Source organism: Mustela nivalis (genome assembly GCF_964662115.1).
Source record: "Mustela nivalis genome assembly, chromosome: 3".
Taxonomy (NCBI): Eukaryota; Metazoa; Chordata; class Mammalia; order Carnivora; family Mustelidae; genus Mustela; species Mustela nivalis.
The window spans coordinates 166,757,472-167,045,829 of NC_139022.1; the positions used below are offsets into that span (position 1 = coordinate 166,757,472).

General features: G+C 42.0%; 1 protein-coding gene and 1 long non-coding RNA gene across 2 annotated transcripts; both read right to left on the reverse strand.

Annotated features, from left to right (window-relative positions):
* Nucleotides 1-16,350: 16,350 nt before the first annotated feature.
* LOC309861322 lies at nucleotides 16,351-184,774 on the reverse strand. Its single transcript, XR_014309869.1, has 3 exons — nucleotides 184,661-184,774; nucleotides 183,273-184,615; nucleotides 16,351-16,427 (listed from the first exon to the last, which is right to left on the reverse strand). It is a non-coding gene; the product is annotated as an uncharacterized lncRNA (long non-coding RNA).
* Nucleotides 158,091-212,738, reverse strand: BASP1 (brain abundant membrane attached signal protein 1). Its single transcript, XM_082724123.1, has 2 exons — nucleotides 212,527-212,738; nucleotides 158,091-159,671 (listed from the first exon to the last, which is right to left on the reverse strand). The coding sequence occupies exon 2, from the start codon at nucleotides 159,660-159,662 to the stop codon at nucleotides 158,997-158,999; it is 666 nt and encodes a 221-aa protein (XP_082580249.1). The 5' UTR covers nucleotides 159,663-159,671; nucleotides 212,527-212,738; the 3' UTR covers nucleotides 158,091-158,996.
* Between the last annotated feature and the right edge of the window lie 75,620 nt (nucleotides 212,739-288,358).

The following is a 288,358-nucleotide window of genomic DNA, read 5'->3' on the forward strand; positions in this document are numbered from 1 at the left end:
TTCAAGGTCGATCAGGCGGTAGAAGGGTCAGTGACAGTGACATGTCCGTCTTACTAGATAAGCTTAGGCTTTCCCAAAAGACCTACTGCAGACATGTATACCTCTTTGGGAGAAGTATGGCAAAGAACCATTACTGTCTGGCCAAAAAGGCAGCCAGAGGAGTGGCTAAATTTTAGGATTTTAGTAATTCCCTCCCTAGCCCACCATGTTCTCATCGCTCCCAATGAAAGAACTTTTGCCTGAGCGATTGCAATAGCTGTGCATTCATTTAGGTTTTCTAAAATTAATCTTTATACATACATCTTCATTTTGCTGCAAATGTTCCCATTATTATCACGAAATGTAAACTTTCAGAAACTGTAGCAAACAGAATTGTAAGAGGTGACAAGGGGCCTGCCTCTAGGCAGAACTGGGCTCAGTCTGGATGTCATTCCCCTGATGAGGAAAACAAGTGCCTGAGGAAGTCCAAAGAGCGTCCCTGTGCAGGTCTGATCTCATGTGAAAGCTTTTGAAGGATCTGGGTCTTCCTGAAGTCTGACCCCGAATTTGGGGGCTGCACATGAGGGAGAATCTCTCTTGCTGGCTTTGAAGAAGGGACCCCAGTACCTCAACTCTGAGCCACAGACCATGAACCAGTCAGTGAGTGGACTTTCTTTTAAGGTGCTAAGTTTGTGGAAATCTGTTACATATCTCCACCAGCAAGTTCTTCACATCATGAGAGGAAGAAACCTGTGTGTGTGTGTGTGTGTGTGTGTGTGTGTGTGTGTGTGTAGCACATGCACATATGACATGCTTGTCCACAAATATGGCTCAATAGAACCACAGCAGCAAATCTGCCCCAACTTCTGATCACATGCACACTGTGGGTCACTGACCCCACAAGTGCAGCCTGGGCCCTCCTGTCTGCCCACATTGGGATGGACAAGGCCAGAGCATTGCCTGCAGGTGAAAGGTGGGGACACAGGTATGACAGGTGAACCTCCCTTCATACTCTTGGTCCCCAGGGCCAGCGACATGGACAGAATTTCCAGGAACTGATTTGGGGGAAGGAAATGTCTACCAAAGGAGGTGAGTGCAGGAGTCAGAACAGCCCAGATCGAAGAACAGGTGAAAGGGAAAACTCCCCATGACTTTCTCCTGCCTCCCAGAAAGACTGATAAAAGACACCAAAACAGAAAAAAGAGGAAAAAAAAAGAGAGGACATGGAAAATGGAGAAAGAAATTCAGAGGATATAAACCCTGGTGTGTGTGTGTGTGTACAGACACCACTGAACTACCACGAAGTGTGCTGCTGGTCAGTTTTCCCAAGGCAACCATGAAAAGCCTGAGCCAGACCATAGTTGGCACAGAGGTGTCCCAGAACCTGGCCATTATCATGTCCTTAAAGGCCAAGGTCTTGGATGGGGAGGTGGTGGGAGGGGCCCTGGATGCGCAAGAGGTCAAGAGGTTGGGGAAGTGCCCCCACGGCAATCTGAGCATGGGAGGGAGGAGGCTGTTTCAAGGTTATGCTCTAAGCCCAAATCCCCAACAGCAAGCATAAAGAAGACCTTGTTCTTCTCAGCCAAAGCCAGGAGGGGCCTGTTGCTGGAGGAACAAGCCCTCCTGTGGACTTCCTGTCTCCTGAGACTCCATGTGATGCAGTTTCTCTGTCTCAGGCGGTAGTGGATTTACCTGGATTTTAACATCTTTCTTGAAAACTGTGATACTGGCCCCACCTAAAAAAGGCACACAGCTTGTTTGATACCTTGACTTAATATGGGGACCTCTTAAAGCACACTGAGGCATTTAACTCTTTCTTGTTAGATAATAGTGGAGGTTCCATTTTGGTGCTTATAGTTTTGAACATGTGCTCGCTTTATGTGTTTTGGTAGTCTCCAGTCAGCCCATAGGAAATAAGTTTATCCATTCATAATTACCATGAAGTCTCAAATCTCAAGGTTCACCTTATATCTTTATTGTTCTCCAGACAATGCAGAAGAGATGGCTTCTGAAAAGCAAGATCTGATTCTTGCTTCAAGAACAATAAAGAGAAAACAAGTAAGCTGAATAAATGCCAGTGGGAGAAGGGGTAGTAATTTTGGAACAGAAGAGGCTTTCTCACTGCCTTCTACTTCCAAGATGGAGTGCTGGCTCTTTAATTAATGGAATAAATAATTAATTTATACTTTTCTTTTATTTTCCCCCAAATCTACAATTTTTGAAGGGTTTCTACTGTAATTATTAAGTTCTTCGGTCTGTAAACTGTTCCATGATACTAATATGAAATTTTATAAAGCTTCTCTAGTATTCAGCTAACTTATGAAACTCTTAGGTATGATCAGGACTTAGTTTGTCTTATGAAACTCTTACCATCATGTATGGTTATGTATCTTAGCACCCTGATTTTGCCCTCCTTCATAACAAACATAAACCCATCCATTTCTAGCTTACCCTTGTCTACATTGTGTACAATTTAAACTCTAATTGTCATAGATATTAGTACTTTTGAAGACTGTGCCCTAGACAATACGCCTTTGGGTATAATGAAATGAAACTGCTAAAACTGTTTGGTCACATGCTGTGTACTTTTTTTTTTTTTTTTTTTGGAAGGTGGGGTAGAGTATTAAGTTTATCCCAGAATGATAGTAAACTATTCAAAATTACATGTCAACTTTAGTCTCTTTATCTGTTATGCATCATTTTACCAAAATAGCACCAACTAGAGATCACATATTCCTAGGAAGTCTCCAAACATGTATTATGAAATGTACTTTAAGAATGGTAATGAAGCTCCAGGGGAAACTTTTATTGGTAATAACACACAATAAACCACTCATGAAACCGTTCCACAGATTTCTTTAGGAATGGTACCAGATTATATAGACTGCCTTTTTAAGAATCACAGATAAATAACATTACATATTAAAAAGTATCGGAATGTGTAAAAATGTTGCATCTTTTCAGTGAAGCCGTTTTCCTATCTGAGAAAACAATGCTGCTGTCCCGCTCCCGGGCTGACTTCTGAGAGCTTCCTGAGAATTTGCTTCTGTCTCCAGCAGTCCAGTCTTACGCAGACGTCACAGGACCCATGAGCACTAGAGAGGGCCAGAAGAGCTAGTCAGCAGTGCATCCAGCGACCCCATCACTGCTGGCAGCTACACCTGCTTGATTAGTTCTCCTCCTCCAGCTTCCAGAATGCCACAACATAACTTGTCCACCCAGAAGATGCCCAAACCCTCTTCTAAGACTTCCCTACCATGCCTGGCAGAGCAGTGAGCAGAGAGCATGTAAAGATTGGGAGAACCAGAATCCCTTACTTCTTTCCTTGCTCGAGCACGTATTTTCTGGGATGGTCCTCACGGATCCACAGGCTCTTCCGAGGACGATGACCTCCAACTCTGTCCTTGTTTTCTGCTCTCGCTTATTACAGCCATTGATGTGGGAAGTTGGTAAATGAGAATTTTACAGAATACTATGGTGTGAAATAGAATTTGCTGATTCTTGCTACAGTTTGAAAACCTACTGTAAACAAAACACCAAAACAATTACAGAGTCTGTGATAGGTCCCAACTTAAAGGCAAAAAGTAAATGTAAGAAGAAACAAAATAATATTTTGTGTGGAGGGACTTTGTGCTTCTGAGAGGGAAAAATGAAGGTTTTTATCCATTTGTCATGTGGGCTGCACTGTGGGGCCCGTCAACGTCTTTTTGTACTCCGCCTTTCACGGAGCAAGTGGAAAAATTAAACAGACTGAAATAGCACTACGGAGATCTAAATTGTGCTGCGAATGTCAATACAGATTTGAGAATAAATTTCAGACCTTTATTTTATAATGAAAAAGTACTCTTTTGTACTATGCATGCACAAGTAAAATATGGAATAATTTCACAACTACTGATAAGACTGCTTAGGTTCATACTGACAACAATTTCCCTCCCGCTGCTGATTTATTCAGGTTTTGATTGTCTAAGAAGATTCTGGGTAAAATGACTAAAAGCAAATATATTCTAATACAGTATTTTGAGATAAATTTTAGTCCCTATAGAAACAATGGCAATATCTATCACACAGTATAGCAAACATTAAACATTGCACAGAGCCATAATATAATGGTGGCTATTTTCCAAGTGACTTCCGGGCTTTGGGTTTTTTTCATAGTCATATATGAGACCCCCAAAACTATCAAGACTAGTGACTACCAAGGCTATTATTAAGTCAAGGCAAGTATCAAACAGGCTGCATCCCTTTTTCAGGGTGAGCCAATATCAGAGTTTTCAGAAAGCTATTGAAATGTGGAGAAATTCATGGCAGCCTGAGACAGAGAAGCTGCACCACACGAGTCTCAGGGGACAGGAAGTCTGCAAGCAGTGCTTATGCCCTCCGCAATAGGCCCCCCGTGGCTTTGGCTGAGAACATTTTCTTGTTGTGCTTGGTGTTGGGGATTTGCCCCTTGGAATTTAGTCTTGGAACAGCTTCCCTCAGATGCTTGGGTTGCAGTGGGGGCCCTTTCCCCTCCTCTCACACAAAGAAAGAGAGAGAGAGAGGAGGGGGTAGAGGAAGGAAGGAGGAGAAAGGAAAGAAAGAATAAAGGGGGGAGGGAAGGAAAGGGAAGGGAAGGGAAAGGAAGGGGAGGGGAGGGGAGGGGAGAGGAGGGCCCCACACACACCTATGGGGAGGGGAGGGGAGGGGAGGGAAGGGGAGGAGAGGGGAGGGGAGGGGACGGGAGGGGAGAGGAGAGGAGGGCCCCACACACACACCTATGGGGAGGGAAGGGAAGGGGAGGGGAGGGAAGGGGAGAGGAGGGGCCCCACACACACCTATGGGGAGGGGAGGGGAGGGGAGGGGAGGGGAGGGGAAGGGAAGGGAAGGGAAGGGAAGGGAAGGGAAGGGAAGGGGAAGGGAGGGAAGGGGAGAGGAGGGGCCCCACACACACCTATGGGGAGGGAAGGGAAGGGGAGGGGAGGAGGGAAGGGGAGAGGAGGGGCCCCACACAAACCTAAGGGGAGGGGAGGGGAGGGGAGGGAAGGGAAGGGGAGGGGAGGGGAAAGGAGGGGAGGGGAGGGAAGGGAAGAGGAGGGGAGGGGAGGGGAGGGGAGGGGAGGGGAGGGGAGGGGAGGGAAGGGAAGGGAGAAAGTATTGCATGGCAGTTTTCCGGATCTTTGACATCCTTTTTTAAGATTTGTCCTACTACACATTCAAAAAAAGTCCAAAAAATGTGTATTGAACATTTTTCTATATGCTAGGCATCATGGAGAAAATAGTTTAAATATATATACTATTCAAACCCTCCCTTCCTAGAGATCAAATATCTGATATTTTGAGCTACTGTGAATTTTTTCTATTCTAGCCATAATAGGAAAATTCCCATTTTCAACAAATATACATGGAACATTTTTCTACATGCTAGACATCATGGAGAAAATTATATATATATATATATATATATATATATATATATATATATATATTCTTTTTCAGACCCTTCCTTCCTAGAGATCAAAGATCTAATATTTTGAGCTATTGTGAATTTTTTCTATTCTAACCATAATGGGATAATTCCTTAGCCCCCCACTGCCTTTCAGAAAACCAGTCAGTATCTTAATGGCAATAAGTGTACAGTGCATAGTCTCAAGCTTATACTTTCTATTTCGTTTGTGCTGTTGGACTGTTTTAAATATGACACAGATACTTAATGCAGATGCATAGTTGAAAATTTCTAATGTAGTCAGAGACCATAAGCATTTCTCTTTATTTTTACAGAATTTCTTGTTAGGCATAAAATAGGTATCAACAGAAGTTAGAGCACTGTGATGACTCTAAATAATCCAGGGTTAAAAAAAAAAAAAAAAATCACTGTGCTTACAAGCTATTTTCATGCTTCCTTTTTTTTAGCTCCACAATATGAAGGAAGAAAACTATGTGGAAAAGAAAGACAAATTTCCTTCCCGGTAGAACATAGGGGTCAATGGACTGGAAAGACTCATTCCAGCTCTTCATTCTTCTAGATCTGAATCGGTCCTGCTCTTCATGGCCTCCTCCACTTTTTGGGAGTATGGAAAGATCAAAACAAAAGAAAATAGAAGAAATAAGAAAAAAGAAAATAACAGGGAGGGGAGGCAGAAAAGAAAGGGAGATATCCTCTAGAGTAATCGGCAGGTTCTTAGTGATGGAAACCCAGAATTCAAACATTGCCCTACACTGTTTCCTCATTCTTCCCATCCAAGCCATCTGTCCCCTCTAAGCCATGGTATAGAGATCCCAAGCAGTGCTGAGCAAGCTTTCCCCTTGCTGGTTCATTTTAAAACTCTCCTTCTGTCCTTGCATAATAGGAATCAGCTGGAGACATCAGCGTCTACAGGATTTATATGCTTAACTCGTTTTAGGCACTGGGCATGAGATTCAAGGAGGTGACAATCACAGCATACCAAAAAGCATGTGTGCTTATTCTTAATGGCTTTCATGTTGTTGACTGTAGGATATATTTATGGCAGACGGCATGGTGGGGGAGCGACTGTTCTATCACCAATACATCTCCTCTCTGGGGTATAGCAAGACTAATTTAGATTTAACATCTTGGTTGGTTAGTTGGTTGATTTTATTTTTTTTTTAATTTCTATTTAAGTAACATTAATGGGTATAATTAAAAGAGAAAAAAAATCACCAAGCTAAAACAAAATTAAATGGAAGAAAAAACATCAACAGACTTTTCAGAATATATCTACGTTTAATTTTTTAACATTTTGTACTACCATTTATTCTTCTAGTATGTTCACTAACATTACAGTGTTATTCCTGTCCCTCTCAGCAAGCCATTTTGCCAGATAGATAGATAGATAAATAGATAAGGAAATTAGATAGAGAGAAAGATACATAGATACATAGATAGATACATACATACATACATACATACATCTTGGACAATGAGAATCAGTTGAAGAAGTTTGTATCTACAGGATTTATCTAAATATCAGCATATATATGACATATATAATACACTTCATATATAATAAAATAAACCCTATATATAAATGTCATATGTCAGCTCATTCAGTTCGTACCTATAAAGATATCCACCTCTGTAACCCCATTTTCCCTTTCTGTTTTGTCACAGTGACAGTTCCCCCCACCCACCTATGGATTACTCTTTGCCCATATTCTAAATCTCGTATCATCCTTTCTAAGGACATCATTCCTGTATCTCTTCCCACCCCTTTCCTCTCGACTACTGCCATCCCATTAGGCAATTAGTGTCTTCTGTCTTGAAAATGAGTCAACTCCATTCTCCTCATATGCCTCTGAGGCTATTGCCAGTTCTCCTCCTACTTAAGAACTGGGCTCCTTCTAAGAGTTGACTTCTATACATTCTGTTGACTCCTATGCATTCCTAAGCCTTCCAGAATCTGCCACTGAAACCTCTCTTACTTCTCAGCAGCACATGACGGTGCTGACCACTCACTTCCTTCCTTTAAAAAACAAAAAGACAAAGTTTTCTTCCTGTGGCGTCTGGGCCCCCAAGCTGTTCAAGGTTGTTTTCCCCCTCTCAGTGTTGATGACATTGACCTCACGGAGCTCCTGGTCTTCTTCTTGCAGCTGCCTGAATGGGTACCACTGTTCCGCGAGCTCCTCTCTTAACCACCATCTTCATCCCTTTCACTTGTGCTCCAGACAACCTCATTCATCCTTGCCTCTCTCATACTGTCTCCATGCCCATGGATGTTCCTCCCTCTTTTTCCTTTTATTTGCAGTTCATAAGATTTCAAGAACTAAGGAAACACACTCAAAAGGGGAATAAAAGATTATTCCACACACCATAGCTGTGGGTTCCAAAGTTGGATTTTTTTTTCAAAGTTTTGTAGCATTTCCACAACTAAAGGTGCATTACAGCCTTCAGTTGGAAGTTCTCAACAGAGGCATAATTTCCATAGAATTTTTCTGAAGTTGGAGGTTAGATTATCACCTAAGTGATAAACAAAATAAACATAGCATTGTATGTTTAGTAATAGGATGTAGTTATCTGACATATTTCCCCATGTAAACTAAAATATTCTTTTCAGCATAATCTAATAGTCCATGTTCCAATTTCATCAACTGTCCCACAAGTGACCTAAAACACAATTATTTATGTTAAAAGATCTAGTCCAAAAACACATATTGACTTAATTTCCATGTCTCCTCAGTATCCTTCAGTTTGACACAGTTTTTCGGTCTTGCTTTGTCAGTCAAGACTTTAAAGTTATTGAGTAATACAGACAAGTTATTTTCCAGAATGCAACTCCAGTGGGGACTGTCCAGTGGCCATTCCTTCATGAACGCTCAGGTTGTAGGTTACAGTGTTTTAAGGGAGTCCTATCTGGCAGCACGTGACATCAGTCTGTCCTGGAGAGAAAGAGAAGAATGATGAATGATGAAGTCAACAACTGATGAATCTGAAAAAATGGTATGCAGAAGAGCCTTTTACTAGTCTGAAATCACTTAAAAGGAAAGAATTTTTGAGAATGGGGAATGGGTGATGGTTTAGATAACATTGACCCATGAACTGATAATCATTCAATCTGGATGACAAATGTGTGGGTGTACGTTATCCAGCTTCTCTACTTTTTTCAACTTTCCATAAAAAAAATAAGTTTAATTTTAATTTCTACCCACATGGAGCTTATTCTAATTTACAAAATAAGGGTCAAATTTCCAACCCAAGGAAACTGAACTGAAACTTGAACCAGTTCCAGAAACTTACAGTGAGATTAGAGAAACTAAGGGACTTTTTCATGTTTCCTACTTTCTTATCTACTTTCTTGATGAAAGTGGTGTCACAAGGACCCATACATTAAATATGAAGTTCAACAAGAGCTGACTACGCATAACGCTTTCTCCTAGGTTTCAAGAGTGGTGAGATGAACTGTTTCAAACCAGAGATTTCAAACCAGTGCACAAGTGAGAATAATAGAGAACATTTCAGGCAAACATTTTGAATATTACATATAAAAATGGCAGAGTAAGGAGCATAGCACAAAAACCATCAATGCCTAACAATGTGTATTTCTGAATCAGCTTTAAAAAGATGATGACTGGTTTGCTTTTTTGAGTGACTTTTATTTTAAGAGGAAAGAGGCATTGCATGTGCACTGCACTATCACGTGTATTCCCTGCCTGAACATCTCACACACTTATATCATTACAGGTCCATGGAGCAGGCCGAATGGTGAACCCTACAAAGATATGTCTACTTCCTAATCCCCAGAATCTGTGAATATTGCTTTATATGGCAAAAGACTGTCTATTGTTTATGTTTCAAAGGTTGATTGAATTAAAGATCTTGGGAGGAAGAGGGTATCCTGGGTTATTTCTGTAGACCTTAAATGCAATCCCATGTGTATCCTTATAAGCAAGAGACATAAGAGGTTTGGAAACTAACAACAAAAATAGAAACAAACAAAACTGTTTCTCAACTCATAACACTACTGACACCAAATATGTTGAGATCTTCCCCCTCCAAACACACACACACACGCACACACACACACACACCCCAACTGATTTTCCAACTCTCCAGACACCAATTAAGTGTCCTATAACTTAATTCAATTCTGACAGTAGCTACCCAGAGTTAGCATCAGACTCAAAGATTTAAGGGCTCAGTCCCACCAGACTGCCCTGCCTTTGGATGCTAGTTTCAAGTAATAGGTCCCCATGTACCCACACTTCTGTCCAACTTGGCCAGGAAGTTACAACTCCACTTCAGCTTCCATAATTGCCAGAAGAGCTCACAAGACTCAGGGAAATGTTTACTTAGATATACCAGTATATTACAAAGGTTATAGAAGAGGAGGTACAGAGGATGAGGTCTGGAACGGTCCCGACCTCAGGAGCTTCTGTCCCCACGGAGCTGGGGTATGTCACCCTCACAACACGTGGATGTATCCACCAGCCTGGAAGCTCTCCAAATCCTATAGTTGAGGGACTTTTTAGAGGCTTCATCGTATGACAATTTACTAAGTCACTTTGAGCTCCTCCTCCCTCCCTGAGGATGGAGGAGGGAACCGAAAGCTCCAAGCTTCTGATCATGGTTTGGTCTCTCTGGCGACCAATATCTCCCCAGAAGCCCCCATCCAGGAGCCCACCAAGAGTGACCTCATTACAGCACAAGATGCTTCGATCACCCAGGAAACTCCAAGGGATTTAGGAGCTCTGTGTCTGATCATCCTATCACTTCTATCCCGTGGAAAATCACAGGAGTTTTAGGAGCTCTATGTCAGGAACAAGGGACAAAGGCCAAACATATATTGTTTATTTTGTCACAGAGACAGACACCCAGAGGAGAGACACACGTAAGAGGTAAAGACAGAACAGAAAAGATTGCAGTCGCAAAATAAAGAACGTTGGAACCACCAGAAGTTGGATGAAGGGACCAGACTGCCCTAGAGGGGCTGGAGCCAGTGCAGTACCACTGAGAACTTCATGTCAGACTTCTAGTCTTCAGAAATGTGAGAAAATGAATGTCTGGTGTTTTAAACCCCTGTGATGGAGATTTCCAGTGTCAATTTGTCTGGGCTAAGGAATGCCCAGAGAGCTGGTAAAAAAAATATCTCTGAGTGTCTCTGGGATGGAGTCTGTGGAAGAGATCTGCATTTGAATCCAGAGACTGAGGAAAGAACTCAGCCCTCACCAAAGCAGGAAGGCATTGGTCCAGTCCCTTAAAGACTTGAATAGAGCAAAAAGACTGAGGAAGAGCCAATTTGCTTTCTCTGTCCTCTTGACCAGACTTTCATCTGCTGCCCTCTGAATTCAGAGGTTCTAGTTCTTGAGCCTTCAGACCCCAGGCTTAACATAGTGACTCCCCAATCCCTTTCTCAGGATTTGAGGCTCAGACTGGGATTTACACTATTGGCAAACTTGGTTCTCCAGCTTGTAGATGGCAGATCATGGGATTTGGGGGGGCTCCATAATCACATGGGCCAAGTCCCATAATCATCCTTATCTTATTATATATCTAAGAAAAGATTACAGTCTCAAGGTAAAGAACCTTGGAACCACCAGAAGTTGGATGAAGGGACCAGACTGCCCTAGAGGGGCTGGATCTAAACCTAGATCAATGGACAGATAGATAGATACATAGATGCACAGATACATACATAGGTAGATATGGAGATAGAGAAAGATCCTATCGACTCTATTTCTCTGGAGAACCCTGACTAATACAGACAGCTGGTTTGTGACAATTTGTTACAGCAGCCCTAAGAAACTAAAACAACAATGCCTACAGTTTTCTTCAAAAAGGCTTCTGTGAAATCTAATCCACCACACAACATTCTATTAGAATGGAAGAAAATTAGCGTATCTATTCACAAAATGATAGACTAAGTGGGTTCCTTCAAGATTTTATTTGCATGGAGTAAAAACATAAGTCTTAGAGGTTTCAATCGTTATTATAATGTTCTAAAAAAGCCCTTACTATTTGCAGTCTATGTCTCAACATGGAAAAGGGAGTGAATGCTTAACATTTTCAGATAAAACACATTTGATTAAACCCTTATGACCCCTACAAAGAGTAAAGCCTTGTGTTAATACTGCTAACGTAATGGAAACCGTCAAAGTGGTTCTATGACTTTCTGCAACTCGGGATGAAGTTTGATGTGAGCTTTGAAACAGGACAACCTCTAGAATTTACAGTACCAGTGAAAAATGAAAATACAGGGCTCCTTATTCAGAAAATGATAATATTAAGTAAGCATAGACTAAATCAAGGATAGGGCCCTTCTAAGTATGGGGCCCTGCATAGCTGCGCAAGTCAGACCAGCCCTGTGTGGAAATACCATCTAAAAAAAAAAATTTTTTTGGTTGTTGTTTTAGTTCTTTTAATTCCAAAGGCTTTATAATGTCACATTTTCTTTATGTTGGTATAATTGCTTTCTTAGTTCAAATCAAGGGATAATCCTGTGTTCTAGACCATCACGATGATATACTATTTAGCTCTTCTATGTAGCTGGAACACAGCAATTGGTTTCCTCTGTACCTGCTGTCTGTTTCCTAAACGTTACAGCATCTGCCTCGAATCTGTTTGAAACTTTGTAAGGTACCGCGGTTTTCCATCTCTCACAGTTACATTCCCAGGGCTTGGGAGAGGCTCTGTCAGACTCCAATCCCTCCTGTACAGCCATGGTACATTCTCGGAACCTGCCATCCTGTCCTGTTACTTTGCACACCACAAGGATGCTCTCATATTCCCCAAGCTTTAACCTGTACCTTTTTCTGGTGCACCACACAGTAAGTTGGCGAGGGCGAGAGCACTCAGCTGGTATCCTGATGATCCTGCAACCTCGCCATAAATCCTCCCTTTGGAAGACATCACACAGCCCAGTGGCCTAACTTCTTCTAAGAGGCATTCTATCTCATACATTGCATCTTCAGCTTCCTCTTCCAAATCATAGTCTTCTGAATCGTTGAGAAGTACAGTATTCAGGGCACCATTTTTCTTCAATAAATAGACTGTGTTCCCACTTGAGAAGTTTCTGGGATTTCTGCTTCCTGCCTTTGTCAGCCTTTCAGACTGCAGCCCAAGAAGAGAGCACATCTCAATGAAACTTAAGAGGTTGTCTTTCCTGAAAACAAAAACAAAAACAGTGGAATAAGCTTCCCATCTACCTCACAGTATGGCAGAGACCCGGGGGCAGAATACATAGGCAGCTAGCAGAGGACAGAGTCACTCAGAGCAGAAAGAGAGGGAAAGGGCCACAGCAGCTCCTAAATGATTAGAGATGGTGATAGGAAATAAATGGAGCAGGAGCACGGCCTGTAAGCAGCAAAGGAGAATAGGACCTCCTGAGCAACATGACAAAGACTCCAACTTGAACAAGTATATTCCCTGGCAAGCTAACAAGAAAATCATATATGTATACACATATATAAATATACATATACACGCACTCATATATATATACAAATGTACATATTAGAATATAGTAATAGTATCATGCTATATTAACATAATACGTTGATTTATAAATGTTGATATATACTAATGTATTAATATATACTACTTTTATAATATATAATGCATATATTATACTTATTATATTAATGAGAGACCCAATGGGAAGTATTCAAGGAAACATTCAACCAACGAGTTCCCTCTTTTAAAGTTTTTATTTTCACTCCAGTTCGTTAACGTACCAAGTTACATTGGTTTCCGGTGTACGACACAGTGACTCGGCGCTTCCGTACGTGACCTGCTGCTCTTCGTGACACGTGTCCTCCCTCATCCCCATCCCCTATTTCACCCACCTCCCCCACCTCCCGTCTGGTAGCCATCAGTTTGTTCTCTAGAGTTAAGAGTCTGTTTCTTGGTTTCTCTCTCTCTCTTTCCCCCCTTTCTTGTTTGGTTTCTTAAACTCTGCATATGAGTGACATCAGACAGTATCTGCCTTTCTCTGACTGACTTATTTCACTTAGCATTATGCTCTCTAGCTCCATCTATGTCACTGAAAATGACAAGATTTCATTCTTGTTTATGGCTGAGTAATATTCCACATACAAATTATCACTTCTTCTTTATCCATTCATCTATCGACGAACACTTGGGTTGCTTCCATATCTTGGCTATTGTAAATAATGCTGCTATAAACGCAGGGGTGCATGTATCCCTTTGAATTCCTGATCTTGTTTTCTTTGGGTAAATATCCAGTACTGCGATTGCTTAATTGTAGGGTTGTTCTATTTTTAAGTTTTTGAGGAGCCTCCATGCCATTTTCCACAGTGGCTGCACCAGCTTGCACTGCCTTCAAAAGAATATGAGGGTTCCTTTTTCTCCATATCCTCACCAACACCTGTTGTTTCTTGTATTATCGATTTAAGCCATTCTGACAGGTGTGAGGTGATGTCTCATTGTAGTTCTGGTTAGCATTTCCGTGATGATAAGTGATGAAGAGCAACTTTTCATGTGTCTGTTGGCCATCTGAGTATCTTTTTTCCAAACCAATAAATTCTAACATAGCTAAAAAACAAAGGAAACAGTGAGTGAAATATGCAATCAAGCTCAAGAAACCTTGTAAAACATGAGATTCTAAGATAATCTACTCAGATAAGGATAATCTAACAGATTCTAAGAAAAATCAGAATAAAAATTGTCTATGCCATATCCAACTGAGGGTTTTCACTAATTCTCTAATTAGGAGGAAATTGGAGTGTATTATTACATATAATAATATTTTAATGCTTGTATAAAGTTAAGCTTACATTAGCTTTCTGGTAAAAATGAATGTGCATTATATTATGTTATATTACAGTGTAATTCAGTCATACTTAAACAACTTTTTGATCATCTTCAAAATAGTACAAGTCAAAAGGAAGAAAAGATGTATAGCCACAGTTAGAGGACATTCTAACTGCTGTGTATATTCTGTTGTCAAAAACTTGCATTCTAAAATAAACAAATCCAGGGTCCTTTATAGAATATTATTATGACCAAAAGTTTGTTTCCATCTTAGCACTGTATATATTTCACAAATGAGGAGTCAGGCATGGACCTCCCCTCAGGGAGCTTACACTCCAGGAACAAATCCAAATAGGGATGTCTCTAACAAAAAAAGAAAGCAATAAATTCCAAAAGAGTCCAAAATCAGAAGTCAGGATAAATAACTTAACACAGTTCTTGAAACTCAAAATTGTCAATTTCCTCATTCCAACCCAAGTATTATTGGCCGCCTATATTCTTTTGTCTGCCAGTATATCAATAATTATCATGATGTAACATTCCCTGGCTCTTCACAACCCAATTACATTTTCAGTAATTGAAACCCTTCTACCACTAAATCTCTCAAAGGAAATCACCATCATTCTAAGAGTTAATACCAATCAAATACTTTCCTAACTCCTCGCATGAATGATCTCCCTTAATATGTTTAATATCTCATTTAATGCACGCATAAAGGAGGTATTTTAATGTTCACTCTTTATAACTGAAGAAACTGAGGTGTAGACATTTAAGAAATTTGCCCAGAGTCGCAAGGTAATAGGTAGAGAAGTCAGGATCCACACCCCACCAGTGTCTGTGTGCAGCTTGCTTTTTTATTCACTCTCCAGCATTGGCTCCACACTACAGCCAGCAAACTCCCTGCTATGTGGAACGTCATAACACAGGAATCCATCAGAGTAAGAATTACCTTCAGAACTGGGTCCAACATACAGCAAATCCCATGTCATTTTTTTTTAAGATTTTATTTATTTATTTGAGAGAGAGCACAAGCAGGGGACCAGCACAGGGAGAGGGAGAAGTAAACTCTCCGCTGAGTAAGGAACGTGACACGGGGCTTGATCCCAGGACACTGGGATCATGACCTGAGCCTGAGCCACAAGCAGATGCTTCACCGAGAGCCCCCGACGCGCGCCTGGAGCTTGCATTCTCAATATATAGCTTTGTTCAGCTCCTCCTTGTCCTCTTTTTTATGTATCTCATATAATTCCTTTGTCATGCAAATCTGGCCTCAAGGTCTTGATTATTCTTCCACTGCATCATAGGCTTCGATGTTTGTTTTCTCTTTTTTGTAGAAATGTGATTACTTATTATGCATTTTTCCCAAGATTTAAAATTTAGAAATTTTAGTCACATAAGCCTGCATCTTCTTTTTCCTGATAGAACACTTTATTCTATCTGCCTCTGGGGGCTAACACCTCCAATCCCCACTCCCCACCTCCCCCCAGACTCCAGATTGGAGAGCTTAAACATGAACCCCTGGGGTTAGTAAGCAAGAAAAGGAATGACTAATCTCGTCCAAACTGAAAACACATTCCCCTATTTTGTAGAAAGATGTAAATAGTATGTAACACTCTTAAATACTCCTGGTCTGAAGGATTCTGGAATTATTACTGACTAACTTGCTTTTCCCAACATCGCCTAGCTTACATTTAATATGTATATTTGTTCTTAAAATGAAGGTATATAAAAATAGTTGCCTGATGGTAAATGATCACATGATCTCAAATACATGCACACACAATGACAACATAGATGCCTACCGCAGGACATGCTCTTATACCAAATAGAGTTAAGGATGGAAGTAGAGTGTGTGAAGTTCTGATATATTGGAGAATTTGTTCCAAGAATGGAATGTGGCTTCAGATCTCACCTACAAACTGTCGATATGGATTTATAAACCAGAAAACTAAGTACCTGCATAACTAGAACTATCCAAAGACTGCAACGAGTAAAGAAGTATTAAATATGCTTAGCAAATCTTTGAGTCAACTACCCTTTGGCTTTTAATTAGGTTATTCTTTTTTTTTTTTTTTTTTTGACAGAGAGAGATCACAAGCAGAGAGACAGGCAGAGAGAGAGAGAGAGAGGGAAGCAGGTTCCCTGCCAAGCAGAGAGCCCAACGTGGGGCTCGATCCCAGGACCCCAAGATCATGACCTGAGCTGAAACCAGAGGCTTAACCCACTGAGCCACCCAGGCACCCTTTAATTATGTTGTTCTTAAGATAGAGGTCTCAAACGTCTTAGATATTCCTTCTCAAGTATCTTTACATGAATGCACACTGCCATTCTGCTCTCTCATAACCTACATTTTTATACATTTTCTGGTTTTTTTTTAAATGTTTACCGTCATCTTAGGTTATTCCTTTAAATATTTCAATTCATCATATTTCAAACCCATCTAATTAAAGTAACCTGTCTCCTGACACCAGATCCCAAAGCAAACCAAGGCTCACACACGCACACATAGACCAAGACACTGAAGAATGGAAACAAATTCGCAAGGCCAATCAATAGCAACAGAAACACACTTGAGTACAAATATTTTTACATTCTAGTTCAATCAATGTTCTGCTCACTGAACCACGCTACTTCAGCAGGACATCCAGTCCATTGTTACCGATGAGCAATTGCCAAATGTTTAACTACCAGTAAAATCAGCTTTGTGCTCAACCTATGCACGATACCCAGATCAAAGCAAAACTGTTCCCAAACACAACATTATGGTCCCATCTATTGTTTCCAAATCCTAGGCTGCAGCCAGCCAACAAAATCAGCCTTTCTTGGTGGGCTTAATTACTTTTTTTTTTTTTTTTTTTTTTATCACAGCAGTTGCTCCCCCAATAAGAATAGCAGTCCTGACTAAAGCAAATCACAGCATCACCGTTCTAGAAAGAAGCGCTTCAGTGTAAGCAGGCACTAGTGCCAGCATCCCTTGCCAGGTGAAAACACAGCGCGGTGTCACGGGATTTCCCGACAAAGACATGTTTAGTGCTCTCTTCAAACAGAGGGTGAGATGTGACTCGTTAGGAATTCATTACATTTTACTGATGATCTTCATTTCCTCTGCCTTTAGCACGCTGCCTCTACCTGGAATTACCAGCATCCCCTTGACCTCCAAACCATCAGTCCATAATAGGGTTTATTCACTGAAACAGATGCAATTAAAAGCATGTTCAAATGGCACACTTTGATTTTAGGTGTTTGCATATGTCCTTTACTCTAGTAACTGTTCTATCCTCTTGACAGCAAGCAAAGAAAGGGTATCTTGAGCAGGAAATAATTCAATATTCATAAAGCTTAGAAGCCAGAAGGGCTTCAATTCTAAATTTTGCAGAGTAGAAAGCTGAAGTCCTGAGAAGTTCAGAGGCTCTTTTAGGTCATTCAAACCAGACTAGTATCAGAAACTGTCGCCCCCAGACTTCACGTAAGCTCACCATCTTCCACAATGTGCTGTACCTTACTGCACCATCAACATCCCGTAGCCCTACCTACAACTGCTCAAAGGACATCAGATAACTTCACATAGGAGTGTTGGATTTTATTCTATTGGCTATTTATATTATTTATATTGATTCACAAAGCAGTGTTTTAATAGCTCTTGGAAGCCTACCTATTTTTAGCACAAAACAAGGGAACAAGTGGAAAATTCTTATTAAAAATTAAATAGAATTATTATTTACATCCATAAACAGCATTTCTCACATAGATAACAGCATCCAGAACCCTTAGGAATGGATTAGCTTTTACAAAATTAATTTAAAATATTCAAGAAGCCTATTTCTCACTGTTAATCATGAAGATACCAGAATAGTAAGTACATGAAACATCTTTCCACCCCACTATTATTTAGAAAGAAAAAAAATAAGTATTAATTGACCTGTTTATAGGTTTTAGTCATTACCACAGGAAGTACTGCATGGCACAGTGGTTCTCAACCGTAGGCGAATATCTGAAATGTCCAGACAACCTTTTAAAATCTCATTAGCCAGGCCACCGGGAAGACCTGTTATTAAAAAGAAAAAAAGAAAAAAAGAAAAAAAATATCTCTAGCATGGGAGCCAAGCCACTGGTATTTTTCAATTCCAATTTAAAATTTCAATCTATAGCTAAATTTAAAAATTGCTGAAGTAGAACACAAGTTTTATATTCAACATATATGGCATTGGATCCCATATTGGTCTCTTACTGTATAAATTTGGGCAAGTTTTTTTAAAACTCTGCTTCAGTTTCTTAATCTGTAAACTAATAATGAGGGAGATGACAGCACCTGGCTTGTAATGTTGTTCAGTCGATCAATATTAATATATGTAAATCTACATGACACATAACAAAGAATAGGTAGTCAATGAATATTAGATATTAGTTTATGAGGAGGCTCTGTTTCAGTTCACGGTGGCATAACTTGTATCAGACTAAACTTCCTGTAAATAATAGTCATAAACTCTAGACAGATATAAAAAAGCAACTGTTTGAAAGCATCAGTGTACAATGCAAAGCAGGCAGGAACTGTAGAAAATCCAGTCCTTAAGGAAAGCACAGAGGCGAGCTCCATAATTGGTTGGCTTTCCCTGAGGATCCTCTTGGGCTCACTGCAGTGCAGGGAAAGAAGAGAAATCAACCGGGAAACAGCATTCTATTGTGAAGAGGACTCAAAGGATGAAGTACAGGACCGCTAGCCGAGCGGTAAACTGGAAGAAAAATTTTCCAAAGAGTAGGGGAACACGGAAGGAAGGCCCCCAAATCTTCATGCAGATATCCTCAGTTTGGCTTCCACCTGAACTGTCCATGCTCACGGTGCCAATCTAGGGAACCCAGCAGAACGCAGCTACTAGAAGAATAAAGAACTCGGCAGTTACCTAGTAGTGATGAGAGTTTGTAGTTCAAGTCTGGCCAGGTGAGCAGGGCTTAATAGATACCTTCGTTTTCATTGAGTTTCTACAGGTCCACACTTTAGGGGCAAGAATCACATCTCATGATTAAGGTGTATGGCGCAGAACTAAGGATAAAACCAAACAGACACCAACACACAAATCCTAAAAATAAACCTCCAAAAGATCAAAGGATGATGTTACGAACTTGAAAGCCAAAATTTTTTGGCTTTCAAAATTTAACGCTCTTCAACAAAAGATAACATAATCCAGAAAGGTTTACCCTCCAACATGTTCAATATCCAATCAAAAATTGTTAAACATACTAAAAAATATGAAAATATGGCCTAAGGAACAGGAAAAAGTTAATTAATAGAAGCAGACCCACAAATAATTTAGATGCTGAAATTAACAGGAACTTTGAAATGGTTAATAATATTCCACTAAAGAATGTAGAAAACAAGGTAGACTGAATAGACGATCATATACAGAATCTTAGCTGAGAAGTTGAAAACAACAACAAAACCATGAAAATCACATAGCTGAAAATATAATATCAGAAATAAAAATTTCAGGTTGCCTGGGTGGCTCAGTCAGTTAAGTGTCTGCCTTCAACTTGGGTCCTGATCCCGGGGTCCCGGGATGGAGCCCCGCATCCGGCTCCCTTCTCCATCTCCCTCTCTCTCTCTCTGTGTTTGCGTGCTCTCACTTTCAAATAAATATATAAAGTGTTTAAAACGAAAGAGAAATTAAAAGTTCATTAGATTGGCTTACCAGCAGCCGAGGCCTACAAAAGAAAGATCAGTTAGTTAACTCAAAGACAAAAAAAAAAAAAAAAAAAAAACCAGGAAAAAAAAAGAAGAAATGGACATAATAACGATTGAAGACCTGTGGGACAGTATTTTATTATCTGACATATGTGTAACTGAAGTCCCAGAAAGATATGTGAAGATAGAAGAAATACCTGAAGATAAAATAGTTAAAACAGGGGCACCTGGGTGGCTCAGTGGGTTAAAGCCTCTGCCTTTGGCTCAGGTCATAATCCTGGGGTCCTCAGCAGGGAGCCTGCTTCCTCCTATCTCTCTTGTCTGCCTCTCTGCCTACTTATGATATCTGTCTGTCAAATAAATAAATAAAATCTTTAAAATAATAGTTAAAACATTTCCAAACTGATTTTTTAAAAAGTCATTATCAGAACCCTAAACGTTGCAAGTTTTCAACACAGCAAACACAAAGATAAACATATCTGGATACTGTTCGAACTGGTGAAAACCAATGATTAAAAAGTTATTAAAAGCAATTGGAGAAGAAAAGCTATGCATTACATTCAGGGCAACAGCAATATGAATGATGACTGATTTCTCATGAAAAAATGATGGAAGATAGAAGATAGTGAAATATTATCTTTAAAATAATACACGAAAAATCTCTCAACTGTTAATATTGCACCGGCAACTGTATCCCTCAAAAAATAAAGACAAATCAAAGCCATTTCAAACAAAAGCTGAGAGAATTTATTGCAAGCAAAACCTCACTATAAGAATTGCAAAGGTGGGGCACCTGGGTGGCTCAGTCCGTTTAGCAATGGCCTCTGGGGCTCAGATGATGATCTCAGGACCATGAGATTGAGCCCTGTGTGGGGGTCCTCCCCAGTGACAGTGGAGCCTGCTTAAGATGCTCTCTCTCCCTCTCCCCTCAAACCCCATGCATGTGTGCTCTGTCTCTCAGTCTCTTTAAAGAGAGAAAAAGAGAAAGAAAGAAAGAAAGAAAGAAAGAAAGAAAGAAAGAAAGAAAGAAAGAAAGAGAAAGAGAGAGAGAGAGAGAGAGAGAGAGAAAGAAAGAAAGAAAGGAAGGAAGGAAGGAAGGAAGGAAGGAAGGAAGGAAGGAAGGAAGGAAGGAAGAAAGAAAAGAAAAGAAATGCTAAAGGAAGATCTTCATGCTAAAGGAAAGAAAAAACAAATGGAAACAACACAAGAAATGCTAAGTATTCGGATAATCTTAAAAAACTACTTTTCCTAAATTTTTGAAAAGTTAATTGACTGTTTAAAGTGAAAGAAAAATTTACTTTGATTTTCAGCTTTAAAATATAAACAGAAGTAAAATACACGACACAGTGAAAAGTACCTGGAAAGAGTGGTAAACGGAATCACACAATTCCGATATTCTTACCCTACATCTATGGCAGGAAATGTTAATTTAAGGTAGCGTCTGATAAGTTAGAGACATATCTCCCAATGTCTACGGCAAGCAATGAAAAAATAAACCATCTTAGCAGCTGCTCTGTAAATAGAAAACAGAAGTGGAGCAGTAGATGCGGCCCTCACCGTTTTCCCACCCACCCTCCACTTCAGGACCCCCCAAAAAAAGACTGACACCTGAAGGCGGGAAGGCAGAGAGGTAATGAATGCCTGGAGAAGTCCAGGATTGGCTGAAACTATCCGCCGTTCTGAGATTTTACTTCTTGCAATCCCAGAACACGGACTTATAAGAGAAATGACATTTCATGAAAATACGCAGTTACATTTCTTACACTTCTGAGCTCCTAGACTGATATTTTACACTTGCTTATATGTTTCTGCATTTGTATGAGACAGAAAAATGTCTGGAAAGCTGTGTACAAAACTACTGATCAACATATCTGAGAAATGGGGCTAGAGAAACAGAGAGTGAGGGACTCAGGCTCTATACCTCACACACTCCTGGGGTATTTCCCCGTATTTATTTTAACACAAAAGACCGGAAACATATGTAAAACAGTTTTTAAAAATTCAACAAGCCAAGTTCTATACTCACTAGCTCTTGGACTGTGAGTAGATTACTTAACCTCTCTGGGTTTCCCCATCTGTACAATGGAGATAACATTGTACCTAATTAAAGAGCTCAGTATGAGGATTAAAGAGAGTAATTCTTTTCTGCTTCATCAGGCCCTTCAGGTCTGACTCATTAGGATGTTAAAAAGCAATATGAGTGGCTCAGGTCTCAAACCTGGCATTGGGCTTCCTGCTCAGTGGGGAAACCTGCTTATCCCTCTCCCTCTGTTGCTCCCCCTGCTTGTACTTGCTGTCTCTCTCTCTCTCACTCTCTCTCTCTCTCAAAAAATAAAATCTTACACACACACACACACACACACACTATGAGCATATGCAGTATTTTATAAACACCTCAAGCATTCCATATCCCAACATATTCTTTTTGAGGTAAATGTGTAAATATTAAGACTATGTAAGATAAAGACTATAAAAAAATGTTCACATCAGTTCAGGTTAAACTTTGCCACCAAATTAATTGGAAAAATCCCATTAGTTTCAAGTTGTTTTTAAATTTTTTTAGAATTTGGAATTGCAGTTGGAGGATTGACACAAGAAGGAACAAATAAGAGCCCATCAGTTGGTTGGTCTGTCGGTGGGTTGTTTAGGTAACACCAGGATCTCAGCACACTGAGAAGCTCAGGGCTTGACTAACCACCAGAAACAGGATGAGGGGTCACATCTCATTCTCATGGCAGGACACCAGCTTATTGAGTGAAATGAAGGGCAAAATCATCCTCTATATGTGAATTTGTATTCTGTCTTTCCCTTAGTCAAGCTATAGTTAAATTTTCATACACTAAATGTTCAGAGAACATTTGAATCCATTTTGCTGGCTCAGAGTTACCATTAGAAATCACTGGGTCTTAGAAATCAGGAAATCGTACATGTATTAATGAAAGATTAAGAATATTAACGACAAACAGGGGCATCTGGGTGGCTCAATCGGTTAAGTGTCAGACTCTTGGTTTCAGCTAAAGTCATGATCTCAAGGTCATGAAATCGACCCCCACAGAGTCTGCTGGACTTTCTTTCCCTCTCTCTGCCCTCCCCCTACTCACACTCTTGCAGTCTCTCTCTCTGAAATAAATAAATAATTTTATTAAGAAAAGAACATTAACAGCTAAGAGAATAAGGATATATATTTCTTATAAACTTCTATTTCTTTTTTATGTTTAATTTTTTTTAAGATTTTATTTATTTATTTGACCGATAGAGATCACAAGTAGGCAGAGAGGCAGGCAGAGAGAAAGAGAGAAGAGGAAACAGGCTCCCCACTGAGCAGATAGCCCGCCGTGGGGCTCGATCCCAGGACCCTGGGATCATGACCCGAGCCAAAGGCAGAGGCCCTAACCCACTGAGCCACCCAGGCACCCCATGTTTGATTTTTTTTTCCTTTCCCCTTTTCTCCACCCCAAGAAAGGATGGCATTTACATAGACTGTGGTGAACTGACCTGGGTCAAGTAAACAGGATCAAACTGAAAGAGGCTAAAACCCCCAATGCAAATGGTTTTCACAATTTAACTTACAAAGAAGAGGCAATGTTGGTAGCACCAGGTTCCAAGGCAAACTCAGCAGCCCTCCTCTCATTTCCTTTTCTGAAATCTCCTTGCCCTGCCTCTTACTTATGGTTCTTCCTATCACCAACACCATCATTTTGCCCACCTGCTGCCCAAAGTCCTCCCCTTTACCAAAAAAAAAAAAAAAAAAAATTATCTTTCTTATCCTTACCTTGATTCCTTTCAAGAGTTTTTTACATATTAAAATAATTCATATTTAGTCTGATCAAAAAAAAAAAAAACTCATAAAACTCCCAGGAAATAATTTGTAGTTCAAAATAATTTTCTACTCAAAATAAGCTTTGCAACTTATAGAGGAATATTTCTGAGCTCTTTCCTTATTGCCTGCTACCCCACTACCTCCCATTCTGTTTCCGTACACATCCTCACATTGTGTCTAAAAGAGAACTAAATAAAAATAGTCATTCTTTCAGAAGAATACAATGGCTGGCTCAACAAACCACAAGTCACAAATAGGAGGTAAAGAGAGCCTTTTAGACTTTATTTCTGGCAAACAGCTTGAGCAAGGATCCAAAAAAGTGCCTCTAGTCTGGAATTCCCTGCTAAAATTATCTCAAATAATAAATGTAGAGGAAGCTACCAAATCAATTTCTTTTCATCCAGTATAGGGGTTTTAACCAATTTCTTTATCACTATACAATCAATCAGAGCTTCCAGATGTCTAACGCCACCATTATCATAGCTAAATGGTTCACTTAATACATTCTCAAATCAATATTTTAGTCAGAAGCCACCACCTCAGGCTTTTATGATCTTTTTTATTTCCCTCCATAGGCATCAATGTTTCCTGGTAAGTTTCATAATTCCCCAGAGTCTACACTTGCCTAAATAGTCATTCTATTATGAATTGCTAACATTATTAGAGAGATTCACTCTCCACTACGAAAAATCTAAACAGACAAATAATGAAAGTAACTAGAGTTGACTTTATAAGATATTAAGCACATTGACATGTCGCAGTCACTTAGTAAATATTTGATGAATGAACTGATTAACTAATGAGTAAGTTAATTGGCAAATACTTCTAAGCTTCAGTGTAAAGGATTGATGTTTTCAAGAGATGACACCTTTTTCATTACTGGAGCATTATCACCTGCTTTAAAAGGGTGCCTCTGGTTTCTCTTCATACTTACAAATATGTTTCAGTTTCAAACTGTGCACCAGGAAATGACTTCTCCATTTGTTCACACTCTGGTCAGAAACTTACTTTCTGCAAACTGCACATTCACTTTCTCAAAATCACACATCAGTTCTGGAAACACAGTTGCTGTGGCACTTAACTTACTTAACCCTCGAAATCAAGCCTTATTCTTGTACCTGGTACCACACAGCTCAGACCTGGCGCTGAGAGCCTGCTCCTTCTTTCCTAATTTTTGGCCAAGATTATTGATCTTTTCTTCACAGACTCCTAGGTCCTGAGCTCTTGGTTCTCCAGGCTTCTCTTGACTTCTGTGTTTCTTACCCGCCCAAGACGATTGTGTCTGCTGACTCTTCCACAGCCCACCAACTACTCTGGACCAAAAAGCTTGAGCTCGTCTGAATTCCAACACCAATATCTCTATCCCACTGTGTCCTTTTACCACACCCACTGGGTACCCTCGCTGTACGTGGCAGGAAAACCAGGGCAAAACCCTTCCGTGTACAAAGCTAAATTGTAAACTAGCCTTTATCTCAGCTGCAGCCTAGTTTCAACCCGTGAGCCATTTACTTGGCTCTCTCTGGCCCCCACCAGCCGGCTTTATTTCCCTACAAGTTTGTCCTCCTTGAGCTGGTATAGCAATGAAAAATAATAATGACAATGATGATAATCATCATAATAAAGCAAACAAGCAAAATCAAAAGAAACCAAACTTGTTTTTTTCCTTGTTTCAAAACACCTCCTACATATAAACTCCCAGGGTATTACTAACCAGGTACCATTCAAAAGAGATCCAGGAATAAACAAATGATAACCATACCTCTGCTGAAAAAGAGAAGAGATGAGATCGTGTTAAATCTCAGTCTCTGCGAAGGTGTAATTTCCATCTACTCCCCTGATCTTACTCTGGCCTATGCTGCGTCTTCATGCAAATTGAAACATCTTCTCCATCCAGGTGCATGATTCATACCAAGGTGGCCAGTCTGGGGGTTGGATACCCAGAAACTGATCCAATCCTAGCAAACAGAACCCTGACTTCCCTGCTGCACAGTAACCAAAATACTTCCTACTCCTATTTTCTCCGTGGTAGGAGATTCAGAAATCCAGATTCCACTAGGATAATGTTGTTCTTAAGTACAATGAAGGTTATAGAATATGTTTGCGTGCAGAACAGGCCCCCTGAGGCCCTTGCCTCCTTGAATTCTGATTACTGATTGCTCCTTATGGTAGACTATTTTTGGAAAAGGCACAACAGTTGTTCCATATTTAATGCAGAAAAAACAGTGGGTTGTTGAATTAAAATTTTTATTGTTCTTGTTTTGCTCATCCCATTGCTAACAAAAGACAGACGTGGTTGCAAAATGCCACGGAAGATGGAGACAGACACACAGAGATAAAACGTATATGCTGTGGGTTTCGACATGTGTCTAGCTGAGCATTTCCAGATGCGAAAGGAAGGAGATAGATTGCAGACTAATCAGAGGGACTTGCTTTCTCTTACGTGCCTACAATTGTTGTGGATATTTCCCCTTGAGCCAGAAAAAAACCTTCCTCCATGAGAAGTAGGAGGTTGAAGGAAGAGTGTCATAAAAATCCTAGGTCACTGACATCAAACTTTCAATTTTATAGTTTCCCAAACTCTTTGAAACATCCTTCATTTTTATGTAGAGCAGACAGAAGTCTTTGATTTCTATCCACATTTTTTAAAAATAAAGTTTGCCCTCCAAACTGACGAGAGAAGAAAGAAGATACTTGTTTGATAAATCAAGAAGTCATAGAACAACTAGAACAACTCTCACCAAAGACATCATTTAGCTCTATCTCATACTCGGAATTAGACCATGTAAATGTCTTGTCCTCTGCATACAACCATGGCTGGTGGGAAGTTGCTTTCAGAGTTCAGCTTCTATTTCATTCTTTGAAGGGTCTCAAGACGAAGGGACCCACATGACCTGTTTTACATCACCAAGAGAAACACACTAGTCAAAATTAACCCTTGCATTTTGAGAGCTATGATCATCAAGGGCCAGACTGAAAAAAAGAGATATCTGAGAAAGGGCTTCCCTAGAAAATGTGTCAATGATAGAGAGAAGAAAAACGCCAAAATCAAACATCATAATTAATGCAAACAAAGAAGTATATGTCTTATATATAAATTAGTACTTAATTACATACACAATTACCCTTTTTTGCTGTTTTGATGATCAGTTTGCACAATGTTGTACACTAACACCCACTTTCTGTTTCCTGAATGTGATATGTTGTTCTTTTTTCTGCAAGGGAACTTTGTATGTCCCTAATCTTTGTACGTTTCAAATTCACACTGTTTATCCCGCATCTGTGAGCTCATGAGAACGTTATTCGGCCTTCCTGCTCTAAATGATGTGAAAAAGAGGAAAAGACTAGACAGAGGAACCACTAAAAGAAAAATACAAGTCAAAGTAAAGACCCAAGGAAAAAAAATCAAATATTCATGCTTGAAATGGTTGAAAAAGGAAACGAAATTGGACACTGGCAAAAATTCCTCAGTAAAAATTATCCCTGAAGTGTCCCAATGCAAAAGGCTTTCACTTATAATCAAAATTCATTTAGGTTCAAAGGAGTACAAGGAATCTTTTGGGAGTGATGACAATGTTTTGTAAATTGGTTGTGATGGTGCATTTACAGGCATATTCAACTGTCAATATTCATCACATTGTACACTTTAAGTGGATGCAGTTATTGCTATAAAGTACACTTCAGTAAAGTTGACTACAAAACAAAAAGAAAGCAGAACATTTATTTCTGGTGCTTATATGAGAGATAAGTGTACTGAAAATAAATGACCTACAAACAAAAACAAGCTTTCACATATCCACAAAACTATTGCCTTGAATGTACTAAAACTCCAGTTTTTGTCAATAAGAAGCTTTTAAAATTATAATGTATAATAAATGTGAAGTTTCATAGACATAAGACAGAGTGGATTATTTGACTTACAACTTTTGAGTTCTAAAATGATGCTGTTGATGCTGAAAAAGTTGAGATGTTTCAGATTTTACAATAGAATATAGTCTATGAATTGGTAGATAGGAATCTGAAATATGCTGTCAAGAACTATGAAGGACCTGAGAATTCACCCTACTTGCAAGCTAACAAGTTAGCCCTTCAAATATTTCCCGGTTGCTTGTAGAAGACAAAAGCCTCCTGAGTCAGACAGAAGGACAGTTCACTACTCATAGCAATAGCAGTAGCCAGAGAATCAGTATTTTGGTGCCAGTTCCCCAGACCCCTAATGTAAGATGATGCCAAGAGGGTCGGGTGACATCTGCACATACAGTGGACCATGTTATAGTAAAGGGACCCTGATTTAAAGGAATCTGAAGCTTTTGTAACAGACAGTAAGCATTCCTGACTTTTCTTCCAGAAGGAGACACTCTTGCAAACTCTTGCAAAGTTGTTCACAATACACATACCAATGTAAACATAGTCTAAAACACAAGGAAGTCTATTCCTCACTCCCAATGTGTACAGAAATACTAAATGTCCACAGAGAATTGCCTCTCAGTAATAGCAATTCTAGTACTAGAGGAAATGCTTCAAGTATTCATGCTTCAATGAATTCTTTAAGTAAAATTACAACTCATTTATGAAAGACCTCTAGCTCCCCAGATCCAATTTTTATATTAATAGGCTTACTAAAAGTGTGTATCCACGTACTCGGTTTGAGTCAGAATACCAAAAATAGCACAACAAAATGTGTATTAATTGATAGTCTGAAAACAAACAGAGCAAGGATCAGTCCACTATGGAAGGCCCACATTGAACTTCCTTGTTAACCACCTACACAATCGATGACAAACCCAACTGTTAATGCTTCTTTCAGATGATGCACTCTGGCCCATGAAATTCATCTACTCTTCACCAAGGTAACAGAGGTATAAATTAATCTGGCCTTCAAACTGGCTTCTCATGATCATAAAACACATTTCATTAGTATGTTATAGAAGTCAAAATTAGGAAGTTTTATTTGGCTTCCATACTGCCACTATTTATAAATGAGATGCCCTATATTTCATTCGAAAACAATTATACCCCCCACCAGATCAATAGCTGAACCCAGAAATCTGCACATCATCCTAGATTCCAATTTCTCTTTACTCTTCCCAAATGTAAGCAGTTGCCCACATCACCACTTTTATTCAAGACATAGTTATTCTATCTGCTTATGAACAGAGATTGTGCCTTTTATCTGAGTATCACAGCACTTCCCATTATGCTGGACACATAGTAGGTGTGCAATAGAAGTTTATAGAATGAATAGATCTACTACTTTATCAATCCCAGAAGAAACGATGCACAGAGAGAAAACAGGAAAAAAAAAGATTTTCTTAACAAACATGTTCTATGGACTAATTATAGATATTGTCATATAACTGCTAACACAAGTATATATTTTGTTTAATGGCATACTCAAAACCCATTTAAAAATGGACAAATTTTTTCTCTGGCCCTTAATTATACTATCTGGCTGCGCTTACCTGTGTAGACTTCATATTTTTTTTTTTTTTTTTTAAGAAAAGAAAGCACTCTCACTTCAATGTGCAGCAAATAAAATGATCTAGGGGATGTATATAGCTATGTATGAGTCTGGGATCTGAGCTCCAGGTCTCTGGCAGCATTCTTGGCTCAGATTTGACACTGAACGTCTACTCTCAAGCTGGAATGGAGAATGTAGTGGAAAGTGTATGTATTTATTTAACACTGTTTGCTTGTAACCAGGTGGTTATCCTCAAAATGTATAGCTTCCGTTGGGAAGGATACGAGGAGAAAAATCAAAGAAATGAATCTCCGGATCTCATGGAAGAAATTTAAGAGCAAGTTCTCCCTATTAAAAAATATATATGCCTAGGGACACCTGGGTGGCTCAGTGGGTTAAGCATCTGCCTTCCGCTCAGGCCATGATCCCAGGATCCTGGGATCAAGTCCCTCATCAGGTTCCCTGCTCAGCAGGGAGTCTGTTTCACCCTCTCCCTCTGCTTCTTTCTGTCAAATAAATAAAATCTTTAAAATAAATAATAAATCATAAAATAAATAAATATATCTATACGTACATATATATATGACATATGTAGACATCTATATATGTCTAAAAACATGTTTTAATGAGATGATAAGATCCAGGCATGTTTTGACAATTTAGCCATTTTAGTATGCTATAACAGCTTTCTCAAACATAAATACCATATTTGCTACTGAATGGGACAATGACTTGAGAAGGCATTTCAGGAACCACTTCTAGTAACTGATTTGCACAGAATTAACCTTAGGTACTCGTGTCTACATGGTCTATGTTCCTGCTATTTCCTAACTACAGAGCTTACTCTAGGGGAAGAAACAATGTTTTCAGGATCCAGGTAAATCAAGACCCCACCCCAAAAAATAACTAAATAAATTTATATTTTAAAATTAACCTAAAATACCTATAAATCATCTACTCAATTTGCTTCTTAAATCATAGAATGTTTACAGGTCAAAAAAGGAAAAAATGAAACACCATGAGAAGTGGTAACTCTCAGAAAGCTTGTTCAGAAAACGAGTCATACTCATAATTCTAATCATATCATCTTAGTTCATGCAGTCTTTCATGACAAAATACCACAAGCTGGCTGGCTTATACAACAGACAGTTATTTTTCACAGTTCTACAACCTACAAGTTCAAGATCAAGATGCCAGTTGATCTGGTGAGAGCGCTCCTCCTGGTGTACAGACTGTGGTCTTCTTGCTCTGCCTTCAGAATGTAGGGAGAAAGTGAGAGATTGAGAGAACACTCTAGTGTCTCATGTTATAAAGACACTAATCCTATAAGATCAGGACCCCACCCTAGTACCTCATTTAACTTTAATTACTATCTAGAGTTTCTATCTTCAAATATGGTCACATTGTGGGTCAGGGCTTCACCTTATAAATTTTAAGGGGATACATTTCAGTCCATAGAACTTGTCATGAAGTGTTTTAAAATTTATTTTTCAGGTTTTGATAAACTTTTTAAAATATAAATTTTGTTTTTATAGTTTAAATCACACAAGCATTACATAAACAAATTCTCATTCTGAAACATTTTGATAAAATAACTCTTCAGTCTATCCACACTCATTGCACACCCCTGAGCACGTTTTTCCACACATTTACCTGAAAAGTGCAGATGCAGAATCATTTTTTCAAGAGACCCACCCAAAGTGCAACATCCTGCATTAGAAGATAATAATTTACCTGTTGCTGGAAGTTTGTAAGCAGGTAGTTGACTGCAATTTGGGAGGAATGTTATAAAAGAAATTCAAAGTTTGGAGGAATGGCTGAGGGTGTGTTTTAAAAAGCCCTATTCTTACCTTGCTCTACATGATTCTAACCCATAATTATCTTGAAGCTATCTCTCTCTCTCTCTCTCTCTCTCACACACACACACACACACACACACACACACATTTTACTTCACTGACAGTCACTTTCCCCTAAGGATCCTGCTTCTTCTCTTAGTTGGGTATTAGGAGCTGTGTTTTCTCTCAAACCTCAAGGTCAGAGTGGAACTGATACAGTAACTTTCTGACTAATCAATGCCACTTCCAGACAAATAGCTGCTCTCTCTTTTGTAAGCTGCTTCTTTGAGGAGCCAGTTACAGCATCCTCTTCTTTCTGTGGCCATTGCTTAGCCATCGGGTCACTCATTAAAGAAATTAGTACCAACTTAGTGTTTTTGTTTGTTTGTTTCTAGCCTGCCATCATGCTAGGCATCTCCAGTCTTACATGGATGCATCATCAACACCTTGGCCAGTAATCTGTTAACTGGATGTCCAGTGATCCTTTCCATCACTCTACCTGAAGTGCCAACTTCCGAGTCACACCAAGAATTTGGTCATCATTAAAAACTGTGTTCCACTTAGTTCTACAATCACACACACACACACACACACACACACACAACCTTTAAACTCTTCTCTTGCCAACTGCCTTGTTGCGGTACCCTCTCTGTTTCTTCCTGTATCAAGACCTACCACCCAATAATATTTCCACTTTATCCATATCTGCCTCCTCAACTATCCACACTCTCCCAACAGTATAATCAGTGCCACCTCTCTCCCTCACTTCTACTCCCAGTTCCTGGGCTCCATATTCTATCTACTCTGTATCTACTCATCCTTAAGATTCCATGTTAAATATCCCTTTCTCAGGAAGCATTATCCTGACCTCTAGCTATACGAAATCCCCCTGTTAAACCCTCTTATGAGTCCTGTGTACTTTTCTTTGTTTATCCTTAAATACAATAATTATCATATTGTAATTATGTCACTGTGAATTCAAACATGGGAGGTCTGTTTTATCCACACTGTAAATTGGTTGAGGGCAGAGAGCGTGACTGTTACTCTCAACCACATGTCATCTAGCCTTATGACTTGGCACACAGAAAGTACTCAAGAAATATGTATAGAGTAACATGCATGCATGCACATACACAACGCTTTCTTCCAGTAAATCAATATCTGTGCCATGCAAGCAATGTTGAATCCAAAAGAATATTTGGGATTTTCTTTGCAGCCGAACAACAAAACTAACTGAAGCCACTTTTTGAAAAATATGTTACCTTTAAAACAATCTCTTCCTGATTTGTAGAGTAGAAAGCTTTCCACTCTCTTTTGGCTTTTTATTGGCTGAGAGAGATGCCCTGCCAAGAGGCTCACTGCTTCTATAGCAGAAAGTGTAAAAAGAAGCAGCAGGGACAAAAGAATATGTGGAGGGGAAATACAGTCAAAGGGCCTTTGCTATTCAAGGATGCCAAGAATAAATTTGCAATCAGAGGCTGTGTAACACAGGAGAGAGGAGGGAGATTCTACTCTTCTCATAAAAAGCAGAATCCTTTAAAGACAGAGACATTAGTAATCAGTGCTCAAAGAGGGTAAAATGCAAATACTTCCTTCTCATTCACGCTATGTGTCTGCAGAATTGTTTCTTTAGACTGGGAAGATAGAAGAAGGTTATTTCTCTATCTTCCAAATACATCTCTCACCCAATCCCTGACTCCTCAAGGGGGTTAGCCTTACACCCAGCAACATGCTACAAATGACTGTTCCCAGCATTTTCAGTAGATACCTCCATTTAATTCTTGGTGGTGGTCTGAAAAAAGAAAGGAAGGAAGGAAGGAAGGAAGGAAGAAAGGAAGAAAGAAAGAAAGAAAGAGAAAGAAAGAAAGAAAGAAAGAAAGAAAGAAAGAAAGAAAGAAAGAAAGAAAGAGGAGAAAAGAAAAGTTCAAGTATTTTGCAAACTATTAAAAAAAAAAATCAACTACACTAGTGCTCAGGAAGAAATAAATGACAGAAGTCGCCCTAGCCAATGTTTCTTCATTACTCCTTCCGTTGACCAGGACTCTGCCAAAATATGTGAGCAATCCTGGGCAACCATATACTGGGACACACCTTTGCAAGGTTCAACTTTTGTTTGGAGAAGGGGCTGAGAATTGCATGGGGTATAACCCAGGGAGGGAGGAGGGGGCAGAAAATAGGGCCGACTTGCCGGATACTCAGTAGCATGACCACCGCCCTGAGCTCTAGGCCGAAAACTGTGTTTCCTACTCAGAACCCCTCCAAGTCAGAGGACACCTCCTCCCTTCTCCTAGAAACAATTTAGTCTATTTCTTTGGGACTCAGCCCCACCCCTCAAGTGGTTTGAACCCTCCACTGAGACACCATGCTCTCTTTGAAAACAGCCATGACAGATTTGTATCCAATTTTACAAATAGGTCAACTGGAGTTCAAAGGCCTATGTAATTATCAGAAATAGTTGGGTCTCCGTATTTTCAAGTAATAGAACCAAAAAATTGAAACATACAATCCTATGAAAGTATGGACTGGTACATGCCGAACACCTGAATGATTTAAAATGAGTTGTTGTTGTTGTTGTTGTTTTAAATCAGTTGATTAAGTACTTTTTAATTCAGTCACTTTGGTGAAATTCAAACAAAATCTCTGAAACTACAACATACTGTAGAAATGTAAATACCTCTATGGTTCTCTTGGCAAAGAAGTTTCAAATAAATCTCCCCATATCCCAGGTGTAAAGAAATGTTCTAAGAAGGTCCACTTGTATAAAACCAAATCAACACACTCTGGCATCTGATTCTTTACTATTTACTTAGAGCAGCAGATGTGAAGAAAACCAAGCTTTGGACTTATTTATATTAAACCTCTCCCACAGGGAGGCAGAAGGGGAAGGAATACAATGTAATTTAACGGTGGGTATATTTGCAAGAAAAGGAGTTCAAAAAAGAAAGATTATGCTGACCCAACTCTCACGGTTTACTTTTTAAAGTTGTGGGAAAAGAAATGGCAAAACTTACTATTTTGGTAAATTTTTTTTCTAAAAAAAATCAAATTAAAAATAACAATATCCAATCATCTCTAAATGAGTCTGACTAAAAACACCACCAAAGGACTTACAATGTTTTTTTTTAAAACTTTATTCTCATCATTTCTTTCTTGGCTCTGAAAATAATGGTTTTAAATAACTTGATTTGTGTTTTTCCTTTATTGCCTTTCTGCACATACATTTTGAAATGCTTACTTATGGGAAAACCATTGCATGCTTCGCTTTCATCCTTTATGAAATCTCTGTACTTCCTTCATCTCAAACTGGCAGGTTCTGTTTCCAGCAACAGGGAAAACTTTCCAATAAGGAAAATTCCTTGCTAAAAGTCATGTTTAAAACATAGCTCAGTGTGTTTTTAAAATATATAACTTGAGTTCCCAAGGGAGAAAGGGAACTCAGAGGCCAGATACAGGGAAACGATTGAAAGGCAGACCTGGAGACATGTGATCTGGCCCCAAGACTGCTCTAAGTAGGGTAAAACACTAGTGTTAAGTCACCAATACAATGCCCTTAATGACACCTGCATTCATGGTCTGGTACCCAGAGTAATCACATAGCTACAGGCATTTATGTCAGTCACGATTGAGCTGAACTATCCAGTAAGTTAGAGTCAGAGCATTGTAGTTTCAAAGCACGCATGTGCGGAGTTGACATGATCAAAGATTACTATTTCAGAACAGAAAAGAACGAGTTGCAAAAATATTTGCTTGGATCCTACAGATTTGCTGATATTTGGGGAGAAAGGTAGCCAGTGCATGACTGAAGTTGAGACAGGAGACAGGACAGAACATGTTCCCCACTAGGGTAGCTCAAGCTCCAGCTACCTCCCAGACCATCAACCAACCTGCATTTCTGCATTTCACCTCATGCAATGGGATGCTGACAGTTTCTCTATCTTTGTCTGCTTTGAGTTAAGTTATATAAGTCCCGTTTCTGTTCTGTAAGCTTGTGGAGTGCCAGGCCCCAGAAAGGAAGTGAGGGGAGAGGGTAAAAATGCCTTCCATATTTATTTGTGTGGAATCTTCATTTTTCAACTATATACCAGATGTAAAGGAGTTCTCTTGCTCTAGTGCCATCTGTCATCTCAGAGTTAGGATCTATTCACATGATATGCCTAAAGAAAAAAGAAGAAGCCAAAGAACCCAGTTTTAAGTCCTGTCTCTGTTATAAATAATTGTGCTTGACTTCTCAACCGATGGCTTCCTTGCCTATCAAGTGGAACGTAGGCAATGTGCAGCTACAAAAGTTCATTGTATGGATCAAGTCATATAAAGTTTGTCAAGTGTCTTGAAATGCCAAGATCCTGCCATGAGATCAGGGAAATTGATAGAGCAGGGCTGGGATATCATAGCAGGAGAAAAACCAGACAGAAAATGAGAATGGGCCAAAGTGAAGAATTCCAGCAATTTAATTCCAAAAGGAATGTTGATTCAGAATATACCCAAGGGTCTAATGAAGCTACAAACACAGCCACCATTCTTAAGGATAATTAAGGCCACCTCCTTAGATGCCTATCCCCTGACTTGGAGGGTAATCTCAGATCCAACACTCCCAGGTTTGCACCGATGGTGATATCACCTGTCGCGCTGATGCTGGCAGGGGAGGCTCCATGGCCGGCCAGATATCTCTCAGCACACCTGTACTTCCTCTACCCCAAGTAGAGAAAAAAGGAGAGCCAAGACTTTCATGTGGGTAGGCTCCCTGCCAAGACCTTTAAGGTTCTATTATGACTTCTAAAATTCATTTTCAAATGTTGCAATATTTCCCCATACATCAATCACCTTAACAAATATTTCTCATATTGGAAAAAAAAATTGAGGGATCAATTTGCCTATTGCAGTACAGTCTTTGTTACTGTGTATGACAGGATGGTAGCTTGCTAGGAAATGCAATTCCACTTGAACTTTGACATGCAAATTTAATTTTCAAACTCTGTTTGACACATACATCCACCCTTTTCTTTGTGACGGCCTTACCTGATGCTCCTGGAAAAATCAGTGAAGAAATCCTCGTAGCTCTTAGGTAGGAAGGACATAGCTGCCGCAAACTTTTTTTCTTTTTTTTTTTTTTATGCCATGCTCTTTTATTTTATTATTTTTTTTATTTTTTATAAACATATATTTTTATCCCCAGGGGTACGGGTCTGTGAATCACCAGGTTTACACACTTCACAGCACTCACTAAAGCACATACCCTCCCCAATGTCCATAATCCCACCCCCTTCTCCCAAACCCCCTCCCCCCAGCAACCCTCAGTTTGTTTTGTCAGATTAAGAGTCACTTATGGTTTGTCTCCCTCCCAATCCCATCTTGTTTCATTTATTCTTCTCGTACCCACTTAAGCCCCCATGTTGCATCACCACAAACGACATATCAGATAAAGGATTAGTGTCCAGAATCTATAAAGAACTTAGCAAACTCAACACCCAAAGAACAAATAATCCAATCAAGAAATGGGCAGAGGACATGAACAGACATTTCTGCAAAGAAGACATCCAGATGGCCAACAGACACATGAAAAAGTGCTCCATATCACTCGGCATCAGGGAAATACAAATCAAAACCACAATGAAATATCACCTCACACCTGCCACAAACTTTTTTAAACGCTGACCTGGAGGGGACTTCTAGTTATAAATCAAATGCGGTTGGTGCAGCAGAACACATTCTTGCTAGACCAACTGCAGAACAAAAACTGACTTCAAAAATCACATCTGAAAAGATCAGAGAATTGTGGAAGCAAACAGAATTAAATGAACTCCCCACAGCAGAGAGCCTTATTTAGGTGAGCCCTTTCACAGGTGGTTTTCTTCCCTAGGGCACCTGCTGATTCGGAGCATCTCCAAAGATCAGGCTTGATCCATGCAGAAGGAGCAGAGGAAGCCAACAGCAACCAGCCAAGTTGTTGGCATTCATACAAAGGACCACCATTTCCCTACATGCTCCCCAGATTTCACCCCACGATACCATTGTTGAATTCTGAGGCTGAACTCCAGGGTAAGTAGCTTCTGGAGGGTAAGCTAAGAGCTCCAGTAACCCCACAGTAACTGGGATAGCCTAGCTCGGAATCATGGGCAGTCTCCCCAGGATGGTCACCAAATTTGGAAATACTATAGTGTGTGGTAAGTTGCTGAAACAGTCTTTCAGCATTCTCCGTCAAAAGTGTTGGAGAGACACACCCAAGGAAAAAAGACAGAACTCAATAACTAAACTGAAACTAAACCAGAACTTAATCTTCTATGACCCAGATCCAGTTCAGTTCCTGCAGATTGAGATGACCAGCTCCGCACCTTATGGGCCCTCACAGGAGAAAGCAAAGCCCTGTCTGGTAGAAGTAGCATCACATAGAGCTTTGACTCTTGCTTCATATGTAGAATTTGGCGTATAATAACAAATAATAACATGAAAAGAGGTAGGAAAATGTGAGCAATAACCACGTGGTATAAACAATAAAAGCAGATACCAAAAAAATGGATATTCCAATTAGCATCCAAAGATTTTGATGAAATGATCAATAACCTTAAATTTGGAAGAAAATATGGACAAAGTGACCAAAGGATGTGAAATTTCATCAAAGATTATAAACTGTAAAAAAAAAGAAAAAAAGGTCTAAGACCAAAAAATATGATATCTGAAATTAAGAACCCATTGGTTGAGTTTAACAGTATAGCAGAAGATTCATTAAATGGTCCCAAAGACAGATCAGTATAAAATATTTGACTAAATCACAAAAGAAAAAAGTAATATACATTGTCAATCACATGCAGGTCATAGTGAAAAACCCTGCATCCTTATTATTAGAATTAACTGAAGACAAAGAAGGAGGAGGAAGTGAAATGGGGTGTAGAAAAAGAAGAAGAAGAAAAAAAAAAGAACAGGACAGAATACTATATAAGGAAAACATGGTCCAGAATCTTCCAAAGTTCTTAAAGAGAGCAACCCTCATATTCAAGAGTCTCAGCTAATCCCAAATACAACAGATACAAAGCGAATCGTAACCAGGCACATCACAATCAGACCATAGAAGGACTGGTCGAAGAAGACGAAGGATTTGTCCTGATTCTGACAGGCTGAATAGTCACTGTGCCACAGTCTCAATTTAGAACCCAAATGGAATGGGCTATAAATTATTTTTTAATACTGTTTATCTTAAAGGGAAATTAACTTCCATAACTTCAAGACCAAGTGAGAGGCACATAAACATGTTTACTGTTTGAAGCTTTTAGCTGCTTTTCAAAAATAATAGAAACCGTTTGTTTCAAATTGTCCTATAATCAAGATAAAACCAATTTCAAGAAGAATCTCCACGCCTGATCAATATGAGTTCATTGAAACATTGAGAAAGTAATTCCAAAGAAGAATTAGGAATATTAAGTCTTAACTCTTCTCTCATGTATTTGCTTTAGAAAGCTGGCTGAGATTGTTTATGACGCGGGAATTATGGGAATCAGACACAAATTGTAGGAGGAGTCAGAGGTAAAGAGCCAACGTTTATTGAGCCCTTAGCAGCTGCGGCATTCTTCTAAACTCTTTCCAGAGATCATCATAGGTGTGAAATGAACTTCACCTAGATCGTGTGTGGAGATGAAAATGAACTCATTCGTACCCTGAACCTCTCCACAGTGTCAATTGTTTCAGACAGTCCAATGTCTTCAATTCCACTTCTACTCCTTTTTCTTTCTCTTTAGAGACCAACACTCATTCTAGCTGTCCGCTTCTGGATTTTGTTGGAAGCGATGCAGATCGGAATGGAATCAGGCTGAGTTCCCATTGAGTTCTTTCGCACAGCCCAGGTCTGGCCTCCTCTCCTTGACCCTCCTCTCGGAAACCACCACCCCTCTCCCTTTCTCAGATTAGACCACCCACTCCCCAACCGCAAGCCTGGCTCTGAAATGGGATATAGTTTACTAGCTTTTTTTCTTCCCTTCCAGTGCACACATCCATTTCCTCCTATATTGTTTCTGCTAATCACTTTGGGAAAAAAGAATAATTAAAACCATAAAATGAAGGAATTTTAAAAACTCATAATATCCTCAAAGCAAAGCTTCCTGAAGCATTCCTTTCTCTGCATCTGAAATTATAACCAAGCTCAGTTGGGATTCCGTCCCCTACCATCAGTCACTGAATTTCCTTCTAGGCCCTATCCTTTGATTAAATTAAACCCTGTTGATGTCATGAAAACATCTGGTGTCTCAGCTTTAAGCTTTCGGTTCACAGCTTGGAGGTCCCCCAGAAGAGTCCTCTGCTCTGATTCTGCGCACTGTTTCCTCCAAAACATGAGATCTCCGGGATAAACCATCCGTCAGCACCCAGTATTTCCCATTCCCTGGCCCCTTGGAGGAAAAAGAAAAGACAAAATTCGGAAATGAAAGGGTCTTGAAATCTAATAAGGTGACATTGTCTTCCAGCCCCTTCAGACAGACTCATGACACAGCTATCATAAGAAAACCTATATAAGAAAACTTTTGCCATCTTGTAAGAAATTCATAATTTTCAAACCAGCCACGCCCATCTTCCCACTTCACTGAGTTGAGTCATTTTATCTTTGTAAGCTAGACACATAAGAATTAACTTTCCCTCTTTCTTTATCTTTTTCCTTTGATATAAAGTGATTACTTATTCTGTTATAGGTTTTACAGAGTCACTCTTCCCTCATGACTAAGTCCTTTTTTGCTGAATGTATTTGCTAGGTAGATCTTGTCATTCTGGAAATACCTTGGAAGAAACTGACACCAGTTGGTGTTTGAAAGAATGACTTTACTCCTCTCTAATCTTAAGGTCGTTAAGGATGGCTCTATCCATTGTTTTAAGTTAATACTTACTCCTCATGTCTTAAATAATTTGACTTCTCACATGATAGAGGTTTTTTTTTTTTTTCAGCATTTCCTGCTTACCATTTTACAAGCACAATAAAGTAAGAAGCTTATATGTACCTTCTTCTCTTCCAGCTTTGAGTCCTGTCATTATAGCACAAAAGCAAGTTCACTGAGAGGCATAGCAACTAGCAACTTTCAGCACGTCTTGCTTACCCTTTCTCCTCCTTACTGAATCTGCCTAAAGACCACATCACTCTGGCTGCTGGGAGATGTCAGTACTCAGAAAGGAAGTTTAAAATTATGTAAGAAATGAGCTCAATGACCTCTGTTTCCTTGCCTATGTGGTAAATAATTTGTGGCTTTGGGGAAACTGGAAGCATATTTTAAAGTTCAAGCAAGCTTGGTAGTAAATTGTCCTAAGGCTCATAAAAATGTGCACACAAGTTTACAGACACCAAAATCAAATAACTAAAGTGAAGTGAAACCAAAACAGAGCTGATGCTTATTTACTTACAGCATACATACCCCAGTCCCAGAACTGCACACACAGTGGTCTATCCTTTACCATGTACTGGAAATTCTGGAACATTACATTGTTCAGTGGTTAGGTAGGTTGCTTGAATTGCCTTTACTGACTTTCAGAATCCCTCTACATGCCATTTTGACTACTTTAAAGAGAGGCATATGCTGCCGGTTGCAACCTAGAACTTCAGAACCGCTCAAGACCTAGCAAAACTATTGTCCCTTGCCTCTTGACTTCTTCATGATCCAAGGAAGGCTGTAAAGGGAGGTCAGAATGACAGTAAAAACATGATGAGGATAGAGACAGGGGCAAGCAGAGGCACACACTTTGGCAATGGAAAAAGAAACAAAAATTAAACTAAAAGATCTTAGCAGTCCACAAATCATAAGGAAGAAGAGGAAATGGGCTCAAACACATACCAACTGTTCAGTTTTCTTTCCCTTTCTAGTAAAACCTTAAGTGATTCTCCAAAGCCCCACTGTCCCACCGAACAGTGGAAGAAAGAGTCTGAACTAGAAGTAGAACTTGAGACCGGAAGTAGTCCACTGCTCATTGGACGTTTGCCTAGTTCACAAATTCATAAAACTAAGATCCTCTGTACCTATCCATGCTCTCCTACTGTTTTTTTTTTCCTCAAGACATCTCCCACAATAATCTTTTTTTTTTTTAATGAGATGAATAACAAAGCATTTTCACGTGTCTGCTCAAACCACCCAACGGATCTTGATATCGCACAGAGAAAAAGCCAAAACCCTAATGGTAGTGACCAGCTGGTGAGCCTATGCCTTCACCTAACCCCTCCCATCCTAACACTGGTCATTTCAGATCTTGCCCCCAAGAGACCCCTTTCTCACTCTGTTCCAGTCACATGGGGCTCCTTGCTGTCTCTGTGTCTTTGCACTTTTTATTTTCCTGCTTTCCCCCAGATGGTGCTGTGACTTGTTCTCTCACCTCCTACAAGTCTATGGCCAAATACCACCTTCCCAGTGAGGCCTTTCTGACCATCTTATCTAAACTTAGAAAATAAGGCTTCCCAAACTCCTTACCCTCATGTCCAACTTTGCTTTTTCCTACACCTTCCTTATCACCTTCTTATATTTTCTAGAATACGACTTCTTCATCTCCCTCAACAGAATATAAGCTCTATACAAAACCAAGAGGTTTTCTCCTCTTGCTCCTTGCTGAATGCCTACATCAAAAATAGTGCTTAGTATGCAGAAAGACTCAACAACTCTTTACAGGACAAAGGAGTAAAACAGAAAGACAATTAACACTTTCTTCATACGCCCTGTCCTCACTAACCAGCTTTCTGATCCTAGACAGATAACTGATATCTTACCTAAGTTTCTGACCTTAAACAAGTAATTATTCTGAGCCACTATTTTCTCATTTGAAGATAATCACTAATCACATGAGATAATGTTTTATAAAAGCACTCTAAAAAGTATTAAATGCTATGTAATTTGAAGTTATGATTAGAAAACTTACTGGTTTAACTAACAACTCTCACAAATGAACAATACAGCTCATCCAAAAGAAATGTCTGTATATAGCTAAACACAGATAAAATATCTATATCTGTATCTATCTATTTCCATGTATTTGTCTACCTATGTATTGTACCTATATATATATGGAGAGAGAAAGAGAAGAGGAGGAAGCAAAGATCCCTGGGGAAACTTAAGACTAGATCTGTGTAATGATCATTGTTTCCTCAATTAAGATGTGAAAAATGGGAACTGACAAAAACAAATACAGGGACGCCTGGGTGGCTCAGTGGGTTAAGCCGCTGCCTTCGGCTCGGGTCATGATCTCGGGGTCCTGGGATCGAGCCCCGCATCGGGCTCTCTGCTCCGCGGGGAGCCTGCTTCCCTCTCTCTCTCTGCCTGCCTCTCTGCTTGTGATCTCTCTCTGTCAAATAAATAAATAAAATCTTAAAAAAAAAAATACAAAGCACAATATTGTACTTAACTAAGGTCTTCTCTTTTAATTTAGTGGTTAAAATTATTATGGCTTCCCCTTATTGAAAGAAATTATTTGGTGGAATACAAGTTCCTTGGGAACCAGGAATTTTGAAACGTTCATCAGTATGTCCTCTGGGTCCATAGAAAGTTGTCAGCTCAGTGCTTGAGTGAATGGGTACCCAGCAGAAACGGTGAACAAGGCAGCAGAAAACCAGAGCCATTTCAGAATACAGACTGGCTGGTATCAGAAGTTCAACCGCATATCAAAAAGCCATCTCTTCCTCAACCTGTGACTTTAAGGATGAGTGGGCATTTTTGAAAAGGTACATGATGCTTCCATCGCTCTTAAGCACAAGTCACCCAGACTCAGGGTGTTCTAGACACCGAGAGCCGAGCGTGGGTGGCAAAGGTGGGGGGGCAGTAATAACCACCAGGGTGCTTCGTAATTACGGTTTGATCCGCAAATTCTAAAGGGTTGGTATTTCATTGCCTCCTTAATCATTTAAATCCTCATGGGCATTTAACCTGACCCGCTTAACCTGAACTTTAAGTCACAAAAGAGAGAAGCGGGGGGAGGGGTTGCAGAACGAGAGACTCTTCATATAGCTGCCTTTAAAAAGAAAACAAAACACAATTAAAGACTACTTGAAATTAACCAACTAATACTGACATTTCTAAAAAAAAAAAAAAATCAGCTTTAAAGCGACTGAATAGGGAGTGAAAGGGAGAGACCAAGTGTTCTCTTTTGATCTTTTCACGGCCCCAACTTTATTTTAATAATGTGTCCAAAGACTGATTCCACCTCTCTCTCACTTTAATAAAGGTTCATTAGTGGATTAGGAGAGATTTGAAACTGAGCCCAGTGGAGTCAGCAGAGACAAGTTCCAAACAGCCACTCAGCGCATTTTGAAAAGCACCAAAGCTAGCAACCTGGAAAAGGTCCACCAGTAAAATCTGGTTGTCTTGTGTGTGTGGAGCCCCACTGCACTGACAAAACATCCACTCCTAGATGGACAAGAGTGGCAACATGACTCAAAATTAACAAAGCAAAGGTCGTGGTGTTCAGTGTCAGCCAACACAGCCCATCCACATGGAAACTATAAGGGGAAAACTGACCCTCCAGCATATGTTATTGGGATAACAAGAAGCAAGAAGAAGGCCGCCCACAAACAGGAAAAGAGAACTCATCAAGAACCCATCCATGATGGCACACTCATCTCAATTTCTTGCCTCCAAAACTAGGAGAAATAAATCTTTGCTGTTGAAGCCCCAGTTTATGGTAATTTGTTAAAGTAGCCCAAACTAAGGCAGATGGATGGATGGACAGACAGATGGACAGATACATTTTTTTTCTAGACACGATTCTTTACCCCTAAGTATTTCAGAGTATACTTGCTAAGTAAAGGACTATTCTCTCATGGGACCATTGTATAGTTATCAGCCTCGTAAATTTAGACTGAGACAACAATTTTATATACTCTACCCACTATAAACTAATTTGGTTGGTTGACCTAATTATGATCTTTATATAGCATTTTTTCTCTCCAGTGCAGAATTGGGGAGGTGATGGGGGACTTCACTTTAAGAGCTCTTTTTATTGTTATTGTTTTTGTTTCTTATATATTAATCCAAGACTTTGGTGAACTCATGACACCCCTTCTCTGGACTCAGACCTACAAGAACAGTTCTCACTTTACCTCATCTTTGCTATACCAGTCCTCTGTTTCATTCTTTTCACTCCTTTCTGCCTGGGTCCCTGTGTCTCTGGGGACACAAACTTCCCTATGCCTTCCATGAAATGTTCTAAGGCTCCCTCCCCATTCTCCATCTCTGGTACCTGGGCCTAGTTAGAGCTGATACTGTCGTCGAGACATGTTCCTGAGCTTGGCTGGGAGCCAACATGGAACCAGTCTCCATCTGTAACCTTTTGTGTTCCCTCCAACCCATTTTCTGCTGCCTTGTGCTGGGGTTGGGGAGGGGGTGCCCAATGCCCTGAAGAATTCCCAAACTTGTGCCTGTGGAGTCTTCCTGGGCCTGGGTCACTCTGCAGCCCCAGGGCTGGGCTCCAGTTCCAGAAAAGCAGCCTAGTGAGATGGCCAGTTCTGCTGACAGGCACAGTATTGTCTCCATGGGGTGGTGTGACACTGGGCTACTGCAATGGTGCTGACACTCTAATATTGATGATTTGAACTCATTTGGATGCAGGAAGAGTTCAAGACCCTGGGGTCCCTACAGCCCACAGCACACCCGTGAGTTTGAGCCACGTGTATTCTCCTGCATCTTTGATTACCACATGCTCCCACAGGGGTGCTGCCCCTGGTCTACAGGACCTGAAATAGCAGGTGTCATTGACCCTGTCCATCCCCCTCTCTCATCACCGGCACCTCATCCCCCTGCAGGCTCAGCAATACATGTGATACAGGCCTCGGGAGTGGCCCCACAAATCTCCTCCAATGGCTTTCTCCGCTGTTGCTCTGCAGCATCAGTGGACACTTCCTTTTACTTCCTCTGTTGCCTCCAGTTGTTGTGATGAGTCTGTGCTCTCCCAGAATTAGCTGAGTCCTGTTCTTGCTCTACCTACAGATTCCTCCCTCCACCCTCCTCACTGGGGATGGTGGGTAGAAACCAGGGGTGCAATCAACAGTGAAAAAGGGCACATTTTAGGAATGCTGTGATTATAGCCTAAAGAGTTCAAGAGGAGACACAGTTGGAAAATGTGTTGTTCTATATTTATGCCATAAAATTCCAAATGATAAATTTAACATGCCCATAAAATAAATTATCGTTCATGTGTTCCTGCACACTGTGTGCATTTGTGGTCATCTTCAAAGAAGAACAGGAACAACGGTTGAAAGCCATCGGAAGCGACTCACAGACAGCAAGATGGATGGTGTGGCGTCATGAATAATGATGTAACCAGCATGAAACAAATGGCATGAGGGCACTTCAGAGTCGAGAAGAGCTGTATTGTTTCAACTCAGACAGGTTCTGACGAGCTACAGGACTTGAATAATAACAGCATTGTTACCTTTTTCTCACAGTGGGAGATATGAAATTACTCGACAATAGCACATTTGACAACAAAAACTATGAAGAGATGATTCCTGCACCTAAACTGAGAGAAACAGTACCTGGATACTATAAACTATCAAGTTCTCCAATTGGACAACTAGCAAACACATTGATATCTTTTTTCGGTATCATTCTTAATCTTTAACAATAAATCACTATGCCTCAAATGTATTCTTGAATTTAGCAACGTATTTTTAAATGAAAAATAATATATAAACAAGGTCTCTACCCCCCAAAAATGACTTATCCAGGGTCCCACACACTCTCTGGGTGGCCTTTAAGCCAGAGATGGGGTGGAGGTAATGATTATGCCCCAGTCCTATAAATGTGCATCACAAAGATTAACATCACAACCATGAGTCTGAGTTTTTCTAATAGCTTGACTGATTCCCATTTCTTTTTTAGAGTTATGGGAAATAGGAAAATGACAATTGAAGACTTTGAAACAAAAATCTTGGTTCTATAAGAGGCAGAAATGCCAGCTGAAGCTTGAGGCCAGCATCAAGGGCCTCTGACTTCAGCCCAAAAGGATGATGTCACAAGGCCACATAAATAGCCTTTGACCAAAGAAGAAAGAAGAGGAGAAAAATGGCTTTGCAGTTGTACAATTTCAAGAAATAGCATCTACAGGACAAAATGCCAATCTAACTAGAGAATGAAGAGTACAATATAACATTACTGAAAGCAAAGGAGTAGAAAGTATGATCATCATGAAAAAGGTTTCAATGTCTAGGGAGTTGCAACGTTTTTATTCATTATTAAAGCATAACTTGGAGAAGTCAATCTGTCTTTGAGACAGATTGAATCCTAGTTCCCTGCTCTTTGGCAACAGTCTCCCTGTCTCTCCAGCCCTTTTGTACCTACACAGACAACATATTCCTTGGGCACTGAGTCCACTGGTCCGTAGTATGAGAAGTCAGTTAAATGCAGAATGTCTATGCCTCACTCATAGGCTAGAAATGCTTACCTATATGTGGATTCTTCTGATGTTGACTTCGTTGTTTTAAAGCAAGTTCTTCCCTTCTTTGCTTTGTCATACTTATTCCAGTTATCTCCACTCATTTTCCTAAAGAGTGGAGAGAAATGCTTAACCCCAGAGTAACAGTACATAACCCACTGCTACTTACTTTCTTCTGGAGTCCTTCGCCTACGTCAGACTTCACTAGCTGTATTACTATTCTATCAGAAAGAATTACAGAAGTAAATAAGTTCGACTTTGCCATGGAACTCTAATCTCAGCCATTACTGGAAACCATAATTAATTCAAACAAAAGATATATACAACAGACCAAACATTTAGAAAAGCCAAGTAATGTTATCTTTCCTTTATTTAGTAAAGCACACTCTTCTAAAGGCTTACTAATCTCTGTCTATCACTTCATTGTTAGTGAAAACCTGACAGATGATGGAACTTCTTTTGGCAAACTTCAGATATGACAGAGGGAAGAAAAAAGTTAAAGAAAATAAAGAGTATGGTACAAGGAGACTGTTGGTGGGAAAGAGGAAAAGCAAAAATAGAAAGAAGAAGTGCATCTGTTAGGAGGGAGTGGGCCATCACCAGGAATGGTCCATCTATTGGGTAGGACCACCAAGGCATGGTCATCTGCCAGGTGTTGTGTGTGTGTGTGTGTGTGTGTGTGTGTGTGTACATATATATATATATATATATATATATATATATATATATATATATACATATACCTACATATACATAGGTATATATATATGGATATGTATGTAATGGAAACACAAAGGCAGAGGTTATGTCTGGAAAATGAATTGGCCAAGGATTGCCTATCTTGCGCACCACGTGCAAAATTTCAAGGCTAATTGTTACAAATGAGTACTATTTTCCACTGTTGCATTTCATCATACCCCTGTAAATAACCGCAAAGTCTGTAATGCAGTGAAAATGAAGCCTGGGTTCACCTAGCACAGTATCTGTTGTTCTGACAATTCTACTAACATTGTAATAACTGTGCCAAATGCCAGGCCACAGACACCACACAGAAGACTTTCACTAAAGACTTTCACTATAGTGTTGCCATTTTGCCTTTCCAAGAGCTTCGGTATATGAGGAGATTTCCTTGCTTCAATCATTTTTTTCTGAAATCTTTAAATAATAGCTGACATTTAGTGAGGTTTAAATGTAATAGTTTATGGAAAATTTATGACAGTCCTACTCTCATTTTGTGGATGAGGAAAGTGAGGGCAGAGAGACTAAGCAACCTTCCCCAACTGTCACTGCTAATAAATGGTGAAGCATGGTTATAACAAGAAAGCTGTGTATTCAAAGACATTTTTGAACTCAGACACACTTCAAAACATTAAATAAATTAGCATCATCTAGAGGGAAAAAAATGACTTGTTGATTTGGTTCTACTTACAGCATCAGCAATTAATGTCATTCATCCACAAAATAAATATATATCTTCACTCCCCTGATTTTTAGAGTACTCTGTTCCCCTATGTTGGGGCCAAGGGCAGGCCACCCAAGATTGTCCACCTTGGCATGAACATTATTTTTAATTAAAAGCAATCAAACCCCAATGGATTCTCTACCTCCACCTCCCAGCCCCCCCTTTCCCCGACAACTGTCTGCTTGTATCTGAAAAAGAACTATTAACAGCAGAGACTCCCCTCTACCTCAGAAACTTATCTGCATGATAGAGCAATGTTTGTTTTTCAAACATCTTCTCTGTGGAATTTCCATGTCTCTGTGGATTTGCCTGTGTGGATTCTGTCTTATGTCTATCTGATTCTTAGTTCAGCTAGAAGGACCTTGAAAGGCAGAGTAAGTTCTTCCTCCCCCACACCTGGATCTGAAAAAAGCTGAATGTTCATTCAGGAAGTAAATAATTTGCAGGATCTGTTCACACTGTCATGGATAGTTTAGTAATTGTTGAGAATCCATAATCTCCTCAGAACTGGACAAAATGTGAGCAAATACTCTTGCCACCCCATCTCAAAAGACAGAGAGCCCAGAGAAAAATCAGCAGAGCTTTCTACTGCATCAGGTGGCAAATCATACACTGCCAGGTATGTCTATCTGCACAAATACTGCTTCATTTTTCATTTTGTACCCCATAGTGAAAGCCAGCAGAAGAGAAAATTTCCTAAACCAAGTAGCCCCACACTACTTTTATAGTGGGGCTGGGAAGGATTGGGGTACTGCACTTACTTAATTCTGAGAAACATAGTGGAACTTGATCCTACGAAATGGTGCCTCTGGGTCAACATTATCTTTCCATCTCCCAACCTTTAATTACCTGCATAATTCACACTTTTGTCATATAATTATGTGCTAATACCACATTTGCACACAAACTTCACCCACACAGTAAAATGGACATAAATAAAAAAAAAAAAAAAAAAAAAAAAAAAAACGAAGACATATCTCTTAAGTAGCTACTTACCCATATGCTTCTCTAGAAAAATTTCCCCTCCCTTTTTAGTTTGTCTCCAGGGCTAATAGTCTATATCCAAAAAATGGACCATCCCATCATTTGCATGCTCATTGTTTTTGCTGAGGAGAGCTATAACCTTAATTTGAAAACTTTTCTCAAAAAAAAAAAAAAGAAATTATCTGAATCATAGTATTCAAATAAATGTGGAAAATTTTCAATATTAATCACCAACCTTTGGTGAGTTTTTGAGTTTGCAAAGCACTATTTCACACATTAGTCTCCGACATAACACCCCAAACAACGCTGAAAATTCAGGCCATGTGATCACCAACACTTTCCACATATGAAAATCGTGAGCTGAGAGAGGAGATAGAACATGAGAATTGTTCACATGGCTAGGAGATACTACCTTTAACATCCAAACCCAGGTTTTCTGAGGTTGAAATGTTTAGCAGAGTTCCACTTTCCTATAAATCTGTCCATATTCACACAAATTTGATTAAGCAAAAATCAAGAAAATATGCCAAAGAGAGACTGTAAGTGTTCCCCGGAGGTACTTTCTATAAATTCAAGCAATGCTAAGCTTGCCATCACATAAAAGACAAAAGAGCAAAACCAGACTCAAGATGAAAACCAACAGAGCTGTTTTTACTGCCCACACTGTATAAAAGGCAAGAGGAGGAGAAAGCCAGATCAAATGACAAAGAACTTTCTAAATCTGTCACTTAGTAACATATTGCCAAATTCTTGGTGTTTTTATCCCAAGAAGTTTAAATTTGGCATTCTACTACTGAAGCAGTCCTCCTTTCTCTGCCTCTCTCCCCACCAGAAAGGTACCATGGGGGAATGATAATCTGACTGATTAATACATAGATAATTCAGAAAACAAAAGAGAACTGTTTCCTTATCTTTGATATTCTCTGTTTTCCTCCTATTTTTACTAATTTTCTAGGGATGACATTGTCTAATGAAGACACAGAGTACTGCAGAGCCAGATAGAACACAAAGGACATAACTTATGCCTGGAGACATGCATATGTACACATAAAAACCCACCCTGAGCTCCTTCCTTCCCTGTATCTGCATTTCAAACCACCCATAAAACATCTGTGGGCAGCTGGTAATTCACTCCGAAACCATATTTAACCTTCTGAAGTCACATTAGCTGACAGGGCTTTGGTGTCTGTTGCCTAGAAAACAGATCGATATACTCTATATTTTGAAGGGCATCAAATTCTCCCTGGCAGGAGCAGGGACGCGGGGAGGCTGTGGGGTCAGAGGAGAGCTAGCAGCAATCAAGCCTCGCTGTGCTGCCTTCCCTCCCCCACCCCAATAGAAAAGAACCTTTCTGAGTTGCCCCTGTCATTGCCACCCGCTCGAATCCCCCTCCAACCCCCCACCCCTAACTAGGCAGAGCTTGGCACTCAGAAACCATCAACTTAGCCAACAAATAACAGCCCAAGTCCAAACAGATCACAGTCTGTGGGGGGTCAGAACAATCTCAACAGTAGCCCCATGACTGAACCTCGGGGGTTCTGACATGTGGCAGGTGGGACACTTGAGCAGTGGCCTCATCCCTGTAGCCTCTAAGTCATTGGACACACTGTTGAGCAAGATTACAGGAGATTCTCCCCTTCCAGAGGTGATATTTCTGTAACAGCTGTGTCTTTTAAAATAATAAGCAGGTACCTTTCTTATAAAAAAAAAATGCTTAAAAATTACCTCTAACTCAATATTCTTCCTAGCAGTAGCTGTATCTTGAATAGCAGGTACAAATGAAAAGTATCTTGCTTCTGTTTAAATTGAGTCATGACAATCCAAGACTGAGATGCTTCCAAGGGCTGCTAAGAATGAACTCCATTTATTTTAAATGATCTCACTGAGAAATAGGAATCGGTTTTGTTGGATGTTTCTAGGTTGCCTATCGCAAAGCCTGTGTGCCGGACACAACCATGACTAAAATGACATTATGTGAGTGAGAAAAATGTACAACACACACTGTTAGGGGCTGAAAGGTGTCCCCCCAAAAGTCATAGGGTTGAAGCCCTAACACCTAGAGCCTCAGAATATAACTGTGTTTGGACAGAGACTTTAAAAAAGCAAGGTGGGGACGCCTGAGTGGTTCAGTTGGTTGAGCGTCTGACTCTTCTATTTGGCTCAGGTCATGATCCTGGGATACTGAACTCCACACTCAGCTGGGAATCTGCTTGGGATTCTTATTCTCCCTCTCCTTCTGCCTCCCCCCACCACCTGCTCTCACTCTAGCTCTGTCTTTCTCTCTCTCAAATAAATAAATACTTTTTTTTTTAAAGGTGAGATGGGGGGTCATAAGGATGGGTTCCAATCCAATCTGACTAGTGTCCTTAAAAGAGGCGATTAATACACAGGCACATGTGCGGGAAAGACCTTGTGAAACACAGAGAACAAGGGAAGGAGAGAGGCCTCAGAAAAAACCGCCCTGCTAACATCCTGATCTCAGGCTTCTAGCATCTAGAAATGCAGGAAAACTAATTTCTGTTGATTAATGCACCCTATTTGTGGTATTTGTTATGGTAGCCCTAACAAATTAAAAACACACACTGAAACATGAATCTTTTTTATTAGAAAGGGTGAACATACTGAGTCAATTCTAGAAGTTTCTTCAATAATAATAGTATAATAATATATAAATAATATATAATAATAAACCCAACAAACAAAAAAAGATTTTATAAATAAAATATACTATATCCCGCATCTACTGCAACAAAAATGCTCTAGAACCTACCTTCAAAGACCATCTGATACCTAACCATTGCTCACCACATCCATTGCTATAAACACCAGTGCAGACCATTATCTCTCACCTGGAATACAGACTCTTCATGGACCTGATATAACCCCCTTCAAAGTGTATTCAAAACACATGACCCTTTGAAAACATGTCAGGTCATGTTACTCCGCTGGCTAATACCCTACAATAGCTCCTTAGTCCCCTCCAAGGAAAAGCTAACACCCTTGTAAATGGCCACCAGGACCTACTTGACTTGATCCCAGTTAGAGTTCGCCCCTCATTCCTATGATCCAGCACAATGGATGCCCTTGACTACACTTTTGTTCTAACTTCACTGTCTATCTAGAAGCCTCCCCTCCATTTTATCTGCAGAGCTAAATCCCTCATCTCCTTCAACACTTTGTTCAAATTACCTGGTTTCTGTTTTCTTTCTTTCTTTTTTTTTTTCACCAGCTACCAATGGTTGGCAAAGAAATTAAAAGCACAAAATTTTTGACCTCCCTTTTAATCCTAGCAGCAATGAATACAGAGAAAAAGGTCTTTTGTGAGAACTACAAACAGCTGTCAGACAATCATACTCCCTTCACTCCTTCAAACAATGAACCTGCATATTTGCTCTGGACTCCCAAATAGCTGTCCTTCCTTGCTTGTCCAGCAGGTGCCTTGTTTTTCCTTTAATAAAGGTTAGAGTTCAGGACGGAAGTCAAAAAGAAATTTGGGGACTTATTTTTTTCTCTAAATAAATTTTTAATTAAAAAATATATCTCATATCCTGTTTGGTAGCTAATGTTTCAAGGAAGAAAAAAAATATGTTTACCAAATCCTGGAAAAATTATGAGCCATATTATGATAACTTATTTCTTTTATAGATGATCTAGCTTTGATATAAAGTTTGTCTTGGGTTATATGCCTTTTTTTTACAATAAACATACCTCGTAATCAAACTCTGAATGAAGCAGAGAATATGAGCTTCTAGGTCTACAAAAAGTGCTCTCTCGAGTCTTCAACATAAGCAAGAGCTTTCAAAGGAAATATTTATGAAAACAGTTTTCTTTTGAAAGAGCCAGTGTTGCAAAAATGGCTAGCCAGAATACTAAAGGTGACCCTGATTTCAGATACACGTTTTTATGATCAGATACTTTGTGCCTTTTTTTTTTTTTTTTTTTTTGGACAATACGGTGTTCTGGAAATGGAACTCCTACCTAGGTGTTCCTTCCTGAATTATGAAAGTATTTACCCCTTCCTGAGGAAAGGTAACTCGTGAATGCTTGCCTCTGCAGACCCTCACTCTGAACCATCTAGGTAACCAGCCCTTCCTTGTTAAGAGAAAAGTGGGCTGGTGTGGAGGCAAGGAAGGAAGACTTCTCCTCCTCCCCCAAGTGTGTCTCTAGTTCCCAGGGAAGAAAAGCCTGTATGATTTTATTATTATTTTCTAGATTTCCAGGCAACAGGTCAGAAACCTGATCATGTCACTGTGCCGTATATTTCGGAAATACCCATGATCTCTCTGCCGCTTTCACTTCTCGCAATTGAATCTTGTCCAGCTACAAACCAAGGGAAATGCCTGAAGTTCTGATCGACCTACACAAGAGGTGTGAAACCAGGCAAATTTCCCTATCATTTTCCAGCCAGGAGCTGCTGGACAAATGAACAGTTGGGCAGCCCTGAGAGAAAGGAAAGGTCCCAGAAATATACTCTGAATCCCGAATGGAAAAGTCATGAAGGAAACTCAGCATGCCACTGGGTGTGACAGCCTGGTCCTTTCTCCACAAAGCTGTCTTCTCTCCTCTCTCTCTCTCTCTGAGAAACAGTGAGCTGGCTGTAGGCTGTTTATGTGATTCTCGGTCTATTTCTTTTCACCCCATATCAACTGGTGTTCCAAGATGAAGCCAGGGTCCTTGAACCCCAGTCCACATGAGCTGGGTCATCTGCTCCTCCTGGGCACTGTCCCAGAAAGGAGGCCAGTCTGTGGCCCCTCTTACTGCAGTTCATTCTATCAGCTCCATGAGGACCCTCAGTCCAAGAGGGCACCTGGTGACCAGGGTCTGAAATACACGCATTGTTCCCTTCCTCTCTCTGTGGTCATATTGACTAAAAATCCTTTGTTTCATGAGTCTCTGCCCATGATCCCCAAGAAGCAGACGCAAAGAGGGCACCATCCATTGGAGAGATTCTGGTGGGGGGAGGGGAAGTTACGTCTGAAGAATAAAGAGGAGGGGCGAGGGATCCGGGATGTTTTGGAGAGTCTTCCGGTGAGCTGTGGTTCTCCCACCACTGGAAGATGTGGGAGTTGGTCAGAGGAGTCTCAACCTGCAGCGAGCTCTGAAAACATTTTACCCAAGCTGACAGTGAGCTCCGGAGCAGAGCTTACCCACTGAAGGCCACCTTCATTCTGCAGGAACGAACTGGTGTCCGGCCTGCTCACCCGCCTCCCTGCTGCGGCAGATCTGCTCTAAGGGATTGCTGAGCAACGTCCCTCACGGCCCCCACACAGCCGTCTTCTACCTTGTTATTTGGTTAGCTCTAGAATAACGTTTCCCCACATGAAAGGGAGCAATTCTGTATCTCAGGGAAGAAATAGCAGGCCCGGTATATGGTGTAGGCATGCTGGTAGTGCTTTTTAATTTTGTGGCTGAGAAAATGACTCTTGTTATGAAATAAGAATATCGCATTTCTTTCACACAATTATTGTATTTTAGGGATAAAAGGGGGCTTTAGAAATAGTTGAGTCCATTTCTATATGAGATTCTATATTCTATATGAGATTCTATATGAGATCCGATTTCGTTTGAAAAGGCTTTCTCTCATACCACTCAGCCCCTTATATGAAGGGAGCAGGGTCCTGATTCTTCCAAATCTTTCGCCCCGACCCCAGATACCTACGTGGTATGGTTGGACCGTCCAGATGGACTTCCCAGAGGAGTTCTAGGACTGGAGTTATTTTGGCACGACTCTAGCAGAGGCTGATGTATGGCTTTGATCTCCAGTGGGTCATTCCAGACCCTTCAATGACAAGAAATGACCCCACCTCGTGGAATTTCCCCTAACTATGCATATTTTATTGAGTCAAACTGAACTTATCCTTGCCCGGTCTTGCAAATGCTCATGGTACCTTTCCTTTCCTTCTCCTCCTTCCAGTTAAGATCTACTCTTGTATCATTCCTGTCCACGTTGCTCCATGCACAGCTCAGAATGGCTGGAGTGTTGCATTTTGTTTCCTTTTTTTCTTCTTTTTTTCTTTTTTCTTTTATTTTTTCAGTGTTCCAAAATTCATTATGTATGCACCACACCCAGTGCTCCGTGCAATCCGCGCCCTCCTTAAGACCCACCGCCAGGCCCACCCATCCCCCCACCTTCCTCCCTCCAAAACCCTCAGTTTGTTTCTCAGAGTCCACAGTCTCTCATGGTTTGTCTCTCCCTCCAATTTCCCCCAACCCACTTCTCTTCTCATCTCCCAATGCCTTCCGTGTTATTCCTTATGCTCCACAAATAAGTGAAACCATATGATACTTGACTCTCTCTCCTTGACTTATTTCACTCAGCATAATCTCCTCCAGTCCCATCCGTGTTGATACAAAAGTTGGGTATTCATCCTTTCTGATGGAGGCATCATACTCCATAGTGTATATGGACCACATCTTCTTTATCCATTTGTTTGTTGAAAGGCATCTTGGCTTTCCACAGTTTGGCGAATGTGGACTTGTTGCTATGAGCATTGGGATACATATGGCCCTTCTTTTCACTGCATCTGTATCTTTGGGGTAAATACCCAAGAGTGCAATCACAGGGTCCTAGGGTAGTTCTATTTTTAATTTCATAAGGAATCTCCACACTGTTTTCCAAAGTAGATGCATTTTTGAAATAGCCTAGAGTACATATGTTTTACAAGCACCTTGACCCTCTAAACTTGGCTGCAAGATTTTTTCAAAGTTCAGCAACCTGATTCAAATGACCTAGAAAGCTTTGAAGGGTGGCTTGTTTCTAAGGCACTCTAACACCATATATGTTCAGTACTCCGTAATGAACACTGAAAAGCCCGTTCCTGCTTTTTTTTGGCAGAGGACAATGGGACAATTAGATCATGCATTCTGTTGGCACTGCATCAGAACCAATCCGCTGTCTTAACCTAGGAAAGAAATAGGAACATCATACTCATTGACCTGAGAGCTAGAACATGTGTTCATTTCCAATATTAGATGGGATTCTCACTGCTCATGTAGAGCTCAAGACACCTGTTCATAGAATACTAAGTTTCAGAACAAGGACAAATCATTGCAAAAATCCCCTCCCCAGGACTCACTTGCTTACTTGTCTACTTTAGTCTAATATAGTTATTGAACTTTGAACTTTGCTCTTTCTTCACCAAACCTCCACTTTTTCCTTAAGATTTTTAGGTAGTTGGAAAACTGTTGAGTCCCAACATTTTTTATATTGTATATACATATATGTATACGCATATATATATATAAGTATATATACATATACATACACACATATATGTGTATATACATGTATATATGTGTGTATGTATATGTATATATACCTATACGTGTGTGTGTTTATACATATATGTATATACAGTTTGTATTTTATATGTCCCAACAGTATGAGGTCCCCTAAGTTAGATGTTGTACATATAGTGCAACCCAAGGTCTTGTAACTTCTATCATTCTATAAGTTCCATGAGTGTAAGGGGTTTCTTTGTTTATTGTTGCTCCTTCCACTGTGGAGAAGTGCAACTTAGAGCCAGAAAACTCATCATCATCTTTTCCAGGAGTGATTGTTGGTTGCAGAGTACTTCTAGTCAGATACCTAGATAATGATAACTGGCATGTTATTTGAGGGTTTATTATATTGATAGCTTCTCATATCTTTATACATTTATATTTGTGTAGGTAGATATACATTGATATCTATGGGTACCTATCTAGATATATACATTTATCTATCTATATATCTATCTCACTGTGATACACACGCACACACACGCACAATCGATTCTCATGATTCATAGTTCTTATATTCTATAAAGTCACTACAAACATTAATTAGCAAATACTGAACCCCTGCTCCTGGAGGAAATAGAGCATTAGGTTTCTCCAAGCATCTGGTCGCAACATTTTCATCAACGGATCAATACATTACCTGGTTTCTATTGAAAGATACCTTGTTTAATCTATGCTGTTGGTTCATTAATGTTAAACTCACAGCCAACAGAACTGTAACTCGTGACTGAACAAATGTATCTAACACGCGCATTTTCTCCATAAGGCACATTGCAGCCTCCTTGCGTTTAGGAAGGATGATGTTAGCAGTGGCTTTGGGGACCATTCCAAGTAATAAAATCACCAACCAAAAGCACAGAGGTGTGAAAAATGTGGCATTAAATATGTTGAGAAAAGGATACTTGTTTATCTTATAAAAGCTGAAAGCAGCTTGATCACATTGATCAAGTTCCCTGGGAACATGGGGACCAGGTGACTCAGTGTCCTGCTACTCTCTGTGCATCTGCAAATGGCCTCAAAAGGGCCCAGAGTATTGATTTAGAGATTACAAATAAATTTCAGCAAGTAGGCAAATCCCCGAACACAGAATCCACAAATAGTGAGGGTTGACACTTACATGTATATATACATACACATTTTTATATATCCAGGCACATTTACTTCCTTCCAAAGAATACCGTCCTCCAGTGCTGAAAGTGACCTCATCTTCACCAGCCTAGTCTTTAATGATTTCCTCAAAAAGAAGAAGCAACCTGCTGTGCTGGAAATACATCGAACCAAGATTCAAGAGACCTTGAATTATTGCTTTAGTTCTCACACACCCCGTGAGGCAAGTCTCAAACTCCTGACCCTCATGCTGCTCTTTGCAGAACTGAGGAGAGAATTCCCTTTGGTCCTCCTAAGTTCACCGAATAGTGGTTACATGAACAAGTTCTCTAGACAAAGTTCAAATCCTAACACTGTGGCTCACCAGCTGTATGAACCTAAACCATTTGACCCTCTCTCAGCCTTAATATCCTCATCTATAAAATAAGGATAATAGTAGCGCCCACATCCCGAGCTTTTATGAAGATTAAGTGACAGAATACATAAGGGTGTACAGCACCTGACCCTGAGACAGCCAATGTGTGTCAGAGATGAAGAATAAAAACAACACCAGTAATACGCCTGCCTTGGGACATACAGTGGTTCAGGACTTCATCCCTCTCAGACAAGTCTTGGTTGAATCACACAAAGATCCCCTCTGGCTCTCTCCTTTTCTTGCTTTTATGCCTTCTCAATCCACACATTCAACACACTTTCTTTAAATATATTGGTACAGGGATACCCGGTGGCTCAGTCAGTTAAGCATCTGCCTTCAGCTCAGGGCACGATCCTGGGCTCCTTGCTCAGCGGGGAACCTGCTTCTGCCTCTGCCTGCTGCTCCCCCTGCTTATGCTCTCTGTCTCTCTGACAAATAAATAAAGTCTTTACATACACGTATTAAATAAATAAATTGGTACAGCTAATTAACTCAGAGAATTGAGTCTAAACTAGCTTAGGAGTCATTTTGCCCTTAATGAGTATCTATGCCAGTCTCTACTCTGCTCCCTTCATAACCCAGCTTTAAAGTGTATTCAGAGGGCCTTCTCATTTGTCTTAATGACACGCTCGTAAGGGACTAAACATAGTTCCCAGTTTTAGTTACATGTTCTAACTGCAGAATCTCTGGTTTCTCTGAATACGTAAATAATGGTATGATTAGATTTCAATTACATACATACCAAATATCTACATATAGATTTTAAAAACTTGATCTCTAGAAAAACGTAAATCAACTAAAGAAAATGATGGACCAGGCTGTCACCACTAAAAATTGAATAAAAATGTTAAGTACACCTATGAGCCTTTATTCCATATGTAATTTCTCTACACCTCATATATACTACAAAAATAAGCGATGATTCAACCGCAGTTTTTCATGTGTACTTTGCTTTTATATCAAAATGGTTTTTTTCTTAGAGAACCAAAGTCAGCTAAAGGGACACAGACATTGACAGACAATCATGAGCTTCCTTAATATCCATTTTCTCTCCCATGTGAATATTCACGTGCCAATTTTTCAACTGTGCAATTTTTACAAACTTTATAAACTGATCTCTTTTCTTGTTAGTGGTCATTATTAAATGTTTACAATGCACAGAAAGATTTAAACACCTGCATAACAACCACAAGTAAGCAAAAATCAGAATGTTGGGGAAAAAAAATTAGAATGTTGGTAATAAATTGAGCCCCACCCCATGAGGTCCTTCCCTCTCAACAAGACAGGAATCTGCAAAAGGTTAATATAAATTGTCCCCTTATAAAGATCAGGAAATATAATTTGATGATCAGGAACTTGCCTGACGTTGTAATGAGGTCAACAAACATATGTCAAAGGAAATAGAGGGTAATATAGGGAAATGAACTGGTTAGACAAGCCATGAGTAGGGTAGTCTAGAGCATAATGAGAGAAATAAGGCTTTAAGTAAGAATAGGCAAGTCTTCATAATGGGTAACGTATGTTATTACTTCATACGATGTATATTTATTTCCCAAATTATAACCATGTGGAAAGATGGCAAGGCCAGAAAAACACGGGGCTTCGGATCTAAAAACCTGGGTTTAAATATCTGCTCTTACTTACTAATCAAATGTGAGGTTGAGAATGAGTCGGAAAAATGCTAAAATGTATCCGTTGGAATTCAGCTGCCAATAGGAGCTAGATGAGGAAACCAGAAGTGAGTAGTTCCAAATGTGGCAAGATAACAAGGTAACCTCAGAGGTGTGGATTCATTTCTTTTTCCTTTCCTTCCTTCCATCCTTCTGATTTTGTCTCTGTCTTCCACCATCCTAAATAAGATGGCCCTTTGTCCTTCGGCTTTTTGTCTCACGCCCCCAGTAAAGATGGCTACCACAAGTTCAACTATCATTTTCAAATACAACCACCTTCAAGGCAGGAAGACAGAAGGGACAAAACCAGGGAGCTCTCCTCTTGTACTAGCCCCTTCATGGGAAAACAAAATCTTTTCTCGAGGATACCGAGAGGAATTCAAATATCTCATTGAAAAGAACACATCACTCTCCCACGTGGTTACCTTCACAGAGAGGGTAATCATCTGTCAATCCTCAAGAACTTTTCAAGGAAGGAGAGTGAATGATTCAATTGCCTGATACTCAAGTAATATTGTGCATCAAGGATATATCTTGTCATAAATATAAGGTAATGTTAATTTATGTAATTATATTGATTTATGATCTCTCTATACATGTACACATACAGTCAAACAAAATAACTGGGATCCTTGTGCCCTTTCTGCAGCTCAGTGGAACAAAGTAGAGAGGATCAAAGGGAGCTTTCTACCCTTCTCAAGGAAACAAAAAGAATGAGGTATTTTAAGATTACATTAAAAATTAATTTGCTAATAAAAAATTACTCTTAAGTGTTCCTTAGACTTTGTACCTGTACTTAAAAATAATAAAACTATAAATGTAATAATCACAATTTTAGTCATGTAGGTCTTCTCAAAATTTTTAACAATCACTGGAGTTTTACTATACCTACAATTAAAGCCACTTTTAGCTTTATTTTTAAAACTCATTAAATGTTTCCATTGTTACTTTTAATATTTCTTAGAGGAAATGTATAATCCTTTACAAAAGTAATTTGGGCTGTAACCTAAACTTTTTTCTCATTCCAACTCAGACTGTTGCTATGAGGGAAATTGATACAAATTATCAAAAAGGTAAATAACTAATAAGCTCAATTTCTTCTTGGAATGAGTAAAATTCTCTTCATTTTACAAAAGAGAAAAATTATACACCTCTGCCAGGAGTCACAGAGGTACACAGAGATTAGTCTAAGTAGTGACTAAAGACCATTTATAAAAAAATATGAGACCCAAAAAAGAGAAAACAGAAAGATGGGTAAAGACAAATTGTTAGTTGCATTAAACATCAAATAAACAAAGAAATATATGAAAAGAAAACTCAACAACTAGGCAAAGTAATTCAGGGGTGATGAATGCCATATTGCTTAAGGATCAATGACTATACTTCTAAAATATCTACCACATTCTAAGATTTAAGAACAAAAATTAAACACAGGTTAGATTAAGCAATGGCTGACAGTGATTAATGATTAATGATCTCTCATAGAAATTGATTTATTTACAATACTACACATTTGTCTTTTAAGATAACATATTATAATGTTGCTATAAAGAGGGACTCATTTTTTGTTGGTTTTTAAAGGAAAAATATCAGTTAAGCATTAAAATAATCTTAGTAACACTCCACACCCACTGGAATATAAGCTCCATGAGAAGAGGGAAAAGTTTTCTAATTTGTTCCCTTTTATACCTCCTGCATATAACACACAATAGTGCTTAGTAAATATTGGTAAAGGATGGAATGTCCATGAAATTATGAAATGCAACTTATATCATTTACTTGAGGGTAAATCGATGGAAATAAACTTTCATTGCTAGGATTGGAGATATTAACATGTAAAGGACCATTGCAAATATCCCAGTAGTCCAGGAAAAGTGCCAAAAGTTGTGAGTCATCAGAGTCTGTTTCTCCAAAGAATAGTCATAGTTCTTTACGCAATGTTAAGTAACCATTTACTGAGCAGCTACTACCTGATATTTTCAGGATCATTATAGAGAAATTTCATAGAGTCTCTTTCCTTAAATTTTGACGTAACTCAACTGAGAGGAGAAAACGGGGCCTCCCACTCCACTTTCATTTACATAGAATTTAGGAGAAAAAGAGTCTCCCTGCTACCTTTCCTCTTCTCCTCCAAACCACACCCTCCCCCACCTGGAAATAAAAATGGTTGAGCTTTATCAAGCTCTTCCATCACGCTCCTGTCTCCCTTAGTTACTGGTTGAGAATTTGGATTTCTAGCTGCCAGTTCTTCTTTTCTACCTCTATTCCCAAAAACACTGCGTATGACATCCATGTCTTATGATAGATGATTGAACTCATATCTGTATTGAACACTTAATACCACTGATCTCTTATACTGCAAAGATTGTTCTCTCTAAACCCAACTTGGTCACCCCATTTCAATGCAACCACAGGGTTTTTTCTTACTCCCAAATATTTAACTTTAATTTGCCCTCCGTTTCTACCTCTAGGCTCAAACTTCTTCACTATTCTGCCCTAAATTTTAAAACCTCATTTCAGCTCTCATCTTGGCTCATAGAGCCCTCTGCAATCCGTCCACCACCTGCTTATCTTTCGTCCTTCTTACCACACACAAATTGGCTTTCTTCTTTGCAGACATGGCAGAATACTTGTGTTTCCAATGTGGTTTCAAGCTTGTTAAGTGGTGTACCTTCTGCCCTGCTTTTTCTCCTTTAGTTTACTCCTGCTCAGTACCCCAAAACTGATCTTGAAGTATTCCTGTGAAAAGCCTTTCCATGTCCCACCTGCCCAACCTAGTTTATTTGCTCTCCCTCCTGGTTCCTAGAACATCTTTGTATAACTCTTGCATACCATTCCTAAGACCGGAAGCTCAATTTGCTTCCATATGTAATTGCAACATCTAAGAGAATGTTAGGAAGACAGTCACTAATTCAAGCCTTGAGGATGCTTTCCATAAAATGTTGAGAACTGACACTAGAAAAACTAGAGAAACTAGAAAATAGCACTAGCTCCCTGTTTACATTTTTCCTACAATAGCTTTATATTGGTCTGCCAACAGCTTTAGGTATTATTTTCCTCTGACAAATGATTACATTGTATTCTCTTACTGAAGACAATCATTGTGTTGTTACTGCACCGTGGTGACAGACAACATTTAAAAGTTGAATAAAGTTGATCAATTAAGGATAAGCTTTCAAACTGAAAGGCAGAAGGGGGAAATGGAAGGAAGTAAACATTCCTATAAACTTTACATGCCAACAAACATAATTATTTCTGTTTCAAAGGGGGTTCTGTTCTCCAGTTGGTTAAAGTTTTAGCTGTCAATCAAATTATTTAAAACAAGAAATTCGATCTTGGCTTCATTTCCATACCAGAAACAAAACAGGTCTTCAGAATGATCATATGATAATATAAGAAAAAAAGAATTTATCAATATCACCCAACCCACATGTAACAACAGCACTGTTATTAAATAGATATTACACCCGAATATGGGTGATTCCTGCCATGCGAGCATTAGTACTTTAAAAGAGAATTATAGGTAGTACACATAACATGTGGAGTTCTCTGTGTAGCCCATCCCCTTTTACAATCACCACTAGTACTCCAGTGGTCAAAGATCAGAGTTGTAACTCAATCTGGGCCATTAACTATGGAATCCCAGGTTAGTCGATTAACCCTCTGGGTCTCAGTTTCCTCATTTGTAAAATGAGAAGGGATTAGATGAGTAATATTTCAAACATTTTGTTAATGGACAGAATGCCCTTCTTTTTCCCAAAGGAAATCTTAGTGAGAATTCTAATATAGAAAGTCTAAAACATAACAGCTCTGATAAAGGCAAGATGAAGATTCGGCCTTCCCTTTCTTCCTCCAGGCACACCCCAGAGCTCTGAGACCAAGAGTGAAAAAACTAGTAGCACGGGATGACCTTTTGGGTCTTTTCCAACAATTCTGGCATGTCCTTGGGTGGTATGGTGAGCAATGATAAAACCAGGGCAGGTCTGCTAAGCTGAGCATTCACTGCAGGCACCCCAATACATTTCTCCTACTTCTGACTCAAAGTGGAATGGGAGATTGGTCCCAAAGTGGCCTGGGAAGAATCTCTCCACACCAACATGACTATGAGGTTGATTCCTCCAAAGCCATTTCTGAAGATTACCTGCCCTGCTCCTCCAAAATTTCCCCCACTGGCACTGTGGCTAGAGCCCATGTGGCCTCATACTCCTTCACCCTGAGGCTCTCAACACCTGAGACAGATGGCTCAGATTCCAGAAACCTAGATCATTGGCAACAGGGGTCTCAGATTCCTCCAGAACAATGGAAGAAACCTTACAACAAACGACCCTGTGGGCCCTTTACAACCTGGAATTTCTAGCTCTGCTTCTCTATCTTGCTCAATTAAAATAACCCAGGGCTTGGCTTTTGCTCTCGCCCACATCCAAAGATCCAGCTCAGGGGACACTCAATTTCTTTAACTCTCAACCCCTAAGACAAGGTGGCAAAGTGCTTTCAAAATGAGCTCTGAATTTGGCTATTTTTAAGTCTTTGAGAAAAAAGAGAGAAAGAGAAAACGTCACTTGGCTACTTCCACAACTTGTTTTAAAATTTGCAAAGGAATTCCCATAGAACACTTGCAGCTGAAAGAATCCATTAGCCCACAAGATGCTCCCAGTCCGCAGCCAGTGCCACACGGATGGCCTATTATGTTCCTTCAGTGTTTGAGCATCCCAAGCATGTGCTTTATAAGCCTGTATTTTAAGAGTGAGAGAAGCCAGGTGTGTACTCCAGGGGCCTCCTGGGTGATCTCCATCCAGCCCCACCACAATGGCCTTGATCTTCTGCAGTTTCTCTTGCTCCTTCAGAACAGTCCCTGGGGACTCAGCAATCTCTCTCTCCCTTTCTCTCTCTCTCTCCCTCTCTCTATGTCCAATGGGACCAGAGATGAGAAGATGGTGAACTCCAGGTCCTGGACTTCCTGTTCTAATGAGGTTTTGGTGGTGCCCATTTAGTTAGTAAACAGGTAGGGGGACAGTCATCATACTGGTCAAGACTATGAGGTAACGGGCTCTGACTCACTGACTTCCCCCTTGCTACCAAGGCCGCTCACCACAGACATGCACTGCCCCGTGGGGATGGAGGTTGTGCTTATCAATAAGACATGAGCACAGAAAGCCCTGAAAAGGTTTAAGCCGACCTGAGATGGGGGAAGGGAGGGAGAATGGGATGAGTGACATGATGAGGTGTATCAGATAAAGCAGGTTTCTCAGAACCTGCATTCTACTAAGAGTTTTCATTACGTGACACAAACCGACTTTTCTCCTACTCGTTCCTCCACCTTCTGAGTAGATTTCATACTTAGACATCCTGAAACAGGAAGAGTAACAAATACAGTCCTTTCTGGAAAAAGGCAGGGGAGGGGGAAGAAGAAATGTGTGTGTGTGAATGTGTCTGAGAGTGTGTGCAAGTGTATATAGGTAAAAGGGAGCACAATGTGTATGTGGGTGGGTTGTGGGTGTGTGTATGTGTTTTAAGACATCTTCATTATTGTTCTTTTCATTCTGTAATGTTTGTCTCACAAACTGCCCACACTGCATTGATGATAATTTCAATGCCATAATTTCTTTTTCTTTGAAATTTAATTTTCAATCCTTTTATCTCAATAGTAAGGTACAATTTTCGCATCAATTTGCCAATGTCTCGAGGAATCAGTAGATCTGTAGAACACAGTCACGGATCCCCTAATTTAACCCTTTTACCAAACTTTTAAACATTTCACTTATTCCAAACTTTTGTTTCTTCTTTAGTAAAATATGCAAGCATAATTCAAATGTTTCTGGTAGCTAAAGATCATAATTAGGAGTGTGTTTTATCCTGCTATAATATAATCCACTCCCAATGGGCCAAGATGTATAGGTGGGTGAGTTTCTACACAGCAAAATGGTTCAGGTTTCCTTCCACCCAGACCTGGCAACTGCTCTTGACCCCCATCGTGGCCCAAAAATGGTCATGTCCACTGTGGGTCAGTCGCTACCCCTGCACCTCTCCATCAGGCTATACCTACCTTATCTGAGGCTATTTTGCGTTGTTTCATTTTAGTCTACTTGGGCTCTCTCTTCTAAGCTTCTTCCCCTGTCCTTTTGTTCTTTCAGCTTTCCAGCTGGTCTCAGAACATGCTGTTTGGTTCTGCTCAGGTAAGTGACCATCTCGCTACGCTGAGGTTCTCGGTACTTTTTTCTAATTTATCGCAGCTCATTTTGCTGTTGGAAATGCTCTCTTCTCCCTGGATACCTTCTGACTTAAGGGTTGGTGTCATTGTGAGAATAGGAGATTGCCCGCAAATTGCCCTCGAGATGATCCAGACGGCAGTACTTTCCAAAGAAGAGATAAGGACTTGGCAGTTAGACAAATCAGAGCTGGAGCCTCTTTCCTTAAAAATACACTAACCGCAGAAAGAAACGGGATAGGCACACTTGGGGATGAATTAGAATTTTTGCCCTAAAATGAAAAGCCTAATACGGAATAGGAAAAATGAATTCTACCAAACGTAGGTGACCCAACCCTGAAAGTTGCCTCTGGGCCCCTAACCAGTAACCTCGATGGAACAGTGATGGACACAGAGTCCCTCCTCCAATGGTCTCCCACTTCGACCAGACTGTGTTCTACTCCCTGGTAAGGGGATGCGTTCTTCTCCTTCCCAACCCATCCCTATGTCTTCCTTTGAAGGAGGAACAGCACAGGGCCTGCTTTACCTTCCGCACCCCTCAAGGGACCCAACCTGCGTTTGACAACAGTGTGTTGAAAATAGACAAAAGTGTCAAGTTTTCACTGGCCTGTTCATACCCCCAAGATACCTTCTTAGGGAAATGTTAGTTTCAATTACATTGGAATTAAACTTTAAGGGGGGGGGGGGGTACACCTATGAGTTGTTGGTTCATTTCCACATTTCAGTTCCTTTAAATGCTAAAGAGATATAATGGTAGTTCTGTTTCCCTAGATTATCATCAGGCATGCCTAAGAAATTAGCTGAATGAATATTCTGGAAAAGGACTAGTATAGGATAATACCTTTCTAGGAGTTAAATTTCAGATAACTTTAATGACTATAACCACCTACCACCTATTTTCTCCACCTCCCCAGGCCATCACTTAAGTAATTCTTTCATAGAAAATGAACACATTCTGGTGTGTGAATGAGTTGAGAAACATTTGCCATAGCCCGCTAGGGGCCAGGCCCAGCTGTATGGAATTATCCACACCCTCACCCTCCTGGGGCTGTGAGCAGTCCATGGAGCGGGCTTAATGCCACCAGAGGCTGAGACAGGGAAAGGCAGGAGCTTGACTCATAGACAAAATGCACAAACCCCTTTCAACTCAATTGCTAAATAAACAACCACATTTCACACTACCTGGAAAGGTAATGTCGTTTTGCCAGAAAAGGAAAAAAAAAATGCTGTTGCCCCCCCGCTAACCAGACCAGAAGGCAGAGCTGAATGCTTCAGCTACTGGTTCCCCCATTATGAAGTGGGCAGGAATTTGACAACCAAAACTGACATTGGTTTATCATTGCAACAGGACCAGTAGATGAGAAGCTCTGAAGATTTTGGAAGGCAAACAAAACCTTCCCTCTATATCATCAGAATTATATCAACAGGATCCACACTACGAAACAATCTTAAATGAACAGTTAGTAGCAGTGTCTAATTGCAAAGGGGTTTAGTAAAAGAGAAGTTTCAGATTCCTTCTGGAGTCCGTGACCAAGACAAAGCTTTCTAACCAACCAGGCTCTGAGCCACACAAGCTGGGTTGGTTGTTCAATGATCTATTCTACTGGCTTGCTAGGGGTACTGTAACAAAGCTTCACTAACTGGGTGGCTTGAAACAATGGAAATATACAGTCTCACAGGTCTGCCAATTGAGATTTCAAGGTCAAGGTCTTGGTGGGGTTGGTTCCTCTAAGGCTGTGAGAAAGAATCTGTTCTATGCCTCTTGCCTCACTTCTGTGTATTTGCTGGCAGTCTTTGGTGTTGGTGCTGGTAGAAGCATTGCCCAATCTCTACGTTATTCTTCCCATGACATTCTCTCTGTGCTTGTGTCTCTGTGACCAACTTGACCCTTTTTTCAATTGGGCCACCAGTCATATAAGATTAGGACTTACCCTCATGATCCCAACTTAAAAATTACAAACCTGTAAAGACTGTTTCCAAATAAGATCACATACTGAAGTTCTGGGGGTTAAGGTTTCAACAGATGGATTTTGGAAGGATAGAAATCAATCCTTAACATGTGCTTTAAGGACAGATGCTAAGGTCCCAGGGAGGGGGCAGTGATGCAAATCCTGCTAGAGACGGATATGTCAGCCAGCCACTGAGCACGCAGAGACATGGTTGAACTGAGACTTACGTGCACCTGTGTGGACTGTGCCAAACCCAGGCTTTGACCTAAAAATCAATGAGTTTATTATATTTCATATTTAGAATTCAGCATCATTTCATCTAACGAGGAAAACACACCCAAAAAGTACGTGCAAATCTCCCTACATTCGCCTCTGCCATAATCCTGCGTAGGTCAATATGGTTGGATGTTTTAGACAAAAGATTCAAGAGTATCAGCATAGCATCAGAAACACACTCTTCACTCAGGATGGAGATAAATTAGGAAGCATTTAGGTGTAGTATTCCCTTTCTTCACACAAAATCCTTAGATGAAATACATTATCAAAATAGATTTCAAATTCCATGTGCTATGGTGAGTGCTGTGAAGTGTGTAAAGTTGGCGATTCACAGACCTGTACCCCTCGGGCTAATAATACATTATATGTTCATAAAAAAATATTAAAAAATTAATTAAAAAAATAGATTTCAAATTCCAAAGAATATATGTAAATATACTCTCCTCCAGGAGGCGGAGCTTAATCCTTTCACTCTGCCAAGTGTGGGCTGAACTTAGTGACTCATTTCCAAAGAAAGCAGAAAATAGTAACTTTGCAGAGTAGAAATCTGGTAAGCATGATCTTAACCAAATGATCAAGTTAACATCCCCAATGAGAAATCACATGGGCACCATGTAACTCTGATACTTTGTGAGGAGAAGGGCATTTCCTCTCTGTGGTTTTCTGCCCCCAAGTCTACAACCTAGTCTAATCATGAGAGAAACATCAGAGAAACCCAAATAGAGGAACATTCTATAAAATAACTGACTGACACTCTCAAAACTGTGAAGTTAATGAAAGACAAGAGAAGATTGAGAAACCATCACAGAACAGAGAACACAAAGGAGACATGACAACTAAACTACAACAGGGTGTCCTGGCCGAGATCCTGGAGCAGAAAGGGGCCATTAGGGAAAGACTGGAAGAATTTCAAAATAGACTGGAATTTAGTTAATAGGAATGGAGCAATGCTGCTTACTTAGTTTAACAAATATGCTACAGCAGTGTGAGACAATAGAAGGGGAAGTCGAAGTTAGAGGAAGAATATATGAGACTATACTATCTATCTTTGTAACTTCTCTGTAAACCCCAAATTATTCAAAAATTAAAAGTTGGCTACAAAAATATAAATGTACTGATATGCATCATTATGAAGCAGAACATCAAGCCTTATTTCTTCCAATATTCATAAAGCCTAATCTAAAACCATATTTAAAACTCTGTATATAATACATGTCCTGAAATGCAGTCCTTCAAACTTGAGCAGAAAGTAACGGCATGCTGTTATTTGTTTACGTAATCAAGACTTAAAAGTTTCTTTGTGTCCCAGAATGTTAAAGGTCCCTTGACCATGCCATATAGGATTTTCCATGACACAAAATATACTGCAACTCCTTGCTCATGAAACTGAAGCTTTTTCTTGAGATATTTCAAAAAGGTATCTTCTATCCCATGTCAACGTTATTCATTCTGAACCAAACAAAAACCATTCTAGTGCATTTCTAAGTGTGGTTTTCTGCCCCAGATCCTGAAAGAATCTTATCGAATGACTTATCAACTTCGGGAGAAGGAATCTGACTTAGAGTTTGCATGGATTTTTCCCTTGAATGTCTGGTAGTCATTTTTCTCACAGTGACTCAAAATTTAAAGCTCTAGTTGTTTAGATTCAGTAGAACATTTTGTTTACACATATACAAAGAACACTACATAAAAATAATTTATCTCAAAGTTCATGGAATTTTAAAAAAATAAATAAATAAAGCAGACATCCTCTGCAAAGTCACTGTGTCAACAACTAACATAGCATCGTGCTCAGACCCGAGGGGAAAAGAGCTTTTATGCTGAAGCAATATAGAGAGAAAAAAAAAAAAAAAAAAAAAAGCCCCCTGTAGATAGTCTACCCTCTTGTCTGTGCCATGTAACATACAGTCCAGTTGCCTCTTTGGGACCTTGAACTTGCTTCCTTCAACCCAGCCCTTCATCCACAACTATTAATAAAGTAGAAAGAGAACCCTCTTTATGCCCTCACCAACACTAGCTAATGTAGGTAACTGAGACACTTCTGACCCAGACTACAAATAAGGCAAGTTATGGCTCTAGATGTTCCGTCTCCTTCCTAATCAGTAAAACTCACCTACCATTCCCTGGGGTGTCTTCTGCATTTCTCATTGTAAATTATCATTTTGTAAACAAATATTTGAATGCAGGATCCTGTTTCATAGCCCTTCGCTCACATCATGGCTCCAAAATACTTCCACACATACTTTAAAATAGTTATCCATGTTACCAAAACCAGAAAACTTCACAGGGTCCTGTAAAACTGCCTTCTATCTCCACCTTCCAAACATCCAACAAATAGTTGTATATTGAGCCCCCAAAATGTTTGAGATTCTGTCCACATATAAATGCTTCCAAAAAAAAAAAAAGTCTACTTCCTATTTTCATCGAATTATGTTTCTTCTCATAATTTGCTAGGTCTCTGATAAGTAGAATAATACGTCTCACCCACCCAAAGATGTCCATGTCCTAATCCTCACAATCAGTGAATATTTTAGGTTATTTGGCAAGAGGGAATTACTGTTGCAGGTGAAATTAATGTTACTAGTCAGCTGACTTTAAGAAGAATATCCTGAATTATTCAGGTGAGCCCAATGTCATCACAAAAGTCCTTAAATGGGGAAGAAGGAGGTAGGACAGTCAAAAACAGATCATCGTATGGTCAAGTCTCAGCTGGCTATTACTGACTTCGAAGGTAGAGGAAAGGGCCATGAACCAAGGGATGTGAACAGCCTCTAGAAGCTGGAAAAGCAAGGAAACAGATTCTCCCCTAGAACTTCCAGAAAAGAGTGAACCCTGACAATACCTTGATTTTTAGCCCTTTGAGAATCATTCTAGACTTTAGAATTCCAGAGCTGTGTGATAATTAATTTGTGCCATTGTAAGCCACGAAGTTTGTGATAGTTTGCTATAGAAGTGTTAGAAAACTGATAGATACTAATTGTAATCATTATAAAGTTCTATTTCATTCACTGAAGTATCTCTTTTTCCTCCAAATTAATCATTGTATTTTCTTCTCGACTCTTTTCTTTCATGTTGGTAATTTTCCTTAAATGTCTCAGATCTTTTGTTTCCTCATTATAAATAGAAATATAGCCTGACAATATGATGGGGAAGTTCTGCTTCCCCATCAGTCTTCTCCCCTAATGGGCAGGGTTGAATCTATGCTCAGTGCACATGGCCAAGAAGTAGCAATGGAAAAGTCCTCTTTAGAGTGCAAGCATGACCACTCACCATCTCTGTGGTAGAATATCCACAAAAATGATCACCAACAATCTCCTTTCCATGTCCGTGAATGCTGGATTAGTCAGAGTTCTCCACAGAAACAGAACAAACTGTGTGTGTGTGTGTGTGTGTGTGTGTGTGTGTGTGTGTGTGTGTGTAAGAGAGAGAGAGAGAGTGAGAACGGGAAGGGGGGTGAATTTATTATAAGAAATTAGCGCACATAGTTTAGAGGTTGTAAAGCCCCCAAGATCTGCAGTTTCTGGCAAGCCAGAAACCCAGAAAAGCTGATGTATAGTTCTGGTCTAAGCCCCAAATCTTGAGCAGCAGGAAAGCAAAAGCTATCTCTTCCAATCCAAAATCCAGGAGACTCAAGACTCAGGACAAGCTGATATTTCAGTCTGAGTCCAAAGGCCAGAAAAGACCAATCCAGCTCAATAGTCAGGAAGAAAGAGTTCTCTTTTTTCCACCTGTTTTGTTCTTTTGGGGCCTTCAACTGATTAGATGAGACCCACCTACATAAAGGAGGGCAACCTGTTTCACTCAGTTGACCAATTCAAATGTTAATCTTATTCAGAAACACCCTCACAAATATACCTAGAGTAGTGTTTGGCCAAATGTATGGTACCCCTTGATTCAATCAAGTTGACACATAAAATTAATATTCACACAGGATCCTGCCATTCCTCATATCAATGGTCTCTTTTTCCTCTCCTTCAACCTGGCCTAGCCCTGTGACTTGCTTTGACTAATGGAATAGGGTCAAAATGATGCTGGGTGATTTAAGGGACCTTGCATCTCCTGTACAGTTACCATGATAGAATCCATCATAGCTGCCTTCATAAAGAATCTTGGGTTAGACTATAGAATGATGAGAGAAGGTGTAACAAGAGAGAGTCCCAGAGAGCCCCCAGACATAGCAAGCACTTGAGTTAAATCACCAGATATGTGAGGGAATCCATCTTGGATGCTTCACTCCCAACAGACTGTCATTAAATGAGTAACCCAGACAATACCACAGCAAGGAAGAAAACACCCAACAGAGCCCTCCAACCCACATATTCCTGAGAAAAAGTAAAATGTTGTTTTAAGCCACTAAGTTCTTAGGTTCTTTGTTATTCAGCCATAAACCATGAATATCTGAAAGAAACATGTCTTGCACATCAGCCTTCAGCTAGGAATGCCCACTGAACAACCTCCACCAGTTTTTTGGAGAACGATCTTATTCTGGTTTTATCTGGGCACCACCTGCTAAGGTTGTGTAGTCAAGCTACCCACCAAAGGGTAGAATTGCCCTGAGCAAGGGTGGTCGAAGGCCCCTGGCATCTCACCCTTCACTATAACATCTCTGCAATAGCTTTGCTTTCCCCTTTCTTTTTCATATTATAGACTCTAGGCATGAAGCCTCTCTGGGCCGTATCAGTAAGAACAATTCTTACCCCCACTGTGGCCTTCTCTGCACATATTCAGGACTGTAGCATCCTCTGCTCTCTCTCATCCATCAAAATGATCTTTGTGTCTTCCATAAATGTATCAAAGTCACCAACCAACTTAGGGCTCTTTATCTCCTTCAGAGTTCTTATGGATTTACTGCTATTGTATTTATTTAATGTTATTCCAATGGAACTGGGGGAATGAGGACTTACATACATGTCTGTTAGGTCCACCTTCCTGAATCAGAATGGAAATATTTTAAAATAGTAAGGATGATGAAGATGATGATGAGGAGGATGTCAATAGCCCATCCTAGTGAAGATGTTGTCAAACTAGTACATTTATATAGTGTTTATAGGACTGCTAACTGACAAGACATATTTATTATATACATGGGTGTAAATAACAAAGGCTCCTGGCTCACCTAAGTTCTGCGTTCTCTAGAAATGGACCTAAAAAAAAAAAAAAAAAAAAAAAGTTGGGTCTCTGAAACCTTGTCTGAGTTACTGGGTCTTGCCCACTGAGCCAGTATGGATGGGTCGGTGGCAGCCACCTGTCCCAGCCAGGCTGGGATGAAGGCAGTTTTCCAGAACCTTCCCTACTGGAATTAAATCCAGTCCCTTCTTACTGGTGGAAACACAGAAGTTTGGCGAGGCTGTGTTACCCCTGGGAGAAAAAATAAAAGCCAACTACTAACTGCATGAAATGAGGCTGACAGCTAAATCCCAGAATCAGAGAAAACCCCAAGGACATATAAGTCCCTGGTTCCAGCCATCCAAAAGCGCTTCTCTTTCCTTCCTGCTGTTCTGTATATGCAATAGTTTGCGTCTAATAAATCGCCCTTTTATTTCTAAGCTAATTACCTTGAAAACAACTAGGTTCCAAATAATATTTCCTTCTAGAGCTATTAAATAGAGGTTATATATAAATTTTCTTTTTATTTGAGAGAGAGTGAGAGCAATCACAGATGGAGAGGGAGAAGCAGACTTGCTGCTGAGCAGGGAGCTCATCACAGGGCTCGATCCCAGGACCCTAAGATCATGACCTGAGCTGAAGACAGATGCTTAACCACCAGAGCCACCCAGGCACCCCAAGGTTTATAAATTTTCACCCACTAATTTCCCTTGTAGAATTTTTTTCCCAAGAAAAAGTTCAAATTCATGGGGGGAAAATGCATTATGACATTTATCTCATTTGTAACAACGAAAATTTTTTTTAAAAAATGGATAGAGGTAGTCAATTATCTGGGGATGGTCAGCTAAATGCTATCACTTTCATAACCAATACATTTAAGAGTGCCATGTGCCCATTGACTATGATGAAAATATACTTCATTTCCAGATTTCTTGCTATTATGGATGCCAGTAACATTTATAACAACTAGATTTTAAAGGGTGAGGGTAAATTTGAAGAAAAACATGATTGTAACTATTCTAAAAAACATGCATTGGGGGAAAAATATGCATTGGAAAGAAAGTTTAGAAAGAAATAACCAAAATTACAGTGTGACTAACACATGCTGAAGCTTCTGGCTCCATTTTACATTTTAAAGCAAGCAATCACTGGAAAATTCTTAGAAAATTAATGGTTATCAGTTGCATAAGTGAAGAATATGGCCCCTTCTGGCTTTCTACCCTCACAAGTATAGGAAGTTGAAGGGATATTTGGTCCATACCGTGTTATAAATATTATATTCTATTTTCTTGAATTCTTAATGTGTAAAGATGCAAATCCTAGGCAGTTCAGTGCTCTTTGGTATTTAGTTAACCTCTGTGCTTTGCTGAACCAAAATGCAAATTGAGATCACTACTGGACAAGGTTCGAGTTCTCAATGCCATTATCATTCCTTAATCATGCAGTTAACCACCTAGGGCAACCAGTTTTCGAAGTCCCGTAATCATTCCATTGGGGTAATTACATGTTCTCCAGTTTCATTTTTAAACAGATTTCCAGTAGAAGCAGAAATTCCATAACTTAAGCTTGCTTTCTTTTGCCATGTGCTCGCACAGCTGAATAAAATCTTCCCTGGGCCCAGCAATTATTAATAACTTCTAAATTATCAAAAACTCAATAATTATTTAATATTTGTGCAGCATGTTTACCACTGCATTAAAAAAGAGAAAGAAAAAAAAATGAATCCCCACTCAGTAATTAATATTTGTGACTCATTTCCCCAGAACAGACTACAAAGGAAAATGTTAGACGATTTTTCAGATTCAAATTACCGCTCTAGAATTATTAAGGTAGTTATTACAAGTTAATTGAAAATCAGTTGATTATACAAAAGAACACTTACTGAGTCTTTTCAGGGTGTGAGGATTAAATTCAACAAGCAGCCTGTTATTCAGGTGGCTTTTCTTTTTTTTTAATTTTTGTCTCAATGACTAGTTGTGCTACCTACAACCTCATTACTCAAGTTAGTTAATACATATCCATTAAGTGCTTCTTATATGCCATGTACCTGCTGGAGACCCAGGGGGGACAATACCAGAGGACTTTTCTGCCTAGATAGAGCTGACTCTCTACCATCCTCTGATTTCTCCATTTGCATTCAGGATCTCAATAAACCAATACTCACATGCTGTTTTGTGATGAAGCTCGTGGCACCTGCTATGGGCCCATGCTCCTGGACAGATCAGAAAAACATTTGTGGACCTAGCACCTGAGAAACACCTCTGATTTCTTTAGGAAGTTCTTTTCTTTTTAATGGGAAAAAATTTAAACTACTTCAACTTTGGGTTGCACAATGCCGTGTTCACCCAGAGTCAGGCTGCCTACAAAGTCTAGTCAAGCAGAAAGTGACTAGAGTGTGGACAGCTTCCTGGAGCACCGACTCTTTCCTCCTGTTCTTCTGTTGGGTATATGTTATTTTAGGTCATAAGGAAATGCTGCATCTTCTTCTAAAATAATCCTATCTTTCTCTCTCCCAAAGAAATATTGAATCAATTTCTTATCTATGTCAATCAGGTTAATGTATTGAACTGGAATAAAGTTGGAAAACTCAAATTGAGAACAAAGTGTGGAGGAGAAAGTCATATATAAGTAATAGCTGATTATAGAAAAAAAGCATAGTAAGATTTCTAACTTGGTATTTATCAAATGCAAGGGAAGGTTTTACTTCAGAGACAAAACTTGTTTTTACATTCTGCAAACTATATTGTCTGTTCCTCTGTATATAAAGACAATGGAAACTGGGGGGTGCTAGTCAACATCGCTGTCTCCGCAAGTAAAGAACTCACCTCAGAATAATGTGAATGGGGTCCAGATGTGGAGAGACAGGGTCCAACGACAACATCTGCATGCCGCGTCATCACAGAGAGCAAATGAAAGGAAATGGGGCCAAGACAGAAGTCACAGCCTTTTATAACCCGATCTTGTAATCTTAGAAGAGACAACCCATCACTTCTGCCTTGTTCTGCTCAATAGAGGCAAATTGCCAAACCCAGTGAGAAGACTGCACAAGAGTGTGAATACCTGGAGATGGGAATCTTTGGGGACCAATTCAGAAGGTGCCTGCAGAGAACAAACAAGCATACTGAACTCAGATGAACCAAATGGTTCTAGAGGAAGAGGAACACTTCTTTCATCATAGTTGAGCAGGAGAAGAAGATATGGTGCAGGTCAAAGTGGATCGTTATCATTGGCAGTGACTTGTTCCTGGATTAGGTCCAATGACACCCTTTTTTAAATCTCTATGAAAAATGAGACAGGGTCGTCTGCTGAAGGAGGAGCTGGGGTGTTTGAGATCGAGAGGAAGGTAGGAAAGATGAACCTCAGTGAATAGGAAAGATCACCTTCTAAAGCAACACAGTAGAACTACCAGGCATTGCCAACCGGAAGTTTAAAATAACTTGAAAGTAAAAAATTAGTCAAGCTCTCAATTGTGTGATTTTCTCCACCAACTTTCTGCTGCCAGGCTACTAGCTCAGAAAAAGTGGCAAAAGATGTATGCCAGCTTTGAGGTAGGAAAAACTTTTCATCCATGTGTGAACACAGCCAAGAAATAATAGTGTGAATTATACTCATTTGTATTTCTCTCCATCTGATTCTTCAAACCCACCCTCGCCCGGCAGGTATCTTTCTACCCATCAAGCCAATAAATTAAATAGCCTGGCATGTGAGCTTTTAATTTGGTTCTCCTGAACCTGTAGAGCATGCTAACTCCCTGGTTTTATTCCTCTCTGCACCCCATCCAGTTGCTCAGTGAGCAAAACTCTCCAGAACTTCAAAGAAGATCTGTAACATAGAAAAGACCCAGGGGGTCTGTCTGCACATCACAGATAAATATTGATGATAATGGCCTTCAAAATACTGTTAGATCTTCCACCCTTACACTGACTATGTAAATCTAGCTCGCATGTCTGGTAAGAAACATATACTACTCGTGAAATAAAAAGATCCCATATACTTCTAAGATACATAGAATTTGGTTGACTGGTTGGTTGGTTGGTTGAATTTAAATTCATAAAAAAGTAACTGTAGTGAAAACAGCACCCTTTGCCACCAAATCCGCATTCCATAATGGAATACCATAGGCTGGGGACGGGACTTAAACAACAGAGATTTATTTCTCACAGTTCTAGAAGCTGGAAGTCCTGGATCAGATGTTAGCCTGGTCGGGTTCTGGTGAGAGTCTTCTTCCTGGTTTACTAATGGCTTCCTTTTCATTGTGTCCTCACATGGCAGAGAAAGAGAGAGAGAGAGAGAGAAAGCAAGCACGTTCTGGTATCTCCTCTTAAAAGAATGCTATCCTATTGGATCCTATTGGATCCTGATCCTATTGAATCAGGCCCATCAGGCCAACACATTCATCAGCCTGGTGTGTAAGACCTCATTTAACCTGGATTAATTCCTTGTTCCAAATCTAATCACACTGGGGATTAGGGCTTTAACAGATGAGTGGGGTGTCCATGGTATACAAATATTCTGACCAGAACAATATCCCTGCTGTAATGACCAACTCTTCCCAGTTTCTCTAGGATTTTCCTGATCTTAGCACTGACAGTGCTGGGAAACCCCTCAGTCCTGGAGAAACTAGAATGGTTGGTTACCCCAGTTTACCTGCCAGATCTCTCAGGAGGGGCCCAGGGTAAGGCTGCCCCTAAAATGATTCATCAGCTGATCTTGTGGTAACTTCTAATTCTCAGCATAACTTAAGCTAAGACTCTTTCCTGACAGCCGTGGCCACTTCTGCAAAGCTGATAGTCATTCTAGAGAGAAATCGTCTCTCAGATGATGACTGTATGTAATTCAGCGTAACCCAAATTCATAAACAGAGATTTCCTGGACGTTCACTATTTGCTCAGTCCGGTAACAGACATGGCCAGGAACACCGAGGTGTAAAAGAGCATTCCTGTCCTCAAGGAACATATTTGTGACTAGAACAAATATTTGGGGAATAAAGAGTTCAAACTCTAATAAAACTGACAGGACAAGCATAAAAAAATCACAAGGCAGAATATGATTTGTTACAAACATGCTCTTGGGGAGAAAGGAAGTTTGGGTTTTGTTTTTTGGGGGGTGTTGTTTGTTTGTTTAGTTTTTCTGTTTTACAAAACAAAGTAGCATTGCGAATGACCTGCTACCACTGGCTGAACAAAGCAGAGGAGAGGAATGGGTGTCACTAGGTAATTTTTTAAGCTTGATGACTGTGAACAAACACAGGCTTTCCAGCAAGACACAATGGGTTCCGATGTCATTGCTCCTGCAAATTACTCATTGGAAAACATCAAAACATCCCTTTCCTCAACTGAAAAGTTGGGATAACCTTCCTCTACCTTAGAGCTGGTAAAGGAATTCCATAAATGAGGTTCACAGTCACTTAACACATTACCTCGCACATGTCAAGGGCTCAGTAAATAGTTGCTATTATGATTTGTGTAATTATGAATACCATGATGGCATGTGTTATTTCCTCTTCTCTCCACATTTCACAATTGCCCAAATCGAAAAAGTCTGGTGCAATTCAAATTTTACATTAAGTCACAAATGCAGCTTCCTTGTCCCTGTGGATTTAAAAGGAGCAGAGGAGTTTTGCACGTTCCTGTCTGAACACATTTTCATTCAAAATGCTCTTTGTGTTGCAGTTGCCAAGTTAAGGTCATGCATAATGCAAAAATTCCCGTGATCAGCAATGCATTTAAAATAAATGTATGTTTAGGAGCTTGTCTTACCCCTTTTGCTATCATTTTGGTTATCCATTGCTATAAATTAATTATTCCCAAAATGTACAACTTAAAACAACACACAGCTATTGCCTCATAGTCCCTGTGAGCCAGGGATCCGGGCAAGACTTCACTGCATCCCTTCATCTCAGGGTCTCTCACGGGCTGCCATCAAGGCATACGCTGAGCTGTGGCCACCTTATGGCTCAAATGGAAAAAACACATCTGCTTCCAAGTCCAGGATTGCTTCCAGGATTTGGCTCCTTCCAGGCAGTTGATGGTAGGGTCTCAGTTCCTCGGTGCTCTTCATTGGAGGCCTTCCTCGCTTCCTCATCATGCTGGCCTTCCCATCAAGGGAACTGGCTTCGTCAGTGTGCTCAAGCCAAGAAGGCAATAAAGAGGGTTTCTAGCAACATGGAAGTCACAGTCCTCAGTGACATAACCTCAGAAGTGGCACCTTCTCACTTTTGCCATGTCTGTTGGTTAGGAGCAGATCACGAGGCACGGCCCAGGCTCGAGGGAAGAGAATAACACAAGACCATGAGACCAGGAGGTGGTGATCCCTTGTGGGCCATCTGAGAAGCCTGCCTACCAGCACTCTCTCTTGGAGGCTCTCAGAGGTGATGACTGGACCGCAACAAGGTGACTAACACAAGTCACAGCGAGTAACAATCTGATGCTATCAAACAACCAGAGACACAGGGTCACAGAAACAACAGAGGCAGGCCTTCCTGCTATATAGGCGGCTGCCCCACTGATTTGTAATTTTCATCAGGACTGGACCACTGGTATCCTAAAACATTCTCTGCTTCTTTGAAATTATATTATGGACTTTCTGGTGAAATTTGAGTAAAGCTGAGTTTGCCTGGTCTACATCTTAATAATTAAAGGAGTATCACAATCAGTGATAGAAGTACCCATGATCAAGAGAGCACGCTCCTAGAAACAACAAAAAACTTGTCCCACGTCACAGAAGCAAATAAAATTGTTCTTGCAGAATCTGCACCAAGTTTTAGACCAAGTGCCTTAACCTCTGAACCTGTTTCCTTTTATAAACAGAAGTGCTAGGCCAGATATTCACTCGGGCTCCTACCAGCTCCAAAATGACCCCAAGATTTTATATCATTCACCAAAATCTGCTGTGGGTTAAGGAGCCTTTCTGGAAACCCAGGAGCCACCCATCCCGGAAGGTACAGCCCTGAAAGTGACAATAGAGAACGATTTGCATTTCAAGGTTTTCAAAAGCTTCACCTGCAAAACTCGTCCCCATTTTGCCCCTTATCTTGCCACCCAGGAAATGAATGAAAATGATCAAAGCCCTTCAAAGCTTGAATGAGCCACATGGAACACTGAGAAAGATTCCAGCATGGAAGGGAGCAAGAGAAAGGCTTGCAGATAGTTCCAAGCAGAAACGGACATTGAGCCCCTGAGGCATTCCCTGCTCTGTCCCAAGAGGACGTGCAAGCTGTCATTACCCGTAGTGAGTGTGCGATGAGTACTTGTTGACCGAATGAATTAGGAGGCTGGACATGTCACCTGATGTCTTTCAGGGGCATATCCACAAACCAAGTATGCAAGAGGAACAACATTCTGTTGATGCATGTCATTGTCCATTGAGTGCCTACACTGAGAAATGCCAGGCAGACAAACATAAAAGAAAGAACGATCTTCAGCAAGTGACCCTAGTGAATTTGCAATCAGAACACAGACAATAAAGGTTAATAGGAAAGGTAATGTTATCTGGGCTTCCGCCTCTAGAATCGGGGCAGTGGTATCACTTGGGGGTCCTCAGCCCTTGAGGTTTCTTGGCTAAGACTCAATTTCCCTAGGTAGTGCTTAGATGGGAAGCACTGTCTGCTCTTGACTCTTCTTCCACCCAAGCTTCCAAATCGGCTCAACCTCTCCGATGAAAGACCACTTGCACTAGCTTGGAGAGTCCTAAGCTATTTTGTCTTTTTAAAGAATTCCTTGTATAAAAGGATTTGAATCCCACTCTGCTGATTTCAAAGGTTAACTCTCACTGGAAAATCTTGCGTCTCAGATTCCAGGAGAACAGAGAACAAGAGTCCCCAGGTACTACGAGTAATACCGGCTGCTCAGCTCCTACAGTGAACTGAATTTTGGGGCAAGTCTGCATTCTTTCATGAGCCACAAACTCATAAAACAAATATCAAAGCACAGAGACCTTCCATGAGCTCCTAGAACACCTCATTGACAAATTGCCCTATTTGGCAGCAAACGTAGAAAGGAGGCAACAAATAGGCATATGATGTCTAGTTGAAGTGTGGACACACATCCCTTATTTGAGATTTCTCTATAATGGGAAAAATACAAAAAAGGGTAGGAATGTATTTTCCTCTCCGGTTTGATTAGACCTACTATCTAATAGACCTGCTAACTAAAAAAATTATTTTTCTTATGTGCACATAAGCAGTAACAGGTAACGTAAAGTGGATGTTGTAATAAAATTCCCATAGTATGTCTTTTTTGTCTATAAAATGACACACAAATGTGTCTTGTCCTTTTGTGGGGACCAGATGCAAGCCTGGGGGCAATTACACTGAGTGTATTGGAGTCACCTGCGCAAATTTCCTAATGGCAGTCTGGCAGAGGGCCAAGCTTTAAGTCATGCCTCAGGGAATTCAAATGTAAAAGTCAGCTACATTAGAGGTAGTGATTCAGTGTGGAGAAGAGATCGCCTTTCCTGATTTATTGCAGCCGGTGCTTTCAGTACATTTAAAAGATGATCTAGTTTAAGTCACTTCTTCAGGGAGCAGGATGGCAGAAAATGAGGAACATCTGAACCAGGAGTTACCAGAAAAGGGAGACTTGATTAAAACTTGAATTATGTGGAAAGCACACAGTTTTTCTTAGAAATAGGTCTCCAAACATGCCTAGAATCTGCAAAACACAAGCTACATTTTCAACCCCCAATATCTAACTTGTGATTCATGGATCCATTATTGCCTGTATTTTTAAATGACTGCAAAGACAGTAATTTGTGATGTGAAAAGTCATCATTTAGTGTTAAGAATAAACATAGGATTTAAAATCTTTAATCTTGGTGCTGCTTATAATCTACGAGAAAGTTTACTCTCGAAGAGAACACCAAATCTTTCTCCTCTCTAACCCAGGAGAGTTTTCACTAAGACTTACGGCCTCAGGGATTCTCGCTGGTTTTCCCCAATGTATGCCTTTGATGTCTTTTTATCTCAACTGAAGATACATGAATGAATAAATAAGTCCTTTCAAAATATTTATGTTCCTTAATACTCACTGCAGAGTTCGCAAAAGAAAGAGAAAAAAAAAAGAACTACAGTTCTATTTAAAATAGAGTCATTTGGAACAAATATTATTTCTGGAAAAATAAATCTATCTGTGCATGTGTTTTCCCTGCTAATATATTTGCTGGGGAAAAGAAACACCACCATGAACTTCAAATCCATTTCCCACTCAAGTCTTCATTTTTATATTTTATTGCATTCCGCAGTGATTTTGCAACCCCGCTATATCAAGAGTTTGCAAAAGGAATGTAAACAGTGACTCGGGCTAGAACACATGAATATGACTGGGAGCAAAAATCTCTACTGAGCTATCCCAAGATGAATGACCGTGCTACATTCCAAGTATCTGCCAAGTACTTTCTAGCAAGCAGACCAGGAAATGAAATCTACCTACCAGAAAGGAACCAGGGAGACTATTCCACCTTGAGGAAAACACCAACTCCATCCTCATAGAACCTAAGTAGTAGGGCTATCATTTTGTGTATATATGTATATATTTATAATGAGACTATGTTTTGAGATATTATCTAACTTTGAGGTTTTGTTTTGTTTTTCTCTGGGATCTGTGGCCTGATATCCCTCCCTCGCACTACTCCCACGCCACCCCCAGCTCAGGCAATGGAGCTCTATTTTTACTGCCTCAAGAAAGGAATATCTCAAAAAGAACACAAGGATCAACTTCATTCATTTATTCATCCAGTATTCTTTCAACAAATTTTTATTGAGCACCGTCTGCGTGCCACTGTCCTATGTGCTGAAAATAGTCTTTATTTTCATAGACCTTTATATTCTGCTGGGGAAGAGTCAACAAACAGATGTTTTCTAAAGGACCAGCACATGAAAACACCGTGGAGAAAAATAAAACCGGATGACAAGATAAAGGACAGAAGGGCTGGAGGCAGGCCGATACGATAGCCTCAGTTTTCAAAGCAGTACTCAGACAGAGGCCTTCTTTTTCTGTCCCTAAGATGAAATTTGCTCAGGCAAGAAGGAGGAGAGAGAAAGACTCAGAGGGAGCAGAAGAATGTGCAGTTGGTGGGTGCCTGAGGAATGGAGGTCTTCCCTGTTCTCATTCCTATCCCAGGGCACACAGGCTTGGCCATAGACCCCCTTTCTGGAAGGGTTTACATGGGTCCAGGAAAGAAGACCCCAGAATTGACTGGTGAGGGAGAATCAGAAAAATAGGGGTTACACAGACGGGAGGTAGGAAGCCTGCTGAATGAAGGGGTGGATCTTTCCGCCATGCTTGGCAGGGATGCAGAATGAGAGTCAGAGGACCCAGAACAAGTATAATAGGAATGAACTAGTGACCAGAACACAGGTAGGAATGAGTATCCTCAGCAGAGGGTGGTGTGGATTGCTGAGGACAGCCAGACCCCCTCTCACTCCTACTGGGAAGAGTCATGCTCTAAAAGATCCTTGGAAATGAGGCTGGACCCCCTATAGAATGTGGGAAGTGGCTAAAGGGGTTCCTAAATAAACAAGGTTTTGCTGCCTGGTAGAATGAAGGCTTGTAATAGGAATTAAATTCTATTATAGAAAAATAAATTAAGTTATATTTCCTGAATTCAGGAAACTCTGTGGTCTAATGTTAAAAAAGAAAAAGAAAAAGAAAAAAGAAAATAAAAGAAGGAAAGATTATCAGATCCATTCTGAAGTCTAGAAGACATAAAAGAAATAAGAACGGAAAAAGGAGAGGAGCTGGAAAGTTGACAACAGAGAGACTTTGCCACAGATTTTACATCTCTTACTGTCCGTAACAAAACCTTTTCTGAGGCTAGCGCTCCCCATGTCGGGCTGCCTCCTTTCCTTAGGGAGCTGGGAATTGGGGATTGGCCCACCTCTTGTAGCTGCAGACTGATTAGATAGCCCATTTCTAAATCATATCAAGCTCAACCTACGGCTGACCTGAAATGCCTATGGTTCAAGGTGACAAGATTCATCAGGCTTCTCAAAATCAATTACTATGGTGGCTTAGTTGGTTAAGCATTGGACTCTCAACTTCAGTTCAGGTCATGATCTCAGGATTGTGAGACCAAGTCCCTCATCAGGCTCTGTGCTCAGCACAAGTCTTCTTGGTATTCTCTCCCTCTCCTTCTGTTCCTTCTCCCTGCTCACTCTGTGTGTGTCTCAAAATACATAAATAAATAAAATCTTTAAAGATGGATTACTATGATCAGAGAGAATAGAATCCGTACTATATATTTAGTTACGGTTTTGTCTATAGGAAACAGGAGGTAAACAAATAGTATAAGTATGTTATATTATGTAACATAGTTAACCTAAACTGCGTATTAGATGTTTGTCCTCTCAACCAAAAAATACAACACCGGGTGCAAATTTATTTTCATTAAAAAGTAAAAGCGAAGATGAGATTTTTAATCCGAGACCTCAGAAAAGGTTTTTATTTCTAAAGTCCCAGAACAATAAGGAAGCTATGCTGTTAACTACTTCATTTTTAATCCTAACATTCTGTTGTGAGTCCTTGGCACAGAGAATGATTCAGAATAAAGGGGGAGATGGAGGAGGAACAGAGGGCAGGACTGTTGCAAGGGTCACGTGTAAAAGGTGCATAGGCAGGAGCAAATGTCTGGGGCACCATTAGCTGGCGCCCATCAGCCAGCTCTCTCTGAGACAAAAAGTGTGGGTCTGGGACCGTCCTGTGTGTTGTCAGCCCTGCACCTGTCCTGCCGCATCCTCCCATAAATCCCCATTCAGTAACCAAGGTCCCTTGTATTCTACAATTCAGAAGGATGGATGAAAAGAGAGCCATGAGGCTCCTGGGGTCCAGAAAGCTCCTGACAAGGGTTTCAGCTGACTTACAGGGAGGAAGATACACGAGTCACAGCTGACACTCGGTTGCTTTTCTTCTTCTCCGTGGAACAGAAAGAAGAGGGTAAAAACAGTGAAGCTCTCTATGTCCTGAGAAAATCACCTGCTGTGAGAATGGCTACAGATGAGCAGCTTGGGGAGAACTACCAATCAGCAGGAGCCTTTCCTACAAGCAAAATTTAATTTAAAAAAATTATTTGTAAAAGGGTAAGTCCGCTTCTTGAGTCACATAAAAATCTGCCATAGTAAGAGTGTAACCTGATGCTTGGGGTAGAGGCTGTCCCATTGGCAGCTTAACATGTCACATGTCAACCATGCAATGTTTGCCTTCTTCGCCCTCAGAATAAGTGCTTCTTCCTTCAGCTAGCTAAAGGCAGACACAACCAACTAAGCCAACCAGGCACCCCAAAACTAAACTGTTAATTTAAATAGCAGAGTTAAGTGCTCTCGACTGTCATCCATTCTTTTTTTTTTTTTTTAAAGATTTATTTATTTGACAGAGAGAAATCACAAGTAGACAGAGAGGCAGCCAGAGAGAGAGAGAGAGGGAAGCAAGCTCCCTGCTGAGCAGAGGGCTCGATGCGGGACCCGATCCCAGGACCCCGAGATCATGACCTGAGCCGAAGGCAGCGGCTTAATCCACTGAGCCACCCAGGCGCCCCGACTGTCATCCATTCTTAAAACACATGCAGAAGTTCTTTTGTAAAAGTCACAAATTGAAAAGACTTCCTTTCTCTTTGAAACCATATTTTCTTTTCCCACATAATTTGCCATTAGGGGATATATTTTTCCCTTTGAATGCTGTTTATTGATCACTCAATCATAAGTGATCAAACATAGGTAGATAATTTTAAACTTATGTAGTATTTAAGTCACTTGGGTTAAAATTGGGGGGCAGAGGTTTCAGGAACCAATACTATTATTTATTAGTCCACAAATGATCAAGACAACATAGCATGCATAGGTTTTGGTAATTAATAAGCAATAAAAGTAAAATTCGGGGGGGAATACTTTATCTTTCTTTTCAGTAAGAGGGCAAGGCAGGGTTTTCAAGTCTGGATTAAAAGAGATTTCTCTGACACTAATATGGGACTTTGAGTTGTCCAGTCTGTCTGGTCTTCCCAAAGTGCTTCCACTGCGACCAAGCTTGCATAACGATGCTGTTCTTTATAAGCAGCAGAAAGGAGATTGAGAGGAGAAGTGGGAAGGGAAGCCACTGAGCACCTTCACGGGCATGTTCTAAGGCTGATCACGTCCCAAGAACGGTAATATATGGAAGCTGAGGATCCTGAATCTGAATCCTTTCAAAAACTCTCCAGGATTCCACTCTACCCTTGGAGAGTCGGCTTCTGCTATACAAGGTCTGCGTGCCCTAGCCGAACTATCACTACGGTGAAATTCTTACTTATCGGTGGCACAGCTGACACTCCTTCCCTTCTCCGTCTTGTGTTCCTTCACTAGGCTCTGTGGAAATAGGAAATAATTTACAGCTAAAACAAACATCCCCCCACTCCCCCGCCCCCGTGGTGGAAATAGAGCAAATTGCACTGGTGAGGCTGTTTACCAGGTGAAATGACATTTTCCCAGCATTCCGTTCTCTTAAGGCAAGACCTTAAGAGAAGTGATATTTAAAGGTCACATTTAGTTCACTCATGGGCATGCCCCTGGGCCAGGGTTACAAAAGCATACCTCCATGTTAGTATTAAAGTGCTCATGTCAAAGGTGTCTGTCACACATAGAGGGCCACTCTTTGGGGCAGGAAAAGCAAGCCATTGGAAGCATCATTGAAGGACACTGTCGCATTCAGAATTAGAGGGGACAAATGTAGTGATGCGACGGCTCATTCACAACACAGAGAGCAACGGAAGGACACATAGAGCCAAGAATTGAAGATGACAGTAAAATATCTTCAACAGTCCCTCTCCTCTCCTGGAATCTAGGAAAAGGGCTGAATACACATGGCCAGCCATTGCTTCAATTTAGAAGACCTATCTGAAGGGTCATAGTCTGGAATAAGTGGCCTTAGTCAAAATCAGCAGGTAACTGTCCCATGTTTTGCAAGGAAATGCCATGAGTAACTAGAAATTAAAACTCTGAGGTCTTTTCCAAACATCTGTTCAAGCACCATTTGGAAACCTTCTTAAAATTCAGATTCTTGGGCCCCACCTAAGATCAACTGAAACATAACCAGGGATGGAGAGACCAACAGGAATCAGCACTTTTTACAAACAACCTCAGCTTTGAAGACCAATAACTTAGAAAATCAAGCTTAGAAAAGAAAATCCAGATCTGCAAGATTTCCAGCACAAAAGTTCTAAATATTTTTATTGTGCAACTATGATTATTTCTATATTATATGTCATAATGGTGTTAATATCATACCATTAAAAAAATAGAATAATATAAAGGACAAGATTTTTTTTAAAGATTTTATTTCTTCATTTGACAGACAGAGAGGCAGGCAGAGAGAGAGGAAGGGAAGCAGGCTCCCCCGTGAGCAGAGAGCCGGATGCGGGGCTCCATCCCAGGACCCTAAGATCATGACCTGAGCCGAAGGCAGAGGCTTTAACTCACTGAGCCACCCAGGCATCCCGGACTAGATTTTTATTTTTAAGTATAAAGCCTCATATTTTCTCTCTACACCCAAATAGATCATCTGGCTTCTCCGAACCCAGCCCTGTGTATACATTTTACTTTGGAGACCATCTACTTCCGGGCAAGGACCAAGAACAACATAAAAATGAGAGGAAGCCTCCAAGACAAGTCTATAAGGAGGACAGGGTGGCCAGTGGTAGAGGAAAATTTGTAAATGGAGGTTATTGTTTATACTTCTTTTTAACAGCTTCTCTGTGTCCATAAATTAATTCATTTTTATGGCCTTCCCAGATGTCTGGGTAGCCTTTCAACTCATTATGAAAAAAATATTACTTACTAAAAATTGACTGAAAGAGTTAAAGAGCTATCTTTCTGGAAACTGATGGGAAAGCAGATTTTTGTGGATTACTTAAAAGAAAAATATTGATGGAGGTACTCATCCTTATTAGTCAGGTTAACACTTTGGAGATATTAAATGATTTTTGTCTTTTCCTCCAGCATTTTTTTCCCTTCCCTTTCCAAAACCCTTGACACCTTCCTGCACCCCACTCTATTTCAAACAGTTCTGTTTGCATGAGTTCTAAAGCCCAGAACTTTCGGTTTCCCAAAGCCCGAGTTCAGAATTGAAGCCAAGGCACTTCAGAACTTGTGCTAAGGGCAGTGCAAAAGGAAAGAAGGAAATTCCTGCAGGAGTGTGCCTGAAAAGGAAATGATTTCTTCCCAAAGACCAGAAAACAACCTTAGGCTAGGGAAATGGGGGATCCTGAAGAAAATAAATGATTTGGGGATATAATGAAAGGGAGGACATGAGGGACCCCATGAGCAGGAAGAAAGTCTACAAGAGGATTTGCTTGAGTCCTAGAAGTCCTAGGGGAGTTGAGTGACCCACCTTCTGCAGACCCTACAGTCTTCACTTGGTGAGCATGGTTTGGCACAAACCATGGACAATGTTCTACCCTTCCCACCCTCAACATGTGAAGACCTCCTTTCATCAGGAGACAGTTCACCCGATGTGGACCCAGCAGGGGGGCTACTCCATCCTGCTCAAACCTTTGTTCACATTGTGTCTGTTAACCTAAAATTGCATACTGGTAAGGAAGCTGCTGAATGGAAGCTGCTCCATGACTCCTGGAACTAAGACAGGTTCATAGCGCTGCAGGAGTTTGCCGATAAACACATGTGTGTTCGGTCTTCATTCTTTCTTTATACAGTGGGCAAGAAATTTCTAGTCAATTTGTTATTTTAAAATATATCAACTAGTCATTCTAACTCTCTTCCTCTTCCCACTAAGTCCCCACTACCACCCAAAATAATTCTAGAGGGCAAATGAAATCTTGCAGAGTGATCTAAACAAACTTTGGAAATCGTAAAATTCAAATTATGTCACATGTCTTTATCATTACTGAATAAGCTGAGACACCAGTAAAATTTGGTGATACATAAGCAGGAAAACTTTTGCAGTTACCCACTGTGATGATTAATTTTATGGGTCAACTTGCAGAGTGTCTTTGGACAAGATTAACATTAACACTGAGGAAATTTGGATAAAGTAGATTGACCTCTATAACATGAGTGGGCCTCATCCAATCAGTTGAAGGCCTGAATGGATAAAAGAGTGGTCTCTCCAAACAAACAAACAAACAAACAAACAAACAAAATGCTCCAGTACACTATCTTTGTACTGGCACTGCAGTATTGGCTCCCCTGGGTCCTAAGCCAGCCAACCCATATTGTAGATTTTGGACTTCCCAGCCTCCATAATTGCGTGAACCATTTCTTTTTAGATGGGTGATAGATAGATAGATAGATAGATAGATAGATAGACAGACGATAGATAGATAGATAGATAGATAGATAGATATTAGTTCTGTTTCTCTAGAGAACCCTAGCTAATATCCCCAGACTTTCTTTTCTCCCTTCCCCACATCCAAGTCTATAAAATCTGTCTCCAGTTCTGGGGTATAATAAAAAATAAATATCTGATCTTGTAGATAAAGATATGATCTGGTAGAGTTCCTAAAACCCTTGGATCTCCTCAGAAATAGGAGTGTTTTTTGATATTCATAATGAGCCTCTTTCAACCATACTTGGGTTTACACTGATGAGATGACTCTTGACAGGGCCCCTAGATAGTTCAAGATGGAGACCGGTCCCTGAAGGAACCAAGCATAGTTTGAGGGTAAGAACTTTCACCACCTCCAGGGAAAGGAGCAGAGCTGGAGATTGACTTCAGTCACCAAAAGTCAATGATTTAATCAATCATTTCTATGCAATGAAACCTGGATAAATAAAAACTCTGCAACAGTGAGGCTCAAGAAGCTTCTGGGTTGAGGGACATATGCCAGGAAGGTGGTGAATCCTGACTCCATAGGGACAGAGGCTCCCATACTTCAGACTCTTCCAGACCTCACATTATTTACCTCTCCAACTTGCTCTCTGCTGTATACTTTATAATAACTCTGATAGTAAGTATAACACTTCCCTGGGTCCTCCTAACAAATTATCAAAGCAGAGAATGTGTCATGGGCACCCCAAAGTTGTAGTCAGCCAGGCAAAAGTGAGGGAACCTAGAGACCCCACACGCTGCTTGTCTCTAACCTGTAGGATCTGTACTGACCCTGAGTAGGTTTGAACTGAATTGTTGGACACCCAGTTGGTATTGGAGAATTGGCTGTTGTTAAAAAAAATGTGCAAGTGCATGTCCCAGTTCCACGACTACTCTCCATCTTCACGGCTGCCTTTCTAGCTCAATCCATTTTTGTCCCCCTTCCTGGATCCCCTGTGCAATGGGTTCCTGAGTAGCCTTGTGGCTTCCTCTGTTGTGCCTGTAAGACAGTTAACACTCACCCAGCAGAGTGAGTTTTTAAGAACATAAATGACAATATGTCATTCCTTGCCTAATATTCTCCATTGACGTCCTATCATACTTAGAATTTAAAAAAACAGAACAAAACCCTGTCACCTCACTCTGGCTTTCAAGGCCTCATCACATACCAGGTCCCCTTACTCAGTAAGTTCTTTCCATGTGGCCTTCCTTCTGGTTTTGTTGGTAAGTCCACCAAACTTTTGCGTGCCTTGGGGATTTATACTTATTTCTTCCTTGGCCTGACATGTTCCAACCTTCTCCTAAACAGGCGAGTCTGAGCTATTATGCAGAATTTAGCTCAGATATGCCTTCCTGGATCATCCAAACAGGAAAAGAAATTCACCATCGTAGCGGACTATTCTAATTCTCTGCATTCCTTATCAGCATCGGACACATTTTGTATTTATTTATCTGTTTATTGTCTGACTCTACCCATTAGAATATAAGCTCCATGAGAAACGGGACCTTGTCTGTCTCATCCATCACTCTTTCCCCAGTCCCCAAAACAGGATCTGACCCGCTTGGCCAGTTGATGAATATCTGAAGACTGAGTGGTTGGAAGTAAGCCTCACACAGGAGGTAAAAGACCAGGGGCTTACCGATTTCTGAGCTAATTTCCCAGAGAACAGCAATCACTCAGCCAGCATCTGACTGGCACTGGGACTCATGTTGGGACTAAAACGATCTCAAGGATTTGCCCCCTGAAAAGGGCTGTTCATTACAGCATCAGCAATATAAACAAGTTCTAGAAAACCAGACAGGAGGGCCAGCACCGAACAAGGTCACTGGCAAGTTTCCTTGCTGAGTCCAGTGTGATCACTGCTGTTCCCATGAAAACCATTCATTCGGCAAGGCAGTCAGCCTCCTGTCTCCTTGGGCACTAATTGCTCTGCTTGGTTAGACAATTTATCAAAATGCACCACTCTCAACACAGCCTAAGGGAAGAAGAGAAAAGAGGGTCTGGCTTTTCAAAAGTACAATGTGTTCTAGTAAAAAGAACACACAGAAGGTAATTCCGGGGGAGGATGACGCTCCCAAGTTGGAATGAATGCCTCATCTGAGACCAAAAACGATCTCAGAACCTTGGCTTCTACGTTCTCCAGGAAGGCTGTAGCTCCGGCAGGACATGGGGAGGTATGGCATTTCCCAGATCTTGCATTTAAAATGGTAAATGTTTCTCCCTAAACACAGATACCCTGACTGCCATCCACTGGGTCGGCTTGTTATTTAAAAGCAAAGGTAATGACATATTCAAAAGTTCAGTTTCCATATAAACATGGTCAGCACCTAGTGCCCATGACTAAGTCCACATATGTTTTTTCTGCCATGCAGTAAAACTCACAAGGGACATCTCACATTTCCAAAGGGAGACCCATGGACAATGTCTAGCCATAGACTTTAAAATAGCCATAGCTTTGTCCAGTCCTTCCACAACCGGAAATTTACCCTGAAAGGAAACAATATGGGATGCAGACAAGGATTTGTTCTTAAAATGTTCAAAATCTTAAAACATCATAAACATCCAAAATGTCCATGAATAAGGAAGTAGTAAAGAAAATTACTGAATGTGACCATAATTGAATGTTATTTAGTCATTAAAAATTATATTTATAGGGAACTTTTAAAAGCACACTTGTGCCCTAAAAAATTCCACCATGTTTCCAAAAGAGTCACAGAAACACTGGTTAATCCCAAAGAATTTCTGGATTTTGTTGTATTCTTTCTTTCTTTCTTTCTTTTTTTTTGGGGGGGGGGGTGGGAAATCAGACACACCGTGGTGTTGGTGTTGGGAGAAATTGGTCGGAGAGGAAGGTGATTCTCATGTAAATCTATAGCCACACAAAAAAACAAACTCTTCTTAGAAGAGAGGAGTATGGCAGAGTCAGAGTTGTGAATGTTTCTTCCTGTCATGTGCTGATTCTACGCTTTCAAATGATTTCTTGAGCAGCTGCTGGGCAGCTGTTTCAGCCTCCTGAGATAGGTTGAGAGGAAAGATATAAAAAAAAAAAAACGAATAAAAACTCCACAGAGGTTTCCACACCATCCAGACTCAAGGTAGAGTTACGCTATTTACCATTATGATGATAATCATTTAATTTCCACAGCTAGAAACCCACTTGGTCAGGTCAATTCTTAGGTTAGTCTACCTGACGGTTGGTGCTCCAAATGCCTATCAGGCTGACCTAAATTTCCTTGCCTTAGAAAGAGGAAGTTGGGCTAGAGGCTCACTGAGAAGCCACATGATGGAGGATTAGAAGCCTAGAAGATGGTGGACTTTCAGAGAGAGAGAAAAAATATCTCGATTTCCCAAAAAGCCACCAGAAAAACTCGTTGCTCAAGCAAAGCTTAATTTATTGACTCTCTGTAATGACAGTACTTGACAGAGATTACTAGTGTCTCAAAATGGAGAAATTGAGGAAACATATATCTGGTGTTTTGAGACTCAGGTCATCTTCAGACAAGTCTGGCTAGGTGGAGAGCTGCTGGCGATAGGTCAGAGCTTGTAACATCTGGGCTGTGGCTTGATGGGGACAGTGAGATGAGATCTCAAAGAGAGCCCTGGAGACTGGGCTACTTGATGACTTGCAATCTTGTCTTCTGGACAAGTGTTTTCTGGAGCGAGTAGGGAAGATTTCAGTCATTATGTTTTGTTTTTATTTTTGTTGATTGGTCATCAGTGTTGTTTCACATACAGAGAGGAAAGTATTCCTAACTCCAGGTAACACAAGGAAAGTAAAATGTGCTGGGTCCCAGGATTGTTTAACGCAGAGACAGGAAATGATATTGGTTTCAGACCTTACCAAGATGTATTATGATTACTGGCTGTGTCATTGATATTCTCTCCTGCTATCTCCCTGGAAATCTTTGGTAACATCTACGATTACTTACTAACACTTTGTGGAGGGCTTTCTTTGGTGGCTACAAGGAAATGTGGTGCCCTGTTTCCAGGTTTGTGTAGTCATCAGAGATGGCCTTTTGGACCCTTGCTTTCGTGAGGAGGTAGACTGCAGTCTTTGATCATTATGTGTCCAGGGCATACCATGACGCCCAGCACGAGAAAGGAAACATGAAGGGTGTGCCAAGCAGATGAGAAGTGACAGGAGCCAAAGGAAGTGATGCTTGCTAAGCTTCCAAGAGAGGTCCTCCTGAGAGAGGACCACGAAACTGAAACCATCCTTGTTAACAGGCACAGATAAAGATGAAAAAAATGACAGCCAGATAAGAAGAAGCAGGCTTTGTCCCTGTGGCCACAGGACCATTCTAATGTGAATGAAGACATTCTGCTGGAGAAATAAGAATGCTTGAAAAATGACGTAAGAGCTCTGGAGACCAATCAAGGTGATATAATTTCAGAGTTTTTGAACAGCAATGGAAGATAAAAGGATTTTTTTTTTTTTAAAGAAAACAAGTCTAATTATAATATTTAGCTTGGAATAGAGAGGGAAGAGGAAGAAGCCAATGTGAAGGCTGTCCCACAAGGTAAATAAGTCTTGGATAGAGCATTCGCAAAGTCCATGGAGAAGGGAGAATGGCTACGCAACACGAACCCCAAGCCACCACACTACAGAACATGAAGCCTACCACCTATGAGTTACCAGACATTAAGAATGCCAGAAGAATGCCAAAGAGTCAAGCCTCCCAAATGAGAGAATCATGATGTTCTTGAGACTCAGGGGCGTGAGACACAAGTGGGAAGGGCACACAGAGTTGGGAGCGGTTGGAGTCTTCGCACATGGGGATACCGGAGTTCCAACTCTGGAAGGCAGTGAGAGATACAATGGGTGATGCTTTTGGTACAATGACGGAGGAGAGATGATAACAACCACCACATCTCAAGTTCATCACACAGAGCAGATATGGCACTACACAGTCCCAAAGGCAGAAAGAGCAGAGGGGCGCAGTCCTCCCCCAGCTCAAAAACTGGCTGTTCTCAAATACATGAACTTGAAGGAGTCCGCTTGAATATTCAAGCTGCTTCTCCCTCTCCCTCTGCCCCTTCCCCTGCTCACATGTGCACACACACTCTCTCTCTCCCTCTCAAATAAATAAATCTTACACACACACACAAAACTCTTCTTCACAAAGGGCTAGCAGGTAAGATAGGGGAAAATATAAAAAGTTAGGACAAGGACTTTTTTTCCAGTGATGAAAAAACTATCCCCTGAAATGACTTCATTTTGGGGCTGAAACATTTAGGGTCTCTCTTAAAAAAAAAAAATTATTTATTTGACAGAGAGAGTTACAGCAAGAGAGGGAACACAAGCAGGGGCAGAGGAAGAGGGAGAAGCAGGCTTCCCGGCGAGCCAGGAGCCAGATGTGGGGCTCAAGGACTCTGGGACCATGATCTGAGCTGAAAGCAGACATTTAATGACTGTGCCACCCAGATGCCCCCATTTAGGTTCTTTTAAACCACTTCTGTAAGGAAGAAAGGATTTAAGCAAGCTAGAGGAGGAGAAGAAGAATCAGCAGAATAGAGGAAGAAAAACTGGTCACAGGGTGGTAAGTCAGGAAGCAAGGTATTGGAGGGGTAACTTCAGCAGGAACACTGGAGAAACAGAGCAGATGAGAAGTTGCCGGCCTTGACGAAAGAACAGAAAGGGACCCCCCATGCTATGCTTGATTCCAATCACCCAAAAACCATCCCCTCTGAGCCAGGACTTGCTTGACCAGGCTTGCCCAAATTCTAATAAATAATACTATGTCAGACTTCCCAGATCTCATTGGTTAACTCAAGAAAGCAGAAGAACATTTATGAGTAATAAAATTGTGGGTTTGGTGGCACTCATGATAATTTGTAAAACCACATGTTTCAACACACACAGAAAATTCTCTTTTAAGAAACCCTTGCCAGTGGGGAGCCTGGGTGGCTCAGTTATTTAAGCATCTGCCTTTGGCTTGGGTCATGATACCAGAGTCCTGGGATTGAGCCCCACACTGGGTTCCCTGCTCAGCAGGGTGCCTGCTTCTCCTTCTCCTCCAACCCCCCCCCCAGTGCTCTCTCTCTCTCAAAAAATAAATAAAATCTGAAGGAAGGAAGGAAGGAACGAACAAAAGAAAGAAAGAAGGAATGAAAGAAAAAAAGAAGAAAAGAAAGAAAGAAAGAAAGAAAGAAAGAAAGAAAGAAAGAAAGAAAGAAAGAAAGAAAGGAAGAAAGAAAGAAAGAAAGAGAGAGAGAAAGAAAGAAAGAGAAAGAGAGAAAAAAACAGGTTTTTGTCCTCTATCACAATTTGGCTTCAAGCTGAGCTTCTGAAGACTGTGTGTTAGTGTCTGCATTTCTACAATCGTACTGAAAATGGATCTATACCCAGAACCTTCTCAAACAGACCTATCGATGGCAGCTTGGGGAAGGCTCCTTACTAGTCCATACCTTGGGCATCCTGCCAGTCTCTATCTTAGTGTCCTTTCTCAGAAAACAAAGCCACATCCCTTGGCTGATATTTGTTTTTAAACCAGGCTCAGATTCTGGCATCCTTTTTTAAGGCACTGAAATTTCATGCAGGGATACTTACCACCACCTTTGAATGTCATCTGTCTGACATGACAAATGTCTTCAACCTCCTATTCATGGATGCCCCCATTTGCAGAGGGTCCATATACTTTGCAATCGGTCATGATTTGAGGCTCTGCCATTATATCAGTCTGTTTATTTGACTAGATACTCAACTCTAAGGAATATTTGGCAATTAATACTTTCCATGTTGAGTCCCACAGCCCAACAAGTTAGATTTATAAGATCATACTGTCCAGTTTAATAAACCCTACATTCGATCCAACTTGCAAAAGGTTTTACAAGTCATTAGCCATCCCCAGGAAAATAGCTGTTTGGTCTGTACAAATAGGTCCACAACATCATGGCTTAAATGACTTATTTCCCTTAAATTAAGCAATATCATTTAGACACTAAATTTTAACAGATACATTGCAAGTTCAACAATGCACATGAATGAATCAAACTAAAACAATATTAGTGTGGGTATTATTCAGGGTTCTCCAGAGAAACTGAACCAGTAGGGTATATATATCTACAAATATATATGTATGTGTATATAAATATATCTATATGTGTATGTATTCACTATATATGAGGGTTTTGAGAGATTTTATTTCAAGGAATTGGCTTATATGATTGTAGAGGCTGGCAAGTCTGAAACCCATAGAGCAGGTGGCAGGCTGAAAACTCAGACAGGATTTTTATATTACAGTCTTGAGGCATAATTTCTTCTTCATCTCAGAAAACTCAGTTTTTGCTCTTAAAGCCTTCAACTAATTGACAGAGAACCATGCCTATTATCAAGGGCAATCCCCTTAAAGTCAGTTGATTGTAGATATCAATAACATCTACAAGATAGTTTCACAGCAGTATTTGATTAAATAAGTGGGTCCCCTAACCTGGACATAAAACTAACCTTCTCAATATGGCAATACTTCTGGGTTCACAATATCATTAGTGGTCCAGTATCAGCAGAGACTACATCAGATGGAGGAGAAAGTTACCAAGACATGGAAGTCACGGGTCCTGCTTTGCAGGAGAAGATCCTCTAATGATGGAAACTGATCATCATAAAAGATTGCATAAATACATCTAAGCTCTAGCCACACAGCTATAGAGACATCCCTATAGTGTTGAAACCCCACATGAGTTAATTCATTGATATTAGTCCTTTCTACACTTTTTTTTTAAACTTTATTTATTTATTTGACAGACAGAGATAACATGTAGGCAGAGAGGCAGGCAGGGAGAGAGGGGGAAGCAGGATCCCCGCTGAGCAGAGAGCCCGATGCGGGGCTAGATCCTAGGACCATGGGATCATGACCTGAGCCGAAGGCAGAGGCCTTAACCCACTGAGCCAGCCACCCAGGCACCCCCCTTTCTACACTTTTATTGTCAAAGCCAATTATTACTTGTTTTAATCAGACCATACCACATTAATGAAAGGCATTAATTATCTGAGCTGAAAAAGCCTCAAATTACACAGATTTTAATTTTATCCAGGATATGTAGTAGTTTTCTGTTGTCAAAGTATAAGATTATTTTTTAACTTGATGGTACCATATAAAATAATTATAAAGCAAATTCTGATTCATCAGCTTACTGAATATGCATCTGTAATGGTTTTGCCATATAAAAGTTCTATAATTAAGGAAATTAAAAGAAGGATAAGGAAGTTGCTAAGATTATTAGAATCACTTTTATTCTAGCTCCCATATTTCTTCTACATCCTATTTTCACTTCCTTTTACTCCCTTACATTTTTAAAAATGAAATTGCCCTTAGAAAACAGAGCTATCAAAATCAAATGTCTTGTTTTGAGCCCTGTGATGGTTCATCTTATGCATCAGTGTGGGTAAGCTCTAGGACCCGGTTGTTTGGTCAAACACCAGTCTCGGTGTTGCCGTGAAGGTATTTATGGATGTGATTAACATTTACATCAATATACTTTGAGCAAAGAGGTTTACTCTCCATAAAGTGATAGGCCACATCTAATCAGTTGGAGGCCTTAAGAGCAAAGACCGAGATTTCATCAGAAGAAAAAATTCTCCTAAAACAGTAACAGAGAAAACCTGCCTTCTTCTGGCCTGATGCCCTGCAGAATTCAGACTCAAGACTAAAATATCAACTCTTGGGCACCTGGCTGGCTTAGTGGGTTAAGCCTCTGCCTTTAGCTCAGGTCATGATCTCAGGGTCCTGGGATTGAGCCCCGCATCAGGCTCTCTGCTCAGCAGGAAGCCTGCTTACCACCCCCTTCTCTGCCTGCCTCGTCTCTGTTTACTTGTGATTTCTCTCTCTGTCAAATAAATAAATAAAATCTTTATTAAAAAAAATAAATAAAATAAAACATCAAATCTACCCTACCAATTTCAGTATTGCCAGCCCCCACACTCATGGGAGCCTATTCCCATAGGTGAATCAACAAATCGATCAATAGATAGATGTAGAGGATGACAAATATGGACGACGGATACAGAGATAGAGACAGAGATAGAGAAAGAGATAGAGACATAGAGACATAGACAGATGTATCTAGGTACACATGTATGTGTGTGTGTGTGTGTAAATATATATTGTTTCTCTGAACTTCTTTGTTAGATTTCTCATAAATATTTCTCATAAAAATTTCTCATAAATATAATTTATTGTAACAAAAAAGTTTTAGTTTATATACTTGTTTCTTACTATAAATTATATAATGTACCTCAGTGGCATTAAGTGAAAGGTTTGAGAGGTATGGGGTTTTGTGGTTTTTTGGGTTTGGGGTTTTTCTTTTCTTTTGCTTTCTTTGCCCGTTCAGGGACCCACATACCTGTTCATTCGTAGACTGCAGTTGGCAAGACTGGGTACACTCTTCCTGCTTCTAGACGCGGCCTTGTTATTGCATGAGGCTTCCGGGTGATGGATACTGGGAAGTCTGAGTAGATGCCAAGTGTTCAACATGGAAACCGCACGCCTTTGTCCACGGGGGATCAGCACGTGCTGTGGTGGAACAAGGAAGCCATAGCGATATGGGAACTTGGGGTCGTCTACGGTGACTGCTAAGGAGCATTCTATCACTGGTGGGCTCTCCTGGTGTCTGCTCCTGTGAAGAAATTTAGTCAATGTGCAGGCACCTCATTAGCAAGGTGAGAAGTGCCCTGGTTAAGGAACGGAGGAAAAGCAGAGCCAGCGTTTAATGATGTGAACATTAGTCTCGTACGAGACCGCTTTATTGATAAGGTTTCACTGAAATGGGTGAGATTTGCCCTGTTGCTAAGGCAACCTGCCCGCAGGAAAAGCCGATCTATCTACCTCATTCTGGAAAGCAGTCTTTGCAATTTAATAAAGGGAAAATAAATGTTGCTACAGACTCACATCAGAGAGAGAAAAAAAGAAAAAGAAACGACCAAAGGGAAAAAGCTCATGTTTGGGGAGGTGGGTGTTGGGTTTGAAGACAGGAGTTAAACATGTTATCTTGAAACAAACTCTAGGAGGAAAATGAAAGATCTGTGTCTTTCTTTCCCTTTCCCCTTCCCACGTGACCACATTTCTTGCCACCTTCCAGCACTCTCTCTTCCCCCGTTCCCTGGACACTTTGCCCTTCCTCTAACATGTCCTGCTAGCTCCTGTCTCAATTCTGTGTTGGCTGTGTCCTGCCTGGAAAGTTCCTTCCCTGGGGATGTCCTCCTGGTTCCCTCTCTCATAGCTCACAGGTCCCCTTATCAGAAAATCTACCCCTGGCCACCAGTATAACACAGCCTCCTCCCATGGGGCACCTGGGTGGCTCCGTCGGTTAAGCATCTGCCTTCAGCTCAGGTCATGATCCTGGGGTCCTGGGATGGAGCCCAGCATCAGGCTCCCTGCTCAAAGGGGAGTCTGCTTCCCTCTCTGCCCCTCACCCCACTTGTACACTCTCTCTCTCTCTCTTTCTCTGTCTCTCGCTTTCTCTCCAATAAATAAATATTTTTTTTAAAAAATAGCTTCTCGGGACGCCTGGGTGGCTCGGTTGGTTAAGCAGCTGCCTTTGGCTCAGGTCATGATCCCAGCGTCCTGGGATCGAGTCCCGCATCGGGCTCCTTGCTCGGCCGGGAGCCTGCTTCTCCCTCTGCCTCTGCCTGTCATTCTGTCTGCCTGTGCTTGCTCTCTCGCCCACTCTCTCTGATAAATAAATAAAATCTTAAAATAAATAAATAAATTTAAGAAAATAAATAAATAAAAATTAAAATTAAAAAATAGCTTCTCCCATCCACACTGCCTATCTCCATCACCGCCCTCTACTTTGCTTTTCTTCACAGCATTTGTCACCAAGTAATAAAAAATAGGCATTTATTTCTTTATTCTCAGAGTCCCCTGCTGGACTCTCAGCTCCTTAAAAACAGATTATAAATGTCTAATTCACTGCTCTGTCATAGGCCCTGCAAAGAGAATTTTGTTCCCTCCCCAACAAATTCTTTGTTAATCAATAAAGCTGTCTTCCCAATCTAAAAATTCAGTTAGGGAGGCAAAACTAAGTCCTATAAAACATGCATATAATGTTAATACGACAGAACATGACAAGGGAAAAAAACAAACCCAAAGGGAGACTGTGTGAGTGAGAAGAGAAAAAAAAAAAAAAAAAAAGAAAAAAGAAAGAAACAAAGCATTGTCAGGATCATGAGACTTCAGCCACCACTGGAGAAAGCTCTCGACAACGCCCCGGCATCACGCTTCTCCCCGCTCCCCCTACTTGTTGCAGCCAGATAATGTCTGGTGGTTTCCAGCAGGAGCTAGAAGGCTGGAAACTGCATTGCACAGATTCCTCTACCAGCAGGTTTCCAGGGTAGATCCTGCTAAAGGAGGTTTCACAGGAGGTTAGAGGGAGGCAGAACAAGAGGAGGAACATGACCTCCTCCGGGAGGAGCAGCTACCAGCACCTGTGGTCCCCCCAGGACACCTGGGCCAGGTGGAAGCAAGAGACCATGGCAGGCAGCTTGGGGTGGATGGGACAGCAGCCCCCTACGGCCCTTTATCTCCCGAAACACCCTTTCCTCTTGGGCTCCTCCAGCCTTTCCAATAATTGGACAATCTATTTCCCCATATTAAATCCTATGTGCTGGAAATATCTTACGTGGTTTTTATTTTCTCAGATCGGTCCAAGCTGATAACCTCCTGCTTCTTATGCTAACAGTTCCAGCCTTCTTGAATTCATAATCTCAACTAAATATGAATTTAGTTCAGATCATATTCTTTAGTTCACATTCTCAGTTTTGAAGTTTCTCCCGTGGAAAGGAGAAAGCAGTCTACACCATAATCATTTGCAAGAAAGCCCTCTCAGATGGCCCCCTCTGACTGTCATTTATCTAAATAAATGTCTAAACCTTTAAATTATGTAATTCTTAGTTTGTACCCCAGTCTTTTGCACTTGATTCCATACATTCTCATATCTTACTCCATATTTTTTTCTTAAATAAAAAATTCCAGGGGCAGGAGCACCTGGGTAGGTCGGTTGGTTAAATGTCTGCCTTGGGCTCGATCATGATCTCAGGGTCCTGAGATCAACCCCCTTGTTGGGCTTCCTGGTCCATGTGGAGTCTGCTTCTCCCCCTCCGTCTGCCTCTCCCACCACTCACTTTCTTTCTCTGTCTCTCTCAAAGAAATAAATAATTTTTTTTTTAAATTTTAAATAAAATATATAAACTTCCACTCTCCAATTAAAACTTAAGCTCCTAGAAGGCAAGCCATACAGTGTTTTTCTTTTATCTTTGGTAATACAGATGGCAGTTCAATACCCCATAATCAAACTAGGCAGTTTCTCCCAAAAGAGGTCAAAAAAGGGATATTTTCCACAGATGGGCACAGTCATAGATTATATCGTCCTATTTGTCAAACCGGCAAAAACCACCTTAAACCATAGTGATTTCAGGGTTCAAGCGCTGGAGGGAAATAATGGAGTGAAAAAGTCAGTCTGGAGGGAGTGCTAGAGGGCCCCTGATTTTGCATGTGAGAACTACGATTTCACCATCCTAGAGATGGAGCCACTGATAGCCAGAGCCTGATGGCTATTCTCAGCTAATTTTCACTGCCCTAAAACTTGCATGTTATCCAAACTTTCAGAAAAGTAGCTGATGGCTCACTTCACCTCAACTACCTTGATTAGTAATCTCCACATTTGCTTAATATTATTTATCTGTTATTTTCCATAAGACACAGAGTTATGATGTGATATCAGTCATGATTCTCTTCCTGTGTTTGTCCCCTCAGAGGAAATGATTCTGTATGTAGCGAATGATTCAGCGTGTCTGTGGGAGAAGGTGAGTTCTGGGTCATTCTACTTTGCCACTTTAAACCAGAACCCATCAGTCTCTGATCAGATGAAAGGAATTATTTTCTTAATGTACAGTTGATCCTAATATATGGTCAGTTCAGCTAAATAGATTTGGACAAAAGATAAGAAATCTTTTAACAAAGAAAGAATCTAGAAAGAACAAAATGTAGCTACACAAGCCAGGTAGCCTTTTTTTTTTTTTTTTTAAAGATTTATTTATTTATTTGATAGACAGAAATCACAAGGAGGCAGAGAGGCAGGCAGAGAGAGAGGAGGAAGCAGGCTCCCTGCTGAGCAGAGAGCCCGATGCGGGGCTCGATCCCAGGGTCCTGGGATCCTGGGATCATGACCTGAGCCGAAGGCAGAGGCTTTAACCCACTGAGCCACCCAGGCGTCCCGCCAGGTAGCCTTTTGAAGATGCTGAAGTAAACTATCACAGTACCATCTTTGACCAGCCAAAGAAAGACCAGTTAAGTTAGGAAGTGGAAGATAAGGCCTAGAAATCTGGAATCATAATTCTACCTCTGTTTAAAATGCAGAAAGAGAGAGAGAGAGAGAGAGAGAGAGGAGGCTCACATCAGAAAGGACCTTCCAGCATCTTGCATATGATTCCAACAGGAACTGATCTGCTATCCAGTAAGCAAAGGAAAAGTCAGTATCATTTTATTACTAATAAAATCCTGAATAAGCTACTAATTTAGAACCAGGGAAATATTCCAGGTAAGGAACTGAGTGGTAACAATTTTATTTTTAGATTCTGGGGAATATTAGCCTCGGGTTTTGGGGTGAGGTGTCCATGCTGTATTTCCTTGGTGAAGTCACTGCCATGCTGCTCTTTAAACATGGGTGCTTGGCTGTGACTCTGACTTGGCTATCCTCACCAAATCAGACAGTCCTTATTGTGATAAATCACATTATTCAGCATTCTTAGTCACTAACAACAGCAAATTGGCTTTTTCAGTAGAAAAGGGATTTAACCAAGAATAATAGGTAGCTTCCAGAATCTTCGGCTGAGTCACATAATTTAAATTACACCACCCGTGGCTATTAGCCACGGCTAGTAGTGAAAGGCTTCTAGCATTTTCCCAAAGCCATGCCCCCGCCCCCGCCAGCAGCTCCCACCTCTGAGGCCAGGCATGCTTTCTACCCCTGCCCCCTCAGTCGCCAGCTGCCCAACCACACCAGCAAGAAAAACACCGGCCAGACCCCGGTTTCCTTTGGTTATTCTTTCTAAATCCAAGTTCCACACCAGCACATCTCATTCATGTAGGCTGGATTGCCTGTTTTTGCTAATTAAGCAAAGGATACTGTCATGTGGGGCCATTTTGGAGCCAAAGGAAAAATTAAAAGTCTATATTTAAAACTTTGGTATCGATTTTTGAAATTTTAATTTTTAAAAATATTTCATTAAAAGTTATTTTGGTTACTGAATTTTTTTGTTCGTTTTGGTGTTCCCTTTAATTTGTCCCCTGAGGTACATGCCTCACTCTTCTCACCATAGAAAGTGAGCTTTTGGATAAAAGTCCAGCTTCTGAACAGAAAGCCAATGTGGTATAAAGAGTGATGGCTCTCAGGGCGCCTGGGTGGCTCAGTGGGTTAAAGCCTCTGCCTTCGGCTCAGGTCATGATCCCAGGGTCCTGGGATCGAGTCCCGCATCGGGCTCTCTGCTTTGCGGGGAGCCTGCTTCCTCCTCTCTCTCTCTCTCTCTGCCTGCCTCTCTGCCTACTTGTGAACTCTGTCAAGTAAATAAATAAAATCTTAAAAAAAAAAAAAAGAGAGTGAAAAAAAAAAAGAGAGTGATGGCTCTCAAAGATGCCCATACTCTCATCTCCAGAACCGGAGGATGTGTCCCCTACTGTGGCAGAAGGGACTTTGCAGATGTGACTAAGATCTTGAGAAAAGTATCCCGGGCTCTCTGGGTGGGCCTTATCTAATCAGAAGCCTCTACAGGAGAGGAAGGCTTGAGGGTCAGAGCAAGAAAGAAGGAGATGTGTTGAAAACAGCAGAGGACAGAGGGAAAGATTTGGAGATTCTATGCCTCTGGTTTTCAAGTTAGAGGATGATGCTTCCAACTAAGAACACAGGTGGCTTCGAGAAGTTAAAAAAGGCAAGGAAACAGATTCTAGAGACGAGAAGGAACGCAGGCTTGCTCCACCTTGATTTTACCTCAGACTGAACTTGGATTTCCCATTTCCAGAACTAGAAGTTAATAGATTTGTGTATTTTAAGCCATTGAGTTTGGGGGTTTTTTGTTTTTGTTTTTGTTTTGAGAGAGAGAGAGAGCGCGCTCCTGAATGGGCAGAGGGCAGAAGGAGAGAATCTTAAACAGACTTCGCACTGTGCACAGAGCCCGTCCCGGGACTCGATCTCACAACCCTGCGATCATGACCTGAGCCAAAATCAAGAGTCGGACAATTAACCAGCTGAGCCACCCAGGCGCCACTGTGGGGATTTTTTAATAGCAGCAAAAGAAAACTGATACAGGTGGGGAATTCTTCAGGCATTATAAGCATATGCAGAACGCATGAGGCAGGTAGAGAGCCTGAGAAGTGGCCTCCCTCTATCTGAAGATTTTACATTTTCAACCTTTGCTTTCGTTTTTTTACTCAAATTCCTGTGCTGACATGCAGCTGTGGTTCTTATAATCAGGCTACACACAAACAGGGTTTGTCAGGGGAAATGATGCGTTTTTCTGCTTGGCTTCTAATCATCAAGCATTTTCAGTCATTTTGTACATATATATTCAATTTTCCCAGGCTGATTTTTCAGTTGCTGGAGTGCAGAGGTTTTGTCTCTGCTGTTTCTCAATACTCCAGACCAAACCCAGAATCCGAACCTCGGTTTCCTCCCAAGACAAACAGCCACGAAATGATGGAGTAGTTTTTCTCATGCTTTTTGCTAAAAAACACTAAATGGTTCTGTGCCTCTCTTAAAAATGGTTCTAGCTTGGGGTGCCTGGGTGGCTCAGTGGATTAAAGACTCTGCCTTCAGCTCAGATCATGATCTCAGGGTCCTGGGGATTGAGCCCCGCATCGGGCTCTCTGCTCCTCGGGGAGCCTGCTTCCTCCTCTCTCTCTGCCTGCCTCTCTGCCTACTTGTGATCTGTCTATCAAATAAATAAAATCTTTTTTAAAAAATGGTCCTAGCTTACTGTAATGTAAGTCTCTTTTTTGGAATAACAAAACCTATTTTAACAGCTCACCCAGTGCTTTGTTTTCCATGAGAAACTCAAACATGGTAATATAATAAAAGATAATTTTCCTGTTTCTTGGGGAAAATTTTGTGTTCTTCACCCCAGGATAAAGAGAGTATGCTGTGTTTTCAGTAACTCACTGAAGACTACATTCCCTCATTAAAAGAAAAAGACAGTGTCTAATGTAAATACAGATTGTACTCCAACAGTTCCTTTGTTGGTCAGTCATTCGGAATTCATTCTATCATAGTATCAACATGACTGGTAACATGTAACAATGATTGCAGACTCCTACAACAACATAAAGACATTTATCTGTGTAGGAGTCGGTGCATGGATTCCATCTCAGGGAGGGATCTGGTTTGCCCAGAGGATGATGTGAGAGCAGCCGGCACCTTGTGTTCAAGAAGGAAACCGCTTGTGCGGTAAAGAAGGCGGAGCCAGGGAAGGTCAGGGCCAGGCCTGTGTGAGGGCAAGTTTCTCCGAATGCAGGGATAAGCATGCACGCAGGAAAGGACAAATATCTTCTGGGGACAGATTTGTCAATAAGATTAACATAGTTCACAAATGCCTTTCACATGGGTGGGTGATTTGGGGGTCGGAATAAGAGGAGAACAGGTATTACATGTTCCATCGAGCCTGACAAAACGCAAAAACAGATGACATGTGGCCATCCCCACACCCCGGGGTCTCAGTCTTTTATAAGCATCCTCGGTAAAAATCCGTGAAAGCCTCAGTTCTAGGCTCCAGCCCCCACTGCGAGTCTGCTTCTCATCCGAGAGACCTGGGCTCTCAGCCGTAAAGTGGTTGATAAGTATATCCCCTGGTTTCTACAGACTCCAGTAAAGACCCTCATCTCGGAGGCGGGCGGGAGAACAGACCTAAACCAAGTCACTCTATGAGAAAAGGCTTAACGATACGTGCATGCTCACACATGCACGTGTGCACTCACACACACACCCCTACATAGCATCTTTTCAGTGTGTAACTCTGAACCATTTGTCCTGCCGCCGCACAACTCCAGAGATTATAAAGCTAACGGTGACCCCGATGTTGTGCAGAAGTGGCCCTGAAATGAAGAGACACTTATTTTGTCTCGAGGAAGTGGGAGCCATATTGTGTGTGAACGTGGCACATAAACAAAAACTTGAAAATTGTTCCATGCCCAGTCCCCAGTCAAGAAAATAACAGCATTACAAGGCTCCCTGAGCCCAGGGCTGTGTCTTGAGCTATAACTGGCCCCGCCCTGCAGCACAACCCAGTTCAACAGGTCTGGTGTGGTTTGTTTGGGGGGTTTTTTGTTTATGTTGTTTTTTGGGTTTTTATTTTGTTTTGTTTCATTTTTTGAGAGTGAGCAAGAGAGAGAGAGAGAGAGAGAGAGAGAGAGAAAGCAGGAGCAGGGTACGTACGGGGCAGCGGGGGCTGGGCAAGGGGGAGGAGAGGGAGAGAGAGAATTTCAAGCAGACTCAATGCTGAGCACGGAGCCTGACATGGGACTCGATCTCACAACCCTGAGATCATGACCTGAGCCAAAATCAAGAGCCAGACACAACCAACTAAGCCACCAGGCATCCAAGTCTTGTTACTTTTACCGTCAAACCTTATCCCAAAGGCATCTACTGCTCTCCATTTCCACTACACCACCAAATGCAAGTCATTATCACCTGACACTTAGACCAATAAATTCCAAGCTTTTGGATCATACCTGTACCAAGAAAATATTTTTGAACACATCCACACCCATTATGCATGTTGATTTATTTCTGAATAAGATACGTATGATGGTATTTATATATTATGCATTATATAATATGGAAATAGAAAGTTTTAAAGAAAAAACTGTAATGTGTCCACATATGTAATGCACACACATACACATATACATACATATGTATACACACACATATGTACACACATATGTACACACACACACCCCTAATATTTTCTTTCTCCAGCCTAAGAGATCACCCCATACGCTCTCTGGTCTCGCACTCTGCATGGAAGCCACTGGCCTAGATTACTATGCTTCCTTCATAATTGATTTCCTGACTTCCATTCTTGTTTCCTATAATCCATTTTCTAAAGAAAAATTAAACTAGATCATGCCATACCACTGCTTAAAACTCTCCAGTAGCTTTTTATTGCATTTAGAACCTAAATTTCTTCCCCTGACTTACATAACTGTCCATGATCTGGAGATCTGGGCCCTGCCCACTTCTCTGAACCTCCCCGTATAAGCTTTTGCCACACAGACCTGCTTTCTCTTCCTCCAACACACTGAGCCCATGCCTGTCTTGAGACCTTTTTGAGTCAATTCTTCTCTCTTGTCTTGAATGTTCTTCCCTAGGTCTTTACAAGCCTAACTCTGTCTGGTCATCCACACCTTGAGTAAGTGATCCCTCTCCAAAGTGACTATGTTTAGCACCCTGAAGAAAGATGCTGGGGGTGCCTGGGTGGCTCAGTGGGTTAAGCTGCTGCCTTCGGCTCGGGTCATGATCTCAGGGTCCTGGGATCGAGTCCCGCGTCGGGCTCTCTGCTCAGCGGGGAGCCTGCTTCCTCCTCTCTCTCTCTCTCTCTCTCTCTCTGCCTGCCTCTCTGCCTACTTGTGATCTCTCTCTGTCAAATAAATGGGTAAAATCTTTAAAAAAAAAAAAAAAAAAGAAGAAGAAGAAGAAAGATGCTGGCATGGTCACTACTCAGCCCTTCACCTTGAGGTAATACTCAAGGGGTGTGTGTATGTGAGCTCATAGGAATTTGCCTATTTGTGTATCGTCAAACAAGAGTAGAGAACTTATCTATCACATCTGACGGTGGTGTTCGACGCATAGTAAGCCCTCAATAAATGTATACTGAATAAATTGACAAAGTAATTCATTAATAGAAATTTGGTGAACTCTTGATTTGACGTTAGTTGAATTGTGCAGAGTATAGTTTCATTAAACCTATTTTTAGGGGCTCCTGGATGGCTCAGTCAGTTAAGAGACTGCCTTCGGCTCAGGTCATGATCCCAGGATCCTGGAATTGAGCCCTGATTCAGGATCCGTACTCAGAAAGGAGCCTGCTTCTCCCTCTCCCTCTGCTTGCTACTCCCCCTACTTGTGCTCTCTCTCTGTGTCAAATAAATAAATAAAATCTTTAAAAAATATTTTTAATTCTAATTCTTTCTTGCAAGCAATCTGTGAGGGAAAAAAAAAAAAGAGGTGACTTCATAGAAATAGCCTGACAAGGAGAACCTGGGTAGCTCAATAGGTTAAGCAGCTGTCCTCAGCTCAGTCATGATCCCAGGGTCCTGGGATGGAGACCCACATTGGGCTCTCTGCTCAGCGGGAGTCTGCTTCCCTTTCCTACTCCCCCTGCTTGTATTCCCTCTCTGGCGATCTCTCTCTCTTTGTCAAATAAATAAATAATTTTTTTTTTAATAAAAGATTTTATTTATTTATTTGACAGACAGAGATCACAAGTAGGCAGAGAGGCAGACAGAGAGAGGAGTAAACATGCTCCCTGAGAGTAGGGAGCCCAATGTGGGGCTTGATCCCAGGACCCTGAGATCACAACCTGAGCCAAAGGCAGAGGTTTTAACCCACTGAGCCTCCCAGGTGCCCCAAATAAATAAAATCTTAAAAAAAAAAAAAGATAGCCTGTCAAGAGCTCAAATTTCTTTGAAACACCTATAAGCAAAAGAGTGTGAAGCTAACAAGAGAATCGTAAATTTCCAAAAATAAACATTCCTTTAAAAACAGGCAACCCGCCATGCTTTGTAATGGGAGCTCCAAAACCCTATTACTGAGCCCTTTCTAGGAAACCTCAGCGATGTGCCTATTATTCAAGTCTCTAATCGGCCATGTTCTTAAAGGGCCTTAAATAAATAACAGGCCTTATCTGATTTGAATTGCATCCAAACGTTGTCATTTGAAGCAGATAACACTCTTGTGAAAGATAGCACATTGGGAAAGGAGTGTTGAACTTTTCTCTGCTATTCAACAAGAAATCTGAGAGAAAAAAGTTAACTCGTCTGTGCTCGTTAAAAAGAATTAAGTTTTGAGAGAACTAGCCTCGCAGAATGCTAATACCAAACAAATTGTTAAAATAGTCAAAGCCACAAATATTCTGAGACCCTCCAGTGTCTGACTCTATGTTATTATTTTTCAGACAGAATTCCCATTCAAAAGCATGCGTTGCATCTGGTGTGAAGTAGAATGAAAACTTAATATCATAATCAGCTGCAGGCAAAAATTGTGTATTGGGCGGAATTCAAGGTCCCGTAACTAATTAACACACACAGACGCAAGCACGCACGTGCACACGCCTCACCCAACAAAAAAATTCAGGAAAGCATTTGATAAGATTTATGAACATTTTACCATGAATTTCCATCAGTGTCTTAACTCTTCCGGAAATATTTGTGTCTGTCTCTTTTTTTAAAGGTAGAAGAAAGTATTTGGGCTCTCTGACAAAAGTATTTTGATATTGAACATGGGGTTAAGGGTGTTATTTTGGACTTAGAACTCTGTCTCTTTCCTGAAACCATACAATGGGGTAGCCATTTACCTGTTCTAAGGGTGTCAATTTGGAAAGATAGCTCTTACTCAGGAGAGAGTTTTGTCCTCAACCCACCATTGCATGGAGCCATGAAGAGAAACAGACTCAGGAACTTCCACCTGTCATCTGGAAACACAAACACACCCACACCCTCCTCCACCTTCTTTTGACTAGCAGCTCAGATAATGCTGCTGAATTCAGTATCAATTTCTTAATTATTCATTCTGACTATGCTTCAGTGAAAACAAAGACATTTTTATCTCCCTTTGCTTTCCCACATTTTTCCTTCAAAAGAAAGATCCTGTCAGAAACTATTATGACTTGTTCGAGATCCAGCGCCTTTTAGCAAGCCGGTGCTACTCAGAGAACAGCCTAGAAGAGCTTCGGAGGCGAGCCACTGGCACCCTGAAGAGGCAGCCTAGACAGAACTGAGTAGATTCCATAAAACAGAGCAAAGGAAAGGGAACAGAATTTTGAAATAGCATGAAAATGATGCATGGCCCGCCTCTCACAGGCCGCAGACTCACCCCTACCCTCACTGCCCTCTCCTATGGGACAGAACTCTTCCCAGCCCACATCTACCAATGGGCTGTCTCAGGCCTACCAAAGAGCTCCCCAACCCTCCTGCCCTCTGCCATGTCCTTAGCAGAGACTCTGCTTTTTATTTTTGTTTTTGTAATTTTGGCACTCACCCCTATGTCCGCCCCAGTGTCCATGCCTGAGGGTTCATGATGAGAGTTGGACAAAGGAGAGGATAGAAGGGGATTGGTCACCATAAAGAAGCAGCCAGTCTGAATGAATGAGGCCGATACAGAGCGTAACTGAAATGAGAAATGACAAGAGAGAGCCCCAGTGGGATTTGTGCTTCACACCCATCGGGGTCCACACCCCTGCCTTCCCATAGCTTTTCCAGCCTTCCAGAAAAAATTCCCCTTTCGTCCTAAGGTATGGATGAATTCAATGACTAAAATTTTCCATGAGAAGAGTTCTAAATGCCCTAGTGTGTGTTAAAATCAGTGTGTCTTCACTGGTAGAAGAGGGGCTATAGACCTTCAAGACTGTTCTCTCAAAGTTCTTCAGGAATTTAACATTTTCTGCCTCTCTAGCATGTCACCCTCCCAAACCTATTAACTCCCGATCTCCTCAGGACTACCCTCTCATTCCCTCAAGCCTCTTGTCATGCATGAGACGATGACCAGTCTTCTAGCCCACACTGGTCTTTCCATTCCCTGAAAGTCTCTAGTATTTAGAACGTAAACCAAGGAATTTCATGTTTGGTTTCATATTGAATTATTGACTTTTCCCCCAAAAATGTCTTGCCTTCTCCAAAGACTGCAAGATATAGTTCTTTGCTCAATGGTTTCCAAATCCAACCACGTGTTAAAATCATCTTTGATGCCTTTTGAAAGACGTCTCGGAATAAATACAGATTTCAAGTCTTCGTGCTGGATTTATGGACTAAGAATTTTGGGGAATGAAATCTAGGAGAAAATCAAGTTAACAAGCTCCCCAGATGATTGTTACATAGCTAAGCCTGTACAGCTCCACAGAATCATGCTGGGAACATGCTCAAGAAGGATTTTTTGATCAAATGAATTGACTCTTCTAATCTGTCCCATTGGTCTTGCTTGGAACACAATGGGAACCCGGTGAGCATAAAGCTAAACAACTAGAGTTCTGCAGAGGGTTGACTTGGTCATCCCCTACATAGTTAGAATTAAATTCCGTACACGTGCAGGTAGAGGGACGGATAAACATCTGCTAAAATAAGCACAGTAGCATGTTAATGGTACAACTTAGGTGGTGGATGTAGAGATGCTTACTTAAAATTATTTCAAATTGGGCGCCTGGATGTCTCAGTTGGTTAAGTGCCTGCCTTCAGCTCAGGTCATGATCCCTGGGTCCTGGGACCGAGTTTACATTGGGCTCTCTGCTAATTGGGGAGCTTGCTTCTTCCTCTCCCTCTGTCTGCCACTACCCCTTGCTTGTGCTCTCTCTCTCTGGAAAGAAAGAAAGAAAGATCTTTTAGAAATTATTTCACATTTCCTATATGTTTAAAATTTTTCATAATAAAATGTTGACAAAATGAAAAAAAAAAACCCTCCTATACATCTAGGACATCTGAACTATCCAAATATATCCAAATATATCCAATAACTGGATTATATTCATTCTTCCTTCCTTCCTCTTTTACTCTAATTCTTGATGGTGGTCCCACATACACACGCACAAAATATAAAAAGAAGAAATATTTGTCATTAAGCACATGTCTCTTAGATGCAAGCTTAGTTGGTTACTTTATGAAGAAAATATTTTAATCCTACAAAAACATCAACTTTGCCACTGGGGATACAGATGCTGCTCTAGATGCTTTTTATAACATCAAACTACACAAAATAATTCCACACTACAGGTGAAAATTATCTGAAGTACTTTGAAGAGTTCAATAAAAGTGACAAAGTAGAGAATATATGAATTATTCAAGATGTTCAATATTACTTTAGCATCAGCAGCCCCCAAAAAGTGATAAGCTATGACAATAGTAGATACATTTTGATAGGTAATTAAATGTAATATGATGTAAGTACTTCTATATTGATCCAAAACTGAATATTTTCTATTGCCAGGTCATTAAGTACATCCCATGGGCCAAATAAAGCCAGTGCCAAGAATGAGCAGTTTATCACGATGGATAACTATTATATGATATCAGATAAATACTGTATAATATCTGGTTAGCATAGAATGTTATTTAAAAACCAGTGAGAGATGGTATGAAGGGGTTCTCTGGAGAACTTACCATATGCCTTTGGACTTACACTGTGTTGATTCTATTTATGAGTAGATCATATTAATGACCATATTCTGAACATAGTAAAGCATCAAATATGTGCACTCCCAACTAAAATGTTAGTGGTCATATTTCAATCCTGTTTGCAAAGTGGTGCTGACAAAAACGTACTTACATCAGCAAGGGTCCACCCTAAAAGGACTCTAACACACCTTTTTGTCACTAAATACTCGCCAGTACTTTCCTGCCAAAAAACTAAGTTATATACTGCTCTTGTCTCTTTCTTGTCTCTTGACACTTTCTTGTCTCTGTGCTTTAAATCTTACTGCCCTTCCCTACCTAGTACTCCAACACCCCTGCCCTCCGTCACCTCCACCAGCATGATTTTGGACCCAACCAAACGATGGGCTCCTTCCTTCCAGACCACGTGACTCCAGAGTCACTTCTCCACCTCCTGGATTTCTCTGATGCACATTCTGTACGATACTTATTTGAGAATCGACGAGAATTTCTTTCTGTCCTACATTTTCTAAGTCATTGCTTATGATTCGTCTTGCCAATGGCTTTGAATCCTTCCAGAGAAGACTCTGATGTTTCTTTGTGGGCCCCATAATGTCTTACCACTGAAGGCAAGACAGCAGTGTACCCCTGTTGCTTGATTATTTACTTATTTATTTGTGCAAGAAGGAATAGGGAAGAGAGACATAAATAAAAGTCAACTTCTACTCAGGGTTTACTACCTGCTGAGTACTTACTCTTCATGCTGCTATTTGCATATTATACCATTTAATCTTAATATCCTATGATATCCTATATGTCTCTAACTGTCCTCATTTTACAAAAGGAGTCATGTGCTCTTGTTTCTCTGCACCACTGAGCTCTCCCCCATCCCAGTCACCCCCAGGGTTGACTTCAGCCTTGCTCAGGGCTTCTGTTGAATTCTAGCAGTTCTGTCCTACCTGAAAATCCGGTTCAACTAAAAATGGTCTTATCAGCCAGGTTTCTAAGCCATGGGGCAAACACAAGTAGCTTGCCCTACCTGTTCCCATTTTAAGATTTGTGGTAAGGAACAATAAAAATATCAGTGTTAACAATAGGAAGCAAACAAATTCGACTTTTTTTTTTTTAAAGATTTTATTTATTCCTTTGACAGAGACAGATCAGAAGTAGGCAGAGAGGAAGGCAGAGAGAGGAGGAAGCAGGCTCCCTGCCGAGCAGAGAGCCCGATGCAGGGCTCGATCCCAGGACCCTGAGATCATGACCTGAGCTGAAGGCAGAGGCTTTAGCCCACTGAGCCACCCAGGCGCTCCACAAATTCGACTTTTAAGAAAATAAAATATTAGAATATATTCAATATTTTGCATAAGGCAAAACACTTTGATGTAACCAAAACCAATGATCAGGATAACCACAACTTAAAACAAACAAACAAACAAAAAAATTTATTTGATTGACAAATACTTGTGTGTTTCCTGCCATAACTGATTCAAACTCCAACTCAGTCGCAAGTTCCGTTCATCTTGCTTCAGCCTAAAATGTGCCCAAGGAACTTAAACTATTCTGGAAAAGCCTAGCAGTAGTCATTAATGATTCCCACCTTAAAGCAAAGCTATGCTAGGTTCTAGAAAGCCACACAAGAAAGGGAAACTCAACTATAGTCATAAATACTTGATTCCAAGAAGAGTTTCTAAAAGTTAAACTGAATTAAATGAGTTGCTCTCTCCAGCCCTCCTTTAGGGGATAGCCTAGCACATTCATAACTTATAAGAAAATTAATTATGAAGCAATGCATCCAGGAGTTCCCCAATATTCACATAAAAAATTAACATTAATAATGATCATGTTCCTTTCTACAGCACCTGCCCCTGGCTGTCCCAGTTAATTAAAGCTTACACAGTGGCTTTAGCCTAAGGCAATCCTTTGAATCGCATACCCTACCCATGTCCTCTGTGCCCAGAGATGTTGTGCTGACAGTTTTATTTCCCTGATGAGCTGAAGTGATCGAACCCAAGAATAGAAAACAAGCAGTCCTCACCCAGTCATTTTCCCTTATGGGGTGTCCTTTGGTGAAGATTTAACTCCTGTCTTTGGCTGCGTCAAAAGAAATTAAGAATCAGAAAGAGGACCGTGTTGGACAGGAGTTTTTGTTGACGTGGTGACTCAAAAAGAGGTTTTGAGAAATAATTTCTGAGCCCATATTTGTTTATGCTTAAATTATGCATTATGCCATTGCAATTTCAGAGATGGTTTAACTGATTGCAACGCTGCAGAAGGAGGGAAAGAAGGAAGGAAGGAAGGAAGGAAGGAAAACTGCTAATGACCAAATTCGCAGACTTTGTTCTTACATGGTTGTAGACAGCGCATCAGGGACGCAAGCCTCCAAGGCCAAGTCTACCTTTAAAATGTAAGAGAAAGGCAGAAAGCACCATGTCTGCAACAGAACCTAAGAATAAAAAAAGGGAGTTATGGGGGTGAGATGGATCAACCATATAGCTAAGAGGAACTGAGCTGGATATGCTATGTAGATCCAGCACCCATGAGGCTAGTACGATTTCCCATTCTATTTGAGAGGATGAAACAATTATCAAGGTAAACTGAGCCACGATGGCCTCAGCTACATCTTCCCAAGCACTGTGAACCAATTAAAATCAGTTTGACTGCTCAGCTGCTACCAGGTTCTCTCAGCTAGAGCTGGGTAGTACCTGTGATAATCATCAGTGCTATTTTACCAACTTTCAGATAACCCCCTCCGGGCCACAAGGTAGAATCATGCTTCATGGTATCCCTTGGTGGGCTGAGTCATGTGACCAGCTCTAGCGAGTGAGCTGCTGGAAGTCTTTTAATCACCAGCATGATACCTGCCAAGACTTTTTCACATACATACCACAAGCAGTGACACTCCATCAGCCTGGACTATAAAGTGAGATCAGGCCTGCTGCAAAGCAAAGCCTCCAACAGACCCATGGGAGACACGTGGTATGAGCAAAAAATTAGCTTTTGCTGGTTTAAGTCAGAGCAAGTGGCTCTCAAAGAGCAGACCTCAAGCAGCAGCAGCAACAGCAGCTGGGACCCTGGGAGCAATGCACATTCTCAACCCCTCCCCAAGATTTACTTACTGCCTTGGGGACTCAGGAGTTGGGGCTCAGTCACTTTCATTTTGACCAGCTCTCTGTGTGACGCTGATGCTCACTGATGTTGGGACACCAAGACCTGCTACCCCAACCTTCTGCACACAGAGATGCAATACCAGGTGGTAGATTACAAAGAAAGCAAGACTTAGTCCAATTTCTGACAGATGTAGCAAAATTTACTAGCGAGCAGGTGCGGAATAGTCAGGAGACCTATTCTTATAGCTTAGGAAAGTCCCCAACCTGCTCTCGGGCCCTCTGACAGGCATCTTACATGAAAGTTTCAGTCTCAGGCCGGTAAAACAGTATTGTGCAGACAGTCCCGTCCAGGTCCTGGTGAGACGTCTTCATCCTCCCTGAAGTAGGAGGGTACAGGCCTAAGATGGCTCTAGACTTTGAGCTCTGCACTAACCATGGCAGCTCCCTTGGCCTGCTGGGTCCTATGCCTTCTCCCCCAAAGGCACTGATACCCAGCCAAGGATTCACTTAACCTTGAAAACAACTCATGGCCCCAACGAAGAGTTACTTCCTGCCTCCTGTTTCTCAGAGATTTGAACTAGTAAGTAAAAAGGAAGAATTGGTTCCTTGTTATGATATTTCACAGGCTATGAATTCACCCCAAAATGGGGATTCTGAGTAATGCATTTTAACTGCCTGTAGGATGTAGATTAAAGTTAATTTAACACAGTTTTGTCACATTTTTTTGTAGACTAGAAAGCAGAATTATAGCAGCAAATTATAGACTCCATGAGAACTAGTGAAAGAAGAACCAATGAGACTGAGTTTGCCAGGGTATCAGAACTCAAGAACTATTTTTTTAAAAAAAATTCTAACAGCCAGTACTGCCTAGCTGGTAGAAGTATCACAGCATACAAAGACAATTTACCAAGCTTCTATAGTTTCTTGGCCATGACTGAGGTATATCCACTCACCAAGCAAGTTCCCATTATTTGGTCTCCTCACTTGGCCAGTGCCCTGGCAGAAAGAGAGTGTCTGAAGTAATAGGTAATTCCAGTTATCCTACTAGATATATCAAAATTCCAAATTCTAAGTTGTCATTCTAGTTTTTAAAGCAGCCTAATGTGAGTTTAGTTAGTGTGGTCGACTCAACAATGTTCCCTTCTTCTCACCAAAAACACCCCTATCCTTATCCCAGACCCTGGGGATCTGTCCCCTTACCTGGAAAAAGAGATTTTGTGGGTATGGTTAAGTTAAGGGCCTTGAAATGGGGAGATTATCCTGGATTATCTGGTGGGGTTGGGGAAATCACAATGGTCTTACAAGAGGGAGCCCAGATGCCCCTACTCAGAGACTGAGATGGAATGATGGAAGCAGAGGTCACATGGTCAGAGAGGACTAAAGGTACTGCAAGGCTGGTTTTGGAGATGGAGGAAGGAGCCATGAGCCAAGGAATGTAGGCAGACTCTGGAAGCTGAAAAAGACAAGGGACAGATCCCCCCACCCCCAAGAGGCTCTAGGAAGAGCTAGTCTTGCAGACACCTTGACTTTACCCCAGCAAGACTGATTTTGGACTTTTGGCTTCCCAACTGTAAATTAATAAAAAGTTATATATATTTTTAAGCCACTAAGTTTGTACTGATTTGTTATAGCAACAGCAAGAAACTGATACTGTCAGTGTGATTTATTTTACAGTCTGATCACCTCCGGGTGAGGCAAAAAATTAGATTGCTAAAAGATGAAAACTGATTTGTGATGAACCTCTGTGATGTTTATCTTCTCTCTGTCTCTCCATCATCATCTTCACAGCTAGAAAACAACAGAATGTTAAATTCATTCTAGAATTTTATTCTTTACTTTGAACACTCAGATACAATGAAAGAACACATTATTTCCATGGAGAAACTGCCCATAAAAGAAAAAAGGCCTAGAATTTTAAAAACTAACCAATTCAGATATAACACGTTCCATTTAGTAGATTTCCTCTAACTCTTAGGAGAGTATCTTTGCGCCTAATCACTCTTATGTAAGATTAACCAGCTCAGTGGTCTACTTGTTCGGTCCATTGTAAGATTTGAAGGCACAGATTTGAAAGGGGTGTGGAGAGTGGATAGCCATAAGAGATCTAATATTAGAAGAAAGAAGTGAGAAGTCACAACCTGACAACATGAATGAGACTTAAAAACTCTTAAAAAAAAAAAAAAAATGAGAGAGACACCCCCCCCCCCCAGAATTTAGGAAGAAAATAAAAGCCCAGTTGCCTGGGGCTCTTTAGTGAAGGATGAACTACAACACAGAAGCCCTGGCCACAGAAATGCATTAAATCACGTGTAATATCTGGGTTTTTTTAATGCTTTGCCTAAGTAATCAGTATGGCATTCCACTGTGGTTTTTACAAAATGGTAAATAAGGTAGAGAAGTATGTTTCTGTAGTTGTAAAGATAATTAAGTGTATGTTTTAATATGTATCAGGGTAAAAATCCCTTAATAACCCATTTAATAGGAAGGCTCTCATTCCACAACTATGCCAAATAAATGAAGTGTTAAAATTATTAATTAAGCCCATGCTAATTAGTAAGACTGAGGAATCAGAAGCCCTTTTACTCACACTGCCTTTTTTTTTTTTTAACTCTAGGGTTCAGAGATCGAGGAAACCGTAACACCAAAGGGAAGAACTTACTCCACTTACCGTGTCCTTTGTGGTATTGCCAATAGCCCCACAGGAGGCTATTTGAAAGAGCAACATCATAGGCAGAGTTTTACTTATCCTAGAATTTGGAGACTCTACCTGGCAAGCTCCACAAAAGAGGTCTGATCTCCCAAGAAAGAGGGAAGATGGGTGTAAGGAAAGACATTCTCTCCTCAGTTCCCATTTCCTGGGGCCCTCAAAGCTTGGAGCCTAAGGACAAGTCATCAAGATAGCATACCAATGTCAGGTATCACCAAAAGTCAAGTTTTAAAAAGTCACTTGAAAACTTTCAGCCTGAAGCATAACTTCCTTTTCCAAGTGAAAGTTAAGCCAATTCATATGGCCCTACAAGTTTGCAGATGACCTCAGCCCTTCGAAATGAGATGAAGTCATATTTTTGGCACCTAGGGATCTCCAACAGCCCTGAGTTTCCTTGGGTGAGGATTAAGTCCATGAATTAATAAGGTAACCATCACTTTGCATATCAGAGAAACTGGTTTATTACATAAGTGACTTAGAATCCCTCCAGGACTCTGTTGGAAGAAGGTGCTGGGCAACTAAAGGGCAGAGGCATGAACCAGAGAGAACAAACCTGTCGGATCACATGGGCTGGCTCCCCAGCTTGGAGACTCACCATCCAATTTCTCATCCTCAGGCTCCAAATACTATCTCACTGAGCACCTGCACTAACCCTGGAGGTAAGCAAAATTCTGCATGGACCCCAAGCTTCAAACTCAGAGAATTATGAGTGAAAATCGGATATCCACTTTGTGGGCAGGTATATGGGAATTTTATCACATCCTTGCTACTCAGGCTTACTGACTCTTCACCAAGATGTCCTTCCCCAAGGTGATGTTATAGATCCCCTTATACATCAACACACTTGGCATGTTGTGTGATCTTTGGGGGTTCTTCTACGCAATCAAAGCTCTGATTACTGAGAATACACCAATAAATACGTTCCGCATAACCCATGTCCTTGAGGAATAGAGAAATTGAAAAGAAAAAAGGAAATTACAATAAAATATGCAATATGCTCTGACAAGAGTAAAATGGGGTCCTATGAAAGGTTTAAGAGGGGCTGCATTAAAGTGAGCTGAGGGATCAGTGGAAGTTAACCAGCTGAAGGGGGAAGTGGAGTCCAGGAGATCCTACAGGACAATGAAAAGACAGGGCAAAGAGCTAGTGGTGAGAAAGGGAGCTGGGTGCGGGCACCAGTGAAAGAGGCTCCCATCTGCTCCCCTCTCGGGTGGCACTGCAGCATTCCAAGCTGACCTAAAGAGTAATGAGGGGTCTGGAGGGGGCTCTAAGTGTGCCAGCATCATCAACATGGCCACATGTGGGAAGATCCCTTTGGTTGTAGCAAAATGGATGTGGAAAGCTGGAGAAAAGAAGACAACGGAAGGTTGTGTAATCTCTCTGAGAAGACCCTCACAGCATCACAGAGGGAAACAGACCTTGAGTAGCTTGATGACTTCTCCAGAATTAGGCTCAGTGGAGGAGGACATGGTGTGCATTTCCCGGCCTGGGGGGGCGGGGGGGAGCTCAAATCTAGTGATGAATGGACTTACTTTGCCTGCACAGTGATTATTTTATTGAACATAGATATATTCTTAAAGGACAGCTTGCTCTCTCCATTGCTCCTTATTTTCCTAAAGTCACCCCAGGTTACACATTTATGTTACCAGCATGGCAACTGTAGGCATTTGGATTTGTGAACCATTTAGATAAAATACAAAGCTCCTTTTACATTTAATATATGAAATTGTCATCATTTGGGGCATTTGGGACACCAATATATGAATGACCATATCATGTACCAGGCAAGTATTTGGGGCTCAAAGAAGTATAACGTACAATTCCTATCCTGATGAAGGATTCCTGTTTTGGAAAAGGTATAAAAAGATAATCAGCAAACAATTTGAATAAATATTTCACCAATGAAGGTATGCATGGAGAAAAGTCTTGCTATTAGTCATTAGGGAAAAGCAAATGAAAACCACAATGCAATACTAGCCACACCCACTGGAACAGCTATAATCGATAAGACAGTATCAGGTGTTAAAGAGGAGGATGTAGAAAAACTGGTAGGATGTGACATGGTACAGTCATCTTGGAAAACAGTTTGGAAGTTTCTTAAAAAGTTAAGTATGGAGTTACCATATGACCCACCAACTCGCTCTTGGGAAATTTTCTTGTCAAGAGAAATAAAAACAAACACACCCACGTGAATGTCCATAGCAGCATTGTTCATCATAACCAAAATAGTGGAAACAATCCAAATGACCATTAACTGGTAGACAGATAAATGAAGTGTGGACTACCCAAATGGTGCACTACCGTTCTGCAGTGTGAAGTTTTAATACCTACTACAACATGGGTGAATCTCAGAAGCATATACTAAGTGAAAAAAGCCACATATTGGATAATTCCATTTATACACAAAGTCTAGAAAAGACAAATCCATAGAGAAAGAAAACTCACTGGTTGCCTGGGGTTGGGGGTAGGAAGAGAGAGGGACTGTAAATAAGCACATGGGATCTTTTGGCATAATAAAAAGGTTTCACATTTGGATTGTGCTGATCGTCACACAACTCTGTGAATGTGCTAAAGGTCATTTGACTGTACACTCAGAATGAGTGAATTTTATGGAATATGAACTATACCTAATAAAGCTGTTTTTGAAAACATTATTATTGCATGTTGTGAAACATAGTAAATGTCAAATCAATGGTTTAAAAAAGATGGTCTCCAAATTTTTAATATCATAATATCATACACCCCTCTCATGAGAAAACTATGTGCTCATCCTCAATATACGGGCATGCGTTTCTTTACAAATCATAAAATGAACTAATGCAATAACGTATTATGCATAGCATACAATACACCCCAAAAGTAAAACTGAAAGGAGACTAAAATACATAAATAGGTAACATTTTAATTCAAAAGTATTGATTTTATCACAAGGTTTTTGAGAGTAAAGGGATCTAGAGGTTAGAATTAGTGAACAAAATGAGTTCCAGAGCAACAAACATGTGAATGTAGAAATCTGCCAAAATCAACAAGGGATTTTGTTATGGACAAGACCACCCATGCATAATAAACCCTCAGAATATTTATCAATTGGAAAAGCACATCCAAAGTGATGCTGTGTTTGCACAGTGAATAACAGAACATCCATCAAAATAAACCCAGCTGTTCTGAGGATGGCAAATATTCAGGAACGTGGGTCTGCCGACAGTATTGATAATAAATGTAAAGAGAAAAGTGCAAAAGAAGACGACAGAGAAAGAAACATTGAAGAAAGAATTTATCTGAAGAGGAAGCTTCCTATATTATGTGAAGTTTTGTTTCCAGGTAAGATGAATTCATTCTTATCACTCTACGGCCACCAAAGAGTTAAAAAGAAAGATTGTGCCAGGTATATCCAGAGTTAAAACATCTCTTAAATCTTTCAGTTTGCTACATCCATTGGTGTTTATCCTTAACATCGTTCTCTGTGGTTTCACATTACAAAAATAATGATTTCTGTTGAGCTAACAGTAAATGAATACAACCAAGAGAGAGGGTTCTAACTGGTTGTAAGAGACCGATAAAGTTGGACAAGGAATTTAGGGCCAGATCCTAAAGGACCTTAAAGCAAAATTTCAATGTCTGTACTTTTTCTACGGAGCCACCACGGAAGCTGTTAAATGTTTTTGAGCACAGGGACTCTAAACTGTATGGCTTTTGGAAGAATTAACAGACTGCCATACAGAGGGCAGACGGGGTGGGGAGAGGTGAGAGGCAGTATTCTAACTGGTTAAAATTCTAACAACAGAAAGCCCAGTGCAAGCTGGGATAGAGGGTCCAGACCAAGATAATGGCAACAAAAAGAAAAGAGAGAAAATGGTAGAAAGTGAAGAATGTTTACATGGTTGACAGTGATATAGGAGTTTGTAAAACTTGGTGCCAAAAACTCTCCAACACCAGGCCGGAGGGCAAGTTCAACTAAAGTGCACAAAAATAATGTACAAGCTAATGCTCCACTGGGCTTCTCTGGACTGTGTGTATGGCCTCAGATGCTGGAACAGGCCCAAGTCTAGGAGCTGCTCCATCATTTTTAATCCAAAAAGTAGGTGCCTCTCCTGTCCTGTTTCATTACTTAATAGAACTCTTAAAGAAGCAAAGTATTGAAGGACTTGTCATCAGTTCTTTTAAAATAGCAAATAAAATCATCTTACTTCAGAAAGGGAAACTTCCTTTCCATCCGTATTAGAGGAATTTTGTGAGGAGGACCCAAGTAAGAATTAAAAGACCCATAAAATCCTTATCCAGTGATTTGAACTTGAGTGTGTTGTGGTTTAGATTGTTTTCAGCCATTCTGGGAGAAACAGGACAACGTTACTTTCTGGAGCTTGATATCTACATGCACTTTACCTGTATGGAGGATATAGCCAACTGACAAAAAAAAAACAAAAAACCACAATAACCCCTACATCTTCAAAATAAGAAAGCTAATTGCCCGTCCATGTATCCTACTTCTCCCATGGAATTACCCTGGAGGACATGTAACAGGAAGTCTGCCCTAATATCCCATTTTCTTCCTTACGTACATAGAAACTCAAAGGTTTGAATTTTATTCATGAGTCAAACTGAAAAAAAAAAAAAAAAAGATAATGTTTTCTACACTATCTGATAGGAAAATTCAAAATGTTAAGATAAAATTGTCTACCAGATCTATTCTTTTACTTTACAACATCTTTGTATTTTCAGATTGGTTAATGGTGATGGTCATTCAGTCAAATTGTAGTCTTTGGTTTCATTCATTTGGAGTCATCATAGATGCCAGACATGTGGTCTCCTACAGAGCCCATCCTAAAGATTACAACCACAAAAGTCACCTTCATTTTTCATTTCCCTTATGGAATCAACTCTTTGTGGATCTAAAGAAACCTTTTCTTGCTCTAAAGATCAAAAGCAGAAACTTCATCTTCTGGTTATTAATCAGGTCATTATGTAGTCTCCCTGGTTTGGAAAGCACAAAGTATCCCCTTTTAGACAATTTATAACCTCCACTGCTGCAAGAAAATTGAACATTTGCTTTAGAGTCAGATGAAGTCAATGTTTATGTCATGTTTTTGATTATAATAAAATAGAAAATCTTGGCATGCAAGTGTGTATATCACCATTTTTTCTAGACTATTTCAAGACAAGAAATTAAGCTTAAACCTTGAAACTGTCTTTCCCTACAGGAAAGTCAGCCATCTTCTTTCTTGAATATTCTCTCCTCTAATCTTAAGGAAGGATTTATGCAATAGCTCTTTCTGGCAATATGATAATCCGGGAAACTCAGAAACTCTGAAAAGCAAGTCAATCCCAAAGCAGCTGCATTCTTAGGGTTTTATGCTAAACTCTGAGGACACAGTAAAGTTTAAGATTGTTCAACCTGAAATCTAATAGGAGACTTTTTACCGAAAGCTATCACCCAAAGGGAACCAAGAAATACATCACACATGAAAGGAAACCAAAGCCAAATGAAACAAAACAAAAACCATATACCTATTCCAAAGTTCATGTCACATGAATGAAACAGAAATGTCCTTTAAGATTTTGTAATTACATGTGGCCTTTACATGGGTTTTCAGGCCAAATTTACCCACTGCCCATGTGATCAGAAACATCTCAGCAGAGAACAGGAATGCCGCAGTCTCAGCTTTGTTTCAAGTAGAAGCAAAATATATACTTCCTGGAGGAACTCAAGTTCAAACCAAATCTCAGAGAATTTCCACTAATAAATTTCCAAGGAAAATGGGAAATTCTCATTCAAAATTTAGGAAACACAAAGGGAGCAGGCACCCTAAGAGAATCTGCAAAAATAACAAACAGTTGAAACAGACATACAAAATTTTACATACCGGAATTAGTAGATAAAATATAAATAATAACTGTACTAACAGTTTTTAGAGGACATTCTCTCTTTTTAAGATTTTATGTATTTATTTGAGAGAGAGAGTATGAGCAGGGAGAGAGGCAGACGGACAAGCAGACTCCCCACTGAGCAGGATCCCGAGACCATAACCCAAAGCCAAGGTCAGACACTTAATCCACTGAACCACCCAGGTGCCCCAAGGACATTTCTTTAAAAAAAAAAAAAAAAAAAAAAAAAAAAAAACCTTTAAATGTGAGTGGGGAAGAGGCAAAATTTAAAAGGAAAGCAACTTCTCAAAGTGAAAAGCGTAATGATTTAAATAAAAACTCAATAAACATGAATATTTAATAATATCAGGGAATTACCATTAATGATTTGAAGTATAAAGATATGCTGATGAATGTCCTTATATTGAAGAGATGCATGCTAATTTATGAATCAAGGCTCATAATATCTGTGACTTATTTTTTAAAGGTTTTAAAAAGGGGTGCCTGGGTGGCTCAATGGGTTAACTGTCTGCCTTTGGCTCAGGTCATGATCTTGAGGTCCTGGAATCAGGTCCCATGTGGGACTCCCTGCTCAGCAGCAAGTCTGCTTTTCCCTCGCCCTCTGCCCCTCCCCCAGCTCATGCACAGTCTCTCTAATAAATAAATAAAATCTTGAAAATTTGTTTTTAAAAATGAAATGTTTTCAAAAGAGAGACAAATGGAAAAATAGATCAATGGATGAATGGATTGATGGAATGGGATAGATACAGACATGGAGAGAGGGACACAGGCACGGATGGTTGGACCGATGGATAAGCAGATGAGTGCACAAAGCAAAGATAAGGAGATGTTAACAGTTTCTTGAATCTCGTTGGCTGGGTAGACAGGTATTTGTCAAACTCTTCTTTCACCTCCTCTGTATCTTGAAATTTTTCATAGTAAAAGTTGTAAGGAAAAGTAATCTGTCTAAATAGAACAAAGACCTCCTCCTTGGAGGTCTTTCCAAAATTCCCCATGCTTTTTTCCCTCCTTCTTTTTCCCTGATGCCGTCCTGTTCTCTTCCCAGACAGCAGTTTCCTACCTTCCCAGTGGGTGCTTATGAAAAGCTGCTCTTTGCGGGCAAACAGAACTAGGTTGTCTAAGATAAAACTGTTACTCATGTCAACCATGATCATCATCATGTAGCCCTCCTTCCGTCCTCGGAGCCATCTGAAATGTCCACAATGCTCCTCCTTCACGCTTTACCTCCAAGTCTAGAACGTAGCCAGTCTTCCCCTCCTCACCAGAAGGCACGTGTGCATACACACACCCTTCCCCTCACCAGCCTGAATCAAAGCCCAGCTGGCTCTATGAGAACCGAACAGTGAGGTGATCCTGCAGACCACATTTTTAAGTACAAGAAGAACAGAGCCCTGGGAGGAATTGAGCGGTCACTGCCATCTCCCCGGGGAGAGGTAAGGAAAGTGACGCTATCGTGCTCAGACGCTCCCATGATTAAATGAATGCAAAACTTAAACCAAAGGAAATATTCCTCTTCATGTTACAAGTCGTTCACGTAAGTCGTCCGTCCAACCCCCCACTTCGCCACCATCAGTAAGGGCTTTGAAGATTAATTTTGGTTTCAGAGGTTATTGCACAAGCATTAAGCAAATAAGCTTGTCGCCTCAGAAAGAAGTCGCCGGGGTCCAGGCAGAGGGAATGAAGAGAACCATCTCGTTCTGCACAGGCACCCACCACTCTGGCATTTCATACTCCCTGTTTGCAGCTCGCACGTCTCTGCCACTCAAGAAATATTTCAGGAAGTGAAAGTCTCAACTTGGCAGACATAGAATCTCATCTAGAGTCACAACTGCCACGTTCCTAAACCACAAGTCTTCATTTCCACAATTTGCGATCATCTGCACCACATGCGTGCCAAGGCATTCTAGAGAGAACTCGGGGTAGCAGGCTGTGCCCTGCCCCACGGCCTGCTCCGCTAAAACCAGATCCATGATCAAATGCTACCAAAATATGCACCCTCACCCTTGAACCCAAATCTCTGAATGCAAAGTATATGGAAGCAATGTTCTCCCAGAGCAGAGATGGGTAAATGTCGTTTGCATATGGAAAGCAAGGTGGCTTTGCTTCCCTGCACAGCAGTGTGCTGAAATGAAGAGTAGCATCCTCTTTGAGGCTGAGCTCCAGCTGGTTAGTGACAAGGACAAATCTCTCCACCACCACAAGGAGTCCTCAGAGGTGGGGAGGGAGAGGGCTGTAGAGATGGAGGCAGGAGATAAAGGAACAAAGGATTTAGAGCAGGGGCTCAGACACCCTTGCTTGGAGGGGCCACAGAGTAAGTCTACAGGCTCTCTGGAGCACGGGTCTGTGTCACAACTCCTCGTGGCATGAAAGCAGCTGGAGTCGATCTGTAAAGGAAGGGGCATGGCCATATTAGGACAAAACTGTATTTATGGACAGGCACTGCAACTTGACCTTGAGATCATTTTCCTATGTCCTAGAATTGTAATCCCATTTCTCAACCTTTTGAAAATATAAAACCCCCTCGGGGCACCTGGGTGGCTCAGTGGGTTAAAACCTCTGCCTTCAGCTCAAGTCATGATCCCAGGGTCCTGGGATCGAGATCCGCATTGGGCTCTCTGCTCAGCAGGGAGCCTGCTTCCCCCCCCCCCGCCTGCCTCTTTGCCTACTTGTGATCTCTGTCTGTCAAATAAATAAATAAAATCTTAAAAAAAAAAAAAAAAAACCCTCGGGATGCCTGGGTGGCTCAGTTGGTTAAGCGGCTGCCTTCGGCTCATGATCCCAGCATCCTGGGATCGAGTCCCGCATTGGGATCCTTGCTCGGCAGGGAGCCTGCTTCTCCCTCTGCCTCTGCCTACCTCTCTGTCTGCCTGTGCTCCCTCGCTCTCTCTCCCTCTCTCTGACAAATTAAAAAAAAAAAAAAAAAAAACCTCTTTGCTGACCAGCCATAAAATGCCAGGCAGCTGACCAGACTTGGGCCAGGGGCTGGAGTTCGCCATCTTCTGAGTCAGAGCACTGATTTTCAAACTTGGCCATTATCAAAATCCCCTGGAGGAGGAGTTCAAACACAGATCCTTGGGCCCCAGGCCAGAGTTCTTGTCGCAAAGGACTGGGATGAGCCTGACCATTTGCACTTCTCACAAGTCCCAGGTGATGCCAAAGTTGCCAAGGCCCTCCACAGAGAACTACAGTTTAGAAACAAGGAGAACACGGAGAAGGGAAAAAAGAAGTGCCCATGCTGGCCAGGATAAGCCAGCAATAGCCACTTTGACATCATGTTGGGAAAGCCTATATAAATCTTATACACAAATTCAGTGGCAGAAAATGAACATAATAATAACAAATATCATCCCTACCCGGCAAGTTCTACCTTCAGATAGCTAAAGGACTAACTCCTTCACTTCCTTCAAATCTTCTCTTCTCCCCGTCAGCTATTAACATAGCACACTAACCTGGCCCACTCTGGTACATCTACCCCCAGACCTCCTCCCTTAATCCTCAGCACCACCACCTCTAACACACCTGTGTATTATTTATTATCTCTCCTCCCCTTACCCCCACCCACCATGCTCCTATATCCCTAGAATTTTTGCAAGAATCAATAAGATCAATAAACCATTGGCCAAACTAATCCAAAAGAAAAGAGAGAGGACCTAAATTAATAAAATAATGAGTGAAAAGGAAGAGATCACAACTAACATCAAGGAAATAGAAACAATCACCAGAAATTATTATCAACAGTTATATGTCAATAAGTTAAGCAACCTAGATGACATGGATGCATTCCTGGAAGCCTATAAACTTCCAAAACTGAATCAGGAAGAAACTGACAACCTGAATAGACCAATATGTAGTAACGAGATTGAAGCAGTGATCAAAAACCTCCCAAAAAACAAGAGCCCAGGACCTGATGGGTTCCCTGGAGAATTCTACCAAACTTTCAAAGAAGAAATAATACCTATTCTCCTGTTTCAAAAAATAGAAACAGAAGGAAAACTTCCAGACTCTTTTTATGAAGCCAGCATTACCCTGATCCCCAAACCAGGCAAAGACCCCAACAAAAAGGAGAATTTCAGACCAATATCCCTGATGAATATGAATGCCAAGATTCTCGACAAGATCCTAGCTAGTAGGATCTAACAGCACATTAAAAAGATTATCCACCATGACCATATAGGATTTCTCCATGGGATGCAAGGGTGGTTCAACATTTGCAAATCAATCAATGTGATAGAACAAATCAATAAGAGAAGAGAAGAACCACATGGTCCTCTCAGTTGATGTAGAAAAAGCATTTGACAAGATACAACATCCATTCCTGATTAAAATGCTTCAAAGTGTAGGGATAGAGGGAACATTCCTCAACTTCATAAAATCTATCTATGAAAAGCCCCCAGCCAATATCATTCTCAATTGGAAAAGCTGAAAGCCTTCCCTTTAAGATCAGGAACATGACAAGGATGTCCACTCTCACCACTCTTGTTCAACATAGTACTAGAAGTCCTAGCAACAGCAATCAGACAACAAAAAGAAATAAAAGGTATTCAAATTGGCAAAGAAGAAGTCAAACTCTCTCTTTTCACAGATGACATGAAACTTTATATGGAAAACCCAAAATACTCCACCCCTAAACTACTAGAACTCATACAGCGATTCAGGAATATGACAGGATACAAAATCAATGTACAGAAATCAGTTGCTTTCTTATACACTAACAATGAAAACACAGAAGGGGCAATTAGAGAATTGATTCCATTTACTATAGCACCAAGAGCCATAAGATATCTGGGAATAAATCTACAGAACACTCATGAAAAAATTGAAGAAGACACAAAAAGATGGAAGACCATTCCATGCTCATGGATCGGAAGAATAAACATTGTTAACATGTCTATACTGCCTGGAGCCATCTATACTTTCAATGCCATCCTGATCAAAATTCCACTGGCATTTTTCAAAGAGCTGGAACAAACAATCCTAAAATTTGTGTGGAACCAGAGAGACCCCGAATTGCTAAGGAAATGTTCAAAAAGAAAAACAAAACTGGGAGCATCACGTTACTTGATTTCAAGCTTTATTACAAAGTTGTGATCACCAAGACAGCATGGTACTGGCACAAAAACAGACACATAGACCAGTGGAACAGAGTAGAGAGCCCAGATATGGATCCGCAACTGTATGGTCAACTAATCTTCAACAAAGCAGGAAAAAATATCCAGTGGAAAAAAGACAGTCTCTTCTATAAATGGTGCTGGGAAAATTGGACAGCTATGTGTAGAAGAATGAAACTCGACCATTCTTTTACACCATACACAAAGATAAATTCAAAATGTATAAAAGACCTCAACGCAGGAATCTCTCAAAATCCTAGAGGAGAGCATAGGCAGTAACCTCTTTGACATCAGGCACAACAACTTCTTCCAAGATATGTCTCCAAAGGCAAAGGAAACAAAAGCGAAAATGAACTTTTGGGACTTCATCAAGCTTCTTTAGGGCAAGGAAAACAGATGAATATGTGTTATAGGCTGAATGTTTGTCTCCCCAAAATTCATATGTTGAAACCTCATCCCCAGTGTGATGGTACCAGGAGGTAGGGCTGTCGGGAGGTGATAAGGTCACAAGGTGGAGCCCTCACAAGGGGGGTATTAGTACCCTTATAAAAGGACCTCCAGAGGGTTCTCCATCCCCTGCCACCTATGTCCTCATAGGGAGAAGTCAGTACCCAGGTCTGTATGCTGAAAGCAACCCACAAGCCAGGAGAGGAACTGATCAGACCCCGACCGTGCCAGCACCATGGTCCCAGACTTCCAGCCTCTAGAACTATGAAAAGTAATTGTTATTTACAAGTAATACAATAACAATTGTAAAATAACAATTAAAAGTAATTGTTATTTACAACCTACCCAGTCTAGGGCACTTCCTCATAGCGGTGCAAACAGACTAAGCTAGCATATCGGTATCCTACGTGTCAAGAACCGTGCCTGGCACTTTCATGAGCACTTAAATATTCTTGAATGAATTGACATAGAAGTGATAGCAACCTCTTTGGGTTTAAACTAAAAAATACATGAAAATGGGCAAGAACTTAGGCCCCACTTCTAACTTGCTTGTGGTGCATCACAGAGACCATAACAAGAACTTGACTATGCATCACTCTGTAAACTTTGAGTTTAGTCTCCAGCATTACAAATTGGGATTAAAGAGAGCCTATGCTACCCTCTCGTCCAACCACTCCCTGGCCCGTAAGTCAAAGGATCTTGTCACTATTCTTAACTCCAATCCAACCGGAAATCCTAATTCCGAGGATCTCCCTCATGAGCACCACTGTCTTAGTTGGCTAAGGCTGCCATAACAAAACACCATAGACTGGGGGTTTAAACCATGTGGATTTATTTCTCACAGTCCTGGACACTGGAAGTCTAGGATCAGGCACCAGCATGGCAGGGTTCTGGGGACAGCTCACTTCCTGGCTTGCAGACAGCTGCCTTCCAGCTATGTGTTTACACCATACACAAAGATAAATTTGCTGTGTGAGTCTCTGTTTATAAAAGCACTAATCCCATCACCAGAACCCCACCTTTATAAACTCACTGAATCCTAACTATCTCCTAAAAGCCCCATCTCCTAATACAGCTACATTGGGTTCAGGACTTGAACAGATGAATTTGGGGTAGGGGGGGACACAAACCTGCAGTCCATAACAACCGTGTGTGTGTTGTGTGTGTGTGTGTGTGTGTGTGTGTGTGTGTCCCTCCTTCTCCCTACAGTAGTAATTTAATTAACACTAGCAAGATTTACCATCCATGGATCGGACCATTTTTCAATGTCCTCCTTCTCTGTGTTGTCCTCATCCCCCTACGTCTAGTTGAAATTCTGTAGTCTTTCACTTAACGCACCCCCTTGAATAGATTCTCAACCACTAAAAGTTCCCTCCACCATCCTGTGAGGTAACTATTATGATGCCCACTTTCTAGGTAAGAACATGGAGGCACAAGAATAAGGGTCCGACTGAGATCCCAGCCAAGTCATCAGAACCTCCTCTGCTGCTTGTCTTGTTAAGGTTGACTCACCTGGTTTTATACTGCCGTTGGTTTTCTGGTGTTTTCAGTAGAGACGTGGTTTAAACAGGCTTCTTCAAGTGTGGCCTGAAAATTGGTGTTCACGGTGATCTGTGTGTTACCAGTCCACAATGAGCTTGGTTCAGAAAGGGAGAGTCAGCATTTGGGAATATCATTTGTTAGAGTAATTCAGTGTCTGTTGACAGTAGCAATAAAATCTGGTGCTTGCATTTTGTGCATCTTTTTCATCTCATTTTTCTAGTGGTTTATTGTAATTTTGTATCACAGAAGTAACAGTCCAGGATGCGTTTGGAAACAAAAAACAAGCAAACAAAAACAAAATATTCTTTTTTTCACGGATCATTTTGAAGCATTAGTTTAAAGAACCAGACGTGTAAGTTTATTTATTTCAGTATGTTCTAGATTCCAATTTTATTAAAAGAGAAAATCTCTCCTATGCAATTATTGGTTATGTGCCAACTATTCAAATTAAATGGCCCAGATAACTTTAATTAACATAGAAACTCAATCCAAAGCCCTTTTCAAGGGAAAAAGTATCAAATGCCTTTCTCGATGCTTTCCCCCCGCAGCTCTTCACGTCCCCCTTCATACCACCCGACTATGTAAATGATTATCATACGGCAATACTTTCAATTTCATGAAAAATAAAATTTTGACCTTTTTTGCCCATTTGCTGAATCCACCATGCTTTTTTCTCATTATTAAAATTTCAAACTACTAATTAGAACAAATCAGTAGTACATGGTCTCATAATTTCACTTAGATCAGGGCTCCTCAGAATTACCTGGAGGGCTCTCTCCACCCCCTCAAACACCCCCACTCCCTGCCCCGGCCAGATTCTGATTCAATAGGTCTGGGAAGGTGCCCGGGTGGTGCTGAGGCTGAGGGTATGCTGACCATATTTGGGGGAAAGTACCAAAAACACTAGATCACTTTGCAACTTCAGCCAAAATATTAATTTATTCAATTATTTTTGCACAGCAAATATTTTCAAATCTAACAACTTGACAATGTTTTTAAACAGATTCAGACTAAAATCCAAGGTCTTTGAGGGGCACCTGGGTGGCTCCCATTATAAAGTGTCTGCCTTCGGCTCAGGTCATGTTCCTAGGGTGCTGGGATGAAGCCCTGCTTCAGGCTCCCTGCTCAGTGGGAAGACTGCTTCTCCCTCTTCCACTCCCCCTGCTTGTGTTCCCTCTCTCGATGTGTCTGTCTATCAAATAAATAAATAAAATCTTTAAAATAAACAAACAAATAAATAAATAAAATCCAAGGTCTTTGAGAAATGTCAGCTCTTACAAATGACTTACACAAATGATAAACTTGATATACTTCCAAGTGTGTACCATTTTCCACATCACAGGTGTTTCATAAATGTTTGTAGGGGAAAAAAGGAGATGTGCAATGACAGGAAGTATGGGGCCTCACCTCGTCCAGCAAAACAACTGAGTGGAAGAACTGTAACTTGGGATCCTGCAAGCTGTAATCTCTTCTGGCGTAACCACGTAGATAAAACTAAACTGTGCTTGGCCAGATACTGACTCCCTTCACTTGGCCCCTCCCTCAATTCAAAAATATTGCCAAGGACTCTCCTTGATTGTTTACAATAATCACAAAACTCTTGGGGAAATGTGATTGTGAGCATTCCCATTCTCCACCGTCCTCTCTTCCCACACGCCTCCCCCAGGAGCATACCTGAACACCTTCGGGTCCTCCCTCCATTTAGCCCCACCTTCCTGGAACAGTGTTTGTAGACCCTACGGCTCCATTTAAAACACAACTACTAGCACCAGGGACATTAACTGTCCCAAGAGTCACATTCCTTTATCTTTGACTTACAAATAACTTACACAAACACATTTAATTCTACAAATGTTCCTGGTGACCATGAGATGGTAAGTCCCCTGTAAGGAAGAATTGGCTAAAAAATATAATAGCCAATTCTTTGGTCTTTCCATTCTTGGTTTCCTGTTCATTCTCATTGGTAGTGGATATGTTTTCTAAGCGGTAAAAGGTTTCATTCACTCAGCCTTTCATCTATCGGCGTCTATACCCATTAATGGAAACTTTTAAAAAGACGAAAACAGCTCAAAGTTCTATTGTATAATTAGACTTAAAATATCAACTTATTTTAAAGGGATTTTTGGCTTGTTGGTTGCCTTATGTATGGGGGTGACCCTGGATTGGAATGCCTGGGATACTGGGAAAAAGTAATTGCACTTCCAGTATCTCATATTGTTTGAGCCAGATAGATCTGTTTCCTTGGCCCAAGGAAAGACTTCCTTAAACACAGTTTGCACTGGGGCAGCTGGGTGGCTCAGTCAGTTAAGCATCCAACTGTTGATTTCGGCTCAGGTCAAGGGTTGTGAGATGGAGTCATCCACTGGACTCCACGCTGGGCATGGAGCCGGCTAAAGATTTTCTCTTTCCCCCACCATGCCCCCTCTCTTAAAAAAAAAGAAAAAAAAGAACAGCTTTTTTAAATGAATTTAAATGAATAGCACTTCCTTCCACACACATTTGCATTAGCACAGAAGCCTTGGCAGGGTGCCTTTTGTACAGATGACACTCATGAGCTTTTAATCAAACACGCCACAGGACAAGGCACCGGTGAGTTCAAACACAGATCCTTGGGCCCTGCTCTGGAGTTTGTGATCCCAAAGGACTGGGGTGAGCCTGACTCTATGCATTTCTCACTTGGAGACCTTGAATTTTAGATAATTTCTACATGTCACAAAATAGTACGCACATTTTCTAACCATTTAAAAATTTAAAAAGACCATCCTTTGCTCACCAGCCATACAATATTTGGCAATACACCAAATTTGGCCCGTGCGTGGACCGTGGTTTGCAGACTTTTGACTTAGAATGCTGATTTCCAAACTTGAATGTCATCAAAATCACCTGGAGGGGTTGAAAATACCTCATCTAACATGAGTTGGCACAAATTCTATAGGGAAAAGCTACACAAGCAACCAAATCCCCCAGGTGAGCTGATTTTCAAGTTCTCCTGGGAACTGGTTTCCCTCAGAGGTAACCTGACGCCTTCCCTGAGGGACTCCCCCAGCCCGGTTTCGCAGCAGTGCGTGCACTGCCTTCCGATGCCAACGCCAACTTCCAGGGTTGCTGGTCACCTTTTAGTGTCTGATCCTTCACGTCAGCTCAACAGCGACAGCTCTTTGCGGGCAATTCTCTCAACTTTCGACCTACAAGCTTCTCAAAGAACATGAGTAGAACAAACATGACTCGAAGAAGGCGGTTATGTCCTGCTTCGGGGAGGATGGAGGGAATTGTCTAGCAATTTGCCATTTTCAAAACCATCCTGATTTCTGTGCAGTGTCACTTGGGTGACACTGTTTACCACTCTAGGATCCCTCAGTGAGGCTTCTGGCAGGTTCATTTCAGAAGTCACATAGATGACAAAACATTGAATATTAACCTCCCCTTACAGGTGCAATCCGGTCTCTAATTGAATTTCTAGTAGCAGGCATCGTCTCTGTCAACGTCCCAATGGACGTGGTGGATTCTATAGGATTAATCTGCCAGTTGGCTGTTGGGGATACATTCAACCCAGCAAGCTGGTATCTTTATCATCTTACTTGGTGAGATGCAAAATACTTCTTGGTTAAATATTTCATCTTAGGCCATCTCAGATCTTATCATTAATCTAAGACCTCTATCACAATCGTTCAGTGACATCCTGCAAGCTGTGCAACTAAATAAACATTTACTTTATGCTAATACAGGGTCAACTTAATAGGCGGCCACCTATCAGCCATCTGTGCCCTATCACCATCCTTCTTCCTGACATCTGTGAGCTCGGCTCCACCAAGGTTTCCAGCAATAAATCCAAAAGGTTATTTTTCCATATTTTATTGCCTATAAATTTCGTGAAAAGGAAAAGTGAGGCCTGGATAATTTAACTAATTTGCACAGTGGAATAATCACTGCAAGAATTATAACCCAGTTTTGCTTCTTGGATCAAAGTAAAGAACCAGATCAAACATTCAGGCAGAGGCCATGCGGGTGGGGGATGGGAGGGAGTAGGAAGAAATTCTTAGTCCTGGCAAGAGAGGGAAAAATTTATATACATATTTAAAGTTATATATATAATTATATATAATATATGGTACAATATACATATAATTGTAAAAAGTATGAAACAAAATATAAGACAAAATTAAAGTATGGTGAAAAATAATCGTGCACATTTCAAGGAATACAGGGCAAGGAAAGGAAATTACATTCTATGTGACAATGTGGCAGAAATGTCCCCTAAAAGGACAAAGAATTAAGAGTAAGAAATTAGTCATTTATTGGTCACATTTATACAGCGATTTTTAAAAATTCAACCCCATTTTTGTTTTCTCTGCAAGACAGTATGTGTCCCAGAGTATGTACTCGATAAATGTTTGTTGAATTGAATTTAAATTACTTTCATTTGGCAAGATTATTTCTTTTTCACAGTGCTCTGAAGGAAAAATCATTAAATGGATTTTTATCCTGCCTTTCATAAATGTCTCTATTGTGCTGCCCCTAGTTGAGGATTTGCCTCTGAAGGAGTGTTGGGTTTTGCTTCTTGTCTGTGGTAGCTCCCTTCTCTGCTCTTGTACTAAAAGCCCAACCCAGGTGCCAAGGAGCACCTGGGTTGCTCAGTCAGCTAAGTGTCCCACTCTTGGTTTCAACTCAGGTCAGGATCTCAGGGTTGTGAGATCCAGCCCTGTCTCAGGCTCTGCTCTCAGCAGGGAGCTGACTTGAGATTCCCTCTCTCCTTCTCCCTCTGCCTCTCCCCCCTCCCCTCCAAAGAGAGAGAGAGAGGGAGAGACCTCCCAGGTCCCTACTGTTGAATCTCAAAGAATTCAGCATGTTAAGTGTCTTGAAGCCAACTAGTTTCTTCAAGGAGTCAGCTGAACCCCGATTCCTGCTTGCATGATATTGCTATTATTGTTCGACGTCAAATGCCCTAGGCAGAGAGAACAGAATTTTTGCTTGGGCTTCAGTTCTGGATTTGTATTTATCTAGAGCTTGCAAATACCTCTCATATTACTAAAACAAGAGAAATTTGGGAGGAACTTTAGTATGCCAATTGGAAATCATTGCAATCAGACCTTTCACTGCTTGGTAGGCTTAAAGATTCATTTAAGATCCTACCAAACTTGAGAATTTTTTTTAATGCAGTATTATATTCCTGAATTTACATTAGTAAGTCAAATTGCATAAACTCACCACTTTTCCAAGTAAAGGTGGTTGTCTCAAGGGTTTAGAATATATCGTAGAACTCATTCAGGCCCACATTTCACAAAATTATACTAAGTAACAAAATTTCACATTCAGAAGAGATTTTCTTCAGACTTCTTATTCTTTAGACCTGATCAGATTGTGGGGGAGAGAAGCTAACCAGATACCTTTTCCATTTAGGGATATTTTCCATTTAGTTAAACATATACCACACTTTCCCTTTGCTACATGTATGTGCATTATAATTAAAGCTCAGGATGGGTCAGAAAGTTCATCCGGCCCCACCTTCTAAATTTTGTAGTGAGAAACTTGAAACTGGATAGATTGAAATCCTCTCTTGAGAGGAGGAAGAGCCAGAATCAGGAGCCAAATCTAATGACTCCCAGATGACTCTTTCCACCACTGTAAAATCATACGATTTTTCCGCATCGTCACTTAACTTCATGTTTACCTATGTCTCACCTTGCCAATTGGACTGTCTTTAGTTTAGTCCCAACACTATTCAGTGAGCATCATCTCAGCTTGAGGCATCGACCTAGATGTGGAAGTAAAAGATAAATGACACCCATCCTTCCCCCACGGATGTTACTGTCTTATGGTTCCCATGATGATTAATGGTGAAGAAAATCAGGACTTGATACTGTGTTTGTTCATTCACCAAATACATCTTGGACTCCTGCCCCTACCAGGCACTGTCTTGGGTCCAACGGACTAAAAATAAAACGCTTGCTTTCAGAGAGATTATATTTAATTGGGAGGTGAAGCAGAAAAATTAACAAATAAATATGTCAGCTGGTGAAAAGTGCCATAAAAACAAAGGGTGAGTCGGGCATTGTTACCAGTGAGCTGGAAGGGACTTTCTAATAAAGGGTAACCTTTGAACCAAGACCTGAAGTAAGTGAGACCAACCCAACTGCTTGCTCCTTTCTACAGGGCCTTTCAGAAGTGCTTCAAGTTGGAAATGAAAAAGGGTGAATACAGGATCTAGAACATTAGATCCCTTTAGTTTGGTCCTAAATTAGTATTACTGAGATGAAATTCACATAACAAAGAATGAGCTGTTACACAGGTACACCTGAGCGGTATTTAGTACCTCCTCAAAGGGGTGCCACCAACACCTCCATGGCTACACAATCTCCCCAAATGGAACCCCCATATCTCGTAACAGTCATTCTCCATTTCCAGCTGTCCCTGGTAACCACCAATCCGCTGTTGGTTTCCACGAATGTTTCTATTCTGGATATTTCATATAAATGGAATCATACTATATGTAAAACCTTTTATTTTGGGCTTCTTTCCCTCAGCATAATGTTTTCAATGTTTCCACATTGTAGCAGTATTTATCTTAACACTCTATTCCTCTGATGCCTGAAAAATGTCCCATTTTTGTATAAAACCGCAGTTGATGGGTTCATTCATAGATCACCATTGGGCTGTTCCCACCGTTGACAATCGTAACTGATGTGTCTATGAAAATTTGTGTACAAGTGCTTGAGGACCTGTTTGCAAATTTATTCTTTGTAATCCTCCTTCTTAATCTATGTCTAAATCTATTAAAAGGTCATATTCAAAACTTTGAAAAATGTTTAAAATGACTTCCCAGAGATAAAAGACCAAATATAGGTGGCTAACCCCCTAACCCCCTACTGAGGCACCAGTCCTCAGTAAATAGCAGTTATTATCAATAATAATAATTTAAAAAGCACAATGCTAAATGTCACAGAGCTGAATGCAGACTTCATAGAGAATTGTTTCAGTCTGTGCAGGGCTGAATAGGGAACCAAATCTGGGCAGGGATGAGTGGGGGGAGGAGACCCATGTGGAGAATCAAGATTTCAAGCCTGCCCCAACCAGTCTTCATTCACCTCAGACACTTCCCAGTGACGAGAGAAATTGGCTGGAATTCTTCTCAGCATTCATGTAGTTTATCAACCATCCTGTAAAATATTCACTAGTCTCCAGATTGGCCAGTGGACCTGTTCTGGGTTTTGCCCTGAAGTTACACACGAACTTCACGATGAAAAGCAAATGGAAAGAGATGGTTGTGTTTCTGCTTGTGTGACTTGGCATTCACGAAATCTCTAATTTATTTATTCAACACGCAACTGCTGACATCATTGCCTGAAGCAATATCAAGCATGTCTGATCCTAGCTTGTTTGCCACCCAAAGTCAACACCATTTACATGAATTGTGACAATAAAAACTTCATTTTTGTCTAGAGCCAAATATCTGCTCGAATAATCACTTCATGATCCTTTGAAGTGTTCGGATTTTGGATTTGTACTGAGCTAGAATTTAGGGGACCGGTGATAGATCTAGTTTTTCTGGGACTTGTTAGGTGACTTCAAAGAGTATTCAGTTTATTTTATCTGACCCTATGTACCTCACGAAAGGTTGCAAGACCTATCTTGTTTTTGTGCTTACTGAATCCAGTCAATTCAGTCAAAATGGTTGTGAGTTGTACAAGTCACTGCTTAGTTGAGACCACATTTTGATTTCTAACATCCATTATGCCTTCTTTTTTTAAAATTTCAACTAAGGACTCCTTCATCCATTACAACATTAATTACGTTGATGAAAGATCTTTAACAACTAGAATACATGCCATTTGCTGTTCCTAGCCAAGGCTAATGTGATGTCCTCATGGAAGTGACAGTTTTAAGAAAGACGTGCCTTCCGTAAGCAAACAAAACAGTTCTCTTCACAAGAAACAAGATCCTGTTCCTATATTTGCACATCAGGCTCCTTCACTTACAGAATCAAATTCTGCTTTTAGCCACTGTGTAGTTGTCCATCCACCTTCTCATTGAATCAGATGACAGGCAGGAAGCTTTCCAAAAACTCTCCACCAATGTTGAAAAAGAAACACAAGAGGCCTTCACTCTTTCAGAGCCCAGTGACCCAACTGAGTTATCACCAGAGTGTAGGCCAAACTCCAAACAAAATAAATACCATTATAAGCAAAATTTTTCTACAAGAAAAGTATTTTCCAACCTTGAAAACTTGTTGCCATTGACTCAGTAAACTCTACAATGCAGACAAACACAAGATCTCTGATACACTAAGTCTGGGCTGCTGCAATCTCCACCTTCTAACCAGAAGGTCTTCAAGAGCAAGGATTTGTATCTATGGTGCCTGGTATTTGGTGTTGTAATGCTGAATAAATACATAAATGAGTAGGGGCTCAATTCCTGCTGATTGCAGGAGCAGAGAGGTTCAATAAATTTCCCTTCGTAGACCTTGAGAACTCAAGGAACAAGAAGTTAACAGTATTGCCAGAACTATAGGAAGTATTTTAGTCCCTTACTTGAAAGTATTGAAAAGGTTATTCTGGGGGGGGGGGGGGGGAGACCAATAATGTTTTAAGAAAGAGTCATTTTCATTTATGCTGCTGCAGCCGTGTCATGACCAAAAAGTGTGGAACTTCATCAAGAGGAGAACAATTAAATTTTACCAGGTATTCGCTAAAAGCATGAGACAGTTCATCGTGACCTGATAAGGTCTGATTTCCAAGACACTGTGAAGTGTCAAGTCAGTGTGACGCATGTCAGTCTGCACAGTATTGACCCATGTCCCTAGGGGTAAGGACATTTCAACCAAGGGAGGAAAGTTTGTGCTGTCTCAGATGTCCCCAGGGGTGAGGACATCTCAACAAGGGAAGAAAGTTTGTGTTGTCTCAGATGTCCCTAGGAGTGAGGATATCTCAACCAAGGGAGGAAAGTTTGTGTTGTCTCAGCTACGCCTGGCTGGAATACACCATCACTCTTCAGCCCCACCTTCCAACCCAGCAAGGGACTAGGGCTCAGCAGTCCTCTGGGAGCAGCTGTCTGTAAGAGTCCGGGCTTTGTCTCCATGATGAGAAGCTTTCTATGTAGAACATCTACAGGGGAGGATCCCAAAAAGAGTGTGTTCTTCCAGGGAGCAGCTGACTCCAAGTAGATCCATAGAGTAATTACACAAAAAAAGAGGGCTTCTCAGCAAGAAGACGTAGCTGCATACAAACAGCTTTGGGTTTTAAAACTAAGCAGAGAAAAGTAAATGCACAACAGCTTTCAGCAGCAATCTGGGGGCTGCGGAAGTGGGGGCCACAGAAGTGGGAGTCTCAGAGCCTGGCTCTTGGTATTTAAGTGCCAATGGGGACAACAAGGCAGTGGATCAAGCGACCAATGGGCTGCTCAGCTAAGATCTCAGCAAATTTGCCACAGAGCAATGATGGGTTCTTTGAAATACTCAGAGTTGCAAGGCTGGTGTAGATTTGAAGATTTGAGGCTGAGAGGGGTCCAAGGAGATGTCATGAAACTTTGTGTGCAGTGAGCAAGGGCTTCCCTGGGGATGACACTGGCTGGGTACCATGCAGTGGAACTCTCCAATGACCATGGTCATGGGAGTGATGAGTCTTCACATGAGGGTTGACGTATAAGGAGTGAGGTGTTTGGGTTTCCTCCTCTCCCCTCATTCTGTGTAATTGAACTAGATTTGGCAGGATGCTTATGCCACGATGGCAAATTAAAGCTGATAAAAGATCCCAAAACAGTATCAGCCTGAGAATTGCATTATCCAAGGCTAAGTTTGGGGATTTTGAAGGATATATCAGAGGGGTTAAAGGACATTATTAGTAGCAAGGTGACTATGTGACTATTCCAGTGTTTATTAAAGGCAAGAACTTGGTAAGGAGGTTCATGTAAGAGACTGGTAGATTCATATTTACCAACAGAAACTATTGATAGCGGGGCACCTGGGTGGCTCAGTGGTTAAGCATCTGACTTCGGCTCAGTTCCTGATCTCAGGGTCCTGGGATCGAGCCTGGTGTCAGGATCTCCACTCAGTGGGGAAACCCCTTCTCCCTCTCCCTCCACTCCTTTCCTCCTCTTGGTCTCTCTCTCTCTCAAATAAATAACTAAAATCTTAAAAAAAAAAAAAAAGAAGCTATTGATAGAACAAAAAAAATATCAGTAAGTTCCTCATGACTGATACAATCCATTCTGACTTTCCTATTTCCATGATTTGATGAAAGTGTGTTTGTTGTACTATAGACATGATCATAATTATATTTTATTTTGTCTGAATTCTATTCCTACCATCCTAAATTTGCCCCAGGCCACATCATAATAGTTTAGAGAGGTTTATGACCACTGAAGAATATTAACTAGAGCTTTCTTTTGTTCTATTATGAATTCAGGATTTTAAGAATAAATTATATATGTTTCCTTTTCCCTAATATGCCATTTATAACAGAAGAGTATATACAACCCATTTAGGAAATATATTGCTCTCTAGGCTTATATTATTTTAATATACTATTATTATTACCTTATATTATATATTATTATGCAACATTACTATTGTACTCTAGCTTGAAATGGTGTTTAAATATACATTTTTATCCTTAACACATATCTTATTAGATGCAGGTCAGGCATAGGGGAGACTCAGAGATGGAGTGAATTTCAAAAATGGATAAGGCAGGCATGACAGACTGCAATCTATGGATGAGATTTGCCCCACAAACTTAAAATTGCCCCACACATTTTTACATGTTACATTAATTGACATATAAAAATTCAGACATCTCCCATAAAAATCCAAAACAAGGGCTTTTTTTGAGAAAAATTCTGGAAACTCTAAGCCTGCATCTACTTATAGCAATCATCTATGGGAGCTGAGGAGCCACCAGCCATTTAACAATTTGCCATAGTCCCCGCTCGACCCTACATAGCTCCATCGGCCCCTGAGTTTGCAACCTCCGGGTTCACCACTCCTGAGTTTGTAATCTCCAAGCTAGAGGACAAAGCACGGAAAGGGGAAGGACAGAGCAGCAGCTATGATGGGAGACGAGTGAGGATGAGAGTCAACAGCTCTTTATACCGTACACATATACAGTATAAGCACATGAATTTACAATTAATATGACACCAGCCTGTTCTGCTTAATGTCAAAGACGGGTTGGAGCTTTGCCCTGACATCTGTAGACAGAAGAAGAAACAAAAGAGGAGAGGTAGGCACTTCTCATAACAGCGTAACCAAGGAGAACAAGTATCTGATACGTACCATGAAAAGAAACTGACCCATGAAAGGCATGGAGCATAATTTAAGCTTTTCTTTCTCCTTTGGTCATTTTCACACACACTGGATATTCTATTGTGCACTGTAGTGTATGATGCTTTCAAGTGTTCTTGAGAAACATCGGCAAAGATTCCTTACATGCACTCTTAATTCTTCTGCCTTTATCACTTCACTATAATTCTTTTCATTGAGGGAATAATTGACATGCAACACTATATTAGTTCCAGGTGTACAACAGAATGATCCAATATTTGTATACATTGTGAAATGATCTCCACTCTAAGTCTAGTTAGTATCTGTCACCATGGTTGTGGGTTTTTTTTTCTTGTGATGATAACTAAGCTTATATTTTATTTTTTTTTAAAGATTTTATTTATTTATTTGACAGAGAGAGATCACAAGTAGGCAGAGAGGCAGGCAGAGAGAGAGGCAGAAGCAAGCTCCCCGCTGAGCAGAGAGCCCAATGCGGGACTCGATCCCAGGACCCTGAGATCATGACCTGAGCCGAAGGCAGAGGCTTAACCCACTGAGCTACCCAGGCGCCCTAAGCTTATATTTTAAATGGGAAAAGAAAAGGAGTTCCCAACACCATGGCACCATCCACCTCATCTTCGATGGACTCAGGCTGTGACACTTCCTGTCTACTTTTATGGATTCTCTGTCTCCTCTCTCTACACACAACCATTACTGCATAGTCTGTTCACCATCTTTCTCATTCACCCCCTTATGGACAGACTATTGTCTAAGCGAGGAACTGAGAACTTCTGGAGAGCAATACCTAGTGGGGTTCACAACAGGAATTCTCCTTGATCTCTGCTCCTGGTTTTCTTTGGCTTCTTTCTGCGTCCACATTTCATGAGTTTCCATAACCTGACCCCCTGCCCTGGAAAAGAGGGCTGTGATAGCACTAAATGCATCCACAAATCGTACCATTTGGTTTGCACAAAACACACGTACAATATTTTATTGGTTAAAAGGAAAGAAGGTATCTCTTTAAAACAAAAAGTGAATTTTTACTGCTGGAAATGTGCATAAGCACGGCCACCAAAGTGCTTCAGATTTTGACTGTGATTTTAATTCCAGATATCTGCTTATCAAGGATGTTGCCCCCAGTTTATGAATGATCCAAGACAAATATATTTTTATCAACAGCTAGAAAATTTATCATAAAAACAACCTCAGTGGAGCACCTGGGTGGCTCAGTGGGTTAAAGCCTCTGCCTTCGGCTCGGGTCATGATCTCAGGGTCCTGGGATCGAGCCCCACATCGGGCTCTCTGCTTAGCAGGGAGCCTGCTTCCTCCTCTCTCTCTCTCTCTGCCTGCCTCTCTGCTTACTTGTGATCTCTGTCAAATAAATAAATAAAATTTAAAAAAAAAAAAACAACCTCAGAGGGTCCGGTCTTATTTCCATTCTTGGTTCTCCTCTGGTTTAATGGGAAAAAAATGTAAACTGGTAGTTCCAGAAATTACCATTAATATAGCAATAATTCTTATACTTTATGGTCTCAGGAGAGCGGAAAGTGATGGTAGCAATGTCATTCTTCCTCTGATGCACTGATGTCAATCAACCCTTTCTTGTGATCGCTGATGTCTTAAAATTATTTCCCATTCCTTCAGCCTGTTCCTTTCCCACCAACTTAAAAGCACCTATACACCTGCAGACATATGTATGGAGACCTGCCACTCCCCATTGTCACCTGTTTGCCCATATACTAAGTTAATCTAAAGTTCAAGTCTGAATCTGCAATGTTTCCATCCAATTTTTCTTTTCTTTTTCTATCTCTAATAAATGTACATATCAACCTCACCCATATCTGAACTCATTATCTATAAATAATGGCCCCTCCCAAGCTACGTTAGTACCTCTCCAGGAATGTTGCCCTTTTAGAGGTCTGATTAACTAGACAAACAGAGCATGGAACTCCAGCCACATTTCCAACACGAAAAATAGCCTTTTGTTTTAAAATGTGATTTTTTTCTAGTGAAAATTGAATATGACTTATGGTGACCACGGAACAATTCCTCAAGGCAATAATTAAGAACCATTTTTTCTTATTCTGGAAGTCAGACTTTTTGAGAAATCCAGCCATCTTGAGCACAGATATGAATGCAGAAATAAGTTCGTCATTACTGTGGAGAAGTCCAGATTACCAGATTACCAAGTCAGAATGTATTCCTGACTTTGTATTCACGGAGTCACCTGCTTGCCGAGAATGCACCAACCACGTTTATGCCCAGTGCTTGTGTCTTCGCCCTTGCAGTAATTCAGACAGGAGAAAACATTACTTTCAAATAAAATGGCAATTCAATCAAGAACAAGTGGGGCTTTGAGGCAGATTTAAATTAAGACACTAGCCATAAATCCACAGAAAGTCAGTAATATAAAAACATGTGGATGCTGTCAAACATCGATTTGAGATTGAGATTTCTATGTAGTAAAAAAAAAAAAAAAAAAGGCACAAAAATGTAAGCAGTACTTACCAAGGACCTGGCACTGTTCACTCCATTCGTCCCCACAGGACCCTCCTAGGGTAGATGTTATTCTCATTCCCATTTTACAGATGAGGTCAAGGGTAAGTGACTCAGCCAGGATAATCAGCATTTAGAATCAGAACTCGTAAATCACCAAGTGAATCCCCAGCCTGTTATTTACCCCCGGACCATCTACTTCAAGAGCAAGAGAAATAAATCTTTTCTTTCCACCTGGCGATACAGCTTTTAGTAAGGACTTTGGAGTATTAAAATATGGTCTACGGGCTGTTGTTGTTTTCTTAAAAACACTTCTGGTCTTATGTCCATGACGTTATATTTTACACTCAGGCAAGCTTCCCTCCTCTGCTATATAACACATGAGCTGAGTATTTAGGACAGGTCTTACCATCAGGCAAAGATGACAGTCCTCCTCTCAGTGGATTTAAGGATGTCCACTTCCCAAAAATATCTCTCCCACCCACTGATTACACTGAGTAAAATTGCATCCCCAGAAAGTGTGTGGAAATGGCCACACGCTGACAGCTTAATGTAAATGTGTCTTCAGCTTGATTTCTTCCATCCCAATTATTCTGCACCCATGGGCATGGTCGGGGGGATGACAGGTTCTTGTTGCAGCAGTGGCAGGTCATAGGTGATGTTTCAATCACCACCTCCTCACCCCCGGGTAAGGAAGGAATCCCCACCCAAGAGTCATGCAGGGGACCAAACACATGATGCTCAACACGGACCAGATGACAGCAACAGCGGTTTCTTATCACACATATGCACAGCCTGGGAAAAGAGGACACCACCCGCAGGGTACACAGGGGAGGCACTTTGGAGCAGAGTGAACAGGCAGAGGTTGTGGGAGCCTGACTCTGTAGTAACAAGGGGGTGAGGTGGCTCTCCCTTCCCAAGAAGTTGTGATGAGCTTGTTGGAATAACTCCGGGGACTTGCGGGGAAAGGAGCCTGCCACTCAGGGATAAGCAGGACCAGTGCACATCTCTATGATAAGAACTGGCTAGAGCACCCTGCCCAGGGGAGCAGAGAGCTGGGGGGAAACACACTGTTTGACCCTTCAAGACGCTCCCAGATTCCCCTAGATGTGCAGGCAACACATAATACTGGTCCTTAATTTTAACCCTTACAGCACAAATGGACAAGTACAGAGGGAAATGGAAGAGAGATGAGGTCAAGTGAAGAAGTTATGGCCTTGAAACTGCAAAACTAGATGATTGGAAGAGTGGGCTGGAGGCGGCTCTTAGCAAACTCTAGAGAAGACATCTCAAGGGCATCTCAAGGGCACAGTCTGTATGGAGACAAAGTGAGTGGTGGGTTTCTTCTTGATTACTATTTCTGGGTTGAGGAGCATTAAGTTAATGACAAAGCCAGTTAAAGGAGTTCTTTGATGTTATTTAAAAGAGGACAGTGTGTGATTGTATTCATCTTTCACTTTTCAACTGATGGTATTGGCCGCTTCATGAACAGAAATGATGTTCAAGATAGCACAACCCTAGATGGCGTCCGTTGAGCACAGACACAGCTCGTTGTTGACAGTTGGGTCATTGTTTCTCAAGCAGTCTGATGTCTGCCCTGGAGACTGGCAAGATGGTGTTAGGTGCTCCTGGGACCCAATAGGAAATAAAAGGGGATTTCATAGTTGTTGCCTCCTCAGTGTTCTTCAATCCAGACTAAAGGCAGGTTAGAGTCTCAGCTTGGTTGCTAGGACTTTGTCCCATTCTAACTAACACTTACGGATCTTTATTGATCCAGTGTGCCTCTCATCCCAAGCCGGCAGCAGCCCACACTATCAGTCTAGAATTCAAGTGCCTACCATCTTCCGGTAGCTCCTATTTATGGCAAATTAGAATGGTTTTCTTAGGCAGAAAATTCTCCATCATAGTTGCTATGAGTTATCTTTAAATATACTTGTTAACTGGTAAAGGTAAATATGATAAGATACTTCTTGTTTCTATCCTCCACCTCTACCATTTCAAAATGGTGAAAATTCCCTTATATTCAGCACACCTATTATCAGAAATACAAGTAGGATAAGGAAGGGTGCACACAGCCGGAGTACACATGTTCCCACATGTTCAGGAAAAGCTCTGGAAGGCCTAGGGAAAAGTTAAAAGCTTAAGCATTTATGGTAGATGCATAGATGGCTCGGTGTTTCACTACATAAATCACAAAGATCTTTGATTTTGTACTTTGTCTACTGACTGAGTGGTAGACATTAGTTCTACCATTAGTAGACATTAGTTCTACTGAATGGTAGACATTAGTTCTACCAACTCATTAGTTCCCAGTTGGCATGCTCATTTCTGGGCCCTGTCTGTTTTCAGGCAGGCATCTGTCCCATATACAACTCTGACCTGAGGACCTTGGGCTTCACGAGTCCTCAGAGATCACACAGCACTGTCTTCTAACTTTTCTGTAAACCCAACCAGTCTCAAGGAACAGTGCAGAGTCATAGTCTAAGAAATAAAAATGAAGCCAAAATTCAAGATACTTTTAGGCTCAACTCAACAAAACCATCTGGATCATCAGCCATATTTTGGGCCTCTTCTTGCTTTGGAAAGTTGTGGTGGCTTGTAGCTGGTATGAAATCTCTCATAACTATGAATTTGCTCTTGCTTCAGAGAATAGGGAAATAGAAAAAATTGGAAAAATTTGATTTGAGCATCAGGAGGACCTCATATGAGTGAATCTGAACTACGGAATATAGAGGGTTGGGCAGCCAACAAGATGGTGGCCTTCAAAAAAGGTAACTAAGATTTCATCAAAGTTAAGGATCACTGACAGATCCAGTTGTTTGGTTGAAGACAGAGATTATAAGACAATATTGATCAAGCTAAATAACATGACTAGCCAGAATTTCTCCTTAAAACCAGAGGCCAGTTTACATGGAGAAATACCAACGTGAGTATTTTGTTAATTAGAATAATCCATGTACAATTTTATACATACTGTATTCATTGTATCAAAAATTTGATCATTGAACAAGCTTTAATACACTAACAGTAGTTTTTTAAAGTGCAATATAGGTGAAACATCCTTTTGTATGACTTGTATAAATGAAGAATAGTGAGGACTTTTTTCTAATTATGGAAATATAATGAAGATATAGGCACATGTGTAGGTTTAGCATGTTAGTGGATGCTATAATTGATGGAAATCACGAAGACATTTTTTTCCCCATTAGGAAAAAAAATACCATGATTCAGAAAAGAAAATCTATAAGAGAATCATGTATATTTCCACTGGAAGTTGACCAAATCACTGTGCATAACATAGAGAGAGAGGATAACATTTATGTTACTTTACTATAGGGACTTTCCCAGAATAAACTTACTCTCCAGATATCTAAGAACTTTAAAGGATTGGTTCTAGACTTGGTATGAAAACCCCGACTTCCTTGTTTTAAAAAAGGTAAAGAAAATTAAAGATAATTATTGAATAAATATTAGTTGGTCATCTGGAAGACTTGGTGAGAACTAGGTAAGAAAATACCAGCTCTTCTAATCAGGTTAGAGCAGTCCATTGAACCTCCTGTGGGACCTTCAGAAAAAGACTGAAAATCAGACTCCGAAATAGTTGTCAAATTTCTAGGAACTCATGAAGAACCCAACAGTAAATGTTACTTTGTCCAAAGAATATTAAGCAAAATAAAGACCTTGCTTATTGCTTTTGTCTTATCCAAATTTAAATTGAATAACAGTATTTTCAGCAAGATGGCTATAAGGACCTCGATTCAATGACTGCCCAACCCCATGTGAATACTGTTGGAGATCCACTGGAATCTATTAAGACATCTGAAGCTCATTGATGCCATTTCATTCAACATCTTTGTAAAATAATACCGCTTGGCTTCAGTCGGGGAGTCACAGATGTTTTTCATTTATAATATTTGAATTAGGACAAGCACTCACATTCCTTCTTTTCCAAATACGATTTACATTTGAAATTCATTAATAAGATAACGGATGATGTTGCTACCGAATAAAGGATTGGTGCACTTAATTGAGAGAGTCAAAAATGGCCAGGCATGACACAGTTCCAGTGGTTTTAGGATGATCTTCACTGATAATACTGCGCTGCCCACCCAATGTCACCCCACTCTTCCCCAAATAACTATTTCCCCTCTGCCTGACCATTTATCTGAAACTAAACAATTGGGAATCATTTTTACTTAAATTTTTTTAAATCTCATTTTAAAAGACAAATAAGTCCGGGAAAGAACATAGAGGTCATAGTATATGAATCATTTACATCTCATCAAATATTTTTAAAATACTTACTAAGTGTGAGGCAACATTCAAAGTACTAGAAATAAGGAAATGAGAAGGAATGCCCTCACCCTCAAGTCACTCAGCCTAGTGGGGGAAGAATCACATGCCCGTGAGTCAATCTCATGGAATTTGATGTTGTCTGGTAGGGAGCTGTCTGCCAGCAACAAAGGGACCTCATGAGTTGTTATGTCCAGTCTTCTTGAGTCAGAATGAGGAGAAGCCTACAGACACTCAGTGGTAGGGGGTGGTAAAGGCAAGAAACACACAGATATGGGGATTATGAAGGAAAAGAAGTCTAGGCAGATTCAAGGACAGAGCAGTGCTAACAGGTGAACTGGAAGAAGTCCAGTAAGCCTGGAGTTCTGGGAACAGTTGAAGAAACAGGAAGATACAACGCAGTATATTTTCTCTGGTCCCTTACTAGCTTCCAGGTCCTGTGCTTTAGATCCATTATGTAATCTGAGCTTGGGTAAGTGATATTATTATTGCCATTTTACAGATAAGAAGGACGAAGCAGTAAGAGGTTAAGTACCTTGCCCAAGGTCCCTGAGCTCACGAAGTCTCAGAAATAGGCTTCAAACCAGGGGATCAGCCAGCATCTTCTAAATGCAGTTTGTGAGAGAGGGAGAGTGAAGAAGCATAAAGTCACCGGAAGTCTTCAGAGAGATTTCAGGTGATTAGAAGAGCGTGCTTGGCCCATGTGCAAAGCAGGTTCACCCAGCTGGGCTTTATTTGAGTCCCAGACTACAAGGTCTCCTGAGGCAAAGTAGTGGACATCTTAAATAAAATTAAGGGCTTCCTCCTTTCTACTCATTTGGGCAGCATCTGTTTCCAAGAAGTCACCACCCAGATCAGTTCAGGAGCAGTATTAATCACCTCCCTGCCCACTGCTTGGAAAGACCTCACACCAGGTCTTACTAAACAAAACCAATGGCCATTTGGGATGGAACTCACCGTCCTCAAAGGGAATGATAGAACCTAATCTCCATCTCTCATCTCCAGTCATCAGCCAACACCCAACTGTCTGCTATCATGGGCTCCCTCTTGCTGTGATTCCCTCATGCCCATAATGCCTTCTGCTTCCTTGCCCCAGTTTAGCTTGCTTTCTTCCCCACCTCCCAACCTCTCCCACTACAAGCCCTGAAACCACAGCATCATAGCCAGCGAACTCCTTTTTACCCTCAACACCCCCCTTCCACGTCCCTGCCTTAATTGAAGCCACTGGGCACATGTCATGTGACATACACAGAATGAGTAAAGACCATGCCAGACTTAACCCATTAAATATTATATTGCTTTAAAAGAGATATTGATCACAAAAATCATGGTGAGGGGAAGGATGAAATTGCCCCAATCTTCACTGTCACTCATTCAAGAAGGAAATGCACATCACGGTAGGACATCCATTTAATGAGCATTTATGTACCAGGCACTATGCTAAATATGACCTTCATTTCTCACCACGAGCCCTGAGACAGGAATATTCTCTACTTCTCGGATGAGCACTGTGAGGCTCCAAAAAGTTAAATCTGTTTCCAGGTCACAGAGCCACCTGCATATACAGTTGGGACTCCAGTGACTTCATCTGCCATACGCTGAGGCAATTTGTTCTCTCTCCTTGATTCACACCTTAGCTATCTTGGTGATGTAATCTGAATATTCTCAGGAAAACCATCTTGAATCCTGACGTCCCTCCCAAACAGTTTCCATACATCATATATGTGTTTTATCATTTTCCTACAAACAAGGTTGTCTTCTCTAGGATAACTTGGGTCTCGATTCCATGGGCATTGCCTTTGCATTTCTAAAGAAACATGAAGAAATGTCTTCCCATTACATTTTCCTGTATAATTTCAGTAGACAATCAGGCCAGAGCTTACGATCCTAGCCTTTCTAAGGAACTGAAACCTCTGCTGTGGTTCATGGAGTATACGTCGTGAGCAGTTCACTCCTAGGTCCCACTGAGAACTTTCACAGCAACTCTATTATTGTTGCTATTCCCTTTTTCTCTAAGGAGGTCAGTGAGCCCCAGGATGTTAAGGAATTTACTTAAGGTGAGAGTAAAAGCCACAAAACCCAGATTTTAACCTTGTGTCTTCGCAATCTTATGCAAGTTACACTATCAAAGTGGATCCCCAGGGTGCCTAGGTGGCTCAGTCAGTTGAGTGTCTGCATTGGGCTCTAGCTCCGATCCCAGGGTCCTAGGATGGAGCCTGCACTGGGCTCCCTGATCAATAAGAAGCCTGCTTCTTTCTCTCTCTCTGCCTGCTCTTCTTACTTTTGCTCTCTTTCCCTCTCTCCATCAAATAAATAGATTAAAAAAAAAAAAAGTTAATCCCCAAAGAAGGGCTCCACAAAACTCCACCTTCCACAAGAACTCCTGAATCAAAGCTATGCCTAGGAGCCTGGAAAGTTTTTATTTCAATATGCAAGAAGACTTTATGTAACCAGTTTGTATGGCATCTAGAAACCACGGCCCTACCTTCTAGAACAGAACTTCTTGTGGTGGAACATTCAAGATGTTCTTTTTTTTTTTTTTTTAAGATTTTGCTTATTTGACAGACAGAGATCACAAGTAGGCAGAGAAGCAGGCAGAGAGAGAGGGGGAAGCAGGCTCCCTGCTGAGCAGAAAGCCTGATACAGGACTTGATCTCAGGACCCTGGGAACATGACCTGAGCTGAAGGCAGAGGCTTTAACCCACCGAGCCACCCAGGTGCCCCTAAAGATGCTCTTTTAATAAGCATCCTACATAGAAAGTATTTCAAATTACCTCGTATCCTGAATAGATCCTCCTAATCTCCCTGCTACAGACAAACCAGGGAGTGGGGGCAAGGGAAGAGAGAGGAGTCAAGGACAGGTAAGTTTCTTCATTTCAAGGAAGACGGGAGGTTGATAAAGGGGAGTAAGAGACACGGGCTTCCGGTCTGGGAATGAAAGAGTCACAAGAATAAAAGGTACAGCAAAGGGACTACCGTCAGTGTATTAGACTCTCCCTGTGCGGTGCACATGGCGGCTACACTCCCAAGGTGACTTCAATCACCTTGTGAAACACCTGAAACTAATGCAACAATGTGTGTCCACTACACTTCAACAATAACAACAACAGCTACTACACATTTAAGACGGATGTCATTTCTCGAGTTCTGGCCCAGTGCAAGTGTTTGTGTCAAGGGAAGGAAGGAAGGAGGGAAAGTAGGAGCGCAGGAGCGGGAGAGGGGAGCCAAGCTGGCGGACATGACCACTTTGGAATTCAATTAGCTGACCGAAAAATAGGAGAAAACTTGACGGGGAAAGACAAAATGCAGAGGAAACAGAGTAAGGAGGAGAGGTAACAAAAGACAAATGTTATAATGAGGGGCTGACTAGCGCCAGAGATGTAAGCATCTCTTTTTGATGTATTCTCATTAGCTGGTCTCCAAATTGTAGTATTTGGGGTTTTGTTGCTTTTACATGCGCGCGTGTGTGTGTGTGTGTCTGTGTGTGTGTTTTATTTTGAAAAGGTAGAATTCGCTCTGAATGTCAAGGCAATTTCAGCTCCTGCCAGAGAAGGCAACTGAATAGGTAGCAAGTAAAATATAGTCTCCATTATATGCGCCTAAAAAAAAAGGAAAGAAAGAGAGAAAAAGAAGCCTCCAGGGAATTTGCATACTAGTCAGACTTCGGTACCCTGCCGTGGGTGGTTCCGGCTGAGAGGCAGCTCTATTCTTAGATGTCTGAGCCGAAGCAGGAGGGTGAAGGCTGGTCACCGCTGCTCTGGGGCCTTCCATCACTTCCCTTACCGGGGTAACGTGTCAGATCAAATGCCCCGACCCTGCGCAAAAGACAGTTGTCATCAGACACGTCATTCCCTTTTTTTTCCACGGGCGAATCTCAAAACAGGGCTGTTTCTGTCAGGAAAGTACTGAAATGTGGTCTTTCCCTGGCATGAATAATTGCACTTTCTTAGGAGCTAGAAGGTTTGTTTTGGGGGGGCTTTTTTGGTTTTGTTGTTGTTGTTTTAATTTTGTGTTTTTGTTTTTTTTAAATTTTTCTCCCCCATTCTTTTTGTGAACAAAATTTTATTACAAGGGAATGTATCTACCTCAAGGTAGAAAAAAAAAATGTGTGCTTTTCCTTTCAGTAACCACACGATGGGCCTGGCTTTCTGGTTGTGTGTCCCTTAACTACAACCCAGGCGACATTAAGAATGAATTTATTCTATTATGAGGCAAGTCTTCGGTGCCTCTTCCAAGACATTTTCTACTTCAATACATTCATAGCTTAAAAAGCCAAAAGATAGTGAGGTTGCCAGTAGTAAGCCTTTCTTACTAGTGACTGGAACTCAGTCTTCAACATAGTTTTTTAAAAAATTTATCAGAATGTAGATTTTAAGAAATAGATTTCTTTTTTGAAGTTTTAGTTTACGTTTCTCCACCCACGGCTTTAGGGAAGCCTATAGCCTATCGGGCTTATACTCTGGTTTCTCTTCAGGTCGTATAAATCTTTCGCCTACCAGGCTTCAGAATCCGGAAATAGATGTAAAATCATATTTAAGATGAGACGTCCCCAAAACAGCATTTTTCTTGAGGCCCCCTTTACTCCTACCCTCTTAAGCTCTCTAAGCAAGAACAGATGTGAGGAAAACAAATATGCACTCTCTAAATGATTCCAAATCGGCGCACATGGCTTCATCATTTTGTCATTTGACAATTTAACACAATGGCCTGAGGGAGAGAACACAAAAGAAATGGATACATTATATGAGGCCAATTAATTTATAAATGAGTGATATTAAACGTGAACTTTCTGGACTCCGAGAGAAACTCAGGAGAAACATAAAACCACCCTCAAAGGAAAAAAATGAGGAACATATGTTGTATTTGGACTTAAAAAATATGAAGGTCAAGTGTACATGAGATAGAGATATATGATATTGTTATTTGATTTTTCATTTTGGTGTGTACAGTTACCCTAAGAGTATGTTTTTAAAGATCACAGTTCTTTTCCAAGAAGATACTCACTCTTTTTACTTAAGTCTGTATGTGGATAGAAGAATACAGTTTCATAAAGAAAATTGCTGTCAATAAAATGAAGACTGAGAAAGACTCAGAGAAATGTTCCAAAACAGTGGTTTCTGGGACTTCAAGATTTCATACATTAGTAAAATTTCTATCATTAAAAAGGCATTAAACGGGGGGGAAGGATGGCCCTGGGTGCCTCAGTCAGTTAAGCGTCTGCCTTTGGCTCAGGTCATGATCCTGGGGCCCTGGGATGGAGCCCCACTTTGGGCTCCCTTCTTATTACAGAGCCTGCTTCTCCCTCTCCCTCTGCAGCTCCCCCTGCTTATGCTCTCTCGTGCACTCTCTCCCTTTCTGTGTCAAATAAATAAACAAAATCTTTAAAAAAAAAAAAGAAAAAAGAAAAAAGGCATGAAATGTATAGGCTCAGGGTAAGGTATAGCTTTTATTTTTTTTAACCGAAGATATGTATCTTCACAAAAAACTCCCTGCATGGCCCTTTTCACTTTTCTAGTAGCAGAGAGGATTTAAAAAATAATAAAAATAAAATAAAATAGTAAAAAGAAATTTAAAATTAAATTCAATTTAAAAATTTAAAAAACTGCAGTCTCTAAACTAAATGTTTAAAATATTAACTCTTTGGCAGACCAAAAGCCCTGTAAGCTAAAATGAGGCAAATGTTGCCTCCTTTATGAGGATGCATAGAAAAACTTTATTGATTAACCTCACAACTATAGTGATAGTGTTATTTGGCCTGTTCTTAAATTACCTTCTGAGCATCCAACATTTAATATTGAGGGAATTAGTTAAAAATAATGATCAAAAGAATGAAGATTAATCTCATTGATTTTGGGACAAGTAGTTGATCACCAAAATAGTCATTTTATGAATAGTAGGTTTTGTCCCCAAAGATGAAACTTGACTGAGATTGGCTGTGTATCACAGCTTTCTATCGGTAAAGTAGCAACCTAAGATGTGTGTCCCAGCACCAACCCTTGACAGCAGACATTAAGTGGTATGTTGTATGTTTCAGTGAAGATAGCATGTTTCAATACACCATGATGTTTCATTGAAGAAAACTGTGGATTCAGGAGGCCTAATGAAAACGAACTTTGTATAGCTGCTGGCACTTACCAATTTACCCAACTTGGGGAGCTGAAGAATGTCTAGATCTTGTCAGCACCAGAACTGGCCATCAATTCCATCCTGTACGCTAGACCTTGGGTCTGGACCCCACTGGAAGATTCTCCAAGAATGGTGAATTTTGTTCTTGGATCATGGCCACGTGTGACCTCTGCCTCTATCAACAGGGCCAGGCTGAAGATGGTCTTGGTTGAGGCCAGGAAGGCCCACCCTGGAAGGCCTGGCTCTCCCCAGCTCTTGGGATTTGGGTCCATTTCCATCAGGCAGAGGCTGTGTCAGCCCCTAGACAGGATCTTCAAGATGGAGAGACAAAGCTGGTAACCTCGGACAAGTTCATTTCAATTCCTGTTTCCTCCTTACAGTATACACATTAGGTCCCCAATGAGTATTAGACCCTGGAACCCTCCATTCTTCATCGTGGTTGTACTCATGAGTTCATGGGCCAAACAGGTGGTGAGTTCCGAAGAGGGCTAACTTGCCTGTTAAGCACTGCCTGTGTGCCTCTTCAGCTTGGATTATTCACGAGGCGGGTATAATCTGGGTTAATCCAAAATTAATATGGATTGCCCAATTGTTCCCTTCCTGGCTGAGCCAATTACTCCCACACGTACAATGTTTTCTACTGAATATATGATTTCAGACATCTTAAGTTTGCCTAAGTATGGTAGAATTGAAACATGAACCACAGTTAGGTTCAAGTCTGACTTAATTTTGGTGACCACATTGATGACTTTAATTGTTTGAACATAATTCTTATAGTTAGGAGGGAAAAAAAAAGGCATACTTGGCTCAGGTTTTAATTCTCCCATATGCTACCTACCCAACACATCGAAGTGTACGTCAACAGAGGAAACATCTCTTTAGTTTCACTTACCCCTAAACAGTGATTTATAGTGATAACTCTTTAACCCAGGAGGCTGATTTGATTTTAAGATTTTTAAGTAATCTCTACATCCAACATGGGACTCACAACCCTGAGATCAAGAGTCACATGCTCTTCCGACTGAGTCAGCCAGCCGTCCCTGATTTGACTGTTCTGATCACCAAAAAACCCAGTGAAATTTTTAACTCAAAGAAAGGGATGAAAACACAGTGAATGTGTAATGTATCACTTCCACCAATCACATCTATCTGTAAGAAATGCATAGCATTTAATATTAGTAACCATATAAATGTCCTCCAGGGTTCACTGAATCTGTTCTCTTCTTCCCACCACTAGCAACCTGCCCCCAGGCTATTTTATATCTGCCAGGACACACTGTGAACAACGTGGACATTCCTCTGCCATTTTCCTTACCTAAAACAGGTGGTTGGTGGTTAAGGTGTTTACATATTTCTTGTATGCTGTGCTTTCAAGCATTAAGAATTCAAATTCATTTCACTATAGAAACAAGAACCAGAAGTGCCAAAGGCGGTAATAGAAATGAATTGAGCCCAACACTCATTGTATCTGCCCGGGATTCAATTTCACGATTTTTTGTTCCAGCATGACCCACTGCCAACATGTTAGGTGTGGTAATCACTACAGACCACTCAGGTTAACTGGAGCCAAGTTCTTGAACCCATAGGAACAGGACCAGGTTCATTTGCGGTCACTGTATCCCTCATGTCTCTTTGGGAATTAATTCCAGTGTACTGACCCTTCCCGAGTTCTCCAGAAAATTTTCCATGTTAGAGTGTGAAACTGGATTTATTACAGATTACCACCCAATCCCACTCCCCAGCAAAATCTGTCATTTATCTGATTCAATCACGAAAAAACTTTTTGTTAGGGTTGAGTTCATTTTTAAGAGCTTTACATCTGAGATGTAGTTTCTAGAATCCAACTAGGAAAGACCCAGTGACTACCAAGAGATCCAAGAGACCATTTCTCCTTGTATGTTCCAGACCGATGAGCACACTCAGTAGAAATTATCCAGGTTCTCCATGCTCTTCCCCAACTACAGAATACGGAATCCGAGCAAGCTCTGGGGGAGAAACCAAGGAATGGAGGTGACGTAACATCTATCCATCCTATAAAATTGTCACCAGGTGTACACACAAACTACTAAATATTTCCAAAGTGAAAGGCGTCTTTCTCTAGCCATCATAAAGCCTTCACCCTCTTGTAGTTAAAACAGGGAGGCTTGGAGGTTAGTGACTTAGAAGCCATATGTCATTAGTGACAAAACCAGGACAGGGCCACTATGAGGTCCAGTTCCATGCTTGTTCTCACAGTGCTCTTCTGCCTCCTCAGAGCCCTTGGGTCCCCTTTCCAGGCTTTGCAGGAATATGGTTAAGTAACGGGATAAAATATCACCATCATCAGTGGTCTCACAACGCATGTACATAGGATTATTTCTACAAGATCCTCTAATTCTCTTTCCAACCTTCAACTCCACTTATTGCCTCTTGTTTTATTCAAAATATCTGTTCTAAGTAAATTAATAACATCCATTTTTAGAGGATAGCCATAGTCAGTATCCATAGCCATAGTCAGTTTTCAGTTTGGCCTCTCCAAGGTAGTGTACAGACACGGATCCACCGGCTAATTGTTTTAACAGAGAATGTTCGAGAAAATAGGAGCGCACTGCTTTCTACCCAAGTACCACCAGGAACATGTCCAAGAAAGCATTCTGTTCTCTACTGAGGTAATTACAGAGGAAAGGATGGGTGGTGAAAGAAAACCATAGTCTTCGTTACTTTTTAATTGTTTGACTTTATTACTGTTGCACCATTTATACAATTACATATAATTTCAATGCATCCATTGTACATTTTTTTGTGTTTTTTTTTTAATTTTTATTTTTTTTCCATTTTCCAATGAGTGGTGTGTTGGTGTCTGTGACACAGAATGGAAGAGAAACCGGAACTGCAATGAACGCAGACTTTTTTTTTTTTTTTTTTTTCATTTCCACTGACCAATAAACAGAACTACAGGTGCACCCAACCACGGACATGCATTAACTCGTCATGAGAAATCTAGGGAGGCTAAGTAGGATGAGAGAATGTTTGTTACTCCCAAAAGTACCTGGGGAGGAAGAATGGAGTATTGGCATCAAGATACACACGTGGACAGGCTAAGTGGGCTGTCTGAAAGTTGGCATTCATCCACAACATTAAAAAAATATCAAAATAAGAAAAGCTGTAAATTAAAAAGAACACACAGAAAATACTGCTCTCATAAAGATCTGATTGCCTTGGCATAGGCCCCGCGGGCAGAATCAATCGCATCCCTCCCGACCCCTCCTTGCAGAAGACAAGAACGTTCGGATCTTGGCGGCGGAGGGCGTGTGGCAGCAGTCGGTGCGGAAGATGTGCACTTTCAGACATTGATCTTCAAAATCCAGGACTGACTGGGAACGAGGACTGAAGGTATATTAGATATTTCCCCACAAAAATACTATTTGGATTCTCCCCACCCCCTCCCTCCCTCGATGGGACAGCATCCTTTTTAGTTATTCTTATTATTATTTTTATTTCCTTGGGCAATACATATCATGACTTCCAATTGAAACGAGTTAGTAGAGGAGAGAGAGAGACAGAGAGAGGACACAGAGAGAGAGACGGCGGTGGGAGCGGGACCGGGCTCAGAGGTGTCCGTGTTACTCTTTGACCGCTACGGTTTGCTCGGCGCTGGCCGCGGGCGCCTCGGCGGCGTCGTCTGCGGGGGCTGCGGGGGCCGGGGCCTTGGCCGTGGCCGTGGAACTGGGCGCTTCCGTGGCTGCCGGGCTCTCCTTGGACGACGGGGCAGCCTCGGTGCTGCTGGGTTTTGAGTCTGAAGCCGGGGCCCCGTCGCTTTTCGTCTCCTGCGCGGCAGGAGCTGCGGGAGCCTCAGTCTTTGTGGGTTCCCCGGCCTCCGGGCCCTTGTCATCCGCCTTGGCCTCCGCGGGCGCCTCGGGCTCCGCCGCCTGCGGGGCGTCGCCGGCCGCGGGCTCGGGCTCGGCCTTGGGGGGCTCGGCCTTGCCCTCGGCCGCCGCCTCCGTCTGCTCGGGCTCCGCCTTCGGGGCGTCTTCCTTGGCGGCCGCCGCCGTGTCTTTGTCGCCTTCCTTGTCTTCGGGCTTGCCGGCAGCCGCGTCCGGGCCGTCCTTGTCGGGCTTCTCCTCCTTGGCCTCCTTCACCTCCGCGGGCTCGGCGGCCGCCTGGGTCTCGTTCTCCTTCGCGGTTCCCTCCTCTTCGGTCCCGGCTCCCTCGGCCTTCTTGTCCTTGTCCTTGGCCTTCTCATCGTTCACGTTGTAGCCCTTCTTCTTCTTGCTGAGCTTGCCTCCCATCTTGCGGTTCTGCAACACAGCACAACAGGGCACAACACGGACACGGGTTACTGCCGGCTCGGGCGGGAGATCCCGGGGCCCCCCACCTCCCCCGCCCCCATTCCCGGGCCCAACTCCGACCCCCCACGGTGAGGGCAAGGCGCGGGGCGGGGCCTTCTCGCGGGGACCCGGCCCGGCAGGTGGCGCGCGTCGGGGCTGGTAGCGCGGCGCGCCCTCGTCCCCGGGGGAGGCCCGGCGGGGAACCGCCCACCCGCGGCCGCACAGCCCTCACCGGCCTGCACCTGCACGGGGGGCCTCCCCGCCTGCGCGACCGGGACGGAGAAACTTCCCCTTAGACGCCCTCAAGTCTACCCTAGTTTGTTTCAGGGGCCGGCCTGGGCCGCGACGCTGCCCTGCAGGAACACTGACGGCGGCCACTGCTGCTTCCCAAGCCAAGAGCTCAGCGAGCTGCTGGAGGGGACGCTTCCACCAGGGCGACCGGGGTCAAGCTGCTGTGGACGGCCTTTTGCCACAATCCAAACATTCTTAAAAAGTGCATCATAAAAAAGTAAAAGAGCTCGAGTACACCGTGTCTAGCCGCAGCAAGCGAAGACAGAAGAAACGCAGAGCAAAGAACCCGTGATTAGATACTAAGCTTGGCCATGGTAAGGGCCGGCGGAGCAGTGTGTGCGCGTGAGGTGCCTTCTGTCGGGCGGCTCGGAGAGCAGCAGGAGCACTTCTGTGCGAAATGGCAGAAGCAGCCATTTTAGATCCACGGCAGAGCTGGAAAAAGCCTTCACAATCTTAAAATACTTTCCCGAGAAATGGCACAGCTGTTGATGAAAGCACAATCCCAAATTTCTAGAAAATAGTCTCAAACTACAAACTCCTCTGAAACTCCGTTATTCATATACCTGCTCATAGAAGCGCACATAGCTTCAAAGACCAAAGCAAGTAGTATTTGGCCTATCTCCTTAGTACAGCAGGACCAGTTAAAAGAAAACTGTTGCCCCAAACACGAAAACCCTAGACAATGTCTCTAGCTACATTTAGTTGGTTAGTTGTGTCAGACTTGTATTCATTGCTTTTTTAGAGGTTTTTGGCTTTAAAGATACTCTACAGCAATATAAAAATGTCCCTCATGGTCAATTACCGGATTAGAATTCAAACTAATAAAATGGTCATTAATGGACTTTTTTATTCCAGGTGAACTCCCCAACTTCTTGAAGGCCTTTGATTCTGACATCAGAAACTACAGTTGTATTTGAATCCTTGATTTTTCTCCTCTGGTATGAAAATGAACCCAAATACATAATAAATCCTAAAATTATAAATAATAAATTCATTCTAGAAACACTGCCAGAACGACATAGTCACGGTATTTTTATTTTCAAGTGCATTTTGATACCATCATATATCAGTGGGAACTCCCGGAAACTATTGCTCTTCAGAGGAAAATCTGTTGCTTCTCCTTGATGAAGCATGGAAGAGATCCAATGCCAGTATTCTTTAGTCCCCACAATTAAGAAGAGACCAGGGGAGAGAGAGAGCCTTGCCCTGGGGCCCAGGGGAGTACAAGTGACAGCTGACCTGGTTCTGTCCTAGGTGAAGGATGACTCTGGGTTGAGTTATGAAGTTCTTATTGACCAGTAACCTTTTTTTTTTTTAAGTCATCCATTTAGAACAGAAAATTTTATTCTTTACACTTCTTGGAAACATGCATGATTCATGAGAGTGAAATAATCTACATTTATCTTATTTAAAAGCTGGGTGTTAGGTAGGAGAGTGCTATTCTTCAGTCAAAATTTGTCTCTATCTGCTAATTTCTACCCTGTATGTGAATTTCCTGTCTGGAATGCCTTTAACATTGGAGGAAGAAAAAAAGCAGTAAGCAGAAAGATGACCAAAATAATGTTCCAAGTCTGAAGGAAAGCCTTTATTATGTTCCGAAAGAATTTCTCTTACATCTCTTAAAAAAAAAAAAAAGAATGGTTTTTGGTCATAACCCACTTCAGACACCCAATGATGGTTTCTATTTGACTTAATTTGGGGTTATTTTTCCCTCAGAAGTGGGGGCAAATACATATGGTAAAATACAATTAAATATACTTTAATCTTATAAGCAATCACAAAGCAAAAATGAAAATACAAAAAGAAAAAAATTGGACCAGTGTTTTAAATAGTTTATAACTCAGTTAATTAGCCAGTGTGCAGGAATGTCAGAAGTAATTTCAGCTCTGACACTTTGAGATATATTCTGGTACATTAGGTTAGACCTAAGAAACAAGAAAACCTGACAGCTCTACTCTTTCTATATATTCTCCCATTCTACAATAGAAAACCATACACCAACTTACAAATTACAGAATAGAAGACAAAGTGTAAATGTGGTGTGCATTCTGAACATAAAGGAGTGCCTCTTTCTGACACACACAGCAAGAAACTCTATACGGCCATCCCCAGAGGCTTAAAGTCATGTTGGTTTACAAACCTAAAATCTATGTTACTAAAATTGGTTTTTGGAAACACAGTCAGGGACACTTTCTATCCTTTAGGCCCAGCTGCGATTCATTTCTGGGTTGGAAATAAATACATATCATCAAGTTGTAAATAAGAAAGTCTCTATCCTTATCTGTTTTTCAAACACAAAGTTAATAAACACCCCTGCTTTTTGCTAATTTTCTTGTAGAAGTTGCAGTGGGGTATCAGAGGCAGGCTTATAGAATCCACGAGAACCCTGGAAAAGCAAGGTAGTCCGGTTTTTCCCAAGATAATATGGGTGAAAACCTTGCCTATATGCAATTTAACATCTATTAATGGTTTTCTGAGTGTCAAGCACAATCCTAATCCTAAACACATTACTAAATTATTATTTAATCTTCTCCACAGTACCATAAGGTAGTAAATTTACCATTAGCACGCTCATTTTACCCATATGGAAATTCTAACCAGCAGAGTTCATGGGGCAGTATCGTAAGGAAAAGGTCAAATCCAACAGAAATAAGGTGAGAAGGCATCATCCAGGAGGTCAAAGGGAACATCATGAACAAGCCGGTAACAGGACAGAGCTCATCTCAGGAATGTTACCCACGCTGGGTCACAAGGTTGGCGCACACAGATGTGGGGTGACTCAGAACTCAAGACATCACCAAGTGAATGATGAACACAGAACTTCGGGTACTCTCTGCCCCTAACCTTGTCATCACCCCATTGTCAGTGGAGCTTTGTATCCGTAAGAAGTAAGGAGAGCAACGGGCACAGATTTTAACCATTTCTCTCGAATCTGTTATTTCTAATTTTGAAGGAAATTAGCTGGTATATAAAGTTTTAAGTTCAAACATCTAGGTTAAAAAAAAAAAAAGGCAGTCAAAAAACAAAAACCCAGCAACAAATAACCCACTTTGGAAGTCACTTAAACTACAGTGAAGGCTGAGACTACCTTTTGCATTTCTCCACATCTGGGACACTCACTAGCCACTAAAACGCGACCCACGCTGATGGACTGAACTAAGCTCCATGTGTTGATGATATAATAACCCAACACTTACGTTGATCTCGTAGTTAAAACATGTCAAAAGAAAGCAAACTCCAGAGCTGTCCTTTAAAATTACAAGAGAATCTGATGCCACAAGGACCAAAACTAGAGACTTAGGTCTTAGTGTTGGCATAGAAAATAACTAACAGTCAACAACAACAGAGAGAGAACTTCACTGTGTATAATCTAGAAAATTCTGGACAAGAATTATTTCATGGACTATTTGCATGTTGCCTCATGGTTGACTCCTATAACATGTTGCTATGAATCCCATCTCCACAGTGTACCTGCCCTGAATCTTTGGGCAAGTCTATTTAAACTCTGTCCTCTTACTTCCTGTACAGCACAAAATGTCAACCTTATAAGAATTTAACATGAGGCATCAGGACAATGTTTGACATTTCATGGGCCTGCAATAAATGTTAATTCCTTTCCCCAACATTTAATTTTGCAATTCTTGGGTAGTTCTATCCTCGTAAATCCCAAGAGAATGGCAGAACATGGGCTCGGAACACACAAGCCCACCTCTATGACCAGGTCTGAGAAGCGCTGTAATTAAAAGAATATTTAAAAATATTTAAGTGTCATCATGAACATTTTTTCTATGTGTATCCCAAGCTTGTGCCTGCTGACTGAGTGTACGTGGAAAGGAAGCTGGTGCATTTATACGCTGTCACCATGCTGCATACGCTGTCACCATGCTGCCGACAGTAAATTAGTCTACTATAGACTACCCAGCAAATCTCCATCCTCCAAATTTGAGCTGATATTAGAGCGACCACAGAAGTATTTCATCTTCCCACTACCTATTCATTTTTTCCAGAAAAACAAGAGAAAATCCATTTTCAGTCACGAGGATGAAGACAGAACCCAAATTCTGCAGTTGAAACTCATTTACTGCCTATTAAATATGCACAAGGCAACAAGCCTGACCACATCTTAGCTAGTAAGCTAAACTTCAGTTTCTTAGGAGTGAGCTAACACCCTCAAATGCCTCCCCCTCCCCTTTTTTTCCAACTTTCTGCAGAAGAGTTTTTTCTTGTATAAAGTACCAATACTTTAATATTTTGAAGGTCCTAACTTGGGTCCCACAGCTGGCCTGTACTTATTCCCCCACTCTTAGAAAACCAGACCTTTTTCTAGTTAATTAATTCTATTGGATATAAACAAATATTCAGAAAAACTGAAGTCCTGCTTTTTGCTGAAGGGAGGAGAGAAAGGGTCACTCTGGCATTGTGCACTGATCAAAGAAACCTGGCATAGGAAGTGGGAGTCCAGAAGGGAGGCCATGCAAGAGTAGAGCAGGGACCAATGGTGCTGATTCTCTAAGGTTCTCCTGGGTCAGGAACTCAGAGCCCGTATCCATATCCACCACCTCCCTGTTGTTAGCTTACACTACACACTCATTTCTTTTCTTTTTTTGGGCGGAGTGGTGGTGGTGGTGGTAAGGATTTTACTTATTTATTTGACAGAGACACAGTGAGCGAGGGAACACAAGCAGTGGGAGCGGGAGAGGGAGAAGCAGACTTCACACTGAGCAGGGAGCCTCTGATGCTAGGCTTAATCCCAGCACCCCTGGGATCATGACCTGAGCGGAAGGCAGACCCTTAATGAATGAGCCACCCAGGTGCCCCGACACACTCATTTCTGACACAACTTGCCTCTGTTTATTGGCAGCTAATGACTTTTCCTAATAAAGGACAGTGTGTGTTCAGGAACTTTCATGAAAATTCCAAAGGTGTGTTTCTCTAACATCTTCAGGTGGAGAAAGACAGACAAAAAAGCAACTTCCTAGCTAGGTAGGCCAGGTAAGGGGATAGGTTTTGGCCTCAGAAATAAGTACATGAAGTTAAATAATAAATGGACTAAAAATCGGGTTTTAATTCTTTCTCAAAGCAAATATTCTGTTGAGCCTTAAAGCTGACAAGCACTTTTTTGGTTTAAGATATTATTTATCTGAGAGAGCAAGCAAGCGAGAGAGCAAGAGCATGAGCAGGGGAGGAGAAGCAAGAGAGAGAGGGCTCGATTCCAGAACCTTAGTTAGGATCATGACCTAAGGAGAAGGCAGACGCTTAACCAACTGAGTCACCCACCCAGGAGCCCCAAGTATCTTTTTTCTTATAAAACAAAATCCTGTTTTCAAGCTAATGTGCAACTATTAAGTTGGGTACCATATTTTCTTTTCTCATTATATATATATATATTATATATATAATATATATATATATATAAATATAATGTGATCCTATATATCACCACTATAGAAAACCTAAAAAAACCTAAAAAACCTAAAAAAAAATGAATGACTCTTGAGCACTTAAATTTAACATGAAAAAATTTCTTTGGGGGATTAATGGCAAAGAAATCATCTGAAAGGTTACATTGTAATCAACATACTCTAATAAAGATGACTTCCCCTATAGAGTTCTTGAATTCTTTTTTACTTTTGCTCTAGGAAGCCTGTCAAGGAACATGGAAGATGTTCCTTAGCCACCGAAAATCATCTAAATCGTATTTATTTTGTAGACACAACTGCCAGGATACACGGAGCTCGGAATCACCTCTCTACAAGCTGAATTCAATCCAGAATTCATTCAACAACAATTCTTGCAGTGTGTGCTCTAATGTGATCAGCTCATCCAAAACTTTCCTGAAACGCACTTACAATTTTCTTACCTTAAAACAAACCAATCTAGGGGCGCCTGGGTGGTTCAGTGGGTTAAAGCCTCTGCCTTCAGCTCAGGTCATGATCCCAGGGTCCTGGGATCAAGCCCCACATTGGGCTCTCTGCTCCACGGGGAGCCTGCTTCCTCCAATCTCTCTCTGTTTGCCTCTCTGCCTACTTGTGATTATCTGTCAAATAAATAAATAAAATCTTTTAAAAAAATCTATGTTCAGCATAGCCTCTGAATTAAAATTTAGTCTCTCATTTTGAGAAAATAAAGGCAGAAAGGCAAAGGACAAATGTCATTTAGAAAAAAATTAAATATATCATGAACAAACCACCTAGCACTCAAAATATGAAGTTTGCTAAAAATGGCCAAGTATGCTGAGTGCTGGTCCCAGCTGTAAGTAATTTGTTTAAGACTCTGAACAAATCACCTTCCCCTCTGGTCTCGAATTTCCTACTCAGTAAAATGAAGATATTTAAAGTTCATTCTTGGGGGTGGGGGATGTTATGTGTGTGTGTGTGTTGCGTGTGTGTTTTATGAATGCTTGTGACACTAACAAAATACTAGTGTGTGTGAAAAATGTGTTATGCTCAATATTCTGAATGTTTGTATCCTTCCAAAATTCTTTTAAGTTGAAAACTAAAGCCCAAGGTGATGAGACTAGGAGATGGGACCTTTGGGAGGTGCTCAAGTCGCGAGGGTGGAACCTTCATGAATGGGAGTAGTGCCCCTTTTTAGAAGAAACGCCACAGAGCTCCCTAGCCCCTTCCATAAGGGTAAGGACACAGCAAGAAGTTGGCATTTTCCAACTCAGAGAAGGCTCTTCGCCAGAACCTGACCATGCTACTTTCTTATCTTGGACTCCCCACTCCCAGAACTATGAGAAATAAATTTCTGTTGTTTAGAAGCCACCAGTCTATGGTACTCTCTTAGAGCAGCGGGAACATCCTAAGACAATCAAGTTCGAATGCCCGCGAATTACTTACCATAAAAAATTACACCATCTTGCACCCTGAAGATTAAATCGACAATCAGCTGGCTTACTGATATAACTGGATTTCCTTATACATATCTATATGATAAATACACAGTAATTTCAACATATGTGAAGCCTGTTAAAAATTAGAAATAAAATTTTATTTTTATAAATCCAAATATTTATCAAAAAGTATTTTCTGGTATCTTCAATTCCATTATTTTAAAGATTAATTTCTTTTGGAAAGAGAGAGAACAGGGGGAGGGATAGTGAGAGCATCTCAGTGGACTCCCTGTTGGGCGAGGAGCCCATTTTCGGGGTTAACCCCACAATACTGAGGTCATGACCTGAGCCGAAATCAAGAGCTGGAGGCTTAACCGACTGAGCCACCCAGGCGCCCCTTCAATTACATTAGGAAATGTTTTCAGAATGTTTCATCTTTAAGTATTGAGTGGGAATGGAACTTAACACTGAAAACATGTCAGATAAATACATAACTGTCTGAAAAATCATGTTTCTTTGGCTTGGCTCATGCAGAACTATTTTGTAGTGTTTTATTTACAGAAAATACTCTGTTGTTCCCCTTGACCTACTTTTGACGGGTCATCTACCAACCACTGGTGGTCCTGCTTGGCAAGATTTGCCCTGTGTCACACTCTAAGAAGGAGCATTTTCTAAAAATGATCAAATGCTAGCCATCTTCCCTTTTATGCAATGCTAAAGATAATTGAAAACTATCTTTTCAACAGAATTTAAGTCAGTCTACAGAGGATCTATCACAAGTTCCTCAAGCTAACACGACATTCAGTTAAGTGTTGTATAGAAATATTGAGAAAAACCATGTGGGAAGAGTTCTTGGGTCCAATTTGCTAGAACAGTACGTAACCCTCAAAAAAAAAAGGTCAGTGACTTAAATAGAAAGACAGTGACATAAAATGATTACCAAGCCCGAGAAGCCAAATTAAACAGTTTCCTAATCCCATCCTGTGTCATGTGAAAACCATTCAAATATATAAATCCAGGGGCATGTGGCTGACTCAGTCAGTAGAGCTTGTGCCTTTTGATCTGAGAGTCATGAGTTCAAGTCCCATAATGGGTACAGAGCTTACTTAAATATATCACATATATATAAATTCAGCAGTTATCTAAGTCTAATTAAAGAACCTGTTTCCTGTATATAAAAAGCATTTATAGGGCTCCTGGGTGGCAGTCACACTCTTGGTTTAGGCTCAGGTCATGATCTCAAGATGATAAGATGGCGCCCCACGGTGATGGTGATAAGATGGCCCTCCAGGCTCAGTGCAGAGTCTATTTAAGACTCTCTGACCTTTTCCCTGTGCTCTCTCTCTCTCATTTTGAAATAAATAAATCTTTTTAAAAAAGTGTTTGTAAAACATAAAATTATTTTCTTGCCATCATTCCCATGGCCTCATCCAGAATTAGCGGACACCAACAGTGTTTGCAAATGCTTCAGGAACACTGCTCAGTGTAAATGGAGGACTTGCCTTCCTTCTAAAGCAAGATTATACTGTGTCACAGGACACTAACACTAAGCGCTTAGTCATGTGTGGCCTCCTGACAAAATCTATTTTGTCTGCCAGAAACCAGTTTTCACCCACTTGCTACGGGTGAGAAAAATGATCTAAGCAGTGATTAGATTCACTTCTTCTTCAGTAAGTGCTAAAATTCTCAAGCTCCTAACCACAAACTCCCTCATACCCAAGAGCTGGCAAGAGGTATTTAAAATATACAGGGCAATTCTGCTTAAACCTAGGCTGATCTCATGGTGGCGGGGGGGCTATCTTGAATTTTATGGAAAAACGTATGTTTAATTCTTGAGACAGAATAAATATTAAGATTGTCCAATACTTTAAAAAATGGTCTACATTTTGCGGGAGTTGAAGGTTTTCTCTGAAGACTCCTTCTCTTTTCCTTTCTTTGAGAATCGGAAGAGCTTAACACATAAGCACTACCGTCACCAATCAATTATACCACTTACTTTGGGTAGAACCATTTTTGTTTGTTTTATTTTTAATTGGGCACAGATATATGGAACATTTCTTCCAAGGGGAAAAAGAATTCAATTTGTTTGTAAAGGTCCAGATCTTTTCTAGATTCTCTTACATGCTCATAACTTCATTAAACAGTTTTATCTATGACATCTCTCATGAATAGCTCACCCCCCCCAATTAGGGGATAATTCATTTCTACATTTATTGTCATGGAAAAGCCACACAAGACAAAACCAGAACATACCACCACTTTTACAAAACTACCAGAAAGCAACATTTTAGAAGATTTTTTTTTTTTGGAGTCTGTAAGTCGGGAAAGAGTTCAGACCAGGTATAGATATTAAATGCCAACTCTGCTTTGGGAGTATCAGCATGAGGTCATGGTGATTTTAAACACAGTAAGGGCCAAGATTCATTACCTTCACATGAAAGAGAGCTAGAGCGACAGTGAATGAGACAGGCAAGACAGAACATTTTTCATTTTGAATAAAGTCTCTCTCCAGCTTCCATATAATGCTTTTTCTGAAAATCTACTCCTCCACCAGATCCAATATCTTTCTGCATTTTTAACTTACAGAAACTAAAGCCAAATGTTCTGTCCTGCAAACTTCCCTAGCAGGACACCTCCAGGGCACCTAAGAATGAGAACACCCAGCTGTACAGGATTTATACCTTGACTCCATTATGCACGGAAGCTAAAGCAAAGGCCTTCTAAATCAGGAAGCCCCTTAAAATAGCTCCTCTGTTCTCTGGTGCTCAGAAAGGAGCACAATCTGGCAGACACCAGTTGCTGTGGTGAGCGGAACCCCTGATGTGACTTAGTGTTCAACAGCCTCCATAGACAGAAGACAGCTCTCCCTCTTCCAGAATTGAGGTTCCCAAATCCTATATGGCTGCTACCAAGGAAAAACACATGGCTTCATCCCAACCATCTTCGATTTCAGTCAAGAAAAACTGCCAGTGTTTTAAAACAAAGGAAGGCACAGCTCTCCTTACCTGGAGAGCATCTATCACTATTTTAGCCACGATGGAGCTGTTCCTATGGCTTCCCAGTGAAATGTCGGGTTTCTGTCTTTAGTCCCTGAAATTAAACACTTCCCAAATAGTCTAGTTGGGTGCAGGTGAAAGAGAAAAAGAGAAATGTTAGATCAAAAGGAGTTCTAAGCAGAAGAAGAAGCAGGGCTGACTTCGACATTTTAGTCCTTTGAGGCAAGTCTAAGTAACATGGCCACCAGCCACCCCAGGAGAGTCCCTTCGGACACCTGATTCATCCTAATAGCTTGCTTGCTTTTTATTTTTTCCAGAACATTCTTCTCACCCTCACAGTCCCACTGCCATCAGAACAGAGTTCAATGATAAGAAATGGACTGCGTGTTTTCGGGGTAGCTGTGTCACCCGATGAATTCCTCTCTCCCAAGCTTTGCTTTCTTCCTCTACATAATGGGGGACACTTCATCTCTATTTTGCTGTATTTTTTTTTTAATTGAAAAAAAAAAATTTTTTTTTTAATGCCTCACAGTTCCCAGATGCTTTTTTTCATTGTAGTTGATAGCTGACATACAACGGTACATTAGTTTCTGGTGTACAACATAGTGATTCGACAAGTCTACACATTAGCTGTGCTCATCCCTTGTGTAGCTGCCATCTGCCGCCACGCAACACGATTAACAATACCACTGACTATATTCCCAATGCTGTACTTTTCATCCCCAAGACTCACCCATCCAGTAACTGGAAGCCTGTATCCCCTGTGCCCCTTCACCCATTTTTGCTCATTTCCCACCATGTCCAAACAGCTTTCAAGAATCCGTCTGCACCTTGGTGGCAAACAAAATTATTGGTAGTTTAACTATTAGTATTTATCTTCGCCCACTTACTGAATTTTAGATGTTTTGATATGCAAAAAGTCACCACTTGTGATCTTTGAATCTTTATTTCAGTAGCACAGTGTTGGTTATATCCATCAGTGTTGCACAAGTCTTTAGAACAAAAATGCACGCCCTGATTATAGCACTGTCCCTCTTCAGAAAATGCAACCTTGCATGACACAGGTTCCAGGCATTAACCACCTCAAAACCACGGGGGCCTACATGCACTGTATTCTTTCTACAATTACTACATACTCCATGATATCACCCAATTCCATGTCTTATTAGCATTATTTTCACACTTTTGTTGCTGTGCCGATGAACACCACTGTAATTCTAGGACAATGAAAGTAACTGGTACACTTAACTGGTATAGAGAACCAAATAAAAAAAAAGGGCTAATATATATAAATTTTCTCCCATATGACCCCAAAGTTACGATATTTACAACTTCACACACTATTCTATTTATGTATTCCTTCTCTAATACCTAAGCATCTCCTCTGTAGGACAGTTTGAATCGCACAAAGGTCCCATCCACTGCCAAGTTTTGATTTTGAAAATGCAAGTGTGGATTAACTTACCATTTCACCTAGAACCAAGAGAAAAGAAATTTTAAGGATGACTGCAAACAGATTGCAATGAAGATGACGACTCTATCCATACAGCAAAACAACAATGCCACAGTAGGTCAGAAACGGGACTGGTATTCCTGCTTTGACTGCTGCTTCATGATGGGACCAGTACAAACCAGTCTCTTTTTTATTTTGTTTCCATTTTACAATCAGAAGAAAATACATCTGCTTCACAAGGATGCTGAGAAAGGATCAGTGTTTCCTGACAAGGGTAAATGTATGGCCAGAGCGTACGAACATTGTATCCTTGAACAAGCAATTGTGAATTCAGGGCTGCAAAGCTTCAACAGGTTGATAGACAAAGCAATCCAGTACTGATATATAGATAGATAGATAGATAGATAGATAGATAGATAGATATATTTTTTTTTTTAAAGGAACCTATAAAAAGTCAGAGCTGACTTGTGAATTGCATTTGCAAATGAACTCTTCAGGAGACCAACTGGGTTTATAATGACTCCGGACACACAAGAAAATCCAAGTTATTGGCCAAATCCAGCGGAAGCAAATGCTAGGATTAGAGGAAGGCGGGGGTGAGAAATGGCCCTTTAAGAAAGAATTTACGAAGAACGAAGTAACGTAACAAACTCAAAAGCTTTATTGAGTAAGGAGAGAGGAACGAGAGCATTTACTTGGTTATGTCCAACAATTTTGAGTATCAACAAATGACTGTTCATTTTCTTTTAAATAGTCACAACTTTTATTCCAGAAGAGAAAAACTGAAATAAAGACCCTGTAGCCTATGTGCGTCTTTGGTATTCCTACCAGAGTGCGCTTGGTCACAGCTGATTTGCTGTGAGGCTTTATCAATGCCTGGTGATAATATACACTGTTGAAATTACTGTTCTTGGTATCTGGTTCAGTCAAAGCCTCTATTCAGCAACTGTAACATCACCAGCACGGAGGTGATGGGAACGTCCTCTGGGGACAGGGAACTGTAGCAAGAATTGTCAACTTATGTCCCAAGTTTCTACAACATTTAAGATGATTTATTCCCATCATAATAAAAAGCACCAAAATGTGTTATTATAAAAATGTGCAAGAAATATTTGGAAAAAGGGACAGACACACTCATAGTTTTACAACCCAATTTTCCCACCAAAGAGTTGATTAAGAAGAGTTGGACCTAAAAAACCAGAACAGTCTCAGCTACAAAAGAAAATGAACCACAAGTGACCTCTCCATTATCCTCCTTCATGAAGCACAGACTAGAAGCATCTTCAAGTTATCTTTGGAGATCGCTCACCAAAAACTCAACAGATGGGGCACCTGGCTGGCTCAGTAAGTAGAGCGTGCAACTCTTGATTTCAGGTTTGTGAGTTCTAGCCCCACGTTGGGTGTGCAGAGATTGTTTAAAAATAAAATCTTAAAAAAAAAAAAAAATCCAACATGCAGAGTGGCCTCTAAAACTTCAGATGTTCAGAAATCATTCTAGAAAAATGGACTTGACTTTAATGGGAAAAGTAAGCTTTTTGAAGTATAAACAAGTATAAGAAGCCATGCACAGGGACAAGTCAACAAAATGCCTCCTCTAGCCTTGCAGGAGAGAGAAGACATACAGAGACAATTAAAATGAGAGGATGTGAAGTATTTTAAGAGAGTGAAAAACAACAGTTTCCCCCCAAAAGATAGCCTTTCATCCCAGTCAGGGCTCAGGAACATTTTATAGAGAAAAAGGGGTCTGAGATGGTAGAAATACGGAAAGTACTTACACACACAGTACTTACTCTACCTAGAACTCTTACTATTTGATTTCTATGTATATGAACTCATTATAGCTGCCTCATGAATCCTAGGAGGAAGGAATTCTTACTACCTCCACTTTACCCTGAGGAAATGAAAGCAGGGTGCAGGTGAACAGCTCACCTGGGACAATTATGTAATTACCCACCTGGACATGGGTACTGAGCCCAAGCGGGCTGCCTCACCTGAGGGGTCAGCCACCACGACAAATGGCCTTGAAAGATGGCTATGCTGTCTGTAGATGAAGATGGCAATGGAGAAAGTATGTATGTGAAAACCAGGAAGGTCCACTTGAGATTTTAAGAAAACCCTCTGGAGATTTAGGAGATGGGGAGGATGTATCTACCGGGCCGGGGGTGGGGGTGGTGGTAGAATGTAAAACTATAAGGGTCGTCTAACACAATGTTGGTATTTAGGTGGCAGAAAGTAGAACATGAGCTCTTAAAAGTAGCTGGGAAAGAAGGAAAAGTCTATGGCTCAGAAAGCAAAGGGACAGAGGACTTTAAGAAGCAGCCTGGAGGTTTTCTGTGCGGCTGCAAAGAAGTTAACAGAGATAGGACAGAAATTGTGCAATTTGATCTGGTGACGACTTGTCAGCTGCTAACTCTGGAGTGACCCAGGTAGAGGGGTGAGGACAAAGGTCTCTTAGGAAGGGCTCAGACAGTCTAGGAGGAGCCACAGACCACCCACAATGGTCAACATGAAAGAGTGCTGCTCAAGGAAGGGAGAAGTCAAGACAAGAATTTGCAATTTTGTCAAGATGGAGTTTACAAGGACTGGGAAGACCTGCAAATACCTAAGGGGAGATGGGAAAAGAAAAAGAATAAAGAAAGAAGCTCAAGTAGCAACAAGGAGGAGAAATCACTAATACTTCAACTTTCTGGAAGAGCCAGAAAGTTAGTCAAAAAAACCAAGTTTATTTACTAGACAGATGGGGAGGAAGAGAAAGAGGAGTGAGGGCAAATCCAAGTCCAACAGTGCGCCCAGACTCTGCATCCACTTCACTTTCTTTCAAGTGAATATGGTCAGTGTAATATATTCCAGAAAAAAGACTCACTAAGATCTCAGTAAGATCTTTCTACCGTAAATGTTAAATCATGAGCATCTGAAATAGTTGTTTATCTTTCTAGCATTTCGGGTCTGTATTTGTCTAGTCATTTATCTTATCACTTAGCTTCTTTCATTTAACAACATTTAGGATTTCTCAAGTTCAAGGAGGAAAAGGACAGACATTTCATCAACTAAAATGCTCAAGGACTAACACAGTGACCTCTAAATCTGGGGAGGTCTTACTGCGAAATGATTTGATGGGCAAAAGTCAAGCAACAATGCTTGCTTGCTGCATTATAAAAGGGCTTGGGACATGGGAATGCACGGCTGGGTCTCTAGACACAGATTCTCCGTGGAGATGTAAAAAGGACCTCAATTCTTCAGAACCACCTCGCCACACTTAGTTTTCCTGATCACGCAATCTGGTCTTGGGTCTTTAATGAGCCATCCGTCTGTGGTATTTACCAGAAACATCCCTCCTTACCTCATTTCTATTCTGTTGTATTGTGTAGGGAGTTTTACCAGTAGAACAGAACCAGCCTTACTTCAGCACTGATCTCAAAGGCTGTCTTTAAATTTATTCAACATAAATCTGAAAACCCCAGAACAAAGACTTTGTGTTAAGGTTAATCCACGATGGATGCCTGATAAGTATTGCCGACTTACTATACACCAAAGCATGCAATTTTCAAATTACAAACTTAAAAAAGGAAAGAACCACGAGTATAAATTCAGTTCTATAAACTCAGCATTCACTTAGCAGTAGATCTAAGTACGCTGAATTGTAACTGAAACGTCCGTTCCATTAAATGAGACACGGCCAAGTTCCAGAGATCCTGCATGATGGCCAATTCTATGGAGCTAGCTGTCATCTCGCCATCAGGGAGAATACACAAACCACTGCAGTAACACTGGCCAGATTATCTTTGAAGCTGCTGTATGTATACTGGAGAAACCATTTTTTTCAAAGTATACCTCCTATTGATTCTACAAAGCTTAACCATAAAACCGAACTGATGATGATGGCCCTATAAATCCAATAGATGATAGTTAAGCTTGTCTTTGAAAATCACGTTGACCAAATGCAGACCTTCGGCAGAGAGGGCTTTTTTCCTCCCGTTTAAAACATCCTGCCACTTGCAGCAAACACTATCAGAAAACATGCATTATTCATTCTCGTCAATAGTTAAATACCTTCCTGCGTCTGCTGCGGATTTGTATCATTATTTATGTGCACTTAACGAGCAGTCCTTTCAAAAGCCCTATTTCCAGCATGCTAACATTGGACTTGATAGGAATCACCTGTTCTTTCGATCAATAAAGCTGGTAAGTGAACCCACAACCAACTCAGGACATGCAAACTAAGATCACTCCTGAGCCACTCCTCCCATCCACAGACCCGGGAAAGTAATATGTCCTATCGCTGGGACTAATTTCAGACTCTCAAGAGAGAATTAAATAAAGCGCGGGGAAAAAACAAACAAACAAAAAAGGCTTCCAGAAGTTGAGATATTTTTGCAGCCTACTGGTCAACTAGACAGTCCATCCTGGGCTTGGAGCCATAAGAGACTCACTCAATGGAGCCTGCCGGACAAAGACTGACTGGTAGCCAAGGGAAGGAGGAGGTGCACCTCCTCAGGGAGTAACCGCAGTTCTATTTCCAGGATTTTCTATCTCCAGTCATAAAGGGCTGGTTCACACTTTTTATGGCCGCTTAAAATGGCCACATATTGACATTTTAATGTATCTTTTGGTTCTGGCACCAATAGAGAATGTAGTATTTCCAATTCTGAGGTGATTTCATATTTTAATCATTTTCAAGGAAAACCATTCTAAAGTATTATATACACGTCCTTGATTTTTTAACAAAGAATTTGCTTTTTGTCTTGATGTTAGGCTTTAGCACAAAACAAATCAGGGTTTAGTAAACCTTTGGGGAATTAAGAACGTATGTATTCATGCACAGATGAACGAGATTCTCTGGGTTTCAAGAGGCTACTACAATGCTGAGTCAATTTATTTTTAAGATTTGATTTATTTATTTGTGAGAGAGAAAGAGAAAGCACGCACAAGCAGAGGGAGAAGCAGGCTCCCCTACTCAGGAGCCCAATGCAGGGCTGGATCCCAGAATCCTGGGATCATGAATGGAGGCAAAGGCTGATGCTTAACCGACTGAGCCACCCAGGCATCCCTGTAATGTTGAGTTTAAACAACACAGTGTGACATTTAATGTGCTTTGTAATGTAGCCCCCCCAAATGGCAGTATATCCCCCCCCACACACACACCCCAAGCTGTGTCCCCTAGGTGTTTTATCTCCAGACCCTTATGGATCCCAAGCATCAACTTTTTTTTACAAGTTGACCTGGTAAACCTGAAGCCCGTGGCTCCAGGGCCACTCACTGAGCAACACAGACAGACGGGGTCTGCACCTTTTGACACTGAGTCACGGAAGGCTTTGCATCATCTGCATAAACTGAAACACGAAAATCCCAAGGACCAGCATGATTAAGGACTCCTACCTAGCAGGGTCTAGCCTAGAGGTAAGGGTGTAGAAAACAGGGTGGGATCAGCCCCAAGGAAGTCTCCTGGATCCTGAGCCATCTGAGTTTTCTGTGCTATCAGAATCAGGACTATGTCACAATAATCAGGACTTAGCGTCCCACCCAGAAACTCCCGGGCGGCCACCTGCTCCCACCTCCTCTAACCCCTTCATCCTTGACACTGTTCAGCCACAGAGGAGGCAGCCCGAAGAGAAGGGCAAGGCTTCTGCCCCAAGGGTGGGTTTTATCCATTGCAGAGAAGCCCCTAGGCCTCCACCACACCTCAGGGGCTCCTTTGTGGCTCCAGCAACTTCTGCCACAGGCTGGGGAAGAACACACACACTCCAGTAGCCAGAGGGCTCTGTCAACTCCCTTCTTAACAGAACTCAGACTTCAGTTGTGGTTCAAGTTTGCAGCCCTCCCTTGGAGAGGGTCCTGTTTTCAGAAGCATCCATTTTCTGTCCTTAGAAAACAGGTTTTCTCTTTTACTTCAAATGGACTTTCCTGGCTCACCCAGGAGTCCTGAGCCCCAATCTGATACCCTCTGTCAGAGAAACGTGGGCAACGGGTCAGCAGGCCAAGGCCGGCTATGTGAACTTGGACAAGGACGTTAGCCTCAGCAAACTCAACCTCCTCTTTGAAAGATTAAAAAAAGGGGGGGTGGGGGAGGTTGTTCATAGCATTAAACGAAGTATTTGCAGGACAGAGTACAGTTTGGTTCATGACACACAGTAGGTGTTCAGCAAATTTTCATTTACCTTCTTTTACCTTGTTAAAAAGAAAACCACAGGGCCCAAAGGGCATCACTTATGCTAGGCCAAGTCCCCAAACCAGGCCTGAACACCTAAGCTAACTGCAGTTTCAACCTCCCCTAGAAATGCGGGGTTACCCCATCAGCCAGGAATTTTCTGATCAGCACCAGTGAGGTCATCTGTCACATGGGCTCTCTCCACGCTGGAAGGAAGATGAAGTAATCCACAGGACAGGAGCAGCTCCTCTCCCCCAAGCTAAGGGAAGGTGACCTTGCCTGAAACAATCCTTTTCTTTTGCTAATACCGTCCTTGCCCACCCTCTTTCCTGTGAAAGCCTTCATTTTGTGCAATTCCTTGGAACTACCCCCCTACTTGCTAGATGGGAAACCGCCTGGTTCGTGAATCCCGGCAGGAACCCAATCAGATCTTTACATTTTTGTGCCTAAAACCATTTCTCAGTTCTGTGAATAGGTAACTTTGAATTTCAAGATGAAGTAAAACACAGGTGGATCAAAGTACTGCATTCAGAACAGGCAAACGCATGGAAATGGATTCAGTTACGGTCCAAATAATCACTTTCCGTGTAACATTTAAATCCTAGGTGAAAGCCTAAAATACTCATTACATAATCTGTAGATTTTAAGAGCAAGTAAATGTTACTAAAAGTGCAAAAACGTACAATGATAAGAACAGATGCCTCGTGTTGAGAAAAGATGAAGGCCAACTAGGAACACCAAATGACTAAGTGAGCCCAGTATATACGGGAACACGTTCCAGAAGAAAAAAAAAATGTCTCAAGAGGGGCTTTACAGCAACTTTGGGAAAGAGTGTTTTCCAAACTATGTGTATTTCCATCTTACTTGCTTTAGGTAGGTTGACAGGTTGTGGCAAAGGGCCACGCACAATACTCTGTTCTGCCCATTTCACCTGTCTGGAGTTCAGTCTTAGTTTTAAAATGGAAATATCAATAAACCTTTCTCCTAGAATATTTTATTTTCCATCACCGCTACAAAATAATTTACTCAAACACAAAGTAGAAGAATTACCAGATACCCTTCCCGAATCTTAGCATAAAATTCAGGCAAGAAGTCAGCCATTTCTTGTCCCCACCCCGAGCCCCCCCCCCCCCACAGGCTTAGAAAAAAGCCAGTCAAGGAAACAGACTGCCCAAATTCGTGAGCGGTTTCCTTGGAATTCGGGGGCCACTAGGGAAGAAGGCACTGCATTCCAAGCCACGCCAAAAGCACGTAGGGACTCGTCTGCTGACCAAATGCTAAATACCAGCCCTACACGCTATCGTAAAACCAACACCTTATCAGTGCCTCAGGAGAGCCCCTCCCGGGGTGTCCAAGCCACAACACACTGACCCCAATCACTCCCCTCAGAAACGGAAAGAACACCATTAACTGCATGATTTTGTGAACTTGAATCTTTAAACATGTGTTCAACTTGGGTTTGAATCTCATGATGGCTGATGTGAAGACAAGGTAAAATACAGAAAAAAATGAAACTTCCAATTTACAGCCTTGCCGAGGCTTGGACAGGCAGAGTGTGACTGACCTTCCCCCAGCAACTCAATGGCCTCCGTGTCAGCACTCTGCTAAAGGGCCCAATATCCAGGATCCTGTAAGTCTCCTTTAACATACAAAAATCCCCTTGGAAAATTCCTTTATCTCCTTCCCCACACGCACAAGACCCATGTTAGCAATCACCCTCCAAACACACAGCTCACATCTTCCATACATCTTAAAGGTCTCAGGATTCGGGTTTTACTAGACGTAACTACATGACCCCTCAAGGTCCTAGAAACCTTGCTTCCCAATTCCTTAGAGACCTATGCTATCCGTAACCCCCTCCCAACTGGCAAGCATATCATCAGTCCCTCCTTCCAATGCCAGTGCAACTTTTTATGCCCACAGGGCCGGTCTCCGTGCTTTAATTAAAATCACCTTTTATGCACCGAAGATGTCTCAAGAATTCTCTCTTCACGGTTCACTCCCAGACTCCAAAATCTCACATCAATGGCCACTACAAGCTGCTTATATTAAGCCATTTTTTTAATTCCCCAAGGCTTGGTTATTTCATTTTTGATATTAGTGACTATGATTATAACCCTTAGGTCTGTAACTTTAGACCTTTGTACAAATGTGCAATAATCAAGTGTGGACTGGATAAGACCGTATTGAGCACTCAAATCCACTTTCCCATTTGTTTCAGAACCACCACAAACACCCAGGCACAGTCCTAGGTTGACTCCGAGTTCCCAGAGGTCTCGCTAACCCACATTGCAGGAAAAAACGCCTCTTAAAAGTGGCCAAAGGTGAAATGCTAACCTGAGGGCTGGATTCTGACAGCATGGTTTTAAACAATTTTAGCAAGTACACTAAAATTAAAAGTCAATTATTTTGCAGAGTTAGAGTAGAAAATGCATAGGCAGTGGCCCACATATCTGCTAACGAGGCTCTCTGGGCTCTTTTAGGGATGCCTTTCAAATTTGTAGTGCCCGGAGATGTGGAACAAGGTGAGCGCGGCTAACATGGGGTGCTAAAGGCAAGGGCAGGAAGTCATGCTGATCCCGGAGACCTGAGGATTCACTCAAACAGGTACGAATTCCTTCTGATACAGACGAAGGATCCATCCTATGCACTCAACCCTTGTCTCCTATGTGGGGTACCTCTAGTTCCCAGTCTACAAACCTACTCCGGTCTGGAGGACATTGCTAAATGGTGATAGAGTGAGTGTTAAGTAATCCTGAAGTTTTGACAGATGTGTTTGAGGAGAGGTGTACTGTCTTAGTAAACAAGTCAAAGGCAAACATATAGTCCATTTAAAACAGAAGGCAGAAGCGACAGAGAAGACATTACTTAAAGTGACAAAAAAAATCTATCTGATTGATCCAAGCTAACAAAACTTGGCCTCAGAAAAGACTGAGACTTCCACTCCTCATTCCCACCACCAACCTTGCATCCCCACAACTTCCCACCCTGTAACACAATTCCGAGAAGTGGGTTACAAATTGCAACATTTCCTGATTGACACTAGGCATCAGTGTGGGGTAAGAGACTGGGGGAAGAGATTTCAAAACAGGAGGCAGCCTTAGATATGCACAGTACCACAGGTTCCCTAGGACTCTTAGATGTGAGGAGAATATAGAAGAAAAGCTTGGAAGCTTCCCTTGGAAGCGACTCATGAGTTGGTTTTAATGGAGAAAATCGTAGCATACTTAACTGTAGTATTAAGTGGACAGATTATTTTACAATGTCATGAACATGAGACCTAAAATAGATTAAGTTGAATCAAAGGGAAAGAGAATACTCATTAGGACAGCCCCTTCTAACCCCAGTGACTAGAGACACCTGTCCCACGCATCTCTGGACCTACATTCTTCTGTAAAACAAAGGGACTGAGCTAAATCTTCTTTAAAATCTGAGACATGTAAGACATCAATACAACAAATGCCAATAGAGAAAAAATCTACAGGTCCGAAACTATTTACATGTTTGAACAATGGGTCCAAAATATTAAATATATAAATAAAAGGTGAGAATAAATTATCATGGAAAATCAAAGCTATACCTTTAGTCAGCTGGAAGGCCACAAAAGATGCAGAGTGTGAATTAACGTGACCTCAGACTGCCCATAAAAGAGGGAGCATCCAACATCAGTTCTCAGAACACTGTTACTTTTTTTTAGCATCAACTGAAACAAAATGGCCAAGCTGGCAAATTCGAAATACAGACATCCAGCAGAGTTGGTGCTTTAAGATTTATTCTCTCCACCTTTACACCGGACCTCTTATCTACTGTAAGCCTAAAATGTCTTAGGAATCAGTGCCATGCATGACGTACAGTAAAAATTCATTATCCTAGATTACATGACTCATACTTTGTGACAACCCAAGTATGGGATTTGCAATTCTTCAACAAATTAAAAGAGAAATAAATGTAGGTCTTCAAAACTGTCACTGAGTTCTTGACTATCTTGACTGAGTACAGATTCACTACAAATGTAGCAGCTTTTATCGGAATGACTTCCTTCTCCTTACTCACAGGTTTATTCCCCTCATAAAGTAACTCTGAAAGTAGATGATGCTAAAATCCCAATCATTCTCTAAGCCAGGCAAAATGGAGTCTTTTGACTTAGAATTAGCAAGACTTGACCATCATGCGTGATTATCAGAGACTCTTCAGATTCCCAAATCCAAGCTCCAGCTCCTCCAGTCACTCGAACTTCGAGACCTTTTTGCACAAGGAGAAAATATTTTATTTCCACTAAGTCAGGAGGACAGCCAAAGGTCACACAGCTACTAGCACTCACAGGCCACGAGAGGGTATGTGGGTTAAAGGTGCCATCCTGTTGTGGGCCACCTGGGTGGTTCAGTCTGGTAAGAGCCCAACTCTTGACTCTTGATTTCAGCTCAGGTCATGATCTCAGGGTCCTGGGATCGAGCCCCGTGTCAGGTTCCCAGCTCAGCAGGGAGTCTGCTTGAGATTCCCTCTTTCTGCTCTTCCCCCAGCTCACTCGAGTCCTCTCTTTCCAATAAAAACAAATAAAATCTTAAAAAAAAGAAAAAAGATGCCATCCTGTATTACTGCAATGCATGCAGCTTGCCTGGGAGGGGCAGGGCGCTTTTAAAGGAACCCAAAAGGTGAACTAGAATTATTTTAACAAAAATCTGCTTTCTCTATTACAAACAAATGAGAACTAACAGCTGAAAAGAACAGAGAATCTGCTTATGATTCTTTACAAATTCATTATGCTCATTCTTCATAATCAGCACTAATCTGCATAAAAAATGCTAATGTCCTCTTAGTTGTTCTTTTATGAAAAAAGGTATTTCCCCTAAAAATCTAGTCTAGTTCAATTACTAAAAACTCTCAACAATGGTACAAATCAAAGGGCTGCAACTGGAACACATTGTAATATGCGAATTCACTTTACAATGCTTTTCCAAGATAGGTGTGGACATCTGCATAACACAAACCAAAAAACACCAGATGAACTACTGTTGAAGAATTTTTCTGTTCTTTGAAGCCTCCTGAATGCACTAGTGGTCTTCTGATCGGTGGGGAATAAAAGGATGAAAATTTGCCAATAGTGTGAGTATCCAAGCCTCCCCTTCTCCAGTCTTTAACACCACAGGTGTTGGGGTGCAGACTGATGGTGATCAGAGCAACTCAAGTCTCAGTTGGGTGATCAAGTGTCTACGTGATTTAGGGGTTGACTTGAAAGATGTAGACTACTTTGAGTGTTTCAGAAGGACTCTGGTAACTCAGAAATCTGTCCAGAGTACACAGGAGAAAATAAAACAGAGAATATGTATGACGGGAACTCCAAATTCCTACTTTGCATCTGTTCTCCCAGAATTACTGGCATTACACTTAACAAAAGATCACTACAGAGCTAAAGTCAATTTAAAAAACAAACCTAGCTAAGTATTTTTTGAGTTCTAGAAATAAGAAAAAGTAATTCACTATTTCCACAGTTTTGTCGAATGATTTTAGTTGCAGGATTAACAGCAGAAATTGTAGAAGTTAAGCATTCTTCTAGAGCAGGAGTCGGCAAACTAGGTCGCCTGCTTGTTGCTGAAAATAAGGTTTAATTAGAACACAGCCATGACCGTTCATTTACACACTGAGCTGTTTTCATCCTGCACAAACGGGCCTGAGTAGATCTGACAGAAATTGCATGGCTGGCAGAGCCTAAAACATTTGCTATCTGGTCCTTTGAGGAAAAGTTTGCAGGTCCCTGCTGAGCATGGAGCCAGATGTGGGGCTCGATCCCAGGACCCCGAGATCATGACCTGAGCCAAAGGCAGACACTTAATGGATTGAGCCACCCAGGCACCCCTGTCTAGTCTAAGACAAACACAAGTGACCAGTGACTCAGTTTTACTATCAGATGAGGATGCGATTGAAGTCTAAAAGGTGCTGCAAAGATCAATCACGCTCCTTTTGGTTTGCAGTAACATTATCAGTAAAGAAGATGGTCACAGGGGAATGTTTTAAGATTGGGAAACAAGACCATCATCGTCATCAACATAGTCACCTTCTTTTTTGTTTTTCTTTTCTTTCTTTTTTTTTTTTTTTTTTTTTTAATTCTCATCACTTTGTGTATTCTGAACACTGAGAGCAAAGAAACTTAGTTTGTAGTTACCAACACAGCACTTTCCAGGTCAAAAACTCCTGACAGGTCATCGAACCCCTCAGGAGGCATGCATGGGACTGAAGCACAAAATCCTGACCAGAATCAAAGAACGTGCTTGGTTTCCAACCCCTCAGTACCATCCCTTTCTTGTGCACGGCAAAGAGACGGCTGCCTAACCTGTGTATGCCTGGTTTTCAGATGCATAAAATGGGGATAATAATACCTTCCTGCGAGGGAAGATTTATTGAGAGAAGATCTATTAATAATTAAATGAGACAACAAAGACTTCAGTGCTCTTCTTGAACAGACAGCGTGGTCTTGTGGTGGAGCCCTTTATAAAATTAGATCATACCTAACCTTCTCTGAAGTTAATGCTTGTCTTTTGATGCTTCCATAGAATCAAACAATAGTCCAATGGTGAAAGTGAAGCTAAAAAAAAACAAAAAAAAAAAACCACCCACAGCCATTGGGACACCTGGGTGGCTCAGTTGATTAAGCATTTGATTTCAGCACAGGGTCGTGATCTCAGGGTTGTGAGAACGAGCCCCAAGTTGGGCTCCACGCTGGGTGTGGAGTCTGCTTAAGATTCTTTCTATCCCTCTCCCTCTGCTCCTCCCCGCCCCTCTAAAAAATAGTAAAAAAGAAAAACACAGCTACAGCTTCCCTCTGCAGACGGGTCCTTCTCATCTTCAGGCCTCAACCTTCTCTTTTCTGTCCATGACTTCCTTCAAAGATTCACGGAGGCATCACCCTTGGTGCTCATCACTTCATCTCTCTTGCTTTTCCTGAGAGATTCACCCACTTGCACAGCCTCAAGAGCCTTCAGGGATACTGGGGGTTCTTCCGTCTTGTGTCGATCGCTTACCCACTGTTCTTTCCTGAGCCACAAACTCCGCCATGCTGTGGTATACCAACGACCCAACATGGACATCCCTGGGTACCTCAAACTCAAGATTTCCCCCAAGTGAGCTTATCATCAACTTTCCCACATGCCTGAACCTACTCCTTTTCCTGCGTTCCCTATCCAAGAGTAGAACCACCATCTGCCCCACTGTGCAGGCAGAAATATGGGGGTTTTGTGGACCAACCTGCCCCACCAAGTTTTCCAACTGACTATGTCTTTCTTTTACTTAAATAGGTTCATGACTCCACTACTAAGTGCTGGGAAACAAAAGACAATCTCAAGTGTTAATAGGTACTTCTGAGGAAAAGAGAGCTCAGCATTCCAGCAGTCATTTTGAACCATGAGGGCAGAAGTCAACATACAGAGTGAAAGCTGAGAGACAGGAGCCCGGTACCCAGTGAACTGCCACATGAACCCTGCTGCCCATCTTTGGAATTTTATGTAAAAGAGAATTAAACTTCTCTGCCATTTTAGCCATTATAACTTAAAAACTTCCGCTCTATGCAAAAAAAAAAAAAAAAAAAAAAAAAAAATCTAATTCTACCAGTGTTAAATTTCTCAAAACCACTCTTTAAGCACCAAAAATTCAGGTTAAAATATCTCAACACATTTGGCAATAGAATTATTCATAGGAGGGCTCCTTCCCCACCTGACCATCTTTCCAACACATGCACTTCTCAACAATTGGTGGTCAGAACATGGTATCACCTGAAAATACCAAATCTGAATGAATTCACCACAAAGAATATTACTCGTCATGCAAAATAAATAGTAACAAAAATCAGGGTGATTTTTAATACTTACTGTAAGGGCAATGCAGCTAATGTCACAAAGTAGACATATTCATTGAAGAATACATGTCCTATAAAATGCAGTTGTTACGAAGAATAAAGTAACATTTTAGACAAGTGGAACAAACATCAAATTGACATGGGCCTATTTTTCTACGGATGGAGCAAAAAGCACTAGCAAGAGTTTTAGCAGTAAATAAAAGCAAAATGGAACCCTCAAAACACATTCAAATGAAAAGCCTTAGGGATGGTCCAAAAAGAGAGAGAGAGAGATGTGATTGTCAGTTTTAAGAAAATTAACAAAAGAGCAAGGTGCAAAGCAGGCAAAGATAGAGAAATGTTAGTACGTGAAAAAAAAGAGCCATTTACACAAAACACGAGAGAGTCGACACTGAAGGCTTAAAACTGTGTGTCACCAGTGATTTTAAGTAGGGCTTGAAAAAAAAGATGATGGAACTGCCTTACCACTGACAGAAGAGACTGAAGAAGCCTCTGGTAATGATCTGGCTTTGCAAATTCCATGTCAGTGAATCACATCTATCTAGACTTCTGCTTGCTGCATAGCTCAGGAGTGAACAGAAGACCCTGAACGTTGCAACGCAAGGAGGTCAACTCTGGACCTGCAGTTACATGCAGGAAGAGCAGATGGCTGCTTACCTTCGAATTCTCTTCTGGCTGAAAAACAAGGCTGTGCGAGTCTGACATCTGACACCTTGGCTTGCAAGGTCAAACCCACCCCCCAAGAGGTGAGGCGGGTCCAGGCCAGCAATAGGGAAGTCTCCTGCATCGTGGGGCCCCACAGGCATGGGGCAAGAGTGTCAGCTCTCAAGGGTCCTGTAAAATCTGAGTTTTGAGATCTCGAAGAAATAAAGCAGGGCGTCCAAAATATAAAGAGAAGGACTCCAGACTTGAAGCGTGGCCACAGATTGAATGCTCCCCCACCAAGCTCTTATGTTGAAACCTAATCCCCAGTGTAATGGTATTTGGAGGGAGGCCTCTGGGAGGTGGGTGTTAGGTCATGGGGGCGGGGGGGGGGGAGCCCTGATGGATGAGATCAGTGATCTTCTCAGACAGATCCAAAGAGCATCTGCCCCCTCCACCCCATGAGCTGAGGGCAAGAACAGAGTCCTCAATCAACCAGGGAGAGAGCTCCCACCAGACCCCGAATCTGTCGGTGCCTTGATCCTCGAAACCCCAGCCTCAAAGCTGAGTGAAATTAGCATTTACTGCTTAAGCCACTGACTCCAGAGCTGTCTGGAAGGGCTAAGACAAATGTTTACAGTAACAGTGATGCCATCGAGCTTCTACATATCAACACATACAGATCTATCGTTATTGCAAAATAAATTTAATCTGAGATGTGAATTTTTTAAAGTTTAATATAATGTGGTAAAAGGCCTCCATAATTAAGAGATGTTCAGATTTGTGGAATGGTGGTTTGGGGCTAGAAAAAAGGTAATCAAGGAACAACAATAGGAAAAAGAACTTTAAGAGCTTTAAGATACAGCTGTGATGTGGCACGTATTTTTTTTTTAATTTTTTATTTTTTATAAACATATATTTTTATCCCCAGGGGTACAGGTCTGTGAATCACCAGGTTTACACACTTCACAGCACTCACCAAAGCACATGCCCTCCCCCATGTCCATAATCCCACCCCCTTCTCCCAAACCCCCTCCCCCCAGCAGCCCTCAGTTTGTTTTGTGAGATTAAGAGTCACTTATGGTTTGTCTCCCTCCCAATCCCATCTTGTTTCATTGATTCTTCTCCTACCCACTTAAGCCCCCATGTTGCACGTCTTTTTATCCAGACGTTAGTCTTCCAGGGTCCTCTTGTTTAATGTGGGCAACCATAAACGTGCTTGCTTTAAGGCTCCGCGCTATCCTCTCGGCAGAAGGAAACTGACACGTACAGTGGAACTTGAGTTTGCAAGAACCCCTCAGTGACTGAAACTGGTCAGAGTCTGAACCTGGTTTTACAAATCCTCAGGTGTACACAATGAGAAGATTCCGTCATAGAAGACACCCTGCGCTGTCCTTCTGGTAATGATTACGAACCACCACCACTGCCCAGAGTACTGTCCAACGAGAGCTGGAGGTACTTTTTGAGTTATTCTGGTGAAAGGACCCCCTCACCCTGCCACCACTGAAATGTACACAGCGCAGTCAACCTAGAATTAACATCACACGTGCACTGAAATTCAAAATTTTGCCTTATCCATCATACAGAGCAAACGCCCGTGATAAAAAATAACTTCTTTTTTTAAAAGATCTTATTTATTTGACAGACAGAGATCACAAGGAGGCAGAGAGAGAGAAAGGAGGAAGGAGGCTCCCCGTGGAGCAGAGAGCCTGATGTGGGGCTTGATCCCAGGACCCTAAAATCATGATCTGAACTGAAGACAGAGGCTTTAACCCACTGAGCCACCCAGGAGCCAAAAAATAACCTTTAAAAAAAAAAAATAAAAAGAAAGTATGGTATGATCGTTTTCACTTCAGGATCAGCAGATTAGTAAGGTCCCAACGGACCTTACTAATTGTTGGTCAATTTCTCCAGGTACCAAACATCAAACAGGAACTTGTCTTTCCATCACAACAGTTTACAAACAGCGGCCAAATCGAAGTGTGTGCCAGAGAGACACTATTGCCATTTACAGTTGAAGAGAATTCCAACAAGATGACTACAGATAACCATCTAAAATTTATTTACCAGAGTATTTTTTATTTTTACACATATACCTGTTTATTTTAGTGAGCTCAACACCCAGTGCGGTGCTTGAACGCAAGACCCCAGGATCAAGATCACGTGCTCTACCAACTGAGCCAATCATGTGCTCCGTATTTACCAGAATGTTGACTAGCATGAAACCATCTGTTCACTATCCCAGGTCTGGGATATCTCAGACCTATTTGAACTGAAACAAAGTCCTAAGTAACTGAGGAACAAGACAAAGTAAGACTCATGACCCTGGGGTACTGCCCAGTCCATGGCCAAGAAAGCCCCGTGGTGGCCCAGATGCAGAGATTCCTGATTTCTCTGATCACTAATGCCTTCCCCCCCAGGAAAACAGTGGGCCACTGTTAAAGAGACCATAAAAATGCTAAATATTTTCCAAATCCTCTACTGTACACTTATCCCCTGATTCTCATAACACAAAGTCCACCAATTCTTTTAAGTTAAGTCTGGGACATATGACGGGCCGAGGACTGGGCGAGCCATTCTCACATACTTAATTCCAGCCACTGTCTTACATTGGAAGAGGTACAATTTCTTAAAATTAACTGAGGAGTTATCCCATCAAAGGCCAGCTTAAGTGCTGGGCGGGGAACTTTATAGGCCACATCAAAGTTGACTCCCAACCATGCCCACCTTTTGAAGGAGCACTCCCGATGATAAGGGTTACACCGTGGAGATCAGAGCACACGGAACATCCACCCAGTGGGCGGTCTGGTATTCAACGACTTCTTCCAGCTGAATGACGACAGAGTAACATTTATGTTTTTCAATCCCCTGCACCAACGAAAACATCACTAGAACTTACTTCTATGCAGGAAGTCAGAATCCACATCCTTTGGGGCACCTGTGGAACCCTTCTCAGTCTATGAGGCTGCAAATCAAAGGCCTCTCAGATCTGCATTTAGAACTTCAATCCAAGTAAGAATCCAACACTCAGAAACTGAAATGACTTTTATAAGGTGAGACAGGATGACTGATAGACGCTTAGTCCTTCTCTGCTAATGGTTGCTGCCAGAGCTCAGATCCCCAGAGACTCAGGGCTGGGGAGCAAAACGCAATTTGGGTAAAAGTCTTGTATGGAAGAGTTTGTAAAGTAAATTGTGGAAAAAGGCAATTAGGGAAGGAAACCCCTCTTTCACATTCCTGTTAAGTTACAAACAGCCTCACACACCCATGTCTAGTTACAGAAATGTGAGTTGACCCAAAGCATCGTACCGTTTCTTTAAGAGTAAGCTGTGCTTAAAGGAATTCAAATTAAATTAAATAGCAATAGTTGAAATAACCACCAGAATCCCATTCCGAAACTAAAAATCCGCCTCACGCTCACCAGCCTGCATGCAGTTTAGTCCTGGTTCGGGGGGGTTTTCTCCCCCAGCCGAGTCACCACACTGCGCTGGGGGTAGGGGGGTCCCCGTGCTGCTCTGTTAGTATGCACACGTCAATGAAATACGGGTGCACTGGCTCCCCATTGCCCTCACGGGGTTCAGTTTTCAACCTCGTTTCCAGGGTTGTCATGGCCACTGTGATCTAGAATTTCTACCTTTCCCAAAGGTCTTTTATGGGAAGGGTTCTGTTCTCGTTGATTGAGCTCAGACCGTCCTCTGAAGAGGCTAAGCCCATCCTCAAAGCGGGGACAAGTTGGGGCAATGTTATCTGGCTGCAAGACCTCTTCCAAATACTCCCCCCCCCCCCAGACGTATTTTATTTAGTTGAGAGAGAAAGACAGACAGCACAAGCAGGCAGAGGGGCAAGAGGAGAGGGGGAGAGAGAGGTCGAGCAGACTCCCCACTGGGTGTGGGACCCAATATACGTGGGTGGATCCCAGGACCCTGAGATCACGACCTGAGCCGAAACCAAGAGTCAGAGCCTCAACCCAGTGAGCCACCCAGAGGTCCCATCCTTCAAACGCTTCTGAGTATGATGAAGCTCTACTATGAAGCTATCTCCAAAAATTCTAGAAAGATTCTAGAAAACATCTAATCCCTTTCTAGACTCTTCTTGACATTTTTTTTTCCTCTATCCACACGTTTCATCCATACTATTCAACTTACCAGTAATTCACCACATTTCCCAGTTTTATGTACCAACTCTAAGAAAGCAAACACAAGCTGATGTACGTGTCTCACGTACATCGTTCTAATCCGGATGCTTCCAAAGGATCCATCCTGATACCAGCTGAGTTGTCCCACACGATGAATTTATTCCCCATGATCTCAATTCCTTCTTTCTCTCCTGGTCTCTTCTTCCCTCCCTTACCCCTTTATTTTTTGTCTTTTCTCACCTCAGCCAAGTTTTCTCTGTATTTTCCTAATTTAAGGAGACAGTCTGCCTAGAAGGGGGAAAAGAATTATGTAACTTTCTATGCAGAGCCTAGTAATTTCTAAAAGTCTATAAAATTATACGATTTATTTCTCATTCATCTCAGAATTTAGATTTGTACAGATTTATATATAAAATACGTATTCAGTATTTACACTTATCACTTATACAATGTGTATTAACAGTTTGAATATAATAGTGAAATCAAACAGTGTTAATGGAATAGCTCCACGGAACAATGATAAATACACTCCCCACTGTCAAAATGAGAGCGCAAAAAAATTGTTTTCTTTTTAAATTCCATTTTAATTTAAAAATAATTTTAATACTATTAATGTTAAATAAGGAAACAATTTAATGTAATTTATTTGATAGCCACTACAGGGGGAAATGTCTTACTTCAACAATGACATTTAACTACCTTTTAAAAAAACTGTCATTATAGTATCTTCAATGCACATCAATGCAAATACATATTCAATAATATGTCTCTATCAAGTCCTACTTGGGTTACAACATCACTTTAGTATCTGACAGTACATGCAACAGCAGTGCATGCGTGGTTAACTCAGAGTCCTCTATCACGAGTTCCCTCTTCCCTAAAATGTGGGTTGAGGGGACACCCCCCTAGAATTCAATGTTGGACCCCAGCTTGGCAGGAGTTACCAACTACAACACAGGTCCCCAGATGGTCACAGATGACAAATTACTAAGCCAGACTGTGTCTTCCCGACACTGGAGAACACTCTTAAATTCTATTCATGTTTAAGGGTCAGTACAATTTTTACCTGTACACACAGAGCAAAGCAAACAATAGTGACGGGAATATAAAATTCAGTGGAAGTTAAAGCAGCTCACTCCCAAGCATAAATCCAATTACACTAGCATGTGTTAAATGTTAAACACAAACACACCCCCCCACACAGTGCTGGACTAACCTTTCCTTTTACCATTCTGTCCTCCAGACCCTGGGAATATGTAATGTACAGATTTCTTATCAGGGGAGTATATACTGGAAATATTTAATATGCAGATTCCCATAACATGGAAACTTATCTTCTACTATTTGAGAACCTAAAATATCAATTAGAAATCTTGAACCCTGTTCACGGTGTACAGTGTAAGCATCTCTCTGCTAAGAATGCAAACCCAATTAGACCTCTTTCACGTCAAATGAGACACAGAAGTAACCCAAGGTAAGATGGTTGGAGGCAATGGCCTGAGCTGACGACGTTCACACAAATAAGGTGTGACCTGAGGATTTAAGTCCAGGTAAATGGACCACGACACACCCCTTCATCACCCAGGTGGAGGGACCAGGGGAGGAGCTGTCTGGGACACCAGCGGCTCTCAGGGAATCTCATGCAGAAGGCAGGCCACGGGCACTGGCTCTGCTCCAGCTGCCGGGCAGGATCTATGCGAGCTTAGGAATCTAGTTCATTTTCAATAACCGCACAACATGGACAGCACTTAAAGAGTAAAAGTTACCCAAATTAGAAGCAACAAAGTCAGTCTTCCTGCTGAATGGGAGTGCTCCCGCCAATTACTAGCATGGAGAGTGGGCCACGAAGGGCGAAGTCACACTGGCTGCATATACTCTTTCTTCCTTCTCTGTGTCAAAATTTCATCATCTGCGCAATGGGTAACAGCACCTACTTCATCAGGTGACTTTTCCTTAGCATGTCAGTCTTTGTAAAGCTTGGAACACTGCCTGGATGGCACATGGCAAGCCTGTGTTCAGTTGACCAAAAGGTTTTATTCTGTTATATTGCCATTAAAAGAGATTATAAAATGCTGTAAAATACTATTAAAAAACAAAATCAATCTCCGCAGTTTTTTGTCTTCCCTGTGATGAAGGTTTTACGCTGTCAGCTTAGAGTCGAAATCACAATAATCCAGGCTTTTTATTTAGCAGTCTGTGAAATTACATCTCTATTAACAGTTCCGACTACAGACTACAGACTGAAGGAAGAAAGGTAACCACCAGCACACCACGGGAGTGACATTTCCGAAGACTCCGCCACCATCACAGTAGTCAGCGGTAAAAGGGACTTCGAATAAGTACAAATTCACAGACTGGGGGGGGGGGGGGGGAGCCAGACTAGAAGAGCTTTGCCTCACAAACTAGAGCCTGGATTTTCAAGCGTGAGAGGACATTATGAGATGCACATATGCCGCACATATCTGAAATCCTAGATGGGCCCTAATGAGAAACAGCCTTGTTTTGCCAGTCCTTGGAAGAGAGACAGAGGAAGCTGTAATTTGGATCGACAGCCCGGGCTATCTAAACACATCCTTGGGACACTGAGGCCTCACCCCAGGATGAGTGTGAGGTCAACCATCACCACCAAACATATGGTCTTCTGTCACATGTACCAACACTAACCCATGTATTCAAACTCTGAATTTGGTGGCTTCACAAATGGTTTATCAAGCGGAAAAAACAAAAAACAAAAAAAACACTGGGGTGCCTGGGTGGCTCAGTGGGCCTCTGTCTTTGGCTCACGTCATGATCCCGGGATCCTGGGATCAAGCCCCGCATCGGGCCCGTTGCTGAGCGAGGAGCCTGCTTCCTCCTCTCTCTCCCTTCATCTCTCTCTGCCTGCCTCTCTGCCTAATTGTGATCTCTGTCAAATAAATAAATGAAAAATCTTTTTAAAAAATTATTTTTAAAAAAGGGAATGAGAGGCCTTTTCATATATGCTGTATTTCTTTCTAGGAGGAGCTAAAGGCCATGTGCAGTATTGTCACGTGTTGACAGATTATCCAGGTAAGAAGGTGATGGATGGTTCTATCTGTCAACTCGTTTACATACTGTTAGATAAAGCCAACTCCACTGGCTTCCAATATGGGTAAAATGAGCAAGCACTAAAGCAATCCTCCTTCCCTAGGCATTTATCAGACCTGGACACTCCTCACTAGGGTGGAAAGAGACTTAAAAGACACCAAAGATTACCAAACTTGAGCAGAAAGCAGGTGATTAACAGTTTACACTCAAACAGAAATTTCCACGTATTCTTTGAAAAGTCACTGTCACAACAATATTTAAATGCAATTCATACTGAGTCATGTTTCAACAGCAATACCGCTTATGTCACACTTCAGTATTTACCAGAAATTACGAACAGTTCCTGGTGCTAGAAAACAAGGTGACAAACCAGAGGTGGCGTGAGGCAGTCAGAGACACAGCAGGGGATGAAAAGGAAAAGGTGTGCCAAGGTCCAATGATATAAGGCCTGTGGCCACCCTCCAGCACGTCCAGTGGAGCCCACGTCGGGGGCAGGCAACCCTTTTTCCTTCTCGTTTTCATGGGATCCGCAGAAACCCCTGACCACAGAGCATCAAATGTTCAACACAGAATATTAAAGGTTTCGGCACACCGTTCTGAAGCTTGACATTCATCTCCATTAACACTTAACTACACGTTTCAGCAAATAAACATCAAATTATTCCCAAGATAAACACTGGTAGGTGTTAGTTGAAAGGGAGAGACGGGAGGCTCAAGCTTCGGCAGTTTCTTTGAAGTTTTATTTTGGTTTCAATAAAAACTCGGAAAGCCAGCTATGTAAACTGGGTTGGCTGGAAACAGCGACCACTCTTCCCGTGTAAGCAAACTGAAATGGCGAGAACCAAATGAATCTGCTAAGATTTTAAGGAGAAGGAAAAGTCCCGAGCTGTTCTTTTTAATTAAAAAAAAAAAAAAAAAAAAGGCAACTTCAATAAATAGAAAACAGAAGGGCTTCTGGACGACAGAGTAAGTAAATTCACACAAAATATTTCAAGTCAAAACCAAATAAAGTGGCAATCGAAGTGCCAAGTTGAAAAGACAGTAATTCCCCCCTAATAAGCCTTTACGGAACTACATAGCCTTCTCTCTCTCTCTCTCTCTCTCACACACACACACAAACACAGAGTGCTACGCTCTGGTTTGGGGACTCAAGTACCCCGACTTGAGAAAGCAGCATCAAGGAACCCCTCGCAAGAGTCAGGTGACAGAATCCTCATTCCCGTGGGTCCACACCTGTAATGCCTGCAAGTTGAACCACAGACTTCAGCAGTTTTCCTTCTCCAAAATGAAAACTACCCAAGTCACTAAGATCAAGGACTATGTAGTCTGTCTTTTACTTCAGAAAAGCATTCCAGATGAGCTCAAACGAAGGTTCTTCATGTCCCTAATCACATAACCTTATCAGTCCTTCAGTCTTTGTTTCAACACTTTCATGAAGAATCCTTGGGTGTTTCTGGAGTATGGCTGGGAGATTCCATGAACAAGCTTTCAAGTTCTACAGAAAAATCCCAGCCTTTGAAAATTTCAGGGGAATTACACAATAAGACACCAGCTTTTTGGATAACCAGAATTGTGATGTATTTGTATCAAGACTGCCTGTTAGCAATTTTTTCTTAAAATATCGACCTAATGGGAGGTGTGCATTAATCGTATTTAACTACTCAGCCTCTAGATACCAGAATCTATGACTTCATATAAATCTTCAATTCCTATTACTAAAATATTTGTTTTTTCTTAAACAGGTTTTTAAACTGAACCCGTAAGACCCACTTTCAGAATATATTAAGCAGCCACTTAACGATTTAGGACAGAACGTTAACACAAAGGAACAACTGATTTCCTATTTACCAGCCGGGAAATTAGCTCTCTGAATAATGTGCCCAAGATCACCACCAATGTATACACTGGTTTAATACCTGTAATAAGAAGTCACTTTTGCTTTTCTCCCTGGAAGGTGGAATAACCTCAAGGATTAATACGCTGATTCACACTGAGGAATTACTCTGGGCCACCTACTGCCCGAAGTTCTAGAAAGACTGCACTGAAGCAGACAGGGTTCCCGTGACAAGTCATCACTGGTCAAAGAGCCATTACAGATGGCAGGTGTACAAATCAGATGGGAAGCTTAAGGCCAGAGGCATGGTAAGAGACTGGCTACCAACCCTGCCCTAACTTTGTTGAGATTAAAAAGAAAAAAAAAAAAATCACGTTCGAGAGTCTCAGCTACTTCTGTAAACTCTTTGCAATTTAGGAGTCCATAAAAACCAGCACTTTTGGGCGAAAGGGACTATACATGGAGGGAAATAGAATTCCTGTAACAAAATATTAAGGGAAAAATAATCTGTTGCCCTCCCTAGCACTACACACTTACCCAATTCATGAAGAAGCTCTACATGTTTTCTCCGTACAGAGATATCCCTTTGTATCACAGGTGATGTGTAATTTCAGAGTTGTTTCCATGCACCCCCAATTTGTGTTCCTAGGGGTTACATCGCTCTCCGGAATAAAGGACAAACACCACTTACACCTTAGATTCAAGAAGTCAGCTTCCCTGGATTAACAATTTGAAGGATCCTGCACACTGCCGTGAGCTTTCCCTAGAATCTTCTGGAGAGAACAACAGTAATTCTTCCCTCAGTGTCTCCAGCTGAGTACCCACCCCGCCAGTGCGGTTAGACAGACAAGTCAGAGTGCCCTGGGGACATTGCCCCAAGAGGTCCTTCAGGCACTGCAGGGTAAGGACACAAAGTATATTCTTACTGTGTTTTAATTACTAACTTTTTGGAAGGCTCTTCCTTCCATTTCTAATCCTTTGAGTGCTTTATTTTGGATGGAAATGTAGGATACATAAATGTCTTTTCTATCTTTAGAAAATTAAGACCTTTAAATGAAACAAAATCAATCCTGAATTCCACACGCTCACAAGTGATATTCACAGAAAACTCAGCAGTTGCCAACTGAACTTGGGAGTATCTCACATGGCTTAGTCGAGTGAAAGAGGCGGGTCCAGGGACACACAGGTAGAAAAGAGAAAAGGTAGAATCAACGGCTGTCTCACGCATCTAGAGACCAACACTTGTCTCACTGTGATTACTGGTGTGCTTGTTTGCCTTCCCCAGCTCTAAGCTCCTTCAAGGAAGGACGCCTGTCTTTGCATCTCCCAGCTCATTCAATAAACAAACAGTAATTCTGCAACAGTTGAATGTGGTTTGCATTTTCCCATGTTGCCTTTAACAGCAGATGAATCCCACATCGGTTGCTCATCGAAGGGCTTTTCAGGAGCTTGGTCTCCACACTGATCTTTAAATAAAGGATACATTCACCACAAAAACAATATTTGTATGTTTTAACTATATATATATGTGTGTGTGTGTGTATACATTATATATAGTTTTTTTACTTATGGCTACAAATGTGTCAGCGTACATCACGTGCCATGGACCCTCAAAAACATGTTTACAAAGCAGAAGAGGAGGGAAGGGAAGTATGTGCTCCCGACAGCCAAAGACCGAGGCCCACATGAATTCCCTGGCGTTTGAAGATGACCAAATCTGAACACCCACAGCAATACTGCTTGGGCTTCCTTAACGCAAGTCACATCATCGGGATCAAGGAAAAATAAAGGATGGAAACACCATCTAGGAAACTGTTCGGAAATACACAGCAGCCAGTTTGTGTCAGGACTCCTGCTCAACCACGGACACCACGTCCTGCCAGCGAATGCCACCTTCTGAGCACCTAACCTACAATGGGGCCAAGGGTTCCAAACAGAATGTGAAGTCAGGGGGCCTCAATAGTGCCTAAGATAAAAAATTAACTGCGAAGAGTGACCACTGCCCTTCCTATTCCACTACCCAATTGAAATCTAACGGGCTTGACCTTAAGGATGAGACCGCCTCCAGCGGTGCCCTCCCTCTTCCTGATGGCTAGCTCCTCTTGATGGATGCAGAAGTGCCCTTCTGGATGCCGAGCTGAGGGGCATTAGGGGAAGGAGGTTACAGGTGCAGAGAATGCCACTGGCTAATCCATAAACTGAATTCATTCAAAATGAGACCCCTTAAAGATGAAGTATTGATTTAATAGTATTAGTAGCAAGTGTGTAGGGTATAAATCACACAGAGGGTCTCGCAGCCCATCCTCAGCTCACAAATGTAGGCAACGAAGACTGTGATCATCTCAACTACAGCCTTTAATACGTAAAAAGAAACCTGTTACAGGAAGAATTTTGCAAATGAAAGATCAATATCCAGAAACATTTTAGGATGAGTAAATTATTTCTGTCAGACACAAGTTTACCGAAACCCTGCATTATTATTTCTTAAAGATTGATTTGAAAATTGATTTTACATCGATGTAAAAAACTACCAACATTTTTTTTTATTTAATAAGAATCCCATCAGTACAAGACTCAGCTTTAGGAAACTAGGCACAGATCTGTGAGAGATCTCAAGAGTTGACGGTATTTATTGCTCTAAACATCTTAGTTTCAACTAAAGCACAGTGCTCCTGGAGGCGGCAATGACAGTTGAATGTTGACCATCAAGCAGAGTATGAAAATGAGGAGGGGAAGGGGGAATTACAAGTGCTTTCTTAACTGTGTACGCCCCACCCCCTAAAGGAAACACTATGATGTTTGCTAAAGGTTCATTACCAGCTGGTTCCTGGACTTGAAGGCAAAACAAATAATATGAAATACGCCTTATTTGTTTGTATAGAATGACTGATGCCAAGTGGCCAAAGGAAACATGCCTTTCCATGCATTCAGCCCTTCCTGCAACCACAGGTTCTGAGCCAGAAACTTGACATCCAATGAGGAACGAAGCAAGCTGCAAGCTTCAAGCTTGGAGGATGTACAAGTTAGAGTAAGTGGTTACAGCACAGAATCGGGGCTGAACTCACTTTTACTTATTATGATCAACTAAGGCGTGAAGATTTAAAACCACACACCATCTGGGGGGCCTAACACGCCCAACTTCACAGGGGCTGTTAGGTAATGCATTAGTTAAGTTGTTCAGTCCTGACTGATCCAGTGCGAACCAGGATTCCATCCAGGCACTTGGAGGAAAGGAAGAAGAATGTACCTGTAATCAGCCCCAGCTTTCACCCGCTGGGCTGTATTTCCAAAAAGATTCCACAGTGTAACGGTGCTTTTTTTTTCACCAATAATACAGTTTCATTCTTCCTTGGAGACCCTACCTAGGGAGGAGGCTTACATGGCATAAGCCATTAGTACCAATTATTCGTAATGTCTCAGGGCTTTAGAACAATTACTACTAAACTTACTGCCTGGAAACAGGATAATTACACTAATTGGAGTTCATCAGATATTCATCTTCCTAGTAAGCACAACAGATGAGGTGAAATTTAGTGTCCATAAATGAAGCCCTTTCTGCTGCCAAAGGTGATTTTCAGAAGAAAGATAATGTGCGGTAGGCAACCTCGTACACTGCACAAACATGGAGTGCCTGCCCTCAGAACTGTCCTAGAACACGGTTATGGGTCAACAAAACCAATATATTCCTGCCTTCTGGTCTCTTCATCCAAAAGAGTGGAGATACTCAATAATCACATCCGTTTCCATCAATGCAAGAACAAAAACACCAAGTGCTCCAAGAGATGTGGGGACAGGCAGGGGAGGCATCTCTGAAAAAGCGGCATTTCACTGAAGAATACTTGGACAGCGGGAAAAGAATATTCCAGGCAGAAGAGAGTAGGCAAGAGGCAGCATGCAGCACAGGGGGAACCACGTGGGGGGCCATATGGCCGAGAACAGAGGGCGGATGAGAGAGAAGCAAGAGGGAGTCTGAAGAGGAAACTAGAAGATAAATGTGCGGGGACTTGCAGATCAGCAAGGATTTTTATAGTTTATTCTAAGTGGACCAGAAAGTCATGATATCAAGTCTTTGGCAGAGGGATGCCATGTTCAGATATAGACGAGTTATCAGGGCGGTCATCAAGGAGAGGAAGAGAAGCTTCTGCGAGGTTCGCGGCTTAGAGTAGAGGCTACTGAACAGACGGAGAGACAGTGACACGGCGCACTTCAGAGCTTTGTTACCAGAAGAGCCCAGTGTTCAGCAATGAGAGGAGAAGGGACCGGCCAAGAATGAGCGCTCAACTGCGGACCACGGACATCTGCTTGGAAAGAGACGTTGCATAAATTAAAGAGTTAAAATTAAAAACTCTACTACTTATGGCACATTCTATGCAGAAAGTAATCTAAGCTTTTAAAAAGAAACTAAAGAGCACCAACTTTCAATTATTTTAGGGCCCGTGGTTTATCCTGTCTGATAAAACGGAATTATTATATTCAATTTCGTGGTGGATTAATGAAGTAATATTTTTATTGCTGTAGTTAACACAACATGACGTGACCTGAAATTTGAAACAGCCAAGGCAATGGCTGAATCATTCCAGAGGGCACCTCAAACACGGCACATTGCTTTTGTAGAAAGAGTCTCTCCCAAGTGTGACATTCAGTGGAGACAAAACCCCACCCCACACCCACATTTGTTGAGAATGTCCCTCAAAAAAATCCCCTCAGTATCACTACTTGTTTTACTGCTTGGAAAGACCCAAAATTTATTAGCCTTGATGTCAGCAGTCATCAAGACTTTGTAGGATTCCTGACACTTCTTAACTTTCCACCTGCTAGAGTCCCACTGTATGGTAAATCTTTCATTAGATCTCTACCCACTCCTCCCACACCTGCCTTTGTTAAAACCCCCGTCTCCCATCACCTCCATCTATTAAAACCTGCTCCATGGTAAGATTGTGTGTGGTGAATCCCTACCAATCCCTACGAATTGGTAGGCTTATCCCTACCAATAAGCCTTGATGCTTATAGAGGATTTCAAATTGGCCAATGCATCTGTTCAACTCTTCCGTCTACAGTAAGGTCTCTCTGCCACGGTCACTCTTGGTAGGAGCTTTCTAAAGAGAGCCTTCCCCGAATAACTCCATCTTCATTTACTCAAGACTAGCTAGTTCTTTACACTGTTCTAAGGAAATCTTTTTCTCACTCCTTTGTTCACTCTCTTGTCACATTTGGGTATGTGGACATCCAAATGGGAAAGCCTTCGGGCAGAGGCAAAGAATCATGATACAAGGCTGTCTGGCCACACGCGAATGGTGACCAGTTGGTGGCAACAGCTTAGGGCACTGTGTTGAGGATTCATTCCAAGGCCCCTGGCATGGACCCAAGTCCATCACGCACACAACAGAGGGGACAGGATCTGCCTACACCCTTTGCCACCCCCAGGACAATGATGCCACAGAAACAGGACTTTCGAATCTTATACCAGGTTTGCCATTCTCTGGTGATGTGACTCTTGGGGAAGATTAACTTCTCTTCATCTCATGTCAAGTGGAGGCTCTTATGTTTGCCCCCCATGGGTTGGTGAGGACCAAGCCAGGGGCTCAAGCACTGTTGATTCTCTCCACTCTCCTCCTTGAGGGTAGCAACCGGTGAAGCAGCTTTCTGCATAGGACTTTCAAACGCTCCTCACTGTTTCTTAATACCAAGCACGAGTTGTTACAGGTTGAGCTGTGTTTCCACCCAATCCATCCACTGAAGCTGTAACCTCCAGGACCTCAAGATGTGAATGTATTTGGCGCCAGGGTCTCTCAACGGGTGATGAAGCTAAAATGAGGCCACTGGGGTGGGTCTTCACCCAGTGGGACTGCTGTGCTTGGCAGAGACACAGGGACAGGTGTGTGCCCTCGAATGCAGGAGGACCCAGCAAGAGGGCAGCTCTGCAAGCCAAGGAGAGAGACTCTGGAAGAAACGAAATACACCGACACCTTGATCGTGAACCCCCAGCGTCCATAAACTGTGAGAAGAGCAATTTCTGTTGTTTAAGCCATGCAGCATGTGGTATTGAGTAATGGCAGCCAGAGGACATAGGCAGGAGCACAGCACTGGTGTTTCCTACAGTCCCTGGTACCCCTTCCTCTGTCACATGAACCTCAGACAGAGGGAGCAGTGGGGATCCACTGACAAGGCGTCACTGACCCTTGACCTGCCACAATGTAGTTTTGCTTACTTTTTGTACTTACCAGAAATCCTGCCCACACACAGGGAATCCAGACACTTCTAGAAGCAGAAAAGGATTGGGTGTTTCCCCTCTCTCCAGCCAGACACATGGCTGCAAAATGACCGAACCAAAAACTTCCAAGTATAGCCCCTTCCTCCTTTTCAGAACCATCTTATGCACCATCAGTATTTAACAAGGAATGCCACTGCACAAGTGCCCCCGCACCCCGTGCTCCCTGCAAGACCGAACTGCTTCCTTGGGTCGGGAGATCCTTCAGCAGGTTCTCAGAATCAGATTTAACTGGAACAATGAAACCTAGCACTCACCACAGTGCATTGCAACATTCTAACACCTTCCTGTAAGCAGTTAGATGATTTCTCTACCAGGTACACTATGCAAACAAGTGCTTCCGTGCCAGGGTCTGCTGAGTTAGCCTTGTCACGTGCAAGACTACCAACTGTCTACATGCCCTAAGGGGTTGGGTTGGGTTTGGTGGGGTTTTCCACCTCTATCTCCCCCAGGCTACATCCTCTTCCAACACTAATCATGCCCAACTCAAAACTGCCTTCCAGTTTTGGGGTTGTTTTTTTTTTCCACTCCCCTTAGCGACCAGAGTCACATTTTTTGCAGTATTACATCATTCTGGACTTCTCTACCCTTTATCTGAGATTCCTGGCTACCTCACTATAGAAAGGAGCGACAAAAGATTCTCCTTTGGTAGAATGCCTAGCCTATGGCAATCAATACAGGAAGGAGAACTGAAAATAGGAGGCATTGGCTTAGAGAAGGCAAGTTAAAGGGGAACATGAGTTCATCTGTCCTAATTTGCCAACTGCTCCCTCTAACCACTACCTGCTCTCCTGAGCGTCCTAGGATTTGTTGCCGGAAGCAAGGATACAGTCAGAGATTGTGCTAGTATGGACAGCACTCAAGTTCAATGTCTAACAAAGTGGTATTTTATAAAGCAGAAGGGCTAACGGACAGGGTTGTTTGGATGTGGGGGAGCGAAGTGAAGCCTATAAACACTCATATTCACTTTTCCAAAAATTCACTTTTTGTAACATTCCCTGCACTCAGAGTTGGTAGAAAGTTAAACATGAGGTCTTAGAGATACTAGGAGAACTTCTTTCCCACCGTGTTTGTTCCACCGAAAACGACCACTCTTACCTTACTGAAATCATGTGTTTTAATTCCCTTGGGGCCAGCAGGGGTCTCCCAGGATGACCTCCACCCTAAGAGACTGTAGTACAGGTGAAATAAAGCTAAACTCTCTGGATGGCGGAAACAAAGCCAGTTAGAACACAAAAGGCGGAGGGGAATGGAGTGAGCTATTAATGTTTTTGTCTCTTGCGCCAAAGAAACCTTCGGGGTGGCTTTTCGATCATGAGCCCACCCCTGCATTGGAGGAGGGAGAAGAGTGACATTCAGATGGTAGTCACGTGAAGAAACACTTAACCTGAGAAAACATTATTAATCTTGTATTAGCCACCTTGTGAAGAACAGTGTTACAAACACCTGTTACTACTTGTCTGAAAGCCAAGCACTGGAAATTCTAGAACCACGTGGGTTTCCAAAGTCCAGTTGGGTGAGCCCTGGGAATTCAAGGCTTAAGGTCTGGACAAAGGATTACCAGGGCTACCGAAGAAATCTGAGCACAGTCTAACAACCTTCCCTGTCAACAGGGCGTTACTGGTTACTCATTCCTCGCTGAGGTTGGGTGACCAGAAGAAGCCTTGGGAGCTATTGTCACCACCAACTGTTGAGATTCTTTTTTCCTTAAGAAAATGAAGCATCCAGAGAAGATTCCAGACCACCTTATTTAATCATCTGAATGTCTTTAGTAAACGCCCACGTGGTCACATCTCCTTACCCTACCTCCTTGATGAAATGCAGGATAACGGAAGGTGGAAAGGTATCTCTCATCTTCCCGCCTACAGATCACTGACTTCTCTAGATCTGCCTTTTCCACAACCATCTCAAATATGCCCAAGGCGAATACAGATGCTGCTATTCTGTAGTCAACAGCTGAGAACATCTGTAAAGGTCAAAGACAGCAAACATTCCTCCAGCCCCTACAGATTTCGACAAGCCCAGAGAAGCTGAGACAATACTCCAGGAAGACCCAAGACCTTCCTTCTACGTATCCTGAAGTAAGGCGGGAGGTTCTTAAAGTTACTAGATGGCTGCTGTTTTCTCTTTTGATACAGTGTTTCCCCAATTAATTGGTGTTACTATTTAACTTGGCTATTCCATTAGTCTGTGTGGTAATGGTGTTTGGAACAGAGGTCAACAGGTAAGTGAAGTGGGTCTGTTCAAAATCGATTTGCCAAGCAATCTAGGAAACTTGTAATTCAGAAGCTCAACCAGCAAAGCCTGGTCTCTAAGGTCTGTTTCTTCGAGAACTTAAAAAAGAGGTTTTCACTTGGATTTATTCTGGGACTGTATTTCTGACCTACGAAACTGTAGTAATTAAAAGCACTACTAAAATTGTGAAGTCACTTCCATATTGCGGGCTTCCCTGGGAAGAACAGAAATTCACGAAAGCTTATTCTCCACTTATTGAAACGTCTAAACAGATCACTTAAAATAGGAGATGAAAACTGCCTCTCATCAGAGGTAAACTTACCACGGTTTCTCCGAGTGCGAATCCACGTATTTTTACAAGGCTGACAGAAGTTTCAAAAGCCTGATTATTAAGCCTTACAAAATGTTTGCAACAACTTAAGTACCGTATGTATTAAGTGCCGTATTTTCATGGCTACTTCAGAACCTTGCGGCACTTTCAAATCCTCTAGTCGGTCCCAATACTATAAATGGTAATTCTAAAGAAAAACAATTAAACCTCATGTTTTATGTACCTCTCAAACTAGGAGGCCAGATAACACTAGTAATAAAAGCTGGTGTCCATCTTTCTCCACAACATTGTACACTGGATCTGCCAAGACACTCTCAGCATCCCCAGCGTCCAATTCTGGATTGTTCCACTCATTTTACAGCACCCCCCACCACCACCAACCATGAGTCTAAAGCCAACTGGCTTTCTTTTCAACTGTGTACCCTCTCTCTGCAGCCCCCCAAGCTAGCACCCGGGTTCATTTAAGGAGGGAAACAAAGATATTGACACCAAAATTTAGTTTTATTAACCAAGTTATTTTAATGCATGCCATAAATGCTTTGGCCTATGAAGGAAGTCACGTGCCTATGACGCAAGAAGAAAAAAGAGATAAGCTGAAGAGGAAAGAGGGCATGCAGCTAGCAGAACAGCAGGGACTCTCCGCAGACAAGTCCCATCAGTGGGTCCATCAAAGGCAGAAGAGATGGTTTCTGCAGAGGCAGGGAGAAGAGGATGGGCAGGAACAGACACCCAGGATCAGGACTGGATTTTCAAAAAATGGTACCAGGGTACAAGCATGGCAGGAATTTAAGTTGCAGAAATTGAGTAAGAGTTTGACTCAATTCCACAGAAGGGAGGGGCAGCTGGAGGAAGGCTTTGTTGGGAAATAACCTGGTTTTCCACCCGCCACTAACCAGCTCAAGACTTTTGAGTAAGCCACCGACTTTTCTAAGATCCTTCTGAGCTCTAAAGTGTCGGTCATGAGCTTTCAAACATTCTGCTAGGATGACACAAGGTATTTACAAAAGGCTGAGGCTAGGGTAGCCAGGGTAGTAGTATTTAAAAGCAGCCACCAAATTCCTCTAAATGAATCCTGCAGAGGCAGAATGAAATGGGTTCACAACGTTGGGATTCAGTCTGTTTTTCGCATCAGGCAACGCTAGGTACTGAGCAGGAAGGGGGTCAAGTAGTATCTTGATTAGTATCTCAAGGGCAGAATTACAAGGAAGGCATTTGAGCACTTATTTCCACCAGTGAAGGGTAATAAGGAAAGTGAAGGGGCCAACCAAAGTCACATCCATCTAAGAGTCCTTATTAGGAGCAGCCGCCGCCACCATCGTCCTCACCACCACCACCACCATGACCATCGTCATCATCATCATCGCCATCCAAGAAAAGGAGGACTTAAGGATATTAGCTCCTGTTCACTCTAACAAGAAGCATTTCTAATCTACAGGTCACTTCATGTATTCAGTGACTAAATATTTATTCTGCATCGTATCTCTCCTAGATAAGTAATTTTTCACTGAAGAACTTAGGACAACTCTCTCTAAATCCAAACTGAAAATGCTGATATGTTAGGAGGTCACCCCTTTATCCCACGTCCATCTGACGTAAGATAAAACGTCCAAGGCTTATGGAAAGTACAGTGTAGCACTGGGGAGGAGAGGGCCATCAGACATGGATTTGAATTCTAGCACTTTCTATTCGCTTTACAGTCTTACCTACATTATGGAGCCCTCCATTTTTTATTTACTTCTGGGTAAAATTCATTTTATGGTTTGTTTCAGGGGATGAAATTCAATTAGAGAATATGATATACAGGAAATACCAACAAATGTCCTCCCCCATCCTTCAACTTCTCCAGATTAACAGCAAAAAAAAAAAAAAAAAAAAAAAAAAAAAAAGCTTTCACTGAGGAAAACTTTAAAAGATATAACATCCATATCTAAAACCTTTCCTACAGTGAACACCTGACAGAGGAGAAAATATAATTTCCCTCCTAAATCCCTAAGATTCAAAAAACTGTTTTTAAAAAAACTAGAAAACGATTTAACTAGGACACCTGGGTGGCTCAGTAGGTTCAAGTTCCTGCCTTGGGCTCAGGTCATGATCCCAGGCTCCTGGAACTGAGCCCCACATTGTAGTGTCTGCTCAGAAGGGAGCCTGCTTCTCCCTCTCCCCCCCACTACTCATTCTCTCCCTCACAGATATAATCTTAAAGAAAGAAAGAAAGAAAAAAAAAAAAAGAAAGAACGAACGAACGAAAGAAAGAAAAAGAAAGAAAATGATTTAACCAAAATGACAATGACTTTACCTTCACCTAACAGCAAAACTCTGTCCAGGAGGAAAAACACAATCCACTTGGGCAGAGAGCCCTGAATTAAAGGCCTGAAAGGGTCAGTGACTCCAGGATTCACCAAACCCAACTTCCTTTTTGCTTTTTTTAAGAAGCCAGGATGACAGGTCTCCATGATGGTAATTTCAAAAATTGCTGTGACCAGGTAGGTGACAATAATAATACTTCCTGAATAATACACATTTTACTCTTGGCATGGGGTGGTAGGGATATGGCCAAGTGTAAACCACGTGTCTTCCCAATTTTAAATATCAAGATTGGTTTATGTCGATCTTTGTACCAATGACTAAAACCCTCCTTTCAAATGCAGACAAGTACATCTTGTTCAGGACCCAACAAACTTCCTACTTCAAGGAATCTGAATGCATTGTGTCTACTTCTGCAGGTCATCCAGTGTTGCCCAGATCTCAACCTTATCAAAACAGTAAACCTTTCTCTGATTGCTTTCACTTTTTTGGGCCCCATTTTAAAAGCAGTTCAATACGGAGGCTGGGGTTGTCTTCATCGACTCAGTCTGAACTTCCGAAACTAGGCAACATATTCGAGGTATCATGGCTACACCTGGCGGGTTTTCCCAGACCACATACTTCTACGTTCTACCAACTTCTGTCCAAGGCACCACCACAGACCTGTTTTTAGATGACCTCTTGGACAAGTATGTGAATAGCTAGAGACATAGAGGGAAAGCTGGTTTGCTCACCACTTTATGGTGACTGGGCCTTACAAAGTCATGCGGAATACGTGAGACAGTGTCCTAGGTGTTTGATGATTTCACTTGATCCCTACAACAACCCAATAGAGTAACCCCCATTTTACAGATTTTTAAGGGTTGAGGCACAGATAAGTTAAGCAATTTACCCAAGGCCTCACAGCTAGTAAACAACCCAGTGAAGTCCAACTCTACCACACCCAACCCTCCAAATCAGGCTTTTCTAAATATCATACCCTTCACACCCTGTACAAGCAAAGGCCGAAATATATTTCAAAGAGAAGTTTAAGCAACAAACCAGTGAAATCTAGTCCCTTCGAAAATATGAAGAAAAATAATTCAAAAAAAGTTCATAAAATGTCTAAGTGATAAGGAGGAAATACTGTGCAAATGCTTTGCCTTCCCCACTAAATGCCGTTTTTCTATATTATCTTGAAATGTTTTCTTATGCCCTGGGCCCCTGGTGTGCATGCAGATGGTTTCTATTTCTAAATCTCCAAAGCTTTCAGGAATTTATTCCCAGACTCTGAAACCTGCTCAGTTGCAACCTCCCCTCACCAACAGCCTTAGCTAGTCAAAAAACTCTCTGCTTTCCTGTTTTTGTTCAAAAAAATCTGCCGCCTTTAGAAAGCCTGATTTTTTAGGTTATTTAAATCCTCAGGTTGCGGAAGAAGGAAAATCCACCACAGGACTCTCTCTGCATCCGTGTCAGCCGATTTCTGACTTCCAGGGGGGGACAAGAGAAAGCTGTTTAATCAGTGTTGCTAAGGCTTGTGCCTTTAAAACTGCAATTTAACTATATCCTGGTAAGAACTGGCTTCCATATGGTCATCTACTTTCCATGTGGTTCACTGGACACTTACCTAGATGTCTGTCTTAATAGTGATGGAGGGAACAGCATTCAACAGAAATCTTCCTTTGGCAGGCTGGGAGCATCTGTGGCTCTAGGACTACCCCCGTATTTTCCCGTAAGAATGTAAATGCCATCTCTCAAGTTACGTAAGCAGCCATGGGAAATTCAATGAGGGTGGCTACCCTGGTTTCATTCAATCCACTTTTGGGCAAATTCCCATACAGTGTCTTATTAAATTTCAAATATGTACATGTATGAGAACAGTAGCTAGTAATTATGGTATTTGAGCATCTTTGAAACTGAAATATCTGATTTCCAACTGAATACACTGAAACCCACAGGTCCTGACTAATCAGCATGGGACAAAAATACAGCTCAACATACAGAAAAGAGTTAGTGATGACAATCACACAACCGTTGAAAATGAAGAGTAAGAAGTCAAGTAAGAAGTCAAGAAGCCTCCGAGAGCTAGCCATTGTGCTTAGGCACATTTTAGCTCTGTGTGTGGTCCTTATTATGCGAGAAAATAAGAATTATTACCCCAACGGTACAACCAAAGTTAAGTTAAATTCAGAGAGGCTTGAAGTCATTTGCCCACAGTGGTTTAGTCACTGTCTTTAAGAGCTTTCAAACCAGCTCCTTTCCACTGTGCCTCAGGGAACCAATCCCAGATGTACCTTCTCAAAACACACTGAGTACTTTATCTTTGGGGGAAAAAAAAAAATTCTGGGATCATCACAACTCAAAGCTGTTTCCTGACTATTTATCTACCATAATTAAGCCAAAGAATAAAGTTCATGTTGCACTGGGTTATCTGAAGTCTTAAGACACTAGAATAAATGGAAAGGATTGGGTGGGCTGAGAAAACTTGATGGAAGCCTAGATGCTGTGGCACCCACTTCCCAGAGAACAGCTTGCCTACGTCCTCCAATTTCCCTCAGCCGCAACTTGGCTTCCAGTTCACCAGCTAACATGGTCATTGAGATGTCAACCTTTGATAAAGAAGATGTAAAATGAGTAGGTATAATTCCATGTAAACTACAGGCCTACGCACATCAGAGTATTTCTTTCAATAGAACCAGACACCAAAAGCAATGGCTTCTGACACGGTAGTTGGCAAAGGCCTTTTCCGGATTTTTTTTTTAAAGACAAAATTTTAAAAGAGGTCAGAAAAATAAGACAGAACAATTTCATAAGTCCTTTATTTTGTAACCATTGTTTATTACAGCTTTTCAAGTTCAGTGGCGTTTCACCTGCGTTTTTAAGCCTGTAAATGAACATCTTATTTTAAGATGTTCGAGGCAACCCGTATGTTTTACACTGCTAGAAACTGGAAATGAGCTTCTTAGGACACTTGCTACCTAGGCTCCCACATTCACATACGTGTTTAGAAAGACCAAAAATTGATTATTTTCCAAAGACCAGTATGAAGCACTATAAAGTACCCAAAACCATATAAAATTCTACACCAACTAGTTTAGCTTATCATTAATAAGATTTTATTTTACCACATATGTATGTATATATAATGTGTATATATGAGCATGTATATAATGCATACACCCATGTGCACTTATGTGGCACCTTAAAAAATGTTTGGATTTTTTAAGTTTTTACAAAACTACTGTGTATAACACGCAGACATCCATTTTTACAGCATTTCACAGTGACCCAATCTCCCCCAAACCGAAGCTTTCAACACTTTGCTTATCTGACCACGGAATAAAAATGGTTTTTAAATTGTTCTTAATGTGAATTTGTTTAAAAAAAAAAAAAAACCACACACAAAACTAAAGAGGCAGAAGACATCACATCTTCGACTATAGTATTATGTGTTCTGGTAAATCCAGTGAAATTGTAAAGATGCCTCCAATGACAGAGAGCCACAGCCCCTGGCCACAGCCCTTCCATCGGACATTCAAATTAGGGTGGTCCAGCAGGAGAGAAGATTCTCTTCCGTTCGCCATAAATGAAAGCATGAGCACCAGTTAAAGACAAAAATGCCACTGCCCATATGCTTCTTGTTGGCACATTTTGTCAAAAGGCCCATTAGCTCCCTTGCTCCACCTGCTAAGGACGGCCAAAAAACTAACGAGATAAAAGAATAAGGTAACTGATGTTTTTTCCAAATTCAGTTTAAAAATCAACTTGCTTAAAAACCTACGACTCTCTGAATTTGGAACATATTAGCATATATTTGCTATCCAAATCCATCTATATTCCAACTCACTTCTCCCTCAAAAACATAATCTGAAGGGGAAAGAAAAAGAAAAAAAACTGCAGATACCCCCCTAAACTGTAATAAGCCACCCAATACGAAGGAACAGAGCGGGTACCAGCCAGCTATCCTACCAAATATAGGTTCTGATATATTAAATGTGATCAATATCAATATCCCCTTATTAAAAGGAACAAAAGAGATGACTTCCATTTGCCTGCTCGATGTCGTCCCACCAGGATGTACAGAGAATACTTAAACATAAAATTCTAAATGGGCCATTGCAAAAATACCGTATTTAGCTATTTTATATCCGTAAGTCACCTTCTGGATAGTAGACTAAAGTAGCCCCCCAAACCCAAAAGAAATCTAAATGCGCATAATCTGGATAATACACCATTTTTTTTTTTAAAGAAAATTGACCATCAAAGGTATATATATCATGGCTTCTTTTAGATAGTACAGAAAAGAAAAAAAAAGGAAATAAAGAAAAAAAGAAAGAGAAGCATTATGAATTCCATCAACCATCTTCACCCCATCAGCCCTAGTTATCTTCTTCCTGCTTTCTCCCCTACCAATGATTTTCACCTCCATGGGGTTGGCCTTTTGGGATCCCTACTGAAACAATGAGGCAGGAATCAAGAAGAAAAACAGGGTTAGGATTCTGACAAGGTAACCATTTTCTCTGTTCTGGGTTTTGTAGGCCATCTTGTTCCTATAAACGCCAAAATGTCTTAATTTCTCCCAAGCAGTGACACTAGGGGCAGACAGCCACTGTCAGTTTTGAAACCAATGTCCCTTAATCAAAGGACCAGCAGCAAAAAAAATCTGTCAAATGGTTAATTGATGCAAATCGAGGGCCACCATCACTGCAGTGCAATAAGCTACAGAAAAAAAAAAAAAAAAAAAAGGACAATGAAGAGTACTAGGAAGGAAAGTTAACAGGGTTCGGTCACAAAAATATTTAAGCCACAGTGTGCTCTCATCACCAAGGACCATCTTATTTTTCGTCAACTGAAATCACTAAGAAAGCAAAAGACGCAAGGTGACCTGGAAAAGAAGACACACACACAGAGGGGGGGGAAAACTGTCATTTGTGTCCAAGGATTTCACGCAACATTTAGGGCAACCGCCTTTGTTCCTCGGCTTCAGAAGGGAGTGGGTGGGTGGGTGATGGAGAGATCAGACGCGGCTGCCGGGGCCCTCCACACCCTGCTCTCCGGCGCATGCGCGAGGCCAAGACAAAGGAATAGGTAATTACAGTCCCGATTCATTCATTTTGCCCGCAGTACTGAGATCGGTTATCCCTGGCTGTAATCCCGGGGAGGGGAATCCACACCCCTACAGCCCAACGGCCCCCTCGACGCTAACCTGTTCGCTTTTAACCCCCCGTACATGTGCTCGCGGCCTCGCGGGAGACCGAGGTGTGTCAACCCCGCTCAAGGTCCTAAAAAAATGCACCCGCGAGCGCGGGGCTGACTTCGGCCGGGTGAACACTACACCGGCCGAGGCTGTCCGCGGAGCTCGTTTCGCGGCGGAAATGTCTCTGGGGACGCCGATAAGGAGCCCGGCCGAGCGTTCGATGAATATTCATGAAAAGAATGCGGTTAGTAGCCGCGCGTGGCGTGTGCGAACGGATCCAGGGATTCGCCGCTTTTCTTTTTCGGGGGCGGGAGGCCGGAGGGAGGGCGTGGGGCGGGAGGCAGGCACCGGGCGTCGGGTTTCAGCGTTAGCGCTTTCGGCAAAACCTGCTAAACCCCAAACCTTCGCTCGCAGCGGGGCTGCGCCGTGGGGGCCGGCGCGCTGTCAGGTTCAAGCTCACACCCTCCCCGCCCGGGCCGCGAGGGGGGAGACGCCCAGCGCATCTCGGAACCCAAACCTCCGTAAAAATGAAGTGCTCAGACACAGCCCACAGGTTAGTGGGAAAGCAGGGCGGCCACGTCCGAGGCTGCGGCTCGGCTCCGCTCCGATGTGCTCCGGGAGGCACGTCGTCGTGGGAACCTCGCGCTCCGTGGCCACCGCAGGCCGAGAGACAGGAGTCCCCCGGGTCAAGGAACCCCATTTGTGACACCAAAGAGGCACCTCCCTCCTCCGGATCACACCAGATCCCCGTATTCTCTCTCCCCCTTACTCCCGCCCCACCCCACCCCCACCCTCCATCTCCGGCAGCTGCGCCCCGCGCACCGAAGCGCTTTCTTTCGGGCTGTGAATGGTTCCGATGACAGATACGCTCCCTTCGGCCGCACAAAACCGTCTCTTCGGGACTCAGTGCGTTTAAAGGGGTTCGCATTCGCCAATTTCCTCCTTAACGAGCAGCTTCCCTCCCGTTACCCACCCCCCAACTCCGTTTAGCGGACTCGCCACCCCCACACCCTTCCCACCCTGCAAGAGGCTGAAGCCACCCACCTCGGGGGGCCCCCATCCCCCCGAATCCCCGAAGTGCGGCAGGAGCCTCGCGGAGGGTCCCCACGGTGGGCGCCGTCTAATCGGGCCCGCAGCGCCCCACGCCCCCGGCCGCGGCGCGGAGAGAACAAAGGGCCTCGAGGTGGGGCGGCGGCGCACGGAGCCCCCGGGCTCCCGGCACCTCGGGTCCGCGGGGGCGGCGGGGCGGCTGGGGCGCGCCTCCTTACCGGCTCTGGGTGCCTGTGCCGCCCCTGAGTGAGCGCGGTGCCGCCGAGGGGCCCGGGTCGCAGGCGTCGTCCGGCGGGTGCCTGGCCGCAGGCGGAGGCTCTCTCCCCGGCTCGACGGCGGAGCCCGGAGCGAGGAGCGAGTTGGAGCGCTGCCGCCGCCGCCGTCGCCGCTGCCGCTACTGCCGCCGCCGCCGCCGCTGCAGCCTCTGCATTTCTCGCGCTCGCGCTCCCCCTCCCCTTCCTGCCCAGCGCCCTCCCCCGGCGCGTCCGCCCGCCCAGCCTCCCTCCTCCCGCGTACCCCGCCCGCCTCCCTCCCCTCCCCTCCCCTTCCCTCCTCTCCCCTCTATCCCGGGCCCCGCCCGCCTGCCTTCAACGGCCCTCCATCCCGCTCCCCTCCGTACGTCCCGGAGGTCCCCCTGTCCCCTTCCCTCCCCTCCTCCCCCGCCCCTCCTGCCGGTTCATCTGCCCTCCAGGAGGGCTTCCCACGCCCTCCCCAGCTCCCTCCCCTCCCTCTCCTCCTGTCCTGTCCTTTCCCGCGCCCCCCCCACCCACCCACCCAGCCCTGCGCCGCCTCCCCTCCCCCGCCGCGCCAGGGCTGTCTGTGGGCACTTGTCTCTTCTCTTTCTCTCCATCTCAGCCCCCTTTGGAATGGTTTGATAGGAAGTGCTCCGTCTCGCTCAGTCTTAAGGGGCTGCCTCGAGGTGATGAATGACGCCCCCTGCCACCTGCTACCCTTCGCAGCGCCCCAATCCCGCTCGCGCGCGACGTCCGCCTGAGATTGCGATACCTGGACGGGCGGTGAGGGTGAGGGTGACCTGGTGGCTCCCCTCAGCCCGTCAAGGCAGACGTCCTCGGGGTTGAGGGTGGCGGCTAACGGCAGGCAAGCCCGGGCGGCGCCCCGGCGGACCAGACGAGCTGGGCAGGCGGCGCCTTCGCACGCTGGGCTGAGCCTGGAGGTCTGCGGCTGGGGACTAGCGCGACCGCCGAGGTCCACCCTAGTGGGGCGGGCGGCGTGCCCCTGCAAGAATGCTCTCGGGACTTGGCGAGAAAGGAGAAGGGACAAGAGCCCGAGGAAAGGAACCGTCGGTGTTCTATGTCTGTGCTTTAAAAGGGGCAACCAATTCCCGGGAAGACTGGGATAGTGGAGGCAACCCTTCCCGGGCCGCCTAGAAGCGCACAGGTCAAAGCCGTGGCCAACCACCTACGACGTGCCGGGTGGCTTCAGGCACTGCCACTTTAACACCGGGACATAAAATAACCGTCAGGGTGGCGTTGCATGCCCACCTTGCTTATCTATTGGCAAGAAGCAAATGCGAAAAATAACACGACAACGCTTACAACCGCAGCTGTTTCATTAGACAAAAGCCAATTTTACCTTCCCGCAACCATCTGAACCTTTGGAACTTTTATTTGCGGCATTTTGGCGCCCTCTGGCTGTGCTGGGATTGCTTTCCTGTTTGCCAGCACCCCAGCAAAGAAAGCGTTGGAGTTGCAAGTCCTCCTTCAAGGTGGATCGAGCCCCTGACCTGTGCGTGGATTTGGGGGTAAGGTTCTCCTCCAGAATCAAGAAGACAAAATGCCACCATATTTAAAAGGCAAATTTGGCACTTGCCAAAGGCAAGTGCGTCCGCATTCCACTGAGGAAAGGTAAGTCCATTTTCAATTAACGGGAAAAAACTTAACAGAACTTAACTATATTTTAAATTTAGTGTCAACCCAATACTTCAACTTTGCTAGAAATTATGCAGGGGAAACACTAGACTACGGCACTGAATGGATATTTACAGTTCATATATGACCACAGCAAATTAAACACGTGTAAGCTGGAAATGTTCACTTCTTAACCAAAAGTGGATTTTAAAAAATTGTGATTTTGTTTCTATGTAGGTTTTTTCCCCCAATTTTTTCCTTTCCTTTTTTTTTTTTTTTTTTTGCCACTTAAATGAAATAGCAAAGAAGTAAATATAGTACAAGAGCAGGGAAGAAAATTTCAACTAGGGTTGCCTCCAAAGCATTTTATATATTTGAACATTTACGCTCAATAATTTCATATGTTCGATATATGTCCCTCATTGTAGAACAGCATTTGTGAGGCTATATATTGGTTTTCTCAACCTCCTATTTGGGGCCAGTAATTTTTTATTTTGGAGGGGGTGGGGGGGTTGGGGGGGAACTGTCCTGGCTCTGTTGGATGCTTGCCTCACTGCTGGCCTCTAACCACTAGTCACCAGTAGTGAGTATACGTGCATGCGACACATACCATCACCACCACCACTAGCGTGACACGAGCTGGGACAGCCAAAAATGTCTCCAGATATTGCCACATGTCCCCTGGGAGGCAAAAATCACTGCAGTTTGAAAACTGCTGGGCTGTAAAATTTTAGGTCATCCCAAGCAGGCCTCTAAGTTCTTACTTTACCAAATCAAATGAGCAGTAGCAATTTTATTAAAGCTCAAGACATTTACTGAATGTATTTGTTAGGACATCTGAATGGTCATTTCATTAATATTCAGTTTTTAACTCTGTGATCTTTCAGATAATGTCAGTCATTCACAAACTAATAAAACTGTTGTGTTTGTGTGAGTGGCCTCTGAATGTTATCTTCTATTTTTCCTTAGTCCAATTTTTCCAAAAAAAAAAAAAAAGACAATACAGAAAGAAATGTTTGTTACCTTCAGTGCTTCTGGTCAAATGTTCCTGATGGAGAAAACAAGCCTTTCAAAGGAGTGATTGGAAAACAGATCACAGGTTACTATAGAAATGGAAGGCAGAAGCTTACTCCAGTGAGACTGTGTCTTGTCAATTTTATCTCCCATCAGATCTAGTTGTCCTTTTAAAGGATTTTTTTAAGGAATTCTTCTTTAATGAAACAATGATGTAATTGGTTGATAGGGCTATTTATTAATCCCAGAATTTGTACTCATGTATCACATGGTGACCGAAATGTTTCATCTCAATCCATTACTACGTAAAATCCAATATGGTGATGTTTTTAGTCTGATTTTTAGTCATTTTTCTAACATTTTACATTATTAAGGTGCATGCTCTTGAAAAATTTTATAAACACACACCTAGGGAATTCATGAATAAGCATTTGAAGCTCTGGAGTTTAAAAGAAGTTGTTAACATTAACCATTGTGGACATCACTAGCTGCTTAGATCCTAAACTAACGACTTGGATGGATAAGTTCAAGGTGCAATTTATGACAAATTTAATTACCTGTTTGACATGACACTCATGAAAATAAAAACTGCTTTACTCTCCCAATGGAATGCATATATTTTTAATAAACAAACCTGTACTTTCTGGGTTGTAAAATGAATTCTATTGTCATTTTCAATTGCCTGAATGATTTGCTTCAGTGAAAGATAAGGTGCATTATGAAACTACTCATCCGAAAGAGGAGGTATCCAGTGACTACTGATTTTTCCTGAAAGATTTGCCTAAGAATTGCTTGCAATATAATGGATACATTGTCACCTAAATTACTAGTCAGTTTCCAAGAATTTTAGTGTGTCTTCAGCTTTCCAAATTATTATCCAGTGTGCAGGAGAGTAGGAAGTAGACCTCATCTCCCCTCCAGACCTCACCCGCCGCTCCTGGACCTCTCACATCAGCCACCCAGGCCTGGCATCTTCCTCACTTCCCCTTCCTTTTCTCCTAAATAGTAAAAAGAATTAAGACCCCAAATAAAAGATATGAACCAACATGAGTGAAACAAAAGCATGGTGACATGCTATCATTTGTGTTACCCCAGCTGCATTTGCTTGACGTCTTTCTGGCTAGCTCCTGTTCAAGGCCACTGTGGTCACCCAAGCCCTCTGAGACCCCCACAGAGGATTTGATCAGTTCAGCTCTGTGCCTAAGGACTGGGTGGATAACGGAATCTCTGTAAATGCTCAAAGACCTGACCTTCAAACTGCAAGCTTTATAAAGGCCAGACAGCCAAAGTGACATACAAAATTGTACATCTTTGGTTCCCCCTGAAATATATTTATGATTTTTAATCAAAGGAAAATATTGGAATCTGTAAATGCATTTGATCTTTCTCTCGTCCTACCCTCCAACCCTCCCATGATCACAACCTCACCATTCACATACCCAAGTGAAAGGCCTTCCTTTGTGTCCATCAGTGGTTCTCCAGCAGATGCCCTTTTGCTCCCCAGAGCACAGCTGGCAATATCTAGAGGCATTTGGGAGAAGAAGGTGCAAGGGGGTTAAGTGCTCCTGGCATCTAATGGGTAAAAATCAGCATTGCTGCTAAGCATCCTACGGTACCCCCAGAACAGCCCCAGAACCCGCAATTACCCAGTCTAAAATGCCCATAATGACAAGGTTGGAAAACCCTGGTTAAAAAGAGCATGAAGTTGGAACAGACTTGATTTGTTTTAAGAGCACATTCCGCAAGGGGGCCCACCCCTTGCTGTGGGTCAGGGTGTCTAGCAGGCAGTGGGGTGTAGACGAACGCGGTGCAGAGATATTCCTCTTAGCAGGGGCCCACCATGCACCCTGAGCCCTTCCCTGATGACCTTCCTTGACTGGAACACAAATCAGAGCAGTCGTTTCGAGAGCAGTGCTGAAAATTAACCTCCGGGATTTTGAATTCCAGTCTCTGTCCCTACACGCTGAGGAACTGGAAGAACACGACTTCACCTGGCTTCCCACTTTCAGCCTCCCCTTCCAGTCCTGTAAAACGTTAGCTCAGAAACCCGAGCAAGCATGTCTTTACTACAAAGCATCAGACTCGAACTGGAAGGAGCAAGCTGGCTTTGGCCCTCTGTCAAAAGGCAGATTTAAAAAAAAAAAAAAATCTAAAAAACAAAAACAAAGCCTCATACTCCCATTCCCAACTCCCTTCTCCCTTTTGAACACTGTGATTTCTGCCCCCTCCCCCCCTGCCATCCCATGGGCCCCCAGATACTTTTCTATTCACCTGCATTTTCTATTCAGGAAATACATCGAATCAATGATAAAGGGTGTTTGCTTGACTCACATACAAGGGCTTTTTCTAGACGGTGCCCACCTGTTTCTACAGACATAGGGCAGGGTATGAAAGCAGAGGGACCTCAGTCTTAGGAAAACAGTCCTTAATTCTTTGGCTGCCCTTCCCCCATAATCGCCTGTTAAAACCTTCAAAGAACAAGTTAGTTTTAAATAGCGTAAAGAATGTTGTAGAACAATTATTCACATGGCTCTACTTTTGAATAAGTGAGACGGAAGAGATTCTAGTATTAAATAGCATGAGCCTGAGGTCTAGCCCATTCCTTGTTACTACCTGCCTCTACTCTCAGATCAGCTCCTACTGGCAATTAAAATAGTTTTACTTCAACTCGGATGCAAGGAACGGTGCCGAAAATAAATTGCTAAGTGCAAAAGCAAGTTGCCAAACAGAATGCAGAGGATGCATATTTTTGGTTATAAATTAATTAAAAGATCCTGCCTTGCCTTCTTCTCCAAGTGCAAATATTGTCCAAATTCCAATATATTTAGCCAACTCTGCTTTTTGGATAGACTCCCTAAAATCCTCAGATAGATGCCATGACCCCCTTGTGTCTGGAGCACAGCAATCTCCGACCCAGATAAGGTCATGTCAATGTCAGAATGATTTCTGAGCTAGGGTACTTGACACAAAGCATCATGGTCCCTGTCTTAAAGCATCAGTGTTACCAAAGGACTTGGAACAAAAAAGAAAAACAGTTTCATTGTAATTAAAATATTCATTTGATCAAAATCAAGCACAAAGAAAGATGTCAAAAACTTCTCAAGTACTAAAGCAAGTTGCTGAGCAGTACGGGAGGTATTGGGCCATTGCACTGTCACTGAATACGTGGGAAAATTCTGTGGGATCTTTGCCCCAACAGTTACCAGCATCCCGCACTGAGAGCTGGTGTCATTTCAGAAGTGGGTGCAGGGTTGCTCAGCTTTCTAACATGTTACACACTTGTGTGTTAAACGAGTACTTTTGCAGTGACCACTTATTATTGTGGACTCAGAGTATATAATTTGGTGTGTTGCTTGGGAGACCTGTGCTGCGCCAAGAAACCAGCACTCGGGGATTGCCTTCTCAGCAGCATTCCTGCTCTGTGGTTTTTTTTTTCACACCATACTTCTCCTCCTTGTATCTTTCTGCTTCCTCACCTTTAAATGAGTGCTTTGATTTCGATGAAGAATGTGGCCTGACTCTCCCCCCTTTCGGCTGGGAGACCAGGTCTCTAGGAAACCCCGCCCCAGTCTACCCCGCTTCCAAAAAGCACCCCTCCCCAGCTTTTGAGGTGATTGCAGGGACAAGATGTTAGCCTAGCGTTAGCCCTTACTATATATGAACTTACTTGTGGCGTTGATGGTCCCATAATCACACCCGACACTCTTGTTTTCTGTACGTCTGTGTATCTGAGTGATCTTCTATTACGTAAATAGCATTGCTGCTGGTTCGAAATCACTTAAGCCTCGTATCTTCTACGAAGGCCAGTTACCCTCCTTTTTGTTTTTTACTCCTGACAGTGCTGCTGGGACAACTCTAAACACACACTTCTCATCTTTTGAAATATTTTCTCGGTTTTAAGTTTCTAGAAAGGGAACCCATCCATCATGCTATGCTGATTTTTATGGTTCTGTCCTCCAGGAAAATTAAACAAACATCATGGCAACCAGAAGAAATAAAGGGAATTCATTTCTCCAGAGATCCAGCCCCAATACAGTTTACAACTTTTCACAGGTGCAAGATGTTTTTAAGTTGCCTGTATTTAATTAGGGACAGGATGAGACTTTTTTTTTTTTCAATGTTGATTCACTGTATGGGTTTCATCTGATGTAACAGTCTGTCTCTTATGAAAGGGTTATTTTCGGTTCTGTTGATAAAAGTCCTCTAGTCATCCCTTTGATGACTTTTCAGTGGGAAGATTGACTTTATTCTTACAGACTAGTTCTTTTTGACCTCTGTTGAACTTGGCTGAAACAGGTATAGGAGACGCGGCAGACCAGCTTGATCTTTAGGTATGAATGGTTCCAAGACCTAACTGCCTCTGCTTTCTGGCTTTATGAGTTTGAGATCAGATCTTCATCTTTTTTAGTCTCAGTCTTTTCATCTGGAAAATGGACATATTTCCAACTTGACTGGGTTAGTCTGAGGATTATACAAGAAAATTTATTTAAATCCCGCAGCCACTTCATGAAACACACCCAGAAAAATGTGTCCTAAAGAAGTTGATGTTACAAGACCACCAACAGAGTCATTAAGGAAGGAGTAAACTAAGGCGTCAGTTAGGGAGAGCGGGAGAGCACGGGTGTCTGTAGGGGAAGCCCCGTAGCACATGGTGTCTCTCTATGTTTGCACAAGAAATTTAGCTCTAAGCTTCCTGGCAGCCAAGAAAAGGAAGTCAAAATACTATGGACTAACTGTCATCTAAAAAGGAAATGTTTGCAATGTATGGAGAGGGACAAATCTTCCAAGCAATCGGCTTGCAGAGGAACACATCGATGTAGCCCTTTATGTAAAGGATAGTGAATTACTTAAAGGACAATTTTTCAATAATGATTTTTCACAGGAGACAGAAATTTTCTCACAAGGCCATCTAGGACATCAAACTCCACGAGCCATCATATCACAATTCTGAAAATGAAAATTCTGGATTTTATCATACATCTTTTAATTCTGAGTTCTGGGGGTGCCTGAGTGGCTCAGTCCGTTAAGTGTCTGACTCTTGATTTCAGCTCAGGCCATGGTCTTGGGGTGGGGTTGAGCCCCCGGTTAGACTCTGCCCTGGGTGTGGAGTCGCTTAAGGTTCTTTACCTCTGCCTGGCGCCCCCTCTCAAAAAAAAAAGTAATTCTGGAAATATAATAATTATATAGTATTTTTAAATCAATTTATTTATTTTTTAGGAGGAGAGAGAGAACATGTGGGGGTGGGGACAGACAGAGAGGGAGGTGGGGACAGGGAAATGGAGACACAGAATCCTAATCAGATTCCTTACTGCACCTGGAGCGCAATATTGGGCTCAGTCCCAAGACCCTGAAATCAAACCCAAGCCGAAAAATCAGACGCTTCACTGAGCTAACCAGGCACCCCTGAACCACACCCACCCCTCTCCCAGACTCTGCAGCAGCCTCTCCTTTGAGTCTCAAGCAAAGGTTTCCAACCTGGGGAGCCCAGGGGTCCTAGGGGACTTGGAGATGGCCATGAAGGAGCTCTTCGTCCCTCTCTTTAGATTCTTCGTTTTGGTGTGAACTTGAAGCGAATGCTGCAGCGCCAGATGGACTTCTCTAGGGTTATGGCGACAGAAGAGTAAGACGAAATACTTGTATTCTAAGGTTTCACCTTCCTTTTTTCAGCTTTTGTATTTTGGCCCAGCCAAGGGCTCTTCCATTTCTGCTCGCAGGGGCGCTATGGGAGCCTGGCAGTCGGCCACCCACCAGCCCCTCCTTACACCTCCCGTCCCCCACCCCCTCCCCCACTCCCTCCATCTTTTGGGCAGCTACTTAAAATCTGCTCCAGGCCTGCGAATTACCAGCTGGAAGCTGCAGAGGCCAGAAGCACTGGGATGGAAGGGGCCACGGGGAAGAGTTTTGAGAGCGGGGCTTCCGCATCCACCAGCTGGATGGACTCTCCGCTTCCTTAAGTGGCTCCAGGGAAACCCCAGGAGGAGATCTGGGAAGGAAGGTGGTAAGCTTGATGTCCCTGCCCGGGGGTGAGGCAGGCTCAGATCCCCGGGGAGGGCAGAGAAGCTGAGAACACAACCGTTCTCCAAGGGCTGAGAAAAATAGGATTGACCTAAGCACATGTAACTACTGCTATACGATCTTTAAAATACGACTGCTTGCATAGATCTCTATTTTATGCCATATTTCTTCAAGTTGTTATTAACTGATCATGTCAAAAGTACAGATACTTTTTTAAGAGGAATTAAAAACCAAGTTTAAACACAGAGTCCCTGCCCTCGGAAATATACAGTATAATGGAGAAGCTTACAGTCTAGGGCAGGAGTTTATAAACTTCTTCCCAAAAAGGCCAAGCAGTGACTATTTTGGGTTTTGCAAGCCATGAGATTTCTGTTGCCACTGCTGAACCCTGCCACGTTGGTGGGAAAGCAGCCACAGACAATCTGAAAACAAATGGACATGGCTGTGTTCCAGTAAAGCTTTATTTATAAAACCGGTGGCAGGTCAGTTTTGACACAGGGGCTACAATTTGCCCACCCCTGCAAAATTCACCCCTAGACTGTAATAAAGTAAATTTAAAGTTTCCTTTCACAAATTTAGATTTTTCATATGCCTTCTTTCATTTTTTTAAATTTTATTTAATTAATTTCATTTAATTTTAATTTTTAAATTTTATTTATTTGCCTTAAAATATTATTCTGGAGCAACGAATAAATGCAAGCAAAAAAGGAGCTTTGCAATTTTTTTTAACATGCTACATGCAGAACGTCATATGAATGGTCTATATTCTCAAGTCATTTTCTTTTCACTATGATAAACTCTACATTCTTCAAAGTCTCTAAATCCATTCAGATGTTTTTTCATGGACCCAGAATATTTATGACTGACACATAAGGTGATGAAGATTTGCATTCAATCCTGATTTCCTTTAAAAGGGGCTTACACTCACTTCTGAGGCTTATTGTATTTTAATCTCATTAACTTCACATTTACTGTCCCAGTAATTGAAATATAGCTTGACATATTTGCCAGTCTAGTCTGGAATTACCCCTTTGTGGAGAAGCAAAATGAGGGAAAAGAAAGCAAATGAAGTCAGTCATCTAGAAGAGAAGGAAAGATAACACATTCAAATGGAAATAAAATATTAAGCATAATTAACATCACTTAGTGCAGGACATTTTTCGGAAAGTGATGTTTTTAAATATTATACAATAAAAAAACTTTTCCTTATGATACGGGAGAGCAGATGAACTCCAGTTAAATAAAATAGATGCAAATCCATGTCTGTTTATCTTAGATTTACTCTAGAGATTGAAGTTTTTAATTCTGAGTCTGAGCTTAATTCTTACTCTGTAATTAAATGTTGAGAACTGCTCAGACGTTTTAGTCTAGCTGAAATCTAAAATGCAGCAATGTGCTGAGATTGTCTTTGTTTTTAATTTATTTTTATTTTTTATTATTAAAGGACGAGAGGGAGAGGGAGGGGCAGAGGGAGAGAGAGAATCTCAAGCAGGCTCCACGCCCAGCGCAGAGCCCCATGCAGGGCTGGATCCCACGACCCCATGAACTGAGCCTAAATCAAGAGTTGGATGCTCAACTAACCGAGCCATCCAGGGGCCCCCAAGATTCTGTCTTTTCAAATCACTGCTCACATTTAGAACTGGAAGGAGCCAAGTTGTCCAAGAACGTACAGCCAATGTCACTTCCCACAACAGTGTGGACATCACTAATAAACCATTGACTGTTCACGGAATTTGTCTCATAGCCAAAACATTATTTAGAGTATTATACTCACATACCACTACCAATTAGATCTCACCCCAAGGCTGCCATATAACTGTCACTTCCAAGAGTGCAGTCCTCCTTTTACAAACTGGGGAGCCGTAAGATTAAAAACCTTCCCGTGAAACAAGCAGGACCCTCTTCGACATAATGGCCTTTCGGCTTCTGTTTTAACCCAATTGCCCCTAGACTAGGGCAGGGTGGGAGCTGCCATTATTACTATATGAGTTCACAGGCAAATTAAACATATTGATCAACCACCTACTAAACAAACAATTCCTGAGTGCTGAGAATTCAGCAATAAGCAAGGCACACAAACCTCCTGTGGGCATGAGAGATAAAAACAAAACTTTTGAGATGCTTTGTTGTGATGGGAAGCAGAGAAACATAGCTTTAGCCAGAGACGATTTGGGATTAAGGAAAGACTTTTTTAATTGGAAGCCACTGAGCATGTGTACATATTGGAGGACATAGCAAGGGGGGAGGCAGGCTTTGCAAATGTTGGAGAAAGAGGGATTTATAAGAGACACAAAGTCCCTGAGTCCTTGAGAAGGCAAGAGGTGTTTGGACCCAGAGAATAGAAGAGGGACAAGTTGGCCTTTATAGCAGCAAGGACGTGTCACACTCAGATAACATATAAGGAAGATGAGCGAACATCAAGGGAAGATGAGCACATATGTAAGTAGGATATTACGTCTGCAAGTTACAAAGGTTGACCACATTTCCAAATTCTAACCTATATACCCAAGTCCTTGTGCTGTAACACACAAGCTCCAGGAGGGTGGGGATTCTTGTCCACTTCATCTGCTGTTGCAAGCGCAGTACCTAGAGCAGTGTTTGGTTCTCATTCCGGGCTCAGAAAGTACTTACTGAAGGAAATGTACAGCCAAGCACTCATTTTGCCAAGTGTGATTTTCCAAGTCACCACAAGGTGGCAGGCTCGTTAAAGAATACACAGTGTCGCCCACTTGGCAAATTGTTAGCGCATGATAAAGGCTAAAACCAGAGAACGGGTGACCTTTTTTTTTTTTTTTAAGATTTTATTTATTTATTTATAGAGAGAAAGCACAAGCCGAAGGAGCAGCAGAGGGAGAGGCAGAAGCAGAACCCAACACTCCTACACACACACACACACACACACACACACAAAAGCAGGGAGCCTGACATGGTGCTGGATCTTGGGACCCTGGCATCCTGACCCAAGCTGAAGGCAGACACTTGACCAACTGAGCCCTGACAACTTCGTGTTCTTAAGACAGTCTTGGACAGTTGCCGGTTAACTGTGACACAGATCCGGCTTTGCTGTTCCCATTGACTCAACTCAGATCAAGCATCACAAATTCCACCCCATCCGACGATTCACAACGATACTTCTGTGATTGGCCCCTTTAATGAAAAAAAAGGGGGGGGGGTTTAAACTAAATCCTTCATGGGAAGTTTTGGAAGCCAGTTTTCTCAACAGAACCTTCAACGGTCCAACATTTGGTTGTGGAAACACCCAAAGTAGAGGACAGTGCAGGAGATTAGTTGAACATTTCTATGTAGATGAACACACCCCCAGATTTCCTCTCAATCTTTCAGTAGAGACAACCGCCTCCATGCTCCCCAGTCCCCACACCCTTGGCTGGAAATGTGCCCTAAAGAAATGATCTCAAGCAGTGCCAATCTAGTTATTACTGATAAGTACATAATGTGAGGCACAGACCTAAAAATAAGGGAATTCACTGAAAGCCAGTTTAATGATGTAGTTTCCTCAGCCCACTTCCAAGAACCCGATGCCAGAAGGCCACAGCCAGGAAAATCCTGCCCCCAAACAAGAGATCAGAAGCCTCTCTAGGGAGCTGGGTCTCTAATGAAAAGTGTGCTCCCTAGCCCAAATTTTAGTTTGGCACCTGTTTTGAAGTCCACTTTTTACAGGTCTATCCACACACACACAATTTACAAATAACTTTCAAGTATCTTGGTTTTAATTATAAAAGGACAACCAAGAATCATCAGGTATTTAAGAAAACTTGCAACATGATTTGGAGACTGAGAGGGAGGACTCCAGAGGATGTAGCAGTAAAGCAGGAATGGATGTGTATGTGCTGTGTGTACCCTCAGAGCTATCAGGGAAGACAATTTAGTCATAAAATAAGAACAAGAAGATAGGGCACCTGGGTGGATCAGTGGGTTAAGTCTCTGCCTTTGGCTCAGGTCATGATCTCAGGGTCCTGGGATTGAGCCCCACATCAGGCTCCCTGCTTAGCAGGGAGCCTGATAATCCCCTCTCCCTCTGCCTGCCTCTCTGCCTATTTGTGATCTCTCTCTCTCTCTCTCTCTCTCTCTCTCTGTCAAATAAAATCTTTAAAAAAAAAAAAAGGAACAGGAAAATAGATATGCAACAAACATCAGAAAGCAAGAGAGACTTCTTGGGAATTAAATATAACCAAGGTATAATTTCAACAGAAGTTTAGACTATAATATGGAATAGATCCTAGAAAGTAAAGCAAAAATATCAAGAAGTAGAAAATAGGAAAGGAAAGGAAAGAGAGAGTTTCAAAACAAGAGGTCCAATTTTTCTGAAATTCCAGAAAGAGATCAGAAAGGAAGAAATTATCAATGACATTATAGAACATTTTCCCCAGCACTGAGAATCACAAGTCTCCAAATTAAAAAGGCACACTGTATGCCTAGCACAGTAAATGAAAAGATCATAACAAACAAACACATCATCTCGAAATACCAGAACCCCGAGATAAAGAGAAGATGCCAGAACCTTCCAGAGAGGAAACCAACAAATGGAATCAGGAATCGGAATGAAAATACTAGAACTAAGAAAATAAAACTTTCACATTTTTAAACGAAAATTATTCTCAATCCATGATTTTATACCCAGCCAATCTACCCACCAAAAAATAAGAGTACAACAGATATTTTCAGACTTTTAAAGACCGTATCAGAATGAAGGTTAAAACTAAGGAAGAGTGGGACATAGAATCCAAAAAGAAGGATGTCCAGCACAGGACAGGGTCAAAGTGAAGTCACAGGGTGACAACAGTGCTATGAATTCAGACGTCAGCTGACCCAGGCCAGATTAGAGCAGATTAGAGCAGGTGAACAAAATCTGTGGGGGGAAGGTCTTCCAGCAAAATTTGGAAGATAATACTGAAAGACACTTGCTATTTGTTTGAGAACACTTAGAAATAAAACAAATACAGTTTCAGGGAAAGCTGGCTGTTGCAGTTAGTTGAGTGTCTGACCTTGGTTTTGGCTTGGGTCGTGATCTTGGAGTCCTGGGATCAATCTGTCAATATCTGGCTCCAAGCTGAGTGCAGTCATCTTGAGATTCTCTCTCCCTCCTGTTCATGATCTCTCTCTCTCTCTCTCTCTCTCTCTCTCTGTCTCTCTCAAATGGATGAATAAATCTCTTTAAAAAACAAATATAGGGGCGCCTGGGTGGCTCAGTGGGTTAAGCCGCTGCCTTCGGCTCAGGTCATGATCTCAGGGTCCTGGGATCGAGTCCCGCATCGGGCTCTCTGCTCAGCAGGGAGCCTGCTTCCCTCTCTCTCTCTCTGCCTGCCTCTCCATCTACTTGTGATCTCTCTCTGTCAAATAAATAAATAAAATCTTTAAAAAAAATAAAAAATAAATAAATAAAAAACAAATATAATTTCAGAGACAATAGAGCAAATGAGAAAATGTGGTAACTTTAGAAAAAACAAGTTTGTAAAAAGAAATGAACTCATCTACTCTGGTTGAGTCAATGGTAAACCATATTTATATGGCCATAATAATGTAAATGCTAACTAATAATTAAGCAACAAATTGTGACATGTTAGGAAAATACAAGGATGAAAAGGGGGAGGGAAAGACAGGAGAAGACTATTAGAACACCCTATCATATCCCAGAATAGAAATTCGCTAGGTAATGTCTAAAAGTGGCAATGCAAGAAGTAGAGAATGAGCAGTAAAATGTGGAGAAAATTACCAGGGGAAGCAGCTAAGAATTGAAAAGGAATGTTTATAAAGATGGCAAAAGAAAGATGGGAAGGAGTGAGCAAAAGAATTATATTTTTCATAATGATCTTGTTTATACCAATAATGTTTTAAATTTTGTACCTATTTTACTTTTTTTAATTAAAAAAAAAAAAAGAATGATACAACACAGATTCATCTTCAAGGAATTACCAGTGCAATTGGGGAGATAGACACAAGCATGTAAAACTAAAATAATAATAAAAACCTCAATAGCAATTGAAGTCAATAATAGAAAATACCTCAACAAGGCAATTTGCCTAATTGCCAAAAGACTATTTCCAGAGTCAGAGACAGGAGTGCTCACTAAGCCTTGATATCATCAGGCAAGACTTTCTGGAGAGGGGAGGTCTGTCCTACGGTTTCTTGGAAAAGTAGAATTCTCTACTTGAACTTGAGGAGGGCAGTCCCAGGACTCATTAGAGGTAAAAACTAAGCGTTCTGGAAGGGGATATTGAACAATCTGTTTAGACTGAGGCCTAATGGCATACATTCAGGTTAGGTCCGAGAGAAGCCGTCCAACCACTAGACCAGGAAAGGCATGGAGACCAGGCTCTGGAGGTCGAGGAAGCCTGGCTATGAGGAAGCCTGGCTAAATTATTTTGACTTTATCTGTAGTGAATAGTCCCCCAAGAGACACATGTCCACCCTGAAGGAGCACAAATTGGGCGGCAACAAGAATACATCAGTTCTTCTCTTTTGTCAGTATTAAATATGGAAATTGGCACTGATTTAAAAAAAATATTTAGAGCGAGAGCACGTTGGCACACACATATGCAAGCAGGGTTGGGGAGGAGCAGAGCAGAGGGAGAGAATGAGAGAATTTTAAGGAGATTCCATGGGGCTTGACCTCATGACCCTGAGATCATGACCTGAGCCGAAATTGAGAGTTGGATGCTTAACTGACTGAGCCACCCAGGAGCCCAGCAGTGAGGCTGTCACTCAGCCTGTCTGTCCGATGGCCAATGAGCGTGTCAGTTTATCCCAAAGTGATGTGGGTGACGGGGGGGCTCCTCCCACTTCTTCGCTGCTCATTTATTGTCACATTCTGCTGCACAGAGGCTCAGGCTTTGCCTCGGTTAATTAACCCTCTGAAAAATGACAAGTGGCTTTAAAAGCTTCCTGGAATGAAACGGTGTGTTGAACATGGTACTGATAACACAAGGACACATGAGCAGCAGACAAGGACAGCAGATGCACCTGTTCTTGAGCAGAGGTAATCAAATCTTCTAGGACAATAGGCTGGATAGGAAGTTTTAAATGACCGGGAATAAGTATTGTTTGGAGGGTTTGTACTCACTGTTATTAAAAAAGAAACTTGGCCTAAATGTAAAACATGCCTTTCGGTGGCATTTAATGGCAGGATTCAGCATCAGCAGGTGGCTCTTGGTTTCAGCTCAGGTCGTGAACTCACGGGTCCTGGGATGGAGCCCCACATCAGGCTCCATGCTTAGCGGGGTGTCTGCATGAAGATTCTCACCCTGTACCCTTCCCTGCATTCACACATGCACTCTCCCTCTCTAAATAAATTAATAAATAAATGAAATTTTAAAATTTTCTATTTCAGCCTAAACTCATCTTTAAAAAAAAAAAAAAACCATTTATTTATTTATTTATTTGAGAGAGAGCCGGGGGAGGGATGGGGAAGAGGGTGAAAGACTGTCCAGTAGACTCGTGGAGCCTGACCTGGGACTCGATCTCATGACCGAGAGACCATGACCAGAGCTGAAATCAAGAGTCAGGCACTTCACCGACTGAGCCACCCAGGTGCCCCTAAACTCATCTTTTAAAATTCTCTATGGTTGTGTATTTTATCACATGCATGTGATTAGCATAATAGAAATGGCATATTATTTATAGGCACGTTAATATTTTTCCCCACTGATTGTGTGCAGTTTCAGAAGGGCTCTGAGCCCACTGCTGTTTCAGGATGGGATGCTGTGCCCAAAATTCTGCTGGAGGGAAAAGAGTCATATGGGAGCGGATTCCATGAATACTTATGATAGCACAGGCATAAAGCAGTAGGGAGCTAACTGAGATTAATCTCCTAGCCCTGGAACCGAAATGATAGAATAAACTTGAGAGATACGACAAAAGATCAAGAAAGACAGAGGCTGGTTCCATACAGAGGGTATTTGTCATTATACTGCCTGCTAAACACGGCCATCAGCGGCACATGACACAATATTTAATGCTATCTGCAGGAATATATTGTCCCTTGTTCCATCCTACACGAGTAAATATAATTCTGCTCAAAACCCTATTTCGGGGTCACATGAAGTTATTATGTCCCTACGAGCACTTTCTTAATGCTCTTTCCCCAAGGGAATGATTTAAGGTTATTAATAACTTAGTAACCTCCCTACTTGGCCCCTCCCTATTTTTAAGGTGCTTTCACACTAATTAGATGTTTAAAGCATAAACACACGAACCATAACTAAGACTTGCAAGGTGCTGAAAATGCTCCTGGTGTTGTTCTAAGAACTTTACATATTTTACCTCACTTCATGCTCATCAGAAATTGGTGCAACTTCTAAGACCCATTTTACGGATGAGGAGATCGAGGTCCAGAGAAGATACATAACTTGTCCGCAGTTAGTTGCTAAAGCTGGATTCCAACCCTGGGAACCTAGCTCCAAACCACACACTAATTGCTACCAGAGTATAGTGTGATTACTGTAAAACACCTTCACATGATTCCTATTTTCTTTCAAGATGTCAAACCATTCCATTCTGTAAGTTTTCCAAGCCTTTTTGCTCCAAAATGTGTGAATTAAAAATAAACTCTTTTATTTGCTGTTGACTAGCAGAGAAATAGAAGCTTCCAATGCTAGACACAGCCCATAAACTGACAATAAAATGCAATGAGTAGAATACCCAGCATGATTGGGATCTGTGACCTGAGAGGGGGGAGTAAGACACTGACAGTTGGGAAATTACACATTAAATGTGGGAGTCATGGCTGCCGAGCACCAAATGGGAAATGGGTCAACAAATTCTTAGAATACTGGTGGCTCCCTTAACAGATGACCACGGATCTGGTGGCTTAAAACAACAAATATTTCTTCTTTCTCGGTTCTGGAGGTCAGAGGTTCAAAAACCAAGGCATCAGTATGGCTGCATTCCCCAGAAACTCTAGGCAAGGATTCATTCCTTGCCTCTTCCAGTTTCTGGTAGCTGCCCCTTTTTCTGCCATCTCTCCTGTGTGTCTTTTAGAAGGACCCTGTCACTGAATGTAGAAGTCACTGGACTAATTCAAGATGAGCTCCCCATCTCAAAATCCTTCATTTAATCAGTATCTACAACATCCTCTTTCCCAAAGAAGGGAACATTCAGATGTCCCAGGGACTGGGGTGTGCTCATATCTTTTAGGGGACCATCATGCAGCTCACTACAGAGACACCATCAAAAACCAACAAATTAAGGGAAATGGTTGAAATATAGAAGTCATTCAAAGGTTAGGAAGACAAAACAAGACAAACTGAAAGATACACAGCAAATAAAAAGATGAGGACTGCGTGGTGTCTGTGTTCTCAAGATGCACAAAGTAGGGGTTCCCTGGGTGGCTCAGTCAGTTAAGTGTCTGCCTTTGGCTCAGGTCATGGTCTCAGGGTCCTGGGATCCAAGCCTGAGTTGAGCTCCCTGCTCAGTGGGGAGTCTGCTTCTCCCTCTCCCTCTGCCCCTCTCCCCGCATTTGTGCAGGAATGCACTCTTTCTCTCTCAAATAAATAGAAGAAATCTTTTAAAAAATGCACAAAGTAGGAGAATGCATAAATTGTGTACATGTTCACCGTCCATTGGGCGTTAGGATGTAGTAACCCATTTGGAATAACACATATGAAAAAGGAACTAAACTGGAAAAAAAAACCCAAAACAATTAAAAATTTGTAAAATAAGGCCTTTAAAGAAGGAATAGAAAGTTTGAACATGGACAAGACAAAGCCTGAAAGATAAAATAACAGCTCCCCGCCCAGCAGAAGGAAGGAAGGTTCTCAAGAGAGATTTCTGATGTTGGCTTTTCTTCAGCTCGCAAGGCTTCTGGTAGTGTAAGGGTGAATCTCAGGGGGTTGGGGAAGTCTCGGGTGTGAGACGATGTGTCAGGACACCCCGGTCCACCCACCGTTTGAGGGGTGTGTCTATGTCCGAGGCTACGGTGTTGGGCTGTGTGAAGCAGACGAGGTAGCATCAGCCTCTCCAAAGACAACTGGAGTGAATCTCTACATGTCCTTTGTCCCTCTCCAGTGACTTTGTAATATGGGGACAATCAGCTGTATGATTTTAGGCCTATTCTGGCTCTAAATTGCTGACTATAAGGGTCTGCGAATTTCCTCTCTGAGAGTGAGCATTCCTGAGCGCTGGAAGGCGATGGCTGGGGCCGCTAGGGAATCCCTCCTCTGAGGGCCTGACCCTGAGCACGTTCCCGTCGGTCTGTGGTGGCTCACGCACTGGTTCTGCACGGAACTGAGAGGATTAACCAGGCCGTGTGGTTAGGCCCTGTGGTCCCCCAGACCCTCTGAGATCTGACAAGCTCACATGCCCTCCACGACAAGCCGAGGCCAGCAGGCAACAAGGAACCCTAGAGCTCTGGAACCCTAGAGCGCAGGCTTTCCCTCAGAGTTAGTCTCTCCTTACACCACAATGGGCCTGAGTCCTCATTCCCGAGGAGTAACAGTGGAGGTGCAAATACGCCACGAGATCAGCTTTCAGGGACAAAGTACTCACACTGTCCCCGAATGCCAGTCCACACGCAACTGCCAGGTCAGGAAAAGCTTTTCCCTGTTACAGTAAAAGGAAAGAAAGGGAAGGAACTGTGGTGCGTGTGTGTGCACGCGTGTGTGCCTGTGTGTGAGCGCGTGCTCGTATATATACATACACATGTATATAAAACACATAGTTCCTGAGAAGGCATGTTCTTCTAAAATTATAGCTTGTCTTTTGTATTGAATTTTTTTTCTTTTATAAACTGATGAAGATAGTTGTTCAATTTTTAATGACTGTATTTTTGATGCCGTTACCCAGAAATTTCTTTTGCAATGAGCCATCTTTTCTTAATCCTCCATTAAAAATTTTCTCCACATTGTGGCTTGTTTGTAAGATCTAAAAATCTGGGAATCTCAGCAATATCTTTACACTTCCTTCAGAAAGCCTTGAGAACTCTCCAGATCTGTGTCTCCTGCATGAAGGTCCTTACTGGCATCTCCTAACTTGGCCACCCTGCGGGCTCCTGGAAGCTACAGGGCAAGGAAGTGAGGCCAGGCCTTCGTCTCTACCCTGGTTGTGGACCAGAGTGAGAAAGAACACCTGGGCTGCATTGTGGTGTAAGAAGAGACTAACTCTGAGGGGAAGCCTGCCCTCTAGGGTTCTAGAACTTGTTCCCGTCTGGTCTGAGCTGAATACCGGGGGGATAATTTTTTACTATCTTTATGCAAAACGGTAAGAAGGTGGCCTTTGTCTGGGGACCTGCTGTTTCCTCCCCCAACCACTTGTCACAGAAATTAAATGTCCGACTTGCATTGAGGCAATCCATATGCCTATTCTGATTTAAAAAACTTTTAGCCACGATAATCTGTTTTAAAGCATCACTATAGTTGTAGGTTCAGCATTTTTGTTTTCTGGATACATGTATACTATGTTACCAACCACAGTTCAAAATCCCTCAGGGTGATTTCCTTCCGTGCCGTTTTATTAACCTCTCTGTCCTCGACGCGCCTCCTTCCTGAGACGAGAAAGAGGGCATGCGCAGATCATTTCATGTGCGCAATCAGAAGATTCTATCTATACACAATTTGGTCATGTAGCGCAGTAATCTTTAGTTGGGGGGGAAAAAAAACCCCAAAAAACAAAATATGGGTCCACTTTAAAAAACAATGAGTTCCTTAAAATACGTCCTTAGAACCTTGTACAGCATAGAAGTGCCCACTAGGGGGCACTGCGGTCAAAGCGCAGGAAGGAACGCGCCCTCACCCGCCCCCACCCCCGCCCTTGGGTAAACTCCTGCGCTTTCATGAATACTGTCCGGAGTGAACTGTTCTCACAGCCCGAGAGGCCACGCTGGTCACGCCAGTGCCGAGGGAAGAAAATAAATCATTTTCTGGCGGCAGAAGTGAAAAGTAGCTGACTCTGGGCATCCAGAATCGGCCCCATACTGAGGTCCGCAGACACGTGTTCAGGAAGCCTGAACCCGCCTGAGGTGGTGAACCTGGAGGGTCGGGGCGGAGGGGACAGGCGGGTCTTGCCGACGTCCCGCTGAGCTTGCTCCGCCCTCTAAAAGGTCCTCAGCCCCCCTCCCTGCTCTCCCCCGACCGGCCCCTGCTGGTCGCCCTAGCTAGGCAAGAACATTTCGGCGGCCCAGGGATCTCTAAAGTAAGATTACGGAGGACGGGGGGGCATCGTGCCGCCATCTGAAGTCACCAGCGGACTCCAGCTGCGCATGTCAGGATCTCCAGAGAAAGGGGGTCCCCCTGCCACAGACGGTCAAGAGGGAGTGTCCTTGGCACGTTGGGCGAAAGGAACAAGAAGGCCACTGCAAGAGGCCGGCGGTGCACGTTCTGATCATTCTTTCAAAAAACTTTTGAATTTTTCATTAAACTCCATTATCATTTATTTATTTTTAAATTGATTGACTGATTGATTGATTTGACAGAGATCACAAGTAGGCAGAGAGGCAGGCAGAGAGAGAGGAGGAAGCAGGCTCCCCACTGAGCAGAGAGCCCGATGCGGGGCTCCATTCCAGGACCCCGGGGGATCATGACCTGAGCCCAAGACAGAGGCTTTACCCACTGAGCCATTCAGGTGCCCCGTAAGTCCATTTTTTAAGAAGCATTTGATGTGTTAAACTGAACATTCATTTCTCGGACTAAGAGTTGAAGGACGGAGGGCCAGGGTGGGCAGGGGAGGCACAAGGCAGGGCCCAGGAGTGAAGACTCCGCAGAGGCACCGTAAAGGCCCTTACCGCACCTTTCCGACCCCAAGACCGGTCCCTGAGCTCCCTGCCAGCCCTCCGAGGCCACCGGTGAGAGGCCTTCCCCACACATAGGAGTTGCCAGTGCCCAGGTCACCAGGGGAAAATAAAGATTTTTTTTTTAAACTTGGTCAGTGTTGCACATTGAACTATGCTCCCCCCAAACTATGTGGAAGCCAGAAGCCGGCACACGTGAATGTGCCTGTATTTGAGGGTCTTTACAGAGGTAATCAAGTGAAAATGAGTTTATTACGGTGGGCCCCAATCCAGTAGGGCTGTGGTCCTTTAAGAAGAGGGGGTATTAACCCCCAGATGCACGAGACAAGTCCTCTGTGACAGAGGCCTTGATTGGGGTGACACGTCTGAAGCCCAAGGAACCCCAGGATTTTCATGGGTCGCCAGTGGAGAAAAGGATGGATCAGACCCTTCCACAAGCCTTGTTCAGATATGTGACCCTGACCTCAGATTTCCAGCGTCCAGAATTGTGAGAAAATACATTTCTGTTGTTTGAAGCTGCCTGGTCCGTGGAGCTCTGTTACCACATCCCCAGGAAATGATGTCGTTATTTATGACCAAACTCGGAAACCGTAGACGGAATTCTGGGAGTGACAATGAAGAGATACTTAAGTAAGCATAAGGTTGTAAAGAATTACTTCTTTTCACTCTTTCTCTCCCTTCTTTCCTGTCTGTCCGACTCCAATATTCCGGTTTTTAAAATATAAGACATTATTTTTATTGATCTTTAAATGCACAACTCTTAGTGATTTCTGGGGATGTGTCCATTTTTTTTTCCTCGTATGTTTTGTATGGCTCCTCAAATAGCTAAAAACTTCATGGTCCAGGTGGCATTTTTAAAGCATTTTGCTCCCTCAAGTTACTCTAAGTATTTGATGTAAATGTTCCCTATTTTTCATAATATTCTGAAGGGAAAGATTTAATGATAATGAACAGTTACATTAAAAGTTAGGAAATACAGAACCAGGTTAATCATCTTGTTCTAAATCACACAGCCGTTCCATGATTAACAGGGTTTGGGAGATAAAACTCCCAGTTCCTTGATTAGCCTCCTTTAAACATCACACAATTTTATTTTTTTTTTTTAAAGATTTTATTTATTTATTTGACAGAGAGAAATTACAAGTACACTGAGAGGCAGGCAGAGAGAGAGAGAGAAGGAAGCAGGCTCCCTGCTGAGCAGAGAGCCCGATGCAGGACTCGATCCCAGGACCCTGAGATCATGACCTGAGCCGAAGGCAGCGGCTTAACCCACTGAGCCACCCAGGCGCCCCTCACACAATTTTATTTTATTTTTAATTATTCACCTATAAGAGAAGAGTGAAAAATCCTTCAAAACTGCGGTCGTTCAAGAGTTGCCTTTTGGAGACCTTTTCTATATTTTGGATAGAAATGTCCCTGAGAACTCATAAAACCTCAAACCAAATGATACATGTACATTGTCATGGTCTAATTTCCCCGTATCCACAAGAATTTCTTTCCCTTCCTCCGCATTCCACTCTGAGAACGAGGAAAGAGGCTCTCCACCTCTCAGAATGATGGAAAAAATCAGGCCCAAGCCAAGCTAAGCCTTCCTATGCTCCCTGGCTCCACACTTTTCTAGAACAGGGAGGTCCTGAGCTTGCGGACTGTGGGGCCAAGCTCATTCCGAATGCTTTAGCGAGCCCCGGGTCTGATTCCCTCCATCATTGCCCTTCATCACTGGCCTCCAAAGAGGAGCGCCATCTTCAAAGTCTGGTCCAGCCAGGAGAAAATTCCTTGTCCTTACTGCACCGCAGCCCGGTTCAAACAGACTGGAGTTTCCTAAAGTACCAAAGAAAATTCAAGGGAAATCAAAGAAAATCATGGAACCACTGTACATAGCTGAGCTTGCCCCAAGGCTCAGACGACTTTCCCATTGCTCACTGGAACTCAAATACTCGATTCAGATGATGAAGACCACTTCTTGGCCTTCTGGTGTCTCAGCTTCTGAGGAATTCTGTACAAAGTGCCATTTCACTTCCCTGCCAAGCCAATGTCCTAAACACCTCACCCTTGAGATCAAAGCTATGACTGGCCTGAAGCCCAATCTCTGGGTTAAAGGTACATGATGAGATTCTTCACGCATTGTCTGGCCTGCGGTCCACAGTAGGCAGTGGTTTACCTCATAATGATCACAGTGCAAAACTGTGAAAATATAACCACAGAATAAATGTGACCTTCATACAAGATGAATGACATACACATCACAGCCCTTGTAGTTTGCAGTGAAAAATAAGGCCCCCGGTCAAGGCTGAGGGGCTCCAGCTGGTGATCCAGAAAGAAAGACAAAGAGCACTGGGAGAGCGTGTAGAGCAGAAAGTTGTCACAGATAGTGGGGCAGACGTGCAGGGGACGTGCCTGTCGCAAGTTAAAGCAGTCAGGGGTCTCTGGTGAGGAACAGGTTGTATAGTCCCGATGAACAGAGAAGTTTCCTCAGATGATGGTGGGATTCGGGAACAAAACCAAGCAGGCCAGTTCCAATTATTGCTAACAATGTTTGAGTTATACCAGAAACGTGTCCATCACCTTCTATGGGTCTCACGTCCTTCCGCGCAATGCTATTGGAAATCCTTCACCTGCAGCATGCAGAAGAGCTAACGACCCTCGAAACTGTCAATATCCTGTCCAAAGTCACACAAACCAGTGAGTGCAAAGCCAAAATTAGAATGGAAGTCATTGGTGTTGTAGGCTGGGTCTTGACACTATATAGTCACACACACACACACACACACACACACACACTCATTCACACGTGTACACTCACATCTTAATTGAACTGGAGAGGTGGGAGGCAGCCGTCACCAGGAGAACGCACGGGAGACAGCAAGGTGGGAAGGGAGAGGAGTCACAGAAAGTCAAGGACCCAACAGAGGGGGAATATTGTCCAAAAAGAAGAGCGAGGGACCCCGTGACCGTGGAGTGTCGGCGTAATGCTGACCCCCTAACCCAGCTGATGGCTCGTGGAGAAGTGGAAAACCAGAACCATCTGGAGAAAGCTGTGTTTCAGTTAGGGTTCGCATCCTTTGAAGACTCTTGAGGGCACAGAAGGGATTATCCCGCGTGGAACAAGGACCCCACACAGCCCAGTGCAAAGCGTTGTTGGCATGAGAACGGGAGACCAGTCAGGAATCCTAGGGAAAGCCCCCCAGAACAGAATGGTGCCGGAGTATAAGAAAGATAGCAGATCACCCGAGGGGCCAGAACTTGGGTGATCCCTGGAGGCGACAGAGTGACGGGGCAGAACGACTCACCGGCTTCCAGGACCCACATGGGTCGGGTCCGTTTCTGTCCTCAGAGCTGCGGGGCACTGGAGCGCTCGGCCTGCGGTCAGCTGGTCAACACCCCGGCGGGAAGAGGCAACCTTCGGGGCCCCAGAGACCGTGGAGGAGGACGGAGGTCTGCTTCACCCCGCCGACGGCTGGGCACTCCCAGTGCCCGCAGCAGAAGCATTAGCAGGTCTAGGAGGCTTACCCTAGCGTGCGGGGAGGGAAGGTGAATTAATCTGCCAGCTATACATTCCTTTTTCCCACCGGAAAATCCGAAACAGAGAACAGTCGGGTCTGTACCTTCTGCTCGTCTGGAAGGGGGTGGGACAGGGACACGAAAGAACAAGGCTTGCAGTGATTATTATAATTAAGAACCTAAAATTGAAGCACTGTATCCTGGCCCCCAGGTGAAGTCCAAACTATGCAGCAGCCTCGTGACCGATCGCAGAATGCCTAGGTACACGCTCTTTTTCGAATCTTCTGGTCATAATTCTAGTCGAAAACCATCTCAACCAGCCACCCACCAATGTTATAGGCTTTCTCAACCTACTGGTGCTCCAGCCGGCTCTGAGCCCTGCCAAGCCAGACCATGCTGAAACGGTTTTTGAGTGTGTTCTGAAGGTTCCAGGAAATAAATAAATAAATAAATAAATAGACAATCAAATAAAAAAACCAACTCCTTAGATAACGAGTTTCAACTAAATGTTTTTCTTCCTCTTTGTAGCTCTCCTGGATGACTCTCGCAAGCTGAGAACAGCCCAGCACTACAGCCATGATCATTGTTCAGCCGCTGTTTCCTCTTCCTGTTCTCTTCTTTTATTAAGGAAAGTGTCAAACATGCAGAACAGCAGGGAGGGAAGAACAGTGAAGCCCATGTACCCATCACTCAGCTTCAGCAAATAGTGGCTTGTTTCAGCCACTATATTCAGTAGACACTTTCCAAAAAGTAAAAAAAAAAAAAAAAAGAAAAGAAAAGAAAAGAAAAGAAAAAAATGCATTGGATGTGACACAAAATTTGGAGCCTGCCCCCTACTTCCTCCATTTTCCCTCTTACACTGGAATCCAAATTGAAATAGTTCTCAGCACAAATTACATACAATCTGTTGTTGCAAACTCTCCCCAGATTCTGAATTTCAAGTACATTTCAGGGATATTATTCAGTTATAGGAATTAGGAGCCTCCTTAAAAAGAAATCTATCTCCTTTTCACTTATTCTTTTGAATGTGACTCTGAAACAAAACTGACCATTTATGCCAAGCTCACAATTTACTTGTTGGGGATTTAACCACACAGAGCAAATTCCAGTAAGAAGCTTAAGAAATTTCCCAGGGAAAGCAATGGTGTGGTGGGGGTGGGGGACAGGGAGCGGGAGTGGTGCAAATAGCCAGTCATGCAAGTTCAGTTTGAGGCTGCTGAAACAGATCCTGGGAGATCATTTTAGTGTGAGTCAATGGAGACTATTCTAGAGGGAGTCAGAACTGTCCACTCCTCTTGAGTAAGGAAGAGACATGAGCCTTTCTGTGAAAAGTGTCTCAGAACTAGTGATTTCCTTCAGTATTAGCAACCACACCACCGCTTGCCAAGCTCTTTTGCTTTCTGTTAGCGGGTGAAAGGGAAAGGAAAATTATGAGCAGTGGGTACCAAATCTAGCTCAAGATCTAACCATGTTATTTATCACCAGAGTCATTTGAAACCTTCCATTGTGGGATTTGATGAACTCAAAACAGACAATCTTTATGTGACAGCAAACAATGCATCTGGCAGAAAATACATCAGTGGGGCAGAAATCTTGGCCAGAAGCATCTCCACGTCCATAGGAACTACTCCCAGAAATAAAATGCTTAAGGCAGAGATATGTGTCCACAGTGAATGCAGTCTCCCAGAGGAGAACGGATCCATTACGCACACAACATACGCTATAGAAACCAGGAGACCCATTCTCTTGAGGCTTAAATGCCCTGGTGAACCTTGGTTAGCAATCAAACATTCTGGAATGGAAGAGTTTTCTCAAGGACCCCAGAGGTGGCCTCCATCCACCTTGAACAACTTTTCTCAGTCTTGACCTTTGCAAAAAGACAAGGGAAAAGCACACCCTCCAGACACTTAGTGGCCTGAGTTCTGTCTGTACTCCCTCCGGGAGGGGCAAGTAAGTTAAGTTTCAGGATGCCATTTACTTCAGTTCTGACATGGGGGAGGAAGTGGGTCAGATGGCTTGGGAAAGTCTGAAGGCAGCTCTTCAGTGACTCATGAACAATAGGGCCTATGAGCACACAGTAGGACCCAGCTTCCACCGTAGTGGATTTGAACCTGAACTCCTTCCAAGCTAGGGGACCACTGGAATGTCTCTTGATTTCTTCGGTAACCTCAAGATAGGAATGCCTACGTCCCAGGTTCTGGTGAGGACTGTCCTCTTTAAACATATATCGGGCTCCTGACTTGTGGAATGATATGTAATGCTAGTACCCTCCTTCTAAAATGCTGTGATTTCAAACATCAAGAAATCCAGGAACTTTGCCTCTCTGGACTACAGCTGGGCAATTTTGTCCAAAAGATTTCTCACCCTAACTTATTATCCAGTGGAGCATTAGAAGTATACAAATCTGGGTCAATATTGCAGGGAAATATTCATGAGATAGACCTAAGACACAGTTCACGTCTTATGTGAGATATTTTCCATATTTTTTTGCTTATTTCTTCCAAGTCACTTAGACATAAAAGAAACAGTATAGGTTAAATCAAGCTGGGAAAGTGAAGTTTTTACAAAGTTTATATTGCTAATTAAATTAAGGTTTCCAACAGATCAAGGACAAATGACTGAATTCAACAAAATATTTTCTTTGATCTCAAGATTTTTTACTTCAAAGCCTAACCAGCAGGCTCATACAGGCAACGGCCCCTCCTCTCTCTGCAATGAGGGGCTCTTGGTCAAAGGACTTTTGAGGGTCGGCTTCAGAGCAGTGTGAACGCTGCAGTGGGTGGCCCAGCTCAGTCCAGACCCAGCATGTGACGTCAAGACAATAGATGTGAGTCAGAAGATGTGGGTTTGAGGCTTGACTCTGCTGCTCACTCACATCCGATGAGAAGACCTCAGTATTCATGCTCCCACCTGTGAAATGGGGCAATAATACCTAACATGTTAACTCACAAGTTTGATATAAAAAGAATGTTAGGTCTTTGGATTCACCAAATCCTAAAGTAAGATGAAGACATAAAACCCCAGGGGGCCCTACAGAGGAGGTTTCCTTTCTCTCTCCCGGGAAAGCTTTTCCACCAACCAGTACTCCATAATTCTTTGCTGGATGAGTGAAGGGCTAGATGAAGATTGCGATGGGGAGGAAGCCCAGGGACTCTTAGTCCCTTAGACTTGTTCTCACCTTCTCCTGGGTCACTCCATTCGTTCTGCCCCAGCAGCCCCGGTTCTACTTAATTCTAGGTGTAGTAAAAAAAGGAAATAGCTGGGTTGGGGAGGGAGGGGCGCCGTGGAGGAGGTGTGGGAGAGAGCAATGGCCACCTAGCAGCAAGAAAGGAAGGACAGCTATGGGGACAGAAAGGGGTTCCCCCAAAACACCTGTGGATGGGAGCCTCCTCTGTCCCCAAATCAGTGTATTGCGTGCTGACAGGGACAAGAGATTTTCAACATTATTCTCTTAAAGCTGTGTTTACTTCTGGTTGTGTAGATTAAATATTCATGCATTTTCAAGTTTTCGTCAGCCTGGAAAGACAAACACCTACTTATTGGTGATACAACTTCACGTCTGCCTGAATTCCTTAGTCACAAAAGTGGGTTTGCAAGACAGGGGAACCCAGACGTTGACTCCCTGATGAGAGCATAATGAATAATAGGAGGTGAAACTTGAAGCGTGTGCTCTGTAGCCCTTCACAGATGGTTTCCAGGTCGACCTATTCCTTGGAGCTTCTTATTTCCAAGATACCTGGACAAACTTTATTGACCAGAATCAGAGAAAAGGAGCAGAAGCTGAAAGGCTGAGCTTGGCTGGCAGCTCTGGGCTGGCATGTGCATGGAGAGCCCCCTGGGGTGTCCCTCTAGGTATTTCAACATAGGCGCCCCCAAGCCTTAGATGGTGCTGATTTCCTAATCCACGTCTGCTGTGACTCAGCCCTCGGTAGGGGAGTGACTCAGTGGGCTGGCACCGCCCTGTACTCTGGGTGGAGACCCACTCGAAGATAGGCCAGCATTTAGGATATACGAGACTGTAAGTCACAGGATACCCAACCTCAAGTGGCTTTAAGCCTAAGGCTGTGTATTCGTCTTACCGGAGCCATGCAGCGTGTCCGCAATGCTCTTGATTCTAGTAAGGCACTGTGGGGAGGTGATGAGGGACACAGCTCTCCCCTTAGTCTCCCTGGGTTCAAATCCCAGCTTGGGTGCTTCTTGGTGGTGGGATTTCCAGCAAGTTACTCCACTTCTCCCAGCCTCAGCTCCTGCCTTTGTAAAATCGGAGTAAAAGATAACACCTCCCTTCCAAGTTTGTGGTTAGTGTTGTTCATTAGTATATATAAACTGCTTAGCCCGTGCCTGGCTTACAATAAGCACTATATGCATGTTAGTTCTAATCAATCATCTTTCTTCCTTAATAGCATCCTCTCCTTTGTCAAAAGAGGTTTCCAAAGGCACCAAGGTGTCCACTGCCCAGGACAACATGCGGGACAGCAAGGAAGTGTGGGAGGAGGACAGGGCAGGGCATGAAAGGGAAGCGAGCTTCCTAGTACCTCTCTCTCTTTAGTGGAAAGAAAAGTCTTTCCTGCACACCTTCATCCCTTTACACTCTAACCGATAGGTCAGGACTGCGCCACATGGTGGGTGTGGCAATGCCTTAGCAAATAGGACTGGATTAGCATGGGTTAGACCCTTTGTGCTTAACATGGTAGCCACCAGCCTCATGAAGCAATCTAGAGGTAAGTCAAAATGGATCAAAATTAGAAATCCATTTGTTCAGCCACACAAGCCCCATTTCAAGTGCTCAGTAGCCACACAAAGCTGGTGGTCTCCATAATGAGTATGGACAGTTTCCATCCCCACAGAAAGTTCTGTTGGACAGTGCCAGAATCAGAGTTCGTGCATGAAAAGCCATCTTTCCCTGCACAAAATCGGGGCTGTGTTCACAAGGAGAAAGTAGAGGTGGCTGTTGGGTTGGTAATCAACCAGGAAGGAGGAGTGGGAGAGAACGCCAGCACAGACCCTCGCGAGATCAGAGCAGTGGAGGTGAGCATGGTGGCTGGGAGAGAGACTCAATGAGGGTAAGGACGCCTCATTAGACCTCAAGTTTACCCAGCTAGCCTCTTTGCTCCCTACCATCTCTCACACACAGGAGACCAGCCATTGGATGGTGGTGGATATCAGAATTACCAGGAAGGATCTGTTAGACCTCTCATCCTAGTAGTTTCAGTTGCTGAAAGACAAAAATGAACTTCCAGACTGCATACACTCTGGACCCCAAGCTAGCACTATGGCAAGGCTCTGCAAATCACCATGCCCACGTTGGCTATTTTTGATTGTCATGCAAAATGGGGTAACACCATCTTCCACTTCATATAATCACCATGAGACACAACACATAATATGACAAAGTCCTCAGGAAAATCCTACCAATCTACCTACCAGAGGATCATCACTGGCTTACCCTGGAGATGTGGGGAGTGGTAAAGGTCCTCTAAATGTTGAAGAAGGAGTCAGTGGAGTGCAGCAGGAATGCAGCCAAAGTAATAACAAGAACTAACGTGTAGTTATGTTTAACTAGTGCCAGGCATCTGCCTTAGGTCGGGAAGTAGCAGAAGGAGATTCGTGCCCAGATATCCTACTAGCAGAGCCCAGGAACTCTGCCCTGCTTCCTCTCCAGAACTCTGGATGACTAAGCTCTTTGGGGATCAGTCAGAGCAATGGTTCTCAGATTCCAGCATGCATCAAAATCATCTGGAAAGCGTGTTAAAACACAGATCTCCAAGCCAGCAATGTGCTGGAGCAAGTTCCTCCCATAGGCTCAGAGGAACACATCGTGTGTATCTCCTCCCAAGTGCGTGTTCAATAACGTCACATTGGTAGCTTGAAATCAGTCATAGTGGGAGAATTTAAACCACAAGAATCGGCAAACTCAGGGGCATTTTTTTTCCTGCCCAAGAGGCAGATAGCACCTTTACCAGCACACCATTGTCTAGTCTCCATTCCCAGAGTCTCTGATTCAGTAAATCTTAAATGGGGCCTGAGAATTTATGTTTCAAACAAATTTCCAGGTGATGCTGATTCTGTTGGTCCAGGGACGGCACTTAGAGAACAGCTTAGGAAAACATTTCAGAGGACCCTGAAACGGAGAGCATATTGGTATCCTAAGTCATCATTTGCAAGAAGAACACTGATGATCTCATCAAGGAATGGTGGCTGTAGATGATCCTACATCAAATCAATACTCATAAGAGCTAATGTGTACACAGTGGACTGTCCTCGCCGTCCCATACCTTAACGAGCTCAGTCCTCCTAACAACCTTAGACATATGTTCTAAACTAATAATATAGCTGAGGCCAAAGCACAGAGCAGTCAAATGACTTGCGGAAGGTTGTACGAGGAGTAGATGGAGTTGATGAGATGTGAACTTGGGCAGTCTGGCTCCAAAGACCTTGAGTTTAACTGCTATGCCACAAATCACAGCTGAGAACTGACTGTAGTGTAGCCAAATATAAATCTACTAAGAGTTACCTCAAAAAAAAAAAAAAAAAAAAAGAAAAGAAAGAAAGAAAAGAAAAGAACAAGAAGAAAAGAAAGAAAGAAAGTAAAACAACTTCAAGGAATATACACACAAAAGGGAATTTGAATTTGTTTTTCCCAACTAGACTTTCCTGACTTAAAAGAAAATGGACAAAGAGGTTTACATTCTTCTCATTCCTCCAGGATCATGGGCAGAGCGTACCACCAGGTAATGAGAAAGTCATTCTCCTAGATCAGGGGTCAGGAAGCTTTTGCAAAGAACAAGATAGTGAATACTGTAGGCTTGGCAGGTCATACCGTCTCTTGTGAAGCTATTGTACTCAGCTATTATAGTTTGAAAGCATCCATAGAAACTATGTGAGCGTGTGTGGCTATGTCCCAGTGAAACTTTGCTTATAAAACCAGGCATTGGGCCCTACTCAGTTACAGGCTATAATTTGATGACCTGTTCTAAATTCATGTAGAAGTTACTCCTAAATAACCAGTAGGAACTATAGCTTCATTAAATTTAGGCAAAATGTTACCCCCCCAAAAGCCACAAGCAAACAAACAAAAAAACCACCAGTGTAACTGAATAATATTTGATAGATACCAATGGAAATCTCCTCAGAAGATGATTCATTTCTCTGCTTCTGGTTTGGTTACAGAAGCTCTTCCTTGGTTTTAGATTATGGTAGGAGGCTCAGCGGCTGGAAAATCACATGACTAAGATAAAGGTCCACAGATCCAAAGCTTAGCTTAGCTGTACTCCTGTTGGTCAAGAGGGAAATGAGACAAATAGAGGGAAATGACCTAATGTGGCCACTTCATATACATTATGAGAGGCTTAGAATCAATTTAGAGTGTAGCTTCTAAGTCAGCAGTATCATCTTTCTTCTGAAAAGAGAGAATAGAATGCTTATTCCATTTTGTCTACGACACTGATACCCAAGAATGGGATGATGGTCTCTAAAGGATTTGAAAATAAGATGTCCTACATCCATCTTCTCCTTAACTTTGAGATTGACACCATCTTGGTAAATGCTTCTAGAACTCTTCTTCTAGGCTCTAACCTGTTCTTGACTCCAGGCTCTCATCGCTTCTGATAGTTTTCATAATGCACACCCCTGATCCTTCTGCACTCACGGACGAGAAACTCTCTGGACTACCATTGCATACTGATGTAAAGTCAAACACCTTGGCCTCACATTCAGGACCTGGTATGACCTAGGCCATTGTTTTCTTTCCTAGTTTATCTTAAAGGCACCCAGTTTCTAGTCCCACATAATCACCTCATGAAGAAGGAAGCTCCAAGGTCTTAGACAAGCGTTTCAACCAAAACAGCAAAACCACATAGCCATGGGAGAACCATAATCACAGCCAAGAAAAAGACAAAGCTGGAGGCAGCAAGATAATCAAGAAATCAAAGAGAGGAACTGGAACTAAGTTTCAGAAATAAAGCAATAAGACTATAACACTTCCCCTTGTCTATGGTGTCTGGTACTTGCTTTCTGGAAAGATCTGGGGCTCGAAAGGACAACAGGGCTGAGGCCCTAGGTCAGCACTTTCCAAACTTACCTTTCCAGGAGAATCATTTGGATGGCTTTTCATGTAAATATGGATAATCCTCATCTAAGACCCCCAGGGAATCTGAATTTTAATAATGCCTAAGGTAATTCTTATGATTCTTATGATTGTTCATATGAAATTCTCATGATAATTCAAGTTGGGAAAATGCTGATTTCACATGAAAATCACTTGGAGGCCATGTGGAGAGGCCACATGGAGAGGTCACATGGAGGTGTGCAGGCTGACAGCCCAGCCGAAGTTCCAGGCAATAGTCAAGCTCAACCGCCAGGCATGTGTGTGAAGATACCTTCAGACGACCCCAGGCCCCAGGCTGCAGGATACCCCATCTGAGGCCCCAGACATCGTGGATCAGAGACAAGTCATCCCTCCTTTACCCTGACTGAATTACTGGCCAACAGAATCCAGAATCCAATAGAATGGTCTTTTGACATTTTTTTTTCAAAGTTCATCTGGAGTACTTTTTAAAAAATGCCATAACTTAGGTCCTGTCCTCAAGACACCCTGATTTATTTAGTCTGGAGTAGGCTCTCGTAGGAATTCCCCCCCCCCCCCCACTTTCTGTCATAAAATTTTTAAATATCAAGAAGAGTTGGATCAATAATAAATGGAAATCTTTGGGTTCACTACAACTGTGAGTATTTTGCAATATGATAGAAAGATAGAGTGAGTTGAACTATGGGAAAATAATTTGCACACATGACATTTGACCTCTATGTGTTTAAGCATGGAATTATCCAGAACACGGAAACACAATGCCATCCTCATGCCTAATAAAAACAATTTCCCTAATATCTAGTCCATATTTAAACCTCCACAATGGTCTCAAAAATCTCCTTTTTGGGCTCTTTTTTAAAAATAAGAATCCAATCACATTCCATACATTACATGAGAACAACAGTTATTCTCTTTATTGTTCTCTCTTTTAGTTATTTATTTTCTAAGTCACTCTGACTTTTTAAAGCAATCGGGCCAGTGGTCTTGTGGAAGGGTCTACCATGTATACTGGTCTGATCATCTCTTCATGGTGTCATTTCACTTAATACCCAGCAGGTCCTGGACTAGAATGCAACTCTGTAGAAACTAGATTCAGATCAAGCACTTGGGGCAAATGTAATTCCTACGAGATGTACACTTTACATGATGCCAGGTGCCCTCGAATGTCAGCTTGTCATAGTCTTAGTGATGCTGCGTTTGATGCTTTGATTAAGGGGATGAGCATCTTACCCCTTCGATAAGACAATTTTGTTTTTCAGTTTGCAACTGGCAAGGAATATGTGAGGTGATATTCTGGCCCATAACTGTCCTGTTCTCCCCCCAAAATTTCATCTAGTAGTTTCAGTATACACTGATGCTTGAGACACTGGCCTAGGAGAACTATTTAGTTGGGAGTTTCAAAATGGTATTTTTTTTTTCAATTTTGCATTAAGACACAATTCACATACAATAAAAATTCATCTTTCTATCTGTAGAGTTTTACGATTCTTTTTTTTTAAGATTTTTATTTATTTATTTGTCAGAGAGAGAGAGAGAGAGAGCATGCCAAGCAGGGGGAAAGGCAGGCAGAGGGAGAAGCAGGCTCCCCGCCCAGCAAGGAGCCTGATGTGGGACACGATCTCAGGGCCCTGGGATCATGACCCGAGCCAAAGGCAGTCACTTAACCAGCTGAGTCAGCCAGGCATTCCCAAGTTTTGCAATTCTTGACAAATGTATGTATACACTAATCTACAACGATCACAACCGTTAAGATAGAGACTAGTGCCCCTGTCCCCCACTCCTCAAATTCCCCCACATCAAGGATTATGGTCTGCACGTCTTGGTGGCAGCTCTCGGCAACTACCAACACGTGTTATGTCCCCTTAGATCTCCTTTTTCTGGAATGCCATATACATGGAATCATACATCGTGTCGCTTTTTAACTCTGGCTTTTTTCCATAACGCACAAATGCATTTGCAGTTCACCCATGTGGTTTCATGTATCCCTTACTCTTTCCTTTTTATTACTGAAGAGTATCCCATTGTAGGAGTGTCGTAGTGCTCGCTTATCTGTCCCACGTCGAGGGACAGCTATTTACAGTTTGAGACAATCGTGAACAGAGCCATAAAACCATTCTCATTCAGGTCTCTGCAAACGTGGGTTTTCATTTCACTTGCATAAACACTTAGGAATAGGATTTCTGAGTTGTTAACTAAGTGTACGCTTAACTCTGTAAGAAACTGCTGGATTCTTTCCCACGGGGGCCTCAACATCCTATGGACCCACCACAATGCAAGAGAGCTAAATGCTCGTTGTTCAAGGTCCGGCATCCTTTCAATTTCATGGGTGTTCTCCCACGAAAAAACATTTGCTCACCAATTGGAGATGAACTGCAGTTCTTGTTATAAAAACAGAGTAAATGCTAATTCTTTTCACCTAATTAGAGGACAGAGTTTTCATAGCCATCATTTCCGATGGCTGCAAGTGAGGTTTGCTTTTTCCTTGGTCTGTTTCTCTCTTTCTTTTCTGTACCACAGTACAGACTTAAGAATTTTTATTTACTCCATAGTTAAAATCAATACCATTTATTATTCTTTTTGATTCTCAAAGTGTCCCAAATTTGCCTAATGAGAATGCTGTCAAGTTGGTCTTGGGCCTTTCAACATGGCTTTATTAGCTTTTGATACTTCTTGCCTTTTGGAAACAAGAAGATTCCTACTCTTAACCTTGAAATTTCCTTGAACCAGGCCTAGAATCAGCCATTTCTCCAAGAGGACTGGTTCCTTTAAGTGATACTTAGAAACCACATCTGGACAGACTTCTCGTGGTTTTTTATTCTTTCTGTGGAAATATACACACACCTACACACACACACACATACACATATTAAATAAAAATTAAGATATATACATGCATATAAATCATGAATTCATACCAATAATGCCAATTAAATTTTAGTCTTCTTACTTTCTTTGACTTTTTAACTTGTACCTTTTTTCTTACACCAGAAATCTTGATTCTTTTTTTTTTTTAAGATAGATTTATTTATTTATTCATTTATTTGGGGTTGGAGGGGCAGAGAGAAGCAGAGAATCCCAAAGCACATTCCCATTGAGCACAGAGCCTGACATGGGGCTCAATCCCAGGACCCTGAGATCATGACCTAAGCCAAAATCAAGTGGGACACTTACCAACTGACTGAACCACCCAGGCATCCTTGGAAATCTTGATTCTTCACAAAACTCACATATCAACTAATTTGCTTTATTTCATGCTACAAATAAGGTGGTGTCAAAATCACATCGCCAGTACTATTACTACTACTCATAAAGCTGCTGAAGGAAGTCTGAGATTTCTGTGCAGTTCTTTCTTACATGCTTCCCATTAGGAGGTCCATGCAGAGGATGGAGTTCACAGGTCTCTGGAAACAATTCTCTGTGAGATTATATTTCTAACTTGGTGTGCATTTAAGTGTATTTTTTTCCCATTTGTTTGAATTTCAGGCTCTGACCTTCTACTCTACAAGCTCCCTAGAGGATTCCAGCTATGGTCAGGGCATCACTCAGCTTCTGGTTTGTTTTTCTCTCCTCTTTCCCTCTCCTTGAAATGGCTTCTTTCCCATTTCCCTTCACTGAAACCCCACATCTTTTCTTTAAGGCTCACAATGCAAGAGAGCTAAATGCTCGTTGTCCAAGGTCCGGCATCCTTTCAATTTCATGGGTGTTCTCCCACGAAAAAACATTTGCTCACCAATTGGAGATGAACTGCAGTTCTTGTTATAAAAACAGAGTAAATGCTAATTCTTTTCACCTAATTAGAGGACAGAGTTTTCATAGCCATCACCTCCCCCATCCACAGCCCTCCCTTTGATCCCATTCGTCAAGAAGTAGCATTTTCTTCCTCCGGACTTCAGTGCCTTTTGACCATTCCTGATGGAATGTTAAATGTTCTACCTTGCTTTATAGCCCTTGGGTCAAGGGTCTGTAAATTTTTGCTGTAAAGGGCCAGACAGCAAGTATTTTCAACTCTGCAAGTCACATCCCTCTGTGTACATTCTTTTTCTTCTTTATAATTTATGTACATACTCTTTTTATAATGTACAACCATACTCTTTTTCTTCTTTAAAATTCTTCATATTCTGAGGGGGCAGGACTCACAAAAACAGGGGATACCTTGAGGTTTGGCCCGTAAATATTTTGCCAACAACTTCCTGATATCATCTTGTTACTCAAGTACCTTCGGGGCAGGAAAAGTCTTACTTGCTCCTGCGTGCCCCACTTACAGCAAAGCACACAGGGAAAGAGATTCTCACCCAACATTTTTTTGGTTCATGAAGATACAGTATTATGAGATGGCATACTTACAAGAACCGGTAATTAACCCAGAAAATTGAGCTATCCAGAACAATAAAATCTCTATGTATAAACATAGAGCCTTGGTTACAGACAGTAACCTAGAGATGGTACTATCCAATGTGTTCCCTCCCTTGCCAAGCCTTTTTCCAAGGGAGAGCAGGGGCTGGCAGTGGTGTGTTGGTGCAGATCGTCACAGGCGTGGGAGTTCTCGGGACCACACACAAGCCTCAGAGAGAAAGACAAAGAGTGAATAGCTACAAATGTCCAGGAACAGACAGGATAGCAGAGAAGGGAGTACTTCAACTTCCTTCCTTGTGACCAGAAAGTGGGTCCCAGTGCCCAGGAAGGTATTAGTCCCTGCCCAGGAAGGAGATGCCAACAAGGTAAGAAGGGAGTTCTGGTTTCTTGGAGCCTGGTTCCATTTTCATGTGTGTCTGAAAGAGGAAAATAATCTGATATCATGGGAGAGGGAGAGAAAGTAGAAATGCTCTTTAAAAATTTGTTTTCTTATGTCCCAGGAGGTTTGTACTAAGACTTTTGTTTCTTCCCTCAACCTGTCATATCTTAAGCCATAGGTCGCTGTAAATTAAAAGGGCATTTAAACAAAATCAGTTTCTCTGAATAGTATTAACCTCGTCAAGGGGTTACAAAAAGGGGTGACAAAATCTAGAAATTGTACTGATGCCTTTTAAGCAAAACCAAGCCAAACATCTGAACTATTTCTGCCGTCTCTTGCATATTAAGATGTAACACATTTGTGATATTTGTTGACATTTGTTATACTTCTGATGAACAATTAGTCTGCAAGAATATTAACAGGAAATTCCATTCGTGAGATAAGCAGCTGTTTGTGCAAAGCTTCAGCCAGATCATGGGACCAAAATCTTCTTTATGCAACTACCGTTTGCTGAATAGTCAGCATTCCTTACATATCCAAAAGGAAATGCTTTGAAAATAACTTTTCTGGCTAATTTTGACTCTTCCATTTTCCTAAGGAGAAAATAACTTTCATGCTTCCTTTGGACTCTTATACTGGCAGTGTGCAAAGTGTGAGTATTTAATAGCGTCCTTCGTCACCATGTAAATTTCAAACAGTGGGCATTGCCAAGTGACCAACTTGAGTTACTTCCAGGCTGTCATAGAAGAATGATAAGGTGAGTCTTAACCCCAGCTCCACTGCATGCCATAGTGCATTATTATTTCACTCTGGAAGCAAAAACTGAGTGCCTGGCATTATATGGAACACGCTCTGGTTCAAAAATACGGACCTCTTCCATTTTTGAGGTATTAAAACATTTACTATAATAGTCTCCTTTGCAACATTTATTTAACATCCTGGCAGTGGCCTGGAATACATCTCCAAAAGACTGAAAGGAAAACGAGTGGTAATGAACAGATTTGGGGGAGGGGGCACCTGGGTGGCTCAGTCAGTTACGTGTCTGCCTCTGGCTCAGGTCATGGTCTCAGGGTTCTAGGATCGAGGCCCACAGCAAGCTCTCTGCTCAGGGTGGGGCGTGGGAGTCTGCTTCTCTCTCTCTCTCTCTCTCCCTCCCTAATAAATAAAATAAAAATTTTTTTAAAAAGAACAAGTGAAGGCACAATGTCATCACGGAAATGGTGTAGTTCTGCATGTGTACTAGAAAGGCAAGACATTCCTCACTGAGCGGCCAGGCTTTTATCACGGATTCACTCACAAACCATCAATCACCAACTCCTAAATACCTCTAAATGCTTCTTCCTTTCTATCCCAACTGCCTCATCTCCCCCTCTTCTCTACCATATAATGGGCAAAAAAGGAAATGCGGAAGGCCTTTGGCTATATTTTCAAGTAAAAGCAAAAACCGTAATTTTGTCCGCATCAGTAAAACATCTCCGAGCAGGCATTCTCAATTCGCACACATTTATTTATAAATGACACCCAGGCGCTTCTCCCAAGTCGAGCATTAAATAGCAGTAGAGTTTAGTGTCATTTTTTTTTTCAGATTAAAGAGAACATCTGCACCCAGTTTTCTTCTACTATGTCCTTGCAGACATTTTGAGGTACGGAGGTCCCCTGCAACTTGTGAGTCCATTGCTCAAAACAGTCACCAGACAAATTTTCTGAAATAATATCCCATCTTAATTCAGACCCTGGCTGAAGTCCTGCCACGAGGGTCTTTAACTTTTACTTGAAAATAAACCCGAGACCCTCATGGACATCCTTCCTAGCTGATGACGGCCCCAGGCCTGGTTACAAAGATAAGCCGGTATCTGCTCAGATACACAGACTCCCCCCCTCCTACCAAGTCCTTTGCTCTAGTCTTGCCGAAGTTTGGGCGGCGGAATGCAGACAGAAAAGGCTCTGCCTGCTCCTGGTGGTTCTTGTCGGTCAGGCTATTTTCCAGTTGAGAACACCCCAAGGATTTAACTGGTCGAAAGTTTGAACTACGACTTCCCAGGAGGATTAAGAAGTCTTCTTTCTAGGGAAGGCGGTCAAATAGTGCAAACCTCCAGTTACAAGATAAGTAAGTGGTGGGGAAATAGTGTGCGGATGCCATGGTGACCAGAGCCAGCGATACTGTATTGTATATTTGAAAGTTACTAAGAGAGCAGATCTTAGAAGCTCTCATCACAAGAAGAAGACTTGTGAACGATGTATGATGATGGATGTTAACTAAGCTGATGATGGCCATCATTTTGGAATATATACATATATCAAATCATTATGCTGTATACCTAAACTTAAAACAAGGTTATAGGTGGTAATTTTAAAAATTAATACAAGGTTATACATATTAATTCAAAAAATGAATACAATGTTATATATATTTAAAAATGAATTCATTTTTAGGTTACATGTATTCAAAAATTAATATTAATCCTTCAAATTATTAATTTGACATTTAATATTAATTTAATTAATAAATTAATATTAATTAATTTGATTTAATAATATTAATCAAAAATAATTACAAGGTTACATGTATTCAAAAATTAATACAAGTTTCTATGTACTAATTTTTAAAATTAATAAAATTAATATAAAATTAATATAAAATGGTAATAATAATGAAAAAAGAAGTGTCTGCACTCTGCTGCTAAAACCTCAGCAAGACTAGAGCAAAGGACTTGGCAGGGGGCGGGGGGGTCTGCTTATCTGAGCAGATACTGGCTTTTCTTTGTAGCCAGGACTGGGGCCATCATCTGCTAAGAAGAATATCCATGAGGGTCTCAGGTTTTATTTTCAAGTAAAATTCTTTTAAAGAATTTTAAATCCTGGAGTGCGAGATGAATCCTACTATTGACAGACAGGAAACGTGCCCATGTACCTTCTCATTAGTCCTGACTGGCTGTAATTATAAACTACAAATCCCAAAGGCAATCCCAACATGCACCCCAAGACCTCCTCCACTCCACATCACGCTCATTATTTCATAGCATCAACTTGGACCCCATTTCCCCAAGGCCCTAAAAGAGCTGTACCTCGCGGTCAAGTTTTCCATCAGCGGGATCTCCATCGACCCTACCTCCCATGCAGCAAACCCAAGGCCTGTGTCCAATTGCTCCCTCCCCTTCATGCCCACGTCTATGCCCCTCATCTCGGACAAGTCAACCTTTCTCCTCTGCCATTCGTTAATCCAGGCCTTCAGGGCCTCTTGTTTCAATGATTATAATGGTCTCCAGGTTGGTACCCCACACCCCAGGGGCTCCTTACACTCTGGGGCAGTCATCTTCTTAAAAAAAAAAAATCGGCTTATGACAGTTTTTCCCAATTAGCAACTTTTATTACTACTCTACATAGAGGTTGTCCCCAAACACTTGTTCACAGGCCTCTACTAGTACAAAGTTCTGAGTGCACACCTTTACAATGATTATTTATTCAAAAATTATGAACATGTATTACTGTGTTCATATCTTTGTGCCCGTTATAAAATAATACACACATGAAAATAGATGTTAAAGTATGAACTGATCTCTATGTCCTATTTTAGACATGGGGTAATGAAACTGTCTTATATCCTGATTATAATGGTGGTTACCCCTCACACACACTCACATGTTTAACAACTGGGTGTTAAACTCCACAGACCTGGGCACCAATAAAAAGTCAATTTTACTGCTTGTAAATTTAAAAATGTATGTTAGAAAAGTATGAGATAACACTCAAAATAAATAATTTTAATATATTTACCCACTAGCAATTGGATTACCCTTTGTATCTTGAGTGTACATACGCCATGGGAGGATCACAGCATTAAATTCAAACGACTCAGATTGTCATCCCGGCTGCTATCAAGGAAGCAGCAGGAACATCTTCAAGTCACTGGGGGGCTTTTCCACTCATTTTGTAATGATGATAGCTCCAGCTGCATGATATGGAAACACATAGTCAATATGAATCGCAGTGTGTCTAATTACTACAAAATAGAAAGTAATTTGTGTTATTCTTCTAGAACATATACTCAGTCTATATTTGATTTGGGGACCTGCCCACAGTAATGACACAGAAAGGCACTGGCTGGAATGAGCCAGATCAGGGAAGAAATACCTACAATGCGAAGTTAAAATCACCTCTCACATTAAAGGGACCTCAAAAATCTGGATGCAGGGTGCCTGGGTGGCTCAGTGGGTTAAAGCCTCTGCCTTCGGCTCGGGTCATGATCTCAGGGTCCTGGGATCGAGGCCCCCATCGGGCTCTCTGCTCAGCAGGGAGCCTGCTTCCTCCTCTCTCTGCCTGCCTCTCTGCCTACTTGTGATCTCTGTCTGTCAAATAAATAAATAAAAATCTTAAAAAAAAAAAAAAAAGTTAAAAAAAAATCTGGATGCAGAAGAGCAGCCCAGAAGGAAGTTAAGGAAGACAGATTGGGATGGGGCCCTCACCCCCTCCAGCCCTGCCAGGGACGGTCTCATTCCATATCAACTACTTGGGGATTGAAAACTTGAAACAAACTACCTCAGTGTGAAGCAAAATCAGATGCTGCATCTCCCATTTCACCAAGATAAACCCACGTGGTCTGCCTGTTTGCCAACGTGAGGGAAACATGTGGAAGACTGAATGGGTAGACAGAAATGAATCTTCCAGGTGTTCTGTTCGGCTACCCTTCAAGCTTAGATGGCGCCGCAAGGCTCGCCTTTTCATGTCTTCAGGCTACTTCACAGCTCTGCATTTGCGACTCTCTACTTCACAACCAGCTTGCATCGACTCTTTAGGGTGTGTTTTAGCATCCCTGATTGTCTACACATGTGTATGTTGTTGGAATTTTCTTTTGAACCCGTTGTAACGTCTTATTAGTTTCCTCACTTCATCTGGGTGTTAAAGAATATATTTGAAGGGCCCCTGGTGGCTCAGTCTGACCCTTGGTGTCTGCTCAGGTTGTGATCTCAGGGTCGTGGGATGGAGGCCCTCCTCCTCCACCCTGAGTCAGACTCCGCTCAGCAGGGTCTTCTCTCCCTCTCTCTCTCCCTCCCCCCCAAAATAAAAATAAATACATCTTTAAAAAAATAATAATATATTTGATACATGTTCATCTTCATGAGAATCATAATTTGGCCCTTAAAAAAAAAAAAAACTTTCCTTTTAATGCCAAAAACCCAGGAAAGCCTGGGAGACTTGTCACCTTATCAGAAAGTGTATCCTCATGACAGATGGGAGCAAAGAACCAAAGGAAAATTTCCCTCTGATTAACTTTCTGTTCTCTGAACAAATAGAGATGCTGTAGTCAGGGGGAGAGGGACTTCAGCTGATCTGAAGAAAGATGCCTTTGCAGATAATTCTGTTAAAGGTGAAACAAAAAAAATTTTAATTGAAATTTTTATCTTCAAATCTACCGCAGGCTACATCAGACATTTGAGCCTGGCCTCTCCGTCCCCTCCAATTCCCAGCCACCTACATCTAGAACCTTCTACTCGGGCACAAAGAGTACGCCCCTCACCCCTTGTGCTCCCTTCCCGTAGAATGGGGGAAGCAGAGGGGCAATTCTCTGTCCCCTTTTCACCTCCTCCTATGACAGGGTTCCAAGACTTGCCAGTATGACTTCTTACATCTTTTCCCAAATGTTCATAAAATGTGTACAAATCTCTACGGCTCAGATGCTAATAGTTCATCTGTTTGCATGAATATCAAATTAAGAAAACTCATTATTCCCACTTTGCTCTAGAGGTTCATATTGGGGGTAGAACTGTGTTTGTAGAAGAAAATCCTTGATGCCCCGTGGGGCTAGAAGGTGAGACCCTGAGCCTGTCACTTAGAAGCAAATTACAGAAACATAGTTAAGCAGCCCTGCCTAATGAATGAAACAGAGCTGGATGAACAGAGTTGAGTGAGGTGAGGGAGAGCCGAGGCAGAGGAAGAGAGAAGAAAGAAGGAGGAAGGGGAGGAGTGGAATTAAGAGTCCATGGAAATACCCAAGAAACATTTTGAAGACTAGGGGAGTCTGTTCTTCAACTTTAAATGAATAGCTCTACGGCTCTGCAGTGGAACCTCCTTGCCATCAACCTGCCAGCAGAAACCTACCACATACCACTGCTTCACATGTGTTGTGATCTTGATCTAAGACAGCTGATCTTGATCTAAGAAAGCCATGGTGGGTAACACAACTGATGCCTGGTTTACTCAAAAATGTGGCCCAATGCGTCTGGAATCTTTGAGATCCTAAAGTAGACACTCCTTGAGGACAGGAGGTTACAATATTCCTTTTCTCCAAGCAGAGCAAAGTGGCTGCTTCATGACAGGTGATGAAAGATTAGAACCTCAGTTTACAAATTTTAATGAATTAATAAGTACTGAAATGCCATTTGTCATAGCTTGTGGGCCAAGATACAATGATTGCTAATCCAAATGGTTATCTAAAGGTATTTCGTGTTCTTATATTTATTATGTGATATAATATAGTATTATTATTTGTATTGTTATACTTATTTTTCTTTGGGGTTAATATTTATTATGTGATAAAATATAGTATTATTATTTGTATTGTTATACTTATTTTTCTTTGGGGTTCTTTCTTTTCTTTGGGGTTATTTATCTTTAATCCAATGAGAGATACCACCATATTCTTTGGTGGTATCAAGCAGTGTGTCAACCCTTGAGGTCACTATTGTTCTTAAATATCCAGTGTAATAATAAGGAAGTGTAATAATACTCAGTGTAATAATATTCAGTGTAATTCAGTGTAGTTATAAGTGTAACAATAAGGAAGATTTTGAAGATGTTCAGGTCCTGAGTACCTACCAGGGGCCAGAAGATGATGAACTCTAGAGGAACTTTTAGGAGCTGAATCATGCCCCCCAAATTCATACATTGAGGTTATAACCTCAGAATGTGACAGTATTTGGAGATAGGGTCTTTAGAGAAGAAATCAAGGTGTCATGAGGTCATATAGTTGGGCCCTAATCCAACCTGACTGGAAGAGGAAATTAGGACACAGAGGAAAAACCATGTTAGGACACCTCAAAAAGATGGCCATCTTTAATCCAATGAGAGAGACTTCAGAAGAAAGCAGACCTGACAACACCTTGATCTGGAACTTCCAGCTTCCAGAACTGTGAGAAAATAAATGTCTGTTGTTTAAACCATCCAGTCTGTGGTATTTTTTAATGTCAATCCTAGAAAACAAAGACAGGGACCATGTTTTCCAAACTAAAAATTAGGACATGTGACCTGACAAATACAAATGGTTTCTAGTCAGTGGACTGTATTTGGAATCTAGCCCTACCTAATGCATAGTCTTACTTCCAAATAGGACCTAACTTAATCCTAGAAAAATACTTTTACTCAATTCCCTATAAAATCTTTTAAAAGAGGGCTCATTTGCCACCGCTGGAAAGACACAATATCTCCTTTCTGAAATGGAAGGTTCACTCTCATGGGTCATTGTGACGCCATTTAAAAACTAAACCAAATGTAAGTTAGAGAGGATTAAGGCAGAAACCCATCATCTTTTGTCCTCAACATATAACATAGACAAAATTATTATAAGGGCACACTGTTCTATATTTAGGAGACCGGAAATCTAAGAACCCAAATGCCTTCAAGAAGACGAATCCTCTAAGAGGAGTAGCCTCCGCCAGCATGTGCAGACTCTTGGGCTGACAAGTTACATAATTAAAAAACACCTGGGGGGTGGGGATGGGAAGGAATTATTTCAAACTAAATATTCTTTAAGATTTAAATCAAAGAATGCATTGGAACCTGGCCATCGTTGTTGATACAGTGCGTATGAAACCCAGTGCCTGTTTTCTCCCTCACAGCTAGAATTTTTAAATCAAAGCTCTTATTTATTAATAAGCACTACACAAAAACGCTAATGTGTATATGTCAAAAGCCCTTTGGGGATCAAAAAAAAAAGAAGAAGAAGAAGAAGAAGAAGATGAAGCAAGTGGAATCCTTGTCAAATACAAATACAAGCCAGTTGTGAATTTTGTTTTTCCTTTATCCTTTCGTCAGAAAACTTCAGACCCACAGATTTTACATTGTAACTCTGCATTTCCATTTTCTGCACAGGTTATAGAAATACAGCTAACTAGAAAGGAAAATTAAATTGTGACTATTAGTGGAAAAATTCAATTATTTGACTCCTGGGGTAAGATGAAAAAGTGGAACCAAATTGTAAAATTACTCAATTCACAAAAACCAGTAAAGAAAATAAGAAAGGCTAGGGAAAAATGAGTTACATCAACTGTCCTTTTAAAAATGAGGAGGGAAAACCCATATTAAATCCTTGGAAAATGTTGCCCAGAAAAAAGCTGGGTGTTTCCAAAGATGGAGAGAGAGCTCTTGGCCTGGTATCCCCGGAAACATTGCCAACACAGAAAGATGACCAGGTAAAATGTCAGGGGAAAATATCCCTAATTTCTCCCCACTTTGAAGGAAAGCAGCCTAAGAGGATAGGTATGTAGCACCCCAGGGGACAGGAGTGGAATGTCTCCCTTGAATAGAAGTCTCAACCCATCTGCCCACTGACTCTCCCACCAGGACTGTTCAGGGAAAAGAGAATATGTGTGAAAGCCCATAATGGTCTCTATTAACACATAAGGGTTTCCAAGGATGAGGGACAAAAGAGAAAATAAATAGTATGACAAAATGCCTGGTGTTTGTGAATTGAGTAATTTTATAATTCGTTTCTGCTTTGTCATCTTACCACAGAAGCAAATAATTATGGGGGGTGAGGTATGAGGCCTTTGCACAGAGGCCTCCTCTCCTGCTCTTCAGATCAAAACTGCCATCACAGTAGGTGGAGTATGGAATAGCCTCTGCTGTTTAGGAGCTGTGTGACCTTGGACAGGTTACTTAACATCTCTTAGCAGCAATTTCCTCATCCATAAAATGAAAATTATTATGATACCGACATACAAAGATAAAATGAGTAAACATATACAAAGCAGCTAGAAAAGTGCTGAGCGTATAGTAAACACTCCATTAGTTCTGATTAGAATTATTTTTTTAAAGATTTTTGTCTATTTATTTGAGAGAGAGAGCACAGAGGGACACGCAGAGTCCCCAGTGAGTAAGAGCTCCATGAAGGGTCTTGATCCCAGGACCCTGAGTTCGTGGCCTGGGCCGAAGGCAGATGCTTCACTGACTGAGGCACCCAGGCACCCCAATGACTATTACGATCATTGTTGAAGTCCCTAAATCTTCTTTCTCTTTTTCTCTCTAGCTAGGGCAGGTGTAGGATGGCCCATGAAGGGTCAGGTATTACCACAGATACTGGTGATTTAAAATTAAAAAAATCCAATGCCTGGGTGAATGAAGCTCTCAGTCCTTGGGAGAGGTGAGGGACAAACATAAAAACAAATGACCCCCCAAACCCTAGCAGCGATTTCCCCAAGCTATCTATGGCACAGTGCTCACAGCTCAGGAGATTTCTGAGAGATCCGCACTGCTGATACCAGTATCCAGTCCATGAAGATACCAGCGGGTCCCACTCCTCTTTCAATGGCCAGATGTGCTTTGGCCATTGTTAAATACTCTGGTTTTTGTTCTTCCAGCTCTTCCTGCTCTGTGTTAAGCAAGAACATCAGAACCCTCAGTCAGCCCCTTCTTGTTATATCTCTTGCACAGTTTGCCACTTGGGCAGGGTACATCAAAGCCCCACAAAACTGATCTCTTAAGCTCCTGCGTTACATGCACAAGCCTCCTGACAACATGTACCCACGCTCTTGTCCTTCATTCCTCTTGAGTTATCACAGCAATCCAGCACATGTGTATTTCACATACTATATTCTTTTTTTTTTTAAAGATTTTATTTATTTGACAGAGAGAGATCACAAGTACGCAGAGAGGCAGGCAGAGAGAGAGGAGGAAGCAGGCTCCCTGCCAAGCAGAGAGCCCAATGGGGGACTCAATCCCAGGACCCTGAGATTATGACCTGAGTCGAAGGCAGAGGCTTAACCCACTGAGCCACCCAGGCACCCAACACATACTATATTCTTAATCTTCTTTTTATTCCTTCTTCCCCATTCTTATAATCCTGAAGAACAAAGAATGGAAAAACATCTCAAAAACAACATTATGATGTCTGGCCGTGCTAACTGTGCACCATTTTGTGAATAAAGCTCCAAGAGTTGTGCAGTCCCCAACCTGAACAACCAGATGCAGCAGCTCTGCCAGCATGAGGTCTAACAGAATGTGTCCATGGCACTTTGGGAGCATGGTAGGCAGAGGGTTCAACTCTATTTGAGAAGATCAGGGAAAGCTGTACAAAACAAGTAATTGATTTGAATCCTGAAGCACGAGTAGGGGTTTTCTACCCTTTCAAAGTTCTGGGGAGGATGTTGTAGGGAGAAGAAAGAGTGTGTGATGAGTCATGGAAGCATAAAACAGCACAACATCCTAGTACTGCAAGATTAGCAAGGACTGGGGAAGACCAGAGCAGAGGAGATAATGGGAGGACAGCTGGAAGCAAAGCTGAAGACAGACTCATGTGGGGACGTTCATGCTATGTCATAGCATCGGAGTATGGGGAACCTGGGAGGAGGAGGCTGTGGGGCCCATTCTTTGGAGAGAATGGGCTACTGGAGGGAGCAAGATGGAGTCTCTCATGTCAAGCAGTGTCCTGGATCGAGCAATGATACAAGCAGTTAGGGGCCTGCTGCTAGGAGATACTGCCCAGAATGACGTCTGCTCACTCCCCAGAACTGATAACGAGCAGAACCAAAGAAGATCTGCAGGGGCCCAAGACCGACTTAATCCAAAGGGAGGATTTTGGCAGAAACTGTCAGACTCTTCAGACATGACCCTTCTCTGTCTGACCACTTAAAAAAGACAGCTGCCGCCAAAGGCTCTGCCCGATTGATCTCAGAACAGAACCAAGATCCTTCACTGCTTAAACCTAAGGAGTAGTAAGAGCAGGGAGCTACCCCAGACCAGACGGAGGCCTTATCTCAACCATATGCCCAGACTGACTACATGTATGGTTTGTTAACTTCCTAACCCTCTGTTATTTTGCTTGTTGTGTGACTCGTCTTGTGTTCTGCTTCCTGTGCCTTGTATGAAGCCAAGCTATTCACGTGGTGAAATGTCATTGAGTTGGAAATCCTGAGCCAGCTTTATAATTATATGAATCTTGCTTTATGACTAAAAGAAGCTGACACCGTGGAAAGACACAGCACATGCGTATGCCTTCAGAGCCTGTTACACATGATCATATCTGTGCTCTAGAGAGATCACTACAGCGGGGTAAATACAAGCCTACCTTGGGGCTAGGTTGACCTGTGAGATCACTGGAAAGCTCTCATCATCATCTGAGAACAAAAGATGGACAATCATGTCCATGAAGATTAATGCAGAGATTCCAGAAACATTTGAGAAACACAATATACAAGACATGTTGACCAACTGGACTAGAGGATACACGGCAGGAGACTGGGATGCTATCAGAACCCTAGCTCTGGTCATTGAGTAAAAGACAGTCCACCCTTTACAAGTTCGTAGGTAGAAGAAAAGCTGGTCTGAAAGGGTTGAAATAGGTTGAATGCAGAGAGCCCATGAGCCATGGAGATAAAGCTATAGATGAATCACCAACTGGCAATTTGCATCTGGAGTTCAAGAGAAAGATATGAATTCTATTTCAAAGTCACGAGAGAAGGTGACAACACGTGAAAATGAACAGTGGAGATAGCTAGCATGGGTTATAATCCAGGGACTTTGTAAAGGCAAACAGACAAAATGCAAGGTGGAAGAGGATATTTTTCTTTCTGATGGGACTTGAAACTATCAGTGGAAGCAAGATAAGGATAAGGCAAAGGACAGATTGAAGAATGAGAAAGAGAGTATCACTAAAACTAAGTTAGGAAGAGCATTTAAAGGCATAGCTGAAGGCGGTCTTAGGAACAGGGATTTCAATAAATTTTTTTCAATTTGAATTTTAATTCAAATGGAACTTTCAATTGAATTTCAAATTTTCAAATTGACTTTCAATTATTCAATAAATATCTGCTAAGTAGCTGGGCATCAGAGTCAGCGTCATTCTTGCCCTCTTGGAGCTTCCAATCTGGTGGGGTGGTGGGCATTAATCAACACCTCATACAAATAAATGTAAAGTTGCCACTGTGACAGATGCAGATTTACAGATGACAGATGTAGATTTACAGGCTGCAACAAGAGTTTATAATTATAAGAACTGACCTACCAACACATCAACGAAGCCTTCCTTGTCGAGGTAACACATGTCAGACACACCACTGGGTGAGATGTGACTCCAGCCCATAAGCTGGAGCCAACTAGAGAAGAGACAAAAGGAGGATTCAGTATGCACAAAAGTCTCTGCAGAAGTGGGGAATATTGGAAGAGCCAGGATGGAAAGACAGGGTGGCTGACAGAGAGAGAGGGGTGGAGCATGGGAAAAGATGAAGATAGGAGATGTAAGTAAGACCAGACCAAGAGGACCTTGTAGGGTATGTCCAGGGGGGTCGTCTTCATTCATAAAGGACTAGGAAGCCATCGAAGAATTTTAAGAAGAGCTGGGGACAGAGGTCTTATGATGTCATTTGTATTTCAGAAAGTTGACTTTCTCTGTAGCCCAGAGAATGGGTTAAGGGAATCAGGAGAGGACAAGATAGACCCTTTTCTGTCATCCTCGGAAGAAATTACTATCACTTGGAAAAGATGGTAGTGGAGGAAATTGAGAGAACAGATAATTTCAAAGGATATTTATGAAGTGAAATCTGATAAGATAAGGTCAAAGAGTGTTGAGGCTACTTCATAGATCTTCAGTGTTCACAGACTGGTAGGTTGCCCAAGTTAAGTACACTGAAAGTGGGTTGGGTTTGGGGCAACGATCATGAGCTTACTACTAGATACAGTAACTTTCATGTGTCTTTCAGGCTTTCAAGAGTAGATAGCAAGTGGACTATCAGACATGTGGGCCTGGATCTCAAAGGACACATCTAAATTGTAGGTATATACAGCAGGCATCGATAGAATAAGACTCTTAATGGAAGAATGTGGAGGAAAGGAAAAGGCCCAATTTGGAATCATGAGGTCCTCAAATAATCAGTGGGTAGAAGGAAGATGTCCAGACTGAAGAGAAGAAAGAAATGGCCAGAAAGATAAGAAGAAAACTAAGATAGTTTCATGGCACCAAAAAGAAGAGCTGAGACAGTTTGAGGAAGAGGAAATATCCAAGAATGTTGCTAAGAAGAAAGACAAGAGTAGAAATGTTCATTGACACAGAGGTAGAGCAAAAATGGTTTTCATGTGGTAATGGAGCCAGAAATCACACTGAAACCGGTTGAAGGATGGGCAGGAGGACAAAATGGAGACAATAAATACAGACAGTTCCACCAAAAACTTTGGCTGAGTCATCGACTGAGAATGAAAGGGACAGAAGCTGAGAAGGTGCCTTGTGGAGAGAGAGGAAGTTTAGATGAGCAGCTGAGAGTTATTAAAGACACAGATGGCCTCAAACCAGTAAAGAAAAAAAATATAAGAACTGGGGAGACAGATTTCCATTAATTTGTAGTGGCACCAGTTTGCCTGGGTGGGCAATTCTTTCTAGCTATCATAGTCTGAACTTAGTTGAGAAATACCAAATTGCGGTCACAAAAGGAAAAGAACAAAGAAAAACAACACCACCAAGGAGACAATGAAGTCGAGAAGCTTGAGAGAAAGAAGCTCAAATTGTCCATGGAGCCCTGGCTCCATATGGAAGGAATTGTGGTTCTAAGAAGGCTGATGATTTTAGCTGGAGATGAATGAGTCAAGGGATTAGGGACCCCAGTAAAGATGAAAGGCATGTTTAGGGGAAATTCCATGACTCTAAGAAAGTTGAAATGGTAGGAGAAGAAGATGCTCTCCATGTCCCCCAATATCTCTGCGGCGATCCTGATTTTTACATTCCCAACTCTGGCCAGACCATGACTTGCTTTTGGCTTCGTGCCTTTTCAGGCCAGAAACACCGAGTTGTTGATGTCCCCTGAAAGCAACGTCAACCAATGACCTATGGGAATCAGTGAATAGCTACCCAACTCCTTCACCTTCCCCTAGATGAGATAACTCTAAGGATGTTCTATTTCTTTCACTTCCTTGTCTCTATCCTCCCACTCTCCTGCTGGATTAGCTCCCAATAAACCACTTGTGCTGGAATCACTTTTCAGGGTCTGCTTCTTATAAGTCTCAAACCAAAAGAGGAAACTATTGCTGCTAACGTTTTCAGAGGTGACACTATTTGGGGGTAAAAGGATGAAGAAGCTACCAGTGGTAGAGCTTTGCCAGAATGCTGCAGAGGTGAATGCTATTGTTTCTAAGACTGGGAAGGCCTAGATGCTGCCATGTTGGGGGTTATCTACACACATGTCAAATTGTCATGGATGGTGACCTAGATGAGACCTTAAACCAAGCACCGCAGTTTTCCATAAGATAGGAGAAAGGGTAGAAGGCCAATGGATAACAGTGATCTATGGCAGTGGAGGGTAGATTTTTGGTAGATGGTGTGATCCAAGATGAAGAGGATTTTAAAAAAGGAGAAATGGAGTAACGTCTAGGCACAGAAAAGGAGATGGAGGACAAGGTTGACCTCCCTCCCCCAGATTAAGAGGGAAAAGAGCAGTCCCCACTGGAAAGGACCTAATTCAAGAAAAACAGTGTCCTTGTGGTTGGACTACAGATTAGTCTACGATGGGCTGAAGAAATAGAACGTCTTTACAATGGACAGGATGGAAGGTTCTAGATTGCACAAAAGGCGATGAACCAAAGTGGATGAACTCGAGAAGGCTAGGATGTAGGGAGAAAAAACAACTGGAGTTTGGACACTCTGAGCGGTGCCTTGACGTAATACTTTCCAGCCACCTTCTAAGGCAGAATCCTGGGAAGATGAGGTCCATGATCACATGACCCATGTGTGTAGAATTGGAGGAATGGAACCAGGCCTCCGGCTCTTGAGGCCATTAGTCAGGATTCTGTGCTGTCCCTGAGGGTTGGAGCTCCAAGGACCACTTCCAAAGCAGGGACAGGAATTGCACTTCTATTATGCAGTACTTACACTTAAAAAAAAAAAAATGGTGCACAAAACATGCTTGTGTGGGAATATACAAAATAATGAAACAATAAAAAGTAACCATGCCAGGCACCTGGGTGACTCAGTAAGTTAAGCGTCTGCCTTCAGCTCAGGTCATGATCTCAGGGTCCTGGGATCAAGGCTGGTGGAATCTGGTTCTCTCTCTCCCTCTGCCCCTCCCCACATTTGCACAGGTGCTTTCTCTCTCTCTCTCCCACTCTCTCTCTCCCTCTCTCAGAAATAAATAAAGTCTTTAAAAAAAGAGAAAAATCTAACCATGCCCATGCTCTGGCACCATCATGGTCACCTTCTTTTTTTTTTTTTTTTTTTTTTTTTTTTAAGAAATTCCGGCCTTTTTGCTGCCATTTCCATCGAAGTAAACAGAATTAGCCTCCAGCAGGCTGACATTAAAAGGCTTATTATTATCTGTCCTGGATTCATTTTAAAAAGGAATCTGTTATGACCAACTTCTGGTTTAGTCTGTGTTCTTTGATGCATTACAGAAGTTAGTGCAGAATAGTTTAATCTAATACTCTCTTGCCCAGAGGAAGTGAAACTCAGGGTTGGGAGGGTAGGGAAAAAAGAGGTGGTGCGCCCTGTGGAGCTCGGCACAGATTCCCCTTCAGGAGCGAAGGCTGACTTCCCTAGCGGCTGGCAGTGCTGCAGGCCCCAAACCCTCGGTGTGTCACCCCCGTGGGTGCCACTGTGAGTCAACTGGCTGGAAAGGGTTTCTTCTCTCTCAGGAGATGGCCACATCCAGTGAAGGCTCTACAGGGACACAAAAGCTGAGCCCCTTTGCCTCAAGATGAGTCCACTGGGTGGGGCCATCTTGATTCCAGAGCTCCTCATGCGTCAACCCAAGCCTTTGGCATCATAGCTCAGCCTCCCTCACCTAATCCCACTCACTCTCCCTCCCTTCTACAGGTGTCCAGCTCAAAAATGCTCCTTCATAGACATGCTGTACTGATTCTCCTTCACAGAGCTCTGAGGAGCCACAAATGACATGGTTCCTTGAAGAAAAACTTCAGGAAATCTGATCCGATACGGGGACATTGGCTTGCAGAAAATATAATGCCATTTGCTGAGTGTTGGAAAGGGGAAGAGAAAGAGCTTGTGCTAACTCCCATGGACTTGAAATTAAATCCTCACCTTGTATTTTCTCAGGGAAAGAAATCTCTGAGGAATATTGAGATGACGTCTGAGGAGAATTCAGCGGAGGCGCCTCTTTGGCTCAGTCAGTGGAGTGTGCGACTCCTTATCTCAGGGTTGTAAGTTCCAGCTCCACATGGGAGGTAGACATTACTTAAGAATAAAATCTTAAAAAAAAAAAAAAAAAGGCAGTCTCTGATTTTCAAACAAATCATGCCATAAATGTTTGTAATTCAAAATTCATTACCCCCATGGAAGCAAGTGTATAAGTGAAGGTTAGCTCAGTTCAATAAAAATAGTTGCGTGTGCCAATCACTATGCCAGACCCCAGGGGTACCAGCTCTTGTTCCTCCAGAGGCTATGAATTTGCAGTGGGGGAATCTCCTACGTCAAAATGCAAATGCCTGCCCAACTGATATGTGATTCTAGATATCTCTGACCATTGTTTTTGACACCTGCTTACCGAGGGAGAATCACATTCTTAGTTAGAACTTTGGACGTCAAAACCACATTTCTCTCCCACTCTTGTCGCATCTTATAGATGCTTCCAAAAATCAGGAACTTGCTCAAATAAATATCATCACCCAATATGTTTATTACTGCACAAGATAAAAAGGAGTAACCAGGATGTCTGGGTGACTCAGTCAGTTAAGTGTCCAATCCTTGATTTTTGGCTCAGGTCAGGATCTCACTATAGTGAGATCCAACCCTCATCTGGCCCTACATTCCATGCAGAGTCTGCTTAAGACTCTCACGTTCTCCCTCCGCCGCTATCCCCACCTGAGGGAGCCCTCTCTCTCTCTCTCAAATAAATAAATAAAATCATTTTTTAAAAAATGGTGTAACCATAGGTTTATTTTCCAAATTAGGTCAACAGTATTAAAGAGGTGTTGCCCAAAGTTTCCATGGCAAAATAAGTTAGGGAAACAGTAAGTTTTAACTGGGGTTTTTGCTGGAGAGCTTCTTAAATGACTCCATATGTTATGTCCTTCATCTCCTAAAAAGTGAAAAGTGATAGGAAGTAGTTTCTAAAAGTCTTTGTCCGAATTGAAAACCATTTTGTGCTTAGTATTTGGCCTGGAGTTAGGATAGCACAACCATCCTGATATTCCCAGGTTGAGGGTAGGTTCTAGGGATACCTGATTTTTAGGACTAAAACAGAGATGGCTCTGGGCAGACCAAGCTAAGCAGGTCAACTTACCTAAGAAAGTCCTGAGCACAGTCCGGAAGCTGTTGCTCAGGGACAATAACGTCGGGGGTGCTTGGAATTGAGAAGCAAGTGTTATGGTCTCCATGAAGGCAGAGAAGGGCTGGAGTCTGCTACCCTACCCCTGCTGCCCTGACGCCACTGTCAGCTTCTGTGTATGGGCAGGTCATTACTCATGTGTCTGTACAGGAGAATCGGTTGTGGGGGCCTTCAGTTGCGCTTATAATACTGATGAGTCTACAGAGAAAACTAAGACTAAAGAAATCTTTGATCTCCCTAAAGTTAGGAACGAAGAATAAATCAGAAGAATTCTTTATTTCCCTAGTTAACGTCTATCCATACAACGATCGAAGTATCGAGGAGACAAGGCCAAAGTAGGTAATAATAACTCTGTCTCAACCAGCTCATCGGTGAACTCTACACCCCTCTCAGTTTTAGAAAGTGTCTCACTGGAACCTGGTATGACTTGACAGGCTGGACCCCACCCCTGGGTATGCATCAGGTCGTCATATCTGGCCTATCCCATTTGAATCAATTTGGATGAAGGCTGTCCCCTAAACTGTAACTGGCAGCCCCCATAGGGTCTTTTTTTTTTTTTTTTTTAGATTTTATTTTATTTATTTGACAGAGAGAGAGAGAGAGAGACAGTGAGAGAGGGAGGACAAGCAGCAAGGGAGGGAGAGGGAGAAGAAGTCTCCCCATGGAGCAGGGAGCCCAATTCAGGGCTCGATCTCAGGACTCTGGGATCACAACCTGAGCTGAAGGCAGACTCTTAATGACTGAGCCACCCAGGCGCCCAAATAGGGCCTTTTAAACTCAAGGTGTGGATTTTGTGAACCACAGGCTAGAGTTCTTTCACGTGGTGCCTGGGCATCCATGTCTGTGAATAAAGTCATGGGTATAAGGACCCCATCTTGAGGGGAACTTTGGCTCTGCGCATGGAATGCAAAGCCCACACTGGACATTCAGGACCCAGGACAAAGCCTTTGAAATTGCGGGCACATGATGACTGCTTTCCTTTTTTTTTTTTTTTTTTAAGATTTTATTTATTTATTTGACAGAGAGAGAGATCACAAGTAGTCAGAGAGGCAGACAGAGAGAGGAGGAAGCAGGCTCACTGCTGAGCAGAGAGCCTGATGCAGGACTCGATCCCAGGACCCTGAGATCATGACCTGAGCCAAAGGCAGAGGCTTAACCCACTGATCCACCCAGGCGCCCTGATGACTGCTTTCTGAAACCAAAACACCGCATGCTTCATCCCTGAACCCCTAGGAATGGATGACTTCATCGATGCTTATGAGATCTTGGAGCTAGCTACCAAAAATAGATGAAAATGGGGAAAACGTACAGATAAAAAGGAGCGTTGGATCAGTGGATCCCATTCTCCCTGGTTGCCAGCCAAAATGGAAGTCTTTTAGGGGCTGTGAGAGTCCTAAGAGCCCAGAGGAAACTCTGTGAAAAATCTCCCCAAATGAGTAATTATATCAGTAGAACTGACCTCCTGCCACTTCATTGTTTTCAAAAGCCTACCTCCCAAAGTTGCCTTATTTGGTTTTAAATAGAAGAGCCCATGGCCCACAGCAGATTCCAACCTGCGCAGGCATTGTCAGAGCAAGGCCAGGCTTTTGACACTGTGCTCCTGGGGCTTCCTCCTGAAGAGGGAAGTGATGAATTTAGGGCAAAACACATCCTGGAGAAAGTATGCAGCGCCATCATTGGTCATGACCCAGAACTTGTTGTAAGCATTTTGTCATCTGCTTATTTTTATGTCTCTAACCTGCGAGAAATTAAAATTAAAACAACCAGTGGGCGCTCATTACTTGGAATAAGGAGTATTTTACATATACTGACCGTAGGCTTTTGGCAAGCAGCCATTAGCCAAAAGGACATAAATACACATAGACTGGGAGTAATTTTCGCTTTATTTCCAGTCAGACGTGTAACGCAAACCATTCCCATTGCTGTTTGTTGAAGTAATCTTAACTGCCAGGAGGTACTTATAAAGCCCTTCCAAGCATCTCACAAATTAGTTTGCTAACCTGACAGTTTACACTCCATGGCATCGTTGGTTCTATTCCTAATCCACTGGGAGGTTTTGCTTATTTCCCTTGTTAAAATGGCAGCATGGGAGAGTGTTCTGTCAAGGGGAAGCTTGGGGATCCTCATTAGACGGTAATACACACGCAGGGCATTTTCATGTGGCGTTTGTGAAACTGACTTTTTGTTTGGCATTTCAAAATACATGTCATTTCATATTTATATTTGTATTGTTTTACGATGAGGAGATTAAAATTGCCTACGTGGAAAGATTCCCTATGCTGGCCAAAATAAATTGTTTTAAAGTTCAAAAGAAAAGGATGACATATTTTTCATTTTTGCCCCCAGGTTTGATGAAAATTAAAAGCAGACTTTACAAGCAGATACTATGAATTCTTAATGGGGGCAAAAGCATTTACAATGAAAAGAACCCCTTGGGAAGTTCTTACCCTTTGGGAAACAGTGGTCCGCGTGGAATTTGTTTTTCTGTAAATCAAATGTTTAAGAACAGCTGTTTTTTGTTTTGGGTTTTGTTTTGTTTTTTTTCCTGAGAGACTCTTGTTCCCCCAAATTTCCTGGCATTCATTATGGCTTGTGCCCACGCCATTAAGGAAATACACTTTTGATTTCTCAATGTATTCATTTATTACAAATTTTATAAATTTCATGTCCATCATCAGTGCTACCTGATGGTACAAATCTTTTCATACCCTGGCATAAAGGGCAATATCCTAAAATACCGCTTTTTGGTATTGTCCCGTAGAGCGCTGAAAAGCTTAGAATAATTTCTCTTTAAATGAGTGAGATACAGTTACCTTTCATTTTAACCTACTTAACCTTTCCTGAAGTAACATGTTTGGACAGGTAGTAACATGTTTAGAACTTATGTTCTAAAATATTATTTCTTCTTTCTTGTAGCTGTGAATCTTTCTCTGCATTTACAGGACATAACCAGCTATCGTGACATCTACTCAAGACTTTGAAATTTCAAGAGTTGCCTTTTGTGGTTCCTGGCTTTGGGCTCTTGAAAATGCAAGCCTTTTTATAACTAGCTGTGGTTCCTAAGAGTAATGCAATAAAAACAACAACAAAACCTGGTCCCATCTGTGAAGCTTGGGAGTCACAGTATTTAAAAAGGTCAAAGACTTCAAGGTCAGATTATCAAACGAGATAATTTGTGGATACATTATTGCATTGAAAAAATTTAATATAATTAGGCAAAGTAAAGAGAAGTAAATTAAAGACGGTAATCTGTTATCAGTTAAGTTCTTGTTGCAGAACCAATTATCACATCTCAGTTCCTTTTTTAGCTTACTATTGTGTGAGTCAGAGATTTGGACTGGGCTCAGCTGCTGCTGCTCCTGGTTGTCTGTTCCAGCCGCTGTACCCGTGAGCCGCTGTGGGTTGTACGGTCGTGGCAGTTCCTCTGGTACCTGGCTCGTCCCCACTGGTCTCATTCACGTGTCTCACAGCTGGCTAGGTGTTGACAGAGCACCTTGGCTGTTTTCTATGTGGCATCTCATCTTGCCAGTGGCTAGTGCAGGCTGGCAGAAAGAGAGAGAGAAAAGGAGAGAGCATGTGCTCACAAAGGCGGCAAGGCTTCCTGAGGCTTAGGCTCAGAATCAACCCAGATCAGTTCCACTCCACACTATTGATCAAAACAAGTTCCGAGTTCAGCCCAGAGTCAAGGAATAGAAATATAAACTCCATCTCTTAATAGAAGGATCTTCACTGTCACGTCATGAGGACACAGATACGAAGAGAGACAAAATCTGTGGCCATTTTTATAATCTGCCCCAGTATCACATCAGCTGATTGAGCCTCAGAAGAAACAGAGGGTTTACAATGCTGTGGAGCTGTGGTTGAAACCATTAAGCTGCGCTTGACTTTAGGCAAGAAAAGAAACTCAGTTTTGTTTTAATTTCTCCTTTTAAGGAGAGCGAGTCGTGCTGCTAGCTTTCATTCATGGCTTCTGCACAAACAAACTTCTGAAGGATCCAACTCTAGAGAGCTAAGTGGGCAGAGCCTTTGTGTGCAGAAGATGGTGCCTCTTGTTGGGTTGAACCCAAGCAAAGACCTTTTCTGGGTGGTAAAGTGAAAGAACGAGGAGCTCGGGGCATCTGGAAGGCTGGCATTGTCATCCACCGAGATGGAAAGGATTATGAGTAAAGCAGCTTTGAGGGGAGCCTAGAAGGTCAGCTTTACACATGAGATCTCAAGTCAGCATTCATGTGGAGAAGCCAAGTAAGAGAGCAGTGCAGGCTGAAGGTGGAAATTTGGGAATCATCAGCTCATATATGGACTAAAGATCGTGAGACTGGATGCCACCACCAAAAGAGTGATACAGGGAGAGAAAAGAGGGCTCTAGAATTTAGCTCTGAGTGCCTCCAATCTAACGGGTCAGGGAGAAAAGAGGAAACCACCAGTGGAGGCTGGATAAGAAGGAAAGTGGAGAGAACAGATATCCTGGAGGCCAAAGAAGAAAGCCACAGAGAAGAGGAGGTCACAGTATAAAATGCCGCTGATAGGTGAACCCCATGAGAACTGAGTATTATCCGGGGTCTAGGAGTGCAGAGATGCTTGGAGAAGTCTAGGTGGAGGGTGGAGCAAGGACCTGACTGGCAAATCTTCTAACAGGTTGAGAAGTAGGAAGTAGGAAATGCAGGAGCAACATGGGCATTGATAAAGTAGGAAGCAGAGATGCAAGGAATCCTAATCAGTGAGTCAGGACAGAGGACTAGTCCAAGGGTGCTAGTCCAAGGGTGAAGTTCATGTGTGACTCTTACAAGCTCTGTGACCTTGGACACAACACCTGATTGTTCTAAACTTTAGTTTGCCCCTACATAAGATGCTGGTACTAATAGCACCTCCAACCCTGTGTTAATTTGAGGATTCAATAAGACAATCTACATGACAAGCATCACAGCCCATGGGAAGCACAGTCTTGACTAAGACCATGATGGTGAGAGTGCTTATTTGCAGGTCTGTCTGCCTAGAGTTTGGGGCTTTTTTTTTTTTTTAAGGTAAAATTCACCTACCATAAAATTAACTATTTTGAAATGTGATTCAGTGGCATTTAGCATATTCATAATGTTTCTCAGCCATAACCTCTATTGGCTTCAGAATATTTTCATCATCCCCAAAGAAGACCCTATAACCATTAATCACTGCCCATTCCCCTCCGCCAGCCCCTGGCAACTGCCAGTCTGCCCTCTGTCTCTGCAGAAGTACCTATTCCAGATATTTCATAGAACACGTGACCTTTCATGTCTTTCTTTCACTTAGCGTAATACTGTCAAAGGACAGTCATGTTGTCACATGAATCAGAACTTCACTCTTTTTTATAGTTGAATAATATCCCACAGAAAGAAAATGCCACATTTTGTTACCATCCATTCGTTGGTGGGCAAAGTGGTTTCCACTTTTTGGCTACTGCAAATAGTACTGCTACGAACATTCACATGCAGGTATTTGCTTGAGTGCCTGTTTCCAATAATCTGGAGTTCACGCCTGAGAGCGGAATTGCTGGGTTCCATGCCTGCGGTTCCAACAGCACAAAACAAGGCTTTCAAGAATGTGATTTTCCACTAGTCCGCTCGACTACAGCTTCCTAAAGTCAAGGACCGTGCTTCACTCTTCTTTGGGGGCATGGCTTTAAGGAGCAGGAGAACAGAAGGTACCAACAGTAAGCATTGCTTCCTACTCAGTATTTTTTTCAATCATTTAAAAAACAGAAAAGCCATTTGTAGCCCACAGGTAGTACAAAAAACAAGAGGAGAGCCAGCCTGGACTCCCGGGCCGTGGTTTGCCACTTATGTATGCCCCCACCGTACCTGGCTATTCTGTGCTTATGAGTATTATAATGTTAAATTGAACTTCAATTTTATCTTTGTGATAGGGCTGATCATGGCCATGTTCATAGAAAATATACCTGGAAATGCTTCTCAGGAAGCAAATCAGGTATTCCTCTGGGTCACAAAATGCAAATGCACATAACCCACAGCCCATCACAGATGCCATCAAGTCAGCACTGCATTCTAAGGTCTAGAAATAGAAATCATAAAAGAGGAAACAGACACGGAGCTCCGAGAAATTTTCAAAAGAAGGAAAGACATCAGTGGACTCTGACTGGAGACGGAGGGCTGAGCCCCAGGGGATCAGAACAGAGGGAGTAAGTATTAGACACAAACATCCAGGGGCAGGTTTGACAGCCAGGAGAGAGTGGTCAGGGATGGACGTGATAAACATCCCAGATACCGGTGAGCACATACCAGCTTGTTGGGCTGAAAAGAAGAAAACGGTATGACATTTTACACCAGCTTTTTCATGCTTGGTCCTGAGTGAGATCCACAAAATAACAGACCTTTTGGCCTGAAAGATTTCAGAATAGAGCATGTCTCCTTTTGTTTTGTTTTTCTTCAAACCTCCCGATGCCAATTCCCAGTCTCTCCTGGCAGCTCCCTGAAGCCGTGGGTCGCCAAGACTTTTGAGAACTTGTTATGGACGTGAAATCCCTCCTCTTTAATTTAAGTCCATTCCCACTAACTTGGTTCCCCACAAGCCTGATCTAAAACTGCCTCACATTTCCCACATTAAGATCTTTCATTTGACTAAAGATGGTCATTAAGCCTCCCTCTGCCTGCTTTGCTCTGAACCAAACCACCCCAAACCCTTGAACCTTTTCCCATAGAACTAATTGTCATCCTTTACAACATTTTTATAACTTTGGTTTCTTCACGTCATTTTTTTAACAGCAGAAACAAATATCCACTCCCTCAAATGTGTTCTCTAGAGAAGCCTGGTCTACAAGTGGAACACTTAAAGGAAGAATATACAAAGGAGAAAGAATCCCTAAACCAATTCTGGGTTTTATTTCTGGTGTGTCAGTGCCATGCTGGCTTTTCCCCACACAACTACTCTATTTCTGAGGAATATTCATTTAGTAACCCGAGCCCACTCCACCCAGGTCGCTTCACCACTAAACTTCCACCTTGTAATCATCCCAACGAGAACAGCTGTAATAGTGGTATCTAAACTTGTCGCCTGGTGCTAAGGCTCCTGGCAACCCTAAGCAGGAGGTCTGTCATTATCCACACTTGATGATGAAGGACATGGACGGGGAGAGGTTCAGGGACTGGCCTGAGACCATCTTGCTGGTCAGTGGAGGGAGCCTGCCTTGGTGGACCTTGCTGGGTCCCTGGGCTTCCCGTGTTCGGTTACAGCCAGTGTTGTTGAATTCCCTACTCTGTTTCTTATCTGTGGACTGTAATTAACAGTAGCTTTTCTCGTATATTTTCTACTCAATTTATAACCAGCAAATTGTTCCCTCAACACGTTCCTGATTTATCAAGGTCATTTTCAAATTTACGCTGGCTGTCAGTCTCGAGAATTAGCAATTCCTCCTAACTCAGTAACATCTGTGGTATATTTGCGTCATCTTCATTCCCAATATGGAGTCTGAGAAGTTTAACCCTCGGGGGCGCCTGGGTGGCTCAGTGGGTTAAGCCTCTGCCTTCAGCTTAGGTCATGATCTTATAGTCCTGGGATCAAGCCCCACATCGTGCTCTCTGCTCGGCAGGGAGCCTGCTTCCCCCCTTTCTCTGCCTGCTTCTCTGCCTACTTGTAATCTTTGTCTGTCAAAAAAATAAAATCTTAAAGAAAAGAAAAATTGAGGGGCACCTGGGGGGCTCAGCGGGTTAAGGCCTCTGCCTTCGGCTCAGGTCATGATCCCAGAGTCCTGGGATCAAGCCCCGCATTGGGCTCTCTGCTCAGCGGGGAGCCTACTTCCTCTTCTCTCTCTCTGCCTGCCTCTCTGCCTACTTGTGATCTATGTCAAATAAGTAAATAAAATCTTTAAAAAAAAAAAAAATTGAACCCTTGGAAGATAGATGTTAAAAGCCGGAAGAGTTAACATTATATTCCAGGCACTGTTGTAGGCATGTTGCCTACCTTCACCGAAGCCCTAAAAGGTGGCTGCTATTGTTCCTTTTAATGTTGCAGATTGAGGCACGGAGAGAGTGCAAAACTTGCCCATGGTCACTAAGCTAAAAGTTTGCTGACATTTTTATGAGTAGCCTTAGATTTCAAAAATATTCTACAATATTTGCCAATTCGTCCTTAAACAATCTTTGTCTCAATAAATGATTTTATGTAAGGATAGAACGACAGATGAGATGAAAGAAACTTTAGGACTTGGAAGTCATACAGCAAGACCATTCACCATTGTTCTGGGAGGGTGTGGGTGCAGACATCTTCCTCTGAACAGAATAGGTGAGTCCATAGTGGCCAAGCACTCATTCTAAAATCTCTGGGCTAGTGAGTGTCACGTGGTTATAATGCAGTCTATAAATGGGTACGATATGTGGGTTTTACAGGAATGTTCTAGAATATTGGTACTGAAACTTTTCCCAAATTTTCTCATGTGAATAGAGGACATAGAAGAATGGTCCTCTATGCAAAGCAATTCGCCCACCAAAAGAACAATGAAAATAGTGGCCAAGAGCAGGAATTCAAGAGTCAGATAGCAAGGACTAGAACTCTGGTATTTACCCTTTCCATGGGTGCATCTGGGCAATTTATGTAATCTCTCTAAACCTCAGTGTCCTCATCTGTGAAATGGAGCCTATGGTGGTATACACCTCATTCAGTCAGTCCCTCTGAGGGCTAAATGATATAATTCGTGGTACTCAGCATTGGTACATAGTGATGAGCACCTAATTCACAGTATTTAGCATTAGGCAAAATAAATGTTAGCCATTACTAACCGGACAGGCTTCGGATACAATACAAATTCCGCCATAGGTTTTTAAAGCGTAGCTTCTGGGATCTGCTTTCAGGACTAATGGAAGATTCGGGAGGGGGCAGTGGAAGGCAGTTTCAAGTATCTGTGTTGGGTGGGACCCAGGACGCAAGGTCTCCCTGAGGCTGCCCCTGGGCAGCGGCGTCCAGGAGGCGCGGAAGGAAAGCGCTTCAGTGCCACCATGAAAGGAAGCCCACCGTCTAAAATTGGTTAGACTGTCCCTGACTGTTATCAAGAGAAACACAAGGATCCCTCCTGCCTTCACAAGTTTAATGCGAAACCGTGACATTGACACATAGCCAGTGAGTTCGTCATTGGAATAAAAACAAGCATAAGCAGATGACATCACGTAGAGTGTTTACAGTGTAACTTGGGGTGAGTTATTTAGCTGCTCTAGTCCTTCTTCTCCTCAGTGGATATCACTGTTCACCAAACATATCCTACAAGCCACATACTTAGAGTAGCCCCCATATCCATGAGAGATATGTTCCAAGCCCCACAGGGGATGCCTGAAACTGTAGATAATACCAAACCCTATACATACTATGTTTTTTCCCATACGTACATACCTATGATAAAGTTTGATGTGTAAATTAGGCCCAGGAAGAGATGAACAACACTAACGAATAATAAAATAGAACAATTATAAGAGGATACTATAATAAGAGTTATGTGAATGAGGTCTCTTTCTCTCAAAATCTCTTATACTGTACTCAAAATTCTTTCTTTTCTTTTCTTGAAGATTATTTATTTATTTATTTATTTGACAGAGAGAGAGAGCACAAGCAGGGGGAGCGGCAGGCAGAGGGAGAGAGAGATGGGGAAGCAGGCTTCTTCCCGCTGATTAGAGAGCCTGATGTGAGGTTCAATCCCAGGACTCTGGGATCATGACCCGAGCCGAAGGCGGCCACTCAACCAACTGAACCACCCAGGCACCCCCACTCAAAATTCTTCTTATAATGATTGAGATGATAAAGTGCCTGCATGATGAGATGAAGTGAGGTGAATGATGTAGACATTCTGACACAGTTAGGCTACTATTGACCTTCTGAGGATACGTTAGAAGGAAAATCATCTGCTTCCAAACCAGGTTGACCGTGGGTAATTGAAACAGTCACAGATAAGGAGGGAAACTACTGTAGATTGATGTTTTCTACAAGTCACATTAAAGAAAGTAAGGAGAAATAGATAAAACTAATTTTAATAATAGACTTTATTTAGTCCATTTTAACCAAAGTAATATTTCAGCATGTAATTAATACAAAAAATACACTTGTGACAGTTTTGCATTCCTTTTCAAAATCTTCAAACTTGGTGTGTATTTTACAGTTTCTGTACAGCTCACTTAAGAATACTGCACTCTCAGTAGCCACGTGACTAGTGGCTACCATATTGACACATGTTGGTCTAGGGCACACTCAGCTTTTAGAAAACCACTGATCCTAAAACTACACTTTAGGGCGCCTGAGTGGCTCAGTTGGTTAAGTGTCTGTCTTCCACTCAGGTCATGATCTCAGGGTCCTGGGTTCGAGCCCCACATTGGGTTCCCTGCTTAGTGGGGAACCTGCTTCTCCCTTTCCCTTTGCCTGTCACACCCCAGCCTGTGTTCTCTCTGTCTCTCTCTGTTAAATAAATACAGAAAATCTTAAAACACAGACACACACACACACACACACACACACACACACTTTAACGATGGGAACAAAGGATGAAAACTTTATGCCATTGATCCATATATGAAGAATTAAACGACACCAGTAAATGACATTTTTATCTTGGCATATAATAAAAGATGGGAATTCAAGCTTAGAGACCAGAATGACGTCTCTCAGAAGGAAGGTCCCATAAAAAGTCATTAAAAAAGGCTAACATGAAGGATGCCTGGGTGGCTCAGTGGGTTAAAGCCTCTGCCTTCGGCTCAGGTCATGATCCCGGGGTCCTGGGATCGAGTCCCGCATCGGGCTCTCTGCTCAGTGGGGGCCTGCTTCCTCCTCTCTCTCTGCCTGCCTCTCTGCCTCCTTGTGATTACTGTCTGTCAAATAAATAAATAAATCTTAAAAAAAAAAAAAGGCTAACATGAGATTAATAAATGTGACTTGCAGCTGAAGAAACTGAGCTGGTTCTCCTTAAAGAAAGGGTTTTAGGTTTCCTTTGATCTCTTTCATTAACATTTTATAATTCAGCAAAAATCTGAATTTTTTAGCAAAAAACAAGAATGTTTACAGTAGCTCTATTCATAATAGCCACAAACAGACATTCTGAAACAACCCAAATGTCTTTCAGTGGGTTAATGGTTAAGCAAGCTGTGGTATAGTCACACTCTGGGATATAACACAGCAATGGAAAAGAATGAACACTTAAGACAGGCAACCATTTGGATAGCTCTCGGGGGAAATATGGTGAGTGCAAAAAAGTCCATCTCTAAAAAGTTGCATATTATTTGGTTCCACGTACATATTTTCAAAATAACAAAATAAGGGAGATGGAGAGCAGATTAGCGATTAGTGGTTGCTGTGGGGTAGGGGTTGGCGGAAAAGAAGTTGGGTGTGTCTACAAAGGGCGGCATGAGAGTCTGTGATAAGGGCACAATCTGATATTTTGTCTGTGGTTGTGCTAACATGAATATCTACAGGTGATAAAATTGCATAGAACCTTACACACACAAGCACACACACACACACAAAAAGTGATTATGAAGCTGGTGAAAGCTCAGTAAACCTCTATGGGTTGCACCACTGTCAATGTCCTGGTTTTAGTGGTTACGTGAGATGCAGCCATTGGAGGAGACTAGGTGAAGAGTACATGAGATCTCCCTGTCCATTTCTTTTTTTTTTTTTTCTTTTTGCAACTTCCTATGCAGCTATAATTTTTTTTTTAAAAAATACATCCAAAAAAAAAAAAAAAAGATTCTTAGGAAAAGTAATAGCTTGTTGGCAAAGCTGGGCCCTACAGATAGTAGCTCCAATTGCAAATCCAGGAACTAGGTTCCAGTGAAAATGGAGAGGTAGGCCAACATCCATTTCTTAGATAGAAATCAACACAGGGGAACAAGGAGAGAAATAATTGCTTTGGTACAAACCAAACCAATTCTGATCGCAGACCTCTGTCCTCCAGCCACAGGAGTTTACCACCTTCCAAATCCACAAAGTATGTTTTATGGCCTCCGTGGGCCAAGTTGTATGCTGCTCATCCCGTGATGTTGCAACACCTAATTTTCAAAACCCACAAGAAAGTTATGGCAAAAAAGGGCAATTGTGAAACCTATACAATGTGCTTGTTTTCCTGCTTTCATTAAAATTACAAGTTACAATTAATCTGTTTCTTCTTAGGCACTCAATTCTTTCAGAATGTAGGTGAAAACATTGCTTTTTATTTGCGTTATCCTTTTCCTAATGGCTGATAGAAACCAGCTTTGAGGTTTAAAATGTTAGTCTATTTAAAACTAAACCATGGGGGTGGGGGAGAGAGAAAAAAAGAAAAAAGAAAGAAAGAAAAAAATACAGCCCTATACCCTGAAACTACAGGGGAATGCATTCTGCATTTTTTGATCTATGCACTTTCTGACCACAAGAGGGCTTCTTTTATTCCCAGCCGGAAAACCTGGCAGAATTGTCTTTAATTTGGAATTTACAAACATCTTAGGAAGGAAAAAGAATTGAAAACCAAATGCTCCTTCTAAATACCAAGACTTGAATGACTACGGTTTTGTAAAATGTGGAATTTATTGAAGAACTTCTGTGATATATACTTCAAAGCTCAGTCTCCTATTTTTATATTTGGCATTCTACCTGATGGAAACTAGCCAACCACTTAGGAGGCATGTTCATGCTTTCATTTCCCAGTTGGTGAATGAAGTAGGGCCAAGTGCTGTCTTTATTTTTGTTAGTTTTATTATTAACATATAGAGCTCAGCATATTGCTTGGGTTCAATAAGCACTTTCTAGTCAATGGCTCCTTATGCATTATTTAAGATAATTCTGTCAAGCTAGAAAATGAATTTCCCTAAGTGTACCCCCCACGCCCCATGCCAAGCCCTGCTTATAGATTTCAGTCCCTTTGGTTGTAAAGCAAATGTTTTGGAAGAAAGACTCTTCTTATTCCTCTTGAGATAAAATCCAAGGTTTTAGGATAAGAGAGGCCAAGAGTCCAGATTCCTGAAATGCTAGGAGAGGACACTCGGGAAGGACACGTAGACTTTGCAGCATGTTTTTGTTTTCAGGATTTGATCATTTGTCCTCAGCTTTGCCTACGGGCCACCTTCACTGCACATGGGGGGTCACCCAAAATTTAGGTTCCTTTCCTCTACTATTTGACCATTGCTGACAGCTGGTAGAACTCAAATACAATACCCCCATTGAGCCAGAAGTTGGCATTATGCCATTATTTCTTGATTCCTTGCCCATTTACAGAACTTTCTACATTCTATCAGTTTTGAAAAGTTTTGAAAAGCATATGCAAATGAGACAAAGAGTACGTGTGTGCGTGTGCGCGCACTGATCATCAGTCTCAAAGTTTTCTGGTGAACCAAAACTGAAAGAAGTTTCCATCAAATGCTTCCATTTCTTAAACTAGAAAATTCAGTCAAAATCCGAATCCATGAATATTCTCCACTGACATCTCTTTGGAGGGAGACCCGGGATGAGTGTCCTCCTATTTACTTTGGTTATGAGGAGAACGCAGCACCTGGAACCTTCTCTGTCTGTCTCCGGCCTTGCTCTGCCTCCCACTTCCAAGAGTGAGAAAGGCACGAGGAGAGATGAGACAGAGGCCAGGGGTGAGCTTTGCCTGGAGGGGTACAGGGGGGCGTCAGTTCATTTCTGACACTGTCCCCATCTCATTGGCCGTGAGCTAAGGCGATCAGATGGGCTTTCGGGAAACATGACCATGATTTGCTCTGGGGAAGCATGGACAGATTAAACCAATTGCTGAAAACAGTATCTGTATGGAGGACCCCCAGCCGGGAGTCTTGAGCTCCAGGTCTGAGGTCCTCGTCTGTCATCACGTGGCTCTGGGATCCGACCTCCTTGCCATGAACCAGTTCCGTACTATGGTGAAATAAAGCCGATATCTAAAATTACCTTGACTGTCTAATTTCTAAAGCTCGGCTCAGTACTAACCTCAACCTAACTCAGTGTGTACTGTGTACAGCCCAACAATTATTGGGCCTTCTGAAAAACAGAGTCCTGAAGCCAAATTCTCTTTCCAAGTGATGGAAAGGAATTGTTTGTGTTGAAGACCAATCTGAGAACGTCAGTTAGAATCTACAGAATGTGATTTTTTTTTTTTTTTAAGCAAAGCGTATGACTAGCATAAATCCACTAGCTACACCCTTGGAGGGACCAAGTCTGAGAGATGGGCCCAGAAAGAACAAAGCTTTAGTGTTTGATAATTCCAAAGGAATGTTCAAGTTTCCCAGTCAAGTTCAGTCCCATGTAAGTGAGAAGGGTTAACGTTTGTGTCTTAGCAGGGCCTGGCTTTGGTGGGTACTGGATGAGCACGCTCGTTTTATGTGTTCCTCTGTGTAGTATGTGACTCCGTAGAGCCCTGTGGACTCTAGCTCAAAAGAAAAAGCAGATACCATGTCAGGTTGGCTGCAGGAATGGCCAACACATTTATGCACAAAGTTAGATCCCGGTGGGCCAGATCTATAGCTGCAGGGAAGGCTGTGGGGGCGCCGGGGACAGTCTCTCCCGCGTGGCTTTCTCCAGGGCATGGTCCTGCCTGGCCTTGTCTTCTGGCAGAGCCCTTCTTGGCAAGGCCAGGCCTTGCATGGCGGGAATCACTTATTAGTGATAAAGTGATTATATCAATCACTTTGTTCTGGACTGCATGCTTTTCTTCCATAAAGTCTACAAGACCTTCTTTTTTTTCTTTTTTTCTTTAACCTACTTATGCTTTTAGTAGTCTAGTCAACCCTCTGGAGAGCTGTTGCCAGGGCTGGAATGGACGGGGAGGAAGAGAGGACAGAATCGGTGCACAATGAGGGGGCGGGGGCTGCTGATGGGCCAAGCACCAAAATAATGCATCACTGTCCAAGCAATGGGTCCAGCAGGCCCCTTCAAGCAGCAGCCTCTCCGTATTGGAATGTCCTCAAGGTCATCTGAGGGGCCACATGACAGTCTGGGGCTGGACCTCAAACGGCTCCTAAAAGGTATTTTGATAGACCAAGAACTTTGAGACAGAAACGGCCAAAGTGGGCGGGATTCTTAAATGGGCACAGGAAAGTGAAAGGACTTGCCAAAGATGACAGAGAGTCTGCTGGAAATTCAAGTGTTTTTACCTTTCCACATAGTTTGCTTTTTAATAAAAGGTATCTGGTTTCTTTGCAATACACTGTAGTTTGTCATGTTTATGAGATTTATTTTCTTACTGGATCGAGAGTTTGCTGGGGATAGGGAAAAAAGAAGCTTAGGGAATGTTTAAAACTCCACTTGAACATTTAGGGTTATTAATTCTCATGAAGAGAAATATTTATTTAAAGAGCTGATTTCATTATATTATAACGTTGTGAATAAACGGACCAAGGGCCCGAGTATGGGGAGGAAGTACAAGGAATTAATAACCAACAGGGGTGGAAGGAAGACAGCCAAGAGTTACTAAACACACGGTGCTGACAGACATTATTTCGTTCGGTTCATACCCGTAAATACCATATCTCCATTTCATAGATGTGGAAACTGAGGCTCAGAGATAAGAAGTAAACTACTTGGAGTTCATACAGGTAATAACATGATAGATCAAAGATTGGAACCCTCGGCTAGTTCAAGGAAAGACCATTTCATGCTTCACAAAGAAAATAGGGCTTAGACCCTGGGGGAGGTGGGCTAAGGGAGTGGGTCTCAGTTTGGGGTTTTTTTTTTTTTTTTTTTAAAGATTTTATTTATTTATTTGACAGAGAGAGAGATCTCAAGTAGGCAGAGAGAGGCAGACAGAGAGAGAGGAGGGAGCAGGCTCCCTGCTAAGCAGAGAGCCTGATGTGGGGCTCGATCCCAGGACCCTAGAATCATAACCTGAGCCAAAGGCAGAGGCTTTAACCCACTGAGCCACCCAGGGATCCCTGGGTCTGAGTTTTAAACCCAGTTCTGGGACTGGTTAATGTGTGCCCTTAGGAAAGATTAATTCATGGATCTGGGCCTGTTTCCTGACCTTTTAAGGTGCTTAAATTCAGGCCAGGTGCAAACCTACCACCTTTTTGGATAAGCGCATTTACTCTGTCTCCTTTGGTAATGCAAACCAACCTAAGATGCTTTCAAAGTTTCCAGGAATGTGTCCTTCCCCACCCCTACTCTGCCCCACACTCCTGTGTCTGCTGGAGGGGAGAAGAGTCCATGGGGCACGGGGCGGTGGCCAGGAACACAATGAGAACTAATGGGGAGCAAGTGTGCTTGATGGAAAAAGGCTTTATCATGCTTATGTCAAGCATTGTTCGCTAATTAATTGGGACCTAATTCAAATATCCTGAAATGCGTGCATCTTCATGGTTCACTGGGACTCAACAATTATATACACATGTGTAAACCACCACCCAGATCAAGTTTAAAAAACGAAAATTTTCAAGTTCCCTCCTTCCCCTTTCTAGTCAACAGTGCCTCCTCCTTACCCAAGGAAGACAACCACTGCTCTGATTTCCATCACGATGGCTTAGTTTGATCTGTTCTGGAACTCATATGTGTGGAGTCCCATGTGTAGAGACTTACCCAATGCGAGAGGCACATGAGGCACAGCAAGGGCTCCAGGAAGTAGATGGTAAAATTATTTTCCTAATGACTCTGAGTCAGGGGTACCCAGTCTCTTCGGTGGGAGAGTGAAGGCCACAGGTGGGTGTAGATAACTGTTTTTTCTTTCCAAGATGCTTATAAAATTCTTGAAAACACGATCTGGTTCTTTCATAGGGTCTAACAAAACAGTGCACATACCCTCTTCCCATTTCATATTTATTTAAGTTAAGTGATGCCTTTACACCTTCTGCATTCATTCATCTATGCATACGTTCATTCATTCAATAACAAATGTATTACTGTGCAAGTGTACGTAGGTGGCGGGGTTAGTTACAAATGACATGCGCAGTGTGTGTCCCCTGGGGCTCACATTCTTAGCTGGGAGACCAGCAGTAGATGGCCTACACTAGAAGGTAGAGGAACACTGGTGAAGGCAATAGATTCACGAAGAAATGAGTCAGGTACTGTGAGAGAGTGGCAGCTTCACACACGTGGCGTTAGTAGGAGACTTCAAGTCATACTTAACCTGCTGCCAGTTTCAAGACACAGGATTAACACTGCAGCATGAACTAGAATTTCATTACCCAACACTTTATTTACCCATCGCCTACTACGTGCTAAGTGCGGACAACACTGATAATACAAAACTGAATGAGGCATGGATGAGTTACAGATCTCTGGAAGACCCTTGCCTTTAAGAAGTCTACATTGTTTTCTCCACTGTCATCATACACAGAAAAACATGAGTTCCTCAATCCACATTTTGAGAAGTTTTCCTGAGTCATGTCTCAAGCTGCTTTGAATGGGGGCCACTGGGCAGCTTTTTAGAGATGTGTAAAGAACCCACTCTGCCAGACAAAGGCAAAAAGACTTTCTTCTTTCCTGCAATGTTTCAGTCACCTCTGGGGTCTCCCGGCCAGTTCACTGTCAGCAGACACTTAGCAAAATAAATTGCACTCTAAGAAGACTTACTTTTGGGATTTTAAGAGTGCCTTGAAAACAGAGCATAGCAGTCCCAAGCTAATAAAATCAACACTATCACCCCATGTACACTCTCTCTGTCTCTATCTCTGTCTCTCTCTCTCTCTGAGGGTTAACCACTGTAGCTACTCGTGGTCAAAAGTTTTCAGATGTGTTCCACAGATGAATGTTTGATGTCATGGGACAGGACAGAGCCAGAACAATTGAGTCCTCTTTGGCCAAAGCTTTCCCGTTAGTGTGTATCAGAAATGTGCAGGCTCTGATTGCAGAATAAGTAAACAGGACATAATGAGTTTTCAATAAATACTGCTGAGCCAGATTCCTAGTCTATTTAGAGAGGTTGATTTGACATGCGGAACCAGCCGGGGGACTTGAGGACAGAAAGGTACAAGGAGTTGAAGTTCATGAATGGCAACAGGTGCACAGAGATGGGCTGCGGCCACCATGCAAAGGGAGAGGAGGTGAGACGCTTCTGATGGTAGGACGCAAGAACCCCTAACAACACCCTTGTTGGAAATGCCCGTTTTATTTTCAGAAGAATCAGAATGCTGGGGGGAGGAGGAACTGGGGAGGTGTGAGACTCCTTTCATCTGCCTGCTTTTGTTTTTAAAAAATAAAGTAAAACAAAACAAGAAACCTACAGCTGAGGGTAGTAACGGACCTAAAATCCCACACCTACTTGAATGAGAATTTGACTCCATCATTTTCTGGCCCATTTTGTGCCTTCAGCCAGAGGGTACAACCCAGCGGATTACATTTGGCATCAAGAAATTTCTTAAAGATGTTTATGTTCTAACAGACTGAAGTTGGTTTTAACTGTTTCTTCCTGATTTTAACTAGAAACAAGTTAATTTACATGTCCATTAGAATTTACTTTCACTTGGACTTTTTTAAGACATGGAAAACTGAAGAACTGAGAAAAGAGAGGCTCTAGTCGCAGATGCACCTTGCAGACCCCTCCTCTAACGCCGGGAGCCGCCGCGCTGGCCTGGGATCCCTCAGGCAGCCTGTCTGTTTCCTGGGTATTGACTCTCCACTAACAAGTTAATGAAGTAATCAACAAAGTAATCAACACATTTGGAATCCAAATAAACATTTTTCATTAGCACTTAGATATCCTGGGTCCTGTTCTCCAGAAACAGAGCCTGAGGGCAAGATACCAAGGTTTGTGGTTTCCGGAGCAATTCCTCCTCAGAAAACACGGAAGGGAGTGTATTAGTTGGCCAAAGGTGCTGTAACAAAATGTCATAGGCTGGGTGGCTTAACCAACGGAAATTTATTTTCTCACAGTTCTGGAGGCTGGAAGCCTAAGGTGGAGACTTGACGGGGTTGGGTTCTGGTGGGGCCTCTCTCTGCACTGTAGACAGCGTCCCTCTTGCTGACTCTTCATGGGGTTGTTTCTCTACATAATGTTTGCTTGTGACTCTCTGTGTCCCAATTTCCTCTTCTTGTAAGGACAATAGTCAAATTGGATTAGGGCAAATTCTAACAGCCTCATTTTATTTTACTTTATTTTATTTTTAAGATTTTATTTATTTATCTGACAGACAGAGATCACAAGTAGGCAGAGAGGCAGGCAGAGAGAGAGAGACAGGAGGAAGCAGGCTCCCCGCTGAGCAGAGAGCCCGACATAGGGTTCGATCCCAGGACCCTGGGATCATGACCTGAGCCAAATGCAGAGACTTTAACCCACTGAGCCACCCAGGCACCCCCAGCCTCATTTTAAATTCATTACTTGTTTAAAAGCCTTATCTTCAAATAGAGTCCCATTCTGAGGACTGGGGGTTAGAGCTTCCATGTACAAAAGTGAGAGAACACAATTCAGTGCTTAATGGGAAGTTAGAAAAGGGGAACAAGAAAGAGGAAGGAGGGGAGAGAGAACTTGATCTCTGGGAAAGCCTAGTCTCAGCCTGGTCCACGGGGTAAAGGGGCACTGGTACCGTCAATCAAACCACAGAGTGGTCCCACCTTGAAGACACCTTGAGGAGTCTGGGTCTTTCTCTGACTGTATCTGTTATTTCACCGACCAGCCACCAAGATGTATCTGGTGGGGAGGTGGGGGTCTTCAAGTATCTGCCCGTGCATGTCCAGACAAGACAACTCCTGTGAGCCAAGAGCACTTTTCTGGAGAGAGTCACACAGCTGTCAACTGTGGCCCATTCAAGCACTCAGGCAGCTGGGGGCAGGGTCCCTGGGCAAGACGTCAACATCACCCTCAACACAGGTCTTCCGGGGACCCTCTGTTTATTACAGAGGCTTACCAATCTCCCATCTCCAGTTGTCAAGCCCACCCTCCCAGGTTCACCATGGGGCATGGCAGCACTGCCGGGAGATAGCACAGGAGGGTGCAACCTCTTCCTTCCATCCGCACACAGCACTACCCTGGACCCAGTTTCCCAGGCCTGAGTACTTGACTTCTGGTCAACCACCACATCTCACAGCCCCACCTCTTCATTTGTTTTCAAATCCATCTTCTCTCCCTTCTCCTGGCCATCGCCCTAGCTCAGCAAGCTATTACTTCTCATCCCCAACACTAGAGAGTTTCTTCCCAGATCTCTCTTCCTCTACCTAAACCCCAACCACCTTTTCCACAGCAGCCAGGTTCACTCCCCTGCTCAACACCCTCGATGGCTTCACTTCCCTGTAGAGATAGTCCATCTCTAATGTGACTCACCGAGCCTTCCTTCCCTCTTGTGGCTGCTACCTTCTGCCTCAAACCACCCTCCCACCTCCCAATCTGTTCTTAACAACCACATTTAGCTTCTTTTTTGTCCTTGGACTGTCCACATCCTTTCCTGGCAGACAGTTTGTCCTGAGCTGCACTGACACCTACCCAAATCCCCCGGCCATCAGACATGGTCCACTTAACACTTTTTCTAGGCAGTCTTGCCTTGGCCTCCTGGTTTCATTGGTTGCCTTTGCTACAGATTCCTTGGCTCTGGCACCAACCACACTTAATTGCCACTGTGTGTTTAATGGTCCATCCCCCTTCCTAGACCTCCGGCTCGCAGAAGGCACGGTGGGAACCTATCGTGTTGGGTTGTGTCCCCCCAACCTTGTGTCCCTACTCTGCTACTTCACAGTGCCTGACCTGTGTCTCAGTTTTTTTATTTATAAAATATAAATAA

What these genes read in the sequence shown, in the direction of transcription:
- BASP1 (XM_082724123.1), bottom strand. Translation starts at nt 159,662, where the DNA reads ATGGGAGGCAAGCTCAGCAAGAAGAAGAAGGGCTACAACGTGAACGAT.